The sequence below is a fragment of the Moschus berezovskii genome, chromosome 22 (genome assembly GCF_049115385.1).
Source record: "Moschus berezovskii isolate FMDL1 chromosome 22, NW_MosBer_1.0, whole genome shotgun sequence".
Classification (NCBI taxonomy): domain Eukaryota; kingdom Metazoa; phylum Chordata; class Mammalia; order Artiodactyla; family Moschidae; genus Moschus; species Moschus berezovskii.
The window spans coordinates 2,983,578-3,251,042 of NC_142481.1; the positions used below are offsets into that span (position 1 = coordinate 2,983,578).

The window sequence follows — 267,465 nt, forward strand, 5'->3', positions numbered from 1 at the left end:
ACCCAGAGCTCTCCATAACTCCCCTACATCCTCCCAAAGCTGTGACCCCCATCTTACAGCTGGGGGTGGGGGCGGGGCTGAGGCTCAGAGACGTTAAGGTTTGCCCAGGGCCACACAGCTGAAACGGGGCCAGACCTTGAGCTGGTGACACAGAGTAACAACAAAGGATGCCAGGTCTAAATTGTATGTCTGGACTTCACTGGTGGTCCGGTGGTTAAGAATCCGCTGGCCAATGTATGGGACACGGGTTCGATCCCTGCTTCAGGAAGGTCCCACACGCCCTGGGGCAGCTAAGCACGTGAGCCCTGGAGCTGGGGCTCTGCAACATAAGTCCAGGCACTGCAACTTGAGAGAAGCCCTCACTCACCACAACTAGAGAAAAACCCACCCAGTAACAAAGACCCAGCCTGGCCAGAAAGAAAAGAATAAATAAAAAGTAAATAAACTGTGTGGTCTGAGTTCAACCGTCTCCACTACTTATTAGCTGTGGGATCATAGACAAATGACTTGAATATGCCTCAGTTTCTTCAAGTATAAAATTAAGTATTACCAAAATGATTAAGTGGCAAAGGCAGGACTGGAATCCACACCCACCTGGGCTCTTTACCATAATACCATATGTGTTATCTCTCTTTCTATCTGTTATTTCCTCCCCATCAATCCAGGACGAGGGTGTGCCTTCGCTGGTTTGCAGCCTCACTTAGTATAGTCTAGGGGCTCAGCATGCGTTCACTGGGGCAATAATGCACAGAAGCACACCGAATGCAAACGTGCGTTAGTGCAGCAAACGTCACTCCAGTGCTTACCACACACAGAATCCTATTCCATAAGCTGCAGGTGGACTAGGGCACTGAACACACAATAGTCTTTGTCCTTTCACATTTTAATGGGGGAGACGTAAAATAGACAAAATGAACAAGAAATACAGCGTGTTTAATTTCATCTTTTAATTACGAAATTAAAAGACGCTCGCTCCTTGGAAGAAAAGCTATGACCAACCTCGACAAAGTATTAAAAAGAAGAGACATTACTTTGCCAACAAAGGTCCGTCTAGTCAAAGCTATGGTTTTTCCAGTAGTCATGTATGGATGTGAGAGTTGAACTATAAAGAAAGCTGAGCACCGAAGAATTGATGCTTTTGACCTGTGATGTTGGAGAAGACTCTTGAGTCCCTTGGACTGCAAAGAGATCAGAACACTCCATCCTAAAAGAAATCATTCCTGAATATTCATTGGAAGGACTGATGCTAAAACTGAAACTCCAATACTTTGGCCACTTGATGCAAAGAACTGACTCCTTAGAAAAGACTCTGATGCTGGGAAAGACTGCAGGAAGGAGGATAAGGAGGCAGCAGAGGATGAGATGGTTAGATAACATCACTGACACCATGGACATGAGTTTGAGCAAACTCCAGGAGATGGTGAAGGGCAGGAAAGCCTGACATGCTGCAGTCCACACGGTCGCAAAGAATTGGACATGACTTAGCAACTGAAAAACAACAATACAGTGTGTTAGATAAATGATCTGGAGAAAAATTTTAAGCGTTTGTCTAGGAAGAAGAGACTCTGAAGGAGGGGAGGGGTCAGAGGTGGCCAGCCAGGGCTCTTTGATGAGAAGCTATTCAACCAAAGACCTGAAGAAGGTGGGAGAGTAAACCCTGAGGATACAAGAAAAGCATTCCAGGAAAACAGCATAGCAAGTGCAAAGGCCCTGAGGCAGAATGGCACCTGGGTGCTCAAAGAGCAAAGGAAGGTATAGTAGAAAGTCTTCTTCTCTGTCCAGAGAAAAAGGGAGCCACCCAAGTCTTTTGAGAGGGGAGTGACTTGAGCTGACTCAGGCATCTACAGGATCTGTTCATGGAGACCGGAGCAGGGAGGAAGACACTTGCTGCATGTATAACTGAGCAAGTCTCCGAGCCCTTGTGAGCCTCAGTCTTCTCATCTGTGAAATGGAGCCACCCCAGCACTGAATCTCACTGGGTTTGGGGAAGAAGTGGGTGTACAACTCAGTCCATGGGGACCGTGACACAAAGGAAAAAGATTTCATGCCAGAGGAGTCTGTTAATTTTGTGATACTCTTGGAGTCGTGTTGGGCACTAAATCTTAGTTATCATCGTCATTGGAATTATCGAGGGAAGTTTTCAAAAGAAGAGGGAAGGGGGCTGAGGGCACCGGTGGAGACAGAAACCCCTGAAGGAGGTAAGCATGGAGCATGGATGGACCTCAGCCCTGGAATTAGAAAGGTGGGCCCCAGGTTCAAAGCCCACGCTGCACATTGACCATGAACAAGTGGCAATTAGCTTCACAGAGATACCAGAAGTCGGAGGGGGGTTTCTGACGCCACATTGCTGGGGCTGTTCTCCTGTTGTGATGGAGACAGAGTGCCGGCTCCCCACCGCCGCCCTGGAGTCCGCCCCGCCCAGGGCCGCTCCAGGAGGCTGTGCCGAGGGAGTGCTCAGGTATGCGGAGGGGGGAGGGCCTGGAAGGGACAGGAAGGACCGGCCGCGGCCAGAGGGAGCGCAGAGCTCAGCACCTCGGCCTGTCAGAGGCAGACCGGCAGGTGAGGGGGCCTGGAAGAGATCTCGGTCCTAGGGAGGAGGGGCGGGGGCCTGGACCCCCGGGTCTGAGGAGGAGGGGCGGGGGCCTGGACCCCCAGGTCTGAGGAGGAGGGGCGGGGACCTGGACCCTCCCGGGTCTAAAGGAGGAGGGGCGGGGGCCTGGACCCCGGGTCTGAGGAGGAGGGGCGGGGGCCTGGACCCTCCCGGGTCTAAAGGAGGAGGGGCGGGGACCTGGACCCCCGGGTCTAAGGGGGTAGGGGCGGGGGCCTGGACCCCCGGGTCTGAGGAGGAGGGGCCGGGGTCTGGACTCCTGGTCTAAGGGAGGAGGGCCTGTAGGCCCAGATTCCTGGTCTGAGGGGCAAGGGCCTGGGGGCCTGGAATCTGGGTCTGAGGGAGGAGGGACTGAGGCAGGGATTCCAAGGTCCTGTGGTCACGTCAGCCCTCGTCCCTTTGCCGGCTTCCAGGGCTCCGGGTGTCGGGAGCCCCCTTGTCAACGCCATGAGCACCACCCCTGGGTAAGTGCCCCTGTCCGCCAGGCCCCCAGCCCCCACCCTTCCCCCCACACCCACCGGTGGCATTTACAGCAGCCCAGGGCTGGACACTCGGAAGCCTCTGAGCTGCCTCTCTCCTGCTGCCAATCAGACAGACCTGGGTTCAAAGCCCGTTGCCAGCCTTCAGCAGTGGTGTGGCCCCAGCAAAAGACATCACCTCTTCAAGCCTCAGTCCCTCCTCTGTGAAAGGGGCGATTTCGAGAGCTTGACAGGATAACACACGTGCAAGACTTGGCTGTCTAACCAACAGCGGGTGCTCAGCTCATGGGAACCACTATGGCTGCTGTTGTTATCTGACTTTTTTCTTTTTTTTAACTTCTTTGACCACACTGCGTGGCTTGTGAGATCTTAGTTCCCCGACCAGGGATTGACCCCTTGCCCAGCAGTAAAGGCACTGAGCCCTAACCACTGGACTGCCCGCGATTCCCAGGCACTATTTTATTAAACATTGACCTCGTCCCAGTGCATGCTGGGTCGTGTCCAGTTTTTGTGACCCCATGAGCTGCAGCCCGCCAGGATCCTCTGTCGTGGGATTCTCCAGGCAAGAATACTGGGGCGGGTTGCCATTTCCTCTTCCAGGGGACCTTCCCGACCCAGGAGATCAAACGTGCATCTCCTGTGTCTCCTGCATTGGCAGGCTGGTTCTTTACCAAGTGATAACCTGGGAAGCCCTGGGCTGTTTATGATGAAGGGTCAAGTCTCCTGGAGTGACCAGGAAGAAAGGCAGAGAAGCATGGAAACAGGTGCCTGGGAGATGTAAGGGAGTGACTTCCCCAGCCCAGAGGTAATCACACTGTGGGGAGATTTGACTGAGCGGAGCAGGATGAGGAGCAGAGGCTTGACTGAAAGGGCTTCTCACCCTTCAGCTCTCAGCCCTGACCCCAACTAAGCTCTGAGCTTCTGTTTTATCTGGGCAAGTGGGGACTCAGGAACTCTTCCACCGGAAAGCGACCTTGAAGAGGAGGCTGAAGACGGTCTGGGCTGGAAAGGGCCCGTGGGGGTGGGAGGGGAGAAGGCGGCTTCCCAGCTGCTCCCAGCACCTGCTGTTCAGCCGCTCGGTCGGGTCCGACTCTCCACGACCCCGTGGCTGCAGCGCGCCAGGCCTCCCTGTCCACCACCAACTCCCGGAGCTCGCTCAAACTCCTGTCCACTGAGTCGGTGATGCCATCCAGCCATCTCACCCTCTGTCGCCCCCTTCTCCTGCCCTCAGTCTTTCCCAGCATCAGGGTCTTTTCTAATGACTTGGCTCTTTGCATCAGTGGCCACAGCCTCTGGTTAGGATTTGGTGCTTTCACTGCCAAGGCCTGGGTTCAATCCCTGGTCCGGGAACTGAGATCCTGCAAGCCATGTGATGCAGCACAGCTTTAAAAAAAAACAAAACAGTCCATTTATTGAGCAACTACTGTGTGTTAAGCCGTTTGCATCATCATAATAATGATAATAACATGGTCTTTACTGACAGCGCCTAGTGCGTGTGTGCTGTCCTGCCCGACTACAGGAGAGTCTGCAAAACACTCCAACTGCATCATCTCATTGAATTCACCCAACAGCCCTACTGGATGGAGGCTGTGGGTAGCTGACCCCCGAGAAACTGAGGCAGGAGAGATTGTCTCCCCACCTCCCCCACCCCGACCGGGGTTTAATGGTAAAGCAGGAGCTGACAGCGGATTCAAACCCAGGTCTGGGTGACAGTAGAGACCACACACCCCACCACCACCCAGTACCACTGCCGTGCTTGTCTTTAATTAAAGTCCAGCACCAGCTCTGCCTTGCTGCTCAAAACCCTCCATGGCTCCCCACTGCCCTCGCAGGCTCTGCCTGGCAGTCAGAACCCCCACCATCTGCTGAGAGTTCCCCCAGCCCCTCTCACCCCTCTTTTCCTTCACAGCCCAGAAGCTTCTCTCAAACAGAGTGCCAAGTCTATCTATGGTGAGTTTAGGGGCCAAGAAACCCCAGGCCAAGAGAAACTAGGTCTGAGCGACAAGGTAACTGAGGACCCGACCCCCTGGGTCTGATGGGGCGGGGGAGGGTACTGGCGGCTGGACTCCTAGATCTAGGGGGAGGGGCTGGAGGCTGGGTCTCCTGGGGCTGGGGGAGGGGCTGGGGGCTGGGTCTCCTGCAGCCGTTCCCCTTCACCCCTACAGAACAGCGAAAGCGCTACTCCACTGAGGTTGTGTCCGACTTTTCCACCAATGCAGTCAATGTGAGTTGGGGTCTGTTGCTGCGGGTAGCCTTGTGAGAGGAAAGGCAGGCCTGAGGAGGTGCGGGTGTTGAGAGCAGCTGGACCTCCAAGCAGCATGAACTTGGGGAACTCAGTCTGCTCCTCTGCAAAGTGGACTTCTTCCACCTCGCCCCAGACGTGGGTCTGCCGTGGAGGAACTCAATTCCACTTTCATCTGCCAACTTTTCCTCGGGACCAGCTCTTGTGCTGGACATTTGGACCATGGGGACAAGTCAGGTGCCATCCCAGATAAGTAGGGAAGGTCAGACAAGGTCCAGAAGTACCAGCAAAATGTGCTTTAATGGGGGTAGAGGTGCTTAGAAGGAACGAGATATAACCCAGCCCATTTCCTGCCTTCAAGGGGTCTTGAGGGAGAGCTAGACCCAAGTGTTAGTCATTCAGATGGGAGACACAGCAACGGCACTGGGGGGAGGTGGAGGGAGGTGGAGCATGTGCTCAGAGAAAGCCTCCCAGAGGAGGTGTGGTTAGTCGTGGGGCGGAAGACCGATCCCAGGGGGATCCTCAGCCCACCCGGCTTCATCCTGGGACCCACTGCTTCCTCCGTGGCCCCTGACAGCACCTGGTGACCTTCGGCTTGGGTGAGGATGCCATACACACGGTGGAGGACGCCTCACAGAAGCTGGCCCTCATGGACAGCCAAGGCCGCATCTGGGCCCAGGACATGCTGCTGAGCGTGTCTCCCAGCCACGTCACGCTGCTGGACCCGGTCTCCAAGGTGCCCCGGGGCGCGCGGGGGGAAAGGAGCGGCTGGACCGAGAGCCTGGACCCAGGGACGTCAGGGGCATCGCCCCCGTTTTGAGCCTCACTATTGCAGAAGGAAATGGCAACCCACTCCAGTGTTCTTGCCTGGAGAATCCCAGGGACGGCGGAGCCTGGTTGGCTGCCGTCTATGGGGTCGCACCGAGTCGGACACGACTGAAGCGACTTAGCAGCCGCAGCAGCTCATCTATGACCCCTACCCCCGGGAGGGGGGGTGCCCTGCGCAGCGCCTACTTCTGCCGGCACCGCTGTCGTGGTCACTCTGGAGTCTCCGCGGCTCCGGGCCTCTGTTTACCCGCTGCCCCACCCCTGCAGGAGGAGCTGGAGTCCTACCCGGTGAGCGCCATCGTGCGGTGCGACACGGTGAGGCCGCCGGGCCAGAGACGCCCTCTGCTGCTGCTCGTGTGCCAGGAGCCGGAGCGCGCGCAGCCCGACGTGCACTTCTTCCAGGGCCGGTGTGTCGGGGTGAGCGAGCCGCGCCCGGGGGCGGGGTCCGAAGCCCTCTACGCTTGGGGCGTGGCCTGGGGCAAAGGCGGGGTCGGGGCCTAGGAGGGGGCGTGGCCTGGGGCAAAGGCGGGGTCGGGGCCTAGGAGGGGGCGTGGCCTGGAAAGAAATTCTGTAACAAAGGTGGGGGGTGAGGACAGGTTGAACCGAAGGAAGGTGTGGGCAGAGACCGAGGCTACACGCTGACACAGAGGCGGAGACAGGGGTCCAGGGAGCAGCCGGAACTAGAGTGGGCGTGAGTGTGGTCGAGGCGCGGGGTACCACCCGGACGGGGCCTCCGTAGCGGCGGGCAGTGGCCTAGGGCAGGGACAGTGTTAGGTCAGGGGCGTGAGCCCAGGGAGTGGGCACGCGGGGACACAGTGCGTGGGCGCTGACTACACGTGATCCAGGGCCAAGCCGAGGAATCGCCCTGGAGCACGGCGCTGAGCGGGCAGTGGATGGGGTGGGGTGGGGTGGGGTCGTGGCCTGACGGCGCGCTTGGCAGGTGGAGTCAATCCGAGAGGAAATCCAGAGAGCTCTGCACAACTACCGCTCGGGCTGCGGGGAGCGAAGGGCGGCGGCGCTCAGGTAAAGCGGCTGGACTGTAAGCGGCGGAGAGAAGAGATGACGGGGAGGTCTCTGGAGGGCCGGCTCCCTTCACGGGGCCTCAGTCTCCCCATCCGAGAAATCGGTTGATACCACTAGCCTAGAGCAAAGCCAGTTTTAAAGAGTCAAACCCTCTCCAAGTCGCCTGTACCTCCCAGACAAGTGTACTACCCTCCCCTCGGTTTCTCCTCCCTCTGCCTCAGTTTCCCTCCAGAGAGGTGTGCCCCCCACGCCCCAATCCATATATCGGATTTCCCCCTACGGCTGTGAATCTAGGTTTGAATCCTTTGGGCCTCGGTGTTTCGGACTGTTGTTCAGTCACTCAGTCATGTCCAGCTGTTTGCGACCCCATGGACTGCAGCATGCCAGGCCTCCCTGTCCTTCACTATCTCCCAGAGTTTGCTCAAACTCACGTCCATTGAGTCAGTGAGGCCATCCAACCATCTCATCCTCTGTCGTCCCTTTCTCCTGCCTTCAATCTTTCCCAACCTCAGTATCTCTTCTAATGAGTCAGCTCTTCGCATCAGGTGACCAAAGGACTGGAGCTTCAGCTTCAGCATCAGTCTTTCCAAAGAACATTCTGGATTGCTTTCCTTTAGGATGGACTGGTTTAATCTCCTTGCAGTCCAAGGGACTCTCAAGAGTCTTCTCCAGCACCACAGTTCGAAAGACTGAAGCACCACAGTTCGAAAGACATTCTCTGCTCGCTGGGCCCCTCGGTGTTCCCAGCCTGCCTGCCCTTGTCCCCACGCAGGGCCATGCGAATGCAGCCGCAGCAGCAGCCCTCGCCCGTTGCCGAGGCCGCGCCCTTGCCGCATTGCCCGACGTTCCGCGCGGCGATCCACACCGTGCAGCTGGCCGCGGGCCGCGGGCGACCCCAGACGGAGCCCATCCCAGAGGCGGAGGAGAGGTGGAGGCCGGGCCAGAAGGAGGTCTGCTCCAGCTCTGATCCGGCCTCCCCGGACCTGGGCCCCCGTGGCCCGGACCTGGCCAGTCTGCAAGCGGAGCGGGAGGTGGTGAGCGAGGCCGGGGGAGGGCCTGGGGCGGGACTGACTGCGGGTGTGAATCTTCTGTCAGGGGGTGGGACTTGGTCCTGGGACCTCGGTCAGACTTCTGGGGATGTGGCCAGTGGTGACAGGATGGGGGCAAGGTCAAGCATTGGAGGGCGTAGCCTGGCCTGAGTGTGCCAAAGTGTTCTTGGTTTGTGGGACTTTGGACGTGGGGTGGGGCGGGAAGAGGGTCTAGGATTCAGGGGTCCCATGCATCCCCCTGCCCTGGACCCCAGGACATCCTGAACCACGTGTTCGACGACGTGGAGAGCTTCGTATCCAGGTTGCAGAAGTCTGCCGAGGCGACCCGAGTGCTGGAGCACCGAGAGCGCAGCCGCAGGACTCGGCACCAGGAGGCCGGGGGTGAGGGGTCGCCATCCAGCGGCAGTCCTGAACAGCCCCTCCCTGGCCCTCCGGGGCCACTCCCAAATATCCTCCCTCTCCCCGGGTCTCCCCCTGCACCCCCTGCCAGTCTGACTCCCCCTCGCGACCTCGCTGGGTCGCTGTCTCTCTCTTTGACCCTTCCTGATGCTGTCTGCACGTCCCCCGTCACCGCGCCCGCCTTCCTACCCACAGAGAGCCTCCTGGCGCTGCGGGCCAAGCCGCCCTCAGGGGCCGAGTACACGGACGTACTTCAGAAAATCAAGTACGCCTTCAGCCTGCTGGTGAGCACGCACCCACCTCGGGGCCTCAGGGGGCGAGAGGAATAGCGAGTCGCACCTGTCCACGCACTAACTAACGCCAGCACCTCCCGGCTCTCAGGCCCGGCTGCGCGGCAACATCGCCAACCCCACCTCCCAGGAACTGCTGCACTTCCTGTTCGGACCTCTGCAGATGGTGAGACACCCCCGGCCTCAGCCCTGCAGCACAGGAGTCCTCTTCAGGCAGGTCTGACGGCCTGCCCACTCCTGCGCCCCTGCCAGATTGTAGACACCTTGGGCGGCCCGCAGTTGGCCAGCGGCGTGAGGCGGCCACACCTGACTTCGGAGGCTGTGACGCTGCTGCGGGACAACGTCACTCCACGTGAAAATACGCTCTGGACCTCGCTGGGGGACTCTTGGACCCGCCCGGGGTAAGGGGCAGGGCTGGGGGGCAGGAGGCGTGGCATATAAGGGGCTGGGCTGGGTGGGGCGTGGTGATTGGAGGGACAGGACTGGGAGGCAGGAGGCGTGGTGATTTAGGGGCGGAGCGGGGAAGAAGAGGCGTGGTGATTGGAGGGAAAGGGCTAAGGCAGGAGGCAAGGTGATTTAGAGGCGGGGCTGGGAGGCAGGAGGCGTGATGATTGGAGGGACAGGCTAGGAGGCAGGAGGCAAGGTGATTTAGGGGTGGGGCTGGGAAAAAGAGGCGTGGCTGTTGGAAAGATGGGGTTGGAAGAGAAGGGTAGTTGTGGGGCTTAGCTAGAGGGTGTCTTCAAAGAAACTGAAGTTCTGCTGGGACTAAGACAAATGCGACGATCCGATTGGAGGAAAGGCCAGAAACTCTTGAGTGTCGTGTGAAACAGTCTGCTGAGCCTCAGACAGCAGCTGTCCCTTTTGGTGGTATGTTAGCGCTCAGTGGTTTCTCTCCTAGGCAGGCCTATCAACTCCAGGCTTTGGGGTCATAATTTGCACCCAGGACCTGTATTCTCAATCCCTCACCTTTCTCCAAGGAGCATATTGTTTTCTTTGTTTAAAACAGTTGCAAAAATAAATCTTAAATTTAGGTAGTTAGGTTTTCTGTAGTATGATTTAAAAAAAAAAAGACTGAACCTGAGCTCGAACGGGAATAAAAGGCAGGACTTCCAGGAATGGAGCAGGGCTATAGCGAGGAGGTGGGCTTGGGAAACGTTTGGTCTGTGGATTTGGAAAGGGAGCACAGCTTTTCAGAGGCTGGCAGCTTCATGGTAGCAGGTGCAAAGGTAGATGCTAGACTTAGGGGAAGGGGTGGGAGACCCAGTTTGGAATCAGAGGTGAAATTCAAGACGGTGTAATCAGGATATTTACAAATACAGTTGATGTCATGGATGCAGCTTAGAGTAAGGGGCAGGTCTTGGTTAAAAAAAAATGGGGGGGGGGGGGTAAGGTTACATTTGTTGGGTTAGAACAAGGCTAAAGGGAAGGGGGAGAACTTCGTGAAGTTACTGACAGTGACTGACAGACTGAAGTCAAACCTTCAGGATCCCTGAGCCCTCGGCCCTCCCTTGGTTGCAGGGTGGACCTACCCCCAGAGGAGGGGCCCCCATACAGACCTGAGTTCTACAGCGGCTGGGAGCCCCCAGCCATGGACCCACAGGGCCGTGCCTGGGAGGACCCAGTAGAGAAACAGCTACAGCATGAGCGGCGGCGTCAGCAGGTAAGGCTAAAGCTTAAGCTCCCCCAGGTGACATGGGGGTAGGGGGCATGACTGGGAATTCCTTGGATGCAGGCCAGGTCCCACCTGACCTACTGCTCTCATGTCCTGCAGCAAAGCGCTCCCCAGGTTGCTGTCAATGGGTGAGTGTCAGTGGGTGAGTTGGGTCAGTGGGGTCCAGGTGGGGTGCATCCTGCGGGCTCCCAGTGCTGACTCTGCTCCCCCTTTTTTCTTTTTCTTTTTTTTGTCTTCCCGGTTCTTCGAAGGTGGGTGAGGTGGTGATGAGGCAGGGGCCGGGTCAGGGAGAGGGGGGAGGATCAGGGAGGGAGGGAGAGGGCCCCAGTTTTCTGAGTCCAAGGGAGGAGGGTGCTGGGAGTGGGTAAATCTGAGAGAGACCCCTGAATCCCCAAAGATCTGGAAGAAGGTGGCTTGGTTTCCGAGGGCCTGGAAAGCTCCCCACCTGGGTCCCTATGAGGACAGAGTTCTAGGTGTTGGAGAGGACAGGCTGGGGAGTCGAACATTTGGGTTTTGAAGAAGAGCTCAATCTGGTGCTTGGAAGAGCCAGGGAAGCGGACTTGCGACTTCAGGGGCCAAGGGGCAAGTTTCTGGGCAAGTTAGAAAGTGGTACTCTTTCCGAGCTCCTGAGAGAGATAAAGACTGGGAGGCCGGACCCTTGCTTTCCCAAGGCTCTCAAGCAATTGTCTTGGTCCCTACTGGCTGTCAGACTGGTACCTTTTAAACGTTAAATAGTTTAAGAAATCAAAGCTTGAGATCTGGGCTCCTAGGTCTCCAGAAGAGGAAAGGACTTGGGGTGCAGGTCCATAGTTCCAACAGGCAATGGGGTCGCAGGCTCTTGGGTCCCAGGGAAGAAGGGCCTAGAGGAGCCAGGATTCCCTGAGCAAGTCAGGGGCAGGTGTGAGGGAAGCCATGTGAGATGAGAAGAGAGAGAAGCAGCAGGTGTGGAGGAGCAGAAGTAGGTCTAGGTAGGGCTGGGGCAGAGAGTCTCAGCAGAGACGGCGTGCTGGGAGCTGCCAGCCTCACACGGGGGGCGCCTCGGCCCTGAAGATCCCCTTCTCCCTTGCACAGGTAGGCTTCATGGGGCTGAGGTGCCTTTAACTGGGGTGTCAGAGCTAAAGGTCTGTCACCTCCCCGCCAGCTGCCTGGTCCAGCGGATCCCCTTCTCCCTGCGCTTCTGAATCTTGGCACCCCCAGCTTTTAACTCACCTTTTTGGGTTTTGGGTTTGTTGTTTTTTTTTTTTTTTGCACTTCAAGTTCTTTGTGGGTGGACCTGGAAATAACTATAATCCCTCCCTGAAAGAGTGAGAGGTATGTGATGTTGTACAGGCTAGCAGTGAAAGAGCTTAGGGTCATGGGAGCATTCAGGTTCACGCCCAGGTGGTGCAAGTACTGGGTTGGCCCAGAAGTACGGAAAAACATGAACGAAGTGTTTGGTCAACCAAATAGAATGGAATTCCTCAGGATGTGAGCTCTGGCCACCCTGCCCAAGTCCTCAGTGTACTTACCTCTTTCTTGCTCTATGACCTTTACATCATGGTTTCTCTCCTGTAAAATGAAGATAATAAGTGGGTCTCTGGGAGGAGGAAGGAACTACTAAGAGGGTCAAACTCATGGTTTTACCAAAGGCTGTCTCAGCATCAAGTCAGCTAGTATATGTAACAGACCTTGAATAGTTTCTGGCATACAGTAAGTGCTAGGTACGTGTTGACTCTTGTTATTATTATGCTTAGGAGTTGTCATTTATGCACTAGCCCAGTACATAGTAGATGCTCAATAAATAGCAGCTGTCTCTAGCTGTGTGATTTGAGGAGAGTGATTTTATTTCTCTGAGCCCGAATGTTCTCATCTAGAAAACGGAGCTGATGCTAGTACTCATATCATGTGCTTACTGCATGGTGCCCGGCATGAAAGGAGCACAGTATATTCAAACTGGCATTCCAGCGTCAAACCTCTGTTAACAGTATTAACCTGCCCCCTCCCCTCAGCCTTGACCCCCTGCTTGGCTTTAACTCCAGCTCACACCAACCCCTAAGGCCCAGCACGGTGATGCTGGCTGCCTCCTTACCCCCCAACTCTTGCCCTTCTCCTCAGTCACCCAGTCGAGGAGCCAGAAGCTGAGCCCCAGGGGCCGGAGCCAGCGGGAAAGTGGGTCCTATGTAATTATGACTTCCAGGCGCGCAACAGCAGCGAGCTGTCCGTCAAGGAGTGGGACGTACTGGAGGTTAGAGGAGTAGGGGTGGGGGCGAAGGGGTGGAGGCTACCCAACCCTCGCTACAGACACAGCCTCTGAACCCTCCGCTGTGCCTCTTCCAGGTCCTAGATGACCAGCGCAAGTGGTGGAAAGTTCAGGACCAGAGCGGGCAGGAGGGATACGTGCCCTATAACATCCTGACACCCCACCCGGGGCCGCGGGGCGGCCGCAGTCTGGTGAGCCGGGACAGACTCCTGGGTCCTGAGGGAAGAGGGACTAGGGGGTCAGATCCTGAGAAAAAGGGGCATGGGGGTTAAGGGGTCAAAATCCCTGGAGGAGGAGGTGAATGGGAATTCAGACATTTACCTCCAAGAGAAGGTCCTCTCTCTGATCCAGGTGCTTCCCTCTTGTTCTCTCTCTAGGAGAATAGCACGGCGGTTCCCCCTCCTCCACCAGCGCCCGCCCCGGACCTGGCTCCCCCCGCTCCTCCCACATCGGCCTCGGCCCCGGCCCCTCCGCCCCCGCCCCCTCCGCCACCAGCGCCAGCCCTGGCTCCAGGACTAGCGCAGACCCAGGCTCCGGCTCCAGCTTCAGCTCGGTCTCCCAGGGACAGCTGCGAGAACCTCAGCAACTTGGATTCGGGCAAGAAGGGTGAGTGGTGGGGGCACCCCTTCGAGGGAACAGTCCTTGTCCTGGCTTTCTAGGCAGAGAAAAGGAGACTCAGAAAAGGAGGTTCCCGACCACCCATCACGGGAACGCTGGAGGCCCCTGACCATCTGGGCCCTTCTCCCTGAGTCGTTCCTCCCTCCTGGTTTCTCGCCTGTAGACAAATTCTCCCCGACGCTCATGCTCAGTATCAACGAGGAGCTGCAGGCACGCCTGGCCCAGGGCCTCACGGGCCCCAGCCGCACAGCCCCGGGGCCTCGCGCCCCAGAGTCTCAGCTCAGCCCGCGCTCCAGCGCCTCGGAGGTCTGTGCCTGGCTGCAGGCCAAGGGCTTCAGTTCAGGGTGAGTTTGCGGGCGTTTGCCGGCCAGGAGGCTCGGGTTATACGCGCGCTAGAGGCGAAACGCGGAGAAGGCAATGGCAAGCCACTCCAGTACTCATGCCTAGAAAATCCCATGGATGGAGGAGCCTGGTAGGCTGCAGTCCGTGGGGTCGCTAAGGGTCGGACACGACTGAGCGACTTCACTTCCACTTTTCACTTTCACACATTGGAGAAGGAAATGGCAACCCACTCCAGTGTTCTTGCCTGGAGAATCCCAGGGACGGGGGAGCCTGGTGGGCTTCCGTCTATGGGGTCGCACAGAGTCGGACACGACTGAAGTGACTTAGCAGCAGCAGCAGCAGCAGAGGAGGCGAAACTCTGCGAATGGCCCAATGGGCGTGGCAGACCACGGGGGCTGGGATTGGTCCAGGACGGGGGCCTTGTCTGAGTGCAACTAAATGTCAGGCTGTGATTGGCCTGTTTTCCTAGGCTCCGATTGGAGTCACCACGGAAACCTCCCCTACGACGCGCTTTGGTTGGTAGAGCGGGATTCAGGAGCCTTCGGCAGCTGATTGGACAAAGGCCTAGGGCGGGCGTGACGTGGTTGGTGGGACTGACATTCGAGCTGCGATTGGCCAGCAGGCCTGACCGTGCCCTCAATGCCCCTGCTCAGGACCGTCGCGGCGCTGGGAGAACTGAGCGGCGCTCAGCTATTCTCGCTGCCGAAGGAGAAGTTTCGGGCGCTTAGCCCCGAGGAGGGGGCGCGCGTGTATAGCCAGATCACGGTGCAGCGCTCGCTGCTGGAGGTGAGCCGGAACCCTCATCCCCAGGCCCCGGCCAGGGAGGGCGCTGAGGACCCTGATGCTACGGTCCTGATTTCCACCCTGTCCTCCAGGACAAAGAGAATGTGTCAGAGCTGGAGGCAGTGATGAAGAAGCAAAAGAAGAGAATGGAAAACGAGGTGAAAACGGAAGTCTTTTGATCCTTTCCCTCCTCTCCGCTCAAAAGTTTCAAGGCAGCCCCGCGGGAGATCGGACTCTGCAGACTGCCCTCGCCAATGGAATTAGATCCCTCCAAGGATCGCCGACCTGTTCCAGCCGTGGTCTCACCCGGTCCGGGTAGATAAAGAGGCCCGTCCTTGCTGGAGTCTCCTGAGCGAGTGCTCTCGGACTGGCCGAGAGCTGGCCTTAGAGACAGTTCAGGGGACACGCCTGTGTTCGGGAGCCCTGTGCATTGTGATGTGTGGCCCAGTCTATAAACAGCCTCCTCTTAGCAGGCGGTGTCAACGGCTATCCTCTCTCTATGCAGGTGTCAGGGGCCAAGAACCTGTCCCTCAACCCCAGCTACAGCCTCACAGGAAAGGAGTCCAGGACATGTCCCCACCCTCCTTGGTTTCTTCCTCTGAATCCTCCTCTCCCTCCCTGGGGCCCCAACTCAGGCTTCTGACTTCCCAGCCTCCAGGTTGTCCTTGAGTTCACTCCAGAGGGACTGAACATCCAGTGTGCCAGTGCACCCCACGCCAAAATCCTCTTCTGGCTCCCAAACACTGTCTTAGTCCTGAGTGGTTGGGTCCCTGCCTCTCCAACCTCATCTCTCATCCCCTCACCCCCCACGCATCCCGGCCCTGCCCGTCTCCATACACCGACATGCATACCAGCCTCCCTAACCCCTGCTGCCCCTGCTTTCCCCCTTAGCACCACCCCCTGCAACACATTTGTTATTGGATGCCTCCTGACTCTCCTCCGAAATGTATCGCATCTTTACCTGTCTCATTCGCTACTCTATCACCGACAGGCAGGCCAGGGCCTGGCAAGCGTAACAGGATCCCAAATAATCGAATGAACGGATGCCCCAACTTAGAGGATGGCTCCTATTGCGCTCCAGCTGACTGTTGCCACACTGAACAGCTTGCACTATTAGATTCCTATTCCCCAAACTTTAAGTGCTGGTAACTGACGCAAATTTGTTTCAAAAACTGTGATGGCAAGAGCTGAGCTCCACAACTCAATAATCACAGCCCCTATCCCTTGCCTGACTGACCCTGCCTGCTTCGTGCCAAGTCAACTTTCGACGATGTCAGCCCTGGTTGGGAGCCTTTGCTCCAACTGAGCACTCTTCCTGAAGCCCCGTCCCGTCCTCAGCACCCCACCGCACGGTCCTGTGGTCTGGTCATGCACAGCCGCAGCACATCAGCAGGAAGCGGCACCCCTCCTCCAGCCGAGGACGCAGTCACTGAGTGGCAACTTCACGACTTTTATTTGTGGTGCCTGTGCTTTGTCTCGAAAATACCTTCTCCCCCTACCCCGGACGGTGGGCGGGGAGGGGCCACAAAAAATAGAAGACAGCCCTCCCTATTGCACGCGGACCCTATATACAGGCCCGCCTGGCCGAGGCCGGCGGGGCTCTTGGCACATTCTCGGATCCCTGTTCTGGAGAGGGAGGGGTGGTGAGGGTGACATCACACGTGAGGGGGACCTCTGGGCCGCCACTCTGGTCCTGGTTCCTGGTCTCGGCGCTTCTTGGTCCTCGGTCCCTTCCTGGTCCCGCCTCCAGCCCCAGTCCCTGCTCAGCGACGTCCCCCTACCTGGCTCAGCCTCCCGCCTCCATCCTGGCCTCTGATGGCCCCCCTTGGCTCCTGGGCTCTCTGTACTCCCCTCCCAGCCTGAAGGTCCCGAGGGGAGGTTATGGCTTCTCGGAGACTCCCCCGGGAGCCCTGTCACTCGTGCTCACGCAGGGGAAGGGGTGCGTGTGGCAGAAGCAGCTGTATAAATATGGGTGCAAGGGAGGGGCTCCTCCGGAGTCACTTCGAGAGTTTGCTGATGACGCGAATCAGGGCTGCGTTCTCATCCTTGAGCCGCTGGTTGTCAGCCCGGAGGTCGGACAGGGCCTGTGAGGTGGAAAGACTGGTCAGCCGGGTGGCCCTGGGCAGGCTGAACCCACGGCCCACCCTGGCTCTCTGCCCTCAGCTCGCCGCTAGCATTCACCTTCAGCTCCTCCTCCAGTTCGGCTGCCTTTCGCTCCAGGGCCCTGCGCTCCTGGAATAATCGGAGGAAGGTGAGGGCGGGGTGGGGAACTGGGGGTCAAGTATGGCGGAGATAGGCGAGGAAAGGGCAGAGGTCAATGCGGACCTCTTCCTCCAGACCATAAGGGCTCGTAAGGTCGGGACATATTTAGTCCCACCCTGGCCAGCCTTACTCACGAATCTCTCCAGCTCCAGAAGGGCAGGCCTCTCTGCAAAGCGCTCCTGCTTCTGGGGAAGACAGAAAAAGAGCGGCGGTGAGACAAGCACCCGCACGGCCACGGGCAGAAGGGGAGGCCAGTAGAGGAAGGAAAGGCAGCCGGGACTCGCGGCGAGCGCAAACCGTCCGGCACCGCTCGGGCCCCGCCCCGCCCCGCCCCGCCCCGCCCCGCCCTTCTGGACACAGGCCCCGCCCCTGAGGTGTTGGCCCCGCCCCAGCCCCTTCTGTGGCCCAGACTCCTCCCCGCAAGGATCCCACCCGCCGTCCCGGGTCTCCGTCCCAGAGACCCGGAGCCGGCACCCGCACCCTCGCCAACCCCCTCGCCTCCAGGGCCCCGGCTCCTCACCTGCGTGGCGCGCTCCAGCTCCACCTTGAGCTGCGCCAGCTGCAGGGTGGTCTCGGTCAGCGCCTCGCGAAGGCGCTCGTTCTCACTGCGCAGCTCGGCGTACAGCTGCGGGCCCAGGAGGGACAGGGTGTCAGGCTCGCCGGCGGAGACGCGGCAGGCTTGCGGGGGCGGGGTGGGTGGCTGAGGCCGGAAGGGTGCAGGGTGCCCGGGTGGGTCAGGCAGGGCTCCTGGGCAGGGGGCGGCGGGGCAGTGATACAAAGCCGACTGGCGAACCTTCCTGAAGCCTCCGTCCGGCTTGTCCGGTTCCGGCTCTTGGTCTGGGTTGAGGTCCCGCTGCCTGAGGGATGAGGGGTCGCCCTCGGGAGTGCTGGGATAGGGGTGGGGAGGCCGTCATAGGGCGCCCACGGCCCCACGACAGCCCAGACCCGGCCTGCCCACCCCGTACCTGGATTCTGGGCTGCGGTCGGCCGGCGCTGGCTCCGCCTCCTCCCCCTGCGGGCGGAGGTGGGGTTCAGCGGGGAGGGGAGCTGGGCCCACCCCCAGGCCCACCCGCGGCCCGCCGGGCGCCACCCCTCACCTCGGCAGGGCCCCTCCGCTCCTTGCCGCCTCTGCGGGGCTCCCTGGCCGCCTGCGGTCCCTGCCCTTGCCCGTCGGGCGCCTCTGCTGGGGGAGGGGTGGGAATCAGCCCAATGCAGGGCGAGGGGTCCCTGGGCCCGCCCCCCAGGAAAACCGCACGCGGCCAGGAGGACGACCTCCCAGAGACCAGCCTCACCTCTCTGGGCAGGGCCGTCAGTGCTCTCGACCCCTGGGACTCGGGGTCGCCGGGAAGGGTCCTGTGGGGAGGGGCAGGGGTCAGAGGACGAGGGCCTCTCGTCCCACCCACTGACCGGTCACTGACCCCTCTCACCAGGCTCTGCACACTCGGCTTCTCTGCCTCCGGGGCCTTTCCTGCAGCCTTCTCTGCTTCCTTCAGGTCCGTCAGGGTCACACCCTGCACGGGAGCGGGCAGTTGGGGTGGGGGGGCCAGCCCCTTCAGGATGGAGTCCAGGCCCCCGGCCCCGCCTCCCTCAGACCCGGGGTCCGGCCCCTCCCACACCTGCGTGGACCTCCGAGACTGGCGCATGAGGCGAGAGCGCGCTTTCCGCTGGGACTCGGACTCCTCGTCCCGCACGGGCATCTGGTAGGTCCTGAGTGAGGGAGGGGCCCGACTTCAGAGAGGGCTCCTCTGGACCTGTCCTGTCCCGTGGCCGACACCCCCAGGGGGAGTCGAGTTCGGCCAGAGGACCCTGGGACAAGCTTCCCCCGGTCCACCCCGACCAGCTCCGGGACTCCTAGGTAACGCGGGGGTCTTGCCTCACCTCCGGCGGTCCCGGGAGTCCGCTGGGGGCGCCGCGGAGGCTACGGGGACATTGGGCTTCACCGAGGACTCGGGCTCGGAGGTCCTGGGGGAAGGAGTGGAGTTACCCAAGGGAGGAGGAGGCCTGGAGATCTCAGACCTGTGTGAATTCATTCAATCGGCAAGTTTTACTCAAGCTCGCCTTGCGCGCTGGGCACAGAGCAAGAAGCTAAAGAAACGAAGAATCTCTGCTCCGTGAGTCAAATCTGAGCAGAAAAGATGCAATATGGACAATAACCACAAGAAGACAGGGTCACACAATGTCAGGAGGATAAAGCAGTCTGGGGAAAAACCAGCCAGGACCGGAGCCCGGAGGTGTGCCAGTCCGCAGGCTCTGGGGGTGAGGGCAGGGCGGGTGGTGGGCCTCCCAGAGAAGTTGACATTTAAACAGACCTGAGCAGGAGGAAGGAAGCCCTGTGGGTGTGAAGGGGGAGGCGCAGTGCAGGGCCTGAGTCAGAGAGGAGGGCAGGAAGGGGGGCAGGGGCCCCCGGGAAGTCAGAACACCGTGGCCTTGGGCGCTTTTACTTGCAGCACCAAAAGGGAAACTGAGGCCAGGAGTGGTGGGAGGCAGGGAGCGGACCCCAGAGAATCGTGGGTACAAGGCAGGAACCCCGACCTGCCCCCCCACCCTGGAGGGGCTGTCCCACCGTACTCACGGGGAAGAGGGCTCCGGCACCTTCTGGGATGGGGTGGGGGGGACTCTGGCAAGACGGGGCTCCCGGCCCTGCGGAGAGAGAAGACAGGCAGCTACTCTCCCCGCTGGGCAGGGTCTGCTCCCCGGGCCTCCCCCAGCGCTCACCTGAGTGGACGCACCCTCCAGCCGCGAGGAGGACGCAGAGCGCTGCAGCCCGGCCCCTAGGGTGCCCTCAGCCCCGCGCTGGTCCGCTGGCCCCAGGGCCCCAGAGCTACCGGTCTTCTGGAGGCCAAAGCGCCTGGAGAACGAGGCCTCCTCAGGGGTCTGGAGAAGAGAAAGCTCTCCGTTACCACGACAGGGCCCTTCTTCTCAAGAATTTCACGTGCTGCCCCCAGAAGGACCACAGCAATCTACCGCTGGGGACCGGAACCGCCAGGGAAAGGCCACAGGAGCCCCAGAGGGTTCTGGGCCCGCAGTCTCTACCCCGCGGCCCTGACGGCAGGCTCGGGCCAACCCCGCCCTACCCCCAGGCCCCCACTCACCACGGGGCTCCCGGGGCTACAGGGCGGTGGGGAGGAGACCCCGTTGAGGGCTCTGCCTTCTGCAGGGGGTGGCTCTGTGGGTGGGAAGACGGAGAGCTCAGAAGAAGTATCAGCCCCTCCTCATCCCTCAGACCCGGGGGTCCAGGCCCCTGGCCCCTCACCTGAGGGGGCTTCTTCTCCCTCGTCCTCGTCCCGGATGGGCGTCCCCCCTGCTCCCCCGGGTCGGCGCTCCTTGGACAGGTCCTGGAGGGAGATCTTCTCCCGGCTGCTGAGACGGCACACAGAGCTCCTGGTGGAAAGGGGAGGGTGGGTGCTGGGGCCCAAGCCCTGGGGGACTTCCAGCCCACTTCCCGCCGGGCGCCTCCCCCTACCTTCGGTGTTTGCTGCTGGAGGGTCCCTGGGGCTCCAGGCCCCGGCTCTGGGCAGCTTCCTTTTGGTTCCGAAGCTGCAAGAGGGGAAGGGGCTGTTGGGAGGGGAACAGGATGGGCAGACCTTCCTGGGTCCCACACAGAGCTGTGCTGAGGGGTGGACCGGGTGCTTTGTGGACTCTGTACAGCGCCCTGGGTCTCCAGTAAGTACTCCTGGAGCCTCGGCCTCCTGGGATGCCCAGCACGCCCGGACACAGCCGCCTCCCCCACAGCTTGCCCTTGGCCCGTTCACACCTGAGCCGTCCCGCGGCTCCGCCTCTCCTCTCAGCAAACCTCAAGTGCTGCAGGTCTTCCCCAGCCGCCCCAGGCTTCGTCTGTGCCCTCAGCGCCCAGAGACCCTGCCTCACCCACTAACCCCCCGGCCCCCTCACTTGCTCCTGCCTGGCTCTCAAGGCCCTCTGGGGTCTTCCCCTCCGGGTACCATCCGGTTCCTCCCCCAGCCTCTGCACGTGCTGCTCCTTCAACACGTGCATGCCCCCGCCCCTCCAGGCCACCAAGCCGGAAACACCACCTTCTCCCTCAAGGTCGACATGGCCAAGCTTTAAACAGGGATCTGACCCGGGAGGCCTCAGATGATTCCTCAGAGCGCTAACTATGAGACAGGCGAGATTCTGAATGCTTTTCTTCAGTAACATATATGCCGCTCATTGCACGACACGTGTTCCATGTAACAGCATGCGTAACTCATCAAGTGCACACGCTGTTTAGTATTCTGCCAATTTTCCTGAGAGGCTACCGAACTGGTCTGAGCTCACGCAGCAAATCAAGAGCAGAGCTGGGATTCAGATCCCAAGTCCAGACTGTTCGCCCCTTCCTTCTGAGTTTTTCCGGCAACAAGGCCTGGCCCAGAGCTGGTGCGGGGACATCCCAGGGGTGCCCAGCGGTGCCGCTGATCACAGCTGCCCACTGGGCCCCATCACTGGCCAGTGAAGGGTGGCTCCCCAGGTTCGCGGAGGCCCCGGGTCCCGGCTGCGGATGGAAACTCACATCCTCCTGCTTCCGGGCCAGTTCCTCCAGCAGGCTCAGCACCTCCTCGTCCGCCAGGTCACAGGGACGCTGCCCCTGGGTGGGCAGGGGTTAGGGCAGGTGAGGAGGAGGCGGAGGTGGGGGCCCTCCCGCCCCGCGGCCCCCGGGAGCCAGGCCAGGCCAGGCCCTCACCGCGTGGGTCAGCGAGTCCATGCCCCCGCCATGCTCCGCCAGCAGGCGGCAGGCATCCTCCACGCCCCAGTGGGCCGCAGCATGCAGGGGCGTCCAGCCGTCACCGTCGCGCAGCTCCGGGTCGTAGCCAGCCTGGAGGAGCAGCCTGGGGGCCGGGGAGGGCTGGGGTCAAGGGCTGAGACAGGGGCTCGGGGCCAGGGGCCATGGTCAGAACCAGCTGTGACAGGGCCAAAAACAGGCCTGGGCCCCAAGGCGCCCCTCCCAGAGGAGACGCCTCTGCCACGGTCTCTGACCCCTCCCCAGCCTAGCAGGTGGCCTCCGGGGCCCTGCTCCCTGAACCTGCAGGGCTCGACTCCTGACACCTCCCCTGTGCTGGGACAGCCCCAGCGGAGGTAGAGGAGGGGGCTCCCCAGTGCCCAAGCACACAGAAAGGCTGAGGACCGCCCCCCAGGAGGGGCGGCGTGGGGGCAGCAGTTCTCAACCAGGACTACGCTGCCGCCAGGGAGCGTCTGGAGATGTTTCTGGCCGTCACAATGTAGGGGCGGTGCCGGGGACACCAGTGGGTAGGCTGAGGATGCCCCCAAACCTCCCACAACGCAGAGGACCTCCCCCCAGCAAGGACAGATTGGGACCAAACGCCACAGTGCCAAGACGGAACCCTGGCTTAGAGGGTTCTTTCCTGGGAGATCACCACCACCATGGACCATTGGATCTGGAATCTCTCTCTCATAGCTAGGAATGGCCAGTTGAGTAGGGTCTGGCAAATGGGGATGTCAGCACTAAGTGTGTATATCACTTCTGGATTGTTCTCTTAAAAGAAATGGATATTTACTCCTTTTGCTCTCCCCCTCCTTCCTGCTGGCTGCCTGGGATGCCGATGCAATGGCAGGAGCTGAAGCAGCCACCTGAGACTCAGGAGGGGAAGTCACAGGCAGAAGAGGGCACAGCCTCCAGAGCTGGCCACATTACCAGGCCTGACCATTCAGTGTCCCATCCTCCTTGCCACAGGGATCAGCCCTGGGATGAACAGATGCGCAGAGAGTATAGGACCCGGGACTTTCACCAGAACTACAGAGGATGGGGCACCGTACCTCCAAATTAGAGCAGACAGCAAGGACATGAGCCCCAAGCTATCAGGGGTCATCTTAAGTTCCTTACTGGAAAACATTCTCTTCTTTTCCAGCCATTCCGTGCAGCCTGCGGAATCTCAGTTCCTTGAGCAGAGACTGAACTCGGGCCACAGCAGTGAAAGCCCAGAACCCTAACCACTAGACCACCAGAGAGCTCCCCCGGAAAACCTTCCTAAAAATTCATTAACACGGAGGTGAGCAGAGATGGAGGGATTTGCAGGAACTCCATTATCATACTAAATATAAAGAGAAAATAGAGGGCAGGGGAGCCTGATAAGCAGCAGAACCAGCTACTCTTGACAGGAAGGGGTGAGGCGGTCAGAAATGGGACAAGACCAAGGTGGGGATGAAAGAAAGGGAGTGCACATGGCAACAACTTAAAATATGTATGCACCAAATGACCTGGGCTTGAAATATGTAACACAAAAGCGGACACAAAGAAGGGAGAAACAGGAAAGCCCCACAGGCGTAGTGAGACACTTCACCACAGTTTGTCACATTCTCTCACAACGACTGACAGAAGCAGCAGATGGGAAAAAAAGAATCACTAGGGATACAGAAGATTTAAACGGCATGAGTACAAAGTCGACCTCATAACCTATATGCAGCGCTGTCCTTGACAACACACTTCCTTCCTGGCTGACACTGGCTGGGGCATGAAGCAAACCTCAGCGGGTCTCAGGAATCAGGACTCGAGGAGAACCCGCTCTCAAACCACAGCGAGATTAAGCTGGGAAATGAGCACAGGCGGACTCGGGGTTCGCTTCCAGACAGCCAGCTGGCTTTACTACGATACAGCGAGTCACGTGAACCGTTCTGGTTTGCCAGGGCGTGTAAAACTTAAGTCTATTAAGTGTGCAATAGCATTATGTCTGAAATAAAACCCAATGTATGTATCTTCAAAAATACTTTATTTTGCTAAAAATGTTCACCGTCATCTGACAATGCAGAGCTGCTGCTAATCTTCAATTTGTTAAAAAAGAAAATACTACTGGCAAAGTGCAATAAGACGAGGCACGGCTCTAATGAAACCGTAACTAGAAAACCCCGTGTATCTGTAAATTAACGACATGCTTCTAAATGATCTCTGGGTCAAAGAAGATTACAAGCTGGAAACTGTCTTAAACTGAAGGGCAGTGAGAAGCGAGAACGTCAAGACGTGGGTACAACTGAGGCTGTACTTGGAGGGAAACGCGCGTCCTTAGTGCCCAGGGAGAAAGGGGCGGGAACAGACAAAACCCTCAGGCAGGTGCAAGATGGAGAGAAGGGATGGGGCGCTGGGTGCGAGGGCAGGGGAGGAGGCGCGGCTCACCTCATCACTTCGATGTAACCCTTGGCAGCGGCCACATGCAGGGCGGAGGCCCCCGTGCGGGGATGCCGCGCCTCAGGCATGGCGCCCCCATTCAGCCAGCACCTGGTGTCGTGAAGCAGCAATTCCTCCTCCGCCCGTTTGGCTGCCTCCACGTCCACACCTGGGAGGACCAGAAGCGGTAAGAGGTGGGGCGCCCCCCGCGAGACCCAGGGCGGCACCTGGCCTGTGTGTGCTCCTTGGGGGCTCAGGGGAGCCGGGGCCAGCTCCGTCACTTCCCAAATGGGCAGCCGTGGGTTCCACTGAGGGCCCCTGCTGGGGGCTGGGGGGAATCTTGGGTCTCATGTTCCCTTTCACTACTGATACGGTCCTTAGTCCGGCATCTTCCTGTGTTTTGTCACGTTTATCGCTCACGAGAGGATGAAGCAAGCAGAAGCCACTGAGGATGCCCCCATCGCTGGGGCGACGGCACCTTCTCACCAGCTGCCCCCTGCCAGCACGCTTCCTCTCTCGTTGGTTTCAGGGAAAGTGCTCTGAACTCACCGACACGAGGGCAAGGGGACACTTTACATGAAACAGAAGTTGATTCTGGATCGAGAACAGGCAGCCCTGTTGAGGGTGGAACAGTCCCTTCTGACCGTCACTGACAATCTGTGGTTTGCCCGTGAAGAGCGGTCGAGACGGCAGTCAGAAACAGGAGTCTCCTCTAGGGGCTGTGTGCTCCTTCTCCAGGAGCTTCGTTCCTATCTGCTATTTTTCCCACTGCGGAACTGCTCACTTGGCCACGCGCGGCCCAGGGCGGAGCCGTCCTGCTGAGCCAGGCTGCAGACGGCCAACACGCCGGATTTCGAAGCGTGAAAGAACGGGCAGCAGCTCACGAATAGTTCTTTACGCTGATCGCACGCAGAAATGGCACTGCCCTGGACGGACGGGTCAAGTAAACCATGTTCCTAAAATGAACCTCACCTGTTTCTATTTTTAAAAGCGCCTTCTTGGAAATCCTTGATTACGCGCGTGGCTGCCTCTGGCTTCCCAATGGACAGCACGGGCAGAGAAGCGCGCGCTCAGGGCTCAGCTCACAGCTGTACCAGGGGGCCCCAGGGGTAACCGCCTTCACGGATTTGCTTTCAGGAGCAGGAACCCTGACACACCCTTACTACAAGGTTGTAAACCCTGCCCCAGGCTACCCAGGGGCCCCAGTCCGTCCGGGTCTGGCAGCTGGGCACTGGGACTAAACTCCGCTGGGATCACCTCAGGGTGCCCTGGCTGGCAGGGACTCCCAGGGGGACTATTCCAGGAACGTCTGGCTGGTGAGGGCTCACCCGCAGGCCAGAAAGTACCCGGGACTCAGAGACCCGCCCCCTACCGCCTGACCTCCTTCAAGGGAACCACCTACGTCCAGTCCTATTATAGACACGGGAGCCTGGCGGGCAGGGAAAGGCGGGGTTTGCAGACCTTTTTCTGCAGCCACAGTTAGTGTCGTGCCTGTTCAAATGCATCCCTCTGCAGCTCTGTTTTTTGCGGAGATTAGCCGTGTTTATTAACAGAACTCCTGATGGAGGGGGGCAAACCAGTGCCTGTGCGTGCAGGCAAGGTGTTCGGTTCACACAGATTTATCTACTTCACCAAACATGCGATTCAATGGCTTTTAGGACATTCACCATGTGCCGCCATCAACACTATCTATTTGTACCTGAACTTTCTCATCACCCCAAACAGAAACCTCTTACCCCATCAAGCAGTCGCTCCCCAGAGCCTGACAACCACTAATCCACTTCATGACAGTGTGGATTGCCTCTTCCGGACAGAGCGTATGTTTGTAAATAAAGCTTTAATGGCTAATGGCCACACCCACTCTTTTGCATATCCCCCTGGCAGTTTTCCCTATCACAGATCACTCAGCTACAGATTACTGATTGATCCCTCCTGGATTTGGTGTTGGCCTACCCTCACCCTCTCAACTGAAGGAGGAGCTCCCTCAGAATACATCCATCTGAACTCAGAGTTCCAAAAAAGGGCAAGGAGCGACAAGAAAGCCTTCCTAAGTGATCAATGCAAAGAAAGAGAGGAAAACAACAGAAATTGGGAAAGACTAGAGACCTCAAGAAAATGAGAGACACCAAGGGTACATTTCATGCAAACATGGGCTCAATAAAGACAGAAATGGTAGGGACCTAACAGAAGCAGAAGATATTGAGAAGAGGTGGAAAGAACCCACAGGAGAACCGTACAAAAAAGATCTTCATGACCCAGATAACCATGATGATGTGATCACTCACCTAGAGCCAGACATCTGGGAATGTGAAGTCAAGTGGGCCTTAGGAGGCATCACTACAAACAAAGATAGTGGAGGTGACAGAATTCTAGTCGAGCTATTTCGAATCCTAAAAGATGATGCTGTGAAAGTGCTGCACTCAATATGCCAGCAAATTTGGAAAACTCAGCAGTGGCCACAGGACTGGAAAAGGTCAGTTTTCATTCCAATCCCAAAGAAAGACAATGCCAAAGAATGCTCAAACTATCACACAATTGCACTCATCTCACACGCTAGTAAAGTCATGCTCAAAATTCTCCAAGCCAGGCTTCAGCAATACATGAACTGTGAACTTCCAGATGTTCAAGCTGGATTTAGAAAAGGCAGAGGAACCAGAGATCAAATGGCCAACATCCGCTGGATCATCGAAAAAGTGAGAGTTCCAGAAAAACATCTACTTCTGCTTTATTGACTATGCAAAGCCTTTGACTGTGGATCACAACAAACTGTGGAAAATTCTGAAAGAGATGGGCATACCAGACCACCTGACCTGCCTCCTGAGAAATCTGTATGCAGGTCCGGAAGCAAAAGTTAGAACTGGATATGGAACAATAGACCGGTTCCAAATAGGAAAAGGAGTACGTCAAGGCTGTATATTGTCACCCGGCTTACTTAACTTATATGCAGGGTACCTCATGCAAAATGCCTGGCTGGATGAAGCACAAGCTGGAATCAAGATTGCCGGGAGAAATATCAATAACCTCAGATACACAGATGACACCACCCTTAATGGCAAAAAGTGAAGAACTAAAGAGCCTCTTGATGAAAGTGAAAGAGGAGAGTGAAAAAGTTGGCTTAAAACTCAACATTCAGAAACTAAGATATGGCATTCGGTCCCATCACTTCATGGCAAATAGATGAGGAAACAGGAGAAACAGTGGCTGACTATTTTCTTGGGCTCCAAAATCACTGCAGATGGTGACTGAAGCCATGAAACTGAAAGACACTTGCTTCTTGGAAGAAAAACTATGACCAACCTAGACAGCATATTAAAAAACAGAGACATTACTTTGCCAACAAAGGTCCGTCTAGCCAAAGCTATGGTTTTTCCAGTAGTCATGTATGGATGTGAGAGTTGGACCATAAAGAAAGCTGAGCGCTGAAGAATTGATGCTTTTGATTTGTGGTGTTGGAGAAGACTCTTGAGAGTCCGTTGGACTGCAAAGAGATCCAACCAGTTCATCCTAAAGGAAATCAACCCTGAATATTCATTGGAAGGACTGATGCTGAAGCTGAAGCTCCAATACTCTGACCACCTGATGCGAAAAAAAAGAGCTGACTCATTTGAAAAGACCCTGATGCTGGGAAAGATTGAAGGCAGGAAGAGAAGGGGACAACAGCTAGACGGACGGCATGGAGGTGATGGTTGGATGGCATCACCAAGTCGATGGGCATGAGTTTGAGCAAGCTCTGGAGTTGGTGATGAACAGGGAAGCCTGGCACGCTGCAGTCTATGGGGTTGCAAAGATTTGGACAGGACTGAGCGACTGAACTGACAGCCTCTCAACACTGTGAAGCTCAAGGGGGAGGGCACCACCGGGTGACCTAGGAGTGGAACTGCTGGAGCACTGGGAGTGCGCATCTCCAGGTACAATCCATTCTGTCCATCTAGCTGTTCACACAGAGGCTGGAATCACCTCCATGCCGGCCGTCTAGCTGTTCATACGGAGGCTGGAATCACCGGCGTGCCTGCCAGAGAAAAGACTGCCGTGGCTGGGCCTCGCCAGGACTGGAACTGCCTGTCAAAGCTGCCACCTCTGAGAGTAACCGGCCCGCATCTCTGTCCTGATGTTGGGTTCCTTCCAGCCCAGTTCCAAGTCCCTATGGGTCTGACCGTGCCCTTTCTGAGCAAAATGGCTGGGGGTCCTGGGCTCGGGCTGGCCCCTGCGGCCCAGGCTGTGAGCACAGTGTCTGCGGAGGAGCTGACGCCTGGAGCTGCCTGCATCCAGGCCCCCACCTTGCTTGTCCTCAGCCCTGCTCTCACCCGACGCGGCTGTGAGGAGCCCACAGCCCGGCTCCACGCGCGGTTGCGTCACCAGGCCTGACCGTCCTCCTTGCCACACGACTGGCTCAGAGCAGGCTGTGACCAGGGTGGCCCTAAAGGCAGAGGGCTGGGGCTGGGGCTGCTGAGAAGTCTAGCCCTAGTTCCGCCGGGGTGTCAGCCTGCACTGCTAGGAGCCACGCCAAGTGCCTCACTGAGAGAACCAGCCTGGGGTGAAGCCAGCACAGGGCTCAGCACAGAGACGGTAGGAAGGCTTTCGGCTGCGTCTGCGCCCCTGGCCAAGCCATGCCTGAGGTTCACATAACTCCCAGACTTCAGTTACAGAGGCCCATGGACTGCCTTCCTCCTAAAACTGCGGTAAAGCAGATTCTGCCCACCACAGGCCGTGAGGCCTCACGTCAAGGCAGGCACCGTGGAGCCTCGTCACCGCGGCCTCCGGCTTTCAGAGGCAGCTGTCCCACGCCCAGCAGCGCAGTGGAGGGTCTTCCCAGTAGCACCACAGGCCTTTGTGCCTGGTCGGTCATACAGGCCAACCCCACCCCCCGACCACACCGACCTTCAGCCCGCAGGAGTGGCACAACAGGTCACCCTGAGGTGATGAGCGCTCTGGGCAATTCCAGCAGGAACACACAGGAGGCCGCAGAGATCACCCAGCCCCGGTGGCCTCCAACCATTGCCCTGCAGGCTGCTTTTTAACAACAAAGTGAGAAAGATGCCTCCGCCGCAGAGTTACCTGGGCGACCCCTCTGAACGAGGCTCAAGGTTAACATCACCAATCACAGGGCGGAAGGAGTTCACCTCCCAGCAGAACTTGCTGGCAAGTTCCTGCCAAACCTGCAGAATTGACGGCGCAGTTGGGTCCAGGCTGAGGGGCCATGTAAAAGGGAGGGGTGAAGGCTGCTCCAGTGCCGGCCAGCAGGGCCGGGGGAGGGGAGCTGGGCAGGTTCACCCCCACGGAGAGGGAGGGCGCGCAAGCAATCACACCTCGAAGCCAGAAACCCGGAGTCCACGCTTCAGGATTCCACTCACGCAAAACGTCCAGGACGGGCAAACTCCCCACACGAAGCCCATGGGTGCCCCCCAGGGCTGAGGGGGGTCAGGGGTCACAGCCCGGGGCTCAGGGTTTCTTCGGGACTGATCAGAATCATCCAAACTCAATGTGCTCACGGACACACAAGCTTTAGTGTGACTACGCAGAAAAGACGAGCCCGCGTGTGTCTAAAGGGTGACGGAAGTGCACACGTGGACAACTGTAGCCACGCAAAGCTGCTGAAAACCCTGGTGAGCCTCAATGGAGGCTGCCCTCCTTGGACTACTAGTGAAACCTGGCTCAGCGTGTGAAGTCATCCAGATGGAAACGCGGAGAAGCGGAGGCAGGAAAAGCCCAGTTCCGTCTGCTCCGCTTTGCTCCCAGCATCTGAAGCAAACCCAGGCTCCGGACCTCGGCTCGCCCACCAGCGCCTCAGCGCCCCGCGGGACTCCTGTGGCCACCGGCACACCACCTGCCCACAGTGGGGCCTCGTCCCTCCCAACCCGAGCCAAGCTGGGAATCTGCGCGTTGCCTCGGACGCCCGGCCGTTCTTCAGCAGCCTCCCTGCGCCTCCCGCATGGCCCCCCAGACCCCCCAGCCCTGCGTTCACACCTCCCCACAGATGTGGTGCGGCCACCAGACCCACTCGGAGGAGCAGACGGTCACCCAGAAGCCACACTGGTGACGGGCCGAGGCTGCTCACTGTCTCCCACCCATGGTCCCTGGCCCTGCATGGCAGCCAGGCGAGTCTTCCCCAGGGTCTAGTCATCAGCGACTGTGAGAGTGGGGGGGGCAGGTGGGCACCTGATAGAAGTCACACACACTCCCCCTAGAAAAGAGCGTGGCCAGGCACGGAGTTTAGGGGGTCCTGGGCCCCCTATTAAGGACCGCGGGGTGCAGTGATCATGAGGACAGCAGACCAGACCCCTCAGAAGACTCGGCATTCCTCCACTGCCCCCCACCCCCCAGCACAATTCCTGAGAAGACTCGCCACCACCCGGGACAAGCACCAAACTCAGTTCCCTCAGTCATCCCAAGGATGAGCCAAACCCCGCCTCAATCACTTCTTCTCGGGTTAAACGGTCCAGGCCACACTGAGTCCCTGGGGTCCGGGTCCTCGGCAACAGAGGCCCCGACGGCAGGAGCCCCGCACCCCGCCCCAGGCCCACCTCGGCGGGCGATCTCCGCCTTCAGCAGCGCCTCCATGGCATCGGACTCGGCCAGGTCCAGAGGCAGGTCCCCGTCGCTGTTGACCGCGGCGATGTTGGCCCCGTGGCTCAGGAGATACCTGGGGAGGCGGGGGCGGGCTACGGTCAGGATGGAGGGGTCTGGGCCCCACGCCCAGCGGGCCCGCCCGCCGTCCCCGCCTCACCTGGCGATGTCTAGGTAACCGCAGGACGCAGCCACGTGTAGGGGCGTCCAGCCCTCGTTGTCCGCCTGGTTCACAGTGGCGCCCTGCTCCACCAGGAAGCGCACCACCTCCAGGTTCTCATCGATACAGGCCTGGGGGGGGCGGGGAGTCACCCTCACCACTCCGGACCTCCCTGAGTGCCTGGCAAGGCAGGACCTCCTCCGGGTCCTCGAGGGGGACCCAGGACAGATCAGGCAAAGCTCCGGAGAAAGATCCCAAGGGCCCTGGAAGGCACCAAGCCTGCCCGTGGGGCCCCTCCAGCCACCCAGGTGTTTAAGACACCCCTCCCCAGCCCTGCACAGCCTGGCTTCCCGGTGGCCACGCCAGGCAGGCCTCTGGGGCTCACTGGGGACTGTGAGAGGAGGAGCTGGCCAGATAGCAGAGAAGCTGTAGGGACCCCGAACCATGCCTGCTCACAAGATGCACCCCAGTCACACGGAGGGTGGGCCTCCAGAGCCGAACCCAAGGGAAGAGACCCAGGCCTCCTCCTCAGACCCAGCAGACTCTCCAGGAGAGCTGACCACGGCCCTGCCATGACCCTGGCGGGGAAACAGCCGGACTCTGGGGCCCAAGGCCACGCAGGGCTGGTAGGGTCGCCAGGTCCCTGCAAACCTGGGAAGGGGGCATGGCGGTGGTGAGGGTCCTGGGCAGGACCCCAGCACTGGGAGAGATGGCTGAGAGGGAGTGCGCCCAGACCTGGTGCCCGAGAGGCACAGGGCACCCCATCACGGGGCATCCACGGGCACCGTCCCCACTCCGAGCGCTGTCAGGGTCCTCTCTGATGGAGGAAGAGATCCCAGCACCGGGAGACCAAAGCCCTTGCCCGTGCCGGCGCAGCAGGCCAGGTCCAGAGAAAGGGTTTCGCCCGGGATGTGTGCGAACACGGGGTGGGCACTGGGCCTGAGCAGGGCTGAGGGACGGGAGTGGACCTGGCCTCCCGGGTCCTCGGGGGAGGTTAGCCTCTGGCCCCCTCACCTCTCCACGGCCGGCCGCCCGGAGCAGGGGAGTAAGCTACGAGGGCCAAGAGCATGAAGTCATGGAAACTCAGGCTGCGGAAGGCGGGCCACGGGCGCCCTGGGAACGGGATGAACTCTGGGCGCCGTTTATTTCCACCAGTTGCCATGGTGAAGAGGGGGGGCAAGGAGGGAGACAGGCCTTTCCCTTTCAAGGACCTGGCCGGGCACAGGCATCCGTGTGAAAGATGCCTGCGGCCTGGGCGCCAGGGACCAAGAATCCAGGCTCCGCCCTCCTCCTCGGACCCAGGGTCCAGGCCCCGCCCTCCTCCTCAGACCCAGGGGGCCTAGACTCTCGGACCCCCTCCCTATCTACACCTAAGAATCCTGGCTCACAGTCCTTCCTATCCCAGACCCCAGTCACTAATTATGAGATAATCTGGGGATGAGGCAGCCTATACCGGGCTTGTCACCTTGTCGAGGGGTAGGGGCTAGGATGTGAGACCTCCTGGGGTCCCAGCCAGAGCAGGGAGCTGATGCCAGGGGACCTGCTCCAGGGGAAACAGAAACCATGGCTGCCGGACTCACCCAGACAACATGAGCGACTGTCCCGTGTGCCTGTCCAGGGGTTTCCTGGGACCTGGGACTTTCGGAGCTAAAACGAGGCCAGTCTTGGGCAAACTGGCACAAGCTGATCAGCAAACTCCCAGACCTGACCCGAAGCCCCGCTCCCCGGCTCGCTCACTGGCTGGGTGACCTGATGTGGGGACTTCCCCTCTCTGCACCTCGGATGGATGCCCTAATCCCCTCCAGGCCTCCCACAGAGCCCTGGCAAGTGAGTTCCTCGCACCTATAGCAGGAGGGCGAGGGATCCCACTGACTGACAGGGGTGGCCTTCTGCTGGACAGGGTCTGGGCCAAGGGACAGGCTGGGGAGCGCGGCCCAGCCAGAAAGGCAGGGCCAGGAATGCCTTCAGAAAGGTCCCTGGGAGCCGGGGCAGGGACGGCGGTGCAGGAAGGGGGACTTGGAAACCTGAGGCCCCTGTCCCGGGCGTGTCAAGCTCCGAGACCCTACGGGGCCTGAGGGAGGAGGGTGACCCAGAGAACACTGGGGCCTCTGCAGGGCACGGGCCTGGGGGGAGAGACAGCACCTGGGCCAGGGGCTGCAACCGCTGACTGAAAGAGGCACCTCCCGCAGGGCGCCCCTGCCAGCCCGTTCACAGGCGAGACGCACACAGCGCAGGGAAAAGACCTGCACTCAAGGCCACCCACTTGAGGAGCCCAGATCAGAGCTCAAGACTGGCCTACCTTCCTGAGCTGCTGCTCCTCCTGGGAACCTGGCATGTGGGCCCCTTCCGGCATCCTCCCCAGGCCCCTGCTCCCTGCCCAGGTTTCCTTCCCTGGGTCCTCTCTGGGTCCCAAAGTAACCAAACCCTAGGGGTTCTGGCAGGGAAGAGAGGGCTGGGGACTGGACCAATTCGAGACTAGGAGGGAGACAGCCTCGGGGACAGGGGCTCCTCTGTGAACTGTGCCTGATGGCCCTACTGAAAAAAAGGGGGTGGGGGTGACAGGAGCACCCCAAACCAGAGGGAACCCTGGTAGTGGGGCCTATGGTGGGCCTGGTTCTGGAACAGAAGAAGCTCGAAGGCAGCGGTCGGACCATCTGGGGAAGGCACGAGGGCCCAGGCCGTGGACAGAGAGGAGTAACCCGGCTCTGGATCTCTTGAGAAAGTGACAAGATGGGGGCTGGGAGAGAGGACGCACTCTGCGGGAGGGGGGCGCTGCCCAGATCCACAGGAGGGAATCCGGACAGAGAATGCAAGGCGGCCCAAAGCGAGGAAGAGGTGGGTGCTTCGAGGCTGCACAGAAAAAAGCGGGGGGCGATGATGCAGGCCAAAGCAACAGGAGAGAGGAGAGGAGGTTCCTGGAGGAGAAACACCCAAGAGAGGCCTTGCCTTGGGAGGCAGGAGGTGGCACAGTCCCAGAAGGAGAAATGACGAGGGCATGAGGGCGAAGGGGGGCGGGGGAGAGGGCCTGAGCTGACCCGGGCAAGCGAAGCACCCACTTCAGGAGTACAGAGCCTCGAATGTAGGGGCTCAGGAAAGAGCACCCTTAGATAGCAACAGATGGCACGGCCGGGGATGACAGAGGTGGCCCCACGCAGAGAGGCCCGGCTGCAGGGAGAGCACAAGCAGGGAGGAAGGCGATGCTACGCTCCTGGGGGTAGAAGGGGGAGTGGTACCTATGGGGGAACAGGGGGCAGCGGTGGGGCTGCAAGGGGCACAGACTCAGGAAAGAGGGAGGCCCAGCACTAGATGGCAGAGTCGAGATGGCACCGGTGGCGATCGCACGGGCGAGGCTTGGGGAGTCCTGGGGAGAGAGCCCCCAAGGTCGGGAAAGAGCACCGCGAAGTGACCTGGCGGGGATGCACCGGGCTGAGGCCGGCAGCGACGGTTCGGGGCCAGGGAACGGGAGGCTCAGAATGGCAAAAGCCAGCGTCAGTTCCAGGGGCTCAGGGTCGGGAGAGGGGAGCCCCAGGTGGGACGGAGGCGAAAGGGGGTCCGGCGCGGACGACGGCGCACAGCAGGGCCAGCCGGGGTGCCTCCGGGCCGGGGAGGGAGGGTGCTCCGGGCGGCGCAGACCCGGGCGCTGACCTGGTGCAGGGCGCTGATGCCGTCGGCGTTGGTGGAGTCGAGCACGGCGCGGGCGGGCGGCGGGGCGGCGGGGTCCAGCTCAGCGCCGGGGCCGGGGTCGGCGGCGCGCAGCATCAGACGCGCCTCGTCCAGGTCGCCGCCCGCGCAGGCCGCCAGGAACTCGGCGGCGCGCTCGAAGCGCACGGTGCGGGCGCGCCGCTCCCCGGGGCCCGGCTCGGCGCCTGCCCGCGCCCCCCACTGCCGCAGCTGCTCCCGCCGCCGCTCGCGGGCCGCTGCTGCCGCCGCCCCGGGGCCCGCCCCGGGGCCGTCCTCGCCCGACATCGCGCCGCCCGCCCGCCCGTGAGCGAACGAGCGAGCGAGCGAGCGCCGAGCCCCGAGCCCCGAGGTGGTGCTGCCGCCGCCGCCGCCGCCGCCGCCCGCCCCCGGGCCGCCGGGAACTGCCGCCAGCCCCGCGCCGCCCAAGGATCTACCGGACCCCGCCCGGCGCTCGACGTCACCACGCTGCCCCGGGGTGCGCTGGGAAATGGAGTCCGCAGGCGGGAGAGGTCGGGGCAACAGCCTCGGAGAAGGCCGCGGGGAGCTCTGGGAAGTGGAGTCCACAACGGAAATCGGTCTCGGCCACATTCCGGCCTCGATCTGCCCCGAGGCACACTGGGAAATTCGCGGCTCAGCGGTTTCAAAAGGAAATCTGATTGAGAGGCTTCCCCTGGGGGTGCTGGGAAATGGAGTCTAAAGACCGGAGCTGTGCCCCGGGGCATGGTGGGAAATGTAGTTCACAGTATCAAGGAGCCCAAGCGGGAAACGGACTCGGTAGCTCGGGAGTCCTAAAAGATACAGAACTAATTTTTCCATACACCTTACCGCTTTCCTCATACCATGTGATTTACTTATTTTGGATTTGTCTTATCCCGTCAGCTAGAAATAAGCCCCAGGAGAACAGGGGTTTTTGTCTTCTGTGTGCATCCCTATTCCCATTGCCAAGACCTAATAAAACGCGATCGGGAATAGTATTTTGAATGAATGAATGTATTCCCTAGGTCCTGAGAAACGCCAGGATACCATGGGAAATTGAGTCCGCAACCCTTACACCAAGAAATTCCCTCGGTGACCGCCCAGGGCACCTTGGGAAGTAAAAATTACGGTACAAAGGTCACGGCAATCGGCTGCTGGGCACGCTGGGAAACGTAGTACTCGGGGCCACGACCCTAAAGGCACCCCAAGTCCCTGATGGAAGCCCTGGATTACATGAGGAAGGGAACCCAAGAGGCAGGGTCCGCAAAAACAGCTCCTCTTTGCCTTCACCGGCCCTCCCCTCTACTTACTACCATCTTGGGACGTGGAGCAGGCTGGGAAATGTCGTCCGGGCTGCAAGTCCTCGCAAGCCATGCTGGGATTTGTAGTCCAAGGCGAGGAATTCTTAAGGCCGTAGAGTGCGAGTTGACTCATATGTAACATCATAAAGCACGATGTGAGCCTCATCTTAAGTACTCTGCACCTTAATCCTAAATCACAAAGGTGCTACAGCTGCTAAGTCGCTTCAGTCGTGTCCGACTCTGTGCGACCCCATAGACGGCAGCCCACCAGGCTCCCCCTTCCCTGGGATTCTCCAGGCAAGAACACTGGAGTGGGTTGCCATTTCCTTCTCCAGTGCATGAAAGTGAAAAGTGAAAGTGAAATCGCTCAGTCATGTCCGACTCTTTGCGACCCCACGGACTGCAGCCTACCAGGCTCCTCCGCCCATGGGATTTTCCAGGCAAGAGTACTGGAGTGGGGTGCCATTGCCTTCTCCGAAAATCACAAAGAATGGCTCTGAAATACAGAGGCAAGAGTTCTGTTTTCCAAGGGATGTCAGATCACTCTAAAGTTCTTGGGCCTGTGCTAAGAAGAACTTCACACATCCCGTGAAGGCTGGAGACTGCTGGAATGGATACAAAAGGGATAGCAGTTCGGGTGGCTTGGGGATATGTAGCCCTTCAATCCCACACTTCCCATTCAACGTATACACCCACCTTCTTCTCCAGGCAGCTTGAACGGTGTGTGTTGTTAGGGTGTCTTCGGTTATCTGTGTCTCTATACCTGTGCAGAACTGTGATGTGTGTCTTTGTGGTCGTGTCTGTAGCCCGGTGTATGCTGTTTTTGGAAGCTTGTGTTCATGGTGTCTGTAAGCTGTGATGTAAATATGTCTATAGTTTTATGATTTTTATTTACGGGAGACACAATTTGAAGTATCTGCTCAACCCACACAACCTACTACAGGACATGCTCCCACTGTAAGTTTTGCTAGCAATCTTTCGGTTGACTGCTGCATTTAGACTTGAACCTCTGTTTCACAAATTCTGTTCTACTAGAATGGATAAGAACTCCAGCTCTGGTTTAGACGCTCCTGGATTCGATCTTGTCTCTTGACACGTCCTGACTGTGGGGTCTGATCTAGGACCTAGGCTTAGTTCCTTCCTCTGTGCCTCCAGGAGCTGCTGAGGTGGTGCACCTGGCCTGCCTCACGGGTAGACGTTGACTCTTTACAGGCATTTGTATATTTTACTCATTACAGTTCTCTTCTGCCCTTTCTTTTCCATGGTGAAGGTTTTTTTCACTTCTCAAGCCTGCTGTTTTCTCTCAATGCTAGCCCTGGAATGTTGATGCTTAACCTCCTCACAGCTGGTGAAAATAGCCTTGGAAAGATAACGTGTTCCCTTTTTCTCTGCAAGAGGCAGAAAAACTGACCTCATAAAGATGGTTCGGATAAAGGGATGCAAGAGGACATTCACAGAGTATCAAGCTGACTCCTCTGTTCTGTGAGAAACAGGGGTAAGCATAGTAGAAGTCCATCCTAATTTCTATCTTAACCATCCTTGAAAGAGTTATTTGCACAAAGGAACCTTTTACGTTTAAGAGAGAATTATATTGTTAGGACTTCCCTGGTGGGCCAGTGGATAAGGCTCCATGCTCCCAGTGAAAGGGACATGGGTTCAATCCCTGGTCGGGAAACTAAGATCCCACATACAGCAAGTACTGAGAACATGAACTGCAGCTAGAGAAGCCCACACCGCAATGAAGAGCCAGCACAGCCAAAATAAATACCGATTAATTAATTGTTAAAAAGAGAGAGAATTCTGTTGCGAAATGCACCCTATGGCTGACCTGCTGTGACTTCAACACACGAAAATATCCGCTGTGTTGAAGTCAGGAAAAACTCATGCCAACGGGCTTTGAAATTGACAACCATCTCAAGAATGGCATCTTCCCAAAGGTCATCGAAGGACACGGGCCCGGAAAGAAGCCCTCCCCTTTGCAGTGTCAGGGACCACGATGCTTATACAAAACGGATTTTATCCAAAATCTAGAAGCAGGTTTCCAGATTTTCCAGACCTGTATCCAAGATCCCTGCTCTTCCCCAATGACTTCAGTGTGCGCCTCTCTCTCCTCTTTCCCACGTGGGAGGTGTGTTTCTAAATTACCAGCATTACAATGGCCCTGCTCCATCTCCACCACCATGGGTTAGCTACAGAGGGAGAGCTTGTCTTTGCATTTATATAATTTCAAAGCACCCAGAGACACACCCAAGCCCGACAGACAGGGCTGATCTGCCTCACCAAGACCCTGGGCTTTCGTCCGAGGGGAGCCGGGGAGTGTGTTCCAGGCACAGGGACTCTATATGTGGGTGGCGGGAGACGGAGTAGGAGACCGCCAACTGCCTGCCCATCACTACTGTGTGCTTCCTCAAAAACAAGAAGCCTGCTTTTGTTTGGAGCAGCAAAGCACCCAGCTGGTCCAGAACCAGCAGGGGACCTAGTCATCTTTGTGGTCAGGGGTGGCCGATAAGATGTAAGTGAGCGTGACTAGGGTGGGGTGGGGGCTGTCAGGAAGGCTTTTGAAAGGGGTTTCATTCGGCCAAGAGGTGCCGGTGTCTGGCTTCTTGTCTTCTCCTGCCTTCCTTCTGGGAAGTGGATGGGACGGTACAGAGCTCCAGAAATCATCTCGGGACTAGTCTGCGACCTCACAGGTGGAAGCTGAGCAGGAAGGTGGGAGGCACCTCAGTACCTGATGGCAGGCTTGTTTTTTTAGGTTTATCCACTTTGGGATTTCTTTTTTTTCCCCAAGAACCATAGTGCTTTTATTTCTTTTTTAGCCATTTTTAAAAATGGAAGTATAGTTAACTTACAATGTTGTGTTAGTTTCAGGTGGACAGCAAAGTGACCCAAATATATATATATATATTATTTTTCAGATTCTTTTCCCTTATAGGTTATCAGTTTGGGTTTTTGTTTTTTTTTGTGGGGGGGTGGGGACTGCATCGTGTGGCTTTCAGGATCATAGTTCTCCAACCAGGGATTTGAACCCAAGACCCTGGCAGTGGAAGCCTGGAGCCCTAACTGCTTGACTGCCCTACTACAATACATCGAGCAGAGTTCCCTGTGCTCCACAGCAGGTCCTTGTTGGTTATCTATTTTATATACATATTAATACCAATATGATCAGAGGGTTTAAGTCTATTTACAAGGTTGTAATGCCAGAACACTCTCATCACCCTCAGAAGAAGCACCATTCCTTCTAGCCATTACCCTCCCCCACTCCTTCCTTCCCCTGCATCCCTGGAGACCACATCTACTCCCTGCCTCTGTGGATTTGCCTTCTAGAAATTTTGCATCAATGGAATCACGCAATGTGTGGCCATTTGTGTCTGGCTTCCTTCATTCTGATTTGCGGACTCATCTACATTGAAGCCTGTGTGAGAGCCTCATTCCTTTTTACAGCTGAATAGTATTCCCTCGTATCGGTTCACCGGTGGATGGACGTTTGGGTTGTTTTCACCTCTTGGGTATCCTGAGCTATGCTGCTGCTGAGATTCCTGTACACTTGTTCACAAGAATATAGATTTTCCGTTCTCTTGGGGCGGAATTGTTACAGCCTTTGGCTCAACAGTAAAGATCCCACCTACCAATGCAACAAATGGTTGCATACAAATGGCAACCCACTCCAGTGTTCTCGCCTGGAGAATCTCATGGACAAAGGAGCCTGGCGGGCTCCAGTCCATGGGGTCACAAAGACTCAGAAACAACTGAGAAACTAAAAGACAACAAATGGTAACGCTGTGGTTAACTTTTTGAAGACCTGCCAGACTCCTTTCCGCAGCGGCAGCACAGTTTTGCCTGACCACCAGCTGTGGGTGAGGGGTCAGCCTTACGCATGGTCCTCACGATTGTTGAGAGAATTCTCCCAGCAGCTGTGAGCTGGGGGCCTGGCCACGGCCAGCTGGGCATTCACAATAACACAGAACTCCAGCACGTGCTGCAGGGGGAGCATTTATTTCAAGCCCCGGATGGACACCGAGGGCTCCCAGGTGCCTCGAGTGGGTGGGGGGCTCTGTGCCCAGCTCCTCACTTCCAGCGGCCTCCGACGCGGCCCTTCCCGGCCCCCTTCCGGCTGGAGGAGAAGGAGGGGTGTCAGGAAGGAGCGCCTCCCCACCCACCTCTGAGATGGGCCCCGCCCTCCCCGCCAGGGGAAGAGGCCCGCCACTGCCTGCTCGTGGGGGGTTCGCAGCCTGGGGTGGCGCGATTAGCGGCCACCGGCCCATAGACGGCGGGAGGTGACATCACTGGGCCAGCTCAGGATGGTCACGTGGGTGCTGATAAATGGTTATGGATACAGAGCTGGGGGGAGGAAGGGGACAGTGACAGAGAGGGCCAGGGAGGCTGGCGGGGAGACAAAGATGGAAACTGAGGCAGAAAGATGGCGAGAGGGAGGGAAGCGGGACGGGGAGACGGCCAGGAACAGAGCAAAAGCCGCGCTTGTCGATGCAGCACCAGTGACGTTTGGGGACCATCCTGAGCATCGCAGGACACTGAACGGGAGCCCCGCGAGCTCCACCCAGCAGGGGCCAGTAGGACCCCCAAACGTGTTCCGGACATCAACAGATGTCCCCTAGGTGTGGGGGGGATCACTCCCCATCACTGCCCGGAGGACCAGTGATTAACAGGGACATAGAAAGGGGGATTGAGACCCCAGAAGGGAACCGGAGATGCAGAGAAAAGGACAGGTTGTGAGAACGTTCCAGAGAAATAGGGATGAAGAAGAGCCCCCAAGAGAGGGTGGTCGGGACTGAAACTCAGAGTCAGGGACAGCAGGAGAGAGAGAGTCAGAGGGAGGGGTGTGGGGCCCAGGCTCGTTCACACTTACAACTTCTGGGCGTGGCTGATGCGGTTGTACAGGACGTTGATCTGCGGAGACCAGAGGGAGGTATTGGCAGAGCTGCAGGAAGAGGTACCCCCTGCCTGACCCAACCCCAGCCGAGCCCCCAGCCCCAGCCCCAGTCCGGCCTGGCCTCCAGCAAACGCGGGTCTCACCTCATATTTCTGCTGCTTTAGCTTCGCCATCAGGTCAAACTTCTCTGACTCCAACTGGTGGATCCAGTCCGACAGTTCCTGGGCCTTCTCCCTGGCGGGGCAGAAGGGCTATTGGGGAAGGGAGCCAGGACGCGCCCTGGGCCCAGAGGGGCTGAGGGAACCTTTGAGTTCGCTTTACTGGTGCCATTGTGTTAATAATTTGGGGCCCTGTTGTTAATCTGCAAAGCAGATTGCAGCAGAGGGTCTTTAAATCTCTGCCCGCTTCTCTGTGTCCATGTCTCTCTAGGGGAGAAGGATAGCATGCCTAAGGGCCCCGGTCATGGAGTCAGACAACCTAGGTTCAAACACCAGCTCTGGAATTCTCTGGCTTGTAACTATGGCCAAGTGACTCCCCTGAGGATCCTGTTTCCCTCTCCAGAAAAACGCAGAAAGAAAATGGTGAAGAAGTTTCGGGTTGTCCCCTCCATATCCCTTCTCCTTTTTTCCTTAGAACTTTTTGCAGTAGGCTCCATTACTACTCTCCCCCATCTCCCTTGCAGGTAGGGCGGCCAGTGGGATGAAAGTAGGTCATTGAGTGGAGCTCCCAGGTAAGCCTTTGTGGGTCTTGCCTTGCAATTTCTTTCTGCTGCTTGGATGTGCTGGCTGGAGCGCCAGCAGCCACACTGGACCATGAGGTGATTTGGAAGATGGAAATTTTGGAGTAAAAGTAGTGGAGCAGAAAAATAGGAGTCTGAGTCTTTAATTGTTTTGTAGAATTGCCACACCAGCTGTGGACTACAGATTTCTTCTGTGTAAGGAAACAAACCCCTATGTTTTAGGCTGCTATAGTTGGATCTCAGTTATTAAAGGCTAAAATCATTCTGAACTGACAAAAAATCTACTGCCTTGAGCCATTAGAGGATAAGAGAACAGGTATAAAGTATCTGGCACATAGTAAACACTTGATAAAGCTAGTTGTCACTCCTCTTTTTATTCTTACTAGTATTCCGTGTTTGCTTTTTCCAGTTAATGGTTTTCTTTTGCCAGCTAATGGCTTTCAAATGCTCTCTCTTCTGTGGTGTATTTTATTTTAAATTTTTATAGACCATCATATGATCTCTATTGAATAAATAAAACTCTAGTAACTTGAGATCCTCCAAAAATATCAGTGGACCCAAAGGACAAGCAGACGTGTGGTGCAGGGTGGAGAGAGGAGGAAAAAGGAACGTTAGCGACGAGCTATTTAGTCCAGGCCCCGCGATAATGTTTCCTGGGAGGGAGGGGGCTGGAGCTGCCTCTGAATATCCATCCCCCAACTCTGAGTGCAGGGTCCTCACGCTGGGGGTTTGAAATAAGCATCCTGGGAGCATTTACACCATGGAAATGAGCAAACGCTAAGATGTGGACTTTTAGCCTCCGGAGATCCAGTTGGGAAGCATTTACCATCATGCCCCTTCATAAATACGTGATGAAGAACACAGACTTCATCTTCATTGGGGGTTCCAGTCCCCACTCGTATGCCTGCAAGCCGTGCAACCCTGGAAAGGTTCTTTAACCCCTCTGTGCCTTTTTTTGTTTGTTGGTTTCTTTAATGTTCTGGTTTGTTATCTCTAACCTGAGGGTGATAATACTGTAACAGTATCTACCTCACGGAGCCGCAAGCCCTCCATTCAGGGCTACTGCTCGCTGACCTTTCACTGCTCTGCGATGTAGGCTCTGTTATCACAGCCTCCTTTTACCGGTGAGGAAAGCAAGGCTCAGAGGAGGTAAACAGCTGCCTAAGATCACACAGCTTAAGCAGTGGAGCTGGCAGTGAGCCCCTGGCAGGCGGTCTCAGGTGCTGAGCCCCAAGTCCGCTTACTGCACCACCTCTGTGGTGGCAGGTGTTTCTGACTTTAAGGGCCGTGCCTGGGCCCTTAAGACACAGAGGAGGCCCCCCAGGGAAGACCCTCCCCGGCCTTCCCTCTGGGGGCTTATCCTGAGAGGCAGGCTGTGAAGGGAGAGACGGAGCTCCATCCAGAAGAGATTTGCCTGGGAAATTGTTGCCAGCGTGTCTGGCTTTAATTCTGGCAGAAGATGGAGCCCGTTTGGAATTCCCAAGGGACATCATCAGAGCAACATTATCGCCTCCGTTTTGGTCAGCCCTGTGGTCTGGTTTCCTGTCATCTCCCAGACTCTACAGGTCTTGGCACCAAAAACACAGGTCCCGCATCAGTGACACTGCACAGGGGAGTGGCCCGGAGAGGGGCAGACACTTGCAAAGTCGCAAGACGCCGGGGTTTCCGCCCACTCAGACCTGGGCCAGGGCCACCCCATCCGCCCGTCCGCCACCCGGGCCTCTCCCGCCTACCGGAGCTGCTCTTCTCCCATGTGGTCGATGTTCAGAGGCTTTTTACGCTCAGAGAGGATACGCAGCTTCATCTCACGCCCCGTCTGGCGCTTCCCTCGCTTCTGCTCTGCCTGAGGGTGGGCAGGGGACACCTTGAGGTAGGGGGTGGCTCCCCGGCCCCTCCCTCCTCAGACCCCAGCTGCCTCCCCCAGGACCCCAGACCTCAGGCCCCAGCAGGCTGAACTCACCTTGACCAGGTAACCCCCAAAATGGGCGCCCATGTTGGACAGAACCTTCTTCTTCTTGGCGTCGTCCTCGGCCCGCTTCTTGGCCTCCTCCTCTTCCTTCCGCATCTTCTCCTCCTGTGGGAAGAACGGGGTTCACCCCTGGGCCTCCCCCACCCCCCTGGACTGAGAGGGGAGGGCGCCTGAAGGGGGCGTCGGGGAGGCCGATTCTGCACTGAGTGACTCGGGGTCAGTCAGACTCAAGCATGAGAAAGTGAGTGTTAGTCGCTCAGTCGTGTCCGACTCTGCAACCCCATGGACTGTAGCCAGCCAGGCTCCTCTGTCCTTGGGATTCTCCAGGCAAGAACACTGGATGGGTTGCCATTCTCTTCTCCAGGGCATCCCCCCAACCCAGGGATCGAACCCTGGCCTCCTGCATTGTAGGTAGATTCTTTACCATCTGAGCCACGAGGTAGCTCACGAGAGACAAGGTCAATGTCAGAACAGACAATGATGCAAATACTTCTTCCTGGCCCTTCAAGGCCTGGGTGTGTGACCACTGGCCAGCCCTTCATCCTCTCTGAGCCTTAAAATGCTGCCCCCGCCCCCAGGAAAACTTAACCTGGGTGGGGCTTGGATATGCTTGCTTTTCTCTGCACGCTCCAGTCTGCAGTGGCCAGCGGTGATCTTGCTGTGAGACCTCCGTGTAGGTACCTGCCCTCTCTGAGACTTACTCTCCTTTAGTCTTGTGAGAGGAGAATATCTGTCCTCAGAGGGGCAAAGAGGGTAACTGGTCATGGGAGTTGGAGCGGGGCAGGCAGAGTCAAGAGGCTCTTGGCCTTGAGCCTGAGAAAGGGGCTCCAGAACACCTTCACTGAGGCGTGACCACATCCGGAAAGTCTGCATTGTATGTTCCAGGATTGGAGAGGCTCGCCCCAACCAAAGCCCTTCCCCACTGGAGGGACGGGCAAGGTGTGGGGCTTGCCCAAAATTCCCCACCTGAATGCACTTCCTCTCACTGCTGTAATCTGCGAACATAGAGGCTTAAAGCAATGTCACTTTATCACCTGGTATTTCTGCAGGTCAGTCTGCAGCGGGTCTTGGGGGCTAAGTCATGGGGCACACAGCCTCCTTCTGGGGCCATGAGGGGAGAGTCACCCTCTTTCCTTTTCCAGCTTCTTGGTGCTGCCTGCATCCCTTGGCTCAGGTCCCCTTCCTCCATCTGCAAAGGTCCCTGTGTAAGGACCTCGTGATAATGCTGGGCTCACCCAGAAAACCCAGGAGGATCTCTCCATCTCTGGATCCTTCATTTAATCAAGTCTGCAAAGTCCCTTTCCCTGTGTAGGCTCCCACAGTCAGTCTCTGGGAATTCGGAAGTGGACATCTTTGGGAGACCAGTCCCTTGTCTACCACACCACCCAATTCCTGTTCTTTAAAAGTGGTTTGAGGGGCTTCCCTGGTGGTCCAGTGGTTAAGAGTCTGTGCTTCCACTGCAGGAGGCACAGGTTTGAACCCTGGAACTAAGATCCCACATGCCGTGAGGTGCAGCCAAAAAAAAAAAAAAAAAATGAATTGAGTGAGTCATTCCTGATTTCAAGTCAGGTCGTGTTTCCAAGGCCTAAAGCAATGGGAGCATTCCACTCAGTCTCTCCCAGCCAGCCAGTGATTCATTCCACAATGGCAGGTAAACAATGTGAAAACATCCTAGGATTTGTGCCAGAGAGAAAGAGGGGTTTCAGCCAGACCTGCTACTGGACCTTGGTCACTCCTGCCTAGGACAGACGGGAGTCAGGATTTTCAGGGCTCAGACCAGGAACATGCCAGGCACCCTCCTGGACACATGGCGCACATAAATATAGGCCAAAGAATGGAAAGAGAAAACCTGGGTCTTTGTGATAGTATTTAAGTCCCTTGATCCAGCCATACCTGAAGTAGGCCCTGCCTTAGGCAATTTAGTTATATGAGTCAATAAAACTCTCTTTCCGCTAAATTCAGGTGGGGTTGGGGTTTCCCTCCTTTCCAACAGCAAGACCCATGGATAATACACATGAGGACTTTCTTTGGGTCACAGAGAAGATCATGAATGGAAAACCGCTCCGGGGAGGCGGGGAGGCACCCACCGCCAGCTTGGCCTGACGCTCGCGCTCCTTCTCGGTTCTGAAGCGCTGTTGCTCGGCTCTCTCCGCCCGGCGCCGCTCCTGGAGGAGACAGAGGGCTGAGGGGGTGCAGGGACCACCACGCACCCCCTTATCCCTTCCCAGGTCAGGTCAGGAGTGGAGACGAGCATCAACTTGGGTGCGATCCGGAAAGTTTCAGCCTTGGGTCTGCACTGGACGGCGACCGTGCTCGGAATCTCCCAGGACCCAGAGGCTGGGAGGCGAGGGACGAACTGGGGGAAGTCAACCGTCCTCCACTCACGATGCGCTCTTTCAGTGCCACCAGCTCCTCTTCCTCTTTCTTCCGCTGCTCAAAGTGGACGTCGATGAGCGTCTGCAGCTCCAGCAGGTCCTTTTCCATGCGCTTTCGATGGATGTCCTGGGGGACGGAGGGCGGGAGCCTGGTCATCACCAGGTGATACCCCGAGAAGGCGCCAGCCCCTCAGCACCTCTGAGAAGCGTCAGGACCGGGACCCCTGGACCGCACGAGTTGGTGGGCCTGACCGTCCGCTGGGACAGACGGCTGCCGTGCGCTCGATGTCCAGCAGATGGCAGCGACCACCCTGCTCTGACCCTAGGGTCCGTGAGAACGCAATTCCAGGAGAGCAGGGAAGCAAGCACCCAAAAGGAAAAAGACCAAAAAAAAAAAAAGACGAAGGAAGGGGCGCCGCTTCCTAATTCGCGCCCTGCAGGCTAGCAGCCCCGCCCGGGATGGGGCGTCTGTTACTTACATCGAAGTCCACACGCTCCCCCTCTGGGATCTTTGGCGGGATCAGAGGAGGTACCACGGGCCGGCTGCGAGGACGGAAGAGGAGAACCGCTGAGTGCCCTGACCTTCCCGCGGGGCAGCATCAGCCTCACGTGGGTCCTGAGCGCCTGCGGTGCGCCCGGTCCGCATCGGACTGGCTGCCGTGAGATGCACGCCCTGGTTCCACAGACTCGGTGGACCCAAAGAATGTAAAATGTTACACTAAGGACGTTTATATGACTTAGTGTCCCAACGATGCGATTTAGGGTACAACGCGTTGAGTAAAATATGCTATTGGGATTCGTTTCACCCATTTTACTTTTTCAAATGCTACTAGCCAAATAATAATAATAATAATTCAGTTACATATGTGGCTTGGTATTCGTATTGGGTGGTGCGGCTAGGAGGGGCTGCCCTTGACTTCCGGCCCTGGGGTCCTCCCGTTTCTTAGAATTTTCTTTCTTTCTTTATTTTTTTTTTTAGCTGCATGGTGCAGCATGTGGGTCAGTTCCCTGACCAAGATTTGAACCCATGCCCCCTGCACTGGGAGGACAGAATCTTAACCCTCAGACCACCAAGGAAATGCCCTCTTCTTTGGTTTCTAAGACAGCGCCTCCTCCTGACTTGCTTCCTGTTTCTCTGCCTGTCCCATCTCTGTCTCCTTGTCCCCTGGTGGGAGTTTTGCTCTTCGATTTATTCAATTCATTCAGAGGTCAGTCATTCATTCCCGTGACTTCAATTGCTATCATTTACTGAGGATTCACCTCTGTCTCCAGCACAGACTTCTCAAAACCCAGACACCAGTGAACAGATGCCTCCTAAACATTTCCCTTCTTTGCACAAACCCTGCCCTAACTGAGCTCACCAACCTGGGGTTCTTGGGACTTCCGTGGAAGCTCAGTGCTTAAGATCCTGTGCTCCCACTGCAGGAGGTGTGGGTTCCATCCCTGGTCTCAGAATTAGGAGCCCACATGCCACGTGCCATGGCAAAACAACACCGAAGCCTGGGGGCCTGTCAGTTGGTGGTCCCTTTATACCCTAAGCCCTCTGCCCCAGCTTAGGCCTCACCTCGTCCCACAGTTCCCTGGCCATGTCATGCACCCCAATGCCCCCGGACATTTGCACATGCTGTTTGCCCTGCCTGCAATACCCTTCCCTCGATATACCACCCCACACCCGCCTCTGGGAACTTCCCTGCTCAAACAAGGCTTCCTTGACGCTGAAGCACACCTGTTCTTTCCTGCACACCTGACTCTCATCCAGACTGATCCTCTGCCTCCTCTGCTCAAAACCCTCCGTTGGCTCCCCAGTGCCCTGGCCTCCATGGCCCCATCCCTCTATAGCCACAGTGAAATTCACTCACTGTTCTCACAGGACCAAAGGATTTCTGCTTCTTATGCTCAGATTGCTGCCTCCTTGCATCTCTAAGCTTTGGGTTTGTTTTGTTTTGTTAGTTTTCAGCTGCACTACACAGTATGTGGGATCTTAGTTCCCCAAGCAGGGATCAAACCCATACTCCCTGCATTGGGAGAGTAGTCTTAAAACCACAGGACTGCCAGGGAAGTCCTGGATTGCCAGGCTTTGGTCCCAATATGACACCCTCCAGGGCTCCTCTCTCCCCTCCGTGAGCTCTCATGACGCCACTGGCCTGCCTAGTTTGGATCCTCCTGTGTCTGTATCTGTCCCCTGAATCACTGGACCTTGCACACACCACTCGCTTCCTCATCTCCCTGATACCTCCTTCAGCGAGTAAACTCCCTGTCTCTCGGGCATCACCTCTCCCAGAAGCCTTCCTTGATTGCCTGGAGCACAGATAGTCCCTTCTCTGTGCTACCATGGGCTTCCTCAGGTGGCTCAGGGGTAAAGGATCCACCTGGCAATGCAGGAGATGTAGGAGGTGCCAGTTCGATCCCCGGATCACGCCCTGGAGGAGGGCATGGCCACCCACTCCAGTCTTCTTGCCTGGAGAATCCCATGGACAGAGGAGCCTGGTGGGCTACAGTCCCTGGGGTCTCACAGAGCAATCAGACAACTGCGCTACCGTCGCTGCATCTGGGTCTGTTTCACCAAGGGGACAGAGTCTGCCTCTCACCAAACACCAAAGTGGAAAGTTCCACAGAAATGTTCACGGAAATCACTGTCCTTCCCTATCCTTCCGTTTCCCCACTCTCCTTCTCTGCCCCTCTGTCTCTGGGGGTGGGGGATATATTTAAGGGGATGTGATGGGAACCCCCACCCCTCCGAGGATCTCACCTTGGTTTGGGGCGCTCCTCTTCTGGTGAGGGGGATACAAAGAGATAATTAGCAAGAGTTCGTGGGTGGGTGGGCATGACGTATCCACAGGAGGGACCCGCCCCTTCCCGAGCCGTGGTTCCCACAAGCCCAGTTCCCTTCTCCTGCAGCTCCGGTGAAGGGGTTGGGGAGGGGTAGAAAGGATAAGGGAAATGGGGTGGCCTTTAGGAGGGAGAGGGTCACACGCATCAGATATACATTCAGAACTGGTGTGGGGGATCCCCCTCCCCCATCGCTGGGAACCCAGGTGTCTAAACCTCCAGACCATAAGGAGACCAAAAAAAAAAAAGGCAACCCCCGCCCCCGCCCCCGCCCCTCGTCCTACACGCCCAGAGCGCCTACCCTCCTCCATCAAGACCAACAGTGCAGGGAGGCCCCACGGCCTCTCTTCGCTCGGTGACCCAGGAGTTGTGTCCTCGGCCCCCTCCCCACAGGAATCCAGACCCCCCACCACCGCTAGCCCCTACGGCAACCCAGGCCCCAACCTTTGAATGTATATGAAGGAGGAAAGTAAGGGACAGGCGAAGAGGAGAGGGAGGGAGGGGTGCCTCTCCGCAAACACCCAACCCTTCTGTGCGTGTCCCTCCAGCCTGGGGAAGAAGGTTTGGGTGTCGGTCCCTTTAAGACGGAAGGGAACGGGTTAAAGCCTCCGCGAGGCTGGTTCCCTTCGCGGCCAGCAGAGGGCGCGAGCGCGCTCCGGGCTTAAAGGGCCGGGCCGGGCGCGGGTTGCGGGGCGCGGAGCGGGTCCTCTCGGAGGTCGGGGCCCCGAGGCCCCGGGATCGCTCTCCGGAAGCGAAGCAGCCGCGGTTACCTCGCTCTGCCGCCGGCTCCGGCTCCTCGGGGGCTGGGAGGGGGCGCGGGAGAAGCGAGGGGCCGGGGGCCGGGGAGGGGAGCGGCCGCGCGCGCGCGGGGCGGGGAGGGGAGAGAGGGGACAGGCTGTTAGAGGAGCTGCGGCTGAGCCCGCCCGGCCGCCCGCGCCCCGGCCCAGCGCCCCCGCCCCGGCCCGGCCCGGCCCCGCGTCCGGCTCCGACCTGCGGAGTGCGGCGCCTCACCTTCCTCCTCCTCGGCGGCCTCCTCCTCTGCAAGGGGACAGAGGGCGCGGCGTTAGGGGCCCCGGGGAGGGGGGGGGGCCGCCGGATGGGGGCACGGGTCGACTCCGACCCGAGACCGACAGGGGAGCCCCGCGGGGCCTCCGCGGCAAACGGACCCGAGGGCGCCTCCCACGCACGGGCTGTGCGAACCAGCAGCGCGGGTGGGCGGGGTGCGCTAAGACGCTGCAAGGCGCCCCCAGCCGCACCCGCCCCAAGGCGAGCCCGCGCCCCACTCACCTTCAGGCTGCTCCCTGAGGACGCGGGGAAGGAAACAGGGAGGGAGAGAATTAGGAGCCTTGCAGGCGGGAGGGCTCTCCGCCTCTCCAGGCCCCCAGTCCTCCCGCCGGCATCACTCACTCTTCATATTCCTGCTCTTCGGCGTCCGACATCCTGGGGACCTGGTGTGACCTACAGACAGCAGAAAACAGGCCGAATGGGGTGCGATCCAGAAGGACGCGTGGCTGGGGCCTGGACCCCCGGGTCTGAGGAGGAGGGGCTGGGAGGCTGGACCCCCGGGTCTGAGGAGGAGGGGCTGGGGGGCTGGACCCCCGGGTCTGAGGAGGAGGGCTGGGGGGCTGGACCCCCGGGTCTGAGGAGGAGGGGCTGGGGGGCTGGACCCCCGGGTCTGAGGAGGAGGGGCTGGGGGGCTGGACCCCCGGGTCTGAGGAGGAGGTGTGGGGGCTGGACCCCGGGGTCTGAGGAGGAGGGGCTGGGGGGCTGGACCCCCGGGTCTGAGGAGGAGGGGTGGGGGGCTGGACCCCCGGGTCTGAGGAGGAGGGGTGGGGGGCTGGACCCCCGGGTCTGAGGAGGAGGGGCTGGGGGGCTGGACCCCCGGGTCTGAGGAGGAGGTGTGGGGGCTGGACCCCCGGGTCTGAGGAGGAGGGGCTGGGGGGCTGGACCCCCGGGTCTGAGGAGGAGGGGCTGGGGCCTGGACCCCCGGGTCTGAGGAGGAGGGGCTGGGGGGCTGGACCCCCGGGTCTGAGGAGGAGGGCTGGGGGGCTGGACCCCCGGGTCTGAGGAGGAGGGGCTGGGGGGCTGGACCCCCGGGTCTGAGGAGGAGGGCTGGGGGGCTGGACCCCCGGGTCTGAGGAGGAGGTGTGGGGGCTGGACCCCCGGGTCTGAGGAGGAGGTGTGGGGGCTGGACCCCCGGGTCTGAGGAGGAGGTGTGGGGGCTGGACCCCCGGGTCTGAGGAGGAGGGGCTGGGGGGCTGGACCCCCGGGTCTGAGGAGGAGGGCCTGGGGGGCTGGACCCCCGGGTCTGAGGAAGAGGGGTGGGGGGCTGGACCCCCGGGTCTGAGGAAGAGGGGTGGGGGGCTGGACCCCCGGGTCTGAGGAGGAGGTGTGGGGTCTGGACCCCCGGGTCTGAGGAGGAGGTGTGGGGGCTGGACCCCCGGGTCTGAGGAGGAGGGGCTGGGGGGCTGGACCCCCGGGTCTGAGGAAGAGGTGTGGGGGCTGGACCCCCGGGTCTGAGGAGGAGGTGTGGGGGCTGGACCCCCGGGTCTGAGGAAGAGGTGTGGGGGCTGGACCCCCGGGTCTGAGGAGGAGGTGTGGGGGCTGGACCCCCGGGTCTGAGGAGGGGCTGGGGCCTGGACCCCCAGGTCTGAGGGAGGAGGTGTGGGGGGCTGGACCCCCGGGTCTGAGGAGGGGCTGGGGCCTGGACCCCCGGGTCTGAGGGAGGAGGTGTGGGGGGCTGGACCCCCGGGTCTGAGGGAGAGGGGCTGGGGGCCTGGACCCCCGGGTCTGAGGAGGAGGGGCTTGGCGGCCTGGACCCCCGGGTCTGAGGGAGGAGGTGTGGGGGCTGGACCCCCGGGTCTGAGGGAGAGGGGTGGGGGCCTGGACCCCCGGGTCTGAGGAAGAGGGGTGGGGGCTGGACCCCCGGGTCTGAGGGGGGAGGGCCGGCCCCCCCACCCCCTCAGCCTCCTGATCTGTTAACCCGGGCCCTGGGGGTAAGGTAGGGCAGAGCCCGGGCTGCAGCCCCGCCCCTCTCCACAGCTGTCCCCTTTTGTCTTATGACAAGTCCGTGGGAACCTGATCTGGGTCGGGATTAGGAGAAGGTATTAGGGAAGGGACAGTGGCCTGAAGACAATAGCTGCCCCGCCCCCAGGGTCTATTTTGGGGGGATGTCACATCGGGTAACACAGAGGACATCTCCTGAGAAGTATTCGAGGGTGGGGGGGCGGGTTCTGGGAGAATTAATCACCCCCGCCGTCCTCTCCTATCCCCAGGGCCCCCTCCCCTTTGGCCGGTTATCTGCCCACCTGTCACCTCCTTTCACCTTCATCCACTGCCACGGAGGGGACAGGACACACAAGAGCAGCTTCTGTCCCCAGGCCTCACCCTGACCCCTAAATACTAAGACCCCCCATCTCTGAAATCCCCAAGGTGCCCAGGTGAGACCTCCCCAAACCCCAATACACACAGATCCTAGTTGACGAATTCTGAAAACCAGCAAGTCCTGGTATCTCCAGATTCTGAGACCCCTCTCCCCAACTGTGGATCCTGCAAGTTGTGAGCCCAGACACCCTAAAATCTTGATCCCTTAGGTCTTGACCTAAATTCTTAAACCTCAAGATTATGAGACCCCAAAAATCTGTACACCCAAGTTCAGAGGCCTGATTGATGCTACCCACAGTATGACACTACAAATTATATTACCTCCAGCCATAAGGTCTCAGATTCTGTGACTCTCAGTCCTAAATCCACAGACACTGACCCCAGTCCTGACACACAGACTGTCTGCCGTCCAAGCTCAGGGACTCTCAATTTCTGAGAGTCCCTCGGAGTCAGGGCTCCAAGGTCCTAAGGTGTTCTATTCTGGGATACCCAAACGCTGGCACCCTTAGATTCTATAACCTCCAATTGCTCATACATCCCACCTCCACCCCCAGGCGCTGGAGCCTGGCCCCTCACATTCCCAGCTCTGCCTCCTTGCCTCCCCTAACCTCTCATGTCTCCCATCCCTCTGCCCCCTCCCCCGAGGACGCCCCTGGAGATCGTGGGGCTGTTACCTGAGTCTGGGTCAGAGAGGCGTGAGAGAGTGGTGAGGAGAAATCTTGCTGGGCAGGCTGAAGCACCCCAGTTTATAGCCAGAGGTTGAGCCCCGCCCCAGGGGGAGGGGAGGGGGGAGAGCATTCCTTTCCTCAAAGTCTCAGCCTGGCTCTGATGGGAGGCGGCCCTGCCCGCCCCCACCCCCCACCCCCGCTCTGGCTCCACTTTAGGGTTCCAGGCACCTCCTGGATGTTCCAAGGCCTCTCCCTCATCCCAAAAGCATTGTCCAGGAATCCCGGGCTGGGTCAGGTCACCCTAGGGCTCCCCACCTCCCTGGGCCCGGCACCCTGTGCTCTGAAGCCACTGGGCTCAGCACTACAGTTGGAGGTTCACTGACGAAAGGGGTCCAAGGGAGATTTTACCCCTCCATGAAAGGGGCCCTCTCTCTCTCTCTGGGCATCCACCTCACATACGCTGTTTCTTGTCCATCTCTCCTCTGTCCCCGTGACTCTCCATCTGTGTTCGTCCGTGTGGGTCCACCTCAGCTCCTCCCCGCCTCTGTCTCCGTCTTTCTGTCCCCCCTCCCCACCCCCATCCCTTTGTCTGCCACGGGGATTCCACTCTGGTGACAACAGGCGCTAAAGCGGGGCAGCAGGTGTGTGAGGGGGTGGGGAGGGCGGTGTCAGGCTCTGTGGGACCTCACCCCCCACCTCCATCTGACACTGATCTTTTTTGGTATCCCCCTCCCCTTTCCCAGGCGAGCCGCGACCTTGAACTCTAGGGGTTCCTCACCCGTCTGGGCTTCTCAGTGCCTCTGTCTCCCTGTTTCCTGGGGGTTGACCCTGGGGCTCTCTTCCGCCTCTCTCCGCACCTCTGTGGCTCTGAATTCGTCACTCCGCCTGTCTGTCTGCCGGTCCTTCTCTCTGCGTTTCTCTGGGTGTCTCTGCCCCCCGGCCTCTCTTAGTGTCTGTCTGTGGGTGTCTGTGTCCCCAGGTCTCCCTGTGCCCGCCTGTGGCTCAGTTTCTGTCTTCTTCTTCTTTTAACACTCATTTATATGACTGCCCTGAGTCTTAGCTGTGGCCTGTGGGATCTAGTCCCCTGACCAGGGATTGAATGATTGAGGGCACAGCGCGTTAGCCGCTGGACCAGTAGGGAAGCCCCTTGTGTCTCTAGCTCTGCGTCTGTCTGTGCCTTCCTAGCTCTTGTGTTTGTGTGGTCTCTCTCTCCGTTGGCCCTTATTTCTCCCTTCCAAGGTAAGCGCGTCTGTCTCGCTGTGCGTCTCTGTCTGTCTATCCCTCTTCCTGTGGCTTCTCCCTGCGAATCCGTTCTCCCTGTGCCTCTGGGCCTCTGCCTGCCTCTCTCTGGCCCGTGTCTCTGACTCAGTCTCTCTGTGCCTTCGGGTATCTGTCTTCGGGCCTTGGGCTCCTTGGTCTCAGCACCTCTGTGCCCTCCCACATGGAGACCCAACTCTGCTCCTGCTGTGCTCTTGTACCCCTCCTGGCCCCAAGTTCTCCAGCCTCTCAAACACCTAACCACCCTCCCCGCCCCCAGTAGTAGACAGACAGCCACCCCCAGCTCAGAGAGAAGCTTTATTCCTCGGGGTCATCCTCGAGGCCTGGGCCAGGGCAGTGGGCAGTCAGCTCAGCCCTCAAACTTCTTCTTACGGCCTTCCATTCCACTCAACGCGTCGATGTTCTTGCGCCAGTCTCCCACCTCTCGGTTTTCCTGGGAGGGTCGGTCAGAGGTTATGTGTCTTCCTGGTCTACAGACTCTCAGATAGCCTCCACTTGCCCTCCCCCTGCTGGGTCACTTGTTCCAGATGTCCATTGCAGGGTCCGGTTCTGGAATACTTCTTGTTCCCTCAGACAACCCTTTCCAATATGCCCCACTTCCTGTCTCCCTCCTGCACTTCCTGTCTCCCTCCTGCACTTCCTGTCTCCCTCCTGCACTTCCTGATTCCTTGCCGCTTCCATTCTCCCTAATGCACTTCCTGATTCCTTGCTGCTTCCATTCTCCCTAACGCACTTCCTGTCTTCCTCTTCTACTTCCTGTCTTACTCTTGCATTTCCTGTACCCCTCCTAGACTTCCTGTGGAAGACCCTTAGCAGATACTTCTCCCCACAACTCCACGTGTCACCTGCCCTCAGGCTGGGTCCTAGGATTGCTGCCCACTACCTCCTCCCCTAAGCACCCCCTTTCCTGGACCGAGCCACACTCACCTTCTCCGTGTCCTCCTTCTTCACCTGCTTCAGGTGGGCCCGCAGGTCTAAGGTCTCCTTAGCCCTGGCGCCCAGCAGTGCCTGCATCATGGCATCTGCAGAGATCCGCACTCTACGCAGAGTGGGCCGCTTAAACTTGCCCCGAAGGTCAAAGATCTTCTGGTTCAGATCTGCGATCTGGGCAAAGCAATGAAGGAAGGTGGAGACCCTCCTCTTCTTCCTCCTTGTCTCACTCCTCCACCCTACACGTCCCCCCATCCCTATCCAGGCTCTCCCTAGTTCAGGCTTCTACCACCTTCAGGATGAAATCCAAGCTCCCCATACTGTAATTGGATCCCGATTTGCCTCAGCCTCATCTCTGAAAACCACCTACATATCCCAGTCCAGCTACATGCATCTCACAGGTCCCTGGCCCACACTTGAGCTGACTTACCAACACTTGAGGCTCCAGCCACAAATGTTCACAAACATATTTCCTGCTTTGTCCCCTCCTGGCTTTTGCATGTGCTGTTCCCTCTGCCTGGAACAGCATTCCCTGACAGTTTTGTGCTCATCCTTCTGCCCCCTCCCTGCCAGGTTCAGAGTTGTCCTGGGTCTCCTGGTGTCTGCAGCTGTAGGCAGCTGCAAGGGGCCAGGCTAAGACCAGAGCCCGAGGCATCCCACCCTACCCCGAAGGGACCCAGGCTGCCCAGTGCCTCCCACCTCTGTGATGTTCTTAGTGACTTTCGCCTCCACGTCGTATCTCTCCTCATCCACCTTGTCCACGCGGGCGTGGAGCTGTCGGCACAACTCCTGGTGGAGGAATGCGGTGTGTGTAGTGAGGAGAAACCCCAGGGGTTTGGACTCCTGGGTCTGAGGGAGGAGGGGCTGGGGACCTGGAGGAGTAGATTGAAGTCAGACCCTGGGGAACTTGAGTCAGAGGTTCTGAGAATCTGGACTGGAGTTGGGCTGGAGGAACCAGTCTCTGGGTTTTGAGGTTGTAGGCAGCTGCGAGGCACATTTCTGAGCTCCTAAGGGTGAGGATTGGCAAATTGGGCCCGAGGTCCTGAGCAGAAGAGTGGGGGCATCGTTTAAGTATACCCCTGAGTCCCAAGGACGCAAGATCGGACACTAGGAACCTGGGAGCCCGGGCTGGGCCGGAGTCCCTGATGAGAACAGGTACCTGGAGCTCCGCGAAGCCCAGCCCGGCCAACTCCAGGGGCTGGCACCGTGTGCTCAGAGCGCGCCCCTTCTCTCCTCGCCGCTCCTCGGCCTCCCGCTCCAGTTCCTGCTTCGCAATCTGCAGCATCAGGGTCTAGGGAGGGGGTGCCGGAACCGCGGCCCAGTATTGGGATGAGGACGCTGCGGGGTAGTCACCCTCACCGGGCCCCGCCCTCTAATCCCAGGCCGGCTTCCAGGGACCTGCCCGCTCCAGGTTGCTGTCCGTCATTCCCGGGCCCCAGCCCTCCCTCCCTGGCAGGGCAACCCTGCTGCCAAACTTTCCAGGCCCCGCCCAGTCGCTCACCCGAAGCCCCACCCCAACGCCCAAGACCCGCCCCCTGGAGACACCTAGCCTTTCCCCGGGCTCATCCGCACCTTCAGCTGCAGTTTCCTGGAGGCGGAGATCTTAGACTTTTTCTGCCGGGGTGAGACAGCAAGGAAGGATGAGGGAGGAAGATCCGAAGGGGGACGGCGAGAGGAGCATCAGAACCCCGCCCCCTCAAGTCGGGTCCCTCCTCCAACTCCCGCCCGCGGGAAGCCACGCCCCTCATCCCCATCCGCCAATCTGGGGTCTGTACCTAGGCACCGCCCACCGTCTCTAAGCGATCTCAGGTCCAGAGGCGGAGGGACTCCGCCCATAGGCAAGCTCGCACCAATCAGACGCCGGCCCTCGGCTAAGCCCGTCCCACGAAGGCCTGCCCCCTCTCGGGCTCCGCCCACGACCAAAGTCCCTTGAGGGCCCTGGCTCCGCCCCGCCTCCCCAGGACGCCGGTGCCCTAAGAACCTGAATCCAGACCCTGCGAGGCCCCCCGGCCGGCCCCGCGCCCCCGCTGGCCCCCGATCTCACCTTGGCGTGCGGTTCCGTGGCGTAGGCGCGGTAGTTGGCTGACGAGCGGCGTCGGACAGGAGGGGGCGCGGGGACCGTGTCCCCCGCCTGGGGTTGGGGGAACAGAGCTGAGTCACCACGGGGACCCCCCCAACCCCTCTCCGTGCCGTCTTCCAGGGCTGCAGTCTCTCTCCCCAGAGCCCTCCCCGCAGCCCCCTCCCTGGGCACGCGGGGCCAGCCCATGCCCGCTCTCACCGTACTGCCGCCGCTCCTGGAGGGAGAGAAACCAGGAAAGGGCGTTACTGGTGGGCCTGGGTCCTGTCTAGTCCGTGTCCCAAGGGATCCCATAGGCCCTTCTGACCACAGATCTGGCCCACCAGCTCCCCATTCTCGGTTCCTAGGGGTTAGAGTCGCAAACTCGCACCTCATTCCAACACCCGGGGTTCCTGTCCTTACCTCCCTTCTCAGACCGGAGTCCAGGCTAGCAGCTCTCACCCATCACAGGGACCCGGGAGATAACCCCCCACCCGCCTCCGGCCTCAGGAGTCCTCACTCACCGGTCTGCCATGCTGGGTCTCAGGCCAGGAGCTGAGAGAGGCAGAACCCCGGGGACAAGGAGCTCTAGGAGGGTCACGGAGGGGGCGTCCGGAGTGACCTTGAAGGCCCCTGGGATTTCTGTCTCGTCTGGTCTGCTCAAACCGCACTGAGGACACTGAGATAAAAGGCAAGGACGGGACTAAATATACTGTTGCCCCCTCCTCCCCGGGCCCAGGATTCGAGATAACAGGGCGCGTGAGGGGTGGGGTGGGCCGTGCTCCAGCTGGATCACCCCTTCACCTTGGCAGCCTGGGAATCCAGCCCCTTGTCCCTCAGACCCGGGGGTCCAGGCCCCCACCCCTCCTCCTCAGACCCGGGGGTCCTGGCCCCCAGCCCCTTCTCAGACCCAGGGGTCCAGGCCCCCCGCACCTCCTCCTCAGACCTGGGTTTCCAGGCCCCACCCCTCCTCAGACCCGGGGGTCCAGGCCCCCGCCCCACCTTCTCAGACCCGGAGTCCGAGCCCCTGCTCCTCCCCCTCAGACCCAGGGTCCGGGCCCCTGCTCCTCCCCCTCAGACGTGGGGTCCAGGCCGCTCGCCCCCCCTCCTCAGACCCAGGAGTCTAGGACCCCCGCCCCTCCTCCTCAGACCCGGGGGTCCAGGGCCCCGCCCTCCTCCTCAGACCCGGGGGTCCAGGCCCCCACCCCTCCTCCTCAGACCCGGGGGTCCAGGGCCCTCCCCTCCTCCTCAGACCCGGGGGTCCAGGGCCCCGCTCTCCTCCTCAGACCCGGGGGTCCAGGGCCCTCCCCTCCTCCTCAGACCCGGGGGTCCAGGGCCCCGCCCTCCTCCTCAGACCCGGGGGTCCAGGGCCCCGCCCTCCTCCTCAGACCCGGGATCCAGCCCCGCCCCTTCACTAAACTGCAGTCTCCTTGAGGGCTGGCACTTCTTCACCATGTTATGCTCAGTTTCAGTGCCCCAAACCTGTTACCCAGTCAGTAAAGTGTGCTGATTCACTTGAGGATACAGGTGTGGGGTGCTCAGGCTTTCAGCAGTTCAGTTCACTCACTCAGTCGTGTCCAACTCTTTGCGACCCCATGGACTGCAGCACGCCAGTCCATCACCAACTCCCAGAGTCTACTCAACTTATGTCCATCGAGTCGGTGATGCCATCCAACCATCTCATCCGCTGTCGTCCCCTTCTCCTCCTGCCTTCAATCTTTCCCAGCATCAGGGTCTTTTCAAATGAGTCAGCTCTTCACATCAGGTGACCCAAGTATTGGAGTTTCAGCTTCAGCATGAGTCCTTCCAAAGCATATTCAGGACTGATTTCCTTTAGGATGGACTGGTTGGATCTCCTTACTGTCCATGGGACTCCCAAGAGTTCTCCAGCACCACAGTTAGAAAGCATCAATTCTTCGGCGCTCAGCTTTCTTTATACTCCAGCTCTCACATCCATACATGACCACTGGAAAAACCATAGCCTTGACTAGATGGACCTTTGTTGGCAGAGTAATGTCTCTGCTTTTTAATGTGCTTCAGCAGGTAGCACATAAAAATGCACCTCTCGCTCACCCCACCCACCCCCTCCCTCTCCCATCCTTGGAGACAGACTGAGGGCAGGAAACACACAGACACCTGGAGAAGATGACTTGGCCTTTACTTGGACCATCTGAGGGCAGACCAGCCTGTGAGATGGGACGCCCCAAGCCCCCAGTTAGGAATGCGACGCCTGGGGACGAGGGGGCCACACAGAAGGCCTGAGCAGAGCCCCAGGGCTAGATCTCCAGTCTGTTTTCAGAGTCTGGGAGTGAAAGGCAGAACTCAAGAGAACAGTCTAGAATTCTAGGAATAAATATAGAATCCAAGGAATGGAATCTGAAATGCTAGAGACACCTCTGGCGCCAAGTGAGACTGTTAAGAGTGTAACTGAGTGTTCTAGAGGTGCGTCCTCATTCCAGGACCGGGATTTAGATGTCCGAGGTGGGGGGACTTGGTCTCTGGAGGAACAGTCTGATTGTCTGATTTGGCGGCCTGACTCCCTGTGGGCGGAGCTGAAGCCTCCAAGAGTGAAGCCTGAGACTCTGAGGTCAGTTTGAGGGGTTCAGAGGGTGGGGTCCCCGGTTCAAGGGGCTGCGTCCGGTCCTCAGAGGGTGGGTCGGTTGCCTCAAGGGGCTGGGCCAGGACTTCAGGGAGCGGAGTCCCAGATTCCACAGCCTGGTCCTCGTGACTGGGAGCTGAGTCCCCGGCCTTGTAGAAGCGCGCGAAGGTGTCCGAAGGCTTGCCCCCCAAGTGGGGGGCGAATCCAGCCGCCTGTGCTAGCTCCCCGACCCGGCTGGAGAACGCCTGCAGCTGCTCCTGCCGCAGGTCTACTAGGAACCTGGAACCAGGAAGTGGCCGGTTAGGGGGCCCGGCTTTCCGCCCCGGCCTGGAAGTTGCCCGCCCTGCCCTCTGCTGGCTCACTGGGCTAATTCGACAATCAGGCGTCCTCCGGGAGCCACGCAGGCCCCCAGCTCGGGGCTGAGGAGATGAACCATCCTACGGAGAGAAAAGGGGAAGGCTGAGGCTCGGACTTTGAGGTCCTGAGCGAAGAGGGGAGGCTGGGGACCTGGACACTGATTGAGGAGGGTCTGGGGGCCTGGATTCCCGGGTCTGATGGAGGAGGGGTTGGGTGAGGAAGATCTGGGCGCCTCCCAGGTCCTCTTACCCACAGGCCACGTAGAGGAGCTGGAACTGTCCCTTGTAGCAGCTCTTGTGGTGGAGGGTGTGGGCTGAACCGAGGGACAGGAAGTGGACAGTGAAGGGCTCCGGGGCAGGGGCTGCTGGGGAAGGGAAGACTGGCAGGGTTAGGCAGACACTCGAAGCTTGGAGATGACTCTCCGAGTCTGTCTTCAGGCTTTTTGTCATCCTTTCTCTTAGGGAGATCCCTGGAAAATTCTGGGAAGACTGGCCTGGCAGGCAAAGACCCATTTTACAGACTAGGCAACTGAGATTCAAGAGAAGAAAAGAGAGTGGGTGACCCATGAACACACAAGTCATTAATTCACCCGGGAGGGCCAACCTAGGTAATGGGTAGATGGAGGCACGACCAGATTTGGGGTCGGGGGATTCTCGAACAGTAATCTGAAACCTGCTGCTGCTGCTAAGTCGCTTCAGTCGTGCCAGACTCTGTGCGACCCCATAGACGGCAGCCCACCAGGCTCCCCCGTCCCTGGGATTCTCCAGGCAAGAACACTGGAGTGGGTTGCCATCTGAAACCTAGCACCTCGTTAAAATGTTCTCAGCCTCTTGAATATCTGCAAGTAGGATCACAATTCTGATATTGGAATCCAGAATGGTAAGAATGGTGTCAAGAGTTAGAAAAGGGAGAGAAATTCAAAGAGAAGAGCGAAGAACAGACCGGATGTTCGGAAGGGGAGGTCACTTGTCCAGGCTTTAGACACCATACCGGTCCATGCTTGGACTTGAAATACCCGGAGCCTGAAGCCTGGGACGAGGGTCCGGGTCCCGCTCTCCCCCAGATGTGAGTGCCCCAGCCCCGCTTGCCACCTCAAGGGAACAACCTGGGTCCGCGGCTTACCGGGCTCCGGGCTTCCCTCCGTACCGCCCTGCACCTGCTCCGGGTCCCCTTGAGAGGTTCTCGGGCGCCCCCAGGCGGCCATCTCTCGGAAGAGCTCCGCCACGTTGTGCTCGGTGATCTCGCCCGCAGTCTTTGGGGGTAGAAGGGGCGTGGCCAGACACTGAGATAAGACCGTGGGGCCAGGGTGGCAGGAGAGAGGCCTAGAGAACGCCCCCCTTCCCACGCCCCCACCCCGGAGCGGGCATCTGGCAGGCGCACTTAAATTTCCAGACTGGGCCTGGGAAGTAGAGGGGTGGGGCTCTCACGTGGACGTAGCGAGGGGCGGGGCCTGGGGTGGGGGCGGGGCCCGGGAGACGGGGGCAGGGCCTGGGAAGTAGAGGGGCGGGGCCTGCATGTGGCCGCACCAAGCGAGGGGCGGGGGCCCGAGCGGCAGGGGCGGGGCGGGGCCTGGAAAGTAAAGGGGCGGGGCCCGAGTGACAGAGGCGGGGCCTCGCGTACCCGCTCGGGCCCCAGCACCTCCAGCCTCAAACCTTGACCGGCTGCCCATTGCTGGTCCTCAGGAGGGTCTCGTCGTCCGCTTCGATGCCGAAGGCTACGAAGGGCCCTGTGGCGATGTCCCCCCAATACCCGCGCGCTGCCACGCGGTCCCCGCGCTGGGAAAGCAGGGAGAGAGGATAATGTTGGGGAACTCGGATTCTGGGGCTCCCCACCCGCGAGAAGCGGCAGCAGCAACCAGGGCGCACGCACGTGGCTCAGGAGGCGACCGGACGCCAGGGTCCGGTTGGGCACGTGATAGGCGCTGGAGTCTCTGAGTTCAAAGGCGACACCCGTGTCCCTCCAGCGCCTGAACTCGCGGGTGTGGATGACTCGGGCCTGGAGGGAGGGGGAGCGAGAAAAGAAGCCTCCGTGAAACTTACCGACCCCAGCCCCGCCTCTTCCATCCCCAGGGCCCGAGACCTCAGTCTCGCTTCCTCCTCCACCCCCAGGACCCGGGACCTCAGGCCCGCCTCCTCCACCCCCAGGACCGGGACCTCAGGCCCGCCTCCTCCACCCCCAGGACCGGGGACCCCAGCCCCGCCTCCTCCACCCCCAGGACCGGGGACCCCAGGCCCGCCTCCTCCACCCCCAGGACCGGGACCTCAGGCCCGCCTCCTCCACCTCCAGGACCGGGACCCCAGGCCCGCCTCCTCCACCCCCAGGACCGGGGACCCCAGGCCCGCCTCCTCCACCCCCAGGACCGGGATCCCAGGCCCGCCTCCTCCACCCCCAGGACCGGGACCTCAGGCCCGCCTCCTCCACCTCCAGGACCGGGACCCCAGGCCCGCCTCCTCCACCCCCAGGACCGGGGACCCCAGGCCCGCCTCCTCCACCCCCAGGACCGGGACCTCAGGCCCGCCTCCTCCACCCCCAGGACCGGGGACCCCAGCCCCGCCCCCCAGCCCTCACCCCGCGGTCGTGCAGCTTCATGTGCAGGTCCCAGTCGCTGACCCCGCGTCGGGCGTCGTACCGGGAGCCTAGGTACTGGCGCAGCCTAGAGTCCCACAGGCGGCTCATGGGGAAAGGCTCGGGCCCCTGCTCCCCTCCGGCCCAGAAACGGAACACGGCCTCCAGGGCGTCGCGCTCGCGGAACTGCGCGGCCAGGCCGGCATGGGGGAGAACGAGGGAGAAGGGGCTGCAGGGACCGCGGCGTCTGCCCCCGACCCTCCCTTCCCCCGCGGGGCGTGGGGAACGATTCTCGCGGCTCTCCGCTGAAGGGACCGAGGCTCCGAGAGCAGACGCCATATGGCCCGGTGGGAGCCGGGGAGCCCTCAGCCCGCTCCATCCACGCAGACCCTGTTGGACGGCCCGGCAGCCACCCGGGTCCCCGGCGGGGACGTTCGGAGGCCGCGCGGAGGCACCTTCAGGGCGCCCAGGCTGAGCCAGGGCAGCTGCTCCGCCAGGCGGTCGGGCTCCGGCACCAGGTGAGCCAGGCGGCTGGCCTGGGCGCGCACGAAGGCCGCCACCGGGGGGCGCAGCAGCGCGTTCCCCCACACCTCCAGGAAGGTCTCGCTCCTCTCTATGGGGAGGGGGAAGAAAACACGTGGAGGGAGCAGAGGGTGAGTCCACTCGTGAGATCCGTGACGGCGACGCATACCCACTTTATGGTGGTGATATTCTTCCATAGCGGTGTAATGAACATGGCGGACCCACGCAAGTTCGCCATCCATTCCCAAAACTGAAACATGACGACTAACTTACACCTCACTTGGGTCTCCTCGCCTATTCCTACCCCCGCCCCCGCCCCGCAGGTAACCCCAATCCTGAATTTCCTGCTTAAGTTTCTCTTGCCTTACAAAAGGAAAGGTTAAAAACTAAAAAAGGAAAGGTTATATATAGATATAGATGGAGATGAAGATTTATGTGTGTTAGCAGAATCTTATAAGACGGAACTAGGACTTCCCCGGTGGTTCAGCAGGAAAGCATCTGCCTGCTAATGCAGGAGACCAGGGTTCAATCCCTGGATCAGAAAGATTCCCTGGAGAAGGGAATGGCAACCCCCTCCAGTATTCTTGCTTGGGAAATCCCATGGACACAGGAGCCTGGCAGGCTACAGTCCATAGGGTTGCAAAGAGTTGGACACGACTGAGTGACTAAGACAAGACAATTTACCTTTAGTTGTATACACAATATATATCGATATCAACATATAATTTAATTTTAGTTGTTTAAGAACCTTAAAAGAGAGAACGATATACTTTTAGTTAGGTTAGATAAGTTCAAGAGCCTTTACAAGGTGCATTAAGAAATCTGTGCAATGTCTTCTGAAAGCCCCGGTATGTTAATAACACCTACCATCCTTAATCATGGTAACAATAATCGCTAATATGTGTGGAGTGTATATCATAAGCCAGGAGCCATGCATTTTTTTCCATTAAACCCTTATAAGAATTCTATGGTGGAAGAACTTTTAGGATGTTCATTTTATACATGTAGAAACAGAAGCCCAGAAAGGGATAGACACTAGCTCAAGGTCACACAGCAAGCACAGTCAGAATTTGAACACAGCCTGCCTGAGTCTAGACTTGGTTCTAGGCACCAAGCTGAAGTTTTTGTTACTGGAAAACAGTCAATTTCCCACCCAAATCCTCCTTCTCCCCTTCCTCGTTATAGTCTCACTTCCAAGGATGCCTCCTCCAGGCAGATTCCCTGGGGTTCATACCTCTCACTAGGGGAGACTCAGGCCTGAGGGAGGCTTTGGGCAGGATGGAGCTCAGCTCAGACAAATGGTCCCCACATCCGGGGGACTCATGACCTCTCAGGAAGTCCCTGGATCTCTTTTGGGCTTCTCCCTTATCAGGAGGTTTTGAATGCTTACACTGTGCTTAAGCGCAGTTCTGAGAGTTTTATGTGGATTATCTGCTGGAATTCTCTGAATGATTCTCAGAAGCATTCTTTTTAGCCCCATTTCAAAAGTAGGAAGAGCTGAGGCTGTAAGGGCTACCAAGTGAGTGAGCAAGGGAATAGGGAACAATGTGCAACGTGCTTAATTTCACCATTGAAATGCCAGAACTCCTGCATGAAGGGGGAAGGGGCTGGGGGCCAGATGGCCTGGGTCTTTGCTGACCTTGCAGCCCCATCTTCTCAGGATCCTCCAGGGCTAGGCTGAAGATCAGCACGTGTCGGGCTACAGCTTCCAGATTATTCTCCAGCACATAAAACTAAAAGGATGGGCAGGGAAGAACGATTCTGAGATCTGTGTCCCTGGCTCCCAGCAGACCCAGGAATGGGAAACCTCAGCCCCTCCTCCACAGGACCCCGGAGACTTGTGTACCAGTCCCGCTCTTTCAATCACAGAAACGTAGGCACTCAGAACCGTCGTCTCCGTCACTATTCAGGAGGCCCCATCCTTAGACACTTCAACCCAGGAGCCCCCAACTCCAGCCCCACCCTTCCCCAGGACCTAGGAGTCTGGGTCTCCAGTCCCCTCCTCCCTCAAGGATTCAGAAAATTGGGCTATCTTCATCCTCCTCCTTCCAAGACCCCATAATCCCAGCTCACGTGGAACCTCCTTCGAGGCCAGAGAGCTGCCCGGGCCAAGGTCCGTAGCAGGTGCCGCCCATCCACTGAACCCAACAGCAGGACATTTAGCTCGGGGGTCTCGTGCTCTGTATCGGCCTGCGAATCTGGATCCACAGGAGGGCCTGATAAGACGACAGCAGGCTGGAGTTTGCGGCCTGGAGAGCGTCCCCTGCAGCCACCCTCAGCAGGACTTGCACCCCTGGCCTCGGTTTCAACCGGAGCTGTGCCTCTAAGCGTTCCGGAACTCAGAGTCCACAGAGGCATCTATGCTGCCCACTGGGCGGGGGGCGCCCTTGGAGCCCCCGAGAACGTTAGCGCGCTGTCTGCCAGGCTGCGTCGCGAGATTTGTGATCCTGACCGGGGGACTCACTCTCAGCCTGCAGGTCCACTGCCGGGGACAGGCCCCACCAGGACACAGAACCGAAGCCCATGCCCGAGCCTGCCGGCGTAGTCATCGCCGTGCGGTCCGGACAACCTGGGAATCCCCAAACATCGAGTTTCCGTTGCCCACCCGTTCCCCTCGCACCTGCCCCAACTTCTCGCCCCTTTCACACCCGCCTCACCTTTATCCTTCCAAATAACCCGAGACACCCCCTCCCTTCCCGCTCCGGGGTGCGGTAAAGTCCGAAGGCCCCTCCTCAACTGCTGCCCATAGTCCCCGCCCTTTTCAATCATTCGGCCAATGGGAGTGTGCGGGCTGGTACCGCCGCGATAAACTGGCCAATGAGAGTGAGCGTGACCTGCCGGCTGCGAACTTTTGGCCAATGGAAGCGCTGAAGGACGACCACAACGGGCTTGTGGGCTTGAGGACGCGGTCGTCATGACGACAGAGCGGGCGAGGGGGCGGGGCCAGGAGAGGCTGGGACCGAGCTTGGGGCGGTCGAAATTTCTGGAAGCAGGAGGCCTGGCTGGATCCAACGTTTAGACAGAACGGAACCGAATCTTGATTAAACCTAAGTTAAACTGAGGTGAACTAGACCTCAAACTGTATACTTCTGTGTCCCCATTTTCCCTCTCACTGTGGCTCTACCACACAGGACTTCTCTCACCAAGTGGGAAACACAGTCAAGTGCTGGGACCAGCTAGCACTGGCCCCTGGTTGCTAAATTTTAGGGAACTTTGTGACCTGGTTGTTACACACAATCATTACTAAAAATTAGGTTTACTAAATTAATTACTAAAAATTAAATTCAGTAAAATACACTAAATAAAAGTAACCATAGTCAAAATTCACCACTTCCTATTTTATTATATTTTACTAGTATCAATGGTCTCAAGGTTAGTTACAACTATTGTACCTGCAGGAAGAAAATGCTATTTTAACGCAGTCGTTTAAGAAATGAAATTGGCAAACTATGACCACAGGCTGTCTACTTTTGTAAATAAAGTTTTATTTGAACAGGGCCAGGGTTAGATTAGGGCAGAGAGGCCCAAGTGAAGGGTCAGATCCTGCCATTAATTTTTTAATACTTTTCCATCTTGGATTTCTTTTTTGCATTAGTTTGGATTTTTTTTTAATTTCAGTAAGGGCTTCCCTGGAGGCCCAATGGTTAAGAATCCCCCTTGCAATTTGATGTAATGAGTTGACCTGTGAGCGAGTCCCACAAGGTCAGGGACTCAAGTGAGACACGTCTCTAGATCATCCCCACCACTCAGCTCAGGGAACAGCACCCAAGGAGAGCTGGCTCTCTGCCTCCTCTGCTCACCTAGCTGCGTGAATTTAGACAAGTCAGTCACCCTTTCTTTGCCTCTATTTCCTGCTCTGTAGAATGGGAAGGGTAACATGAAGTCAGCAGGCGAGGGGTGGACTGAACGGGGGTCCATCTGCCTGGTGAGGACAGTCCTGGGTGCTGGGAAGGAAATGATGGCTGAGTCCCTCCGAGGTTCTAGTCCCTCAGCCCACTGGAGCCCCGGATGCTGACTTTCTCCAGCAAGACTTACTGCCTTTCATCCTCATCACCATCACTCCCCAGAACACTTCCTCCGTGGAGGAGCCAGAGGGATCTTAAAAGTAGACCAAGTCATGCCACTTCCCTCTAAAACCTCCTGAGGGTCCTCACAGAAGGTACATAGAATCCCAGCTCCTTAGATTTATCTGCTAGAACCTACAAGATCTGGCTTTTGACTGTATCTCTTTTGTTGCGGGGGCGCATTTTGGCCACCTGATGCAAACAACTGACTCATTGGAAAAGACCCTGATGCTGGGAAAGATTGAAGGCGGGAGGAGAAGGGGGCGACAGAGGATGAGATGGTTGGATGGCATCACCGACTCCATGGACATGAGTTTAAGTAGGTTCTGGGAGTTGGTGATGGACAGGGAGGCCTGGCGTGCTGCAGTCCACGGGGTCACAAAGAGTCGGACACGACTGAGCAACTGAAGTGACTGACTGACTGATGACACATGCCTTCTGCGATCTTAGTTCCCTGACCAGGGATTGAAACTGCGCCCCAGATGATGGAAGAAAGAAAAAAGAGAGGAGGGAAATACAGGTATGAAAATATACATAAATCATGGGCAAGGGAGCAGATAACTTCATGAAAAACTAAGTGAATTCTCACTGACTCCTCCGAGCAAACATGCTCAGTATTACCATTATGATGTTTTCAGATGAGGAAACTGAAGCTTTGAGGGCTGAGTGAATGAACCGATCAAGAAGTGAATGGGAGAGTGGGCTGGTGACAGGGTGGCTGGATGTAGGGGTGGGTGAGTGGGCAGGTGAGTTTCCGTGTGACTTTCCAGGATGGGCAACCCTGTCCTCGCCCTTGTGTGATCCCACCCCTGGAGGGCCCCTCTTGGGTTCCCAGCCCCCACCCCTGAGCACCCCCATCAAGGAGCATCGGTCCAGGCCAGCAAAGTTGCTGAGTATTTATTTGGTCCCAGGAGTGGTGTAGGAATCAGACTGGGGACAGGAGTGGGTGATCCTGTGCAGGAAAGGGGCATTGGGAGTCAAGGGGATAGTAGGCTGGGATCACTGATTGTCAAAGCAGAGGGCGGGACCCTGGGGTAGGGGGAAGCCAGACTGCCTCCCTGTCTCCAGGGGCCCCTGGGGCTTCTGGGTATGTGCTGTATTGGGGGAGTTGGCAAGTTATCATGATTGGCATAATGGTGGGGGAGAAGGCAGGAATGGGTAGAGTGGGGGGTGTTGGCCTTAAAGGTGGGCATGGGCGTGGCTTTGGGTAGGGGCCTGGGGTCAGGGGCTTGATGGTGGACATCAGGGTGCTGGCGGCGGCCTCACTCGGTCAGGGGGCCGCAGCGAGTGCCACTGGGCGATGGGCCGCCGGGGGTTGGCCAGCATGTCTGCCCAGTGCCGCAGGCCAGCGCCTCCGGCTGCTGCCCCTACGGCCACCCTCCCGATGGCCTCGTTCTTGCCCAGCTTGTCGTAGTCCAGCACAGTCAGCTCCACCTGCACCTTCTGGGATGGGCAGGGGAGGAAGAGGAGACAGAAAGGGGGTAACAACGCACAGGGAGGGACTCAGATATCATCGCTAAGGAGACCCCCTCCCTGAATTCTGGGGAGCCTCCATAGGTGCCTGGGCTAAGGTTTCATCCGGAGCTTGGAGAGAGAGAGGGTGAGGGCCCTGCTGGATGGTTACAGGAGTGCACTGGAGTTTTCCTGCGACCAGGTTTTAAAGCAGAAAAACTCTCAGGACTTCTGTTGCTCAGAGGCTCCTTAGGATGCAGGGTCTTAATGGGGGCACATCTTCAAGACTGTTAAATGGGTGGGTGGGCCTGGCCTTAAGGTTGCGGGTCTCTTTTTCTCAGTAACCAGAGCTCCTACGGGCGCTGGGCATCCCGTCTTGCTTGGGGTGGAAGAGGCTTCCTGATCCTCATGCGGGAAACTGAGACTGACAACACAATTAGACCCCCAAGACCTGGCTCCTAGGGGCTGCTAAGGAGGCTCTCCTCCCTTAGCAACGAGGGTTTCTAAGGGCCTCAGGGGGCTCAGGGGGAAGGGCTTCTCTGGCAGCAGCGATGGGCAGGTGTGCCCTCACCTGGACCTGGTCACAGGGCACCTCGAAGCTGAAGGCCTCGTTGTAATAGGGGTTCAGAGTGTTCTTCTTGATGGTGGTTTTCTTCTTCCGCACCTTTTTGCCGCCCTGCAGCAGGTGGACCTTGACATACGGATCTGGTGGGAGGGAGGAGGAATCTTATAGCTCCCCTCGCTCTGCTGAGTCCAAGGAGAATGCCCGAGGCTCTTCTTCGGAAGAACATAGCGACAGCCCACGCACCCCTCAGGTCCCCCTCTCTCTGTGCCCAAATCGAATCTAAATCGTCCACGGCAGCCTTGATTGTCCTCTCCCCCGTGAGACCCTCGGGGGCCCGGAAACTGCGAGTCTAAGTTTGAGACCCGGCTCCGCCCACCACCGCCGTCGTTTGTGGCTTCCCGCACACCTGACAGCCCTCCCACGTCCATCTTCTTCAGGTTTTTTGCCTCCAGGACGATGACGGTGAGCTTCCCGGCCGTGGGGACATAGCGGAGGGAGAAGCAGATGTCACCTAGTTTCTCCTGCTGAGAGAGGAAGAGGGACCGGTCCCCGGATCCCGGGCTCCGCCTGCAGCCCCTCTGCGACCCACCCCCTCAGCCCGGAATGGTACGGTCCGGGGCGAGCCCCGCCCCACCCGGATGTCTGTTCTCTGATTGGCCCGGGTCTGCGGTGGGCGGGCCCGGCCTAGGGGCGTGGCCACTAGCGCTCACCTCCTCGCGAGGCGCCGCCTGCAGCTCGCGCCAAGCCAGCACTGGCCGCCCCAAGTCCACGGAGCTCATGGGGACCCGCACCTCCCCGATGGCATCGTTGCGGGAGAAGCGGTCGAAGTCGTACACCGCCATGACCAGGACCCGGCCCCCCAGCTCCACATAGGGGACCTGGGTGAGGGGCGGGCGCAGAGAAAGCACAAAGTGAGGCGCAGCACATCCACGTGGAAAGCGGTGAGTGGGGGCAGTGGGAGTCCAAAGGAAGAGTCGGGGGTGTCCATGGAGCCCAAATGGGACAGCCCAAGGGCCAGCGGAGCAGTCCAGGGGCTAGCAGTGCTCTCGAAGGGGCAGCACAGAGTCCAATGGAATAGTCCACAGAGCTGGTGGTAGCTGCCACCAGTAAAAGCTGAAGGGACTGTGGCGCCCAGTGTTCTAGACTGGGGACGGGCTGCGGGGCACGGAGCCCTGAGGCCACGAACTCACCTTGAAGGCAAAAGTCTCCCCAAAGTGAGGGTTCAGCGTCTGCCGATGCACCCTGGTCTCGTGCCGCCTCCGTTTGTCTGGCAGCAGGTAGACCCGCACGTAGGGGTCAGAGGAGCCACCTATGTCCAAGGCTGCCAGCCCCTCAGCTTGCACGATGCCCACCAGCAGCTGGACAGTGATGAGAGGACCCTAGTCTCAGCTTCCCTTCTGGAGCCTCCTCCAAGAAGGGACTAAAACTCCTGGAGCCCTCCCGTCCAAAGCTTCCCCTCGCCTCCACACCCACCTGGCCAGTCTGGAAATCATAGTCCAGTGAATACTGCAGTCGTCCTAGTTCATTCTTATCGGCCAACTGCTGCCCTGGCCCCGAGGGCGTCGGCTCCAGCTCTTCCACTTCTGGCTGCACCTTAGGGAGTCAGGGGCAAGGGCAGGTGAACTCCTCCCCTGACAATGGTGTCCTCCAGGCCCAGAAGCCAAGGGAGACTCACAGAACCCTCTGGCTAAACCTGAACATTTGCAGACTAAGCAGAGTCGGTGTTTGACTAGTGACGTCTGCCACAGGCGGGGATGCGCCATGGCAACACACACGGAGGTATGCTGGTCAGTGTTTGATTAGTGATGTCTGCTCCTGGTAGGACACAGATGCGGTGAGTCTCATGCAGTGTGTTTGTCTTGCCTAGACTAAAAGAACAAGAATACTGGAGTGGCTTGCCGTGCCCTCCTCCAGGGGATCTTCCCAACCCAGGGATCAAACCTACGTCTCTTATGTCTCCTGCATTGGCAGACAGGTTCTTTACCACTGGCACCACCTGGGAAGCCTAGATCACAGGATACCTTTATGCTGTATCCCAGCTATTGTGAAAAACGAGTTTGTTCTCCAAATATCTCTCAGAATCTGGATTCCAAGCATCAGCACGTGCTCTTCCTTTGAGGTAGAATGTCATTCTCTCTGCTGTCAGTGAACTGAGTCCCTCTGGGATTCAACACAGAAGTCAACTCCGGGAAGCCTTCTCAGACCCTCTGGGCTGTCAGCTGGTTTCTCTGTGCTCCCATATGCCCCATACTGCCTCTAATGTGGCACATACTGCCCTGTGTTGTGAATGTCTGTGTGAACGTCTGACTTGCCCATCTGCTTGGAGGTTCTTGGGAATGTCTGGTTCATCTCCAGGTCCCCAGATCCACTTTAGGGCTAGACACACAGGGGAGCTGCTGGGCCATTGAGAGGACCATGGGCGCAGAAACGGGCAGGGCTGAGGGAGTGGGTCAGGCCACACCTTGTCTATGTAGCTCCGGCCCAGCTCCTTCACTTCCTGAAGGTGAACCTGGGCTTGGGCCTGGCTCTTCTTGCCCATTCGCCTCCGACAACGCTTCCGGTAGAGACAGAAACAGCAGCTGAAGACGAGGAGGGCTGAGACCAGCACGATGGTGGCCAGAGCCCAGGGGGGCACTGCAGAGGGCATGGAAACAGCAAACACTGAGTCTCCGAGAAGCAACCCGGTCATTCAGACCTGGACCATGTGCTAGCTGAAATCCTGGCCTTGTTTTTCCTCCAGGCATATCCATTCCATTTTATTCCCATATTTTCCTTCCAGTTCATCTCATATATAAAACTGAAGCCTTATGGCAGGCTGACACCATCTAGATTTTCTTGCTTATTAGTTCTCCTCCACTTCTACCCTCATTCTAATTTTTCTGCTCAACCCCTGTGCTTTAAGATAGTTTAACCTCTCCCCGAGTCTCCCTATGTTTAAAAGAAGGGAGAGGTAGACCTTCCAATTCACCAATCCAAGGTTCCATTCCATTCCACACCCTTGATGTGGGTCTTCATTTTCTTGCAAACCTGTTCCTTATTCATTTCATTTAGATTCCAATCCAGGATTCCTACTATGACCTCGCCCGCATTTTCCAGCCCACCAGCCTGAAAACACCCGATCCGGATCCCGCCCGAGAATCCCTAGAGTCTTTCCCTCCACTCCACCCATCTCGCTCACCAGGGCCGTGGCTGATGCGACTGGAGTCAGGAGGCGTGTCGGGCGCTGGAGGCCCGGGTGTTGGGGGCTCCGGGAACATGACGACGGTGTCTTATGGTTCTTCCTGTGGAGGCACCCAAACGCCCTAGTCCCCCACACCCACCCCGTGAGTCCATTGAGCCCGCCGAACAACAAAGAACTACAACTCCCATCGGCCCCTGGGCGGCCGGCCGTGTAGGAACCGACCGACTACTGACTACCGCTAGGCATGCTGGGAGTTGTAGTTTTAGCCTTCCTGCTACGGAGGGCGGAGGCTAGCCGTGGGTTCCAGGACCACGTTCCCGTCTAAGGGGACGCCCCCTCCCTTTAGGTTCCCCCAGGAATCCAGTCCGGATGACTTCTGCCCCTTCCCCGGGGCCTGAACCAATCGTGGGCGAAGACGGGCGTGGGAACCGGCGCACCGGGTTGCGCAGAGCAACGGCTGGCTCAGCTCGGGCGGGGTGAAGGGAGTGCTGGTTACCCCGGCAACGGCCTGTTGCTAAGACAACGGGTGGGGCTTACGCACACAAGCGGAGTCCCGGCGGGGCGAGCTGGTTCCGAGCCCTGTTCCGCCTGGGACCCCAGACCCAGATACCCGAGACAGGCGGAGCTAGGGACGACGCGGCCTTGCCGGTCCGCACTCGCGCCCGCAGCTGACTCCTCCCTCCACACCTGCCCCAGAACTGGGCGTGAAGACTCAGGCTGCCCTCCGTCTCCCACTCCTGCGGGGAATGTGGGCGGCGGGCGGCTGGCCTGCTGCCTTGGCTGGGCCCCCGCATCCTTTTCAGCCTATTTGTCTCGCCCGCGCGCCCCGAGCTCTGTCTTCACACCTGTCCTCGTGACCGCCTGGGCCACCATTCCTCTCCAAACCGACGCCTTCCCTATTTCTGTCCATCTCCTTATCGGCTTCTCGCCTCTCCCCAGTCTGGGTTAGCTGGCCTCTGCCAGTTATCTGGTCCCCGTCTTCCCGAGGTCTCGCACCCTCTCCCTCGCCTGCGCCTCCCTTCCTTGTGGCTCTTTGTCTCCACACCTGTCTCTAAGTCCCATTCTCTCCGAATCAGGCTCCAGCCCTACCCCTCCATCTGTTGGTCTCCCCCGGTATCCCCTCCACCACACACACACACATACACAGAGCATCTCTCTAGGGATGGGAATGAGGATGGAGCTTGGGGAGGGGGTCCCAGCGACTCCTACCTGTGCGGCGGCTAGGCAGGACCCTCCGAAGAGACACAGAGGCGCCGGCCCCGCCTGGACCCCGCCCCCGCACGCGGGTGACTGGCGCTGTCCCCGGTGCTGATCGCGGAGCGCTGCGGGGCGGGGGCGCGGCCGACTGGAGCCACCCCTGTGTGCGCGCGTGTGCGCCTCTGTATGTGAGTGTGCGAGAGCCTCTGTGTGTGTGTGTGTGTGTGTGTGTGTGCGCGCGCGCGCGCGCGTGATCCGTAGGTGGAGAGGCCGCCCCGCCCCTAGTCTAGCCCCCGAGCCTGGAGCCACCAGGGCGCCCACGGATATTTATCCTGGTCCCGAGGATTTTCTGCCTTCTAGTCTAGCCATCCTGGCATCCAGCCCGCTTCTCTCCACCTCAGACTCCGCGGTTGCCCACAGAACCGGGCTCCAGGATACCGGATTCTAGGACCCAGAAGACCCTCTCCGGAGGCCAGGATATTTAGATATACAGACAGGAGACTAAGCCTGAAATTCACCAGCAAATCGGCTTCACTCCACCCTCTAAGTTCCCCTAGGGCCAGGCCCAGAAGGCAAGCCTCCATGCTCCTAGCTCAGGGCACGGAACCCACACTGCCCATACCCTGGGCCTTCTCGGAGAGATTCAACTGTCCAAATCTACATTTTCAGGTGCCAACTGTGAATCCCTGTAGTTACCTTCCTGGGACGTTTGCCTCGGTACCTATACATCAGGAACCCACCCCAATATTATTTCCAGAGCCAGAAATCCACTGCTGGGATGGGTGTCTCTGGGGAAAATCATGATTTAATAAGTTATGAGATAGAAGAAAAAAATATGTACAGGCCACAGGGTAAGGGGAAACCTCAGATTCTTGAAGACTGATTTGGTTTCTGGAGTAAAAGGTGGGCAGGTCCCTGCCCACCCTTGTTCCTCAGGTGGCCAGAATTCTGGAGCCTCATTACTTCCTTTCTTCCTCAGAATTCAGCTTGTTTCCTTGAGACCCTACCTCCTCCTCCTCCCTCAAACAAAAACCAAGACTCCTGGACCCCATCCCTCTCCTTCAAGGAACTGGAAATCCAGGATCCGGGCTTGCCCCTCTCCAGGAAGTAGAAATCTAGGCTGCCGGTCCCCTCTCTTCCTTCACGGTCTGGGAGTCTGGGACCCCAGCCCTCAGCTGTCCCAGGAGCCCAGGCATCTGGGCTGAAGCAGGGGTGCAGAGTCTGCATCTAGAAGGGCGGGGATCTCAGCCCTCCCACAGCTTAGGCCTCTGTAGCAGCTACCTTCTCCATCAGCAGGTTCTCATAGGTGGCCCCCTTCTGAGCCTGCGCTGCGGCTGACTGTTGCAGAAACCGAAGGATGCACTGGTGCAGGAACACGTACTGTGCCTGGGGACAGAGCGAGGGGGGGCGGCGCCCTCCAGAGCCTCAGGCCAGCTCTCCCCGCCTGCCGCCCAGCCCAGCCCCGCCTGGGGATCCCCCTCACCTCGGTCTGCACCATCAGCGGGCGGCTCTCCCGCATCTTCTTCACGTAGCCAAAGGGCCGCATGAGACCCTCACACTCCAGCTGCCGCAGCAGCACATCCAAGGCAATGAGAGTGCCCGTGCGGCCCACACCAGCGCTAGGCAAGGACAAGGAGACGTCAGGCCCCGGGGGTGCCGGGAGCCCCCGCTGACTGGAGAGCTCTGTCTTTGGAGTACCCAGGGGTCGGGTATTTAGTGGGGCTCTTCTGGAGGCTACAGTGTAAGTGGGGGTTGCTTAAGGAGGAAGTAATAACGACTGCACAGTTCTATCTGAACGGGGCCTCATGTCCTCTGTGCACTTCTCCCGCCCCTCAGAAGTGGGAACTGTCAGCTGAGCGTGTCCATCTTACAAAGGGGGCGATGTGCCGAGTGAAGTGAAGCCCAGTATCCCAGGACACTCAGCTAGTAAGTGACCAGCTGGGGTTCATACAGAGCAGATGAGCTCCCAAGCGAGTCATTTTTCTTTAAACATAAAATGAACCATTTTTATTAATTTTTTTTCCAAGCCGTGAGACTTGTGGGGTCTTAGCTCCCCCACCAGGGAATGAACCCGGCTCTTGGCAGTGAAAGCACCGTGTCCTAACCACTGGACCACCAGGGAGTTTCCCCAAGGAGGTGTTTTAAACGTTTCTTAAGACCTCGGGCGGCTGGCCCTCTTGTCCTGCACCCACTCCTCCCCACCCAGGCCGCCTCCTCTATGTCTTTTCCCTTCTTTCCCATCCCTTTATCTTCATTCTCACTCGCAAGCGGCACCACCACCCCTTCCCCTCCTGCCGCCATCTCCTGCATGCCTTCCTGGTCTCCTCCGCCTCCTCCACAAGTCCCCCAAGGACCCAAGGGGCCGGATTCTGAGGCGCAGGGCGGGGGTCCGGCCCCTCCTCACCTGCAGTGCACGATCGGAGGCCCGCCCCCCACCGTCTGGTCCAGCCACTGCCGGAGCATCCTCCAGAAGGCCAGCAAGGGGTCTGGGGAGTGGGGCACGCCGTGGTCTGGCCAGGTCATGTAGTGGAACTGACGCACGGGCAAAGTCTTCTGCTGTTGGACCTAGAGGCAGGGGTTGAGGGGACCTCAGTCCGGGGCCGGTTTCTGATGGGTGGGGGCACCGCTGGGCACACAGAGGTCCCCGGTGGGAGTGAGCGATGGACACTGCGACTTACGGGGGAGCTCTGGGGAGGGGCTGCCAAGGCGGGGGCGGGCGGTGGGGGGGAACTGCCAGTCGAGGGGGCGGGGCTTACATGGCGGAGCTTTAGGTTTCGGACCGCCCAGTTCTCTGTCACCTCCTCCCCGACGAGGGTCACCTGCAGATGCCCGTGGGTGCAGGGCTGGGCGTCCAGAGGCCAGTAATGCTCACACTTCACCTGGGGGGAGACTGGGGTGGGTCAGGGTACAGGAGGCTGCGGAGACCCTCCCCTGGAGCACCCCCGCGGGTGGCTCTGGGTTTCAGCATGGGGACTCGGCCCCGGCCAGGGAACCAAGTGGAAAGCCACCCCAGCCAGGAGGACTCCCCCTTCCTTAGGTCTTCCAGAGCAGCTCCACCCCATAGGAGGCCCAGTGGGTGGACTAGGGGAGGCGGGAGAGGTGGGGTTGTGCTGGGAACCCCCGAGGTTGGGTCAGGGTCCACCCCGGGAACCGTGTCTGGGGCAGGATCACAGGCTGCAGCCTGGAGGGCGGCCCCCGCCCCCCCAGGGCCCGGGGCTCCCCTCACCCTGCCGGACTCCACGCAGTTGGTCAGCATGACCAGGGTGTGACTCTGCTGCTCCCAGACCAGGCGCCAGAAGTCACCCACGGTCTGCGGCAGGGGGCCCTGGGCCGCAATGAACTCCCGGGGGCTCCAGAGGCCCTGGTGGAGGGAGGCAGGCGGGTCAGGTCCCCCTTAACCCCGGCCCTTCCCTTCCGAGGCTCCCGAGCCCAGGCTGACCCCAGCCTTACGGGGATGAAGCTGGCGTTGATGTACTCGGAGCCCGGCTGTCCGAGAAGGGCCGGCAGGGGCACTCGGGACCAGTCGTCTAAGGGAAGACGCCGGCGTTAGCGACGCAGAGGGAGAGGGGAAGGTAGGGGCGGGCGGACACAGGGAGCTGGAAGGGGGCAAGGGACCCCGTCGGGAGGAGCAGGCCGAGGGGCTCCCTGCTCACAGGGGCAGGAGTTTTGTCTCTCGATGGGGAAAAAGGGACGAGGGTGTTGACGACGTCGCGGGCGAGAACGGCGGAGGCTCGAGACTCACAGGGCAGCACGTTCCTGTAGCGGTTCTTGGCGCTGTTCTCCGGAGCTGAGGCCACCGTCTGGGGCTGGCCGCGTTCCTCCAGGGCCAGTTGCTGGGGGCAGAGGGAGGGGAGGGTGAACGGGCGCTGGGTTTCCTCGGCCCACCCCACTCACCCCTCGCCCCCGGGAGTTCTCCAGCACCCACAGAGATAGGACGCGTGTGCCTACCGTCCCCAGGGTCGTCTGAGACGGCTACGGGGAGGAAGGGGCCCGTGACGGGGGCAGGCGTGAGAGGAGGGACCCGGCTACCCGACACCAGGGTGAGAGTCAAAAAGGTGGCCAATGGTGGCTGGGGATGTCTGTGTGAGCCACCCAGCTGGGCTTGCCTGCTTCCGCTCAGCCCACAGGGGCGGGAGGGGCGGGTGGGCACGCGGGGCCGGCTCTCCCCACCTGGAACTCCTCGGCAAAGCCGCAGCTGCTGTCCCTCTCGTTTTTCCAGACGTGCTCGGCAAAGTCTTCCGCCAGGATGTCCCCTGAGAACCTGCGCGGGGAGAGGGGTGAGTCGTTGAACTGCCTTTAACCGCGTGTTTTGGGGATAAAAGGAGAGGATTTTGCTTTGTTTTCTTTTCTGTACCTCCCCAGGGCTTATAATTGGAAGTTTGGACCTTTTAGCTTCCTTCACCCAGGTCACCCTCTGCCTCTGGCACCCACCAATGTATTCTCTGTATCTATGAGTCTGAGGTTTAATTAAAAAAAATTTTTTTTTCTTTTTTTTTTTTTGACTGTGCCACAAAGCTTGCAGGATCTTAGTTCCCTGACCATGGGCTGAACCCAAGCCTCTGGCAGTAAAAGCACTGAGTCTTAATCCCTGGACCACCAGGGAATTCCCTCAGCCATTTTTACAGTTCTACATGTGAGTGATATCACACAGTATTTGCCCTCCTCTGACTAATCTCACTTAGCATCATGCCCTAAAGGTCCATCCACCGTATCGCAAATGGCATCATTTCGCTCCTTTTTTATGGCTCAGTAACACTCTGAGTTACATCCTCTTTGTTCATTCATCCACTGATGGACATCTAGGTCGTTACCATATCTTGGCTATGGTGGACACTGCTGCTATGAACATGGGAGGTGCAAATCAGAGGTTTCATTCCCCATTCGTCAAATCCGTCCTCAGGGATACACCCAAAAGAATTGAAAGCAGTGTCTCAGGTCCTCGTACACCCATGTTCATAGCTGCGTTATTCACAGTAGCTAAAAAGCGAAAGCAAACCCAGTGTCCCTTGACAGGTGAATGGCTCGAGAAGATGTGTTCTATGTATACGGTGGAATGTTCTTCATCCTTGAGAAGGAAGGAGATTCTGACCCACAAGGCAACAGGGATGAACATGAGGGCCTGATGCTGAGTGAAATGAGCCAGTCACAAGAGGACAAATACGATTCCACCTCTATGAGGCCGCTAGTCATCAAACTCAAAACCAGAAAGTCGAAGGGGGTCTCCAGGGGCTGGGGAGACAGGGGAAATGGGGAGTTAGTGTTTACTGGGTACAGAGTTTCACTTTTGCCAGGGAAGACAGTTCTATAGGGAATTCCCCCGACAGTCCAGTGGTTAGGACTCCAGGCTTTCACTGCCAAGGGTGCCAGTTTGATCCCTGACTAGGGAACTAAGATCCCACAAGTCATGCAACTTGGCCTAAATAAACAAAGCCGTGTTTTGTTTTTTTTTAGAGTTTTACAGATAGATGATGGTGCCAGTTACACAACAATGGGAGTGGACTTCGTGCCACTGAACTGGACACTTAAAAACAGTTTGCAGTGGTGAATTATAGGTTATCTATCTTTTTTTACCACGATCAGAATTTGTTTTTTGACTATGCCGGGTCTTAGTTGTGATGTGGTATCAAGTTCTCTGAGGAGGGATTGAAGCCAGGCCCCCCCTGAATTGGGCGCACAGAGTCTTAATCCCTGGACCACCAGGGAAGTCCCTTGGGATGTGACTTTAAAAGAGGGAGAGCTGTTCCTTCTGCCCTTTAGGGCCACTGCCCATCTCTCGGCCCCAGTCCCGTGGCCCTCCATGGTTCTTCCCTCTTTCCACATGCTACTCTCACTTTCGTACTGAAAAAAGTAATCCCCTGGGGCTTCCCCGGTGGCTCAGTGGTAAAGAATCCGCCTGCCAATGCAGAGGACACAGGTTCAATCCCCGGTGCCTGGCAACAAGAGAAGTCACCGCAGTGAGAAGCCTGCGCTCTGCAACTGGAGAAGAGCCTGCAGGGCCACTAAGACCAGCACAGACGAAAAAAGCGTCCTCCGGCCCGTGCGGCTCCCGCTGCAGGTGTCTCTGCCTCCTCCCCTTGCAGAGCACTGCTGTGAGTACATTCAGTCCAGACTCAGCCTCGAGTCCCTGGCTGGAGGCTCACCAGTTCAGTTCTCGTTTTCTTTTTTCTTGCTTTTTTTTTTTTTTAACGTAATTGGGTTTTGGTTTATTTTTACACTTTTCATTTTTATTTATTAATTTGGCCGAGCTGTGTGGCCTGCAGGAGATCCCCGACCTGGGACTGAACCTGGCCCTGGCGGTGAACCGGACGCCAGGGAGTTCCCCAGTTCTCCTTCCTGACGAACTGATTAAATTGCACACCCTCACCACCGCCCCTTTCAGGATCACACACTTGGCCATCTGCTCAGATCGCCACCAGCGACAGGGAACAGCCCTCAGGGTCCACTGAGGTGATTCCAGTTGAACCTGTTTGGCTTGCATTGCCCACTTTTCCCCACGAAAACCCAGGATACAGCTTCTTCCTCAGGGGTCCCCCCACCTCCCAGCCGACCCTGGGTGTGTGTCTGCGTGGCCCTGCCTGGTGTAACATGTAACCCCTCGCTGGGATCTGGGAGTGCAGTAAACTGCCTCTGAACGGTGTCTGCCTCCGGATCCAGCAGTCTCATCATACCTATGCAACAGTGAGATGGACGAGAACGCCCCTCTGCGTTCTGTCTCCTCAGGCAGGCCAGTTTTCTCTGCTTCCTTCCCACCCTGCACCGCGGCCTGGAGTTTGCACCATGACTCCAGGGGAGCAAGGACTGTTTTCAAAGTCCCCTATCTGATTTGCGTCCTTATCTCCACTCCCAAAGGCTGCCTCTCAGGCCATCCTTCGAGTCAGGGCTCCGCAGTGTTGGGCGCCACTGATGGCACCTTGGTTTCTTTCCGGATCCACCCTCTTCTGAGCACCCTCTCCTGGCTGGCACCACCACCAGCCTCTCGGGCCACTGCAGCTCCTCCTCCTTGGTGGGCCCCTTGCCCTCCACCCATCCTAAAAGGGGGGCGTTCCTGGGAGTCCATTCTCGAGTCCCCCTTTCCCACTGGACACACGCTTCTCATGGGCTTTGACCACTTCTGTAGCTTCCCATTCATCTGTGATTTCTAAATCTCCAGTCCCTACTTCTCCCTATCCTGAGCTTCAGACCTGCTTCCCACCAGCCTCCAGGAACCTCCACCTGCAAGTCCCCGAGGGTCGTCGCTGGGACGTGCAGACATGCACACTGAGGCTGAGGAGGGCAAAATGCTCGATGTGTAAGCGGGACCAGCCGTGGAATCCAGCGGGTGCAGAGATTTGTCACAGGTGCCGTATAATGGACACGGGGTAGGGAGGGGAGAGGTCAGAGGGTGACTGGGGCGGGATGCTGGCCCGGACAGATTCTACGGCGAAGGAGCAACTGGGCCTCATTGCTCCCACACCTGTATTTACTCCTCCTCGGGCAGCTACCTCTGGTGGCCATCCCCTCTTTCTTTTGGTGCCCACGAATCCCATGGACAGCAAGGCGATCAAACCAGTCCACCCGAAAGGAAATCAACCCTGAATATTCACTGGAAGGACTGATGCTGAAGCTGAAGCTCCAATACTTTGGCCACCTGATGGGAAGAGCTGACTCGCTGGAAAAGACCCTGATGCTGGGAAAGACTGAAGGCAGGAGGAGAAGGGGACGACAGAGGATGAGATGGTTGGATGGCATCACTGACTCGACAGACATGAGTTTGAGCAAACTCTTGGATACAGTGAAGGACAGGGGAGCCTGGCACGCTGGAGTCCACAGGGTGACAGAGTGGGACTCCACTGAGCAACTGAACAATAACCTCACAGCTGGTCTCCCAGCTTTCCTTAACTCCTTGCCCTGACTCTCCTCTGTTAATCCCTGGGGACAGTTCTAACATAGATTTAATGACGATTGACCCAGAGTGATGAAGATATTTGCACAAATGTTCTCCTGAACTGCAGAACTTTATCCAATGGCTTGTTCATCTTCGTCTTCACCCGCACATACAACAAGCATTTCAAACTCAGTGTGTCCACACTGGGCTCCTGACACTTTTCCCCCAAACCTGCCCCCACCATAGACATTCCACCTCGAGTCATGGCGATTCCAGCCTTCCTGGGGTTCAGGCTAAATGCCTTGAGGTCACTCTTGAGCCCTCTCTGATTTCCACACCAACACATCCAATCTTTAACCAGATCTGCAGTCCATGGGGTCGCTACGAGTCGGACACGACTGAGCGACTTCACTTTCACTTTTCACTTTCACACACTGGAGAAGGAAATGGCAACCCACTCCAGTGTTCTTGCCTGGAGAATCCCAGGGACGGGGGAGCCTGGTGGGCTGCCGTCTATGGGGTCGCACAGAGTTGGACATGACTGAAGTGACTTAGCAGCAGCAGCAGCAGCAGCAGCAGCTGTTTAAAGACTCAGATGCCATCTTGAATCTGATTCCCTCTAACCATTTCCTGCTCTGACACTTAACAATGTCTGCATTATTAAACACATCTTGCTGCTTCCCTGCTTTTTGCCTTTGCTTCTTAACTGTATCACGGGTCTACTCAAAAGCTTCCAAACACTCCGATCTCCAGATAAAATGCAAAGTCTTCACTCTTATCTGACCCCACCTGGTACCTCTCCAACCTCACTTCCTACCCTCCTCCCTTCACCTACACTCTGCTCAGCCTCAGAGACACGCCTCGTTTTCCCAACACCCCAAGAGGGCGACTGCCTCGGGGCCTGGAATGTCTTTTCCCAGGTGGACACAGGGCTCTTCCCCTCATTTGCTTCAAGTCTGTCCTCAGATGGCTTTCTCTTAGTCATCTGCTTAGTGAGGCTTCTCCTGGACACCCCATTTAAAATATTCCTCTACTCTTGTTAGCCCCACCTCTCGCTTTGTTTGTTTCCACGTAACCATCACGGCCTTCATCAACTTGTTCTGCTTCCTGTGTGCTCATGTGTTTTGGCTTTGCCTAGAGGCTTGAAGGATCTTAGGTCCCCGACCAGGGGTCTAACCCATGTGCCCTGCAGTGCAAGCCTGGAGTTCCAGCCCCCGGAACAGCAGGGAAGTCCTTGTGCTGGAACGTAAGCTCCACAAGGGCAAGAATCTTTGTTTCCGTCGCTGTTTCCTACAACAGTGCCTGGTGCTTTACAGGGGTTCGGTGGAGGTGCTATTGGATGAATGAGCGGGAGTGCCAGAGGGGAGACTGAAAGCGGTTCCGTAGCCACAGGTCCGGAGCGCTTAGGGGGCGGGCAGCGGTGGAGGCATGATGGTCTCTGCCACAGGGGGCAGGACCTTCAAGGCGTGTGCGGGCAGATCCTCTAGTCCTGCCCTCCGACCTGTCCGGTGGCCAACTGGATTTGACCTGACAGCGAGTCTCTGGCACTGCCCAGACCTGCTCACCTGGTCTCCAGATCCTTGGGTGTGGGTTTCTTCTCCCTCTTCCTATGCCTGGGAAAAGGACAAGGGGAGGAAAAGGCTAGGGGAATGAGGCTGGGCCAGGGATCCCCGTCGGTCCTCCAGGCCCCCCTCCAGGTGCCCCATGAGCCCTGCACGGAGTCTCACCTCTTCAGGAAGAAGAGCAGCAGGCCCACCAGGATGAGTAACAGGAGGATGCCGACCACAGCTCCGGTGATGACCCCTGGGGAAGGCGGGGTGGGGGCTGTTAGAGCCTGGCACTGTGTTCCTGCCGTCCCGAGCCCCCCAGACTGAGATCAGAGGCCCACGGGGTAGACTAGAAGGGAGAGGAGAATGCCCCCCCCCGACCTCCCACTGACCCAACCTTGCCCCACAGCCTCTTAGTTCCCAAGTTGCTGATCAAAAGTCATCACTTGCTCGGGGGCTTCCCTGGTGGCTCCATGGTAAGAATCCGCTGGCCAGTGCAGGGGACACAGGTTCGATCCCTGGTCCGGGAAGATTCCATAGGCCTTGAAGCAACTAAGCCCGTGCGCCACAACTACTGCGCCTGCGCTCCAGAGCCCGGGAGCTGCAACTCCTGAGCCCACACACCACAACGACCGAAGCCCGCACGCCCCAGAGCCTGTGCTCTGCAACAAGAGACGCCACCAGTGAGAAACCGCCACACCCCAACTAGAGAGGAGCCCTCGCAGCGACCAAGACCCAGCACAGCCAAAAACAAAGAATCAATTTTTAAAAAAGCAACGAAGCAACATAAGAAGAGCAGATGAGCCTTAAAAACATTACACTAAGTGAGAGAAACTGGTCACAAGGGACCACATACTGTGTGACTGTATTTCTAGGGAAGATCCGAGAGACAGGTGTAGATTAGAGATCGTCAATGGCTGGATGGTGGAGGACTGGAGAAGTTGGGGGGTGATGGTGGGGGGCCGGGGAAGTCGGGGGGGTGATGGTGGGGGGCCGGGGAAGTCGGGGGGTGATGGTGGGGGGCCGGGGAAGTCGGGGGGGTGATGGTGGGGGGCCGGGGAAGTCGGGGGGTGATGGTGGGGGGCCGGGGAAGTCAGGGGGTAACAGGCTTAAAGGAGACTCTTGAGAGTCCTGTGAACAGCAAGGAGAGCAAACCAGTCCATCCTAAAGGAAATCAACACTGAGTATTCATTGGAAGGACTGATGCTGAAACTGAAATACTTTGGCCACCTGATGCAAAGAGCCGACTCACTGGAAAAGCCCCTGATGCTGGGAAAGATTGAGGGCAGAAGGAGAAGGGGACGACAGAGGATGAGATGGCTGGATGGCATCACTGACTCAATGGGCATGAGTCTGGGTAAACTCCGGGAGTTGGTGATGGACAGGGAGGCCTGGCGTGCTACGGTTCATGGGGTCACAAAGAGTCGGACACGACTGAGCAACCAAACAACAACAAGGCTTAAGAGGACAACTTTCCTTTTCTCTATGGGATGATGAAAACGTTCTAAAACCAATGCAATGATGGCTTCAAATACTGCGAATATGCAGCAGCCATTGGGTTGCACCCTTTCAGTGGGTGAACTGTTGTATGTTATAGGAATCACATCTCAACAGAGCTGTTTTATTTTATATTTGTTTTTAACACAGCTGTTTTAAAGAAAGCAGCAAACAAACACAAGCAGAGAGGACCCCCCGCGTGGGTGGGCCTGCCTCAGAGCAGGGCCTGAAGGGGTCTGGGGAGAAGGTCGCGAGTCCCCCATCCCCGGGGCCCCACTCACCCACGCGCCCGCTCTCCGCGTGGCAGGCCACCGAGGCAGATGGGGCCCTCATTTCATCCCAGATGGTTGTGATGGTGACTGAGCAGGACTGAGCCGGCCTGAGTAACGACACCTTCTCGGCATCCCCACAGGAGGAGCTGTTCTGGGGGCCCGGCTGCTCCCCGACCTCCAGTTCAAAGGCCTCGTAGCCTCCCTGGGGGCAGGACCAGGTCAGGGTGACCTCGTGGCCCCCCGAGGTGATGACACAGGAGATGATGTTGGCAGGATCCGGGGCTGTGTGCAGGAGGACGAGAGGCGTCGGGAGGCTCCATCCAGGGGGACTTCCCACTGCCCTGCTCCCCACTAGTCAGGCCAGTTCTCTGAGAACCAGGGCGTCCTCTCCTTCCCCGAAACCAGAATACCTCTTCACCCCACCATACGGGGACAGGCCACAGGTCTCCACAGACTACAACTCCCATGAGACCTTTGACCATCCGGGTCACTGCAACACAACATCATGACACCATGGCCTGATGGGATTTGGAGTCCGCTCACCTCTCACTGCCCCCAGGTCCGACCTAAGCCCCCCACCAGGTAAAAGGGAGCCCCATCTCACCCGTGGATGCATTGAGGCTCTGTTTGTAACCGTGTACACCGTTGCTTTCGGCCCACACGTTGAAGTGGTACCAAGTCCCAGGCACCAGCGCCTCCACCGTATAGTTAGTCCCGTTGGTCCTAGCCATCTGGCTGTCCTGATGTCCTTGGGGATCTTGCTTCCTCTGGGGATGTCCTCTGCTGGCCCACTGGACCCAGTATACATAGAAGTGGGGCCATAGGCCTGTAGGAGCCTCCCACCGCAGGGTGATGGAGCTGTTGGTCTGAGCCTCCAAACTCAAGGCTCTGACACCATTGGGAACTAGGAGGAAAAGGGTCAGCGGGTCAGCGTATCCACATTCCGCAGTACCTAACGCCCACCCCAGAGCTCAGTGAATGTGCTTCTGCCCCCCACCCCTGTTGCTGAGGGAGATTCTCTCTAGTATTGTGCTCTGTACTCTTTAGCTGAGGACCCTGACTGATCCCCACTGAGTCCCATGGATAGTCCTTCATCTCCTACTCATTGTGGCCCAAAGGGACCCTGGGCAAGGGAGTGTGCCACGTTCTCCTGTCAGCCATTCACCGCCGTCGGTCACCTCCCATTAAGACAAACAAACAACAATATGAATGGCGGCTGCCTCTCCCTTGTGCTGGCACTGAGAGGCACCCAGGAGCTACTGAGTCCATCCTTTACTGCACACACACAGAATTCGTGCAGGGTCCCGGCGTCGAGTCCTTCCACTGTGACACTGGTATTTGCTGTGCTTTGAGACCCAGTTGCATTACCGTCACCAGTCCACTGGACCCAGTAGTTCTGAGGCTTAGAATCTCCAGGCACCTCCCAGCTCAGGGTGATGGAGCTGCTGGTCTGAGTTTCCACAGACAGGTTGCTGACGGCACTGGAGGCTGAGAAGTTAGGAAGAAGGATCTGGAGTTAGCAGGGGAGCAGGGGAGGGGAGAGGTGCTGGGCATGTCTGACCCTCAGGGTGAGCTCCCAGGCCTGCCTCAGTGATGGGCCCAGAAGACAGCACGGTCCTGATCAGCGCCTCCCGAGCTGCAGCGTGCACACGCGTCCCTGGGGACCTCCTGACAGTCGGGTTCCGACTCAGGGACCCAGGGTGGGACGGAGGCTCTGCACGCACAGTCAGCTCTTGGGGGCCACTGCCTGTGCACAGGCCACACTTGAGGGACAAGGATCTAGAGCCGTGCTTTCGGCTAGGATTTCTGCAGAGATGCTGGCCCAGGCCTCCGCAGCCAGCTTCCCGTCAGGAGTTGGGGGCTGAGGACTGGGAAGGAGGGTCTGGTGCGAGCAGAGGGGTCCTGTTCCTTCTACCACCCCCGCTCCTGCCCCGTGTCCGGCAAGGACCGTTCCATGGCCACCTGCCATGGCCACTTTGTCCTCTGTTAGAGACACCACCCCCCGCAACGCCCCGCCACAAAGCTCATGGGTGTCGAGGTGCGGTGGCTTTGCGCGGGCTGTGAACTCAGGCAGGGGTCACTCACCAGCCGCCCTGGCCCCTGTCCAGCTGCACAGGCCCTAGAGACAGCCCAGAGGGGAGAATCAGACTGTGAGGCTCACCTCGCTTCACCCCAGGGGAGGCGGCCGGCCAGTGACCCTCCCCGAGTGCCCCTGGCCCCTGTGAGTCAGTGCTCCAGGAGGGCAGGAACAGGGCACCGCACCTCCTCCCCCAGGTTGGGCCCCGACAAAGGTCACCCCCACGACCTTCCCTCATCTGGTGTGTGTGTGTGTGTGTGTTGGCGGGGGGGGCAGGGTAGTGAGGCAGGGGCGGGACTCCAGGGACTCAGGAGCTGGGGTTGGCTTCAAGCATAAGGTGCTGAGATAAACTGAGTGGTCTCACTTCCTGAAAAACACGGCCTTGGAAGATTAAGGGCAGGGACCAACAGACCAGGAATGAAAGAAGAGCTTGAGGCTGGGAACCAGGAAACTGTCACCCAATCTGAGGGAGGAGGCTGGGGCCTGGACCCCGGAGTCTGAGGGATGAGGGGCTGGGGGTCTGCACCCCTGGTTTCAGGGAGAAAGGGCTGAGGCTCCGGAAGTCTTGGGTCTGAGAGGGGAAGGCCTGGGCCTGAATCCCTTCTCTTTATAAAATACCTGAGTCTTGCCAATAACCAACGTTTACTTCCGCAGCAGACACAGCAGGATCTTGAGAGACCAGGTGTATGTAAGCCTCCCTAGGAACCTCCCCCAATCCAGAAGCCTGTTTTCCAGGGAAGGGTCAGCCCCGCCCCCTATGGGGCCGGCGTTCTGGGACCCCAGCATCACTTCCCTTCGGACCCGGGGTCTGGGGGACTCACCAGCAGCACCAGGCTCCCCCAGGCCCGGAGGCCCCCGCCAGCCCCGGTCATATCTGTAGACGCTGCCGAGGGACCCAGGTGTCCCAGCCCCGGGACCTTCCACCTGCTGGACTTTACACGCAAGAATTCCCCTCTCCCAGTCCGGCGTGAGGCCACAGGTCAGGGCAGGAAGGGAGGAGGAGGAAGTGGAGGCTTGTAGCCTGAGGCCCGCCCAGCCCTGCAGCCTCCGTGCTCACCTCTGGATGCTGGGCTCTGCCTGGCCTCAAGGTATCCCCTTTCTGCCCCCAGGTTAAGGCACCGCTTCCCGCAGCCGGGTGAAGGAAAGACGCAGGTCCCAGGTGTGCGGGGCGGGACAGCAGCAAGGGGGCCGCTCGAGGAGGGGAAGATGCCCACTCCTTAAGTGGATGGTTCAGCACCAGGCCAGCATCTCATCGCCTGTCCTGTCTTTGGGCTCTGCCTCCCCTGCCCCTGCGAGCTCCAGCCACCCTCAGACCATCCCTATTTGCAGACCCACGCGTCACCATTCTACCTGGGCCCGAGAGCACGTGGCTTCAAATCGAAGTGACTCAGATTCCAAATCGACAGAACTGGGCACAATCCCTTGCAAATATATTGTAGGAATAAGGGAGTTCACATCAAGTCTTGGAATAACGTCCGGCCCTTTGAGGCCATTCAGTAAAACTGCAGCCACACTTACTGTGGGTTTGTCCCTAGACCGCCGGTGTCCAGAAGGGCTTTTAATAAGGGCTTTACCTTCCTGATGATCTGCACACACAAGCAGCCGTGATCTCACTTAACAGTCTGAAAGTGAAGAGAGCCGGTGAGGAAGGCTCTCTGGGCAGGGCACGGAAGCGCCAGGCTCCTTCCCCACTCCCTGCCCTGTGTGCCTTTCCCTTCTCCTGTTCCTGAGTGATGTCCTAGAAGAAACCAGTGAAGCAGCAAGCACGTTTCTCTGCATTCTGTGACTTGCTCTAGCAAGTTAATCCAACCCGAGGAGGGGGTCTTGGGAACATCTGACTTATCGCTGGTTGGTCAGAAGCACAGGCAACAACCCAGGCTGTGACTGGCATCTGAAGGGTGGGTAGGGGGGCAGGGGGGTCAGTTTTGTAGGGCTAAGTCCTCAACCTGTGGGATAGTGTCAGCACGGAGTTGACTGGCAGGATGCCCAGCTGGTGTTGGGAGATTTTGGTTGGTGGGTGTGGGGAGCAAGCCCTACACTGCGATTGCGTGGAGTCGTAATTGTTTATCATCATCAAACACTGAAGGATAAACAAGGTCCTACCTGGAGAATCCCATGGGCAGAGGAGCCTGGCAGGCTAGTCCATGGGGTTGCAAAAAGTTGGATACAACTGAAGCGACTTAGCAGAGCAAAGTACATATTCATATATATATATATATATATATATAATATATATATATACACATATAAAACTGAATCACTTTGCTGTATAATTTTCTGTACACTTTTCTACAATTTGTGTAGAAATTAATAAGTTGTAAATCAACTATTCTTCAATTTAGAAGAAGGAAAAAACCTGAAAACCCAAATCATTGGAAATACCAACATTTAAAGCCGCATTATGGGGAATTCCCAGGCAGTCCTGTGGTTAGGACTCTGCACTCCATCATGACCCCGGGGTTCAATCTCTGCTCAAGGAACTGAGATCCTGCAAGCTAGTGGTTGGGTTTCCCTCATACATTGGAGAAGGAAATGGCAACCCACTCCAGTGTTCTTGCCTGGAGAATCCCAGGGACGGGGGAGCCTGATGGGCTTCCGTCTCTGGGGTCACACAGAGTCGGGACACGACTGAAGTGACTTAGCAGCAGCAGCAATAAAGAATCCACCTGCCAATGCAGGAGACATGAGTTTGATCCCTGGGTCAGGAAGCTCCCCTGGAGAAGGAAATGGTAACCCACTCCAGTACTCTTGCCTGGAGAATCCCATGGGCAGAGGAGCCTGGTGGGCTAGTCTCTGGGGTCACAAAGAGTCAGACACAACTGAGGGACTGAACAACAAGCTAGTGATTGCCTTGGGCTGGAGGCGATGGGTGACTAGTTTAAGGCATAGGGTCTCTTTTGGGGGTGATGAAAATGCTCTAAGATTGCTAGTTGAAATTTCTTGTGAATATACTAAAAACCACATCTACAGTTTTGAGTGAGCTGTTGGGTGATAAATGAAGAAAGTAAAAGTGTTAGCCACTCAGTCATGTCCGACTCTTTGTGACCCCATGGACTATAGCCCACCCTTCAGACTCCTCTGTCCACAGGATTCTCCAGGCAAGAGTACGGGAGTGGATTGCCATTTCCTTCTCCAGGGGATCTTCCTGACCCAGGGATCAAACCTGGGTCTCCAGCACTGGAGGCAGATTCCTTATAGTCTGAGCCACCAGGGAAGCCTGAGAGTATCCCAATAAAGCTGCCATCATAATTTTTTTTTTTTTTCAGGAATTGGATACAAACGCCTTCAAACAGATCATGGTCACAGCAGAGTGACCACAGACAACAATGCTATATATATATATAGGCTGCTAAAAGTCTAGATCTTAATTGGTCCCACAATAAAGCAACTGTTGTTACATCATGATTCAAGAGGTGTTAGCTAACATTCCTGGGGTACTCATACTGTGACGTATCCATGGATCCATGTATCACTAGTGTGCCTTAAGGGTACAGTTATATGTCACCCTATCTCAGTTTCAAAAATCAGAACATGGGGTTCAGACAGATGGAGGCTGGAAATACTGCTCCTGAGCACTTCTCCCTGGGTGGAAGGCTGTTCTGGGGGCCCTTTAGGAGGGGAGAGGGTGCTCACTTGATCTGCTCTGCAGTTGCTCTGTCGTGAGTGTCCCACTCTCAATGGCTGACAGAGTGATGAGGGCCTGGGCAGTGTCGGAGGCCGTCCATGACCACCAAGCGGGTGGGTGGCTGAAGGAAGGTACCCTGGCCAGCGCGGCATCTGAGACTGTGAAGAGAAGGCACCTGCCCCAGTCAGAACACCTGCCTCATCTGGCCTGAAGCAGTTCTCTGTGGTGAGTAGGGGGGTCCTGGCCTGTAGGTGGGGCAGGGACTAAAAACCAAGGGTGGGTTCTGGGGTGGGGGGGGAATCCTTTAAAGCACAGCTTGGATTTAGCAGTGTCCTGCCATGAGTCCCTAAAAAAAAGCACAACACGGGTGTAGAAGTCCCCATCCCCTCTGCACTATGAGTCCCTAAAAGCATATCATAGCTGTAGAAGTCTCCTCTCTGCCATGAGTCCCTAAAAGCACATCATGGTTGTAGAAGTCCCCTCTCTGCCCTAAGAGTCCTTAAAGGCACATCATGGATGTAGAAGTCCCCTCTCCTCCATAAGAGTCCCTAAAGCCACACCATGGCTACAGAAACAGCAGGGTTTGGAGAGCAGTTCTGTTTTCTGTCCTCATGTGCAGGGCCTGAGGCTCAAAGGGCAGAGGGCTGCCAAGGTCACAGCCAAGATGAGGGCCACACCTGAGTTCTTCCTTCTTCAGTACTCTGTCCCCACTATGTGGTTACCTACCCGCTCCTCCAAGCCCCCTCTGAGTTTCCTCATCTCCTCAGCTCTCTCCTCTCCTGATACTGGGTGTGATTGCAGTCAGCTGAACTGTGGTCCCCACAGAGATGTGCGCAAGTCCTGAGCCCGGGCCTGCCTTTATGGATGTGATGTTGTTTAGGAACAGGGTCTTTGGAGATGTCATCAACTTAAGGATCGTGGGATGAGCTCACCCTGGACTTAGGGTGGGCCCTAAATCCCAACTACTGGTGTCCCCGGGAGAGGACAGCCTTGCGGAGAACACCGTGGGAAGACTGGCTGGGCTGTCAGGAGCTGGGAGGGGCGGGAAGGACCCTCCCCTGAGCACGCCCTGGATGGAGGGCACCCCACTGGCACCATGAGATTTGGGCTTGTGGCCTCCAGAACTGTGAGGTTTAACTTCTGTTAAGTCACCCAGCTTATGGTCATTTCTGACAGCAGCCACAGGAACCTAACACTGGCCAGCCTCCTCCTGACCTCAGCTCAGTAACGTCCTCATCTGGACGACTGACACGATGAATCCTCACCGCCATCAAAGGGCATTGGGGAGGGGTGTTACTCCACGCCCCCCTCCCCCAAGTCCTGGGCACCAGGATTGCGCCACAGGCAGCTAGCCGTGGGCAGTTAACATCATTGCGTTGTACACAGAAACACGTTCCCAATGGAGGGCTCGCAGCAGCTGTTCAAAGCACAACGCTGCGAATGGACTGTCACCAAATCATGAGCTTAAAAGTGGTTAAAACGGTAAATTCTGTGCGGGGCGGGAGGAGAGGGGGAGGAAAAGGACTCATTTGCTGTTATTGTGATCAGCCCTCCCCAAATGAATAGTGATGTCGAGGTTCAACGCCCACTTTACTTTAGGCAACAGAAAAATAGATCAGGGCTACCAGGAAAGGGCCGGGACACGCGGAGAGCATTTGGAGGCACAGAGCAGGCCAGGGGCTGGGGGGAACCCAGCATGGGTCTGGCTGAGAGCCTGGAAATCAGAACGCAGGGAAGGCAGTGGGAACTCAGCAGTGGACTAGGAACTCCAGGAACGGTTTAGTCTCCAGATGAACCTGCACTGGCAGACTGGAGTCTGGGGACCTGGCTCTCGCCCCCAAGGCTGCTTCTCTGGTTTCACTGGTCTGGGGGGGTGGGTCCTTGCAGGAAGAGAAAGGGCGGACGTCTGCCCATCTCAGCCCTGAGTCAGTGGGACTTGAGCCTCGGGTTCTGGAAGGCCGACAGGGTGATGAACATCTGGGCAGAGTAGTAGGTGGTCATGACCAGCAGGTGGCCGTGGGGCACACGGTGGGTGAAGGTGTTCCAGGCCAGCACGGAGTCCGAAAGCAGGAACAGCAGGGCGCCCCAGCGGGCACTCCCGCCCCGGGTCAGGCCCCGCCACAGCATGGCGACCAGAACTATGGAGTAAGCCAGCAGGGGCCAGACCACGTGGGGCGGGACGTGAGGAAGCAGGAGCCGGTAGTAGGGGATTAAAACCAGGAAGACGGGCAGCAGGAGGCCAGGCTTCAGGGGCGTGAGGCCAAAGGCCTGGAGGTAGAACAGGTGGGCCAGGCCAAAGGCAGCCATGCCTGCAGGAGACACGGGGGGCGTCTGGTAAAGCCTGCTGCTCCTCAGCTTCACCCTGCCGCCCTCGGCCGAGGGCGGACCCCCGGCGCCAGCTCGCACCCTCGCCGTACAGCCCCGTCTCCCAGGGTGGCCTCCTCGGCCGTCCCTTCTTCTGGTCGTTGGCCCCACAACCGCCTCAGGCGCGCACTGTGTTACATGCAGCTCTGCTCCAAACCGCCCGCGGAAGGACACCCCAGCTTGTGGGGGCCTCGGGGGCTGCACACACCCCAGCTCCTGCACCTGCCAGCCCTCTGCCTGCAGGGGCACCTGGCTGGTACCTGCGTCCCGTTTCAGGCGTTACCTTCTCGGTGAGGCTGGCCTCCGACAGCGTGCTCGAGACCGCGAGCCCTGCGCGCTCACGCGGCCTCGGCGAACGCCGCCCGCGCCCATGTGGGAGGCGCTCAGCGGGGACCGGGGTCTGGGTGCGTCTCCTCACGGCCGTGGGCTCCCCAAAGAGTTCTGTTGGGGAGTCGCCCCCCCCACCCCGCCATGGCATCCCACCCTCCACCCGCTGAGAGGCGTCCAAAAGGGACAAGGCAACACATCCCGTCACCCGCTCTCACCGTGGAGTAAGGCCTCAGGCCAGACGAGGCAGGCGTCCCCCACGGCCGAGCACAGCAGGGCCCCTTGCAGGAGTGAGCGGTAGCCCCCGTCGGGGCGTGCGGTCTCCAGGAACCCCACCAGGTAGAGGATGGGCAGGCTCTTGAGCAGGGCGCTGACCCAGGACGGCTGGTCCGCATAGTTCTGGACGAGGAGGTAGACAGCACAGGCGAGGAAGAACGGGAGCAGTCCCAGGCCCACACGCGGCTGTGGGTGCTTCGGGGTAAGGGGGCCTTTGAGCCGCTGCAACGCAGCCCAGCCCCCAGCGCCCAGGACCAGCCGCCCCCAGAACCCTCCCGGCCCCTGGGGGCCAGGCCCAGCCCTGCCCGGGGACCCCAGCCATGCTGCCCAGGGCAGGGGGCAGCCGAACAGGCACCAGGACGTCCAGGCTCACAAAACCTGCCCCCTCCCCCAGATTCTTCCAGGTCACTTGGGTTCCCAGGAGCCCAGGCCCGGTTCCCAACTCGGCGGCGCTCACTTGAGCTGAGAAGCGAGGTTTCCGGGGCAGCCCCTCCTTCTGGGCGTCCATGTCAGCCTGCAGCCCCCCACAGTGGCCTGCATGTGGGCACTGCTGGCTTTGAGGGTGGTGGGGACGGCGTGTGGTTACACATTAACTCAGGAGCGTCCTGTGGACTCTGGGACTGATAAGAGGCTCAGAGAGATGCCGCCCCGCCCTGGGACAGTCCTGCCTGGCACCACTGATACCGCGCCTGCGGGACCCCAGGGTCTCCCATCCTCCATGGCCTCTCCCTCCGGCTTGGCTTCCTCCTTGCCTAGGGAGCCTGGCGGCCAAGCCCCTCCCACTGGGCTGCGCCTGGCGGCTCAGAGGGAAGGGGGCGCAGAACTCCAAAGGCCGCTCCTGTATGAGCGAGGGGAGAAGGGCGGGGGACGCCAGAGCCTAGGGACAGGACGGCGGCGACCCCTCCCCTCACGCCCCCCCCAAGAAGGCCTGCCCAGCCAATAGCGGCACTGGGCAGTGTGCTAGCCCACAGGCGGCTCCAGGGATGGCTCCCCACGTCCAGCCAGCCACAGCGCACAGCACAGCCGGTCTCCGCTGGAAGCCACGGACCCCTGGCGCCTCGTCTTGCTTGGTTGGCTGCCCCTAATCCCCCAACCCCCACTGCTTCACCAAGGGGAAAGGGCTCTGGACATGCGGGTGACGGGGGTGGGGTGGGGGGGGTGGGTGGGTGAGAAGGGACTGGCAGGAAGCCCACCACCACAACACCCGCAGCCTGTGTGTGTGTGGATGGGGCTGGGGTGGGGTGGCGGGGCCAGGGACCAAGGACCGCTCAGCGGCTCCTCCAGGAAACCCTTCCCAGCCGAGCAGAAGTTCCCACCGCCAGCGGAGCACGGAGGCCAAGGACCCTACTTCCACGCTCTGAAGCCCCACCCAGGAGGCCCTGGCGTGGGCCCGGCTCAGCCTCCCCAGCCCCGTGTCCCCGAACTCGAGGTCTGAGCAGCACGAGTCTTAAACTGTCCTCCTTTATTTGTTTACGTTTGCGATATCAAACAGAAGCTCGGCACGAACACACGCGCACACGCACGCCCGCCTGTGGAGAGGGGCTGGGACAAGGGCACTTGGCAGCTGGGCTGCACCCAGACCCTCGGAAGGAGGATTGGGACCCCAGCCAGATCCCCGCCCAGGCTCAGTAGGAGATGGGAGGTCTCGGTGAGTACAGCCGGGTCCTGGGGTGATGTCACCAGGGAAGGCCCCTGAGACCAGGAACCCAGCTCCCTCAAAAGAGCTGGCTGGGCCGGGTGGCGAGTCATCGAGCTCCCAGCCTGGGTCAAAGTGCAGGGTCCGGGGCGAGGGGGCTGGGCCCCCCCAAGGTGGACCTGAGCTGAAAGGCCGAGTGTGGGTGTGGGCATCTGCACCGCAGGATGGGGCACAGCTGGACGGGAGGGTGGTGGTCACCTCGGGACCCCCACGGCAGCCCCAGTGGGCCTGGGTGAAGGCCTCGCCGCTGCCGCCCAGTCCTGCATTCTTCCTGGCTCCCCGCGTGCCCACTCTGCTCCCTTCAGATACATATATATATATATAATATATAATATAGGTCTCTCGCGCGCGCACTCTCTCCTCTCTCTAACCCACTCTATCTTTACTCTAGGAGACAGAACTCCGTAATCTCTTTCCTCAGTGCAATGGGGGGTGGGGGCTGTCTCCCGGGCGCTGGCCTCCTGGACTCCAGTGGGGACGTGGGTGGGGCAGGATGGGTGATGGGAGACAGGGCCTTTGTGGCACCTGCCCGGCCCTCACCCGGACAGGGTCCACGCGGAGCACGGAGCGTGTGGCCGCCACCACCGAACCAGGCAGTCACCTTGGAAGTGAGAAGACCGTGTGAAGAGCGGAAACCAGTGCCAGCCCTGCCCCATCCGGCCGCGCCCGCCTCCGTCCAGGGCCCGCCCACCCCCGGCCCCGCCCGCCTCCGTCTCCAGCGCCCACACTCACTGGGAGCCTGGGGCCGCTGGGCCTCTGGGGGCAGAGCCATTGGGCATAGGGAGTGGCTGGAGGGCCAGGGCACTATGGGGAGAGGATGAGTGTGCAGTCAGCACCCCCTCGGAACACCGGCTGCCCTTGCCGCCACACTGTGCTTACCTCTGGCTTTGGGGAAGCCCCGAGGACTCTGGGCTCTTCTCCCCCTCTGGGGTCTGGGGGGGCTGGTGGGCCCCGGGGGCCGGGACAGAGGTAGCAGGGTCTCTGGTTGCACTGCAGGGGGACCACGGGGTTACCATCACAGACGCCCTCACATCCCAGGGAGGTCAGCGCACACCCCCCGCCCTCTCTGAATCGACTGAGCCCTCCCACCCCAGGGCTGAGCGGGAGCTCTGTGTTCCAGGGCCCTGCAAGTGGGGATGGGGGGTGACCAGCTCCCTGCCTCCCCAGAGACTTGCTTTCTAGGCCCCCCCACAGGAGTCGGCACCTGTCCAAGGAGCTGGGGGCAGAGCGTGTCCCTCTGAGGCCAGCCTGGAGGTCCCCGACGCTGAGCAAGGCCTGGCAGGGGGCTGTGCAGAGACAGGCCCGCAGTGAAACTCAGGAAGCCGAACACCAGTGCCCTCCTCAGGGTGGGTGGACAGGCCGGGCACCGGGGCTGAGGGTGGGGTGGCAGGGCGGGGCGGGCAGGCCAGGCACGGGAGCTGAGGGTGGGGTGGGCAGGCCGGGTCTCGGGGCTGAGGCGGGGCGGCTCACCCGCGGGCTCCGCTGCTTTGCTGCCATCTGTGGCTTCCTGAGGTGCGGAGTGGGGGGCAGGATCCTGAAACCTAGGAAGCAAGAGGAGGAGCCCGAGGGGTGGCTGGGCTGGGGGCTGGGCGCTGGCGCCCCAGGCCCCCGGCCCTGCTTCGGGCCTCACCTGAGCTGCAGGGTGCTGGGGGCCGCAGGGCCAGCCGGGCTCGGGGCCGGGAGGTCTGGACGCTCCCCACGGGGCTCCTTGTCCCTGCAGTCCTGGGGGCCGTCCAGGCCGTCCGTAGGCACTGGGTCAAAGGCAGCTGTCCAGCTGGGGCCTGGGGGCAGGAGGCTGTGAGCGCAGAGGCAGACAGCAGGGTCGCGCTCGCGCCCACGCCGCGCGCTCGTGCACCTGGAGGCTGGCGACCGGCGCTGGGGCAGCAGGGGGGCCCGGGCCCGCCACGGGGCCGGCTGTCCTCGTCCTCGTCCTCCTCCTCCTCCTCCTCCTCGCTGTCCGTGCTGCCGCGGCTCCTGCTCCACGGGGCACCTGCCGTCAGCGCCGCCCCCAGCATCGTGGTGCATCCAAGGGGCAGGGCGGGGGGCGCTGGGCAGTGGGAAGACGCCCAGGGAGAGTGCTCCCCCTGCGGGGGGCGGCACAAGCCCCACCCAGCCCTGGCGGGAACGGGCCCCTCACCACCTGTCCCCAGGGAAGGCTGACCCCACACACTTGCTCCACCTGCAGCCTCGCTGGACTTCCCTCACTGCAGTCTCCTGGGCCCCAAACCTAATGGCCGAGTGCCGACAGACATGAGACTCGACACCGTGTCCACCAGGGAACCACGAAGAAACCCAGAGGCTCCGAAGACGCTGCCCCACGGTCCACACAGTGCACACGAGCCAGATGCTCCAAGAAAGGGTGCAGGGAGCCTCCTGACCCGGGACACTGGGGATGGTGTCTCCAGAGCCTACAAGCCACACTCAACAGCGAGCCCCGAGGCCCCCAAGACCAGGGCGTGATGCAGGGGCTCTCTCTTCCCACTTGGAGAGGCGGGAACAAAACTGTCTCTGACCGCAGCAAGCGCGGCACGTGTGCAGGAAGCCAACGAGCCCCTCAAACTGCCAGAACAAGCCAGCGCTGCTAGGCTCAATGTGCCAGTGTGCTCGTATTTTTACACACCTATGACCACTTCAAAACAACTCTGGAGGAAAACATTTCTCTCAGGGTTGCATCAAAAATGTTTAAGAACAGATTTAAATGTATTGCTTAGGAATAAATTTAACAAAAGCACTATAAAACTTAACACTCTGAAAACTGCAAGTCACTGTCAGAAGTAACTAAGACCTAAACAAACATAAAGACAGCTCAACTTCATGGACTGAAAGACAAAATACTGTTAAAATGGCAACACTCTCCAGCTGACCTATAAATTCAAGGCAATCCCTCTCAGAACCTCAGGTGGCTTTCTCTACTGAAATTAACAATCACCCGGAATTTCAAGGAACTGAACCCGGAATGATCAACACAATTTTAAACAGAACAAATTGGATACTCACATTTTCAATACTGAATTTCAGAATTCAGTATGATGCAATCAAAGGGGGAGGGCCTGGCATAGATGTACAGACCAATGGGCCAGGAGAGACAGGCCAAAAATAAATGCTTGCACAAACAGCCAAGAACTTCTGACAAAGGTGCACACACCATCCAGCAGGGAGTCTCTTCAACCGGTGAGCTGGGACACGAGCATTTCCACACCTAAGAATGAAGCTGGACCCCAGCTCACACACCTAAAAAACTAGCTCACAACAGGTCAAAAACCTAAACGTTAAGAATCGATGTTACCAAGAAAACCACAGGGATGAATCACGACCTTGGATTCGGCAATGACACGTGTAAGTGCAAAGCAACCTGGCAGTCACACAGAGCACACCCAGCACATGGCAAGTGACATGGGTGGCAAGTGACATGGGTGGCAAGTGACAACCACACCCATCCAAGGGACGGGCCTCACCCATGGGATAAAGAGGCAAAAACCCAAAGGGCAAGGGTCAGAGGAGCGTCACCCTCGGAGAGCAGCGGGTGGCCAGCAGGGGCCCGGGGAGGGCTGCACTCTCCCCTCTGGGTGCCATAGAGGAAGGTCCATGCGGCTGACACCCACGACCTGTCTCCTTGTCCCTGTGCTGGTCACATGTCACAGGGGTCAAGCCCTGAGCTGGTGTTCACGCCGGCAAGTCCGTGCTGCCCAAGAGCATGCAGTCAGTGCTCCTGTGCCAGCCACTGCTCGCACAAAGGGCTGGACATGGCTCACAGACCTGCAGCCAGACTGTGAGCGAGGACAATCGCCAAGTCCCCCTTCACTGGCGTGACGGGAGGGAGCTGACGGGACACCCCACTGCCCTTTCAGCAAGAACATGTGCGAGAGAGCTGCCGCAGGGGAGAGCAGAGTAGAGGGCGGGGGCGGGCAGACCACGGCCCCACTGGGCCACGCTGGGCCTGAAGGACCGCCGCTGATGCCCCCACTGGACCACGCCATGCCCAAAGAACCGCCTCCTGACGGCCCCACTGACACCTGGACCAAGCCCAGAGGACCTGCTCCTGCCTCCAGAAGTGGTTGCTCCTTTCGAACCTGAACTGGTTTCTATCCCTCAACACTGAAAGCGCCCCCATCGTACACGCACTTCACTCCCCTTGTTTTGCCTGCAGGCCCTGCAGCCCGGCTGTGCTGGGGAACCTGAAGGAGGGGAGGGGGGGGAGTGGGGGAACTCACCGCACACCCGTGGGCTGGCCCAGGCGGCCCGCCCTGGCCAGCTGGCCGCCCTGCCAGGCACCATCCTCCCCGTCAGACTCCCCAGAGCCCTGGCCCTCCTCCTCGTCCTCCTCGTCGTCGTCAAACTGCTGGATGCGGTCCTTGTAGCAGATCTCCAGCAGGTTGGCGTTGGGCTGCGGGGGCAGGGTGGGAGGGTGAGGCAGCCGCCTGCCCTCAGCGAACCCCCGCCCCCAGCAGTGGTCAGGGAGCTCACATTGTCGTCGTCTGCGCTCAGTGAGAAGGTGATGCTGGCCGTCTTGTCAAAAGGCGCGCTGCGGGAGAGGCAGAGGCAGTGAGGGACCCTCTCTCCTGGGCCTGGCTCCCGCAGACACGCCTGCTGCTAGGGCTGCCTGTGAACCGCAGTCACCCCTGGCAGCACCCCCGTCGGCGGTTCGTCTGCAGGGCGAGTCGCCCTGCCTGTGTGTCCCGTCACGCGAGGCCCCACACGGAGACCTAAGACTCCTGCACCTTGTTTCCTCTTCATAAAATAAAGGACACAGAGCCTCGCTGGGCAGGCTAGGCTTTCAGGCTTTGAGATCATAACCTGAGTGAGACACTCGAGGCACACAGGTCCCGAGGCAGGACCCAGGTCGGGGCCAGGGAGCCCAGGGATCACGGGCAGTGCTGTGCCCATCACCACCTCGCACCCCCGGCCTTTCTGAAGCGTCCACACCCATCTCTGCTCGGCCCTCTCCTCCAGAAAGCCGCACTGCAGCGCCGCTCCTGGATGCAGGACTCGGATCCACACGCTTTCAGTGCTGACACACCGTGAGAAGAGCTTTGTCCACGTACACTCCGACCCACACAGTGTGAAACTTCCCAGCAGCCCCTGCTTGTCCTGCTTGCCAGAGCGGAAGAGCACCACGTGTCTGCACTGAGGCCCGGCCCCTCCTGTGATGGGGCTGCTGCTAGGCTTGTCGCCCACTGTATCCGACCCAGGAAGCACGTTCACAACCCCTGCGGGCTGACTTGGCATGTGGCAGACAGGCTCACAATCCCCACCAAGGCAGGTCCTCCCAGCGCCCTCAGGGGAGGGAGCAGCCGCGGGCATGGCTGGAGGCCCGGTGAGCAGCGCCTTCAGCCCTGAGTTTGCAAACATATTTTCTGTTCCAGGAGGCTTCAGGGCTTTAGCCTTCTTTTCTAACATTAAAAGCTTTTCACCTCATTGGCATTTATCTTGATGGAAAAGGTGACAGTTTCGTCATAAAAGCACAGCCGGCTGTGCCCAGGCAACTCACTGAGCCCCTTGATCAGGGTCTTCTCCGGGACCTCCCAGCACACACAGGCTAGACAGAGCGACAGCTGACACGGGTTGCACTTCTGCTCCCAGGGGCTCTCCGTCTGCCTCGAGGCACAACAGACGGCAGCTGGCGCCCTGTCTCCCTGGCTGCAGACAGGTTCCTGAGCCCGAGCTGAAGGTGGTCCTCACAGGTAACTGGGCAACACCCGACAGGGGCCCAACACGCTGCCCGTGACGACAGGTGGGGCCAGGGACCAGCCCCCGTGCAGCCAGAAGGAGAAACGACTGGGAAAACCCTTCTGGCACACCCTGTGGCTTCTGCTCCTCCCAGGCGCATCTGCTCCTGCACACTAGCCGCGCCGGTCACTGCGCACGGCCCCAGAGCCCAGTTCGAGGCCATGGGTGGCCACCCTACTCCCCCCCAGATCCCAGGTGCCTGCCCTTCCCTGTCCACCCACGGCCATCACAAGGCTGCTCGTGAAACCGACAGAACACCGGAACTTTTAACTTTTTCTCGGTTAAGACAATCAATGTCCGTGGCGAAAAATTCGGATAATCAAGAAAAAGGTTCCAGGGCAATATCAGAGCAACCGATGTCGACGTGCGGTACAACACATAGGGAGACTCAGAACTGGTCACTAAAAAGCACCCTCCCCGGTCGGCCGAGGCCTCCGAAGGGGAGAGAGGCAGATGAGTTCTGAGTCTGCGAGGGCGTGTAGCCAGCCCCGTGTCCCATGACACCCACACCACTCCTGCCCAGGGAAGAGAGTGAGAGGCCGGCAGCTCGCACGCTGAGCCCGACCTGAGCGGGTAGGCACGGGGATGCCAGGCGCACGCCGGGGGGGGGGGGGGGGGGGGGGGGTACAGAGCGCACCACGCAGGCGCGTGCTGCCTCGCTGACCTCTGGGCCCCTCGCACACTCACTTCACACTCTCCTCCTGCTCCCCGAACTCCTCGTCATTGAAGCCAAAGTGGTCGATGAAGGCTGAGGTCATGCGCTGCATCTGGAAGTCCATGAAGGCCTGCGGGGGGGCGGCAGTCAGCGAAGGCCTGCTCACAGCCTCCCTCCCCTGCGCTCCCTGTCCGCACCTGCTGCAGCACCGCCTCCTCCGGGAAGCTGAACTCCTTGAGCCTGTCGTCCTCATCATCGCTGGAGGAGTGCAGCTGCTGCGTGTTCACCTGGTCAGGGGCGGGCAGGGGCGGGCAGGGCTCAGTGCCTTGGGTCCCCGGGAAGGCCCGGGAGGGCCAGGTTGGGGCTGCGGGGCGGGGGCGGGGGCGGGGCCAGGCCGGGCCGGGCCGGGAAGAGGAGGACCGGCGCAGGAGACTCACCAGGTCTACCGTGTTCTTCTTGTTGGTCTCCGCCAGGGGGCCCGACACGAAGACCTCCCAGCGCTCCCGCTGCTCCTGCGGCAGCTCTGCCGGAAGGGGCGGTGCGACGTGAGGACTGAAGCCCCGCCCGCCCTGACCTCCCCCAAGGCTCGCCCCGCCCTCACCCTTCAGAAGCTGCTGCAGCTGCTCTGCATTGGGCCCCTTCTCCGAGTTCTGCACCAGGGCGTTGGCCACGCTCGTCAAGTGGCCCATGTAGCCTTTCCGAGGGCCCCCTGCGGACCTGCAGAGAGGGAAGCCAGGGATGGACTCGGGCCGCCCAGCCCCCTGCCGCTGCCCCCGCCCCCTCCCAGGACCCCCTGCTCACTGCACGCGGTCGTTCTCCTCCCAGGAGGTCAGGATGCGCTCCACCAGGCGGCACCGCTGCAGCAGCTGTGGGGGTGGGGCGGCGTGCAGTGGGTGTGAGCACGGCCCTACCCCCCTGCTCACTAGTTCGGGGCCCACTCGGCCTGCACAGCAAGCGCCAGAGCCACTGCGCCTGCCTCCACTCCAGCTTCGCCCTGAGGCCTGGCCCACACCCAGGAAGGCACCTCCAGGAGTGCGGGGGCCATCACCCTGGGAGAACCCTTCCTGGTCCCCCTGGACACCCACTGCCCCTGAGGTCACCACTCCACCAGTCCCCACCCTCGCATGACACCGTCTGTTTTCCAAGACTGGACCTCGAGAAGAGACCAAGACTCCGCCCCTGCACGGCCTGGTTGCACATGACAGGCAGGGGGAGACCCAGAGCAGAGCCCCCCAGAGACCAAGGGGGATCCGGATGCGGGAGCCCCGCTCACGTGTTTCACGACAGGGTTCTCGGCGGGCACGTCTGAGCTGCTGTCGGCAGGCGGCCCGGAGCTCAGCATCGTGCTCACACACAGCTCCACTTGGGCATGCAAGAAGTTGTTGAACACGTAGTGGAAGAAGAGGTCCTGGGGGTGAGGGCACACCTGGTTCTGAGCGGCTCCCGCAGCGTCACCCCGCCCCCCGCCCCCGCCCTTTGCCCCCAGTACCAGCATGGTGTTGGGCACATCCAGGGCCAGGAGCTCCTGGGTCAGGGCAGCATCGTTGGCGCTCAGGGCGCTGGCCAGCAGCTTGACCACATGCAACCGTGTGTTGCCCAGGGGTGGGGCCAGGCTGCCCCATGTCGTGCGCAGCGGCTCCAGCTGCAGGTGGAGGGTGGGGCTCGGTTCCTGCCCCAGCTCTGCCCTGACCCCAGGGCCGCCCCCCCTTCCCCCAAACCCCCTGCCCACCTCAGGCGGCTCCAGCAGGAGCTGGTGGAAGCAGCCAAGACGCGGGCGCAGGGCATGCAGGGCCCCCGCACTGGACACGGCGCCGTCCAGGGTCGCCTGGGCCAGGAGCTCCAGTTGCCCATCCACGCTGCTGAAGAAGTTGTTCACGGTCACGGACTCGGACCTGCAGCAGGCATGGTGGGGGGCAGTGTGAACCGCGCAGGCAGCCTGTGCACACGTGTACGGGTGCACACACTGGGGAGGGAGCCTGGGGCACTCACCTGGGCCTCCTGGGCTCCAGCAGCGTCAGCAGCACCTGGATTCCGCTCACGAGGACCGATGGGCTCCGCTCCCCTTCCAGCATGTTGCTCAGGAGCTGCTCGATGGTCTCCTGCCTGGGGCAGGCGCGGGGGTTCAGGGAGGAGGGCCCGGAACAGCTCCCCCCACCCGTACCTGGGCGACCCCACAACCCACTTCTCCAGGGTGGCCAGCAGCTGGTCGGGCTCCGGGCTGTCCTGCACTTGGATCATCTGCTCCCGGCTCAGGCGGATGATGTCACACAGAGACTGGGACGCGTTGGAATGTTGCTGGGGAGGAAGGGAGGGCTGAGGACCCCGGCCCACCCTGGCGTCAGCAAGCCCCACGCGCTGGAGGGGAGCACCCGCCCTCGAGGACACAGGGCCGCACAGACCCAGGGCAACACGTGGGAGGGAGAGAACACAGACACTGGGAAGGAGAGACGGCCCAGAGAAAGGGAAACCAAAGACTTCCTGGAAAAGGAGAACCCGCCACAAACCCCACACACGCCATCTACAGCTAGTGGCCAAGGGGTGCAGGGACCCGGGCATGCACCAACTCGAGCCTGGACAGACCACCGAGGTCCGTCCATACACTGAAACACTGCTCGGCCTTGGAAAAGGACGAAGCACTGAACACGCTACAGCTGGGATGAACACAGCAACCTGGTGCTAAGGCCAGGGGCCAGTCACGGGCGAGCATGCGGCACACGCTGCACCTACAGGACACCAGCGGGAGCGGCAAAGTGGGACAGAAAGCAGACACGTGTCTGCGGGGGCCGAGCCCCCACGTGGGCAACAGGGAGCGACAGCTAATGGGACTGGGTCTCCTCTGCGGGGCAATGAAGAGCACTCTAAAACCGGCATCACGAAGGCTACACAAGCCTGTGTGTGCACTAAACGCCCCGGTTCTGTGTTTTCACTGGGTGAGCCTCACAGTGTGTGATAAATCGCTGCGAGATAAACTGAGAGAAGCATGAGCAGAGCGCTGAGTTCAACCCAGCAGGCGGCTGCCAGAGCACAGCACACAGACCCCAGACCCCCCCCTGGGCCATCGCCGCACCTCAGAGCCCCGCACCGTGCCCTGCCACCTGGCTGCCAGCAGACGCCCCTTGTCCCTTGCCATGAAGGTAGGGTGGTCCTCACTGCCCCAGACCTGGCCCTGGCTGAGTGCCTGGGGTGATGACCCATGTGTGTGGACCTCTGCTCTGACAGCCAGGAGGCCAGGAGGGCCAGGAAGGCAGACGTGGGGTCCCTGACATTATCTCTGAAGGAAGAGCAGGGCTGCCCCAGGCACAGGAGAGGGGAAGAGGCGCCAGGCCCCAGAGCGAGCAGCAGAGGGGAGGAGCAGGGCCCTGGGAAGGGCGACACTGAGGGCCAGGTCGGAGGCCCATCTTTAGAGCCCCCTCAGGAGTGGTCCAGAGGCGTAACCCTCGCCTGTTCACAGCAGGAGCCGCCTGCCCACAGCTCCGAAGGCTCCCTTTTCTCATCGCTCATTGAAGGGGGTACGGGGCCGAAGCAGGCGGGCGGCGGCACTCACATTGTCGTCCTTCGACGGGTGGATCTGCTCGATGAGCCTCTGGACGATCTTCTCCTCGTTGAGCCACTGTGGAGGGACGAGAGGGTGGGGCTCCGCGCCCCGGGACCCGCCCCCGCCCCCGCCCCCGCCACCCCGCCCCCAGCCCGGCCGCCCCGCACGCACGTTGACCACGTCACGCCTCAGCTGCGGCCGCTCGACGCAGGTGAGGAGGCGCAGCAGCAGGTCCATGATGGCCGAGGTGCCGATGTGCTGCAGCAGCAGGCCGACAAAGTCGTCCCTCTTCCTCAGGAAGGACACGAGCTGAGGGCGCAGGGTGCAGGTGAGCGCAGGGCCCTGGCCCACCGGCCGCGCTCGCCCGCCCTGCCTGCAGCCCCGGCACCTGGTCAGTCTTGCGGTTGATGAGGACGCCCATGACCTTGCTGAAGAAGCTGGCCAGCAGCGGGTTGAGGCTGCCGCTACTCTGCAAGAAGCCGTAGAGGCGGTGCAGCAGGGACTCGTCCGCGCCCAGTGCATCGTTGATCTGGGGCACATCCGACGTCAGGATCTCGCAGGCCACGCTGGGGTACCTATCAACCCAGAATTGTTGTGGAGGGGGCGGTGGGGACGCGGCTGCCCCGTCCCCCAGTCCTGGTCCATGCCAGTTCCCCTGCCCCCAAGATAGCGTCGGGCCCCCTAAACCTGGATCCAACCCCTGCTAACACTGTCCCCTACCCCAACCCTCCAGGATGAACCCCCGGCCCCGAGGACCTTTCACCAGATGGGAGGGCTGCCTGCCTAGGGCGCCACCCAGGCCCCAGGGACCCCAGCCTGCTCAGCTCTGCCTTGCGAGCTGTCAGGCCCTGCCTGGCAAGTGAGTTCCTCGGGGCAGGATGGGGAGCACAGGACCCGGTACAGGGCCAGGTGGGAACAGGAGTCAGAACCGAGGTGTGGGACACATTCAAGCTGGTGGACAGGGGACACAGCCAAGTGAGCAAAGCCGAGGAGGGAGAAGACACACGAGGGGGCAGTGACGGACAGGTGCACACTGGGGGCCCCCCTGAGGCTGGCACCACTGCACTGAGCCCCCACTGCACACAGGGCAAACTGAGCAGGAGTCACCCACTGCCCATCTGGCTTGAGGCCTCCAGGGACAGAGGCAGGCCCTGTGAGGCCCGATGCGAGCGTCAGTGTGAGAGGCCAGGCAGAGAGCCACCCGGGGAACCAGGAGGCCTGTCTGGGACCGGCGAGGCATGGCTGGAGAGGGGCAGCAGAGACCAGGGCACACAGGTGCCTTCCACAGCGCCTGCCCGCCCCCCTCCCTTCCTGGCACCCCCTCTGGTAGGGGGGGCACAGCCACACCCTCAGGGCCAGGCACCACCCTGGCACTGGGGGCTGAGGGACAGTCCTCACGCTCCCGTGTTCCGAGACAAGAACAGAAGTCCAAGTGAATAACCACCAGGAGATAAAGTGGGGTGGCGCGGGGCGGGGTGGGGCACCGAGACGCCCCGCGCCCCTCACTGCTGGGGGAGGGTCCCGGGGGCCTCCTCCCACCCCTCTGTCGGGAGAGGTCTGGCAAGTCCTGCAGAAACGGGGCCAAAAAGGTCCACAGCAAGTCAGGGCCTCACTTGTAGCGCAGCCGCTCCTCGCCGCTGGCTGGTGGCTCCTGGGTGACCCAGGCCACCATGGCCTGCAGGTGCAGCGGCCGCAGCAGGAAGTCCAGTAGCTTGCGGTTGACGACCTTGCACTCCTGCAGCACGTCCTCCTCGTCCAGCAGCTCGGGCAGACTCAGGTCCTCCCGCTCCAGCAGCGTGTCGAGGTGCGAGCTCGTGTGCAGGTCAAACTTCCAAAACATGGCGCCCTGCAGGCAGTGCTGTCACAGAGGGCCCGCCCGCCCGCCCCGTCCACTCCCCAGCCTGCCAGGCCACTCCGGGAGACTTGCTGCCCACTGCCCAGCGCCGGGGAAGACCGCACATGGGGCCCGCGGCAAGGCCCCAGCCCAGTGCACAGAGCCGCCCCAGGCCTGTCCACAGTCCCCTCATCTGGGTTGCACCCGGGCTGATTCTGGAACCTCTGGCCCCAGGTTCGCTTCAACCTGTATCTGCTCAACAAACTAAGTGTCCCATGACACCCAAAATCTCCAGGCGGGGGAGAGGAAGGTCTGCAGTGTTTCCAGGCTGCACGCGCGCACGCACACACACTCCCCAGGCTGTACACACACACCCACACAATCTCCAGGCTGTACATACACACATACACCCCAACCCCTGTACCCGGTGCCAGGACAGGACAAGGAAAAGTTGGAGGGGAGAGCGCCGTGGCCCCCAGAATAGCCACTGACGGGGCCCACTGGCACCAGACAGGGAAGCAGCTCCGCAGGACAACTGGCAGCTGTGGCCCGTCCATCCGGGACTGGCCTCAGGAGCATCTCGTGTGGAGCACACGCTAGGTGCCTGGAGGGTCCAAGCCCCCCGATGAGCAGACCTGGCTGCCCCTCTGGGGATTCCTACCACCCCCAGCCTCGACCCCCGGGTACACAGCTGCCCTGAGCTGGCCGCCAGCTCCCAGGCCACTCTGTCCAGCCGTCCCCCCCAGACACTGGGGCTGTGCCTGCGGCCCTTGGGAGGGCTCTGATCACCCCACAGAATGGCAGACAACCACACCCAGGTCAGCTGAGCCCCTGAGCACCACGCTGGCACTGCCCAGCGCTCACGTTGTCACCCGCCTCCTGAAGACCACCCGAGGCCAAGGCTGCTGCAGACAGACCCAGAGACCAGGACGGCCCTGCTGGCACCATCGCAGCTGAGGAGAGCTCGCCCACCCGACGGGCAGCAGCCCAGGGCAGAACTGAGCATAGGCGCCTGCCTTCCAAACGTCAGCTCCCCCAGGAGGCTGCCAGGACCCGGCTCTCCCATCCAGCCTCCTCAGGAGCCTCACGCGTCTCCCCCCGGCCCCCAGGATGACCTCTCAGTGATGGGGAAAAAGTGGCCCCAGACGTGCAGTGATCCTGTGGGACTCGACTGGTTCCTAAGCCCTGGCCGCCTGCTGGTGGAGCAGAAAGGCTGTGACCTCACGAGACAGCGCAGACACAGGCCCCAGAGAGGGGAGGGGGGGACGTGGGGCACCTGAGAGCCCACAGGCCCTGGCCGCCAGCACTTGGGACTCGCCCCCAGCCTGCACCCCACCCCCAGGACGCTTTTCTGAAACACAGGCCTGCGCACCTAGCTCGTGGTACTCCGGAAGGCCCCAAGAAGGCCCCCCGGGCACCCCCACCCAGTCCTGCCTGAGTCCACCCCGGGCTCTCACACCCGCCTCCCCTTGACCAACGACTTGTGTGGGCCGAGCCCAGGCCACGGCCCCTGGACAGCCCTGACCCCCAGCGAGCTCTGGCCTGGCTCCTCACACATTGCCCCAAGACTGCCACGTCGGGGTGTGTCTCGTCCCAGCTGGAAGCGCCCGAGCAGTGCCCTGTGTGCCGTCGCTGCCCTAGCCCTAGGCCTCGGGTGCGAGAATGGCAGTGCCACGTGCACAACACGCAGACACACACGGCTGGCAAACCACGTGAGCTGCGCAGCATCACCTCAACTGAGTCCCACAACCAGCCCCACTGTACAGGGAGGCACCCGAGGTGCACCAGGGTCTGAGGGCCGCTGAACTATAGAGCGGTGCCCGAGCCCCAGGAGGTCCCTTTTCAGAGTACAGGGGAGCCCCGCCACCCCAACGAAAGCTAACAGAGCCAGCGAGTGTGCTCCGGCCCAGCCCTCCCCCGGCCCGCAGGGCTCAGCGCCACGCTAAGCTCCAGTGAGGCACCGGTTCAGCAGTCATCTCTGAGGCCGGGGAGGGGCTGGGTATAGAGCCGTAGCCTTGCAGACCTGTAGAGCAGGCACCGCGCATGTCCCCCACGGGCTGTGGACAAAGCACAGAACCATCCTGCCTGGCGGCCATGACCACCCTGGACAGCACCGCGTGGGGACACGAGCTCGGAAACGGGGACTGAAGGACGGGACCCTGCTCCAGAGGCGGGAGGCTGACGGACCTGTCAGGGCAGCAGTAGAGGGGACTACTCCCACGCGGACGCCCCCAGCCACACCCACAGGCCCCCTTAAACCAGCCCAGGTGGCATGGGGTGGGGGACTGCTGGCCGGCTGGGGAGGGGAGAAGGAGAGTGGGTTGCTCCATGGACTGAATGCAGGGCCCTGTGTCAGAGTGGGGACACTGCTCCCGAAGGCAGGCGGGCAGCACTCCGAACGGGCAAGTGCACGAGGGCCATCCCCACTTCTGCCTGGGCACCAGGCCCACCTTCTTTTCTTGGAGAGATGGCAGGCCTGGACGGTTGGTTTCCTGAGTTGGGTGCTCGTGGGGCCAGAACCACTGCATGGGACAGCCACTCTCCGGGCCCAAGGGACGAGGCACACCCACCGGTGAGAACACCACCTCTTTCTAATCATAGATTTTTGTCAGGACAAAAGAAGACCAGAGAGGTCAAAAGGTCATCCCGGTGGCATGAACGATGCCAGTCACCAAAGACCACACGTCGAATGTGTGTGTGGGCACTCACTGTCGTGTCTGACTATACTGTGACCCCAGGGACTGTAGCCCACCAGGCTCCTCTGTCCATGGGATTCTCCAGGCAGAAATACTGGAGTGGGTTGCCATTTCCTTCTCCAGGGAATCTTCCCAACCCAGGGACTGAACCCGTGTCTCCTGCACTGGCAGGCAGATTCCCTGAGCCACCAGGGAAGGGCCCACATATCGCATACTTCCATTTAAATGAAACATCCAGAAAAGGCAAATCCGTAGACACAGAATTGGGATTAGTGTTTTTCAGAAGCTGGGGGACATGACAAGGATGGAGGGAGACAACTTTTTTAAAAAAAGTTCTAAAATCAGTTGTATACAATTTTATTTGATACTATAACTCACTTTAAAAAATCTATGGTGGTGACTGTTGGTTGCACAACTGTGAATAGACTAGATATTGAATCGTGTATGTTAAATGGATGTCATATATCACATTACATAAATTATATCTCCCACACACTCACACACACACACCTATCGGCAAAAACAAAGAAAACCAGGGCTTCCCTGGTGGCACAGTGGGCAGGAATCTAACTGCCAATGCAGGGGAAACGGGTTCGATCGTTGGTCAGGGAACTAGATCCCACATACTGCAGAGCCGCTGCACCTGCCCTCCGGAGCCGTGAGCCCCAAACTACCGGAGCCTGCTCACCTGGAGCCTGTGCTCCTCAACGAGGGGCCGCAGCCAGCAGCCCGTCACTGCTAGGAGAGGAGCCCAGCTTGCTGCAGCTGGAGAAGGCCCACGCGGCAACAAAGACCCAGCGCAACCAATAAATACACAACTTGTTACAAAACAAACAGAACCAAAGCTGCCTGAGGCTGCCGAGAGAGGGCCAGGCCTTGACCTGCTTTGCGTCCAAGAAGCCTGGAGCTGACAAGCCGCCAGGGCCGTGGCGGGAAGGCACAGCCATGGGCCCATGCCCAGGCGCCCCCCACCCTCACTACCCACGGGGTCCCCGAGCTAAGCAGGCCCCCTCAGATGGGGGACAGGCCTGCACAGAACCTGTGCACCCGTACAGCACTGTGTCCCTCGACAAGATGACCAGGGATAGCACTGCTCTTGTTCCCGTCTGACAGCTGAGGCACAGGGGGCCCACAGGCGTCTCCAGGCTGCAGGACAGCCGTGGGGCTGAAGCCCACTGACCGTGCCCAAAGCTCCTGCACAGATGGCACAGGCTACATCCCTCCCCCGCCAACCCTGCCACCCGCCCTGGACCACAGGCAGGACTTCCCTCCCAAAGCTGGCCTGGGCTGGGGGGCGAGTGGGGTATGGACTCCAGGGACTTCAGAAACCAGGCGGTCCCTTAAACTCTCAGAACCTCAGGTCCTCCTCCGAAACTCAGAGGAGGCTGCAAGGATCAGATGCAGCTGAGGGGTGGTCAGTACCCTTCCCTCCCAAAGTCAGTTCTCAAGCTCTACACAGGACAAGATGCAGATGCCGGAGGCACGGAGTAAAGAAAACACCCCAAAGAGAAAAACACTTCCCCCGCCACACGCTCAGTGCACCCTCGCCTCAGGCCCTGACTGTCAACTTCCCGGAGGCCCAGGACGCTGACAGCAGAGGCCTCCTCCTCTCTCTCTCAACGGTGATGTGGCATACCATGCCTTGTTTCGTCGTCGATGAGACAGGGCCCAGCAGCCAGGAAGGGGCGCATTCTGAGAACAGCAGGGTCAGGCCTGTGGTCCTGACAGGGCAGGTCTCCTTCAGCAGGTGTCCCCGGGGCCAGGCTGAAGGCCAGACACTTCTGAGCAGGAGGGAAAGGGCAGCCACTACCCAGGGAGACAGGGCTAAAAACAGAAGCCCTGAGGAAGATGGCCCATTGGCCTGGGTGGCTGAGCTCACTCAAATACTCTGGTGGGTGCCCCACACCCTGCCACCCCCATGCTTTGCAACTTTTAGCAAACTTCAAGAAAACGGAAGTGAATACCACTGGCTTTTAGCGACCGTTTGAAAACCATGACTCTGGCTGCAAACGGAAGAAGGGGAAACTGTAAATGAGAAAGGAAGCCATTAAGAAAGAAAACTACCTCTCTCTGCGCCAGTCCGCACCATCGCCCAGGGTTTCCGGCTTCGCTGTGTGCTTCTCAGGCCTTGGACACCAGCGGCCCCTCTCGGGAGCCAGCAGCCCCCGCCTGGCGCGGGCTCAGTGAGAGCCCAGCTGCAGCCCCCACCGAGCGCCCCCACGGCTGCCACGGTCCATCCACACACAGCCTGCCTGCCTGGGAGCCCAGGGCCGGTCCTTTACGTGCCGCCCCTTTCTCGCCCGCCCCAGCCCCATGCACCCGGAAGTGGAGACCCAGCCTGAAGAGGTCGCTGGGAGGGCCCTGGGGTGGCCCCCTGAAATGCCCTGAGGCTCAGGAGGAACTCCAGCCCGCAGAGAGGCCATCCTGGACCCGCTGCTGCCCTCAGCCACCACAGGCCACAGGCCCCTAATGAGGTGCCGGCCAGGCATGGAGACCCCGCTGCTGGCTGGCCAGTCCCCAGCCTTCACAGGTCCCACAGGTCAGAGGACAGTGAGACCATCGCCCTCTAACTCCCCGCAATCCATCAGCTCTCAGCCAAATGTGAAATGGGGGTGGGGGACTTCCAATTCCAGGAAGGGGACCATGGTAACATCAGGACCCACCAGAGACTCGGCAAAGTAAGCCGCGGGACACCCACGTGGAAGTAGGGGCCACAGAGGCCAGAGAAGGAGAGGGACCGGGCCAAGGCCTCATGCAACCACGGGCTGGGACTTTCCCAGGGACTCGGGAAAGCTGGGGGGTGGTGGCGGCTCTGCTCCTACACAGGAATTGGAACAATCAGAAACCTAAGAGAATGGGATAGCAGCTGAGGACGCGGAGGGGCCCCAAAGCTCGCCATCAGGGGCACCTCCTGGATCAGTCAGGGGTTGAAAGGGGAAAAGAGCAGTGAAGAGATTCTGAAACGGCCCGTGGGGAACAGGGGGCTGGACTGAGTGTTACAGGGAGATTCAAAGTCAGGAAGGCCTGCATTCCCATCCTGCCTCGCTAGGCTCTGTGGCCTCAGAGCAGGCACCCGACTCCACTGAGCCCCGGTCTCTTCTGAGACACCTCGCGAAGACTGCCCTGCCCCTGGGAAGATCCACAAAACTGGTGTTCTCGTGACACCCTGATTCAGCCTGGAAAGGAGTGTGTCCCCACCCCCAGGCCTGCACCTGCCCGGGGACCCTGCAGGAGCCAGGGAGGCGGGGAAGGCAGGCATCTCCACCAAGGCGTCCGGGCCTCTCTCACCTCATCTCTTGCGGCAACCCGCATGGCGCTCAACACTCCTGCCACACCTGACTGCTCGTCTGCGCCCTCGCTCTGCCCTGGCTCGGCTGCTCCCTCTGCCTTCCCTCCAGCTCTTTGAGCCTGACTAGCTAGGTCCTCCTGGGTCCTTCAGGCTTCAGCACAGACACCACTTCCTCCAGGAAGCCTCCCCTGACTGCGTGAGAGGCCTGCTCCACACTTCCACGGCTTCCGTGGTCACACTGTGATGGCCTCGGAGTGCTCAGTGACAGGACCTGCCTGTTCAGGCACTGCCTCCCACAGCAGGATGCCGAATTCCCAGGACCGAGTCTAAGGCAAGGCCGCCTGGCTAGAGCTACTTCTGGAGTTAAAGTCCTGTAAAGAGACCAGTGACCTGCTGCAGTCACTTGGCCGTGGATCCTGGAAAAAAAACATTGGGTGGGTGGGTGGAGACCAGCAGATTCTCCCCTACTGGAGAGAAACAGTAGGTAGCCCCAAGACACTAACTACCAAAAACACAAAAGGAAATCGAAGTACACAACTCAACACACAGCGCTCACGGTAGCAAAAGAGCAGGTAAGCCACACTGTACCTAACACCCGAGCAGGAAAGCCGGGCTTGTCCGTCGCTCTCGAGCACACTGAACTGGGCTGTCCTCTGCCCTGGAGGAGGCCCCACAGCACCCCGGCTCTCACCCGCCACCTGTCAGTAGCATCCTGAGCTGTAACAACTGAAACCAGGTCCGCTGCGCTTTGTGAAGGTCCCCTGGGGACACCATCGCCCACCCCGGCTGAGAACCCAGGCAACAGTCCCAAACGGAGGTATGACCTAAAAGCTGCTGACCCTGGAGCACTTCCTGTGCTGCGGACTTCTACAAACGGCACACAGAATCCCCAGAACCACCCTCTCTACACCCCACGGAAGTTTCTTTTCAACTCTGAAGCCCGCCCCACACCTGACAACACATCTTCCTTCCAGAAACATCCTGCCTTTCGTGTGACCGGTAACTAACGTCTGTGTCCTCAGCACGGATGTCCGAGTGTGTAAATCACCGAGCAAGACAGACCCTAGCCGCCACGTTCGAGGGCCCGGTGAGCAGCCCCACCAAGGCGTTCCGCCCCTCTCTCCTGCAGCCTGCGGGGCTGGGTTCCCACCTTCACGTATCTGCATGTGCTGTTCCTTCCACCCGGAAGGCCCTTCTTCCCACTTTCCATCTGTCAACTCCTACTCGTCCTTCCTCGACAGAAAAAGCCACCCGCGGAGCCAGTCTCCCCGGTTGCTCTGCAGTGGCACCCACACTGCCCTGAGGTAGCCCCTCACCACACCAGCAATTGTGACTGTCCCCTCGGCCTTTGTTCCCTCCGCGCCCACACCAGGCCCCCGCCGGCCCTCAGCAGGCCTCACCTGACAGAGAGGCCGCACCCCAGGCAGGGTGAGGGGGCAGCCCCGCTCCTCGAGTCTCCTGAGCCCCAGGGTGCCAGTCCAAGGCCATGGATCTCCCAGGCACGCCTCGGGAGGAGGGGGTGAGGCAGGGAGAGGAAAGCCAAGGGTGGCCGGGGAAGGGGCCCCGAGAGGGCCAGGGTGGGAGGAGCAGAGAGAAGGGGGAGCCCCAGGGGTCGGAGAGGGGAGACTGAGAAACCAGAGGGGAAGCCTGCAGAATCAAAGGAGGCGAGGGTGGGAGTCAGGAGCGGGAGGGAAGGTGGGAAAGAGACACTGAGGCAGGGGTATGGACTGAGAGGGGAAGGAAGCGGGGCTGGAGGCGGGAGCCTAGGGGATCTGGGGGCTGAGGAAGAGACCAAGAGACCTGGGGGGCTGAGGGGAGGGACTAGGAAAACTGGGGAGCTGAGGGGGCGAGGCTGGGAGACGTGAGGGGCCTGAGGGGGGAGACTTGGGGTCTGAGAACAGAGACTAAGAGACTTGGGGGCTAAGGGGAGAGATCTGGAGTCTTGAGAGGCCGAGGGGGAGAGACTGAAGAGACTTGGGATCTGAGAGGGAGAGACATGGAGACTTGAGAGGCTGAGGGAGAGAGACTGGGAGACTTGAGGGATCTGAGGGGGGCGACTTGGAGGGCTGAGGGGAAGAGAGACTAACAGGCTCGGGGGTCTGAGGGGGAAAGACTAAGAGACTTGGGGTCGGAGCGGGGAGAGACTAGGAGACTCGGGGGGCTGAGGGGAGAGACTAAAAGACTTGGAGGGCTGACGGAGAGACACCTGGAGTCTTGGTGGGCCGAGGGGAGACGGAGTAGCCTGAGGGGAGAGACTAGGAGACGAGAGGCTGAGGAGGAGAAACTAAGAGAATCGAGGGGCCGCGGGGGAGGCACCAGGGCTGGGAGCCCTCATGGACGAGGGGAAGGGTCCGAAGGAGAAGGGGCGAGGAGACTCGAGGGTGCCCGGGCGGTGTCCTCGGGGGCGGGGAGGGTCCCGGGCCGCCCGCTTACCTGCGCGGGGGGGCGGCGGCTCCTCGCACTCCGGGCTCATCGGGGCGCCCCCCCCGCCCCGCCACCGGCGGCTCCGGCCCCGATCAGGGACCCGGTATGTGGGGGCGGGGGGCGGCGGCGGGGGCGCGCGCTGGCGCCGGGGCTCGCGCACGCGTCTCGGGCCTAGGGGGGCCCTCGCGCGACGAGTTCCAGCGTTTTGGAGCTCAGCGCCGGAGGGACGGGGGTCCGGGGCCCGCGGGCGAGGTGGCTGAGGGAGGCTGGTGGGGTCGCGAGGCCCGCGTAGGCCCTCAGCTGGGAAGTCGCCCCGGTCTACCCGGCCCGGCGCCCTGCGGGAAAGCAAGGGCCGGTCAGGAAAGGCGTCCTACTCCGCGGTCCCAACAGGCCGCAGTGCTGAGCAACGGCTGACGGAAGCCGAGCCCCACTTCCTCCACCGCCCCCTTCCCCAAAGCGGCGAGTCCCGGGCCTCTGCCGTCGGCTTCAGGGCCTCCGCCGCCCGGCTCCGTCCGCCACTATCCCACAATCCCCCTGGTTCGGGGGCACGCAGGAGGCCCCGCCCTCCCGGCGGCGACGCGGTGCGCAGGTGTGCGGAGGCCGCGCGCCCGGGCCCCGCAGTGCGCGTGCGCGCCGTGCCGGCCGCGGCGGGCCACGCCCAGCCGGAGCAGCTCCGCCGCAAAAGCGCTCGCGCGGGTCTGTGCCAACGGTCTCTCCCCGAGTAAACCCGGGCCACCCGACGCGCAGGCCCCGCTGCACACTCTGGCGGCGTTTCTCTGCGACTCCGTTCCGAAGTCCGCAGGCAATCCCTGCTCCAGGATTTCTCTATCCCCTCGCCCCCTTTGGACATCCACTTGCTAGTCTGTCTCCTCCAATCACATTATTACTTTGGCTCCAGGGTGGTTTCCCGAGGAATCCAGCTAGGGTTTTGGCTCCAACCCCGGCGAGGAGCTTTTGTCCCGCCGCGATCTTTCTCGACGCCTTCCTTCTTTGAGCTTCAGGCTGACTTCAGTCCCACTTCTAGGCCTTCGCCCAGCCCATGTCTTTACTGTTGCAGCTACTGCACAATTATCCTCTAACATAAGTATAGGTTCTAAGTCTAGGTTCTCCTAAACTTTAGATCCATAGTCTTTAAGGTCCCATCCTAGCTCGGAGCCTCAGTTTCCTCAGTTTTCATAGTCCTTGCTTTTCATGATAGAGGCCAGAATCGACGCTGTAAGTGCTTGTAAGGACTCGGCTTTAAAAAAAAAAAAAAAAAATCACACAGACTTACCTTTCCCGTTTCAGGGACATTTTTTATTGAATTCTAGTTCTCTTTCAAGGATGCCAATCATGCGTTTGTGCTTCACATCTGTTAGCTTCTTTTTACTTTAATCCTTGTCATTTCTACCTGCATTTGCTGATTACCACACGTCAGTAAAGTCATTTTCCAGCCAAGTCTCTTCTGGTCCTTGCTATTTCCAGTGTCTGTGTTGCATGCGATGTTCTTAGCTACTGCTGATTGACAGGCAACCACGGCCTGTCATGTTCACAGCTTAGAGCTGCAGGTGTGAAGGTTGGTGAGGCTGCTTCTGTTCCCCTTTGTCTCTCATACTGTGGGCACCAGTGGACATCCCAGGGTACTAACCCAGAGGAAAAGGCACAGGCGCCTCAGTTGTTCAGTCGCAAGTTGTCCGACGACTCTTGACCGAGCCCAACTGTGTTAGCACAATTTCAAACCTCAGGTTGCCTCACATCTGCCACCGTCCATTGGCCAAAGCAAAGGCATGGGGCTAGCAACTACACCTCAGCCATCAGCGTGTAGGAAAGTGTACTTCTCTCTTGGAGGTGGCATGAGAGGGAGCAGATACCTGTCAAACCCTCTAATTAATTGCCACAGTCCTCAACTTGTTTCTTTAGGTTTGCTAATCTTACCTTCTCATCTTTGAGGTCTTGTTTTAAAATGGACCCAGGTTCCTACTGTTATACAGCTTAAAGCAATTGTGAGACATTTCCTTCTGTTCCTTGAGTGATTTTCTACATCAGGTTCTTTTGTCATAGGAGCAGCATTTTGCTTGCTTCCCCCCGCCCCTGCCCCCGAATGTGATTGAAGTTGCCATGCTGTTTTAACACATAAACTTGGGAACTGAGGGGCAGGAGGTTGGCCATATTCAATCACCAAATGGAACCTGAGAAGCTGACAGTCAGTCTCCTCCAAGGACCTAGGAAACTGCAGAGGTTTAGGACAGAAGTCTGGGTCTTCACCTTGTCCGAATTCACAGGCAGATGATGCTGTGATCTGTATTAGAATTGGAAGCAGCTTCTTAAAGTTTCCACAGGGAGAAACTGCTGCTTCTTACAGTGTCTTCCCTTTCATCTCCACCCTTCCCAGGGGCTGAGGAATGATTTACCAGATGGGATGGGCATCCGCACTCAGCCCTCTAGCTCTCTCTCCTCCTGGAGCCATCCTGCCAGTGTTCTGGCCTGCAGCCTGCACCTAAGGGAAAGGACTGCACTTGTCCAGTACTGTGTGACCAGTCGGACAACCGTGTCTTATGTTGGGATGAAGAGGCAGCAAGACCAATGCTGCTTTCTCAAATCTGCTCTAAAAGTGATACAAGTGACATCTGATCTCCAATTCTCAGAACCTGTAGCTACCTTTTGATTTATTCTGAATTTGGGGAGTGAAAAACATAATCAACCTCTCTCACACTACTAAATTCCACAGGAGAGGAATTAGTCTGGTATTAAATGGGGCTAGGAAACCAGAATACAGGGAGTGACACAGCTTCGGATGTGGCCCAGGTATAAATTTTGGCTATTAACTTGGCCACAAGATCAACCACCCTGGGCTCCACTTCCTCGTCTGAAATAAACCAAGACTCCTGGTTGTAATGGAAAGCTCCTTTGGTTAAACTGAAAGGAATGGAGGCAGTTTCCCTGTCCCCTGCTTGCTCCCCAATTTCAGAGAAGGCTGGAGAAAAGGCCTAGTGCTTCCCTGTCAGGACGAAGCACACACCCAACCTCGAGCCTGCCCCAGGCACCCAGAGTGGCCTCCATTGGCTGGCGTGAGAGGTGTCTCACCGCCTCCAGTACCTGCTCCCGCCTTCTCCTGCGGCGGGTCGGAGCCTGCAGGCGGCGAGCTCTGATTGGTGGAGCAGAAGCCACGCCACACTGCATGCTGGGAAAGAACATGGCTCCCACCTTAGACGGGGAAGTGTGAATGTAAAAGTATATTTCTTCAGAGAAGTTATCAGAGATGGGGTGGGGTGGTGGGCAAAGACAAGGACGAGTATCACACACACTCGCTCTCCAGAGACGCGGGGAGGCTGAAAGACAATGGCTCCGGACTTCAGAGAGCAACACTTTTATTATTCCAAGGTTCCACCCACTGCTGTTCCCTCCTTGGCTCCCTAGATCCCCTGATTGTGCCCCTCCTCCCCAACCAAGGCATTCTCCAGGCGAGGTGACAAAGGTGGCAGTGAAGGAGGTGGAGGAGGAGGAACACCTTTACTGGAAGAGCTGTGTGGGCACGAGAAGGGGGAGTGGAGCGAGAGTGTGAGAGGCGGGAGCCAGGGAGCCAGCGCCTTTTTCAGCACCCATCCTGGGGGCTGAGCAGACAGGCGGACACGCCCGGGCACGGCACCAACAAGGCCCTTCTCTCCTTTGGGAGAGGGCTTCATGGATGAGGGGAAGGCAGGAGGCCTGGGGTTCCCATGAAGAGGGGGAGAGAAGCCACCAGGTTTCACCGATCCATGCTGTCATCAGTTGGGGTGGAGAAACAGGTCTGTAGCAACTTTTCACAGAACTCCAGCTCCTCCTGCATTGGGGTGGGAAATTGGAAGCCCTGAGTGTAGAGGCCAGACCCTGCCTCCACCAGCTCTGCACCCAGAAACGGCTCCTCTTCCCGCCCGCCCCTGATGGAAAAATGAAGGTTTCCACAGGTGTATACATATGTCAAAACTTCTCAAATTGTACACTTTCAATATAAGTAAGTTAAATGTCAATAAAGCTGTTAAAAATTTTTTTGGAAACAGAAGGCAGGCATGTTGCCCAGTTCATGTGAGGCTTCCCTCAATAGCTTGGTCCTCATGGTCTGGTACCAGGGTCTGGCACACCACAGATTCAGAGAATAGATGCATGGATGCATCAAGCAAGGATCGCTGAAACTTCAGGACAGACCAGGGCAGGGAATCCCCCTGCCCACCCCCAGGCACATATCTCCACGGGTTCATGTGACAAGGTCAGAGGACAAGCCCCTGGGGGGTGGGCACTGTGCCTCTCCCAGTCACCCCTGCTCCTCACACCCAGTACCCAGGACCCCTCTGGAAATGCCTGACAATGTTCATAGAAGAATGATCTCAGCAGAAGGTATGTCCCAAGAAGGTGGCATGTTTTCTGTGTCCAGCTTTGCTGATGCAACAGCATCTGGGTGGTATCATAAGGGCTGAATAAATTACTTAGTACAATTAACTAAATAACTTAGTCATTTAAATAATTAAATAACTACTGAAGATGCTATTTGTTGCTCTTATCACTTATTAGTTACTTACCTATTTAACATCTGAGTTGTTATTTATCACATTGCTTACTATCAATATAAATATCTGAGTTATCAGTTATCTATTTAACTGGTGAGTTATTTATTATTTGTAATTTATTATTTTTTATCCTTTAATTAAAAAGCTAATGAGTTGTAATTTATCACATATTTCTTACTTAGCTATTTAATTCAATATTTAATTGGTTGCTATTTATCATTTACTTATTATTTATCAATCGAATAAATTACTTAAGTATTTGAATGATATGATATAAATAATGATACTAATTTGGATAGTAATTAGATGAATCTGTTAACTCTTTAAAAAACCCTAAGCTTCTGTTTCTCCTTGCCGTCCCCCTGATGCCAACAGAGCATGAAGCCATTGGGAGGGGGCAATAAATGTGTGCTGAATGATGCCTAGAGAAACACATGAATTGGAAACAAGGTGTAAACTAAGGCATGGGCCAATCGGGCTTCCCTGGTGGCTCAGTGGTTAAGAATCAGCCTGCCAGTGCAGAAGAGATGGGTTCGATCCCTGATCCGGGCTGATCGCACGTGCCACAGCGCAATTAACCCTGTGAGTCACAACTACTGAGAGGGCGCTCTAAAGCCTGTGCTCTGTAACAAGAGAAACCACTGCCCTGAGAAGCCTGCACCCCACAAGTAGAGAGTAGCCCCCATTCGCCACAACTAGAGAAGAGCCTGTCCAGCAACGACCCAGCACAGTCAAAAATAAATAAATAAATAAAAATTTTTTTAAAAGCATGGGCGAATAGACCACAGAGGCCTAGAAGGCAGGTACCAGGCTGGCCACCCCCCCCACCCAGCAGTACCTGGTACTCTTCGTGCTGCTGCAGTAGCTGGCACCGGTGCCGCAGAAGCTCCTCCAGGCCCAGCTCGGGCTCCCGGCACTCCCGCACGCCCTGGGGGAAGTCTGTCACCAAGCTGCAGGGACAGGACAGCCATCCTTGGGACCTCCCTCTGCCCAGCTGCTCTCCACACACCCCCCAGCCCCCCACCGAGCCTGGGCAAGCAGCCGCCCCCCACTGGGCCTCAGTTTCCCCATCTGCAACGTGGACTCTTGCCCCCACCCTACCCAAGGGACTTGGATGAGACTTGTACGGAACAGGGCGCTTAGCAAAGTGCCTGGCCTGGACCCCACTCCACACGTGAGCGTTGCTGCCTGCTCACTCAGCTGCTCCATTCTGCTGTCTTACGGCTCTAACCTGCCTGTGCTTTATGTGCGGGATAGGGAGAGTGAGTGGGAGGAAGACTGTCTCCCTTCCCCCCAGGCTGCTGTGTCAGTCCCTACAGTGAACAGACTGAGGCTCCGGGAGGGCCAGCACCCTGATTTCTGCTCCTCTCTGACCCTTAACCATTTATTCCCTACCAGGCTGGTCCCCTGGTGCCCCAGCACACCTGCACAGGGCTCCAAGCACGTGCTCGTGGAAGGGGCTGTGTTCTGTCCGCACGAGGGCCACCAGCTGCTGGACCATGCCCATGGCGCAGAGGGTCCCTGGGGAAGGGCCACAGGGTCAGAGGAGCAGCCATCCTCCCGTGCACTCCCCCAGGAACCACCCTAGCTCCCCGCCCGGGCCGCCCCACCTTTGTGTTCAGGGTGGCCCACCAGCAGGTTCTGCAGCAGGAATGCCGACTTGACCTTGAGCTTCTGCACCTGCTGCTGCATGGCCCGCATCAACACGGAGAAGCCGTCCAGGCGGAGGAATTGCAGCAGCCCGGCCTCCTGCTCCCGGACCAGGCCTGGGGAGGCGGGGAGGCAGGGCCTTGAGGTCCCAGTCACCATCACCATCATCACCACCAATATCACCATCGTTACCGCTACCATCAGCACTAGAAACACTAGTCATCACCACCACCAGCATCACCACCGCCACCATCACCACCACCGCCACAAACACAGTCGCCAGCTTCTGGACCACCATTCTCACCACCATCACCACCGCCACCACCACCACCACCGCCACAAACACAGTCGGCACCTTCTGGACCACCATTCTCACCACCATCACCACCACCGCCACAAACACAATCGGCACCTTCTGGACCACCATTCTCACCACCATCACCACCACCACCACAAACACAGTCGCCAGCTTCTGGACCACCATTCTCACCACCATCACCACCGCCACCACCACCACCACTGCCACAAACACAGTCGGCACCTTCTGGAGCACCATTCTCACCACCATCACCACCACCGCCACAAACACAGTCGCCAGCTTCTGGACCACCATTCTCACCACCATCACCACCACCGCCACAAACACAGTCGGCACCTTCTGGACCACCATTCTCACCACCATCACCACCACCGCCACAAACACAGTCGGCACCTTCTGGACCACCATTCTCACCACCATCACCACCGCCACCACCACCACCACCGCCACAAACAAAGTCGGCACCTTCTGGACCACCATTCTCACCACCATCACCACCACCACCACAAACACAGTCGCCAGCTTCTGGACCACCATTCTCACCACCATCACCACCGCCACCACCACCGCCACAAACACAGTCGGCACCTTCTGGACCACCATTCTCACCACCATCACCACCACCGCCACAAACACAGTCGCCAGCTTCTAGACCACCATTCTCACCACCATCACCACCGCCACCATCACCACTACTGCCACAAACACAGTCGCCAGCTTCTGGACCACCATTCTCACCACCATCACCACCGCCACCACAAACACAGTCGCCAGCTTCTGGACCACCATTCTCACCACCATCACCACCGCCACCATCACCACTACCGCCACAAACACAGTCGCCAGCTTCTGGACCACCATTCTCACCACCATCACCACCACCACCACAAACACAGTCACCAGCTTCTGGACCACCATTCTCACCACCATCACCACCACCGCCACAAACACAGTCGGCACCTTCTGGACCACCATTCTCACCACCATCACCACCGCCACCACAAACACAGTCGCCAGCTTCTGGACCACCATTCTCACCACCATCACTACCGCCACCATCACCACCACCACCACAAACACAGTCGGCACCTTCTGGACCACCATTCTCACCACCATCACCACCACCACAAACACAGTCGCCAGCTTCTGGACCACCATTCTCACCACCATGACTACCACCACCATCACCACCGCCGCCACAAACACAGTCGGCACCTTCTGGACCACCATTCTCACCACCATCACCACTACCACCACCACCACCACCGCCACAAACACAGTTGGCACCTTCTGGACCACCATTCTCACCACCATCACCACCACCACCACAAACACAGTCGCCAGCTTCTGGACCACCATTCTTACCACCATCACCACCACCACCACAAACACAGTTGCCACCTTCTGGACCACCATTCTCACCACCATCACCACCACCGCCACAAACACAGTCAGCACCTTCTGGACCACCATTCTCACCGCCACCACCACCACCGCCACAAACACAGTCGGCACCTTCTGGACCACCATTCTCACCACCATCAGCACCACGGATTTCCATGGGCCCATGCTTTGCAAGCATTACCTTTAAACGTTTTTAGTTGAGACACAATTCCACAGCCTGTACAATTTACCTTTTTAAAGTATACAATTCAGTGGTTTTTAGTATACTCACAAGATTGGCTGGCCATAACTATCTAACAACAGAATGTTTTTATCACTCCCAAAAGAAGCCCTGTACTGGTTAGTGGTCTCTCCGGCAACCGGCAACCACTGATCCGCTTCCCGTGGATTTGTCCATTCCACACATTTCACATGAATGGATTCATACAATCTGTGGCCTTCTGTGCCTGGCCTCTTTCACTCAAGCATAATGTCTTCCAGGCTCACCCAGGTTACAGCATGAATCAGTAACTTCTCTCCTTCTAATGGCTGAATAGTACCCACTATGAATATACCTTTTGTTCCTGCATTCTCTGACGAGCACTAATCTCTTCTGAACTCTCCACACCGCCGTAGGAGGTGACCCCATTTTACTGATGAGGAAACTAAGACCAGAGAGCCACACTACATCGTGAGGGTGCCAGGAACCCTGCATGGCTTCCACGCACGATGAGAACCAGCCTGCAGGGTGCACTTCCAGTTTGGTGCCCGCCCTTGGGCAGGGTCTAGGCCAGGACAGACAGGAGTCTCCAGAAACCCATGGCCACTAAATACCTGACAAGGGCCCCTGAGGACCTGAGTTGTTAATCTCAGTTGAGTTTCATTCATTTAAGCTCAGCGGTGGAGTGGTGCTATGATATTTTCCCTGAAGCACAACTTCCTCCCTTCACAAGAACTTGGCTCCATGCTGACCGCTGAAAATGCAGCCTGAGTTGAGATGCTTATGTGTAGGACACACACTAGGTTTCAAAGATGTAACGTGGTGGAAAAAAAAGATCTAAAGTAGCTTATTAACATGCCACATAACGAATGGCTGAAACGATAATAGTTTGGCTATGTGGGGTTAAATAAACTATTACTCAGTTTTAAAAAAAAAAGGACCGGCAGATGGGGAGGTAGACGTGATGACCTTCTGCGCCTGCTCAGTGGGCACAGTCTCTTGGCTCTGCCGTCATGCCGTATCCAGGGCAACGGCTCCCCTCCACTCCCGGGCTGTGTCTGATCCCTGTGTCCCGGGGCTACGCTGTGCACTGGAGGGGGTTGAGCGGCACCCCAGGCCTGAGCCCAGCCGGTGCCAGGAGCCTGGAGCTGCATCTTCTGGGGCACTCCCCTCCCCCTCACCACGCCCACTCCTCTGCCATCTGACCCCTCTTGGTCTGCGGCCAGAGGGTGAACCGTTGTGAGCCTCCGCGCACAGGGGCAGCAGGAGCAGTCAGGAGACCGACCACCAAAGCCGCTGGTAGCACCAGGGCTGGCTGGTCCCAGGCACTTTCCAGATGGTAGCTGCCGCACGATGGCGTACCCCACAACCACGCCCACCCCCCAAAAAAAGACCACAGATGCCACAGAATTGTACACTTTAAAATAGTTATGCGAATTCTACATCAATTTTCTAAAAGATAAAAGGCCTCAGCCATAAGAGAGAAAAATGAAATCTCATCACTTGCAACAGCATGGATGGACTTGGAGGTTTTACGCTTGGAGAAGTCAGACAGAGAAAGACAAATACTGTGTGCTATCACTTATGTGTGGAATCTAAGAAATAAAACAACTACTGCATGTAACAAAAAAGAAGCAGACTCACAAATGTAGTGGCTACCAGTGAGGTGGGGGGAGGAACAGGGCATGGGTGGGTTTTAAGAGGTACCAAAAAAAATGAATAAGGCATTAGTTTCTGAGCTCCTAGGGGGTCCCGGACTGCGTATCTTCTCGGCAGAAGTGGTATGCCACGTTGTCAGGACACTCCCGCAGCACCCCCGCCCGAGGACCCCCGTGACGGGGGTGATCAGCCCGGACGTCCACAGCACCGCGGCCGACAGCCCTGAGGGGCCTCAGAGCGCTCGGACTGGGCCTCACCCCACGTCCAGAGGGTCTGCTCGCTGAGCAGATCGGCCCCATTCCCCCAGCCCCACAGCCGGGACACTCACAGGAGATGGCGAAGAGGGCCTTGACGCGCACGGCGTCGCAGGGGTCCCGGTCCAGCAGGCGCAGCAGCTTGCGCAGGGCGCCAAGGCCCAGCACCTGCTCCTGGATGGCCGCCACGTTCTGGCTGCACGTGCCGATGAGCTGAGCCGCGCGCCACCGCAATCCCGCCGGCCCCGCCTCCAGGTAGCGGCCCACCAGCAGGTGCATGCCCGACAGCTGGCAGAAGTCTGGGGGGAAAGGACAGCAGGCAGGCCAGGTGTGACGGGCTGAGCTGGGTCCTTCCCCCAGATTTACATGAAAGCCCCAACCCCCAGGGAATTCCCAGGGGGCGCGAATGGCAAAGAACCCGCTTGTCAATGCAGAGACACAGGTTCAATCCCTGGGTGGGGAAGATCCCCTGGAGTAGGACATGGCAACCCACTCCAGTACTCTTGCCTGGAGAATCCCCATGGACAGAGGAGCCTGGTGGGCTACAGTCCATGGGGTTGCAAAGAGTCTGACACGACTGAAGCGACTCAGGACACATGCATGCAAGGTGAAGTAACGTCACAGGATGGGGCCCTAATCCAGGAGGAATGGCACCCTTATGGAAAGAGGAGACGAGGACACAGACACGCACAGAGGGACGACAGTGCAGGACACAGCGAGAAGCTCCCCACACACCAGCCAAGGAGAGGGGCCTCCAAAGAAACTGACCCTTGGACGTCCAGCCTTCAGAGCTGCAAGAGAACAGATTTCTGGTGCTGAAGTCCTGAAGTCCACGCTGCTTTGTTAGGGCAGCCGGAATGGACGGAAAACCGGCTGAAGCTGAGGGGAGACTGCCTCCAAGGGCTGGCCCTCCGTCAGCACCCAACTGGGGGTCTGTCCAAGGCTGGCGTGTCTCAACAAGGTCAGAGGCCCAGGAAATGCCAGTTCTGACACCCAGTCTGTGACAATCTGAACATCCTCTGGGGAAACAGACCACACCAGACCAGAGGTCTGCAATCTACAGCCCAACACCTGTTTTCTGAAGTGGTCAGCTTGGCTGTTCTTCAAAAAGTGAAAGAGAGTTACCATGTGACCACTCCAACATACGTATCCACAAGCCTCAAGAGCAGAAACTGGAACAGATGCTTGCTTGTACCCCAGTGTCCACAGCAGGATTATTTACAATAAGCGAAGGGGGAAATGACCAAATGTCCGTCAACTGATAAAGGGATGAACGGCACACGGCCTAGCTACACACTAGAGTATTAGCCACAGAAAGGAATACATTTCTGATACTGCTACGACCTAGAAGAACCTTGAAAATCTCACACTTGGAGAAGAAAGTCCGAAGCAAAAAGGTCACATATTTTACTATCCCTCGTATATAAAATGTCCAGAACAGACAAATCCACATCCTCCACAACTTCGCCATGCCACGCCACTCCAAGTGGAAGCGACGACTCGCCCTTCTAGCAGCTTCTCGGCCTTTGAGATGAAACCCACAGCGCCAGCCTTGGCCTGGGAGCCGCTGTGTGCCCAGCGCAGGTCACTGCCCGGGCCTCGCCCCTCACTCTGCTCTGCTCTGCCCACCTCACTGCTGTTCCCACCCTGGCCAGGCAGGTCCCCACCGCAGGGCCTTTGCACGGGTTGTTCTCTCTGCCTGGGATGCTTTCTTCCAGAGCGGATCCCATGACTCGCGGCCTCCCTTCAGGTCCCTGATCATGTGTCAGCCCTTGGGGAGGCCTTCTCTGCCCACCCCATCTGGGACCACCTCGTGTCTCTTACTCTGGGGAATGGCACGGGGCTCCTGGCGGACCAGGGTGAGATGGTCAGTCCCATCAGGGAGGTGGCTGATGGGACCTGGTGCCATCGTTGACCCTGTCAGCAGGCAGACCAAGCAGGGGGAGGACGGGGCAGCCTCAACTGGGGCCTGAGTCAGAGCCAGACTGGAGCGGGGAGGCTGGGAGGCTCGGGAGGAGGCGGGCTGCATGGCGCCTGAGGCAAAGGACAAAGGGCTGGGCTGCAGCAGGACCTTGGGGGGAGGAGGAAGAGGCGGCAAGAGACAGAGGCAGACGGGGAGGCAGAAGGGGCAGGACCCCGGTGGCGGGGGCAGGCTGGGGTGGGCCTGGCTATACCTGCTGCATTGTCCATGTTCTCACACAGGTCTGCCAGCAGCTCCAGGGCTCCCTCGCGCTCCTGCTGGTCAGCAGCCAGTTCAGCCTCGCCGGCTGAGGAAGGCGTGGGCTGGGACAGCACCCGGAGGCAGTTCTTCATCTGCTCCACCTCCTCCCGCTGGCCCCGGAAGGCGGCCGACATGGCCTCCTGCAGCCACTGGCGCCTCTGCAGGATGAGGTGGGGCGGGAGAAAGAAGCAAACCTTATCAATAATCGACTCAGGAGTAACAGTCATTACGAATAACAGCTGGGGCATCCCTGGCAGTCCACTGGTTAAGAGTTGGCACTTCCACTGCAAGGGGCACACGTTTGATCCCTGGTCAGGGAAGTTCCCCATGCCAAGAGGCACAGGCAAAGGACAAAATAATCGTAACAGCCAACATTGAGGGCTGAGTGTCTTCCAACCAACAGATGCCTCCCGGGCACCTTTTCCACTGACGCTCTTTTCTGGGACACTGCCTCTATGGAGAGACTGGCTGTGGGCGTGACGGGAAAGGAAGGGTCAGCGGCACCGCGGTTCTTGTCCTGAACAACTAGAGAGCGGCGGGACGGATGGCAAGAGCAGCGGGTGCGGAGTGAGACGAGTAGAAACTGGCGCTCGCTTTTGAACTTGTTAAGTGTGGGGGATCCATGAAACACACAAGGCAGAATATTGAGAAGGACGCCTGGAGCTCAGGAAGGAGGGCCAGCCTGGACCTGGATTTCTCAGCCTTGAGCCTACTGACAGCCTCAGCTGGACCGTTCAGCGGTGGGGGTCGTCCGTGCACTGGAGGACGCCTAGCCACATCCTTGACCGCCACCCAGGAGATGCCAACAGCACTGACCCCACCCCCACAGCCCGCCAGTCTGCAACAACAAGAATGTCTCCGCCCATTGCCAAGTGTGGTTAAAACCGTCCCTCCTGGAGAGAGCCACTGGCTAGAGATATAAACTTGAGAGTCATCCGAGTAAAACCTCAACCCAACATGAGATCACACAGGAAGTGAGTGTAGAAGAGAGTGCTGGTGTGCCCCATGGTCGAGGGACTGGAAAATGAGGGTGAACCAACAGAGGCAATGGGGAAGAAGAGTGAGTGAGGGGGATGAAAACCAGAAAGCCACGCTGGTCCATGTTCCAGAAGCCAAATGAAGAAAGAGCTCAAGGGGACGGGGCCGTCACTGAATGCCGCTACTAGGTCAAGTGAAAGAAGCAGTGAGAACTGGCCACTGGGCTTTTTTTCTTTTTGGCCCGACTCTGCGCTAAGTGCTCACATGCAGGAGCTGAAGTCATAGTCCTGGATAAATCTGGGCAGGATGTTAATCTTTCCCGTGCCTGTTGGACCACCTCATGGTCCTAGAGCTTCAATGACTTCATGGATGTTACTGTCACCACCAAGTAAACATCACGTATAGCAAATATTGTTCTTGACTTCCAGAACAACCTCTTATGGTTCAGTATTAATACTACTGCTGTTCCCACTTCACAGATGAGAAAATGGAGGCACAGAAAAGGGTGACTTGCCCAAGGCCGCACAGTCAGACATCCAACTCTCATGAGAGTCTGCTCTTAATGACAATATCCTGCTGCCTTCAGGAGCACAGCCCGTGTACCAGGGGCGATGTTGAGACCCGCTTCAACAGGACTCTCAGACCTCTCCTGTGAAGGGTCACTCTCCTTCTTATCATCAACATCAACTTGCAATGTAGAATCGATGCTCAGAAAGATGCAGTGATACCCACAAGGTCACACAGCTGTAACATACTGAAACCATGTCTGTCTCGCTCTGGCGTGCCCTTGCGTTTTCCTTTTTTTACCATGAGGTTATTCTGCCTTCCCGCACAGTGCAGGGTCCTGGGATCTGACTTTCAGTCTACAGTAACCCTATGGAGCACAAACACAGCCTCCTATGCCTTCACACCGGCACTACCGCCCCTCCCCAGATACCTCTCTTCCCACACCCCTCACCCCAGCTTCTCGAGCCCCTGCCCTTTACCTCCTCACTCATGGGTTCTGGAGGGGGGTCTGGCTCTTCAGAGCCCGCCGTGATGGCCATCTGCAGCAGGCCTTGGAGGTTTCGCGGGGGCAGGGGATGGCCCGAGCCGCCCTCGGAGGAGCCGCTGCCCCCTGACGAGCAATCCTGGGAGGCTGAGGGCAGCGCCAGAGGAAGGCGACTGCCCCCGGAGCCCTGGTTCGCCATGGGCAGTTTGCGAAGAAAGGAAGAATGTGTTGGGGTAGGGGGTGGTCACCGCTGAAGTAGCTCTGGCGTCCTGACGGGTCGACTCCTGGGGGTCTGCTGAGAAGGTGGCGTTTTAGGGGAGCTCGGCGGCCCCGCATGACTCCAAACCACGCTGCCCACACCTCCTTTAACCACGGCCCCCTTTTCTTCTATCATACCAATAGGCCCCTTCCCCAAAGTCAGCAGTCCCTCCCTCCTCCCTAGCAACTGGCCCCACCCACTCTCCCTAGCAACCCCCTCCTCCATCTCCACCGCGGTCGTTCCCACCTTCTTAGCAACCCCACCGCCCAGCCTTCAGATCAAGAAGCCCTCCCTTTGGTCATCTTAGCGACAGGTCCCCCCCCTCCTGTCCGACGAGGGGAGCCAGAGCGGGGCGGACCTCACCTCCCCGAGCCTCGTGTCGCCGCCGCTACCGAAGATAGACTCGCCCGCACCTGACTCCACTGGGCGCCGCCATATTGACCGGAAACACGCACGGTCTGGCCCGGAAGTTCCCGGCGCAGCCACACCAATTGGGGCCGTGAGACGGCTACCCCGGGCTCTTAAGTTCTTCCCACCTGGCGGGACACCTGGCTCGGCCCGGCCCCTCGCCCCGGCCACGCCCGGTGCGCGCACACCCTGGCCGAAGCCCCGCCCCGCCACGGGCCCCCGCCCCTATAAGACCTACCTCCTCATCACTGCAAGCTCCACCCTGCCCCGTGTAGGCCACGCCCTCCGGCCTGGCTCCGCCCCGGCTAGGGCCCGCCCACGCCCACGCCCCCCGGCCGGTTTCTGCGCTCCGTCCCGCTCCGCCGCTTCATGCTCCGCCCCTGTTCCAGGGCCTTCGGCCACACCCCGTTAAGCCCCGCCCCCCTCTGGCCACCACCGCCCCTCCCTCACCCCGTTACAGCTAACAGCTGGAGTCCCGCACCCCTGGGGCCCTTTCAACTCTGCCTGGGCCTCCCTGTGTTCTCAGCACTAATATATGACTTGGGCGGCGTCTGGCCTATCGCAGCCCGCTCTTGGCCTCTATTTCCCCTTTCCTCGTAGGGGACTCCCCGTTCTCCCCACTGCACCTCCTGTGCAGACCACTGTTGTTCTCCCAGCGTCTCACTCGTGGAATCTTCTCTGGGTCCTGCCAGGTACACCAGAGGTGATTCTTGAAGCCTGGAAGTAAAATGCCCGGGCAAGGTGGTTTAGGCAGCTCGAGGCCTCCTTGCACCAGATTTAGGGTTCAGGTCTGGGACTGTGGGCTAGGCTTAAAGAAATTCTAATTCTAGTCTTCCATACAAGGCCCTCCCACTCTAGGAAGAGGTTATACTCAACTCTGGTGGGGCCCACAATCACAGGTCTATTGAGCGCACTGCTGGGTGTGGGATGTGCCAGGAGATCTTTTGGACAGAGATGGGGAGACCAAACGTGTGTGTGTGTGTGTGTGTGTGTGTTTTGGACAGAGATGGGAAGACCAAACGTGTGTGTGTGTGTGTGTGTGTGTGTGTGTGTGTGTGCGCGCGCGCCAGGAGATCTTTTGGACAGAGATGGGAAGACCAAACGTGTGTGTGTGTGTAGCAGTGAGGAGGACGATTGTCAGACATGGATCTGGGCCCCTGTTTCCTATCTCTGCTGTTAACAGATTACTGAAAAACTTGGTGGCTTATTTACAGTTCAGAAGCCCAAAGTGGGTCTCACTGAGTTCAAATAGTTAAAATCAAGGTTGTGTTCCTTCTGGAGGCTCCAGGGAAGACTCTGTTTCCCAGCCTTTTCCAGCTTCTAGAGGCTGCCCACATTCCTTGGTTTGTGGCTGCATCATTTTGGCTTTTTTTTTTTGGCTGCCCTGGTCTTAGCTGTGCTTGCAGCATGTGGGATCTATTTCCTTAACCTCACATTGAACCCAGCCCCCTGTATCACCAGAGATGTCCCCATTTTGGCTTTGGTTTCCTTCCTTATCCTGTCTCCTCCTCTGACTTATCTTCCTGCTTCCCCCTCATAAGAATGCTTGTGATTACATTTAGGGTATAAATGCAATACCCAGGAAATTTTACGCATCTAAGATTTTCAGCTGAAAGTGAAAGAGGAGAGTGAAAAGTTTGGCTTGAAGCTCAACATTCAGAAAACGAAGATCATGGCATCTGGTCCCATCACTTCATGGGAAATAGATGGGGAAACAGTGGATACAGTGTCAGACTTTATTTTTTGGGGCTCCAAAATCACTGCAGATGCTGATTGCAGCCAGGAAATTAAAAGACGCTTACTCCTTGGAAGGAAAGTTATGACCAACCTAGATAGAATATTAAAAAGCAGAGACATTACTTTGCCAACCAAGGTCCGTCTAGTCAAGGCTATGGTTTTTCCTGTGGTCACGTATGGATGTGAGAGTTGGACTGTGAAGAAAGCTGATCGCCGAAGAATTGATGCTTTTGAACTGTGGTGCTGGAGAAGACTCTTGAGAGTCCCTGGTACTGCAAGGAGATCCAACCAGTCCATTCTAAAGGAGATCAATCCTGGGTGTTCATTGGAAGGACTGATGCTAAGGCTGAAACTCCAATACTTTGGCCACCTCATGCGACGAGTTGACTCACTGGAAAAGAGTCTGATGCTGGGAGGGATTGGGGGTGGGAGGAGACGGGGACGACAGAGAATGAGATGGCTGGATGGCATCACCGACTCGATGGACATGAGTTTGAGTGAACTCCGGGAGGCCTGGCGTGCTGTGATTCATGGGGTTGCAAAGAGTCGGACACGACTGAGCAACTGAACTGAACTGAACTGAAGATTTTCAGCTCCATCACATCTGCAAAGACCCTTTTGCTGAGTAACTTGACGTAGTCACAGGTTCACAGAATTTCGACATGGACATCTTTGGGCACTCCCTGATGACTCAGCTGTAAAGAATCTGCCTGCAATGCAGGAGATGTAGGTTCGATCCCTAGGTTGGGAAGATCCCCACCTTGGAGGGGGAAATGACCACCCATTCCAGTATTCTTGCCTGGAAAATCCCATAGACAGAGGAATGGTGGTCTACAGTCTGTGGGGTCGCAAAGAATTGGACATGACTAAGTGCCTGAGCACACACATGCAGCCTACTGTGCATGTATGTAAAAGTCCATCTAACTATACTATTTACATACATGATTATACATAATGCTCAATAATGTATGCACCTGTGACATGTAATTGTACATTTCATTACACATATGAACATATGTGTAATAAAATGGTAGCCTAGATGAAAACTCCCCAGGTACCCTATAAAAGCCATAGCCTTTTCAGTGACCAATAAGAACGGTGATCATATAATTTTTCATCCACAAGACCCTTGAGAGTGAAAACAGACCCTACTAATAATTACAGAATAAAAGACATAAACCGGGACGTATGGTCACCCTGCTTCTAAGGCCCTGTTGGGTCTGCTTCCTCACCTTATTTCCTCCCACTGCACCGTCCACTGTTCCCCTCCAGCCACACTTCAGTCTTCCCATTACACACCAGGCACACTTCTGCCCCAGGGCCTTTGCACAGCTGCTTCCTCTGCCTGGAAGGCTCCTGGCACTTTATCCACATGGCCTCATTTTCCTGCAATGTCCCTTCACTGAGGAGGCCTCTCTTGGCACTGTGATTGAAAATCACATAGAAAAATCACTCAAGAAGCACCTCCTGGACTTCCCTGGTGGTCCAGTGGTTGAGAATCCACCTGCTAAAGCAAGGGACGTGGATTTGATCCCTGGTCCAGGAGATTCCACTTGCTGTGGGGCAACTGAGCCCATGCACCACAACTGCTGAATCCGTGTTCGAGAGCCCAACAGCCACGACTGTTGAGGCCCGTGTGCCTAGAGCTGGTGCTCCAAAACAAGAGAAGCCACTGCAATGAGAAGCCAGTGCACCGCAACTGGAGAGAAGCTCCCTCTCGCTACAGCTCGAGAAAGCCTGTGTGCAACAGCAAAGAGCCAGTGCAGCAAAGAAATAAACAAATAACATTTTAAAGAAACACTTCATGTCCCCCTTCCCTCGTTTCCTCTTTGTCACTGATCGTGACTCTGTAACATACCATATATCTTATTTTCTGTTTGTTGGCTTGCTTTGGTTTGATTTTTGGCCTCACAGCTTGTGGGGTATTAGTTCCCCAACCAGGGAAGGAAGCCATACCCTCTGCAGTGGAAGCACGGAGTCCTAACCACTGGACCACCAGGGAATTTCCAACATATATATTGATTGTTTATCTTGCTTATTACAGCTTCACCCACTGCAGTGAGAGGTCCATGGGACAGGATCTTGGTTGACTTGGTTCACTGCTGTAGCCTCACCACTTGAATCAGTGTCTGGCTCTGATTCAGCACTGACTATAGCATCATGGAATGAAAGTGGTTGACTAGGAGACTTAAGGCTCGTGGGTGCACTCTGTAGGAGACTTGGGGGTGAAACGGGGGCCTAACATCCTTGGGTATCTGACATAGCGGAATCCCAGGTCACATCGAAATCCAGCTGTGCACAGGTTCATGGATGACCTAGAGTGGGGATACATGATTGTAGCACACGGATGACCTAGAGTGGGGACGTATGGTTACAGTGGAATCCACATGAAGAGCTAGGGAATCTGATGGTGGACACAGAGAATAGATAACGACCAAAAGATTCACAGGAACCTCAAGGGGTTCTGGAAGTTTCTCTGTAGGAGGATTGTGGCGTATTCTCAATGGAGGTATGGATCCAAGATATTTAAAAACATGCACCCTGAGCTGCGGGTGGATATGGGGCCCCAATGCTAGTGGGGAAAGGAGGCCGGGATGGGTAGATTGGGGGTCAAGAGGAACAAAGATGAGCGTTGGGTCAGCAACTCCCCAAATACCTTCTCTCTCCCTCTTCTGTCTCCTTTTGCCCCTGTCCCTCCAGTCTGTCCTATCGCCCGCCAGCATCTAGACCTCCACCTGTGTTGAGCCCCCATATTTGGGGTTCCCAGTCCTGTGCTTGGCTGTCGCCCTCCGTCCCCGTCTCTCTGCCCCTCCTCCCTCTCTCGCGCGCACTCGGCTCCTCTCTCCGACCCTCCATCCTTCCCGTCACCTCCCCCGGCGCCCCACCTCTGTATCCTGTCCCCTGTGCCCCCGTCCCTCTGTTTCTGTCCGTTTCTCTCCGCACCCCTCGGTCTCTCAACCACTGGCTCTCTCCTCCATTACCCTTCAGCCTCTCGCCGTCTCTGGCTCTGTTTTCGGCTCATCTCTTTGCCCCGCTGCCCCTCCGTATCTCTGTGTCTCTAACCCCCGCCCCGGCCCGGTCCCTGCCTCCCCGCCTCTTTCCCTTCCCGTGTCTCTCGCCATTCCTGTCTCTGATTTTCTCCATCCCGCTGTCTCTCCCAGGCACCTTCTCCCCTCTGCTCTGTCTCCCTGTCTCCCTGCGCCCCCTGTCTCTCCTGCCTCTGCCCGCCCGCGCGGTCCCCCGCCTCCCCGTGCGGCCCCAGCCCCGGTTCTGGCGGTCCCGGTCCCCGTGCCGCCCGTCTCTTTCCCCGACCCGTGTCAGGCTCCGTCTCCCTTCGAGTGGCCCCGGCTCTGCCCCTCCCGTGTGCCCCGCTCCTCCGCCGGCAGGGTCCGTCCCGCACGCCCCGCCGCGGGAGCATCCCGCCGCCGCCGCGGCGCCGCGGCTCGGCGCCCGGGCCCGCCCCCTGCCCCCGCTCCCCCTCCCCCTCCGAAAGGGTTAACTTTGGGGAAGGGCCCGGAGTCCCCGGATGGTGATGTCAGCGTGCCGGAGAGAAAGGACGAGGTGGCGGGGGGAGGCGGAGAGGAGGAGGAGGCGGAGGAGAGAGGGCGCGTGGGGGGGCGGGGGGGACCTCGGCCTGCAGCACCCGCCGGCCCGCACCGCAGACCCCCCCGGCGGGGGGAGGCGCAGGAGGCGGGGGCCCGGCCAGAAGCGGGCTGGGGAGGGGGGGCCGCGCAGCCCCCCCGGGCCATGCTGACTCCCGGGGCCTGACCCCCCCCCCGGGCCAGCCCCCCCTCCCCCAACCCCGCGGCCCGCCGGCCGGGGGGGGGCCGCAGCCCAGCCCCCTGGGGACGCCCGGCGAGGTGGGGGGCAGCCGGGGGGGCCGGGACGGAGCGGCCGCCGGCCCCCACCGGAGGGACGGGCCGACTGGCCGCAGGGGGGGCGGCCGGGGGGCCGGTCGGGCCGGGACCAAGGGCATCATGTCGTCCGGGGGCAAGGATGGGGGCGGGGGCTCCCCCGCCTACCACCTCCCACACCCACACCCACACCCACCCCAGCACGCCCAATATGTGGGCCCATATCGGCTGGAGAAGACGCTGGGCAAAGGACAGACAGGTGAGCCCGGGGAGGGGGCACCCGGGGTGGGGGCGAGGAGGGATGGGGGCAGAGGGCGGGGCTCCTGGACACCCCCCCCAGTCCCTCTCAGAGAAGGGACTCGGGGTCCAGACTGCTGGATCTCCAGGCTGAGGGGGTGAGGGCTTGGACTCTGGGGTCCCGACTCCTCGGGGAGGTGCTGGGCCCAAAGGCTCCCCTGCTTTGGGGGCAGAGGTTGGAGGGTCCGGCGCCAACGGGGGCAAGGGACCTCGGCCTGCAGCCAGGGTCCCGGCCGCCGGGAGCCAGGTCCTTGGTGCAGTGCAGCCGCAGGCTGGGGTGAGGTGCCGGCATGGGGGTGCGCCGCCAGAAGCGGCATCTCTCCGCACTGTCCTCTGGCCGCAGAGGGCCTCTGTTGGGGTGACAGGGGCACTGAGGCTGGGGCAATGGGGTCTCCAGCATCCTGCCCTTTCTCCGGCATGCTGGCTCAGAGTGGGGACGGGGAGTGGAGGGGTGGAAAGGTGGATGCAGGAGGCAAATCCCTCAGGGGTGGCTGTGGACTGGGGTGGAGGGGGCGGTCATCTTCTGTTGTTGCTTAACCTCCGTAACCTCTTTCCTGCCAAGTGGGCGGTGGGTGGATGTAAGACAGGAGCTGAACACCTGAGTCCCGGGCCAGAGCTTCGGGATCAGGGGCCAGGCCTGGGGGAGGGTCAGACTCCGCATCCCAGGGCAAAAAGTGTGAAGGTGTTGCTGTCCTCAATTCCTGAGTTGTGGGGGAGGAAGGGGCCATGAGCCTGAACTTGAGGGTCTGAGGGAGGAGGAGCTGGGGGCTCGGACTCCTGGGTCTGAGGGAGGAGGAACTGGGGGCCTGCATTCCTGGGTTTAGGGCTTAACCTTGGGGAGTGGGCATACTCTTGGGCTGTGCATGCTCCCAGCTGCACCTGCTGTCTTTAAAAGCTCAAAGAAAGGGCTTGAGAGGTCCAGGTTTGAGAGGAGGAGGAGGAGGATGGTCTGGGAAGGGGGCAGTCACAAGATTATACTCCTTGGGAGACATGGTGTTTCCAGAAGATTAAAGGGCAGAGAACTCAAGGAAGTGATGGGCTGAGAGAGAGAGGTTTGTCTGAAGGAGGTAGACTGGAGGACACAAAACTAGCAAGCAAGCAAGACGGCGTGGAGACCCAGCGAGCAAGACGGCGTGGAGTGGTGAACTCAAAGGGGCACACGGGAAGGATGGAGAGTCCAGGGTGGCTGTGGAGGGAGGGGGAGGCATGTAGATGGACAACCAGAAGGGACAGAATTGGACAAAAGGGAGTGGAAAGAGAGTTGTGTCTGGCGGGAGTGGCTACTGTCAGTCCCCAGGTCAGGTCAGGGTGATTCAAGCCACCGTGAAACAGCCAGGAGGGGAAGAAGGAGGAAGCAGGTTGGCAAGGGGGTGCTTAGGAGCCAGAGGTGGGGAGACTGCACTGGGAGCACTCCCCACATCTTGCGTCCCATTCCCCCAGGTCTGGTTAAACTCGGGGTCCACTGCATCACGGGCCAGAAGGTGGCCATCAAAATCGTGAACCGGGAGAAGCTGTCTGAGTCGGTGCTGATGAAGGTGTGTCTGTGCGCTGGGGGAGAGGGGACCCTTTGGGCTGGGGACAGGGAGGGAGGCAAAGCTGACCGCCTGCTGTTCCTTTTCCCCCAGGTGGAGCGGGAGATAGCCATCCTGAAGCTCATCGAGCACCCACACGTCCTCAAACTCCACGACGTCTACGAGAACAAGAAATATTTGTAGGTATTTATAGATACCCAGCCCACCACGCATCCTCCCCAAGTTCCTAGGGCAGGACGTTTCCAGAATCAAGGCCTGGAGAGGCCAGGGGAAACTTAAGCTCTCGCGACCGGGCCACTGAAGGTCCAGACCCGTCCCTACTACACAAGGACAATCCCCCCTCACACACTCATAATCCTCCGTGTTCCCATGCTGACCTGGCCTGACGCTCTGGGCCTATTGTACCCTGGCAGCAGGGAAGCTAAGCCTGAGCCATCCCTGTGCCTGATGGGGGACAAGGCTGATCCTCCCCCTTCCTCCCCAGCCCCCGTCCCTCGCCCTGCTGTGCTGTGGGGAACACTCTGTACCTCATAATCTGGGTGCCCTCAGCCAGATCTGACTTGCTAAGGGCAGATCCCCCTGCACTTCCCATGTGCTAGGGCAATGGGGCCTAGCAAAGCCCCAGGCTCAATGAATCCTGCCTCTTCCCAAACCCTTTCTCTGCAGCATTGGAGGCTCCCATCCTCCTGCAGCATAACTCTGGGTGCTATGACTGGACACCCCAACAATGGGTCTGCTCAGGAGTTCTGAGTCTGTGTTTGGAAGTCGATTAACCCCCTTAGGTTGGGGGTGGAGTCCAGCTGTCCCGGCTCCAGACAACAGGCCTTTGTCTGGACTCTAGTGACCGAAGTGACAGCTGGACTGGGCAGCAGGAGAGGGGACACCCCCCCTGCTCGACCTCGCAGTCCATAGTTTGAACTGACTCCAGCACCCATCAGAGGCTGGATTTCCCCAGGAAGGAAGCTGCCCCGGCCCCAGGCGCTCATGGGATTTGTAGTCCTCAGGCTTCCCCAGGTGTGGCAGCAGGGAGGGGCCACTGTTGCCCATTGGTGGAGCTATCACTCTGACTCCACCATCCTTGTGGGGAGGAGGGCCCGTGGGACTTAGGGTCTCACAGAGGAACCTCAGCCTTCCACTGAGCTCATAGAAATTGAGCTTTTGTTTTCCTGGGGCTGATGGGAATTAGAGGTTTAGCCTCCCAGAGCCTGATGGGATTTGGAGTCTTTAAAATCCAGGTGGCTGATGGGAATTAGGAGTCTCCATGTCCCAGAGCCTTATGGGAGTCGGGAGTTTTTAACCTCTCAGGACCTGAAGGGAGTTGTAGTCTTTTACTTCACGGAAGTTGACTTAGATTGGTGCACAGGCCAATCTTTTTTTGCCAACAATTAATGAGAATTCTAGTTGGGACTTCCCTGGTGGCTCAGAGGTTAAAGCATCTGCCTCCAATGTGGGAGACCCGGGTTTGATCCCTGGGTCGGGAAGATCCCCTGGAGAAGGAAACGGTAACCCACTCCAGTATTCTTGCCTGGAGAATCCCATGGACGGAGAAGCCTGGTAGGCTACAGTCCACGGGGTCGCAAAGAGTCGGACACGACTGAGCGACGGAACGGAACGGAACGAATGAGAATTCTAGTTTCTTCATCTCAGAGACTTATGGGAATAAGAGGCTTGCCTTCCCAGGGGCTAATGGGAGTAGGTGGGGGTGGCATGGTCTATATTGCCTAAAGTCCTGTGAGGATCAAGGGGATCTCTTTCTTCCAAGTGCTAATGAAGTTGCCTTATCTCCGGAAACAACTTTGACTGGGAGTCAAAATAGTAATACTCTTGAAATTGACATGGGAATCTGTGCTGCCAGGGGGCTGATGGGAATTGAATTTTGACTTCCTGGAGGCTGATGAGACTGTCTCTTTCTCTCAAGGACTAAAGGGAATTGGAGTCTTTACTTCCCAGGTGCTGATGGGAGTTGTAGTCTTTACCTCACAGATGTTGACGTTGAATTGGTACACATTGCAAGTGTCATTGCCCAAGAATAGATTAGAATTCCATTATCTGTATCCCAGACACTAATGAGCATGAGAACTTTGGCTTCCCAGAGGCTGACGGAAATACGGGGCTTTATTTCCTAGGGGCCTGTGAGAATTGGGATCTCTGACCTCCAGGTGCTAATGGAATTGCCTCATCTCCTGAGGAAAACTAGACATAGTGTTGACCTCTGAAGTTGACATGCTGGCCAGGGCTAATGGGAATTGAGTTTCTGCTTCCCAGAGGCTAATGGAAATTGGAGCCACCTTTTCCCAGGGACTCATGGAAATTGGGGTCCTCTGCCTCCAGGACCAATGGCATTGAGGGCTTGTACTTTTGGAAGAAGAAGTCAGGCTCTTTGGTCCTCCACATGCCCCTTCCAGCCCTCTGCCCCCTCCATGTCCCCCAGGTACCTGGTTCTGGAGCACGTGTCTGGAGGTGAGCTGTTCGACTACCTGGTGAAGAAGGGGAGATTGACCCCCAAGGAGGCCCGGAAGTTCTTCCGCCAGATCGTGTCAGCACTGGACTTCTGCCACAGCTACTCCATCTGGTGAGGGGGCAGCTTGGGAGGCTGGCACAAGCTAGTACTACCCAGAAGGCAGGCCCTTGGGAGTGTGTAGCAGAATGACTGGAAGCCAGAGTGCTGCAGCCCGCTTTTCCAAAATTGAGATATAAGTCACACGTTGTAGGGAATTCCCTGGCGATCCAGTGGTTAAGACTCCATACTTCCACTCCAGGGGGCACAGGTTCGATCCCTGGTCAGGGAACTAAGATCATGCAAGCTGCGCTGTGTGGCAAAAAAGCAAAAGAAACAAAAAAAGCTTCCTACAGCATAAAAGCCACCCTTCAGAGTGTACAGTTCGGTACTTTTTAGTATATTTGCAATGATGTGCATCACTGCTATGTACTTTTAGAACATTTCATCACCCCAGAAATCATTACCCTGTACCCATTAAGCAGTCGCCTCACCCCACCCCCAGCCTTGGGTAACCACTAATCTACTTTCTGTCTCTGTGGATTTACCTATCAATGTAGTCTTTTGTGGCTGGCTTCTTTCACTTGGCAAAATGCTTTCAAGGTTCATCCATCCTGTAGTACATATCAGTACCCCATTCCTTTTCACGACTGAGTAATATTCCATTGTATGGCTCTGCCATATTTTGCTTATCCATTTACCAGTTGGTGAACATTTTGGTCATTTCTTCTTTCTGGCTGTAATTAATAATGTGGACATATGAATATTTACATACAAGTTTTGGTCTGTGACCTATGTTTTCAATTCTCCTGAGTATACACCTAGGATCAGAATTGTTGGGTAGGGTTTCCAAGGTGGCTCAATGGTATAGAATCAGCCTGCTAAGCAGGAGATGCAGGTTCGATCCCTGGGTTGAGAAGATCCCTTGAAAAGGAAATGGCAACCCACTCCAGTATTCTTGCCTGGAAAATCCCATGGACAGAGGAGCCCGTCAGGATACAATCCATGGGGTCATAAAAGAGTCGGATACAACTTAGCGACTAAACAACAACAACAGAATTGTTGGGTCATATGGGAACTCTATATTTAGCCTTTTAAAGAAGTGCCAAAAAATAAAGAAAGAAAGAGGTGCCAGCCCATTTTCCAAAGCAGCTGTGTCATTCGACATCCCCACCAGCAGTCTCTGAGGGTTCCAATCTCTTGCCAACACTTGTTATTATCTGACTTTTTGATTCTACGTATCCTAGTGGGTGTGAAGTGGTGTCTCATTGTGGTTTTGATGAGCATTTCCCTGATGGGTAATGATGTTGAGTATCCTTTCATGTGCTTATTGGCCATTTGTACATCTTCCTTGGAGAAATGTCTGTTCAGATCCTTTGCCCATTTTTAATTGAGTTATTTATCTTTCTATTATTGAGCTGTAAGAGTTCTTTATTCCAGGAATGAGGGATGACTCTAGGAATAACTCCCAAGAGTTACTTATTCTAAGAACGAATCTTTTTATCAAATGCATATTTTTTTCAAGTAATTTCTCCCAGTTTGTGACATGCTTTTGCATTTTTATAACAATATCTTATGAAAAACAAAGGTTGATGAAGCCAGTTTGTTGGGGTTTTTTTTTCTTTTACAATTCATGCTTTTTCTGTCCTGCTGCTGCTAAGTCACTTCAGTCGTGTCCGACTCTGTGTGACCCCACAGATGGAAGCCCACCAGGCTTCCCTGTCCCTGGGATTCTCCAGGCAAGAACACTGGAGTGGGTTGCCATTTCCTTCTCCAATGTGTGAAAGTGAAAAGGGAAAGTGAAGTCGCTCAGTCGTGTCGACCCTTAGCGACCCCACGGACTGCAGCCTACCAGGCTCCTCCATCCATGGGATTTTCTAGGCAAGAGTACTGGAGTGGCTTGCCATTGCCTTCTCCTTTTCTGTCCTAGTTAAGAAATATTTGCCCAAGGACTTCCCTGGCATTCCAATGGTTAAAACTCCGTGTTTCCACTGCAGGGCACACAGGATATATCCCTGCTTGGGGAACTAAGATCCTACATGCCGTGGGGTATAGCCAAAAAAAAAAAGAAAGAAATATTTGCCTATCTCAAAGTCATAAGGTTTCTTCCAATGTATTCTTCTAGAAGTTGTGTAGTTTTAGCTCTTGCATTTAGGCCTAAGGTCCATTTCAAATTAATTTTTGCATATGGTGTAGGGTAAAGGCTGAGGGTCAATTTTTTTTTTGCATAAGGACATCCACATGAAAAGATCTTCCTTTCCTCATTGAATTGCTTTCAGCTCTCAAAACAAGATATTCAATATGCAGCATTTTAATGATTAATTAAGATGCCTCCAGGTCATCTTTCAACCTCATTTGTTTGCACACCTCCCTCTCTGGGTTAGGGGATTGGAGATGGGGTGAGGATCAGGCTGAAGGGGCTAAGACCTAGGACCCAAGCCTGGTGATGAAAAGGCAGCCCATTAAAATTGTCGACACCTCCCTATTGACAAGTGTCAGGACTCTGACATTAAAGACACTGGCCTCCAGGGGGCGAGAGTCAACAGATTTATCAAGTCTGACCCAGTTAACCACCTCTTCCAACAGACACTATAAAATCTTCCGCCCCACCTCCCTGGGGACATCATTAACCCTTATATCCTGAGGAGTTTGTCATGGGGTAGGGGGTGGGCAAGGGAGGAACCAATGATAGGCTTTAGTTGACAGTAGTTTTTTTTATTCAGTATTGAAATATTTGATTTTTGTTTTGTTTTTGGCTGGGCCACGTGGCATCTTAGTTCCCTGATTGGAGAATTCAACCCCTGTTCCCTGCAGTGGAAGCCAGGAGTCCTAACCACTGGACCACCAGGGAATTTCCTGAAATATTTGAATTTTTCAAAAAATTTTATTTATTTTTGGCCGTGTGGGGTCTTCGTGGCCGCACAGGTTTTCCCTGGTTGTGGAGAGTTGGGGCTCCTCTCTAGTTGTGGTGGGAGAGCTTCTCGTTGAGGTGGCTCCTCTTGCTGTGGAGCACAGTCTCCGGGGCGTGTGGGCTTCAGTAACTGCCCCTCTCGGGCTCTAGAGCACAGACTCAACAGCTGTGGCCCAGGGTCTTAGTTGCTCTGCGGCACGTGGGATCTTTGGCAGGCAGATTCTTTACCACTGAGCCACCAGGGATGCCCTGAAATATTTGAATATTTTAAGAGCCAGCTCAGTACCAGCCCTGCTTACCTCAAAAAAAAAAAGATCACTTTGCACATATTCAAATATCTGTGGATAAAATGATGCCCCCTCTGGAGGTCTCCTGCAGAATTGTCCAGTGGGGGAAGGAGAGCATATGCAGGGGTGGAGATTATAGAAGATGCGCCTGGAGCTGATAATGGGTGAAGCTAGTGGGTGGGTACATGGGGCTTCTTATATTCTTGTCTCTGCTTTGGGGCGTGTTTGCAAAGGTCCCTAACTAGAAGTTGCCAGACCCGATCCCCTTCTGAGAGATAGTGAATGGGGGTGGGGTGGGAGGGTGATCCTCAGACTCTGGGAAGAGGGCAGAGGCCTGAGCCCCACCATCTCGTCTCAGCCACAGAGACCTGAAGCCCGAGAATCTGCTTCTGGACGAGAAAAACAACATCCGCATCGCAGACTTCGGCATGGCGTCCCTGCAAGTGGGGGACAGCCTTCTGGAGACCAGCTGTGGGTGAGTGGGGGCCCGCTACCTGCGCCCCCAGGAGGGGGTAGAAGCCCACCAGAGGCTCACACCCGCTCTGTCCCTCAGGTCCCCCCACTATGCGTGCCCGGAGGTGATTAAGGTGAGTGAGGGGTGGGTGGGGGGCGGGGGGAGAGGAGCCGGCGGGGGTGGGGGGCCCGGGAGAGGCGAGCATCAGAGCCGGCCCTTGTCTTCCCAGGGCGAGAAGTATGACGGCCGCCGGGCTGACATGTGGAGCTGCGGAGTCATCCTCTTCGCCCTGCTCGTGGTAAGGCCGTCCTTGCCTCTCCCTGCACCGCCCCTAAAATAGTCCTCTGCCTGCTGGTAACACAGAATATCTACTGCCAACCTCAACTCAGGGGTTGTCTCCCAGATATTTAACTGGTACCAGGAACGTGTGTGGGGGGGTATTTACCAACAGAGTAAAATCCCGGGCGTGCCCCTCTCTTTGCCCGGAGCGAACCATCCAGTCACAGAACCGTGAGAAAGTCTAGAGGGTCCCCTGGGAAGGGATGAGGCAGCCAGGAGGACTTGGAGCACTCCAGCAAGCAGCTGCTTACTAACTGATCCTAGGGTGTTGTAGTATCGTAGTGATTAACAGGGGCTTCCCTGGTGGCTCAGTGGTCAAGAATCCGCCTGCCACTGCAAGAGACATAGGTTCGATCCCTGGTCCCAGAAGATCCCCTGGAGAAGGAAATGGCTACCCACTCCGGTATTCTTGCCTGGGAAATTCCATGGACAGAGGAGCCTGGCAGGCTACACTCCATGGAGTCGCAAAGAGTCAGACATGACAGCGACTGAACAACAAGTGGATTAACAGAACCAAGCTGGGGAACGTGAGCTCCGACCACAGGGCCTTTGCACCTACTGTCTTGTCCCTGCCAGCCCTGTTGCTCACCTGGTTAACACTAGAGTTCTTGTAGCTCTCAGCTCAATCATCTCCCTTCCAGGAAGCCTCCCCGGGGCCCCCTCCCTCCCATCATGAGGTCAGATTTCCCAGTGGGAGGCTGTCTGCTCCCCGGCGGTTAACAGAGTTGTCATTGTGTGTGTAAGTCCTCGAAGGGTGTCTCTCTGTGCTTGCCCCACCTCTTCCAGGCCCTGGATGGAGGGCCCCCCTCCCGAAAGCCTGGAGGAGTTCACCTCCAGATCCTCAGTGAATTATATCTGCAGAGATGTAACTGTAAACAGGGTCACATTCTGAGGTTCCGGGTAGACAGGAATTGTGGGGGGACACCACTCAACTTGCTACACCCCCAGATTCCCACAGCCCTCGCTCGGCCTGGTCTGCCTAGTCCAGTCCAGCGTCACCTCAGGCACCCGGTCACTGTAGGGCTGTTTTCTCCGTCACCAGCCTCTCCCACCCCGGGGTGTGAGCTGCAGACGGTCAGGGGCTTGCTTTGTTCACCACTGGATCCCTGACCTGTAACGGAGGCTCGGTCTTTGTTGAATGAATGAAGATTACCTACCCCTCTCTAACCTGGGGAGAAGCATGTTTTTAAAGGACAGGCTCCAAGCTCCAGCCCCAGCCTTTTAGGTGCTGGACACACCACCCATTGCCAAATCACTGCTCTGCCACTTCAGAGCCAGGTGGTCTTGTGCAAATGGCTGGATGCCTCCGTGCCTCAGTTTCCCCATTCCCTGGTGGCTCAGAGGTTAAAGCGTCTGCCTCCAATGAGGGAGACCCGGGTTCGATCCCTGGGTCAGGAAGATCCCCTGGAGAAGGAAATGGTAACCCACTCCAGTATTCTTGCCTGGAGAATCCCATGGACGGAGAAGCCTGGTAGGCTACAGTCCACGGGGTCGCATAGAGTCGGACACGACTGAGCGACTGAACGGAACGGAAAGTGGAGACAGCTCCAGCTAACCACCTCCTGGGGCTTGTGGCGAGGCCTGACCATGTCACTGTGTGTGAAGTGCTTAGGCACTCGTCTGGTATACGCTGAGCTCTGTGTGTCAGGGGTCCTATCATTCCTCATGCAGGGGGCTCTGCCCTTCGACGATGACAACCTCCGCCAGCTGCTGGAGAAGGTGAAACGGGGCGTCTTCCACATGCCCCACTTCATCCCTCCAGACTGCCAGAGCCTGCTGCGGGGGATGATTGAAGTGGAGCCCGAGAAAAGGCTCAGTGTGAGTTGGGGGACGGGCATGGAGGGACGGTGGGAGGTGGGGACAGAGTGTCCGGGGCAGTCATGGGGACAGGTTTCCAGGACCCATCCCTCCGTCCCCGAGGCAACGGCTGGGAGCGGAGTCGCTGGTTGAGCCCCATCCTGGGTCCTGCCTACCTGCCACTCCAGACCGGGGAGGAGGAAACACCACACCCAACATGTACACACCACACCACACACACACGAGAGGACGCATGTGCATAGTGGACACACACACACCACACTATATACACAGACACACACACCACACACACACAGACACACAAACATGAGAGGACGCATGTGCATAGTGGACACACACACACCACACTATATACACAGACACACACACCACACCACACACACACCCCGCACCACACACATACACAAACGCGAGAGGACGCATGTGCATAGTGGACACACACACACCACACTATATACACAGACACACACACCACACCACACACACACCCCGCACCACACACATACACAAACGCGAGAGGACGCATGTGCATAGTGGACATGCACACACACCACACTATATACACAGAGACACACACCATACCACACACACACAGACACACAAACGCGAGAGGACGCATGTGCATAGTGGACATGCACACACACCACACACACAGATACCACACCACAGCACACACACACGAGAGGACGCATGTGCATAGTGGACACACACACACCACACTATATACACAGACACACACACCACACACACACAGACACACAAACGCGAGAGGACACATGTGCATAGTGGACGCACACACACCACACACACACAGACACACAAACATGAGAGGACGCATGTGCATAGTGGACACACAACCACCACACTATATACACAGACACACACACCACACCACACACACACCCCGCACCACACACATACACAAACGCGAGAGGACACATGTGCATAGTGAACACACACACACCACACACACACAGACACACAAACGCGAGAGGACGCATGTGCATAGTGGACACACACACACCACACACACACAGACACACAAACATGAAAGGACGCATGTGCATAGTAGACACACGACCACACCACACACACACAGACACACAAACGCGAGAGGACACATGTGCATAGTGAACACACACACACCACACTATATACACAGACACACACACCACACACACACAGACACACAAACGCGAGAGGACACATGTGCATAGTGAACACACACACACCACAGTATATACACAGACACACACACCACACACACACAGACACACAAACATGAGAGGACGCATGTGCATAGTGGACACACAACCACCACACTATATACACAGACACACACACCACACCACACACACACCCCGCACCACACACATACACAAACGCGAGAGGACACATGTGCATAGTGAACACACACACACCACACACACACAGACACACAAACGCGAGAGGACGCATGTGCATAGTGGACACACACACACCACACACACACAGACACACAAACATGAAAGGACGCATGTGCATAGTAGACACACGACCACACCACACACACACAGACACACAAACGCGAGAGGACACATGTGCATAGTGAACACACACACACCACACTATATACACAGACACACACACCACACACACACAGACACACAAACGCGAGAGGACACATGTGCATAGTGAACACACACACACCACAGTATATACACAGACACACACACCACACACACACAGACACACAAACGCGAGAGGACACATGTGCATAGTAGACACACAACCACACCACACACACACCCCGCACCACACACATACACAAACGCGAGAGGACACATGTGCATAGTGAACACACACACACCACACACACAGACACACAAACATGAAAGGACGCATGTGCATAGTGGACACACACACACCACACTATATACACAGACACACACACCACACCACACCACACACACACACACGAGAGGACGCATGTGCATAGTGGAAACACACACCACACCACACACACACACACACACACAAACATGAGAGGACGCATGTGCATAGTGGACACACACACACACCACACACACAGACACACACCCGGGAGGCCGCATGTGCATACTGGACAAACACACTGACACACTCACACACACTCACACATCCCACACCAAAAAAAAACCCGCACACAACCCCCAACCTGGGAGGGCGCATGCGCATACTGGCCCTAGCAAGGCGGTGTGGCGCGTGGGCAGGATGCCACTGCGCGTGCGAGAGACGTAGCCAGGCCCCCCCCCCGCCCCTGCCCCGCCCTCCGCAATAGTCAGGTTGCGCCGCGAGCCGCCACTAGGGGGAGACATAAGCCGGCGTGCTGCCCGCCCTTTGGGGGTCGCGTTAGGGACCCCCCCAACGCCACCTAGGCAACTTTAATTGCGCACCTGCTGTGTTCAAACGACCTCACTTCTGCTTCTCTACCAACCACACCCCTCACAGCTGGAGCAAATTCAGAAACACCCCTGGTACCTGTGAGTATGGGGGAAATGGACACCTGGGTCCTAGGGGGAAGGAGAGGACCCCAAATATCAAGGGCCCCCAAAGTAGGAGAGCCCGCTAGGGAGTGGGGTGCCAAGGGTCCTGAATGAGGAGGGGCTGGGGGTCTGGACTCCTGGATCTGAGGTGGAGGTGTGCTGGGGCCCTGATTCCGGGGTTCCCAATAAAGGAGCAGGCTGGGACAGGGGATCACGGAGCCTCCGCTTTAAGAGACATAGGAGACGCCCAGTTTCCTACGATTCTTCTCCTCCCCAGGGGCGGGAAACACGAGCCGGATCCGTGCCTGGAGCCAGCCCCGGGCCGCCGCGTGGCCATGCGGAGCCTGCCGTCAAATGGAGAGCTGGACCCGGATGTCCTGGAGAGCATGGCGTCACTGGGCTGCTTCAGGGACCGCGAGCGGCTGCACCGGGAGCTGCGCAGTGAGGAGTAAGACCCCCGATCCTGACAGACACCCTGGCCACGTGGGGCGAGGGGGACCCCCGCAGCCTGCCGGGCGCCCACAGACAGAGCCCCCTCCTGGGGAGGCCTGGCCATGAGAAGGGGCGTGGAGCTGTTCCAGGGGGAACCAGGCGGAGCTGGGTGGTAGGCCCAGTGGGGAGAAGAAAGGATTCTGAAAAGTATGAATAGATGCTGAGGACAACTCAATGCCTCACACAGTGCTTCATACAGTAAGTGCTCAGATGTTGAAGTGAAAGTGTTAGTTGTTCCGTGGTGTCCGACCCTTTGCCACGGCATGGACTGTAGCCCGCCAGGCTCCTCTGTCCAGGGGATTCTCCAGGCCAGAATCCTGGAGTGGGTTGCTGTTCTCCAGGGGATCTTCCCCATCCAGGTATTGAACCTGGGTGTCCTTCGGTGCTGGCAGACGTCACTATCTGAGCCGCATTAGCATCATTATTATATCGTCAGGTAAAATGAGGCTGAGAGACATACTGAGACCAAGGGACCAGCCCTATTGATACCTAGGACAATGGAGCCACAGACAGAGAGCCTGATGCACTGAGTGCCACAGAGCCACAGACAAGGAGGGGAGGAGACCATCTCTGGGGCCTGACCTCTGACCCCTTGCTTTCCTGCCCCACCCCCCACAGGGAGAACCAAGAGAAGATGATATACTACCTGCTTTTGGATCGGAAGGAGCGGTACCCCAGCTGTGAGGATCAGGACCTGCCTCCCCGGAATGATGTTGGTGAGAAGGGCAGGCTGGGGAGTCTAGACCCCAGATTCCCCAGGGAGGGACAGGGGTGCTGCAGGCCTTGACCTTCTAACTTTAGACTCCCTGACTTGCCCTGAGACCCTTGTCAAAGCCCCTCTTTACTCTGAGCCTCAGTTTCCGCGTCTGTACAAGTGTCATGCCCAGCTGCACCAGTGCACCCTCTGATTGGGATGATACTCTCGGCCCGCAGACCCGCCTCGGAAGCGTGTGGATTCCCCCATGCTGAGCCGTCACGGGAAGCGGCGGCCAGAGCGGAAGTCCATGGAAGTCCTGAGCATCACAGATGCTGGGGGTGGTGGCTCCCCGGTGCCCACTCGACGGGCCCTGGAGATGGCCCAGCACAGCCAGAGGTGCGAGCCCCCTCCCCTCCACTGGAATGCACAGCCCTGGGTGGAGAGAGAGTTCAGGGCTCCAACGCTATGGCCACCTCAGAGGTGCTGTGTGACTGGCACAAGTCTCCTCCCCTCTCTGGGCCTCATTTCCTCATCTTGAAGGAGTGTGGAAGGGAGAAGACATATGAGCCTTCTGAAACCCTCCCACCTGATTTTTTTTCAGATCCCGTAGTGTCAGTGGAGCCTCCACTGGTCTGTCGTCCAGTCCTCTGAGCAGCCCAAGGGTAAGGCCGGGTCCGAGATGGATTAAGGGGGGTAAGGGAGTGAAGACCCTGGGGAGCAAAGCTGAAGCAGCAGAAGTTATAATTCCTATGAAGTCCTGGGACATTGCCTCTTTGTCCCCAAAGAGCCAAAGACCCAAGGCCTCATCAGTATTTTAGTCCACTGGCCAACCATTTCCCACATCAACAGAGTTGGGTTTTCAGTGTGCCTGAAGAGTCCCATTTATTCATTTAACCAAAGTTAGCTGAGCACCTACTCTGTTTTTGTCACTGCTGGTTTTACATTCCCTGAGCATGATAGAAAAAGCCCCTGCCCCAATTCAACAATGGGAGTGGGGGTGGGGGTGTTGGGGAAATAATTGGACTACAAGTTCCATCATGCTTTGGGGTGTGTGGGTGTGTGTGTGGCTCCTAGGGTGTTCTGGGAGTTGTAGTCCACTCTCACTCGACTCCACTGGGGGTGTGGGGGGGGGCTCCTAGGGTGTGTGTGTGTGTGTGTGTGTGTGTGTGTGTGGCTCCTAGGGTGTTCTGGGAGTTGTAGTCCACTCTCACTCGACTCCACTGGGGTGTGTGTGTGTGTGTGTGCGCACGTGCACCTGTGGGGCTCCTAGGGTGTTCTGGGAGTTGTAGTCCACTCTCACTCGACTCCACTGGGGGGGGTGTGTGTGTGTGTGTGTGGGCTCCTAGGGTGTTCTGGGAGTTGTAGTCCACTCTCACTCGACTCCACTGGGGGTGTGTGTGTGTGTGTGTGTGTGGGCTCCTAGGGTGTTCTGGGAGTTGTAGTCCACTCTCACTCGACTCCACTGGGTGTGTGTGTGTGTGTGTGTGTGTGTGTGTGTGTGTGTGTGTGTGGTGTGCGCACGCGCACCTGTGGGGCTCCTAGGGTGTTCTGGGAGTTGTAGTCCACTCTCACTCGACTCCACTGCTCTACAGAGTCCGGTCTTTTCCTTCTCGCCGGAGCCCACTGGAGATGAGGCCCGGGGTGGGGGCTCACCGACTTCTAAAACGCAGACGCTGCCTTCTCGGGGCCCCAGGGGTGGGGGCGCCGGGGAGCAGCCCCCGCCCCCTAGTGCCCGCTCCACACCCCTGCCCGGCCCCCCAGGCTCCCCGCGCTCCTCCGGGGGGACCCCTTTGCACTCGCCCCTGCACACACCCCGGGCCAGCCCCACTGGGACCCCAGGGACAACGCCGCCCCCCAGCCCTGGCGGCGGAGTCGGGGGAGCTGCCTGGAGGAGTCGTCTCAACTCCATCCGCAACAGTTTCCTGGGCTCCCCCCGCTTTCACCGGCGCAAGATGCAGGGTACGGGGGTCCTTTGAGGGCTGGGGACGTGGACTCCTGAGTCCTAATGTGGGGTGGGGGCTGGGGTCTAACATCTGGGTCCCCAGGAAGGACCAGGCTGGGGGCCTGGACTCCCACGACCTATGAGAAGATGCTGTTCACTTCAGTTCAGTTCAGTTGCTCAGTCGTGTCCGACTTTTTGCGACCCCATAAATCTGGAAGGACTGATGCTAAAGCTGAAAAGATTCTGATGGGAGCAGATTAAGTTGTTGGGGAGAGGCGAGGTCGGGCCTCCAACTCTGGAGGAGGAGCTCGCCTGAAGGACACGCCTCTTCAGTGCTGTGGCCCACCTTCCCATTGGCTCATGGCTAGCAAGCTCCATCCCCAGAAGGCATGGCCCAACCGAGGGCTACATCCCTGGAGAGAACGTCTGTCCCACAGCGCACGTGCCTTTTGGGGTGTAACTGCAGGAACGGGAACAGACTCTGGGGTCTGGAATCCCTGGGTGGAGGTCCCTGCTGGCCTGTGTGCTGGACACCAGGTGACGGACACGTGTTGACCTTGCTCTCTCTTCCCCAGTCCCCACTGCCGAGGAGATGTCCAGTTTGACGCCAGAGTCCTCTCCAGAGTGAGTCTGACAGGGAAGGGAAGAGGGGGATGGACGGGCGATTCCCTTAGCCTCCTCCCAACCCGCCTCCAACCCATCCGCTCCCACTCAGGCTGGCAAAACGCTCTTGGTTCGGGAACTTCATCTCCTTGGACAAAGAAGAACAAATATTCCTCGTGCTAAAGGATAAACCTCTCAGCAGCATCAAAGCGGACATTGTCCACGCCTTCCTGTCGGTGAGGGGCCTAGGTCCCCGTGCACCCCGGCTTCCACAGAACTACAAATCCTAGCAGCCTTTGGGGTTCACCTCCTTAGTGCTGGTCTGGGTTCCACCTGGGGCTCATGGGACTTGTAGTTTTCTAGCCAGAGTTGGGTGTGGTCACTGTGGGGACGTGGATGCAGGTGTACTGAGCCCTGGGGCCGGGAAGTGGGAAATAGGATCCTGAATTACAATCCCCTGCATGTTAGCCTCCACTGAGGACTAGTGAGTTGCCATTTCCCTGCCACCAGGTCAGAGACTGGCAAAGGAACCACCAATACTTTTTCAGTGGCCTCGGGTTGTCCACTGGGTCCTGTGGTTCTTTGCCCTCACAGCGCTCATGGGCTTAATGTTTCTGAGACAGATGTGACTTTGGGCAGGGTTTGTGGCGGAAGGAAGGAATTCATTTAGTGTGGTCCTGGGGCCTGGGGCTGGAACCAGATGTGAAAGTCCATATTACCATGGGATTCAGTAGCTCAGTCATTTTTCTGATGCTCTGTTTATAAGACAGAGAAAATTACAAATCCCAGCAGACAGTGGGGCCACCAGGTGCCTCTTCTGTTATCCTTTCCCCCTGGTGGCTGGGGGGACTGGTATATCCTGGGGCAGCGCTGATCAAGGACTGCTTATCTCTGCCTTGGAGTCAGGTTGCTGAAGTCACCCCCTCCTCGTGTCCCCCCCCCCTCAGATCCCCAGCCTGAGTCACAGCGTGCTGTCACAGACCAGCTTCAGGGCTGAGTACAAGGCCAGCGGTGGCCCCTCCGTCTTCCAGAAGCCTGTCCGCTTCCAGGTGGACATCAGCTCCTCTGAGGGTCCCGAACCCTCCCCCAGGCGGGACGGCAGCGGTGGTGGTGGCATCTACTCTGTCACCTTTACTCTCATCTCCGGTAAGTGTCCCGGGCCACGGCTGCCCCCAGCCTGCTGTGTGGGATGCTCAAGACAGCTGAGGGTAGCAGTCCTCTAAAGTTTCAGGTCGTCAAATCCTGAAGAGACTAATTTAGATATACATTCCCCAGACGTAATTATTCCAAAAGAGTTTACCTAACAGCACTTATTTATGTCTACTTTATTTACTGAAGTTTCATCATATCTAGTTATTTTTCTTGCTGACAAACTTTGTAACAGGAATAATAAGATCTTAGTTATTTGATTTCTAGGAAACCTAGATATAATAAAAATATTATACTTAATGTGATGAGTCTAAAAACATGTCTGTATTAATTAATGCAACAAATTTCAGCTAAATTTAGTACCAGGTATTAATGCTATACTGAATGTTTCCCAGTTCATGCAAACCTGAAAGTCATTAGGGTTAGTTTCTTTTCCCTTTCCAAGCATTTACGTAAGTGCCTATTTCCCTGTAAGCCAATAAATAGAGCTCATTTACAGATTAATTTTGGCAGTAACACACATCTACGACACACACATATAGATGCATACAGATGCACCAATAGACACCCCATAGTTTCCATTTCAAAATTTCAGCCAGGAGTCAGTTACAATAAAATAAAACCCAGCAGTTACAAAAGAGGTTGGATTCAGATCACCTATCTCCCTTTTGTTCTCTCTTTCAGAGTTGCCTTCCCTTCAATTTTCAGCTTACTTGTTACATTTTTTTAAATTATTTTTCAATATTCATTTGCTTATTTATGTGGCTTGTCCGGTTTTAGTTGCAACACACGGGATCCTTGTTGCTGCACATGGATGCTGGTTGTGATGTCCTGGCTCAGTCCTTGCTCCAATGCACATGAGATCTTAGTTCCCCGACCAGGGATTGAACCCGTGTCCTCTGCATTGGCAGGCGGATTCTTAACCACTGATACCACTGGGGAAATCCCTCAATGAGCCATTTTTGGAATTTGGAAAACTTTGGGGGCTTCTGCATATGAATGAAAATAGGAAAATGTGATGAGAGCTCTCTAAAATTTTACAGTTTAGAAGTTTTTCCAATCCAAAAGATTCAAGAAGCTAGCCCTACAAATATTTTCCCTGCTAACCTAATTTTTAAAGAGGAAAAACTCTTACCACTGTTGTTTCCAGTAAATCCTGCAGGCAGAGGTCCAGGAGACTGCAGGCTTTTAACTGTGTGTGAAAAATCCGTTTTAGGGTGCTGAAAAGACCTATATTGGCATTTCAGGACAGGATTTCCTTTAATTCCCAATTAAGTAGTTGCAAGCATACATAAGCCCAGCTGGTATTCCCATCAGTGGCTGTCTGTACGGGAGCTGTTTGGCCTTTGAGGCTCAATTTCCCATTATTAATTTCGGAGCCTAATTCAGATATGAAATACGATCTAAGCAGTTTTCTGAGGGCACTGTGGCAAATCGCCTGCGTGCTGCTTCTGAATCTAGCAAGGAGTTACCGTGGGTTACTTTTCTCGACTTTTTAAGGTTTTTAATTAAAAACTATTTTTTGGTTGCGCTGGGTCTTTGTTGCTGCACGTGGGCTTTCTCTGGTTGCAGGGGTGGAGGCCGCTCTCTGCCCGCGGTCCTCAGGCTTCTCACTGTGACGGCCTCTCTCGTTTCGAAGCGCAGGCTCGCGGGCTCGCGGGCCTCCGTAGTTGCGGCGCACAGGCTTAGTTGCTCCGTGGCGTGTGGGATCTCCCAGACCGGGGATCGAACGGGGGTCCCTGCCTGGTAAGGTGGATTCTTAAGCACGGGACCGCCGGGGAGGCCCCCAAGGCTGCTCTTGACTGCTTGTTTCTCCCAGGTCTCACACCGCCTCCCTTCCCTAATTAACAACTGCTTGAATCGGCCCCTTGGAACTCAGGGAAGGTCATGGAGGCTGAATGAAGGCTAGTTCCTTATTATAATCAGAGAAATGGGGGGCCCAGGAACCCCACAGGGCCCTGCTTGGTATCATTAAGAACTGAATAACTCAGTCTCTCACTTCACTACCGAAAGTCTCTTTTCAGACCATATAGCAACTTGTTCAATTTTGAATTTAAATCAAATTTAACAAAAACCCAGCCAGTTATGTTTCCCTGGGCCTCTTGCCCAGACGCCCAGGTCCTGCCTAGGAAATGCACTGGAGCCCCTTCAGATTTCAAGCCTTAAGTGAAAACAGTGCAAATAAAATTTTCAGGATCATCACTCAAACAGTGAGAGCTGGATAGCAGGAGAACTCATCAGAACACCTGAGAAGTACCGAGAAGCCCGGCGGGGCCCGTGCTGGTTCTCAGTGTTGGTTCCGGTGGACTCCCGGTGCCCTCTGGTGGGTGCCTGTCATATCCGGCCAGTTAGGCCAGCAGGGCAGATGAAAAGATGAATCCGTTGTTTTAAGAAAAAAATGGAGGGACTTCCCTGGCAGTCGAGTGGTTGAGAATCTGCCTGCCCATGCAGGGGACACAGGTTCAATCCCCGTTCTGGGAGGATCCCACATGCCTTGGAGCAAGTAGGCCAGTCTGCCACAACTACTGAGCCCGTGCTCTGCGACAAAAGAAGCCACTGCAGTGAGCACCGCAACTGGAGAGGGGCCCCCGCCCCCCGAGACTAGAGGAAAGGCACGCACTGCAGAGAAGACCCAGTGAAGCCAAAAATAAGTAAAACTTTTAAAAGAAAAAAAAAAATTAGAAAATTGTATTGGAGTCAAACTGAGCACTGTAAGGCGGGAGCAGCTGCTCAGAAAGTCTGAGAGCTGTTCCGCTCATGAGCAATCCATGCGCTGTTATATGCGTTTGTGAGACAGAGGGCCGAACGGGAAATGACGTGTTACTGGTGGTTTGCATGATCCAGGTGCAGAGCGAGTCATGGGTCATGGGTCACCGTCAAGATTAACAAGGTTGCCTCCTAAGCAGGTGTGCTCAGTGCAGGCACACAATAGACATACAGCAAGAAGCAGGGAGGAGGCCCAAACGGGTGGAGAAAATTTTTCATGTTTGAATTTTTTCCCCTCTTGCCGGAAAATATGGATCTTGCTTCATCGGTCTGTTGCCCTGCCCCTTGCAGGTCCCAGCCGCCGGTTCAAGCGGGTGGTGGAGACCATCCAGGCCCAGCTGCTGAGCACACATGACCAGCCGTCCGTACAGGCCTTGGCAGGTGGGGGCACCCATGAGGGCAGGGCGGCAGGGCGGAGGGGGCACTTCCGGTGGCCAAGTGCTGCAGGGGCTTGTGTTACCCGCGAGGCTTCAGCTGCGGGGCTCCCAGGGAACCAGGCCTTCCCGAACCTGAGAAGGCCTCGCCACAGAGGGAGGGGACCTCCAGGGGTCCCTGACGGGACCACCGGTCTCTAGTTGGAGGTGGTGGAGCTCCCTGCCACTGGAGGCTCCCGAACTGTGTTCTGGAGGAGGGCGACCAGCCATCCCGCTCTGCTGGGGACAGAGGTTCCTGACACCCAGGACTCTCAGTGCTAAAACCAGGACAAGGTGGTCACTGTCTCCCAGACCCTTCTGGCCCTGCTGGGCCTGGCTTTCACAGACTCGGGCCTCTCCCCGGGAGGGGGCAAGGTCTGTGCTCTGGGGGGAAGGGGCTTCTCTGTGCCCACCAGCCCTGGTTGTCGGGAGGGGAGTCCCCTAGCCACCAGGGATCAAGGAGGTCTAGGTCACAAACTCTGTGGTTCCAACAACATCAATTTATTATCACGCAGCCCTGGAGGTCAGAGGTCCCACACAGACGAACGGGGCTAACCCCAAGTGTAGGGCCGCCCTGATAGGCAGGTAGAGGAATTCTGCCTTGTTAGTCTGCTTCTCCAGGGCAAGCAGAAGCCAGGAAGTCCCCCTGAACCTCTCTAGACCCGGTTGCCAAGGAAAGGTGTCCTTGACGACCAGAGTTCCTTAAAGGGCACACCTTCAGAGATGTAAGACCCAAAGGGACCCGGGGTCCAAGATGTGTGCCTTATAAGGGGAGTGGGGCAGTGTGGGGACCTCCGACTGAGCCCCAGAGAGGGGCAGCCCTGTGGGTTGCTATGGCAGCAAGACCTCCAGCAGTCAGCGTCTCTTAAGGGGTGGTCTCTGGTACGGGACCTCAGCTCATTTCAGGCCCTGTGGAAACTGCTGCCTGACCACTGGGAACCAGCCCTGGCCAGGTGTGGCCAGTGGCCCAGTCTGGCCCCACAGATAGGTGCCCCAGTCATGCAGGCGCTGCTGGGAGAGCTGGAACAACCTGCTAGGGGCTCCCTAAGGCTCCCAAAGGGAAGGGGGCGCTTTGGCCACGATCCGGGACCTGGGAAACTGCGGTAACCAGAGTCTCTGGGGCTGTCTCCTGAACTGGGCCCGCCAGGACTCCCTGGGGTTTGGTCTGGTCTCCAAGGCCCCGGGCTGGAGGGCTGCGCCCTGTTGGTGCAGGGCAGGCAGGCAGGCCTCGTTGTGGCTGGCATGAGTGAGCCCTGGCAGCCGCCCCCTGCCCCCTCACCACCAGAGGTTTGGCATCCCTTCCTGAGGCCAAAGTGTTTCCTCCCGCACAGACGAGAAGAACGGGGCCCAGACCCGGCCCACCGGGACCCCACCCCGAAGCCTGCAGCCCGCACCCGGCCGCCCAGACCCGGAGCTGACCAGCTCTCCCCGCCGAGGCCCCCCTAAGGACAAGAAGCTCCTGGCCACCAACGGGAGCCCCCTGCCCTGACCCCAGGGGGCCGGGGAAGGAGGGGCATCCCCTCCACCCCCCTTCCCTGCCCCCCAACTGTGAATCTGTAAATAGGCCTCAAGGCGAACGTCGGAGGCGGGAGACACAACACACCTGGCCCTGCCCTTCAGGGATGGGGGTCCGGGGGCCATGCCCAACGAGGGGGGGTTTCTGGGGGGACTGTGGGTGGGGGAGCCGTTTCTATTTTATTTATTGATTAATTTATTATTTTATTTATTGATCAATCTCTCTGTGGGGTGGGGTGGGGGAGGGATGGGGCTGGTTGGGGTGGCTTAGCAGATCCGGACGGACAGGGCCGTCTGTCCTTGTGTGCCCAACTCCCCCTTCCTGGGCCCCCTCCTCCCCGCAGTCCTCTCCCTCTGCCCCCACGACCTTCTGTACGGATTTGCTCTCCGGAAGGAATTCTGATTTCGCGTGATCCTGCCTGCGTCCGTGTCTCTGATTCCGCCGGCGGCAGCAACAACAAAAAATTAACAATAATAATAATAAATATCCTTGATCAGGGATGGCTGGCTGGCCTTGGCCTCTCGTTTCCTGGGTGGCCCCGACTGCAGGGACGGAACCAGACGGCAGGGACAGGAGGTGTGAGGACGCTGCTGGCTGGACGGCTGTTCACAGCTGGACGTGCAGGGAGGTGGGGGAGTCCGGCGGGGGGCGGAGGCTGCCAGAGCCTGGCTGGAGACACAGGGTGCAGCCGTCCAGGCGGGAGAAGTCCACGGCAAGGAGGCCGAACAGGATGAAGAGCAGCATGGCGACGACCCACTCGCAGATGGCCGAGACGGAGCGCATAGACCAGGCGTGCAGGACGACCACTGGGGCCAGGGTCAAGGGCGCAGGGCGACAGGGAGGAGCCGGAGCGCGCGGCACGCCCGCCCCCGGCTGCCCGCCCCTGACACGCCCACCCCGCCCCGGGAACGGCCCCTCTCATCGGACAGCCTCCCCCGTCCTCGACAACTCCTCCCAGACGCTCTCAAAGGGGCCCTCCTTGACCCCCATCTGTCTCCATCCGCTTCCCAAATATTTCTCGTCGCACGTTCCTCCTGTTTGCGGCAGCATTCCCACTGTCTCAAAAATGCTCCCGCCTCCAACACCGCACAGTGTCCTAAAGCTATCCTGGGACCTCCCTGGGGGCCCAGATGGTAAAGAATCCGCCTGCAATGTGGGAAACCCGGGTTCAATCCCTGGGTCGGGAAGATCCTCTGGAGGAGGGAATGACAACTACTCCAGCATTCTTGCCGGGAGAATCTCCATGAACGGAGGAGCCTGGCGAGCTACAGTCCGTGGGGTCACAGAGGTGGACACGATTGAGCGACTGACACTAAAGTTACCCTCACCCCGCCCGCCAGCTTCAGGCTGTGGTTGCAACTTTCTCCCCCCACCTGTGGCTCACAGGCCCCTCCTACTCACTGCAAGCAGAGCCTTCTTCCTAAACTCTCTTCCTCTTTCTGGGAGCCCCCACCTCCATGACAACCCCATCCACTCCGGTGCCCCAGCAGACCCTTGGGAATCGCCCTTACCCCTCCCATCTCCGCCCCCTGGCCGGCTGGTCACCCCAAGTCTTGTCTGTCTTGCTCATCTCTCTGGTCTGGTGTCTCTACTGTCCAGCCTTGTCCCTTCTTCAGCTCTGCAGTCCCAGCTGTTTATAAAATGAGTGTGACCACTGGCCGACACACACCCCCAGCTCCAGCCTGGCAGAGCTGCCCCTCATTTTCTGGGACCACCGCCCAGGTCACTGAAGCGCTCCTCCTTTCGGCCAACCCAGCTCCGACTCACCCCTCCTAGATCAGACTAGACATCATTTCATTCATTCAAGGGATTTTAGACAGTGAGGAAGGCCAGTACCATCCCCTAGCCCCACTGATCCTCAGAGAAATTGTAAGCCCCCAAACACAAGTGCTGACCCCAGCCCTGACCATGTACCTCTCCTGCTCACAAGCTTTCTGGGGCTCCCTATTGCCCTGAGGCAGAAGCCCAAGCCTGTAACTCCTCACTTTTCCGCTGGAGAGCCCTGACCTCTGGGCCTGCCAGCAGCCTTATCGGCCCCACACCAACCTCCCAACGCAGGCTAGTTCTGCAAGACCAGCACAAAACATGTCAGGTCTCAGGCCCCTCCGTGGCCATCCAGCCCTTACCACGCTCAGCAGCCCATCTTACAGTCCTATCTCCCCCACCTCCCGACAGTCAAGGGATGTTTGGGGCCCCCGGGCTGAGGACTCTGTAGCCAAACAGATCATGAGCACAGGCGGGGTTTGAGAGGGGCCGCCTGGACCTCGTGGTCAGTTTCGCCCACCACTGCGGAGGACCTGTGCTGGTTCTGCAGCTGCGGTTGCAGAAGGCTGAGTTCAGGAGCCAGCCCTTCCCGCCCATTTCATGGGATTCTATCCGCTGCTCTGGGAAACCGGATCACCACCTCCAATTTGCTGGGAAAGTGGATCCAAGTCTCCAAAGGGATCCACTGAGGGCAGCCCACCCAGGGCCTCGCTGGCTCCCCCTGGCCTCTTCCGGATGCCAATGACCTCTTGGGCACCCCTTCCCACCCGCCCCCTCAGGGGGCAGCTGTCCTCAGGGCTGACCCCACTCTCCCTCAGGGCACTCTGCTAATCAGTAGCAATCACTGTTCTGATAAAGGCAAGACCATTCCACCGATAGGGAAACTGAGGCTCCGAGACTGGTTCGGCTTGCTCAGAGGTGTGGTGAGCTGGTGGGTTCTGGGGTGATTCAGAAGCGGGTTGGAGTCCAGGCTTTACCCAGGGGCATGCTGGTAAACATGGGACAACCAGCTCTGATTTGTAACACACGTCAGTTTATGGGGGAGAAACGAAAGCCACCTCCACCATTTCAAGCTGCTAGTGTGGCTTTCCAGGTGGCGCTAGTGGTAAAGACCTGACCTGCAAATACAGGAGACCTGAGAGACGCAGGTTTGACCTCTGGGACAGGAAGATCCCCCGGAGGAGGGCATGCCAACCCACTCCAGTATTCTTGCCTGGAGAATCCCATGGATAGAGGAGCCTGGTGGGCTACAGTCCACGGGGATCACAAAGAGTCGGGCACAGTCAGAACACTGACTGTTGGCCCGTTCTGTGCCGTCTAAGCGCCTCACGGGCTCCTTCCTTCCCCACACTCCTTACCACCGTCCTCATTTGATAGATGCGGAACCGAAGCACCGGGAAGTGAGGAGAGAAGAGGAGTCCCCCGCACCCTCCCCCCGAACCCCTGGCTAGCACACTGAGGTGGTGGGATTCCAACCCAGGCAGCATGCCCCCAGACCCGGGACTCACTGACAATCCTCTGTAACGCTGTAGGAAGGGGCACCCAGGACGGCACAGAGCAGACCCACCCCATCGGAGAGCCACCCCCACTCCAGGGAAGGATACTGGCCACCTCGAGGATGAAGCAGGCGCTGCAGAGCACCAGGCGGAGTGGCCCGATCCAGGGAGCCCCAGGCTGGGGCAGGTTCTTCATCCGCCAGGAGAGGAAGAGCTGCAGCCAGAAGTATAAGATTCCCACGAAGAAGGCCAGGAAGGCGCCTGTCAGGTGCGTGGGCCGCTGATTCTTCTCCTGGGAAGAGGAGGGCGCAGAGTTGAGGGGCGGAGGTGCGGAGAGCCAGGGGCCGGGCCCACCTCCACAGGCTGTGCCGGAAGACTGCCTGCCATACCCGGCGACAGGCATGTTGATTCAGTGCACTGGCTGTTTATTGTCTGCTCCACCCACCCCACGAGGGCCCCCATTTAAAGCTGCTGTTTCCTGCTGGCACCTCTGTCCCTCAAACAGTGCCTGGCACATGCTGCGTGCTAAGTGGCTTCAGTCCTGTCTAACTCTTTGCAACCCCACGGACTGTACTCACCAGGCTCTTCTGTCCATGGGATTCTTCAGGCAAGAATACAGGAGTGGGTTGCCATGCCCTCCTCCAGGGGATCTTCCCAACCCAGGGATCTAAGACCCCCATCTCTTGTGTCTCCTGCATTGGCAAGTGAGTTCTTTACCACTAGTACCACCTGGGAGGCATAGTAGAGCCTCACAAATATTAGAATAAATACTTCATTCTCAGCCTTGGTAGGAGAGAGCAGATTATTGCCACTAAGGGGGTAAAAATTGGTTCCTGGAGGCTGAAAAAAAAATCTTAAATATTGCAATGGTTTGTGCCTTACTGATATCATTTGTATTACATTAAAAATTTTAATATGAACTATTTCATGGGTGAAGGGATGATTAGGAGAAAATGTCTAAAAGAGGCTTCTGGAGAATTCCCTGGTGGTTCATTGGTTAGGACTCAGCACTTCCTGGGCTGTCCTGGTGGCTTAGATGGTAAAGAATCTGCCTACAATGCAGGAGACCTGGGTTTGATCCCTGGAGAAGGGCATGGCTACCCACTCCAGTATTCTTGCCTGGAGAACCCCATGGACAGAGGAGCCTGGCGGGCTGCAATCCAAGGGGTCGCACAGAGTCTGACAGGACTGAGCGATTAACACTTTCACTTCTTTCAGTGCTTCGACCTCAGGGGGCACAGGTTCAGTCCCTGGTGGGGAACTAAGATCCTGCGTGCCAAGTGGAGTGGCCAAAAAAGAAAAAAAGGAAGGCTTCTGAGTGGAGGGCAGTAATGATTACAGAAAAAGAAAGGTTAGGGAACACAGGAATATATCAGTGAGTGAATGATTTTCTATGCAAATATGATGTGGAATTTTTACTAAGTTGTAGGCAGCCTCTTGTCTAAACACCGTGAAGCTTCCCTGGCCCTTTGGTAAGAGAAGTTTGGCATCATAGGTAACCACAATAGAAAAATAAAATGATAAGATAAATCAGATAGATTTCTCCATCACTCCTCCATTTACTTATTCTACCAATACCTACTGAGCTTCGTGGTTAAGAATGTGGGTTCTAAGAGTCAAGGAATCTGGGTTCATCTCTGACCACCAAGAACCTGGTAATAAAGAAATATCTCTGGCATTTGACCAAAAAGAACCTCCCGGCAGTTCTTGTGGAGATGGATTAAAATAACCCAGCACAAGGCAAAGCTAGTGCCTCCTACAGAGTGAACACCCATCCACAGGGCGGTCCAGCGGACAGGACTCCGCGCTGTCACCCTCAAGGGTCTGGGTTCCATTGGTCGGTGAACTAGTATCCTCCGCTAAACCAAGCGGTGCGGCCAAAAAAAAAAAAGAGCGCGAACTGAGAAATTTCATCATTAAACGGAGGGGTACCCCAGACTCCTAGGGGTCCACGGAATGATTACAAAGGGCCTCCTACGTGATCTCGACTCAGAGAGAGGACCTCATCACTGCCTCCACGGCCCGAGAGCCACAGAGAAATACAAGTCCCAGGAGGCCGTGCGGGGAGCAGCCCTCCTCGATGAGGACTCTGCGCCCCGGGGATGCTGGGAGTTGTAGTCCCACACTTCGGCGGGCTGGCCTACTCCGTCTCACCTGGAAATTGCCCACTATGGAGGTGCCCAAGGCACAGAGGAGCCCCGTCCACAGGATCACCTGGTTAGGCCACTTTCGGACGCCCCACTCCCGAAGCTGGTAGTAACGGAGAATGCAGATCCAGGCGGCTGGGAGGAGAGGAAAGTGGGTGGGAGACGGGAGCCCCAGACTTGGGGGTAGGGCGTGGGTCCAGGGGTGGGAGCCCAACTCCAGAGTTTGCGGGGGCGGAGGAGGCAGGGACCCCGACGGTCCCGGCTGGGCGGGGCTCGCACCGCAGGAAAATTTACCCGAAGCCGCTCCGACGTTCAGCACCTGGCTGAAGATGCAGCTCTGGGGAGGCGCGTTTCCACACACACTGCGGGGAGACGGAGGCTCACCGCCCTGCTCCCGCCCGACCCCGGCCGCCCCGCCGGCGCCGCAACTACCTGATGTACGGGAAGCCGTCGGTGAGGTTCACAGCCTTGTTAACCACAGCCAGAGAGAACCTGGGGGCGGGACGCAACGGTGAGCCGCGGGCTTGCCACGACCGTTTTCCTTCTGTTTCCAGCACAAACCCGGCTCCTCGCTCCCTGTCTCTCAGGCCCAGACCAGCCCCCAGCCCCTCCCTCAGACCCGAGGGTCCAGGCCCCCAGCCCCTCCTCCAGACCCCCAGCCCCTCCTCCAGACCCCCAGCCCCTCCTCCAGACCGGGGGTCCAGACCCCCAGCCCCTCCTCCAGGCCCCCAGCCCCTCCTCCAGACCCCCATCCCCTCCTCCAGACCCCCAGCCCCTCCTCCAGACCGGGGGTCCAGACCCCCAGCCCCTCCTCCAGGCCCCCAGCCCCTCCTCCAGGCCCCCAGCCCCTCCTCCAGACCCGGGGGTCCAGATCCCACTCTTCCTCCCTCAGACCCGGGGGTCCAGACCCCCATCCCCTCTTCCAGACCCCCAGCCCCTCCTCCAGACCCGGGGGTCCAGATCCCACTCTTCCTCCCTCAGACCCAGGGGTCCAGACCCCCATCCCCTCCTCCAGGCCCCCAGCCCTCCTCCCTCAGACCCGGGGGTCCAGTCCCTCAGACCTTCCTGGCTCAGACGCAGGTATGTCTCCTTCCTCTAACACTCACGCAGTCCATTCCCTGGTGGCACAGTGGATGGGAATCTGCCTGCCCATGCAGGGGACGCGGGTTCCATCTCTGGTCCCAGCATCCCACTTGCTGCCGGGGACAAAACCCTCGGGGGCGCCACCACTCCTGAGCCTGCTGCAACTACTGAAGCCCAAGTGCCTAGAGCCGGCGCTCTGCAGCCAGAGCAGCCACCACAAGGAAGAGTCGCCCCACTCACCACAGCTAGAGAAAGCCCGTGGACAGCAGCAAAGAACCAACACAGCCTAACATAAGTAAATAAATGGAAGAACACAGACACACACTCACACGGTCCAGATGCCAGCAATAGCCGAGAAGGCCAGGCAGATGGGCAGCAGAGACAAGTATCCCCACATGCCGGGGTCTGCAGGGGAGGAGAGGGGAAGGGACTGAGGTCAACACTGCCTCTGCGTCTCTGTCTCAGGTGAGGAGCCAGCCCTAAGGGTTTAGGAGTGTCATATTCTGGGACTGTCTTTGAGGCCCTCTTTGGCTCCCAGGCATAAATAGCGGGCAAGTGTTCATGATGATAACACCAGCTCTGTGCTTGGGGCACTTTCGCTTTTTTTTTTGCACAATCCTTTATCCTGTGTCCCAGTGTCTTTTAGCTGTCCTGCCCCCACCCAGCTCCCGAATCTCTCCAGCCTCTCCCCAGTGCCAACCTCTGTCCACCCCACCCCCGCTCCCCTCTGCCAGGTGCTCACCTGTCCAGGCTCTCTCAGGCTCTCTCGGTCCTGGAGCCGCGTGAGAGTTTGGGGAAGAAGGCTGAGCGGTGGGGGTGGGGCTGTCCGCGCCCCGGCAGAGCCAAAGTCCACGATCGATCGAGCGCCAGCAGGACACTGTCAGGTCAAGAGGGTGACCTCCGCTGTCCCAGGACTTCACCCTCAAACTAACTGCACTTTCAGTCTCAGAACGGAGCGGGCCGTGGCTTAGCTCCCAGGACCCTCCAGCTCCCTTCCTTCAGCTTTCTAGCTTCAGCGTTCAGACTCCCAGACGGGGAGTCCTCCCCAAGACCCAGAAATCCGAGCCTCCAGCTCTGTGCACCCTTCCTCCCTGGGGGATCCAGAAGTCCGGGCCTCCGGCCTCTTCCAGAGCACGTGCCATTGTTTCTAGCCCCTGTGGTCTAGCCTCCCTGCTGGTACCTCCTTGGGGAGCAAGAACCCAGACCTATGGGTGCCCGCTCTGCCGGGTGCCGCTTCTGTCTGGACGCAGCGGGGGCAGGCCAGGACCCTCATGCCCAGATCCTGCCCGCACTGGCCTCCCAGTTCCCCACAGCCAGGGCGTGGGTGGGGAGGGTGATTCTGCTGAAAAGATCCCCGTCAGGAGAACCTCCCTCCCACAAACCCACTGCTTCCTCTGGCCGTTCATTTTTCTCTCCCACAGAACAGCTCTCGGCTTCCTGCTTCCTCCCTTCTCACCACTCAGGTGCCTGGGCCCCGGCCCCCTCCTGCGTCCCCAGGACCCAGGAGTCCGCCCCCCGGCCTGTCTGCCCTCAGACCCAGAGAGCGTCTCCTCCCTGAGACCAGAAGTGCCAGCCACCCGCTCCCTCAGCTCCCCACGTCTTTTGATTTTTTTATAATTGAAATAAAATTCGCATAGGATTAACCATTTCACTTTATTTTATTGCGCTTTATTTAACTTGTATTTTATTTGACATTTATTGCATTATGGTTTGCGGCTCATCATGGCTTATGGGATCTTGGTTCCCCGACCAGGGTTGGAACCTGGGGCCCCCGGCAGTGACAGCGCTTTGTCCTAACCACTGGAGGGCCAGGGAATTCCCTAACCGTTTTAAATTATACAGTTCAGGGACATTTAGCTCATTTACAGTGTTTCAAAACCAGCACTGCTAGGTTCCGGAACTTTTTCACTACCCCAGGAAGAAGTCTCTTACCAGTTAAGCTGACTCTCCCAATTTCCTGCCTCCCCACCCCTCCACCCCCTGAGTGAGTAAGTGAAGTCTCTCAGTCGTGTCCGACTCTCTGCGACCCCGTGGACTGTAGCCCACCAGGCTCCTCCGTCCATGGGATTCTCCAGGCAAGAGTACTGGAGTGGGTTGCCATTTCCTTCTCCATGGCCACATCCAAACTGCTTCCCGTCTCTATAGATTTGGCACTTCTGGACATTTCATATAAATAGTATGTGCCTTCTCGTGTCTGGCTTCTGTTACTGAGCGTGATGTTTTTGGGGTTCATCCATGTTCCCAGGTGGGTAAAGAACCCTGCCTGCCAAGGCAGGAGACGTCAGAAACGATCCTGCCCTGGGTTCGATCCTTGCGTGGGGAAGACCCCCTGGAGGAGGGCATAGCTACCCACTCCAGCATTCTTGCCTGGAGAATCCCGTGGACAGAGGAGCCTGGCGGGCTACAGTCCATGGGGTCACACAGAGTCGGACATGACTGAAGTGATTTAGCATGATAGCACATTGTAGCACAGGTCAGTGCTTCGTGACTTTTCGTGGCTAAACGATATTACATCAACTCCCCCCATCACGGGGACTTCTGAAGCCCACTTCTCTGGTCCTTTGCACTTCAGGATTTCCAAGTGCCCCAACAGCTAGGGTTTTCAGCTCTCGGATTCCTTGAGAGCAAAGACGAGAGAGCACAGAAACAGACAGACAGGGATCACAAGTATTTCTTGAAAGCGGAGGCCCAGTGACCAATGAAGAATGAGATCTCTCGGGACTTCCCTGGTGGTCCAGTGGTTAGGACTCTGCGTGTCCACTGATGGGGGCACGGGTTGGATCCCTGGTCAGAGAACTAAGATCCCACAGGCTGCAGTGTGCAGTCAAAAACAAAAAAGAAAAAGCCAGAACATGAGATGCTATAGTAGTGCAGAGCGGGGCAGGGTGGGCCCAGAAGGGGAAGTGGCTAACCAGCGGTGGCAGCCAGTGCCTGTCTGGCTGTGGGGGAAGTTTGGGACAATGTCACAAGCCATGCTTAGAGGAGGCAGGAGAGCTACAGGAAGGCTTTCTCGCAGGGCCCAGGTGGTTCCTGAAACCTGGCCCCTGAGGGTTGAGTGCTTTTGTCTTTCGACCAAAATAGAAATGGCCAACCTGCGAGTTTCCGTTTTCTGTGGGGCCATGCTGAGTCCTGTGGCCCAGCCTCTCAGGGAGCTCTCAGGGTCTGATACCAGCATATCAGTGATTTTGCAAAAGGGATTTAGGCAACCCAGTAGACATCTCCTTAGAAGGTTGCTGTTAGTCACGAGGCCCGGATACCTTAGTTAATGACTTCAGTGTTTTTCAAAGCAGGACAAGGTGCAAGAATTTGGGCTGGTAACATTTTTTCCTGAAAATATCTGAAGGCCCGTTCTTCCAGTTTTCCCAGAGTGCAGAGTGCCTCATTCCAGGGTGTTAAAGGTTAGTGACTCCAGTTAAAGCTGGGTTAAAAGTTAGTGACTCCGGTGGCTAACACCTCCATCTTTTAGAGTCAGGTGGAGAGCGACATTCCTTAGTGGGCAGTCTGCTGGGTTACAGAGTGTGGGACCCACTAGGAGAAATGAGCCTGGACCCTAAGTTCTCAGTCGTCATAAAGGGCTTGGATGTTATCCTGAGAGTACTGGGGAGCCATGGAAGGTTCTTGAGCAGGGAAGACAGAGAGGAGCCGACACTGGTGGCGTGTAGACATGAAAGAGATGTAATACGTGTTAACTAATCTTATGTGTCAGGCCCTGCCCTGTGTGCTCCATGGGGGTTAACTGACTAATTCTCATGACAGCCTGAGTTGTCACTGCTGGAGTTATACCCCAGATCCCCTAATCCTCATGAAAGTAGAATTCCTGGTTTCTTGACTCACTTCTACATCACACACACACACACACACACACACACAGAGCCCAGTGACCTTGAGGAAGAAGCTCCTGGAATAATTCCACACTTCACACCTCTAAGCGATACCCCAGAAGATCCAGAAATTTCAACCCCGCAAACAGCTCGGACAGATTGATTTCGAATCCCACCTCTGCCAGTTAAGAGCTGGGTGCCCGTAGAGAGCCCTGCAACAGTTGTAACAGTAAACCACAAGCGTAGTGGCTTAAGGAAGCACAGATTTATTAGCTTCTGGTTCCGGAGGTCTTTGTCCCCGTAGGTTGAAATCAAGGGGTGGGCAGGGCTGCGTTCCTTCTGGAGGACCCGTTTCCTCGTCTTTTCCAGCTTCCGGTGGTGCCTGCACCCCTTGGCACAGGGTGCCTACCTCCCGCTGCACGGTGGGAGGTACTTCGTCACCACACCCCCTTCTCTGACTCTGACCCTTCTCGCACTTGTGAGGACTCCGTGATTATGTTGGGCTCACCCTAAAAATCCAGAAGAAACTCCCCATCTCAAGACCCTGAATTTAACCTCATCTGCAAAGTCCCTTTTGGCGTGGAAGGTGATGTCGACACCCGTCCTGGATACCAGGATGGACACAGAGCCCAGGGAGGGGGCGGGGTGGGGGTGCTGGATACTCCCCGCCGCTCACCCCGCCGGGAGCAGCGACCCCCACACAGCTTGCCCCGTCTGCGCTGGCGCCTGTCTCAGCCCTGCTCCTCGTCCTTTCTTTCTTTCTCACTGCATCTTAGGTTATTAATTTCTCTGTGTCCCCGCTTAGGGCTTTATTTCATTTTTAAATATTTATTCCCTTATTTGGCTGCAACGGTCTTAGCTGCAGCCCATGGGGCCTTTAGTGGGGGGCGTGAGAAGTCATAGTGGCTGCTGTGGGATCTAGTTCCCTGACCAGAGATGGAATCTAGGCCACTCCCCCCACCCCCACCTCTCCCCCGACCCCCCGGGGAATTGGCACTGGGAGTGTGGAGTCTCAGCCACTGGACCACAGGGGGAGTCCCTCCTGTGTCTCTTTCAAAAGGAAATAAAGATGCCGACCTCCAGGTGACCCTAGGCAAGAACACCTCCCCCCACTTCCCATGCTCTGGGCGTTGGTACCGAGGTCCCCACAGGGGCACAGAGGCTAGGCTGACTGTCTCCCCTGCAGTGACTGTGACGGCCTCAGGACATCCCTGTGAGGACCTGGGGGCCGGGGGAAGACAGCTCTGTGGGCTGCTTTCACTGTGGGCACCAGGCTCATCCCACTGTCCACGTGCAGGCTGGGGGCCTGGAATCTTCTGGATCCTTCTGCTACCGTGGCTCAGCTGAAGGGAGGAGGCCGCGCTCTTCCTCTGGGTGAGAGGATACTGCACTTTTGCTTTCAGGAATCTTTCCCTTCTGCCCGGTGGTCGGATCATTTTCTCCAGAAAAGTGAAACCGCCCATGTCGGGGATGAAGGCCTCCAGGTGTTTGTTTTCTCATCTGTAAAAGCAAGGCTCATAATGGTGCCTCCCGCATGGAGTTCAGGAGCGAGTCCACCGGGCTTCCCTGGTGGCTCGGTGGTAAAGAATCCGCCTACCAGTGCAGGAGACGCGGGTTCCATCCCTGGTCCGGGAAGAGCCCACAGTCCGCGGAGCAACAAGGTCGGTGCACCACGGCTCCTGAGCCGGTCCTCTGGAGCCCGGGAGTCACAACTGCGGCAGCCCTCACGCCTAGGGCCTGTGCTCCGCAGCGAGGGCGTAACCCCACACACGCTGCAGACAAGAAGCCCGGACAGCGGTGAAGACCCAGCGCAGCCAAAAGTAAATACATGAATAAACTCTAAAATAAATAAATAAATACACACACGCACGCGCACACACATATGGGCTTCTCTGGTGGCTCAACAGTAAAGAATCTGCCTGCAATGCAGGAGATGTAGGTTTGATCCTTGGGTCGGGAAGATCCCCTGGAGGAGGAAATGGCAATCCACTCCAGTACTCTTGCCTGGAGAAAACCACGGACAGAGGAGCCTGGAGGGCTACAGTCCACGGGGTCGCAAAGAGTCGGACACAAATGAAGCGACTGAGCGCGCGCACGCGCGCGCGCACACACACACACACACACACACACACAAACACACCACGTTTATATAAAGAGTGAGATCACCGAGGGACTTGAATGGTCCTGGCACATCGTGAAAGCAGCGCACGGTTCGGTCTTCAGGTTGACGGCTCATCCAGGAGGTGCTCAGAACCCCCACACAGCCTCCCGCACCCCTGAGAGGTTGTGCTGCTCTGTAGGGTGGGAGCTGGAGCTCAGAGCAAGAGGCTTGTGGTGTGGCCAGCTCTTCCAGGAAGCAGGTGCTGTTGTGGCGTTAGCGACACAAGGGATTTATTGGGATGACACCAATGCTTCTGAACTGTGGTGCTGGAGAAGACTCTTGGGAGTCCCTTGGACTGCAAGGAGATCCAACAAGTCCATCCTAAAGGAGATCAACCCTGAATATTCACTGGAAGGACTGATGCTGAAGCTGAAGTGCCCATACTTTCGTCACCTAATATAAAGAGCTGGCTGATTGGAAAAGACCCTGATGCTGGGAAAGATTGAAGGCAGCAGGAGGAGGGGGTGACAGAGGATGAGATGGCTGGATGGCATCACTGACTCAATGGACATAAGTTTGAGCAAACTCCGGGAGATGGTGAAGAACAGGGAGGCCTGGCGTGCTGCAGTCCGTGGGGTCACAAAGAGTCGGACACAACTGAGCCACTGAACAAGTGGAAGATAAAGGAGAGGAAGAACAGGAGGAGGCAGGAAGTCATTCTGCCCCCTGTGAGAGGAAAGGCAGGAGGACGGTATAGTTACGAAGAGCCTGAGACCATGCAACTGCAAGAACCCGCAGCCTGAGGGGAGAGGCAGTGCAGAGATCCACTGTGGGCAAATCCACAGGGACAGAAAGTATGTTAGTGGTTGCCGCATAGGTAGGGAGTGATTGCTTAATCACTTCCTCTCAGGGTGGTGAAAATGTTTGGAACTTGAGAGACATGATGGCGGCACAAGACTCTGACTGTAACTTAAAAATACTTAAAGGAAATTATTTTGTGTTCTGTGAATTGTTTCTCCTTCCTTTTCTTTCTGGCCACACGGCATGCATGTGGGATCTGTTTCCCCAGCAGGGGCAGAACCACTGACCCTTGCAGTGGAAGCTGAGTCCCAACCACTGAACCACAGGGAAGTCCTGTGTTATCTGAATTTTATCTCAATTCAAAGTTAAAAAAAAAAAAAGGAAAGGGAGAAAGAGAGAGACAGAGAAAGAAACAGGGGGGAGTAGAGGAAGGGGGCCTCAGCCCAGGTGGTAAAGAACCCGCCTGCCAATGTAGGAGACATAAGCGGTGCAGGTTTGATCCCTGGTCGGGAAGATCCCCTGGAGAAGGAAATGGCAATCCACTCCTGTATTCTTGCCTGGTGAATTCCATGGACAGAGGGGCCTGGCAGCAGAGTCAGACAGGACTGAGCGACTAACACTTAACTTTCAGAGGGAGGGGGAGAAGAGGGCAGAAGGGAAGGAGAAGGAAAAAAAAAGGAAAAAAAAGAGATTGCTATTAGATGAGCCCCACATTGGATGGCAGTGGCCAGGCACTAGCCGGGCCCCCATCCTAAGGCTTAGTCATTGGTTGGGGGCTGCCCGGAAGGAAAGAAACTGGATTCAAAAAAACAAAACAAACTAGTTTCAGGTACTGCAGCTGGGGGCAGTCGGCCAAATACTCTTCTCACAGTTAAGTAAGTTCTTTCTTGAACGGAGATCCACCTTGGCTACCAGGCTTGTCCAATATCACCATGGGGAGCTGGGGTCAGAACCCAGGTCTGTCTGGTTCTAAAATCTAATTCTTCCTCCTATGCTGTTGGTAGAGAATGTAAACTGGTACAGCCACTACAGAGAACAGCATGGAGGTTCCTTAAAAAATAAAAACAGAGCTACCATATAATCCTGCAATCCCACTCCTAGGTAGATATCCAGAGAAAATGATAATTTGAAAAGATACATGCATCCCAATGTTCTTTGTAGCACTATTTACAATATCCAAGACATGGAGGCAATCAGTGTGTCCATTAATAGATGAAAGGACAAACAGCAGTATGTTTATGCAGTGGAATATTACTCTGCTATGAAAAAGAAGGAACCAATGCCAAAAAAGAGTATATATAATTATATTTTATGTTTATGTTTATTTATAGTTATATTTAAATATATATATAAATAACTGAATCACTTTGTTGTACACCTGAAATGAACACACCATAGTTATTCAACTAGACTTCAATTTAAAAAATAAAATAATAAGGCTTTCCTGGTGGCCCAGTGGTTAAGAATCTGCCTTGCAATGAAGGGGACACCAGTTTAATCCCTCATCTGGGAAGAACCCACATACTGGGCGAGGGGGGGGCAGGAGGGGGCGGCCAGCACACACACAGTTGTGTGCCGCAACTACTGAGCCCATGCGCTGCAACTACTAAAGCCCCTGGAGCCTGCGCTTCGCAACAGGAGAAGCCCCTGCGATGTGAAGCACCAAAGAGTAGCCCCTGACTGCCACAACTGAGCAGCAAGGAAAACCACCGTCAATAAATAAATAAATAAAGCTTTAAAAAATGAAATCATAAATGTGATTCTTTCCCAATTGGTCATGTTTCCTGCTTGAATACACATCCACACGTCCATCCATCCAAACTTCCGCCCAATCTACCTTTTCATCTGTGTATGTATCCTTGCCTTTACGCATTCATCCAACTAGCTATTTATCCACTCAACCATCCACTTGCCTATCTACCCCACCATCATTTCTTTGGATACTCTTCCAGCTCACCAAAGCTCCATCCATTCAACTATCCATTCATCCACCCATAAGGTCCTTCATTCTTTAATCCATTCTATCAATTCCCTCTTCCCATTTATCCTACAATCCACCCATCACTCCAATCACCCACTTTCCTATTGATCCAGTCCACTTAATCAACCGTCTATATTAGCTTCCTGTGACTGCTGTAACAAATCCCACAAACCTGACAGCATAAAAAAACAGAGCCAAGTAAGGGGATGGCTGGGGTGGGTGGGCATTTCCAGCCTAGGCTGTCAGGGAAGACGTCCCTGAGGAAGGGACGTTGCAGCAAAGACATGGAGCAGGGAAGGGAGTGAAGCCTGTGGATATCAGTGGGCAGGGATAGACCTGCAGAGGTCCGGGCTTTTCGGCATCCGGTAAGGAAGCCAATAGGACTATAACAGAGTGAGCAGAAGAATCTGTCAGTCAGTCAGTTCAGCCGCTCAGTCATGTCCGACTCTCTGCGACCCCACGGACCGCAGCGCGCCAGGCCTCCCCGCCCATCACCAACTCCCGGGCCTGCTCAAACTCGCGTCCATCGAGTCGGTGATGCCATCCAACCATCTCATCCTCTGCATCCCCTTCTCCTTCCACCTTCACTCTTTCCCAGCATCAGGGTCTTTTCCAGTGAGTCAGTTCTTCGCATCAGGCGGCCAAAGGATTGGAGTTTCGGCTTCAGCATCAGAAAGAACAGTCAGCGATAAGATCAGACGAAGAAAAGAGGCCACTGTGATGACACTGGGTTTCGGTCTCGGTGTGCCTCCGCTGCCTGGAGCTTAGAAGGACGGTAAACACTTATCTCACCTGGTTTCTCTGGGTCAGGAACGGTCGAGCTGGGTGGTTCTGTCGTGGGGTTTCCCTCGAGGTGGCTGTCAAGCTGTGGACGGGACATCATCCTCTGAAAACTCAGCTCAGATGGGAGGGCTGTTTATGGGGTGGTTTATTCACATGACTGTCAGACTATCGGAGAAAGATTCAGTTCCTCTCTGGCTGCCGGCATGAGGCCTCCCTGGCTGGTAGATTTCGCCATGAGGCGGCTGCAGTGACCTTTTGACGCAGTGCTGAGTTCCTGCAGAGGACCGAGTGGTCCCACAGAGGATGGTGTCTCTGATATCCTAGCCACGGACTTGCCACCATTTCTGCGAAATCCTGTTGGTTACACAGCTCAGCCCTGTTCATTGTGGAAGGCCATGGGGGGTTGCGGAATGAAGGTCCTCTTGGGGGCTGGCTACTAGGGTGTGAGTCCACTGCAGAATTTTGAGCCTGACGAGGATGATTTCATGGATAGATCCGTGTGTGCATGTGTGTGTATGCACAGGGATGCACATCTATGTGCAGACACAGGAACGCGCGTATAAACTAGCAGACCACACGGACTGCTTATATCTCGTTCAATCATTACATGCGTTCTGCTCCTTGGAAGGAAAGCTATGACAGACCTAGACAGCATATTGAAAGTAGAGACATCACTTTGCTGACAAACGTCCATATAGTCAAAGCTGTGGTTTTTGCAGTAGTCATGTAAAGATGTGAGAGCTGGACCCTAAAGAAGGCTGAGCAAAATTAAAAAAAATTGATGCTTTCTAACTTTGGGGCTGAAGAAGATTATTCAGAGTCCCTTGGACAGCAAGGAGATCAAACTAGTCCATCCTAAAGGAAATTAACCATGAATATTCAAATTTAGACTTAAACTGAAGAAAGTAGGGAAAGCCATTAGACCATTCAGGTATGACCTAAATCGAAACAATTATGCAGTGGAAGTGACAAATAGAATCAAGGGATTAGATCTGATAGACAGAGTGCCTGAAGAGCTATGGATGGAGGTTTGTGACATTGTACAGGAGGCACTGGTCAAGACCATCCCCAAGAAAAAGAAATGCAAAAAGGCAAAATGGCTGTCTGAGGAGGGCTTACAAAGAGCTGAGAAAAGAAAAGATGCAAAAGGCAAAGGAGAAAAGGAAAGATACATCCATTTGAATGCAGAGTTCCAAAGAATAGCAAGGAGAGATAAGAAAGCCTTCCTCAGTGATCAGTGTAAAGAAATAGAGGAAAACAGCAGAATGGGAAAGACTAGAGATCTCTTCAAGAAAATTAGAGATACCAAGGGAACATTTCATGCAAAGATGGGCTCGATAAAGGACAGAAATGGCATGAACCTAACAGAAGCAGAAGATATTACGAAGTAGTGGCAAGAATACACAGAAGAACTATACAAAAAAGATCTTTATGACCCAGATAACCACGATGGTGTGATCACTCACCTAGAGCCAGACATCCTGGAATGTGAAGTCAAGTGGCCCTTAGGAAGCATCACTACAAACAAAGCTAGTGGAGGTGATGGAATTCCAGTTGAGCTATTTAAAATCCTAAAAGATGCTGTGAAAGTGCTGCACTAAATATGCCAGCAAATTTGGAAAACTCAGCAGTGGCCACAGGACTGGAAAAGGTCATTTTTCATTCCAATTCCAAAGAAAGGCAATGCCAAAAAATGTTCAAACTACCACACAATTGCCCTCATCTCAAACACTAGCAAAATAATGCTCAAAATCCTCCAAGCCAGGCTTCAACAGTACATGAATCATGAACTTCCAGATGTTTAAGCTGGGTTTAGAAAAGGCAGAGGAACCAGAGATCAAATTGCCAACATCTGTTGGATCATCGAAAAAGCAAGAGAATTCCTGAAAAATATCTACTTCTGCTTTATTAACTACACCAAAGACTTTGTATGGATCGCAACAAACTGGAAAATTCTTCAAGAGATGGGAATACCAGACCACCTTACCTGCCTCCTGCGAAATCTCTATGCATGTCAAGTAGCAACAGTTAGAACTGGACATGGAACAACGGACTGGTTCCAAATTGGGAAAGGAGTACATCAAGGCTGTATATTGTCACCCTGCTTATTTAACTTATATGCAGAGTACATCACAAGAAATGCTGGGCTGGATGAATCACAGCTGGAATCAAGATTGCCGGGAGAAATATCAATAACTTCAGATATGCAGATGACACCACCCTTATGGCAGAAAGTGAAGAAGAACTAAAGAACGTCTTGATGACAGTGAAAGAGGAGAGTGAAAAAGCTGCCTTAAAACGCAACATTCAGAAAACTAAGATCATGGTATCTGGTCCCATCATTTCATGGCAAATAGATGGGGAAACAATTGAAACAGTGAGAGACTTTATTTGGGGGGCTCCAAAATCATTGCAGATGGTGACTGCAGCCATGAAATTAAAAGACACTTGTCCTTGGAAGAAAAGCTATGACCAACTTAGCATATTAAAAAGGAGAGACATGACTTTTCCAACAAAAGTCCGTCTAGTCAAAGCTCTGGTTTTTCCAGTAGTCATGTATGGATGTAAGAGTTGGACTATAAAGAAAGCTGAGCACCAAAGAATTGATGCTTTTGACCTGTGATGTTGGAGAAGACTCTTGAGAGTCCCTTGGACTGCAAGGAGATCCAACCAGTCCATCTTAAAGGAAATCAGTACTGAATATTCATTGGAAGGACTGATGCTGAAACTCCAATCCTTTGACCACCTGTTGCAAAGAATGGACTGATTGGAAAAGACCCTGATGCTGGGAAAGATTGAAGGTGGAAGGAGAAGGGGACGTCAGAGGATGAGATGGCTGGATGGCTTCACCGACTTGATGGACATGAGTTTGAGCAAGCTCTGGGAGTTGGTGATGGACAGGGAAGCCTGGCATCCTGCAGTCCATGGGGTCGTAAAGAGTCAGACATGACTCAGTTACTGAACTGAACAGAACTGATTCGTTGGAAGGACTAAGGCTGAAGATGAAGCTCCAATCCTCTGGCCACCTGATGCGAAGAGCTGACACACTGAAAAAGATCCTGATGCTGGGAAAGATCGAGACGAGGATGACAGTGGATGGGATGGTTGGATGGCGTCCCCGACTCAATGGACACGAGTTTGAGCAAGTTCTGGGAGACAGTGGAGAGCAGAGTATACTGGAGCACTGCAGTCCATGGGGCCACAAAGAGTTGGACGTGACTCAGTGACTGAACAACAACAAATGCATTTTGTTATTACACACGTAATACATGAAAACAGAGAGAAACCTCCCCACAAACCGTTTATTTTTTTCCAGCTTTTTTTCAGGTAAGGCTGACAAACAAAAATTATGGATATTTAAGAATGAGATGGCTGGATGGCATCACCGATTCTATGGACACGAGTTTGAGTGAACTCCGGGAGTTGGTGATGGACAGGGAGGCCTGGCGTGCTGTGATTCATGGGGTCGCAAAGAGTCAGACACGGCTGAGCGACTGAACTGAACTGAAGGTGTAAAACATGGTTTTTCTGATATGCATAGATTGTGAAATCATCACCATGATAAAGCTAATTAACCCTTCACAGAGCTACCCTTTCGGTGGGAGAAGAGAGAACACTTAGGACTACTCTATTAACACATTTCAAATGTACGATATTTTATTACTAACTATAGTCACCACGCTGTATGTTAGACCCCTGGAATTTATTCATATTATAATTGGAAGTTTGTACCCTTCGACCAATCTCCCCTTACCACCTCCCAACCACCATTTCACTCTTTGTTGCTATGAGTTCAACTGTTTTCCGGATTCTACACATAAATGAGTTCACGCAGTGTTTGTCTTTCTGTGTCTGTCTTTTCTGACTGAGCACGGTGTCCTCCGGGTTCATGCATGTTGTTGCAGATGACAGGAGTGCCTCCTTCCTCATAGCTGAGAAACGCTGCGGTGTGTTTATGCACAGTTTCTGTATCTAATCACCTGTCCTCGGACACTGAGGTTGTTCCCGTGTCTTGGTTACCGTGACTCATGGTGCAGTAAGTTGGGGACGCAGCTATCTCTTTGTGACAGTGATTTTATTTCCTTGGGGTATGTATCCAGAAATGGGATTGCTGAATCATATGATAATTCTAGTTCTAACCCACTGAGGAAACTCCACACTGTTTCCCATAGTGGGTGAACCAGTTTACATGCCCACAGTGTACCAACTTTCCTTTTCTCCAAGTCCTTCCCCCAATCATTCAATTTATACATACACATAAACAGATATACCTTTCCCCTCAAAATATGATCATCCAGGAAATTCCCTGGAGGCCCGGTGGTTAGGGCACCAATCTTTCACTGCCCAGGTTACATGTTCAGTCACTGGTTAGGGAACTAAGATCCCAAGAGCTATATGGTGCACCCCCCCTCCAAAAAAAAATTCATCCTGAATTGGCTGTTTTATAGCTAACTTTCCCCCTTAGTAGGCTTCCCTGGTGGCTCAGTTGGTAAAGAACCTGCCTGCAATACAGGAGACCTGGGTTTGATCGCTGGGTTGGGAAGAAGAAAATGGCAACTCACTCCAGCATTTTTCCCTGGGAAATCCCATGGACAGAAGAGCCTGGTGGGCTGCAGTCCAAGGGGCCACAAAAGGGCTGGACATGACTGGGTAATTAAACAACAAATCTTATGCAGAAGCAACTGTTTAATTCATTTTATAGATGGGGGACTTCCCTGGTGGTCCAGTGGTTAAGACTCTGTGCTCCCAATGCAGGGGGCATGGATTCAATCTCCAGACAGGGAACTAAGATCCCCCATGCCACACAGTGTGGCCCAAAATAATAAAAATCCAAACAGGGAAGGATACTGAGATACTAAGAGGTTTACAAAAATACATTGCAAAACTGGTCAATGACGGAATTAGAATTTGAGGCCAGGCAGTAATTCCAGATTCTCACTAAGCTACGGTGTCCTTTTTGACAAATTAGAAAATAAATGCTCGGTAAACGGGGCTTCTCAGGTGGCTCAGAGGTAAATAATCTGCCTGCCAATGGGTCAGGAAGATCTCCTGGAGGAGGAAATGACAATCCAGTCCAGTATTCTTGCCTGGAGAATCCCCATGGACAGAGGAGCCTGGAGGGCTACAGTCCATGGGGTTGCAAGAGTCAGACACGACTTAGTGACTGAACCACCACCACCCTTTTAATAGTTCGCCTGCAACCTTGAGACTTATCAAGCCCACAATATCTCGCCAGCAGTGAATGTCTTGTCTGAGGAAGCCACCTGCAACAAGGCGTCTTCTAAGGGATGGTTCTCAAACATCCTGGGAATCTGAGTCACCAATCTGGGAGATTTTGATTTAGGAGGTCGGGGTGGGGGCCTGAGATGTTGCATTCCTACCAAGTGCCTAAAGGATCCTGCTTGAATCTGCTGGTCCATGGTTCCATTTTGCATAGCAACGTCCTGAATTAATTAGTTATTAAATACTTGACCAGGCTCTCTAGAGGGTAAACCTTGGAATCCATATTTTCACTACATTCTCAAGGTGATTATAATTTTCTCTCTCTTTTGGTTTTTTTCCCAGGTTTTCTATTTTTGTTGTTGTTGTTATTTGCTTGATTTTTTGGTGGTAGAATATAGGTAATGTCAAATTTGCCATTTAAACCATTTTATTTTTTAGAAAACATTCATGTATTTTGAGCCGCGCAGGCTCTTCTCGAGCTGCCTGAGAGCGGGGGCCACTCTTCCGTGCAGCACTCGACCTTCTTGCTGCGGTGACTTTTCTGTTGTGGAGCGCTGGCTCTAGTGGGACGGGCTTCAGTAGCTGCGGCTCTCAGACTCCAGAGCAGTCTTAGTAGTTGTGGCGCTTGGGCTTCGTTGCCCTGCAGGCTGTGGGATCTTCCCGGGTCAGGGATTAAACCGATGTCCCCTGCATTACAAGGCGGAGTCTTAACCCCGGGGACCCCAAGAAGCCCTATTTTAACTATTTGAAAGTATGCAACCCAGTGGCATTACGCACACGCATGGCACTTGGCAACCATCACTCCTCTCCAGATCCAGAATTTCTTCATCCAAAACAGGAAACCCCACATCCGATATCAGTCCCTCCCCATTCTCCTCTTCCTCAGCCGGGGACAATCATGGATCTGTTTGGGGGTTTTGTTTGGTTGTTTGTTTTGCTGTGATGTGGCATTCGGGATCTTAGTTCCCTGACCGGGGATTGAAGCTGTGCCCTCTGCAGTAGAAGCATGGAGTCCTAACCACTGGCCTGCCAGGGAATTCCCTCAGTCTGCTTTCTGTCTTTCTGTCTATTCTGGATATTTCATAGAAATCGAATCATTCCATATGTGACTTTTTGAGTCTGGCTCCTTTTACCCAGTATGATGCTTTTAAGGCTCATTCGAGTTGTAGTGTGTGTCAGTGATTTATTCTTTTCCCAAGGTGTCTCTTATGTCATCTGTGGGTGGAGAACAAGCTGGATCCTATCTGGGCAATGTAGCAGTAGGGACTGAGAGTACAAGCTCTATGATTTGATGGTCAGTTACATCCCCTCGGAGAGCCTCAGTCTGCTCATCTGTAAAATGGGGTAACAGCCCATCCCTTGCAGAGTCGGACATGACTGAAGAGACTTAGCTCACAAGCATTGGACTATTTGCAAAGTGACTGGCATGTGTTAAGAGCTCAGTTAACTATTAGGTACTGCTGTTCTTCCATCTTAGGGGTATGCTGTAATCAATCAGACCAGTCTCCTACAGTTGGAAATTACAGTTTTTCCTATTTTTCTTCATTTTCAACAAATGCTGAGACAAACATCTTTAAATATTCTAACACTTGTCCCATTATTTCTTTAGCATAAAACCCTGGAAATGGCATTGGTGGGTCAAAATTTCATTTGCATTATGAACTACTTCTGACATGTAGAAAAAAACAGGGAATATACTGAATTCACAGCTTCCATCTGCCAGCTTAGAAAAAATAATTGCAGGTAAGAATGTCCAGAGTAGCTTTTCTGACTGCATTTCCTCCGCTTTCCCCCAGGGGTCGCCACTAGGGCACCCCCACCCCCACCCCATGTCATACCCAGGCAAGTTTGCGTTTTATTACATGTCCACACACAACTCCTGTTTATTTTTTTTTTCTTTAACCGTATGCATTGGACTCTGTAAACTTCTGCAGCTTGCAGCATGCTTTGGGATTGTCCAGGCTGATATACCGAGTGCTGGATCACCCACTTTCACTGCTGTATAGCGTTCCCCTACGTGAAGATGCTGTAGGCAGTGCTTAGTCGCTCAGTCGTGTCCAACTCTTTGCGACCCCATGGACTGTAACCCGCCAGGCTCCTCTGTCCCTGAAGATTCTACAGGCAAAAATACTGGAGTGGGTTGCCATGCCCTCCTCCAGGGGATCTTCCCAACCCAGAGATCGAACCGAGGTCTCCTGAATTGCAGGCGAATTCTTTTACTGTCTGAGTCATCCTTGGTGGAAGTTGGGGGCGGGGGATGTGCCTAGGTTGGCACATTAACCTCAGATCTGAGGTTAAGTCCTAGTTGGGGAAGGGACAGTAAGAACAGAGGGTGAGAGCCTGGAAGCACAGATGAAAGACCCCAGGGAGGGTGTTCAGGAAGATCTCTCAAAGAGGGGTTCTCATTTTATAGATGTGCGCCTGAGGCTTAAGCCTCTTCTCCACAGTCACAGAAGGACTGTTTGCAGAAACCAGCTTCATGCATTCATTCCTTCAGCGCAAATTAACAAAGCACCTATTCCATGCTACGCATTGTTCCAAGAGCACAGGATATTTAGCAGTGAACAAAACAAAGACCGCCTGCTCCAAGTGTGGGGCTTATTATTCTGAGCGTAATTATGATGAATTGCTAATTATGTTTGCTTCTAGGATTGTAGCAGCAGGGTGATCCCTATTGGGGGGGGTGCCCCATGAGAGCGCCCCATGAGTCACGGCTTTCTCCAAAGCCCCCACTTCCGTCTTTCTGACCGATTCACCCACAGAGTGTTATTGTGGGTACTCAAAATTAAACAGGGTTTTTTGGGGGACGAGAAGGTGATCTAGAGCGGGGAAGGAAAGGAAAAGCCCTTTGTACCCGGCAAGGTTGTCAATAAAGTTTTGTCGCCTTGGCAACCGCAGGTCCAGCCGAGTTGGGGGTAGGGGGGATGGAAAGAGAGAACAGAAGTGCGCGCGCATTCACGCCCGCCGGTCCGCCGTGGCTTTCCTGCTTTCTCCCCCTGGTGGCCGAAGGTTTCGCCAGAGAAAGAGAACAGGGAGGGTTGACCCTAACGGTGACAGGCGGAGACCTTGGCCAATGGAATCATGAGTCGATCCAAGGCCAACAAATCACACGCGGGCTCTGTAGCCAACGGAACCCTCCCTCTTTCCGCTTGTACCCAAATAACCCGACCCAAACCCGAGTTTCGCCCGGAGCGACAGCGCTTTCGACCAATGAGGGCGTCAAGTTCTGGCTGTGGGCGGGGACACGTCTCCATGGCAGCGACGGAAGGACAGCGGCGGCAGCCACTAGGTGCAGTTGGCGGCGCTTTGACGGCAGAGCGGGCGTGGCGGGGTTCTGTAGGGGCACCGACGGGGGGCTATCGGGGCGGGGCAGAACGGAGCCTGACCAATGGGGGCGGCGCAAGCTTCTCGGCAATTGAAGAATGGCGGAGTCGTTGGCCAGTGGGAGGCCGTAGTGGCCGTGGCGGGGCGGGCCCGCCGGGGCTAACTGGAGGCGCGGCGACCCGGTCTGACGAGAGCTGGAGGAGGCTGTGGGAGGTGGTGGCAGCCGCGGCGCGGGCGCCTGAGGAGGAGGAGGAGGAGGAGAAGCGGGTGAGGGGCGGCGCGGGGCCCGACCTCTGAGCCCCTTCTCGGCCCCCGCCCCGCGCCGCCTTGGCTCCCGGTCGTCCCCAGCCCCGTCTGTCCCCCGGCCCGCCCGCCCCTCCTCGTGTCCAGGCGCCCACGTCTCCTGGCCCTTCAGCGAGCCTCAGGCTGCTCTCGGTGACCAGCCCCTTCCCTGCGCTTCCTCCCCCAGTCCCCGCTCTCGCGCTTCAGGGCCTTCCCTGGACCCTCAGCTCGCCCTCTGACTCTGCACTGCCGTCCTTGGCCCCCAGGCGCGTCCCTTGCACTCTCACCGCCTGCCCAGGCCCCTGGAACCACCCCCCGCCCAGGTCTTCCCCAGGCCCGTGTCTGCTCCCTTGTTTCCCTCAGCACCTCAGGCCTGCAACCTGAGTTCTCACTGCCTACCCAGGCCCTACCCTGGAGCCCGGGCGCGCTCCTCGCGGCTCTTCAGGGTTCCTTCCTGGAGCTCCAGGACTCCCCCTGGCCCCGTTTGCTTCTCCAACCCCGTTGTGGAACCCCTAGACCTCCCCCCTCTACCCTCCCAGGACCTTCCCTGGACCTCCAGGTCCTTCTCTGCTTTCGCTGGACCCCTGGTCTCCCTGCTGGCTTTTCCTGGGGTCCTCGCTGGGTCCCCACGCCTCCCGCCGCCCTCCCCCGCGGGCAGCCCGGGCCTTCTCCCTGCCCTGGCTCCCTCCCTGTGGTGTCCGCATTTTGCCTTTACCCTCTCGCCCCTCTGCAGCTTCAGAGCCGTCCCAGCGCCGTCCCGCAGCGCCCTCTTTATTTTTCCTCAGCCTGCGGGTCTCCTCTGCCCCCTTGCCCAGCCGCTGTAGCTCCTGGCCTCTCTCCAGCGCCCCTTCCTCGCAGTCCCCCGTCGACTCCCCGAAGCACCCTGGTGTGGGTGCCGGGCAGGCCTCCACCGTCGGGGTTCGGAGGCTTGTTTTGTTTTCGTTTTGCTAGTCGCCGTCCTCCCGTGCTTTTTCTGGGCCTCCTTTGCCTCTCCACACGTTCCTTTTCTCTCCCCCCTCCCCCCGCTTTGTCCTCTGCGCCCCTCCCCCGGAATCCTTGGAGAGAGAGCAGGTGCTGGAGCCTTCCCCGGCTCTCCCTCCCCTGACCACCCTCCCTCCTCCAGACTGCCTGAGGTTTCACCCCGAGCCTTCCGAGGAGGGCTCCCGAGGGCTGCTGGGGAGGGGGGGTGGCGGCCGAGGCCGGGAGAGTAGGGGTGGGCTGAGGACTGAGCGGTTCTGGCGGGGTAGGAGCTGCTGCGGGGGCCCCCTGACTCCCACCTCCTGCAGGACTAAGCCTTCAGGGTTATCCCAGACTGCCAATTAATCAGCCTTCCCTGGTCTGTAGGGACCTTTGCGTGCCTGCGCGCGCGCATGTATGTGTGTGTGTGTGTATGTGCATATGGGAGTCCTAGGGAATCTGTGTGCACACATGGGGTCTGTGAATGTGTGTGCGTGGGCAAGAGGGGGTTGTCATAAGTGGTTGGAGGGTTTAGGTCTGGGCTTAGAAGGCTGCAGAGGTGCAGCTACTAAGGATGGGGCCGACATTCCTTGGGGGGGGTCTCCCCAGTGTCAGAAGCACTTGTTGCATCTCGCCTTCACTGAGAGCCCTGCGAAGTCAGTGCTGCTTCCCTCCCTGCTTTATAGATGAGGAGGCCAAAGGGCCTGCCCCGGGCTCACAGGGCTCACAAGTGGCACAGAGCAAGCACACACGCGGGATCCCAGCACCACGCCCCCTGCCGCTGCTGCCAGAGGCAGCATGGTGCGTGGGGCACCATGGGGCCCGACAGAGTAACCGCCAGAGAACTGTGTGAGAACGACGACCTGGCCACCAGCCTCGTCCTGGACCCCTACCTCGGCTTCCGCACCCACAAGATGAACGTCAGGTGAGGCGACCCCGGGGAGGGTGGACCCAGGGATCTCGGGACCCCTGACCTGCCACCACCACCCCTCTGCCCCATCTTCCTCTCAGCTCCCAGCGGCGGTGGGGGTGGGGCCTGGGAAGGCCCACAGGGAATAGGCCAAGGCCCTGGGACCCAGGCATGCCCTCTCCCCCAGCCCCGTGCCCCCCCTGCGACGACAGCACCACCTGCGCTCAGCTCTGGAGGCCTTCCTGAGGCAGCGGGACCTGGAGGCTGCGTACCGGGCCCTGACGCTGGGAGGCTGGATGGCCCACTACTTCCAGAGCCGGGGCCCACGGCAAGAGGCTGCCCTCAAGACCCACGTGAGGGAGCCCTTCCCTTTCCTCCCCTTGGCCCTCGTGTTCTCCTATCTCCCCTACCTGTCCCGGGCCCTCCGCCCTGTCGGGCAGACCCTCAGCGCAGCCCCTCAGGACTCCCTGACTTCCTATCCATTGGGACCATCTAAAGCAAGGCTCAGAGACTGCTAGGACAGGCGCGCTGGGGGGCCCTCTGAGACGGAGTCTAACCTCTTCATTTGACAGATGAGGAGACTGAGGCCCCACCAGGGGAAGTGAGCCCCCTGAGACCACACAGTGAGTCAGTGCAGAGCAGGACTAGAACCCAGGAGAGAGAGGGCCAAGGATGACCCTGCCCCAGCTCCTCACCCCACCCACCCCCTCACCTCCCCCAGATCTATCGCTACCTCCGCGCCTTCCTGCCTGAAAGTGGCTTCACCATCTTGCCCTGTACCCGTTACTCCATGGAGACAAATGGAGCCAAGATTGTGTCAACTCGCGCATGGTAAGAGGACAGGACTGGCAGCCCAGGCCTGACAGGCGGCATCTCTCCCCGGGGACTGCTAGGAGAAGACACCCCCTCCCTTGTGGAGGAGACCCGGCACTGTGGAGACAGGGCCACGAAGATGTCTGTGTTGAGAGAAAGGAGGTGGGGCCTGGCCCCCAGGACTCCCCTGGCCTACCACAGCCCTCCGGAGATGAGACCCCTTCCAGCGACCCAGGCTTCCCGGGGCTGCTGGGAGCAGACTGACCTTGTGCCCAAGAGTGCACTGCTGTCCGTTCTCTCATCCCCACCAGATCCCCCACCCACCAAGTAGCAATCACTGTTGGGTATGAGGGCAGGACAGTGAGCGAGAAGAACACTGCCCTCTGCTCACAGCCTAGTGGGAAGGGCTGACCACAGCTGCGCAGTGCGTCCTGAGCCTGCCTGAGGATTTTGAGTGTACTTGGGAGCCAGGCCAAGGCTGAGACCCCCAGAATGACTGAAGGATCTAGTGAAGAGCCTGGGCGGGCGGGGGGAGTGCTTCTAGGCAGGACTGGACCGCCGGAAGCTGAGGCAGTGGGCGCTGGAGGAGCCAAGAGCAGGAGAGGATGCGCGCCAGGCATCTGTGGGTGTAGGGCAGCAGTGTGAATTTCAGAGACATTTGGGCGGTGGAGCACGCTGGCCCGAATCAGTTCTTCCCACAGGAGGCCTGGGATGAGAGGCCCCTGTCCCCAGCGCTGGTGGTTGGGGAGGTACTCACAGACCCACAGCGAGCCGGCTTCTTGGCAGGAAAAAGAACGAGAAGCTGGAGCTGCTGGTGGGCTGCATCGCGGAGCTGCGGGAGGCCGACGAGGAGCTGCTGAGGGCCGGGGAAAACGATTTCAGCATCATGTACTCGACTCGCAAGCGCAGCGCTCAGCTGTGGCTCGGCCCGGCCGCCTTCATCAACCACGGTGGGGGCGGGGCGAGGGGCCGGCGCGGGCGTGGGGCGGGGCTGTGGGGCGTGCCCCAGCTTTCTGGCTCCTCTGACCGGAGTCTCTTCTCTCCCCTGCACCCCCACAACTGGCTCCAGACTGCAAACCCAACTGCAAGGTGAGACCTGAGGGCCCCCACATCCGGGGAGGAAGGGGCACGTGGGGAGGGGCTTTCGGGTCAGTGAAGAGCTAGAAACTGTCCGGGGTCTCCCCACCCGACCGTGCAGCTTCCCGTCTGTCCCTGCCCGTGCCACACTGGGACCCAGTCACACTGCCGCCTGCTGGCTGCAGTGCCCCCTCTCCAAACCTTGGCCGGGGGCGGGGCCGGTCGGGCGGAGGGTGGTGGTGGGCAGACGCGCAGTGCCCCTGCCTGTGCCTGTCGCCGGGCCTCCCAGGCAGAAGCCCCTGCAGCTGTGATGATAGCAGGAGGCGGGGGAGGCCCCAGAGGTGAGGTCAGAGAGAGCCCCGCCCTCCTGGAGATCCAGGGCTCCTCCTGATGGGAGGCCCTGGGAGGCAGAGGGAGGCCCCCCTGTTCTGTGTGTGGAGGACTGAATGCATGGGAGGGAGGAGTTGAGGGGTGGCGCCCTGCAAGTGTGGGCCTCCCTGGCCTGGCCACCCTCCAGAGCCCCCCACATGAGGAGGTTGGAGTCCTGGCTCCACCGCCCGGGCCCTGGTTTCTCTTCTCAGATGGGAAGGGGTGAGAACTTGCCTGCTGGCACAGCTGTGAAGGCCGCCGAGTGTCAGTGTCCTGTGGAGTTTGGGGCACAGACAGTGGGTAGGAGGGAGAGGAGGCAGGGCTTGGTGACGGGGGCACCAGCCCCCTCGTGGCGCAGAGCCGAGGCTGTACCAGTCAGAGACAGGCGCTGGAGGAGGAGTACAGTTTTCCCAGGTGTTGAGGGCGAAGGGGCGCACACTAGGGCATCTCAGATGGGGTGCCAGGCTGGAGGGCTGGGAGGCCACGGCACAGGGGCTTCTCTCGTGTGTGAGCTCGGTCGCCCCATGGAGGCTCCCGTGGGGTACAGGCTGAGGCTCGTGGGTGGCCCAGGGCAGGGAGACCCTGAGGGCCCGGCCTCAGAGGGGTCTTGAGCACGGAGGGAATGCGGACACCTGGCCCTGCCTGCTTGGGAGACGCCAGCCAGCAGTCCTGGCATCAGGCAGGTTGGTGGCCAGGGCCACTCCCAGGTGTATCAGGCTGGGACGGGCAGACCAGTGGACAGATGGACAGGCGGGTGGGTAGGAGTCCCGCCTCTCCCAGAGGAGGAATCTAGAGGCAGGAGCAGGCCGGCGAGGCTGGGTGGTGATCCTGGACTGGGGGTGGACCCAGGCCTGGAGAAGCGGGGAAGGCCGAAGAAGCAGGTGGTGCGGGGCCAGCCACCAAGGAACCAGGGGACGGCCGGAGGGAGCGGTTCCTGTGCGTTGCCAGGCCCGGTTAGGTCATCGTCCTGCAGCGAGGGCGGGAGCCGGCAAAGCAGGGGGAGATCAAGGAGCCGGCGCTGAGGGCAGGCCCTGGGCAGGGCGCGTCCTGGGGCTCTGCCCCTGTCCATCCCAGGGGCGGGCCGTGAGGCCAGGGGCCCAGGCCAGGCCAGGCGGTGGGGGCGGGGAGCCAGGACACCCCCAGGGCGGGGCGCTGAGCCTCTGGCCCCCAGTTTGTGCCTGCAGATGGAAACGCAGCCTGCGTGAAGGTGCTCCGGGACATTGAGCCGGGGGACGAGGTGACCTGTTTCTACGGCGAGGGCTTCTTCGGCGAGAAGAATGAGCACTGTGAATGCTACACCTGCGAGAGGTGGGCCATGGTCCTTGGGGCCGGGAGCCAGAAGTGCGTCCTTGGGGGCCCAGCCCTCCCTCCTCACCGCCCTCCCACCCCCAGGAGAGGCGAGGGCGCTTTCCGACTGCGGCCCAGGGAGCTCCTGCCGCCCCGGCCGCTGGACAAGTACGAGCTCCGGGAGACCAAGAGGCGGCTGCAGCAAGGTCTGGACGGGCCCCGGTCCTGTGCCCACCCACCCCTGCTGCGCCGGGACCCCTTCTGTGGTGAGCATGGGGTGGGCACTGTCCATGGGCCCATCCCCTGCCCTGTCTTTGCCCTCTTCCTATCCCATCCCTCCTCCCACGTCACTCCCTGGGTCTGTCCCCTCCGACGACCAGGAAGAGCCTTGGAGGCAGCCAGCCTGAGCCAGGAGCTGTGTGCCCTCCCAGGAGCCTTGCTCACACAGCTGCCCTTTCCTTTCCCCTCCCCCGGGCCTCCACAGCTGCCTGCCAGCCCCTGCGCCCCCCGCCTTGCAGCGCCCGCCTTGATGCCTCGCCCCTCTGGCTCCAGTGGCTGCCTCAGCCCCAGCTCCGGGTGCGTCCCCGGAGGCGCCGACGCCTGCAGCCCCGGCGAGCCCCGCCGCCTCCAGTTCTCCGAGCTGCCCGCGTCTCCCTGCACCGGTGGGGAGGCTGCGGCCCCCACTGCTGCCTGCGGGCAGAGGCCCGGGTGGCCCTGGGTCAGGCCCCCCGTGCTCGCTGGGCCCCCCAGCAGGACTGGCACTGGGCCCGGCGCTATGGGCTGCCTTCTGTGGTCCGTGTGGATCTGAGCCGCGTGGCGCCAGCCCTGCCTGCCACTGCCAACCCTGCCCCCGCCGGGACCCCAGCCCCCATCCCCATCCCCAAGCAGGCCCTTGCCTTCACCCCCTTCTCCCCACCCAAGCGCCTGCGGCTGGTGGTCAGCCATGGCTCCATTGACCTGGATGTCAACAGCGATGGGCCGTGACGGACTGGACAGGGAGGCCTGGGCCAGGAGAGCAGTGTCCTTCCTGATCCCCTCCTGCCCAGCTTCTCGGGGAGCCACCTCCAGAAGGAGCTCTTGGACCTTTGGGAAGGAGTTGACCTTCCACTCTAGCACAGCTTTGACCTGAGGGAAGGTTGGCTTGGACACCCCCAGGGATCTGACCCTTGACCCTTTGTGACTGCTGACCCCTGAGCCACCCCCACCCTGGCAGGGAGCCCTGGCCACTGCCGCCAACCGCCCCCCACTGACCCCAGCCCTGGCCGCAGGGCTGAAGGAGCCAGCCGTCCCCTGCCCACCACCTTTTCCTGCCCGGGGAGCAAAGCCATAGGGGCGGGGCTGCCCCACAGGCCCGGGGGAGGGGGGGCTGGCTTGGGTACCTCCCTAGACACTGCCCTGCGGGGGAGGGTCAGCGTGCTCTCGGCCTGTGGCCGTCTGAGTGGGGGTGGGGGGGTTTGGCCGGGGGCTTGTCCCCGCCACCCCGTGGTCTCAGGGAGCCGGTGCGACCTCGTCTTATCATGGTGCTATCCCTGGTGCTACTGGGCTGTGGGGGTCTCTCCCCTCCCCCACACCAGAATGGGATATGGTGGGGGGCTGGAAGCACTTGAACTTTTTATTTTATTTTATTAAAACGTTGTTATAAGCAGCGCTCCTGGAAGCATTTCATTTATGTTCTAAAGAGATGTCCTTTGGGAGGGTGAGACCCTGCGCCTTGCTGGGGAGACCAGATTGGGAAGAGGCAGCCCAGACTTTGGGCCCTATGAAGCTTGGGAGGGTGAAAGGACAGTGGACTCTGAGGATAACCGGGTACAGAGGCAAGAATCACACTAACACACAAACTGTGTTCATGAGGAATGCTTTCAGACCCATCGTCTCATGCAGGGGGGCAGTCTGCCTATTTTCCAGATGAGGTAACTGAGGTCCAGCCATTACCCTGGGTCACATGGGGCCAGATCGCCCTTGTCTGAAGTCAGAGTCCCTCACGTGTGTCATCTAGGTTGGCCTTGCTCCGTGAGGCCAGGACAGTGAATCGTCTTGTTTCTTGAGATCCAGTTCTGTTCTCAGTTCCCCGACCAGGGATTGAACCTGGGGCTGTGGTGGTGAAAGCCCAGAATCCTAACCCCTGGACCACCAGAGAACAACTCCCACCGCCTCTTAATTCTCACCTCAACCCCCTTTTACAGAAGGAAATACTAACAGCTGACAATTAGTGCTTCCTAACACTGGGCGCCCCCTCCCCAAGCCCTGCAAAGTGTCTTGTGGACATTTTCCTTCTTGTTCATTGAGGCCTCATGACCATATCACAAGTGTTGGAGCTCAGGTGTGGGCTTCAGGCCTTGGTTTATCTCCTCCATGACAACCATGGAAAAGTTTACGCTGGAGGCTGACAAGGCCAGGCTGTGTTGGTGAGGAACGTGGAGGGCCTGAGGGGACTGTCGGAAGACCCGGGTGGGCCAGTGGGGTGGCCAGTTCAAAGCAGGTGACTATTCTTTTTCACCTTAAAGTTTGTTTCATATATGTATGAAGTTTGAAGTGAAAGTTGCTCAGTTGTGTCTGACTCTGTGACCCCATGGGCTGTGGCCCATCAGGCTCCTCTGTCCCTAGAATTCTCCAGGCAAGAATACTAGAGTCGACTGCCATTCCCTTCTCCAGGGGGTCTTCCTAACCGAGGGATACAATTCAGGTCTTCTGCATTGCAGGCAGATTTTTTACCATCTGAGCCAGCAGGAAAGACCATTTATGTGTAGCCTGTTTGATTCCTCTTAAAATGAGAAAGTGTGTCTTTTTTTTCCACGCGAGTCCTGCTGAACCCTGTTAGCTTTCTCCCTGAGGTTAAAAGTAAGGAGGGAGAGGGCCTCCCAGTCAGTAAGTGGCAGTGAGGAGGATGAAGAGAGATGGCTGACCCAGTCACTAAGGAACCCGTCCCTCTAAACAAGCAGAAGTCCATGCCTTCTAGGCAAATTTGACAGCTGAGCAAGGAGTCTTAGCCTGGATGGACGCTAGAGGTTCCAAGGGCCTCCTGGAACCCCATTTCCCATGTATAAACTGCACATTCATGAGTGCGTTCTGAGCCCAGAGGGCTGAGAGCCTTCGTGCAACCCTCAAAAGCGTCTGGACCAGAAAACAACAGCGATGAGAAAGCAGTGATCTGGGTCTCATTCTCAGCCCTGCTGCCGCCTGGAGCTGCCAGTCCTATGTCTCAGGACTAGGGCAGCCTCCACCCAGAGATGCCAGTAGCACCCCGTCCGTGGTGACAAAAATGTCTGTGGTCCTTGCTAAATGTACCCCTGTGGGCCAAAGCCAGCCCCTGGCGAGACCTGCGGGCTAGAGTGACAAGTTGATGGGGAAGCAGGTAGGCAGGCGGTAGGCAGTAAAACCAGTGGCATCATGGCCCAGGCGCCCTGGCGTCTGCCTCCACAGCAGCACAGCCAAGATGGCCCCACACCTCCGCAGATGGTCCCGGAGGGCAGGCGCATCCGCCTGAGGCCGCAGAGCTGGCACTGTGCGGAGCCCACCGTGTGCCACCAGGCGGACACAGCCCCAGCCTCAACAGGGAGCTGAGAGCCGACCGTGTTGAGTCCCGTGAGCCGGCGGGCCCTGGGATGTCCAGGTGGAGCTGGGGCTGGGCAAGCCCCCGGGGAGGGCCGGAGGGTCAAGGCTCAGGCTGAGAACCCCATCATAGACCAGGCGGCCAGAGCAAGGAAACGGGGAGGCTGGCCGGAGGAGAAGGAGAGAGCTGAAAGAAACGGGAAGTAATTCCAGCCCAGAATCTCAGGAAGTGTTGCACGCTGTGCCTGAGACAGCAGGGGAGCCAGGCTGGACACTCAGGCCTGGCTCCCGTTTTTCCCCTTGAGGGCGCTCTCTGACCCTTTTACCCTCGGCCTCCAGGAGCTCCCAGGAGGCCCTGGTGGTAAAGAACGCACCCGCCTGCCAACGCAGGAGAAATGGGTTCGATCCCTGGCTGGGTTGGGAAGATGCCCCTGGAGGACGGCATGGCAACCCACTCCAGTATTCTTAACTGGAGAATCCCATGGGCAGAGGAGCCTGGCGGGCCATAGTCCATGGGGTCGCAAAGAGTCGGACATGACTGAGGCAACTGAGCACACACCAGGAGCTCCAGGGCCCTGTTGATGGGTTTGGTCATCCTGGGATTGCCGATTGGGAGGGCAACTGACACTCAGTCACCCCACTACCCGGTGTGATATTGGGCACCAGAACTGGACCAACATGCCGCAGGTTGTCTGATAGACGGAGATCTCACACCCGCTGAGCGCAGCTGGGCTGGACACTGTTCTGGCTCGTCACACAGCATCATCCTACCCACGGCCCTACAGAGTGTAGGTGTTGTTATCACTGTGTTCTGGGTGAGAAGACCCCAGCCCAGAGGCCTTAGGGAGTCTGTCTGCGGCCATGGGGCTGGCAGGCTTCAGGGCTGGGACTTGAACCCATGTTCAGAGCTTATCTAGGCTCTGAGGTCTTTGGGAAAGAGGCAGGTACCAGAGGGGAGGCCGGCTCTGTGCCCATGGGAGGCCCAGGGCTCAGTTCAGCAGTGGCTTCCAACGAATGGTGCGGTGGGTGGATAGAGAGCACAGTGCCTGCAGGGCTCACAGAGCAAAGGGTTTTGTGATTCTGTGATCCTGAACTTGTCAGGGGAGGCAGGAGCTTCAGAGGGCCTGGAAGAGGGTGGCGTTGATGAGAGGAGGCTGGAAGAGGGTGAGGATGGAGGGGTGGAGCGGGGAGGGGAGCAGGGATACAGGTGGGGGGGTGGGGGATGGGAGACTCCGGAGGCCTCCGTTTCCTTTGTCCTGGGAGGCTGACCTGGGGGTTTCAGGATGCAGCCGGGCAAAACTGGCCCGGGAGTGGTGGAGGAGGTGTTCGCAGCCAGAGTTTGGGGCCTGAGAGCGTTGGTCCGCTGGCTGGAGGTGAGGTGGGTCTGGCCCTGCCCTGGGCGCAGGCATCCAGGGGACAGAGGTGGCCAGCAGGGAGACTGGGCGAGTCAGAATGTCCCAGAGGTGGTGGAGGGATGGGGCCAGGATCCTGGCCCCAGAAGTGAAGAAGGGGGAATGGGGAGGGGCTGTGGCGGCACTGGCGCTTGGGGAGGTCGGGAGCCCGCCGTGGCCGCACAGGTGTCAGACCCTGTGCTCGGCACTACCTGGGTGACCACAGCGAGCTTTCAGACGGCCTCCGGTCCGTGCTGTGACTCAGAGCTGCCTTGCCCGCGTGGCAACGCGGCTTGCTTTCTTCCCTGCGGCAGCGCCACCTCTGTGTGGGCCAGAGGTCTGCAGGTCAGAGGAGGTCGCGAGAATGCCTCATGCCGCCCCCCTCCACCCCCCGCCATAGCTTCCAGCCTGTCTGTCTGAGTCCACACCCTGTGCCCTCATTTGCCCGGGTGCCTTGCAGGTTGTGGTCTGAGAGCGGGAGCCTGGGGCCAAGGTTTCGGTGGAGCCATCGTGGGAAATGGCACCTTGGGGTGTGCCCTGGGGAGGGGGGCGATGAGGGCAGTGTAGAGGGGTTGGGGGGGTGGAGGCAGCTGTTCTCCCCCCAGCTTGCCCAGGGCCTTCCATCGTCCCACCTCTCCTGATAATGGGGTTGGCACCATCTCTCTGCACAGCTGGAGAAACTGAGGTGATGCAGGTCAGGAGGCTTGTGGGTGGGGGGCCCCAGTAAGTCATCACATGATTAGTAATAGCCCTGGGGCTATTAGCCTTTGAACACTGGGGTTGAATGGGGACCCTATGAGATCACTGCAGGCAGAGTCTGGGGGTCCAGGCTGTCCCAGGAGGCTGACAGCTTCAAGAAGAAACAGTCAAATCCACCCCCACCCTCATGCCCATGCCTATCTAGGGCAGCACCGGACTAGAAGCCCCAGGCTCCAGGTTCTGTTGAGGGTCACTCAGCCTGGCTCAGGGCAATGGTGGTGGTGGTGGTGGAGGTGGCCAGAGAGGTGACATTTTGAGAGGCATCTGAAATCAAGATGAACCTCAGCATTGTTGTGCCTGAGCTTGGTTGAGGGCAGGCTCAGAGACGGAGTGGGGCGGGAGCAAAGAATAATTCAGCCTGGAGCTCGGAGTGTCCTGGAGGAGCTCACAGGGAGAGGTTGGCAGGAGAAACTGAAGTGACGTGTTTGAGCAGAGAAGGCTGCTTCTGGCCATGGACAGGTGCTGAAAAGACCGAGCGAGGCGGGACACCCTGTTGGGAGAGACTCAAGTGATGGATTGGGGATGTACTGGGAGGGGAGGGGAGGGGAGTCAAAGGGGATGGGGGCGAGAGAAAGGTGGAGAGCCAGGAATGGTCTGGAGCAGGGAGGGAGAGACGGGGTCAGTGCTAGGTGGTATAAACATTGCTCCTCTGTACCTGAGATGGGATGGAGGGGGTGGGACTGGTGGTCCAGGAAGGGAAGAGGACCCTGAGGGACTTGAGTGACAAGTGGGGGACTGAGAGGCAGGAGGACCCTGGAGCCATCCTGGCGGATGAGCGCTGGGACTAAGGCAGACCCTGCTGGATCGGGGGCGGGGAGCTGGGGAGGGGACGGGATGGGCTCCCTCACCCCTCCCACAACTGGAACCAGTAGAGTCTGCAGCAGAGTACAGGAAGGGCCTCCCGATGCCCCCTCGCCCTGCCGACGAGAAATGCCAGCAGTAACACTGCTTTATTTGAGGCACCACCCCAAAGGGCGGTGGGGCCCATTTTCCGGGAGACGAGAGGATGGGGCGGGGAATGTCACTGGGGCTGATTCTTCCGAGGAGAAGCCGCGCTCAGACCGTTAGATTTTCCCAGCGAAGGTCCCGTCCTTGATCTGCTCTTTCCAGCGCTGCACCTGGGGGTGGGGAAGAGGGAAGTGGGCACTGTCCTAACTCAGCCGACCCACCCACCCTCGGCCGGCCCGTCCGTGCGGCCCTCTGTCCGCTCACCCAGCTGATGGGGCACAGCGAGTGGTACACGCGGAAGTAGTACTCGCAGGGCTGTGTGCTCTTCCCGCGGCGGTTCATGGTCTTGATGCAGCGATGGTAGTCTGCCGACGGGGGCGGGGCGGGGCGGGGCGAGCAGACGTGTAGTCCCGCCCCCACAGGAGGCCCCGCCCTCCCGCCAGGCCCGCACTCTCCCCGCCCCTCGTGGCCACGCCCCCCGAGATGGCCAGCCCCGCCCCCTACGGCAAGGCCCCGCCTATCCTCTCTTCCCACCCTCCCAGGACTCTGTCACACGCCTCCAGGATAGGCCCCGCCCCTTCTGAGATTCAGTCCCAGCCCAACCTGGAGGGCCCCGCCCCGCCCTCCCAGGCCCCGCCCACCTACACTAACCCCGCCCCCTCCACATTTCGGACCTTCCTCTTCCAGGCAAGGCTCCGCTCCTCCCTCGCCCAGCCCTTCTACGGAACGATCCGCCCCTTTAAATTAGGCCCCGCCCCTTTCGAGATTCCGTCCCAGACCAACCTGGAGGACCCGCTCCTCCCTCGCCCCGCCCCTCCACGGAACGATCCGCTCCTTTAAAATAGGCCCGCCCCTCCGGCCGTCGCCGGCTCCCCCTCCACCCCACCTGGAGGACCCGCTCCTCCCTCGCCCCGCCCCTCCACGGAAGGATCCGCCCCTTTTAAACGAGGCCCCGCCCCTCCGGCCGTCGCCGGCTCCCCTTCCACCCCAACGGTCTCCGCGTCCGCGGGCGGGGCGCGCCCCTCCCCGCCGCGCACCTTCTCTCACCCGCCGCCCCTGACCTGGCCCGCAGGGTCTTACCCAGGAAGTTCTGGTAGCAGTTGCGGGTCTGGTTCTGGTTGGGGAAGCGCGGGTCGAAAGGCGGCGTTGTCCATTTCCCCTTGCAGGGCTTTGGGCACTCAGCACCCAGCATCGGCGAAGGCAGCGCTGCGGGGAGGGGTGGGCTCCGTGGGGCCGACCCGCGCCCCTCGCTCCGCCCGGCGCCTGACGCTCGCCCCGAAGCCCAGCCCCCGTCCCCACCTGTCCGGCGCTCAGCAGGCCGTCGGCGGGTCGCTGGGTCAGCTGTGCCTGTGGCTCCGTCGGAGGTGGCCCTTCCTGCGGAGTCTCGAGGGTCTCGGCCCAGGAAGCACTACTCCTCGGGCCCGATTGGCTGGGCCCCCCGGAGCCCCAGCCAATGGGAGCCGCTGCGCTGCAGGAAATGTTGCGGGACGCCGGGCCGGGTCGGTGCGGACGACCCCCCTCCGCCGCCCGCCGCCCCGTCTCGGGGCCGACGCGCGCACACAGGCAGCAGGCGCTCCTCACTGCGGCCGAGTCTCAGACTCGGGCTTTTAATCTCTGCGAAGCTGGGCCACCACACGGGCTCTCCCGGGCCTCGGCCCCCGCCCTCCGCCCAGTCCCCTGTATAAACGTATAGATAGCTCTGGTCTCTACCCGACAAGAAGCACCCCGCCCCCGCCCGGCCTTTTCAGCACTCTGCTTCCTACAGTAGAGGTGCACAGCACCTGGGCGCCTGTGAGGAAGAGGAAAGAGCCAGGGTAAGGGCCGGGCTCCTGGACGCCAGGGCCAGGTGTCAGGCGGACCTACAGGGCTCAGGGGCTACCTGGCCCTGCTAGGCTCCTCTGGACACTGGCGACTGAAGTTGAGTTCGTCGCATCCCACTATTGAGACTGCTGCGAGTGCGGCCTGCTGGAGAGAGAGAAAGCAAGCTAGAGGGGGCTTGGGGAACATGCGGGGAGAGAGTAGTGAGTGCCGATGTGGGGTGTTCCTGCTCCAGGGCCTGGCAAGCCTGACCTGGAACCCATGTTTCCTCCAAAGTCCCTCCTAGGTTTCCCTCCGTCCTGCCTCCCCAATATCAAGCCTGACTCTGGATCCTTCACCCCAGCATCCCAATGCACTAACATCTTCCTCTCAAGAAGTCCTCTCGTGTCCCACATCCTAAATCAGCTTCCTCTTCAGGTTCCTCCTTCCCTTCCTGTGAATTCCTTGGAAAGAGCTGGTGAACGCCTCCTCTTCCATTACCCTCTTTACGTATGTGTATGTGTATGTGTGTGTGTAACGACTGGGGAAATACACACCCTGCAAAAATTACCGCTGTAATGATTTGAAAGTGTGCAACTCAGTGGCATTAAATTGCACTCATAATGTTGTGCAACCACGTAGTTCCCAGGACGTTTTCATCACCCCAGAAGGAAACCTCACATCCTTGAGGCAGTCGCTCCCCACCCCTCCTACCCCTTGCAGCTCCAGGCAGGCAGCCACCAATCTGTTTCCTGTCTCTTGGGATTTGCCTCATCTGGACGTTTCATGCAAACCACATCGTACACGACGTGGCCTTGTGTGTCTGGCTCCTTTCACTCAGTCACATTTTCAAGAGTCACAGCTCAGTGATCCTGCCCTTGCTCGCCTGAGCGTGCCCCATTCAGGTCCTCCGTCTTCCCGCTCCTTGCTGTTAAATCCAGAGGTTCTGTCTCCTCCCGTCTTCCTTCACCTGGTTGCAGCGTTCGACGCGGCTGCTCCCATGATGTCTTGGTCATTTCCTTCACGTGGTGGGCTCAGGAGGCTGTCCCGTGCTCACCCTCTCTGTGTTCCCCCTCTCGCTAAACACCGCGGGCCTTGTCTCTGCCTGCTCTTGCTCGCTGGTGACCTCGGGGCTCATAGCTTGCAGGAGCTGTCCACGCGCAGTGGGTGACTCCCCACATCATTCTAGACTCTTGTGCGGCCACATACGCCACGTCCTCATCTGACATCTCAGACGCAAGATGTCCAGGATGGAATTCCCAGTCTTCTCCCTGACACCTGCTCCACCCACAGCCTCTGCTGCCACACCTTCCGGGTGTCTCAGATCCCAAATCTCTAGGTCACCCTCGGTGCCGCGTCAAACACGCACAGCCCATGAGCTGGCCCGTTGGCTCAACCATCAGAGCACCTGCAGAGCCCCACTCCTCCGTACTCCTGTCCCTGCCCCTCTGGTTCAAGCCACCATCACCCTGTGCCTCGGTCACCATGGCAACGGCCTGTCCCACTCCTCTCCCAGCGTGCACCAGTCCCCCTCCACCTCTCCACCCTTCGGCCAGAGAGCATCCTTTCCAATATATGTAAGTTCCAGCCATCCTGCTCAAAACCCTCCAGGGCCACTCAGCAGCGAACCCACACCACTTCAGGTGGCCTGCAAGGCCCCGCGTGACCACGATTCCCACTCCCGGACATCCTGGAGCTCCGTGTCAGTCCGGCACATCACATGCTCTCCTGCCTCAGGGACTCTGCCAAGGCTGTTCTTTCTGAAGGGAACGGATTTCCCCAGATGTCTGCACAGCTTCCTCACCTCCCTCCTTGAGATCTTCACACAGATGATGCCAGCTCACTGAGGCCCTCCTGGACCAACTCAACCCAGTACCGGAACCTGTCTACCCCCACGCCTAATTCTCCCTACCCTGCGATGTGCCCAGAGCCCTCCTGCCTTCTAACGTATGATACAGTTGATGTGGATTCTGTCGCCAGAGGTGCCAACCTCAGCACTACTGCGATCTTTTGGGCACCATCCCTACACTGTGGGATGTTGAGGGCTATCCCTGGGCTCCACACCCAAAGATGCCCGGAGCAACCCACTCCCCGAATTGCTCAGTGCCACATCCCTAGTGCATAGAATGATGCCTGGCACCTGGTCGATGCTCACTATACACTGAGAGCCCAGAGGGAAGTGAGGAAAGAGGGAGTGAGCCCCCTGCCTCCTCGTGGACACCAGATAGAGAGGATCATGACCACTGCCAAATACCTGGGCGAAGGAGTGAAGGCGCCCAGCTCCTCCTTTGTCTTCTCCACCTTGGAGGCCTCGTCCTTCATACTCTCCATTTCCAAGAGGGTGGGCAGGAGGATCTCCAGGTTCGACCCCACTGTGGCCACAGGGCCCTGGTCCGGGCCCCTCTCAGGCTCTTGAGACACTCTCTTGGGCTGCTGGGAGACCCTGGCCTCCATCTTTGAGATGGGGGTCAGCGAGGTGGGCGACTCGGGTATGTCCTCCCACCTCGTGGAGGGCAGAGGGATGGGAGTCTGAGAGGCAACATTCATCTTGGGGCTGCTGGCCGCACGCCTGGGGCGAGAGGACACGTTGGAAGGTCCCTTTGAGTCCTGGGGCATCTCCTCCACCCTGACCCCCAACTGCGGCTGCTGCACCCCCGCCAGTGTCTCCTCCAGCATGGACGAGTGGGTGGGGATGAGGGGTACCCTGCCCATCATGGACAAGTCACACCCCTGCCAAGTTGACAGCCAGGAGGGCAGGTCAACCAGAGCCGACCTCAAGGTGGGGTCCTTGGAGCCGGCGATGATCATCAGCTTGGCAAGGGTGAGCCCTTCCACGGAGAAGGGCCTGGTCTGCTCCTGGGGGGCTTGTTGGATGGCCAGTTTCTTGGTCTTGACCCACGTCTGCTGCTGCCCCACCTCCTTGGATCTGAAGCCTGGCATGTCCAGAGCGATCTCCTCCTCCATCGTGTGGACCCTGCCCTCCAGCTTGCCCTTGCCCTTCAAGCCGTCCACGGCGATCTCCTGGGCCCTGCGGATCAGGACTTCCTCCGACGTCTTCTCAGTGGTGGTGAAAGGCACCTCCACGGTCGTTTTCTGAGTTCTCGTCTCCACCATGTTCTTCTCCTTGGTGCCCATCAACTTCATAGGCTCTGGCTTCTCTCCAGGCTTCCTGTTCCCAAGCACATCCCCTCCGTGGCTTTGGGCAGGCACGCTGATGCTGTCAGGGCCCAGTGTCCTGTGGTGTTGGCTGGGTGAGGTCAGACCCTTCTGGGATGGGGCAGGTAGGAACACAGATTTCCTGTTGGGAGCAGGGTGGGAAACAGCCTTCAGGGAAACACCAAGTGTTCCTGGGGCCCTCTGAGATGGCGCAACCATGGCCGGGGCCTTCTGGGGGATGGCTGGTGTGTGACGGGGCTTCTGAGATGGACGAGGCATGGCTGGGGCCTTTTGGAGAATGGTTGGTACATGAGGGGGCTTCTGAAATGGGGCCTTTTGGGGAGCAGGAGGATAAGCTGTGGCCTTCTGGGAGGGGCCGGGTGCAGTGGACATCTGCAGTGGAGCAGGCATGGCTGAGACCTTCTTGGACTGGTCAAGGATGAATGGAGCCTTATGAGGGGCAGCAGGCACAGCTGGGGGCTTCTGGGTAGGCGGCAGAGGCCTGGCCTTCTCGTTAAAACTGGGGAAGTCGGGAGCATAGGCGGCCGGGCAGATGGAGTAGGTGGACACGGTGCTGGTCTCAAGGTCCATCAGGTTGTCCACGTCCAGCTGCCATGCGCACATATCCAGGTCGTCACAGGCGCCCAGCTGGGGCATTTCAGGGCTCTCCTCCGAGATACAGTGTAAAGGGGTCTCCAGTAAGCCTGCCAGGCATGTGCCGCCCTCAGTCTCAGAGCAACCCTGTGGGTGCGGGACGCCAAGGGAGCGGTGGTCAGGCCGCTGGAGACACCCAGAAGCCGGCCCCGGCGCCTCCCCGCTCAGACCCGGGGGTCCAGGCCCCCGCCCCTCCCCACTCAGGCCCTGGGGTTCAGATACACCGCCCCAACCCCCCTCAGACCCGGGGGTCCAGGCCCCCCACCCCAACCCCCCTCAGACCCGGGGGTCCAGGCCCCCAGTCCCTCCTCCCCTCTGAGACCCGGGGGTCCAGGCCCCCGCCCCTCCCCGCTCAGCCCCTGAGGTCCAGATACGCCGCCCCAACCCCCCTCAGACCCTGGGGTCCAGGCCCCCAGCCCCTCCTCCCCCCTCAGACCTGGGGGTCCTGGCCCCCCGCCAACCCCCCTCAGACCAGGGGGTCCAGGCCCCCACCCCTCCCCCCTCAGCCCCTGGGGTCCAGATACTCTGCCCCAACCCCCCTCAGACCCTGGGGTCCAGGCCCCCAGCCCCTCCTCCTCAGACCCGGGGGTCCAGAGCCCCCGCCCCTCCTGCTATGTCTCAAGCGTTGCCCCAGCCCTGGGTATACAACTGCCTTGGAAGAAGACTCCATGCGGTCCTGTGTGTTGGAAATGATGCTGAAGATGGTCCGAATGGTGATGCTGGGCTTCTCTGGGGGGTAGGGGGAGGGATGCAGGGAGAAAACAGTCTGAGCCCTCTGCAGAAGGGTCAGAATTTCAGAGGTCCATTCACGGAGCGGGTGTGTGCTCACCAGAAACTTCAGTCTTCGGTCTGCCAGAGGGGAGGTTGTGTTGGGGCCTGCAGGGGAAATTTGGTGTGAATCTGGCAGCTTCTGCACCGAGACCCACCCCCAGCCCCCTTCCCTCCTGGGGGACGAGGCCCCACGCCTACTTCTTTTCCATGGATTTCTTCCTGGCGTCCACGTGCTCCAGCTGGGACCACACGAGAGGCAGAGAGTCGCCCACGGCCTGAGACTTGAATTTGCGCTTGAGGGTCTGGCGGTGTGTGTGTGGGGTGGGTGGTCAGGAGGTGCAGCCCCTCAACCCCTCATGCCCCGCCCTGCTCCCCCTGACCCCCCACCTCCCCAGGGCCCAGCAGCCCGCTCACCTTGGCCTTCTGTCTCTGAGCTGTCAGAATCTTGTAAGGAAAGGTGGGCTCGGCAGTCGTGACTGGAAAGAGACAGGGACCCGTCAGGTCAATGACCCAGGGATGATGGGTGGTGGCCCCAAGAAGACTCACATGGGGCTCAGCCAGGGGACTGAGAGGGGAAGAGAGGGACTGCTGGGGCTCTGTCCATGCCTGGCGGAGGAGCTGAGACTGGGGGACAGGACCAGTGGACACCCCAGCCAGCTCACCTGAAAGTCTGTGGTGGGACGGGACCTGTGGATGGGGAGGGGGGCAGTCAGGAAGGGGGCCTCCTCCTGGTGTCCACATCTCCACCACCTCCCCAGTCCAGGCCCCCAGCCCCTCCCCCTCAGACCCCTAGCCCCTCCTCCCTCAGACCCCCGGCCCCTCCTCCCCCCTCAGACCCCCAGACCCTCCTTCCTCAGACCCGGGGGGTCCAGGCCCCCAACCCCTCCCCCTTCAGACCCGGGTGTCCAGGCCCCTGGCCCCTCCCTCAGACCCGGGGGGTCCAGGCCCCCAGACCCTCCTCCCTCAGACCCGGGGGTCCAGGTCTCCAGACCCCTTCCCAGGGCTCCTGTACTTTCATGGCTTTTGGTCCTGACTCCCTCTGGAATCTAGAACCATAGCTACCCCCAGGCGTCCGTGGGGGTCAGGGTCGCACCTGGAGGCGCCAGGTGGAGGCAGGAGGCGCTAGGTGGGAGAGGCCCGTGGGGGGCGTGTGCAGGGTCCTGGGGGCCCAGGAAGTGGCGGGATGCTGGAGTAGGCTGATCAGGCGCATCCAGCGGTCGAACAGGAAGCCGACCTCGCCGTCGGGGGCGTCCAGCTCCAGGTAGTAGTAGCGGCCCGTGGCCAGGCGCAGCTTCAGGCGCCAGGCGGACAGGTCGTGGACGTAGAGATGGGCCAGGCCCAGCGGGATCATCCTGGGAGGGGGAGACGGCGGCAGTAGAGCGCGCGCCGGGGGCCGGGGCGGCGGGAGAGCGCGCCCCCGGGGAGGGGCACGCGGGCGCGGATGGGGGCACCTGGTGAGGACGAGGTCGGAGCACTCCCTGTCCTCGCGGGGCTGCGCCATCAGCAGCATGTCCGGCAGGACCAGGCCTGGCAGGGAGGCGGCCACGCCCATGGTCACTCGGTTGGTGCCGTGGTGCACGTACACCGGGGCCCCTCGATTGGTCACCTGGGGGGTCCAGAGAGAGCGGCTGGGACCACTCGGGTCTCTTACGCTCCTCTGGCTCCCCAACAGCGAGCCCCCCACCCCCTCAAGCCCCCCAGCTGCCCCTTGCCCGCCGAATCCCCCAGCCCTGGTGGGGTGTCTCCCGCCCCTCCTGCCCCTTCCGCCCGCCGGGCGCAGGGAGCCGGGGACCTGGACGAAGTTACTCTCGAACATGGGCAGCGGGCGGAGGGGCAAGTGCTCCCCCTGCTGGAGGGTCTTCTGCAGCTCGCCCAGAGTGGGGACCCACTGCGGGCGCCCCCGGGGCCGCCCGGGACGCCTCAAGTTCCGTAGCCGGTTCATGGCGGCTGCAGAAAGGACGGGTCACCCGGGGGCGCGGAGGCAGGGACCCGGCACCCCGGCGCCTGGCTGCCCCGGCCCCCGTCCCAGCCCACCGGCCTCAGCCCCTCGGACTTCAGCGGCTGCAGGGGGTGGAGTTTCCCCAGGGCTCGGGCATGGCCCTGCAGGGGTGGTCCGCGCCGGCTTGGGGGAGGAGCCTTCCTCGGAGGGGCTTTGTGACCTCATGGACCACAGGTGCGGCGCTTCCCGGGAACTCCCCAGGGACAGTGGGCTCCCTTCTCCTCCTCCTGGGACCCTGCCCCAGAGTCCCAAAGGCTGGGATGGTTGAATCAGAATGCCCCCTGCAGACCCAAACTAGCGACAACCCAGGGCCCTGGGAGGGTCCCTCCGGGAGGCTGTAAATGGATAACTAAATCCAAGGGTTTCTGACTCTTGAAGAGGGGGAGGCTTCAGTTACAGTCCCCACTTGCCAATGACCCTTCTCCAGACCCGGGGGAAGGTCCACGCTGCCAGGGGCCTCAGTTTCCCTCTATCTAACTTGTGTCTGTGGTACTGGTTGCTGGACATTGTTACAACGAACTTGTAATGGCCCAGTGCTGTATGTTCGGACATCAGGTTTGGAGTGAGCCAGACTGGGCAGAGTCAAACTGACTCTCCCTAGCTGTGTGGCCTTAAACGGCAGGATTCCCCAGGAGCCTATTCCCTCCTCTGTAAAATGAGGGGGATGGGTACCAGGGAGTGCAGGGAGGCTTGTAAATAAAACCCCACACTTAGGTCCTGGCCCAGAGCAGGCCTGCAATGAATGGTCATTCTTGTCCCCTTCTGAGGTCTTTTCGGGAGGGTGGGTGCTGCTACTCTGTCATTCTAAATATAGTGTTTATTTTCTTTTTTTAATGTGTCATGCAAAATACGTGGTCATTGTAAAAGTTCTGGAAAATACAGAGAAGCACAAATAATGAAAGTCACCAGCAACCCCACCCCCACCTTCTACCTGAGCTGGCCATTGCCAACATTTTGGCGGATTTCCTTCTAGGGTTTTAAAATAATCCATATATCTGTCTCTATCTACATACCTACATGTGTAAACACACACACAATGGGGATCACACAGTGGTTTCCAGCCCGCTCCTCCTATGCCAAAGGCAGGCTCTGTTAACATCTCTCTTCACGGCTGGTGTGTTCTGTCACATAGATAGGCACTACAATTTATATAACCATCTCCTACTGTTGGGCATCTAGGTGTCTTCAATTTGCTGTTGTAAACACTGCCATAAAGGACAGCCTTGAATTTGCAACTTTGCCCTGTACTAGTAAACTTCTGGAATCTTCCATTAAATATTTATTGAGTGCCTATGAAGTGCTGGCCACCAGATGAGGCTCAGACGCAGCACTAGGAATTCATGGTCTCTGGGGGTGATCCAGAGAGTAGATGGCCCCCCTCTCCTTCCCTGTCTGACCAGGGCCCCCCCCAGGGACCCCAGCATCGAGCCCCCAGCTCCCAGAGAAGTCACCTCTAAGTGGATGTGTATAACGAATTTAATTCCCCCTTCTCCATCTCACAAAGGTTTCTCACATTTTTGTACAAAAACCCAGGCCTCCTTTCCCCCTCCCTTCCCACCCCAACATAAAAAGTTAATAGTTTAATAAATAATAATATGCTCCTGCCCAGGCCCAGAGGGGTGGGAGTCAGGGAGACCCTGTGGCCAGACTTAGAAACCCACAAATCTGGGAGCCAAGTTCCTTCCTCCTCAGGGACCCTGGAGTCCATCTGCCTCCCACCACCCCTGTTAAATAAATAAGTATAAATAAGGCACAGATGCCCCTCTGCCCAGGTCTCCGGGACGGATCCTGGAGGGATCGTCTCTAACTAGGAGCGAATGGAGTGGGGGGGGGAAATCCTCTGACCACCACAACTCCATCCCGAAATAAATAAATAAATAAGATCTGGCTTTGAACGGCACCGGTGGCTCTGGGCGGAGGGTCACAGCCGAGTCTTCAGCAGCAGCAGGCCCCGCACGGCCCAATCGAGCGTCAGCTGCAGCCCCCCCAGGATGGCATGGGCCGCCCGGATGCCCCCCCAGGCTGAGGCCGGGGGCGCCAGGGGGGGTGCTGGAAGGTCTGGGGGCGCCTGGGGCAGGGCCAGGTGGGACATCTGTCAGGAGAGGACAAAGGGTTAGCGTCAGGCCAGGGGTGCAGTGGGGTGTCGAGTAAGTTGGGGGGGAGTTTGAGGCTTGTGCTGAACCAGGGTTGGAGGAGGGCCAGAGGGCCTATTTCCACAGTGTCTCGGGGCTGGAAGCTGGGGTGTCGGGGGAGAGAGTTGTGCAGGATGCGGAGTTCAGAAATTTGAGACTGGGGTTCCAGAGTCAAGTTCAGGGGGCCAGGGTGGGTCTGTAAGGTCAGGGCTGGGATCCTGAGGCTGAGGTCTTAGATATGGGGTCTCTGGGATCAAGTTCAGACACTCATGGGTGAGGGCTGGGGCCTCAAGTCTGGGGTCTCAGAGCTGAGAATCGGAGTCTGAGTTCCAGGGCCTTTGGGCTCATGTTCAGAAACGGAGGACTGAAGTCTTACCACCTCAGGGTCTTGGGTCTAGAAAGTCAGGGTCTTGGGGTCTTAAGGGGTCACAACCTAGGTCTGAGCTCTTGGGGACTCAGGGCTCAGGATCTGGGGTCTTCTTGTTGGAGACCTCAGGATCTAGGTCCTTGGGGTCTGGGGCTTGCAGAGCAAGGGTCTCCAGGCTGGTTTTTAGTCAGAGCTCATCCTCGTAGGGTCTGGGGTCTTAAGGTCAGGATCTCAGGGGCAGGGTGTGTGTGTGTGGGGTCTCAGGGTCTGGAAGTTCAGAATTTCCTGGGCTTGGGGTCTGGAATCCTCCTGTCTTGGGGCCAAGCTCTCCAGGTCTTGGGATGAGGATTTGGACTCTCAAATCTTAGGACTTCAGGGTGGGAGACTCGGAGTCACAAGATCATGGGGTCCGAGTCTCCAGGTGAGACTTTAGAGTTTCCAGGCAGGACTTCCAAGTCTGGGGGCTCAGGGACACAAGGGGAGGGTGTCAGAGTGGGCCTGGAGTCCAGGGCCTCAGGGACACGGCGAGAGGGTCTCAGAGAGTCCTGGAGTCCGGGGCCTCAGGGCCACAGAGAGAGGGTCTCAGAGTGTCCTGGAGCCCGGGGCCTCAGGGCCACGGGGAGAGGGTCTCAGAGTGTCCTGGAGCCCGGGGCCTCAGGGCCACGGGGAGAGGGTCTCAGAGTGTCCTGGAGTCCAGGGCCTCAGGGACATGGTCGGGGGGTGTCTCAGAGTGTCCTGGAGTCCGGGGCCTCAGGGACACAGAGAGAGGGTCTCAGAGTGTCCTGGAGCCCGGGGCCTCAGGGACATGGTCGGGGGGTGTCTCAGAGTGTCCTGGAGCCCGGGGGCTCAGGGACACAGAGAGAGGGTCTCAGAGAGTCCTGGAGCCCGGGGCCTCAGGGACACAGAGAGAGGGTCTCAGAGTGTCCTGGAGCCCGGGGCCTCAGGGACATGGTCGGGGGGTGTCTCAGAGTGTCCTGGAGTCCGGGGCCTCAGGGACATGGTCGGGGAGTGTCTCAGAGTGTCCTGGAGTCCGGGGCCTCAGGGACATGGTCGGGGGGTGTCTCAGAGTGTCCTGGAGTCCGGGGCCTCAGGGACATGGTCGGGGGGTGTCTCAGAGTGTCCTGGAGTCCGGGGCCTCAGGGACATGGTCGGGGGGTGTCTCAGAGAGTCCTGGAGCCCGGGGCCTCAGGGACACAGAGAGAGGGTCTCAGAGAGTCCTGGAGCCCGGGGCCTCAGGGACATGGTCGGGGGGTGTCTCAGAGTGTCCTGGAGCCCGGGGCCTCAGGGACACAGAGAGAGGGTCTCAGAGAGTCCTGGAGCCCGGGGCCTCAGGGACACAGAGAGAGGGTCTCAGAGAGTCCTGGAGCCCGGGGCCTCAGGGACACAGAGAGAGGGTCTCAGAGAGTCCTGGAGCCCGGGGCCTCAGGGACACAGAGAGAGGGTCTCAGAGAGTCCTGGAGCCCGGGGCCTCAGGGCCACGGGGAGAGGGTCTCAGAGTGTCCTGGAGCCCGGGGCCTCAGGGACACAGAGAGAGGGTCTCAGAGAGTCCTGGAGCCCGGGGCCTCAGGGACATGGTCGGGGGGTGTCTCAGAGAGTCCTGGAGTCCGGGGCCTCAGGGACACAGAGAGAGGGTCTCAGAGAGTCCTGGAGCCCGGGGCCTCAGGGACATGGTCGGGGGGTGTCTCAGAGTGTCCTGGAGCCCGGGGCCTCAGGGACACAGAGAGAGGGTCTCAGAGAGTCCTGGAGCCCGGGGCCTCAGGGACATGGTCGGGGGGTGTCTCAGAGTGTCCTGGAGCCCGGGGCCTCAGGGACACGGGGAGAGGGTCTCAGAGAGTCCTGGAGCCCGGGGCCTCAGGGACACAGAGAGAGGGTCTCAGAGAGTCCTGGAGCCCGGGGCCTCAGGGACACAGAGAGAGGGTCTCAGAGAGTCCTGGAGTCCGGGGCCTCAGGGACATGGTCGGGGGGTGTCTCAGAGTGTCCTGGAGCCCGGGGGCTCAGGGCCACGGGGAGAGGGTCTCAGAGAGTCCTGGAGCCCGGGGGCTCAGGGACACAGAGAGAGGGTCTCAGAGAGTCCTGGAGCCCGGGGGCTCAGGGCCACGGGGAGAGGGTCTCAGAGAGTCCTGGAGCCCGGGGGCTCAGGGCCACGGGGAGAGGGTCTCAGAGAGTCCTGGAGCCCGGGGGCTCAGGGCCGGGTCATCATACCAGGAGCTGCAGCCGGCGCAGCAGCCGGTCCAGCCGGGCCTGCAGGGTGCCCAGCTCGGGCTCCAGGGTCCGCAGGGAAGGGCCTCCTGAGCGCCGCAGCCACTGCACATGCCTCCGGTAGGAGAACAGGTCTGCCCGCAGCCGTGTCAACACTCCCGGGAGCTGGGGGCCCGGCGGGGGCGGGGGGCGTCAAGGAGCGACTGGTAAGTGCCCCCGTCAGCCCCCAAGCCCGGCACCCGCTTCACTGGGCCACGCCCGCCCTTACCTGCAGGGCTCCCAGCGCCCCCGCACTCATGGCCAAGGTGGGGAGCGAATCAAGGCTGTGGTCTCCGTCAGCTGGGAATTTGTCTCCCTTGGGGGGGGGAAGAGGCCGTGAGAGGGACCCAGCCCAGCCCCGGGGGGGTCCTTCCTCCCCCATCACACGCCCCTGACCACCTTTCCCCCCTGTCTCGGCCGACCCTGTAGCCCAGAAGCCCTCCGGGTCTCGGTCCTGACCCCAGCCCGTCCCCTGCAGGCTGTCCTACCAGCTGTGCGGCCAGCTGCCGAGTGTCCGCCAGGAGGGAGCGAGTCAGGAGGACCGCGCTGTCCAGTTCAGCGCGAGGGTCCGGGGAGGCCCGCGGCGGGGCGGGCGGCGGCCCCGGGGCAGCAGCTCTATCGGGCCACAGGCTCAGGGCGGCCAGGACCAGGCAGCAAACACCTGGGGAGGTGGAGAGGTGGGGGAGAGGGCAGCGGCTCAGCCCCGACCGGGGGTCTGAGGGAGGAGGGGCTGGGGTGGGGGTCCTGGGTCCCCGGGCGGAGCGCCCCGGGCTCGGCGCAGGGCCTGGGCGGGTTTCCCTCTCCCTCCCCGACTCGGGCTGCCCCGCCCGTCGGAGCAGACGCGGCCCCGGGGCGGGTAGACGGGCCGGGCGTCTCCCCTCCGCCCCCGGACGCCGGAATCCGGGCCCCGGGGCGGGGCACGGTGGGGGGGAAAACGCGCAGGCCAGGACCTGCCCCCCTCCCGGGGCTCGGGAGCCCGAGCCGGACCGAGAGCAGGGGAAAGAGACCCGGGGGCGACGGAGCCGCCGGAGGAGCCCCCGCGGGGGCCGACCCGAGCGGGCCGCAGAGTCTGCGATGCCCCGCGGCGCACCTGGGCGGCGGGCGGCGGAGAGACGGGTACGCCGGGCGCGAACTCGGCGGGCGGAGAGGGCGCCGGCGGCGAGGTGCGCTGGGGCCCCGGGCCGCCGCCGCCCATCCCCCCCGCCCCGCCCACCCCGCCCGCCGGCCAATCAGCGCCCCCCGCGCCGCCCCGCTCCCGCGGCACGCCCCCGGCCCGCCCCCGGGCCCTCCCCGCCCGCGGTCCGTCGGTCTGTCCGCGTCCGTCTGGCTCTGCTGTTTCTGTCTGCGCTCCTGCGTCTCCCTCTCTCTCTCCTCCCCTTGGCTGGGCGCGGTGGGGGGTTGGGGGTCCGCTCTGACCTCCTGGGGCCCTCTGCCTCAGTTTCTCTCCTGGAGCCTGTCCGTCGGGGTCCCCGGGTGTCTGGGGCCCCCTGACGCCCCGGGGGTCCCGGGCCGTTCGCGCTTAGCCCCTGGCGTTTGTCTGTCTGTCCGTGGGCCTCCCATCGCTGTCTCTCCGCCTGGCGCTGCCCCGTCGGGGTCTCCGCGTTCCTGACCCGGCCTTGCACCCCTCCCGCTGCCCGTCCCTTGCCTAGGGCCCCTGCCCGCCGCGAAGGTCCTCCTCGCTGCGTCTCCGCCTCCCCTTGGCTGCCTCGCGCTCCTCCAGCGCTCTGTCTGCTCCCCACCCTTCCAGCGACGGTCCCTCCCTCCTCTCTCCCTCCCCGTCCACCCCCCCCAACTCCCCGCTCCAGGAACTTGAACCAACTTACTGTTCATGTCCCCACAGGGCAGGGATTCCCCAGGGCAGGGGGCAGGGGGCTGGGGGCCTTTAACCCTTCCCTGTCCGCTGCCGTGGGAGCCCTGGGGGTCAGCTGGGCCTCGGCCTGGGGAGGGGAGGCATGTGCGTGTGAGCAGAAAGGGCCGCGGCAGTGAGGGAGTGTGCACGCCTGGGGGGTTATATAGGGGGCCGAGGCGGGCGGGCGGGGGGCAGGCGGCAGGGGAGGGCGGCCTGACACATCCTGACTCACCCTCCCTGCCTGCCTTTTCCATTCAGACGGAGCCGGCTGCCTCGCAGGGCTCACGCCGCCGCCGCTCTCGGAGGAGGGCACGGAAGGAAAAGTTGGAAAAGTTGAAAAGGGAAAGGGGGGGGTGGTCGGAGAGGGGCTGGTGAGGTCATTGGCGTCCCCTCCCTCCACCTCCTCGGCCAGCCGCCGGGGCAGACACACACTGCTGAGAACGGGGCCTGGCTGCAGGGCGTGGGGGGGGTGGGGTGGACCAGGGCTGGCAGAGAGATGGGGAGACGGGGAGCTGAAGATGGGGGCTGGAGGGCTGGAGGTGTGAGCGCAGAGACGCTTTCAGGAAGAGAGAGAGAGGGGGCTGGAGAGACCCAGACCCAGGCACGGAGGTCCAGACACATAGAGAGATGGGCCGCAAGATAGCAATGGAGCATCTGAGATGCAGAGAGAGAGACACAGAGATCTCCCCAGACAGCCAGAGACAGCCAGAGAAAGCCAGCGGAGAGAGATGAGGGCCTGGAAGCAACACAGAGACAGCAGGAGAGATTCGGAGAGACCCTCCCGCCACAAAGGAAAAGAGATAGAGACAGGTGTGTCCAAGAGAGGCGAGGCAGGGCAGCAGCGAACAGAGACACGGGCAGGGCGGCAGAGACGGAGCCGCCCCCAGGGGCCAAGGTCCCCCGAGAGAGGCATCTGCCAGCAAGGGGTCAGTCGTGGGGACTGACAGAGGGGGGCCATTCTCCTAGAGACACGCTGGAGCGTGGAGGGAGAGGACCAGAGGCAGAGACAGGGACCAGGGGCAAGAGACACCCAGCAGGTGTGGGGTCTCGGACACGTGGCTTCACCTCGCTGGGCCTCAGTCGCTCTGTCTGTGACATGCGGACACACCAGGCACCCTCCCCAAACGCCTGCTCAGGGAGACAGTGAGTTCACTCCTGTAAAGTCACACAGTCAGCTCTCAGTAGATGTGAGCCATTGCCATTCTCACCATTGATGTTTTATTAACATATCCAGGGAGACAGATACAAAGATGTGGCCCCTAGGGAGATGGAGATGGGGAGACAGGGAGAGAGCTGCGGGGGGGGGCAGGGACGGGGAGAACACGTGCAGAGAGGCGGAGAAGCGGACAGGAGCTGGGGCAGGAGCTGGAGGGGGACAGGGATTCCAGGGGACAGCGGTGCCAACGCAGACGCACGCATACCGGTGAGCACCAGGGATACAGAGCAGAGGTGGCCCCCGGGGTTCATGGCAGGACGAGTGAGGGACCCAGACAGGAGCCCAAGACCCCAGGACCAGCCCCCAGGATAAAGGTAGCAAAGGAGGACGGAGAAAGGAGAGAAGTCAAAAGGTAACCAGGACTTTCGAAGGTCTCCCTGCAGAGCACCCGCCCACGCTGCCCCCAGACTGTGCTGAGCTGCCAGGGGGACCCTGGGGATGGATGGCGGCTGGAGGCCCCCCTCCCATCCCCCACCACTTGGGGGACGACTGCTGAGGCCCCCGGGGAGGTGAGGTCACAGCCCCCCACGGTGGGACATGACCTCATCGCCTCAGGTGAGAGCTCACTCTGCCTCTCTCAGTCTGCCTGGCCACCCCTGCCAGGGCCCCCCAGGGGCCCTCCCCAGCCCCCGCGAGCGCTGGGACCCAGGCCTCTGACCACTGGGTCTCCGCCCCTCAGGGGGCCTGTTTCCGGCTGAGTCAGCGTGGGGGGCCTGAGGCTGCGTCAGTGAGGGGAGAACTGACGTAGCCCCCCTCAGACTGGCGGGGCCAGCCAAGGTGACTCAGGCCACCAGCCTGGGGGATGGCCTGGCCCGAGGGGGCGTGGGGGCCTGGGCCTGGGGCCAGCCTGTCGGAGGGCAGCCCCTCCACCGACGGGGGGCAGGGCAGGGGAGGTGCCAGCCCCCACCCGCTGCTTCAGCCGAGAATTGCAAGACTGCACCCCCAGCCACCTCCCTCTCTCTCGGGTGGGTCCAGACCCCCAGCCTCCTCCTCCTCCTTCACGTCCAGGAGCCCAGGTCCCAGCCCCCTCCTCCCGCAGACCCAGGTGTCAAGTGTTCAGGGAAACCCTCGTTTCTCGAAAGAAAGATGGAGAGAGCTTGTGGGCATGCTGCAGTCTGGGGAGTGCAGTCCGGAGTCCGGGTGCGGGTCGGGGGCCCGCACCCAGCGCCAGCCCCACTCCTCGGCCCCCACCCTGAGGGTGTGGGAGTCATCTCTCCCTGCAGGGTAGGGAGCGGGCTGCAGGGGGCTGGTGGGTGCAGGACGGGAGGGTGGGAGTTTTCAGGACTCCTGGGTCTTCCCCGAAGGTGGGAACAGTCGGGCCACCTCTGCGGAGAGGCAGAGACAGACCCCAGGGGAAGACGGTGGAGAATCACAAAGACAGGAGACGACGGTGACAAACGGAGAGAGGGCCACAGGGAGGCGCCAGAGAGAGAGCGATGCCCACACACAACGTGGGACCCTCAGAGAGAGGCAAGCTCAGGGGCTCAGAGGCAACGGCGGGAGAGACAGAGAGGGGACTTGGGTGCACGGGGGGTGGGCACAGATGCCGGCGGAGATGCCGCTGGGAGAGGACCGGGCCCCGGGGGGTCCTTGCTCATGGGCTGGCCCCCGGCTGAGGTGGAGCTGGCCGGCGTGAGGTCAGCAGGTCCGAGGCTGTGTGTGTCCGTCTGTCTGTCCCTGGGGGGTCCTGTCTGGCCTCTGGGGGGTGACGGGGCAGGCGGGCCGCAGAGGCAGCCCAAACCTGTCATTAGTGGTGAGGGCCGTGACGGTGGGCCCCCCCAGCCCCAAGCCGCGGTCCAGGGCCCGCGGCCCCGCCCCCCCACCCCCTCCTTGATCCCTGAGGAATCCCGGGAATTGGGAAGTGGGTCCAGATGATGTTGACACAGGAAACGGTCAGCAGCTGCCGGGCCTCAGCCCGGCAACCCCTCTGACCCCCACCCCCGGCCCCCTGCCGAGCCCCTCTGACCTGTGTCATCGCTGACGAAGGCAACCCCGGGCCCACTCAGCACCCACCAGGATGTTTACAGGAGGTGGGGAGGCTGGGAGGCAGCCGCACAGGCTCCTGGGGAGGGGGCTCTGGACTCCCGGTCAGCTGCCCTCAGACCTCGGCCCTGCCCCCTGCACCCTCAGACTGAGTCAGGACCCCCCCGGACCACCTCTGTCAGACCTGAGTCGGGACCCCCGGCCCCTCCTCCCCAGACCCCGGGGTCCAGACCCTACACCTCCTCCCTCAGACCCGGAGGTCCAGTCCCCCAGCCCCTCCTCCCCAGACCCCGGGGTCCAGACCCTACACCTCCTCCCTCAGACCCGGGGGTCCAGTCCCCCAGCCCCTCCTCCCCAGACCTCGGGGTCCAGACCCTACACCTCCTCCCTCAGACCCGGGGGTCCAGTCCCCCAGCCCCTCCTCCCCAGACCCCGGGGTCCAGACCCTACACCTCCTCCCTCAGACCCGGGGGTCCAGTCCCCCAGCCCCTCCTCCCCAGACCCCGGGGTCCAGACCCTACACCTCCTCCCTCAGACCCGGGGGTCCAGGCCCCCAGCCCCTCCTCCCCAGACCCCGGGGTCCAGACCCTACACCTCCTCCCTCAGACCCGGGGGTCCAGTCCCCCAGCCCCTCCTCCCCAGACCCCGGGGTCCAGACCCTACACCTCCTCCCTCAGACCCGGGGGTCCAGTCCCCCAGCCCCTCCTCCCCAGACCCCGGGGTCCAGACCCTACACCTCCTCCCTCAGACCCGGGGGTCCAGTCCCCCAGCCCCTCCTCCCCAGACCCCGGGGTCCAGACCCTACACCTCCTCCCTCAGACCCGGGGGTCCAGTCCCCCAGCCCCTCCTCCCCAGACCCCGGGGTCCAGACCCTACACCTCCTCCCTCAGACCCGGGGGTCCAGTCCCCCAGCCCCTCCTCCCCAGACCTCGGGGTCCAGACCCTACACCTCCTCCCTCAGACCCGGGGGTCCAGTCCCCCAGCCCCTCCTCCCCAGACCCTGGGGTCCAGACCCTACACCTCCTCCCTCAGACCCGGGGGTCCAGGCCCCCAGCCCCTCCTCCCCAGACCCCGGGGTCCAGACCCTACACCTCCTCCCTCAGACCCGGGGGTCCAGTCCCCCAGCCTCTCCTCCCCAGACCCCAGGGTCCAGGACTCCACACCTCCTCCTCAGACTCAAGGTCCAGACCCCAGCTCCTCCTCCCTTAGACCCAGGGGTCCAGACCCCCAGCCCCTCTTCCCTCAAGGACACAGGGGTCCAGACCCCCAGCCCCTCTTCCCTCAAGGACACAGGGGTCCAGATCCCCAGCCCCTCCCCATTCAGACTCGGGGTCTGGACACAGGACAGACCACTGCAGGGGAGACGAGCCCCATCCTCACTGGCTGGAAGCTGAGTGCAGGTCCGCGGGAAAACTCAGGATCAGTTCCCAACCCAGCCCCCAGGTTGGCCTCCTCCCCCACCACTGGGGAACCGGACCAGAAGCCTGGGGACCCCAGTTCGGTGTGCTTCCCTGTCTGCGGGTTGAGAAACTGAGGCGCGCTAGACAGGGCTCCTTTTCTGTGACCCCCGCCCCCCAACCGGGCCTCGGAGCTCTTGGATCCTGTGGGGCCCAGCTCTCTGGTTGCTTACACAGTCCCCATCGGGGGCCTGGATGCCCTTGGGACCAGGCTGACCCCCATTTTCCTCATCGCCCTCCTAGGTCTGGTTGCTCGGGAGCCTCCCTAACAATGGGGCTCAGTGAGGTCCTCTGGGCCTCAGGCCCCCCACCCCTGGTTGCTAGGGAGGCCCTCCCACTGGCGACCAGGTCTGAGGAGCCTTTGGGCCTCCTGGACCTTCCCCTCAGGCATCGGTTTACTAAGCAGAGGGAGGCCTTGGCAAGAGGTCTCGGGGTGCCCACTCTTGGGGTCCCCTGATTGGCAAAGGGGAGATGACTTAGACTCCCCCTTGCTTTGAACTCGGATTGCTGAGGGGGCTCTTCTAACACCAGGGCCCCATCCCACCCACAAGGCACCTTCCACCTGGTTGCCAGTGGGAGGGCCTCCCTAGCAACCAGACGTGACCAGGCCAGTGTGACCCCCCCTTTTTTGCTTCCCCACTGCTGAGGGGGCTCCCTAGCAACAGAACTTAGAACTTTAGGGGTCAGGCAGGCAGGTGGGTGGGGCCAAGCCGGTTGCTGGGGTGATGGCCTTCAAGGTCTCTCCCCACAGAGGCCCCAGGAGGCTGGGGAGGCAACATGGTGGGCTCTGGGATCCCAGCTTTGGGTCTCCTCCTGCTGGTGCAGGGCTCAGTAGGTGAGGGTGCTGACGAGAGGGTCAGAGGGCGGAGTTGGGGGCCTCCTCAACCTCCAGTCTCCCCACATGGCTCTTTCTTTCACAGATGGGAATGGAATCCAGGGATTCTTCTATCCATGGAGTGAGCAGTGGAGGACACCCGGGGTCCCCCCAGGGACAGAGAGCCCAGACTAGACCCCCGGGTCTGAGGGAGGAGGGGCTGGGGCCCTGGACCCCGGTCTGGGAGGAGGGGCTGGGGGTCTAGACCCCCGGGTCTGGGGAGGAGGGGATGGGGTCTAGACTCTGGCTCTGACAGAACAGGGGCTGGGGGCCCAGGCTGGAGTGGGCTCTGGGCAGGCGGCCTCGGGTCCAGCCATGGGCTCCGTGAGGACGCTGCCCCTCGTGGTGGGTCCCCAGGTTGTGAAGGAGACGTGTGGGACCGGGAGAGTTGCGGGGGCCAGGCGGCAATTGAGAACCCCAATCTCTGCCTGCGACTCCGATGCTGCTACCGCGACGGGGTCTGCTACCACCAGCGTCCGGATGGTGCGCGGGGGGCCGGGCCGGGGTGGGGGCTGGCGGCACGGAGCCCGGGGTCTCACGGCCTTGCTCTGCGCAGAGAACATGCGGCGGAAGCACATGTGGGCGCTGGGCTGGACGTGCGGAGGCCTCCTCTTCCTCATCACCAGCATCTGCCTGTTCTGGCGAGTGGGGCTGCGGCGGGGCGGGCGCCCCTGACCCGGGCGCGGGGGCGGGGGGACGGCGCGGCTGACGGTGTCCCCTCCCCGCCAGGTGGGCCAGGCGACGCGACATGCTGCGGCTGCCCTGGTTCCTGAAGGGCAAGTGCGACCTGTCCAGGACGGTCTCTTTGTTGTCCAAGGACCGGACTCCGAGCGAGAAGAAGACGCCCTCTGTCGGCAGCATGCCCCCCGCTGCGCCCACGGAGGGGCCCCTGGATGTCTCGGGGGGCACCGAGGGGGAGGGGACGGAAGGGGGCGAAGAAACGGAAGGGGGGGACGAAGATGATTAAGGGCGCCCCCTGGAGGGGCCCCTCAATACAGACGTAGCACAGAGATGCCCGGTCTCTTTTCTGAGAAGCATGAAGCAGGGGGCGCAGTGCTGCGAATGTGTGTGTGTATTTTGGGGGGTCTTGGGCTGACGGGGGATGCGAGGCGACAGGCGTCTGGAATAAGGCAGGCCCCGGGGTAAGTGCGGAGGATCTGAGCTGAGAGGTACTTGGGCTAATGGGCACCCTGAGTTGAGTGTAGGTCCCAGGCTGTGATTAGGAGGGTTCTAGACTGAGGGGTTGGGGGTGAGTCGGGGTGGCCTCGGCTGAGACTCCAGCTGGGCTGGGGGGGTTCACGGGCAACCGAGCCCCTCATCTGTCCTGCTGCCACTGTCTGACAGTCTCTTCTGCCCACCCACCGGCCCGTGGGGTCCTGCAGCCCTTGGGCCAGCAGCCGCTCGCCCCGCTTCCTACCAACGCCGGACGACTGCAGCCCTTGGCCTCGGGACGGAAACCCTCCTGGAAGCTCGTTACGGTTGAAGACATCCTGCTCGGCCCCTTTCCTCCCCTCTTCCTTTCTCAGGAGACAGAGCCCACACCAGCCTACCCTTCACACGTGTTTGTGTTTTCCCCAATAAATATCTTGCAGTCTTTGTCCCTCTGTCTGCCTCTCCAGGGACCCCAAACTAACCGAGGAAACCTGGGCTGCAGGCGATCTGGATGGGGAGTTGGGTCTGGGCTTGAGATTCCGGCCTCCCTGCCTGCCTGCCCCTGGCTCCTGTCCCCACTCCACGAGGGGACGGCCTGGACAGCTGGGCTCCTAGGGCCCCTTCCCCTGCTCCAGCAGTGTCCCTCCCCAGACAGACATGCAGTGCTGGGAGGCAGAGCCGTTTATCTGGGGGAGGAGAGGTGGGAGACAGGCAGGCGTATCCTGGTAGCCAGGGGCTGCTGGGGGCGGCGGCGCGTCTCCGTCGGGCACTCACAGCCGGGGCTACGCGTTCATCTGCAGGAGGGAGGGTGGGGTTAGTGGCAGCTCAGGACCCCCGCATCCCAGGTCCACCACGCACGGCCAGGGGCCCCTTTCTCCTGCTTCGGTCCCTCACAACGGACTCTCACTTGCTCACTCAGGGCTCCTCCGCCCTTCGCAGCCTGCTGTGCAGCAGCAACTGTGCCTTTAGCGCAGCGGACCCAGGGGTACAGCGTGGGGGACGAGAGGCAGGCAGAGGCCGAGAGAGGAAGAGAGAGAAGTCGAGGGGACCACAGAGGCACAGCGATACAGAGGGACATGGCAGATGGCCTGTGACAGACACAGGACACAGAGAGACAGAGAGGCGGAGTCAGAGAAGATGACACAGGGGAGAAATGACGTGGGCTGGGTCTGGGTCTGTGCATCTCAACGGGTTTTGGTCCCAGAGGCAGACAGGAGCGCCTGGAGTCCCACCCACAGTCCCTCTGTTCAAGGTCCAGTTCTCTGTCGCTTGGGTGCTGGAGCCACATCGCCCTGCCCGTGATAGAGTCCTGTCTTTGCACAGGCCCGTTCTCCTTCTCAGAGGGGCCTAGAGTCTAATCAGCTTGGCCAGTTTCTGGCAAGTGGTTCTGCCAGCAGAGGTCTGCCACAGCTGGGTTGTATTTCTGGGCAAGGTAAAGTGTTTCTGGGGGTGATGCTAACCACTGGCGGTTACTTCTGCGTGGCACGTAAAGTGTTTCCGGGGGTGATGCTAACCACTGGCGGTTACTGCCGCGTGGCACGTAAAGTGTTTCCGGGGGTGATGCTAACCACTGGCGGTTACTTCTGCGTGGCACGTAAAGTGTTTCCAGGGGTGATGCTAACCACTGGCGGTTACTGCCGCGTGGCACGTAAAGTGTTTCCGGGGGTGATGCTAACCACTGGCGGTTACTGCCGCGTGGCGCGTCAAACTGTGTTACATCATGCTTTGTCTGTGCATACATTTGCTCATCTTCAGCTGTTTCCTCATCCGAACCACAGAACGTAGCATATGATCGGGGTGACTATTCTTGAAATTGTCTCACCAAAAAAGAAAAAAGTATATAACTAGCATCCTTCTGGTTGCAGAGGAGGAAAGTTAATTCATCACCAATAGAGAATGTCTTAGGACATGGGTTTAATTCGTTTATAGAGCCCCTCACTTGGGAAACTGATTCAGTCACCCATCCATTGTTCCGCTTACCTGTTCAGCTACCAACCCACCCTTGCATCTGTTCTCTCATCTCTCTGCCTACCCCTCTGCCCCAAATCCATTCAACTACCCATCCACCTGACTGCCATCAATCAGTCCCACCATATCGGGAATTTCCTGGAGGTCCAGATTTTAGGACTCAGCACTTTCACTGCCGTGGGCCCGGGTTCAGTCCCTGGTCAGGAAGTTTAAATCTGACAAGTCACACAGTGCAGCCAAAAACAAAAAACCCAAACCACCACCACATCCATCCATCCACCCACCCATCCATCAACCAATTCATCCATCCATCCATCACTCATCTATCCAACCATTCATCCACCCACCCACCCAACCATCAGCCTCTGACTTCCTGAGTTCACTCTTAGCTGGGGAATGCTAAGAACAAAGACACCAGAGACCCAGATCTTACCCTCTAAGGTCTCCCTCTTGGGTGCGAGAGACAGTATCAGTACACACACACACCCCACACACGGCAATACAAACAATAAAAGGAGGTAACTCAGACCACGAGAAGACCCAGAAAAAGGCACTGAAATTGGAGTCGGATCGTAAAAGACATCTGGTAAACTTTCTGTGCAGAGTGAAGACTACAAGTGCGCCCCTGATGAAGGTGAAGGCGTGGACAGAGGCCAAGTGGTGCGAGACATCCCCACCGTGATGGATGGGGGTGGGGGGGTGGGGGTGTCATGATCACTGCAGAGAAGTCAGGAGAGTAGGGGACACACACAGAGTGAGCGGCTTGGATTCAACCAGAGGGCAGCAGGGAGCCCCAGCAGGTCTCTACACTATGGAGAGTACAACAACTAGCCCCCGCTTAGGCAAGAGGTGGCACCTTTTGGCAACCTCAGTGTCCTCCCTGGGATGGGACGGTAATACGAGTGACTTCAGAGACTGTTACACTGGGAGGCCTGGATGGGAAATGAGACCGGGTGTGCCTGGAGACACTGGGACCAATACCCCCAAATACCCAAGGAGCCGATAGTGACTCTCCGGCCCTCATGGCTGAGGTGTGTGTTAGTCGTTCAAGTCATGAGCGACTCTTCGCAACCCCATGGACTGTATGTAGCCCACCAGGCTCCTCCGTCCATGGAATTCTCCAGGCAGGAATACTGGAGTGGGCGGCCACGCCCTTCTCCAGGGGATCTTTCTGACCCAGGGATCGAACGCAGGCCTCCTGCACTGCAGGTAGACTCTTCGCCATTTGAACGGCCTGGAAACTCCCACGTCTGGGGACCGGCTCTCATTTGTCTCTCCCGGCCCACACCCACGCGCACTGTCTCTGGGTCTTCGTCCTCTGGTCTCTGCGCTCTTCGCTTCTCTCCCTCCCGATCTTGACCTCTACTTGTCTCTCTTCCCCGCGTGTCCCTGTGCCCGTCTCTCCACTTCCCAGTCCCTTTGACGTCTCTCCCCTCGTCCCCGCCCCGCCCCGCCTCCCCACCCCTCACCTCGGGCTCACTCGGTGCCCGCTCCCGCCGCCCCGGGCCCGGCCTCCAGCGAGGCGAGCTGCAGGCGCACGCGGCGGGATCCGGCGGCGGGCGGCGGGGGCGTGCGGGCGGCGCGGCGCGCTCCCCGGGAGCCGGGCGAGGCGCGCCGGCCGGCGGCGGAGGAAGCCGGCGCCGACCAGCGGCGGGAGAGCTTCCGCGCGAGGCGGGCGAGCGCCGAGGGCCGCAGGCCGTAGTCGCGCTCGAGCTCCTGGCGCGAGATCTCGATGTTGCCTGTGTACCAGAGGATCCAGCCGAGCAGGCTCAGGAAGACGAGCAGCGCGCCCGTGTAGATAAGCAGGTCGCCGAAGTCGCGGCCGCGCACCTGCAGCTGCGCGAACACACCGGTCAGCAGCGCCGCCATGCCCGCCACGTCCAGCGCCACGGCCAGCAGCAGCGCCATCCGGCAGCGGCCCAGGCCGGACGCCAGCCCCGGCGCGCCCGCCGCCGGGGACGGTGCACCGCTCGGCGCGGGCCCCGGCGAGGTGCACACGGCCGGCGCCGCCGCCATGGCTGGCTCTGACCCGCGGAGAGCGCGTTCCGCGTTCCGGGTGCGGCCCGGGGCGGGGTCAGGGTTCTGCGCCAGGTATGCCCGGCGCTCTCCTGGTCACCTGGGTTGGGACGGGTGTGGACGGGCCCGGCCGGGGTCGCCCTGGCTCTCAGGAGCCGATGCTGGGGCCGGCTGGGCGCACAGGTTAGTGTGGCCCGGGCCCCCTGCGCCCCCAAGGAGTCTGAAGCCGCACGTGGTCCCAGTTCAGGACTTTCTGATGGCGGCACTGGAAGGCGCAGGGGGCCCTGGCGATGTTTCTGTGCCTGTCTCCCGCGCCTCCTGGGCAGCGGGCCCTGCGCTGGGCACAGGTGGGGTCAAAACACAAGGATCACACAAGGCCCCTGGCCCCCAGGAGGAGGCAGGGGATCAGCAGTCAGGGCGCCTTAAGGGATGGAAGTGGGCACTTATTGCCTGCCTGCCGAGGCCGCCTGTGTGGTCCAGAGAGAATGATCCCAAGAACAGAACGGTGGATCGGACTCACAAGAACTCTGTCGCCACCATCAGATTTAGAGTACTCCAATGGAGGGAGTAAGGCAAACCCCAACGTCCATGTTTGCTCAGATTTCGCCAGGGCCTCGGGACTGTCAGGACTCATTAGCGGCGAAGTCCAAGGGCAAGGAGATGGGCAAGGCCTCTGCCCTCGAGGAGTTCCTGGACATAATCACGAGTTGTCCTGATGGAGGTGACATAAGGCCCTGTCGTTCCTTCTGTTCACTTGGGAGTCTCGCCAGGCCCTGTGCTGGCCAGGCTGCGACACAGAGATGTATCAGGCGAGGCTCTTTCCCCTTAAGGAGGACCCTGACAACAGAAAAGAAAAGTTGCATAAAGTGTAATGGCCGTGAACGGTGCTGGTGGGAATGGGGCTCGAGGCCGCAAGGAACAGGGAAGAAGGGGAACAGGAATGGAAGCTCTAAGGGAACCAGAGGTTTCGCACGCAAATCTCTCCTCCAACACAACTCGCCCTCAGAGGAAATCCACGTCCCCCAGGGTGGCGGTCTGCGAGAAAGATCCGTCCAGCTTCTCCGTAGACTCACAAGGTTCAGGCGTTGAAGAGGCCCCGGGGGAGGGCGAACTGAGAGAAGGGGCTCCGGGGATAGCCGAAGATTTCCGAAGGTGGCCGAATGGGGGACCGAATGTTTCCGAAGCGATCCGAAGTGGGCTTGGGGCAAGAGAACGGAAGGCGGCCATCCTTCCGAAGGGCGTTTCCGGAGAGTTCCGAAAATGTCCGAGCGGGCCTGCAGCCTTCGTCGGGAATAGCCGACGGTCTACGAAGGAGTTGGAGGCCCTTGAAGTCCCTGGAGCTAGGGTTAACTAGTTTACGCACTCACAGGTTCATTTATCAGACAAATGTGTACTGAACACCCATACTGTGCCAAGCATTGGGTAACCATGTTGGAAAGAAGCCGCTGAGGAAGGGGATTTGGGGGGGCCTCTGAAGCGAGGCCCGCTCGGAAGTCCGGCCGTGGAGTTCCTAGGACACACGAGGGGCCCTCGGAAGGGCGCCGCTGCTCGTCGAGAACGCACGCTCCCTCCGGCCCCTAGCGGAAGGCTTCCGAAGGGCCTCGAAGGGTTGGCGACTGGCTGGCGGAAATAGCCGAACGCTGACGAGCCGCCTCGGAGGCGGGTAGCCGACCACTCGCGCGTGCCCAGACAGGAAGCGGAAATGCGTGTAGGCATTAAAGGCGCCGCCCCGCCCCCAGCGTGCCTCTTTCCGTCTCCGGCCGCCGCACCGAGAGGTGAGTGGAGGCCTTTTCATCTTCCCGCGTGGCCACGTCTCGCGCCCGCTGCCCGTATTTGTGCCCGGGCCTGGGCGCTCTCACCGCGCCCCTCGCGTTCTTGGCTGCTTTCCGGCGTCGCCGCCTTAGGTCTCTGTGGGTTCTCATCGCCTCGTCCCCTGTGAGTCGGCCGCCTGAGTTCAGCTCCCCCGCCTTAGGCCGCTCAGCCCTGCCTGGCAGACTTCTGGGCGCCCTCGGCCCACGTGGTTCCCCCATTCCCCGCGTCCCCCCTAAACTCCCCTTCTCTGTGGTCAGGTTTCTGCCTGCTGCTCCCTGACGTTTCCCCGCACCCCTTTCCCCGCAGTCGCCGCCATGTCCGCACATCTGCAATGGATGGTCGTGCGGAACTGCTCCAGCTTCTTGATCAAGAGGAACAAGCAGACGTACAGTACCGTAAGTGGCGCCCTGACGCCTCGGTCGGAGGGAGGGGCCTGCACGATCGCCTTGCCCCCTTCGGTCTCGCGACCGCGATGCGTTCCCGTTCCCAGGAGCCGAATAACTTGAAGGCGCGCAACTCCTTCCGCTACAATGGGCTTATTCACCGCAAGACCGTGGGCGTGGAGCCGGCGGCGGACGGCAAAGGGGTCGTGGTGGTGATGAAGCGGAGATCCGGTGAGCCTTTGCCCTGGCTGGGCCCAGGCAACTGACTCGGCATTCGGGGCAGGGGGCTTGGCTTTTCATGTCCGTGCTTGTGCTGCTGAATCAGGATTCCTGGGCTCGGGGTGTTTTCCTGGGAGGCTGGTTCCTTTCCAAGCGAGCCTGCCAGTTATAGGAATTGAATATGTGAAAAGTGGAGAGATTAATAGGACCTGAGTCAGGACTATAAAGTTGTCGTGGTTTGATGATGATTTCAGAATAAATCCTTGAAGCACACCAGGTGGAGGTGGGCGTTAGTCTCTCCACAAGTGGGGAAACGGAGGCAAACAGATAAGGGACCGACCTTTAATTCCCATATGTAGGAAGTGAAGCTTCTGAAGCAGTCCTTACACTCGAGTTGTGGCTGGGGGAGCTCAGAAGGAGTTCTCAGCATCCCACCTCACCCCCCATAAACTGGTTTCCCCACAGACTTGCCCTTCAGATTCTTAGAGGGGGGTCAAGGGGAGGAGGGGTTTCTGGGTAACAGCTGAGTTAGTTTATCACACCTTCAACGCTTTTGTTTTTAAATGGGCACTGGGTTTTATGAGATAGGAACGAGTTTTTCCAGGTCCCTGGTCTCTGTGGGTTCTGACCTCTGTGTCCTGTTGAGTGACAGCACCGACCACAGCTGCTGCCTCCTGGTCTCACAGGGACAAGGGTTAGCCTCTCTTCCCAAGAGTGCAGCCCTGGGGCAGCCAGTTGCTTATGCTGTTAGGCTTCGCAGATTCCCACACTGGAGAACCCTGTTCTGGGGTGCTGGGTCCCAAAAACTTTGCTTTGCCTTGTTGGATTGTTGGTGGGTCTTCCTGCGCTGTCAGAAACTGGGTTGACCTGAGGGGGTAACGTGGGCTGTCTTCTGGGGCAACGAAGGCTAATATCAAACCTCCAGTGTGGTACGGGGTCCTGGGCTTCTTGGAGAACCCACAAGCATAGGATGCAGCCAGGACCCCGTCAGCTCTGAGGCACAGTAAAGGGGGGATTTCCTTTCTGTCCTGCCTGGGCAGTGGAGAGCAGACTGCAGCTGTGCGCAGTGAGGGGCGGGTGCTCGCCGCACACACTCACACACACACACCTGCCGCCCTTCTTCCCTCAGTCCCTCCTGTGGCTCCAGATTACCCCTCAATGATCAGGGCCAGGCCTCAGAGCTCGGCCTTTTGGCCTCCTGTTGCCGAGCCCGTGGTCGCTTGGGCCCAGGGGGTGTGGATGTGAGAGGAGCAGAGCTGCTTTCTGGGGAGCACTCACTACCTGGCCTGTGCGATGCCGAGTGCCCGCCTCACTTGGGTTTAGATGACTGCTGTGTGCATACGGCCTTACACGTGAGAGTCTGCCTCTGTCAGTCAGCTGAGCAGTGTTGTCTCCGGGCTGGGGTAGGGAGGAGACACCTGTATCGGTGCAGGGCTTGGCCTGTGTGTGTCCCTGTGATTGTCCTCTAAGTGGAGCTGGGAGATGAGGCAGTCTCCTGCACTCACATGGCCCAGGCACGTGAGCTCTCCGGGTGGGATTCTGCCCTCACGACAAGTGTGGGCACCGACGTTCCAGACCCTCCCACTGACCCCTGGGGCCCCCCTTCTCCCCATCCCCCGCCAGGCCAGCGCAAGCCAGCCACTTCGTACGTGCGGACCACCATCAATAAGAACGCTCGGGCCACCCTCAGCAGCATCCGACACATGATCCGGAAGAACAAGTACCGCCCGGATTTGCGCATGGTGAGTGGGGCTGGACCCACGAGGCGGGCGTGGGCCTGGGACACCTGGGTGGTCCCGCGAGGGGCGGTCCTCTCCTGACTGTGGAGCCGGACCTGCACTCTGGGAACACAGGATGGGGGGCTCAAGCTCCCAGGGGAGGTGACCTGAGCCCGCCTTGCCTCCAGGCTGCCATCCGCAGAGCCAGCGCCATCCTGCGCAGCCAGAAGCCTGTGATGGTGAAGAGGAAGCCGAGCCGCCCCAGCAAGAGCTCCTGAGCGCCTGGCCTCCCTTCCCCAGAGCAATAAAACTGTTAGCCGCCTGCTCCTCCTGCCGTCTCTTGTGCAGCCGCGAGTCTGTCCCTGCTCCCGTCTGTCCCCCAGGGACTGCCCCCACCTGCCAGCACCGCACAGGTTCCCCAACGTCTTGGGTCTGAAGGGCCAGCTCCAGGCGGGGGACCTGAGTGTGGCCCAGCGTTTCTGCCCGTTGGGCTTGATAGTTGGTGTACATTCACACACCCAGGAGACTAGGAATTGCACGTGAAGTAAAACCTAGAATTGGCACGACACACTCTGCCAGTGCGTGCTGAAACTTCAGGATGGACATTCGTGGAAGTTTCTGGTTTCTGAATAGTCTCTCCTGAGGGGTGGGCATCGGGATGGAGGCTCAGTGCACCTCCTGTTCGGGTAGTTCTGGGGCCTGTGAAGGTGACGCATGTGCTGTCTGGGACCCCGGCTGTGGACTGTTGTTCCTTTGGGGTGGTCTGGAAGCCCCAGAGGGAGCTGTGGTGGGGAGCAGGGGTGCAGACTGACCCTGCCCTCAGCTGAGGGTCCTGGGCAGCTCACAGTCTCCCGGGAGACCCTGCAGGTATGAACTGAGGCTCTTGGGCCTTAGGGGTGGGCAGGGCCCACTCGTGCCTTGGCCTTTGGTTCTGGGCCACATGCCCATCTGGGAAGGGGAGCCTGCCTTTAGGGGCACCAGGCAGCTCCTGAGTCCAGGACCCTGTGGGGCCCTGTCCCCAGTGGCAGAGGGGAAGGCAGGCTGCAAAGGCTACATCCTTGGACAGCCTCTTGGCTAGGAACCCGCCCAGCCAGCCGTCTGCCTCCTGCTGCATTGGGAGTGAGCCCTCGGGCCCTACAACCCTGACCTCACCTGCTGCCTCATAGCAGATGCCTGCCCCCACTGTGCCCAGGCCCCCTCAGCTCTCCCCACTCCATTCTGCGGCCGAGCCTGCAGCCAGCCCTTGCCTGGGTGCACAGCTTAGGCTCCTCAGGGTCTCTGTTGACTGGGTCTGAAGTCGGTTCTGCTACTGGCTCCCTGTAGTCTGTTAGAACCATGTGCTGGCTGGGTGCCTCCCTGGCTCCTTCCAGCTTAGTTTCTAGCTGTGTGGTCCTGGGCAAGTGAGTGCCCCTCTCTGTCAGAATTAAGGAGGTTAACGAGTGCCCGGGGGACACCCTGCAGGTGAGAGCGGTAATTAGCTGTTAGTAATGAGATTGACCTGTGGCGTGTATACGTGTGTGTACACACATACCTGTGGAGTGGCTATTTGTCTTCCAGACACCCCATGAAGCAGACAGCCGCCTTATAGATGTAGAAAGTGAGGCTCAGATGAGTAAAGGTTACCCACGCCATGGCTCCTGGCGTGTTTCCGGTGTACCTACTGTGTGCCAGCCAGCGTGGGGACCCTGCCCCCCGCTCTGCGCTGGGGTCAGGAGCTCCAGCTCCTCCCAGTCAGCAGAGCGATCAGGAACCCCTCCTGCCAAACCTCCTCCCCAGGTCTGTTCACTGGTCGCACAGTGTCTCCGGTGGAACTTTGCTGACCTAACACCTGCTCAGAGCTCTCCCATGGTTCCCGTCCCACTCCACGGAGAGGCAGCTCCTGGCCGTGGCCAATGGTCCCCCCACGCCCCCGCCTCTCACTGAGCCTCGCTGTTCTCTGGGAGGTGCTTGCCCACACTGAGCCTTGGTCCCGGGCACACCCAGCGCCCCAGCAGAGCAGAGGCACACAGCCCTGGGCGTCCGCTGTGCCATGTGGCCGCTGGTAGTCAGATGCGGGGGTCTCCTTGTCTGGCCTGGATCCTTGCTGCTCTGGGCACTCAGCACACATGCAGTCCAGCTGGGCAGATACACATTCTGGCAAAAATGCTGGACGCCGTGACAAAGGGAAAATCTGGAATGCAGCAAGAGAAAAGCAACTTGTGAGGGAGAGCCAGACTGACTGCTGGCTTCTCAGCGGGGACCGTGGGGCCAGGGTGGGGAGGGCGGAAGACAAGTGCCCAGAGATGCCCCCCCACAACACCCCTCTCTGCGCCAGTGGCCACGCTGCCTGGGTGCCAGTTCTACACTGTGGCCCTAGTCTCTGGGCCTCGGTCTCCCTCTGTGTGAAAAGAGTTCCTTTCATGTCTGATTCCTTGGGGCTCTGAGAAGCAGAGATCTTGGTTCTGTGTGCCGTGTCTTGTCCAGTGGTAATCTAGGGAACTTTTGCAGAGTTGAGTGTAGGCACGCCCTTGGCAGCTGCTCCACACAGGGTCACTCAGCAGTGGAAACCTGCTCCTTCGAGGGAGGGGCTGGCCTTGATTGAATTTGCGTCTGCATGGTTACCTCAGGGCTCCACCACTCCTTGGCTGTGCAGCCTTTGGCTGGTTCCTTGACCTCTCTGTCTGTGACACAGCTACTTCAGTAGCCCTTACTTCCTACGGGTTGTTGAGGTTAAATGTGCAAAGAGCTTGCAACACCGCCTGCTGGGACAAATCCACAGATCTCCCTTGCCTGTATGAATGGGTACAATTTATCTGAGCAGATGGACTCAGAACAAACACAAACGTCTTTCCCTGTTTGTAACTGCTGCTGCTAAGTCACTTCAGTCGTGTCCGACTCTGTGTGACCCCACAGACGGCAGCCCACTAGGCTCCTCTTGTCACTGGGCTTCTCCAGGGAAGAATACTGGAGTGGGTTGCCATTTCCTCCTCCAATGCATGAAAGTGAAAAGTGAAAGTGAAGTCCCTCAGTCGTGTCCGACTCTTAGCGACCCCATGGACTGCAGCCCACCAGGCTCCTCTGTCCATGGGATTTTCCAGGCAAGAGTACTAGAGTCGGGTGCCATTGCCTGTCTCCGGTGTCTGTAACTATTTGCACACAAAACGATGCTCGGGTTTTTCAGAGCACTTTGAAGACAATTTCACGTGGTAATGCCCGCGGCTCCAGTCTTCGTGAGTTATGTGAATACCCTTGTGCCCTCTGCCGTGTTTTCTTCAGGCTGTCTCTACCCTGTCCAGGAATTTTAAAAATCTACTTTTGTTACTCTTGCAGTCATCTGCTGGAATAAAAACAATTCTTTAAAGTCTTCTGTTATGAAAATAACATGTGCATGTGGTTTGGAGACATGCCGGGAGCCCAGTCAGGGACCCAACCATGCCACATGGCATGTGGGATCTTAGTTCCCTGACCGGGTATCGAACCCATGCCCCCTGTAGAGGAAGCACAGGGTCCTCACCACTGGAGAGCCAGGGAAGTCCTCGTGCCCCTTGGCTAGGCGCTCACAGCCAAACCAGCACATTGATTTCAGCAACTTGGCGTTTATGGAGGAGACGCAGCCAGGAGACTCCCTGTACTGTCTTCACAGTTCCTATGTAAATCCAAAACTTGTCAAGTATATTAAAGATGACTAAGTGTTCGCCTCTCAGGTTGAGAAAAACCAAAGTTGGATAAAAATCAGTGCTGGTGAGGCTGTGGGCGGGGGTGGGGTGGGGGGTGGACACAGGTTGCTGGCAGTGTCAAGCGGTATGAACCCACGGGCAACAACTTGGCAATTATCTGTACAGAGTTAGACATGGATGTACCCTCAGGCACAGGCATGTCACAGAAAAGGGTGAGACTGCAGAGTCACCTTGTGTGACTCTGTGCCCAGGCTCCGTGCACCGAGGTCATTTCTTCCAGTGTTGCTGGGGTTTTTTGCCATACATTGGGGTGCGACTGAGGGCTTGGAAGGCCTGGGTGCTACAGGACAGTCAGCCAGACGTGCTAAGTCAAAAAGCCCAGGCAGGCGTGACATGCCGTGTGCAGGTCACTGCCAGGTATACACGGACGAGACCATGGACATAAGAGCACAGGTGTTAGGGGACTTCCCCTGCTGGTCCAGGGGTAAGGACTCCGCGCTTTCACTCCCGAGGGCACGGGTTCAGTCTCTGACCGAGGAACTGAGATCCCACAAGCAAAAAATCTAAATAATAAAAAGAACATATGCTTAAATTTGGGGGGCTTTCCTGGTGGCTCAGTAGTAAAGAACCCACCTACCACTGCAGGAGATGTGGCTTCAATTCTTGGGTCAGGAAGATCCCCTGGAGAAGGAAATGGCAACCCACTCCAGTATTCTTGCCTGGAAAATCCCATGGACGGAAGAGTCTGGTGGGCTACAGTCCATGGCATCACAGAGTCGGACATAATTAGTGACTAAACAACATGCTTAAATTTGCTTGCATCCCCATAGAATTTCCTCAGAAAAATACAAGAGAATCCACTGACACTGGTTATCCCTGATGAGGGAGTCGGGTGTTGGGGAGATGGGAGTTTGAGGGAGCCGTTCTAGTGAAACTTCGTTACCTTTAAAATTTTTAAAAAGTGAAGATGTTGCATTTTGAATGGGTGCCACGCACGCGGTATTGCAGGCTCTTCTTTCCTGGGACGGTGTTTGCAGCTTAAACAGAAACGGTAGTTCACCTTACAGGGCGTTGGCAGGCTGCGCTCGCTTACGTAGTATGTTCTGGAGATTGGTCCATCTCTCATAATGCGCTTCATGGTCTTTCTGTGTGTGTATGTTTTGTCTTTTTTTTAAATTAATTAAATTGGAGGCTAATTACTTTACAATATTGTAGTGGTTTTTGCCATACATCGACATGAATCAGCCATGGGCGCACGTATATTCCCCATCCTGAACCCCCCTCCCACCTCCCTCCTTTCATGTTCTTAAAATTCTGAAATACAGCAGATGCACAGAAAAGCACACGTTTACACATTTATATGTTTTCCTCCTGGGCTCCTTGCTGGTTAGGGGTAACCAGTATCCTGAGCCTTAGGGAAACAATCGTGTTGCTGTCATAACACAGCGTGACCACTGAGGTATGTGTGTTTAGAAGAGCTTGGTTTTGATGGTTCTGGAACTGCCTGCAATGGCGCTCGGACTGAGGGTCTCCTGAAACTCGCTTGGCTGACGGCAAGCTTTCCCACGCTGCTGGGAGTGAAGGCCCACTGCCCCTGTGTTGCATAGTACTGCTCAACGGTGTACAGGCACGTGTCACTGCTCGCAACTTAGGACAGATCGGCTTTGCAGCTCGTGGTGTGTGTGCTCTTGGCCTCTCCACTGTGTCTCCGCATGACTTTTGTTTCCTGCTCCTGCCGAGGGTGCACCGCGGACTGGGAGAGCACCCATGGCTCTGCACTGGGCATTGCCAGATCTAGGGGGCCAGCTGGGCCTTCTGCTCTACCTTTCCCATCACTTGTGATGGTGGGAATCTTCGTCTGTTTGCCTGGGAGTTGCTGGGATTCCCCCTTTTGTGATGTGTTTGTGCAAGAGCTTTTGCTTTCACATTTTCACTGATCTGTAGGAGCTCTTCCCCGGAGAAGGCAATGGCAAGCCACTCCAGTACTTTTGCCTAGAAAATCCCGTGGATGGAGCAGCCTGGTAGGCTGCAGTCCGTGGGGTTGCTAAGGGTCGGACACAACTGAGCGACTTTACTTTCACTTTTCACTTTCACGCATTGGAGAAGGAAATGGCAACCCACTCGTGTTCTTGCCTGGAGAATCCCAGGGACGGGGGAGCCTGGTGGGCTTCCGTCTATGGGGTCACACAGAGTCGGACACGACTGAAGTGACTTAGCAGTAGCAGCAGCAGGAGCTCTTCACACATTTAGATTTGTCCTTTCAGTTGTATGTCTTGTTAACTATCATCTTTCCCACTGAACATAATTCCTTGATTTAAATTACATCAAATCCTGAGATGTACTTTACAGAGTAGGATACACCCATTGAAAATATACACATGTTCACATAATCATGCAGCCACATGAGCCCCACTGTGACAGAGATCTGGAACGTGCTCATCACCAAGGCTCCGTGTCCTTGATCCTCCCTGATCCCAGCCAGCCAGGGATGTTTTTGGCTGCCGTCTAGAATTTCACAGAAGTGGAACCAAATTATTTTGTACCTGTATGTGGCTTCACTCAGCGTTTTGTGTACCTAAGTCGTATTCTGCTGAGTGACTGCACAGTTCCTACACTCATCTGTTGAACGTGTCTGCTACTTCCAGTCTGATTACGAAAGAAGCAACTGTGAAAGTTGGCATAACAGTCTCTGATGGGCCTTCATTTCTTTGTACTTTTTGATTATTTCAGACGTTGTCCTGAGGCCCTGCAGAACCTGATGGCGTCCCCCTCTGTGCCTTCAGGCTGCTAAACCAGTGGCCAAACCAGCAGCTCCCTGCTGTCCCTCCACAGCCGCCCACCAGGTGCACTGACTGCCACTTTGCCCTCCTGCAGATGAGGAAACTGGGCGGGGAGGAGGGCCATGCCCAGACCCACCCCCCTTCCCGCTGGGACACGCTCCTGCAGTCAAGTTCTCCCCCAGGGCTCATCGAACAGCTGCATCTGATCAACTAGGCCGTGCCAGAGGGCCAGGTCAGCCACAAAAGGGGCAAGTGGGGGAGGAACCTGGCAGCTTCCAGCTGAGGACAGCCCCAGGCCCACAACCCAAGAACGGAAGACTGGAGAGGAGGAGAGGACTCGAGAAAGGAGCGGGCCTAGTCAGCTTCACCTGAGACCCGCCCACCACAAGACCGGTGTCACAAGGCCTGGGACGAGAGTCAGAGGGCCCCAGGAGCACGCTCTGCAGTCAGAGCTAGACCAAGAATCCAGGGCAGGGCAGACACATGGAGCCTGCACACTGGACAGCCCCCACCGGTCTGCTGTGCCGGTTTCAGGACAAGGGCAAGAGCGATCAGGCCCAGGCCCCCACCGACCACCCCACAGATGGGCTGGGGTGCCTGCTGCTCACAGCCCAGGCGGTGGAGGCCCAGAGCTGCTTTTCCAACTTTATTTAGAAAAACAAATCCAGGTCCCAGTGCCCTCGTGCCCTCCCCCACCCCAGCCATAATTTAAATAACTTAGAGACAGAGTCGGGTCAGGTGGGAAGGGAGGGGAGAGAGCCCACTACAGGCGCCGCAGCGCCCGCTTCTTGTCCGTCTTTTTCTTGGCTGCCAGCTTCTTGTCGCGCTCGCCCGCGTGCTTCTTGGCCATGGGCCCCTCAGCCCCCGCTGGGCCCCCCAGGGCTGTGGGGTCAGCACTAGAGGCCGCCGCCCCGCTGGCCCCAGCCCGGCCGGGCTCGGACCTCCCGCCACTGGGCCCACCGGCGCCGCCATGGATCTCAGTGAGCAGGCGTGCGCGGGCCGCGTACTCCTCATAGTTCTCCAGCAGCAGGCGGCCTGCCTCCTCGTTGAGGGCCGACTCGGGGTTGGGGTGGATCAGCAGGCACTTGATGGTCTGTGGGGAAAGGGCCGGGGTCAGGGGCCCGTCCCCAAGCCTCTCAGACCCCACACTGCCCCGCCATCTGTGCCCCGGCCTGGACTGGGGAGCCCAGGTACTGGCCCAGCAGACCACATGCACCACCCCAAGGGCACGCGGGTACTCGAACTCACCCGCAGTCTCCCTGGCAGCCGCTGCCAACACTCCAGGGAGAGGAGGAACAGGTCTGGGGTCCGTTTACCCTGGTGCTCAACCCTCCCCGTGCCCTGCAGGAAACCCCAACTCCCTGTTCTCCCAACTGTTTGCCCCAGGGGCTCGTTAGAAATTCAGGTTTTTAAAAAACTTTTACCTTGTGAGGCAGGTGGGGAGAGGCACCAGGTGACCTCCATGCTCTAAGAGGCCCACAGGGACCCTGGAGCCCTACCTGGGGGGTGGGTGGGCACGGTTCTCCAAGGGGTAGGGCTGTGATGGGAGGGGCAGCAGCTCCCCAGCATCCACCCACTAAGGGTGGAGCACCCCGGCTGGGAAAATTAAAGACATCCCAGGGGCACAGAGCCACTCCTGGGTGAGAAACAGTGGAATTACATTGCTGATGGTTGCACTAGCTGTTTGGTGTCGGAAAGGCTCTCCAACCAGATGCTTGACCCACACCTGTCAGAAAACTGTCCTCACACAAATCCCTCGCCCGCCCCGTGGCAGAGCTCCCTGGGCGCTGCCTACCTTTCTAGAAAAGCTGGAAACCTGGACTCTCATGTGGAGGGCCCCACTACTTCAACATTGATTGTTTTAAAGAGGAACAAGGCTCTGTGACTTGGACGTGACTGGGCCAGCCAGGAGGCAGGCCGGGTGCAGCAGAACTCACCAGAAGCACGTGCCGGATGCCCAGCTCAGCAGTCCAGTCCCTCTTGAGCACGTTGACACAGATCTCACCATTGGCGCCCACATTGGGGTGGAAGATCTTCGTCAGGAAGTAGCCCTTGGGCGGGGAGGCCGGAAAGTCCTTCCCCAGCAGGAGTTTCATGCGGAAGAGGCCTCCGGCATACGGGGTCCCCTCTGGAATGAAGGGAGGGACGCATCAGGAGGCTCTGGTCTTCCAGGCACCCCAAAACCCCAAAGCCCAGCCTCCATGGTCTGTCGGTGAGGCAAGTGCCCCCGTTTCCTTCCCCAGACTGGGAGCTCTTGAGAGGACAGGGCTAGGTTCCCAGGGGCCTGGAGGCACCCCCTCTCCCGCCCCCAGCTCAGAGCTAACCTGACTGGTGGTCCCCACCCATGGAGGCTCCTCACTCCCCACTGAAGTCACAGCACACAGTTCCCAAGTGGCACAGACACATATGTCCTCTCAGTTCCCCGGAAAAACATCTGTTTGGAAGTCTCTCAGGCAAGAATCAGGACAGTTCTTTCCACTCCAAAGTCTCCCCGCTGCAGCAAACAGCCCTCTCATTCACCCTCCTGATCAGGTCAAAAACCCGTGGGAGCCATTCCAGACCCAGGGCTGTTCCTGGTGCTCCAGCCCCCACGTCCAACCCATCCAGTTCCCCCCATAAACCTGAGCTCCCCCCAAGTCCAGCAGAACCACTTTGCTCACCTGATGGATGCCAGCCTCCAGCCTGCAACCCCACCCAAACCCCCACTGAAGTCATAGTTAAGTCCTGCTTTAAACCCATCAAAGACTTCCTTTCTAAACTCCTTGAAGAGACCTACAGACTCTAAAAAATCTGTTTCCTGTAAGCTTCACCAGTCCTTTTACTCCTGTTCTTATAAAACATCTAAAGGCCTTTTGGGATCCTCACCTCCCACCGAGCCCGCGTCAGCATGGGGTGAATCAGCCTGTCACCATCTCAGGAAGCCTTCCCTGACCTTCTGCCCACAAACCCGACTCCAGACTAGGCCTTTCATTATATACTCTTCTTTAAATTGTAAAATTTCAATAACCTAAATGTAGTGCACGGGAAATGACATGCTGAACCAAACTACAAGATCAAACAATCACCTGTAGTGGTTTGGTTATTATCCTCCCCAAGCCTGTATCTGGCTTATTTTTTGCTTGGTCCCCAGAGCCCCAGACACTGACGACAGGGAGGAATCTGAGATGGTCCACCCGCTCTCCCGGCCTTTGCTGACACTTCTCCCCACCTGGCATCTTCCTCCCAATCCCATGGAACTCCTACCTAACTTCAGGACAGAGAAAACTCCCAGAGCCAAGTTAAGGGCCCCAGAGTTTTTTCTCACCAACATTTAATGGGGAGAAACTACACAATTATTTACCATTCCGAGTGTCCAGTCCTGCACACCAGGAACACCGTAAGAGGTGTGCCTGTCCTGCCCACCCTTGCGTCCCCAGGGTCTGACAATCCACTTAGAGTGGGAGCCTCCTATCCTGGCTCTAGGAAGCGCACCCCTCCCTGTCATTCCCACACTCACCAGGGCCCTCAATGGTGACCTGCAGGTCGGTAAGGTCCTCCTCGTTGGGAAAGACCTTGATGCCGTCAGGTGGGTCAGCGGTCAGCGTCGTCACCTCCTTGTACACCAGGCGGATGATGTGGGGGGGCAGGTTCTCCACGTTGGAGTTCTAGGTATGGAGACAAGCGGGTGAGCCACGGGTAGAGCCAGGGCCTGGAGCCTCCTGCAGGATCTAGGGGTCGGTGGAGTCCCGGGCTGTCAATCAATCACCCCGAGCTCCCAGAACCCCCAACCCAGGAAGCTTCAGGCGACAGGCCCAGGCTAATCCACTAGAAATGGGGCGCATCTCCGAGCTCCTGCGGACGACTCCACCTCCCCCAGAAGCCCCCGAAGCCCGTTCGTAGCTCCGCACAGGCTCCCCAGTGATTCTGGGTAGGCCCGAGGCCTACCTAGGTCCCTTTTCCTCACCTAATCTTGATGAGACCACCCTGGAAACCCCAGATCGGTCCTGGAGACGGCCGCAGAGTGTTGTTGTTCCCGGAACACCCACAGGCCTGCCCAAAAGGCCGGAGCCCTCCCCGGGACTCGGCCGGGCCTTCCCCTCCGCCCCGCCTACAGGAAGGCCCCTGCGCCCAACTCAGGCCTCGGATCTCCAGGTGGGCTCTCCAACCCCTCAAACCGCCCGAGAGAGGGTCCTGAGACCACGCCTCTTGCTCTACGGGGGTGTACCTCGCCCACCCTTCCCGGGCCTGGGCGCCGCACTCACCATGACTGCAGCCGGCCGGGGGCGGGTCCCCCCGGCCCCCTTCCCGCGCTCTCCGGCCGCCTGCCGGGGCGGGGGGCCCAACTGCTGTCGCTGCGGCCCTAACGAGGCCCCGGCGACCCCGCTCTGCTCCTCGCAGCCTCCGACGACCGCCGGGAACCACACAGCTGGCCCACCCGCCCCAGTGACCGGCCGCAGTAAGCCGGCCGCGCGCGCAGGGCCACCCTTTTATATCCGCCTACAGGCCACGCCCCCTCAAGGGCCCCTCTCGCGGCGCCTCGACACGTGACGTCAGCGCGCACGGTCTTCGGCGTTCGACGGGCTCGCTCCCTCCTTGCAAACTGCGGGCAGAATTTGGAGACGGGGCACGCGGCGGGCCGGCCACTCGGGGCGCGTGGGGGTCCGGGAGGGGATCCGGGAGCATGGAGCGGTGGAGAAGGGGGAAGCAGAAAGGAAGAGGACGTAAAGGGCGACGGGAACGCTGATTGGGCCGTTTGAATGAGACGCCTGCGTACGCGCGCGCCCTGACGCCCAGAAATCGCGCACGCGACTAACGGTCGGCCGTGGAGCCTGGGCGGGGCGACAGGAGGTGGGACTCGCGGGGTTTAAAAGGATGATAGAAGGCACTCCGACCAATAGGGACGCGCAGTCGTGGAGTGGCGTCACGAGGCGCGCGCGGGCCAATCCTTGACGTTGAAGGCGGAGAAAAGGAGAACGATCAATGGGGGCTCTGCCTAACGCGGACCCAGGCTCTCACAGCCAATGAAGTTCGTTGGTTTTGTGTATGCAAATAAGTTCGCGGACATTCGCGCCCCTTCCATAGCCCGTCGTGGGGGTGGGCGCTGGCCGTCGCGGTACGTTTTGCTTCGAGGCGCCATTTTGTGGTGGGAATGACGTGTAACCTGCGTGCTGTGTAGCGGAGGTTCCAAGACCAGTCAGCCCGGCGCTGAAGGCTTAGAAGCCTGGCCCTCCAATGTGTGACCTCTGGCCCCGGCCGGGCCTCAGGCCCCTGTGAGGACGGTGTCTGATAAGGAAGAGCCTTCAGGCCTTGCTGAGGGCCTGGCCTTACCTGTGACTGACCCCGTTCTTCCGACAGCCAGGCCTCGTCAGGACTCCCTTTCCCTGTGTGGGGACCCGGCCCGGCACGCCCCGGGCGGCCACGTGTCGGCGCCCTGACAGCAGGACCCCCAGGAGCTGACCCGCCTCCTCTGCTACTGTGTGGCCCAGCGCCCCCGCCAAGGTCTCTCAGACCCTCTAGTGAGGGTCCCGACAAGACCCCAAGTGGGGCCCTAGTTTCTGGAACTGGGGCAGAAACGTGCAGAGACGCCCACCGCCCTACCCAGAACTAGCCTACGCCCACACTCGGGCGCCCCCCACGCCTCACCTTAAGTCCGGCCCAGTTAACACTCAAGGACTCTGATGGAAGTGACTTGCCCAGGGCCCCCAACTTGGGACGAGGCGGAGTTGGGGGTCAGACTGATCTGTAGCTTCGGAGTCCACCCGACAGACAGGCACGATGGTGCTCATGAGAGTTATGGTTACTGATTAATGCTTGCTGGCCGGGGCACTGTTGTAGTTTATTTGCATGTCTGATCTCATTGAAACCTGGAAACAACCCGGTCAGGTGGATGTTATGAGGTTCCTCTCTGGACACTGGCAGTTATTCAGTATGCTTTGGGTTTTTGAGCACCTTCCTTGGTGACTCAGTGGTAAAGAACCTGCCTGTCAATGCAAGAGACTCCCCTTCGATCCCTGGGTTAGGAAGATCACCTGGAGAAGGAAATGGCTATTCACACCGGTATTCTTGTCTGGAGAATCCCATGGGCAGAGGAGCCTGGCGGGCTACAGTCCATGGGGTTGCAGAGAGTTGGACAAGATTTAGTGACTAAACAGCAACAGCCCTCTGGCAGGCAGGATGCTTTGGGGATACAGCTGAGAGTAAAAGGGACAAAATCCCTGTGTTCAGGGTGCTGACAACCTCGTGGGGAAGCCAGACAGTAAACAAGTAAGTATATCCTATCACCTCAGCGAGTGATAAAGACAGATTGGATCAGTCAGGGCCCGGGGTGCAGGAAGAGAGGGCTGGGGCTTCTCACTGACCTGTTGGAGGAAAAATTGCCTGGGCTCCATAAGGGAAAAGCACTTCAGGAAAGGGAACAACCCCTACAAGGGTAAGGCGAGGGGATCATGCATGGTGTGTTTGGGGTGCCACCAGGAAGCCTGTGAGGCTGAGTGGGTGGTGTGTTGAAGTCTTCACGTCCTGGGGGAGCTGTTGGAGGCTTTGATGGGCCGTGGGCGGGAGCAGACAGGCCGGTGAACACGTTGGAGGGAGAAGGAAGGAATCGCCCACAGCCTTAAAATTGGGCTCAGCGAACCTTCTCAGTAAAGGTTTTTGATTCTGAAGGCCAGCCATCTCTATCCCAACCGACTCCGTTCTGCTGCCCTAGCCAGAGCAGCCAAGTGGGTGTGCAGATGAGGGGGCTGCTGTGTCCCAGTCAGCCTTTGTTGACAGAAACAGGTAGTGGCTGGGGCCGGTCCTTACGGAGGCTGCCCTTTACCGACCCCTGAAATTTCAACAGGCCCCATCTCTGCTAGGAACTTTTCATGATTTCTGCCTTTTTTGGGGTTTCCTGTGGTAAGGGAAAATAGACACAGAAGCAGAAGGTAATAAATAAAATACATGGTAGGTTAGAAGGGAGCGAGTGCCATGGAAAAAGAGAAAAGTGGAGCAAGGAGGGAGGGGTTTGGGTGAGGTGCCAGATTGTGGGATGCCAGCTGGAATGAATTTTAAGCCAGGTGGCCAGGGAAACCTCACCACTCAGGTGTCATGTGAACACAAGTTTGAAGGAAGGGAGGAAATGAGCTATGTGCTTATCAGGAAGGTGTACTTGGGCAGTTGAAACAACTGGAGCAGAGGCCTAGCACATTTGAGGAACTTCAAGGAGGCCGGTGTGGTTGGAACAGAGTGGGCAAGGGGAGAGTATGGGGAGATGAGGTCAGAGGAATGTATGTGTACGTGGAGTTGGGGAGGGGGTATCATGCAGGACCTTGAAGGCTGTGATTAGGACTGTGGTCTTATCTCTGAGGGAATAGGGAGCCACTGCCAGATTTTGAGCAGAGGATTGCTGTGGTCTCACTATGACTGCTGGGTGGAGAAGAGGATGAAGAGGGATGCTCATGGGGATGTGGGCAGAGGCAGGGAGGCCAGAGAGGAGGCTGTTGGAATAACCCTGAGAAAAGACGGCGCTGCTGGTCAAAGACATATAAATGTCCAGTAAGCACATGACAAGATGCTCAGTGTCATCAGCCATCAGGGAAATGAGAATCAAAACCACAATGAGATGCCATCTCACACCATCAGGGTGGCTGTAATCAAAAAGTGAGATAATAGGTGTTGGGAAGGATGTGGAAAAATTGGAACCCTCACACAGCTGGTGGGAATGAAAATGGTGTAGCTGCTTTGGCAAACAGTATGGCAATTCATCAAAGGGTTAAACCTAGAGTTACCATAGCAATTCCACAGCTAGGTACATACCCCAGAGAAATAGAAACATGTCTACACAGAAAGTCATACACAGATATTTATAGCTGTGCAGATATGCATATCATATTGTGTGTAATACCCAAAAGATGGAAATAACTGACATATTCAACAACTGCTGCTGCTGCTGCTGCTAAGTCACTTCAGTCATGTCCGACTCTGTGTGACCCCATAGACGGAAGCCCACCAGGCTCCCCCATCCCTGGGATTCTCCAGGCAAGAACACAGGAATGGGTTGCCGTTTCCTTCTCCAATGTGTGAAAGTGAAAAGTGAAAGTGAAGTCTCTCAGTCGTGTCCGACCCCTAGCGACCCCACGGACTGCAGCCCACCAGGCTCCTCCATCCATGGGGTTTTCCAGGCAAGAGTACTGGAGTGGCTTGCCATTGCCTTCTCCAATTCAACAACTGGGGAGTGGATAAACTAAATGTGGTGTATACTTACCATGTCAGATCAATACAGCCATAGAAAGGAATGAAGTACTGTTACCTACTACAGAATGGACAAACCTTCAAAACACTGTGCTAAGGGAAAGAAGCCGGTTACAAAGGATTGCATTTGTATGATCCCATTTGTAGGTAATGTCCATAACACTTGAATCCATGCAAACAGAAAGTAGATTAGTGATTTTCTAGGGCTGGGGGATGGGAAAGTGATGTCTAATGGGTAGATTTTGGGGCAATGAAAATACTCTAAACTTGACTGTGGTGATGGCATAGATGTGTGACTCTGTGAGTATACAAAAACACTTTAAATTGGTAAGTTTTGTGTATGGTGTGTGAGTTACATCTCAATAAAGCTGTTATTTTCTAAACAGAATTTTTTGAAAACCCTGAGATGGGAGGAACTGAGAGAAGGGCAGAGGAGTGGGGAAAGAAAGGTCTGACTGGAGAATGTTCTGAGCTGGGAGAGGTGGGCATGGTCGGTAGGGTCCTAGGGAGCCAATGAGGAATTATGACCTGGAGACGTGAATGGATTTGTTGTGATTCTAGCTCGAGGCTGCTGGTTAGAAACTTGACTGGAGGGCCCAGAGTGGAAGGAGAAACTTCAATAGGAAGTTGGTTGTGGCTTGGGCTAGGGTGGTGGCCATAGCCATGGTGGGAGAAAAATGGGCAGATCTGAGAAGGACTTGGGAGGTGGCCTAGTGATGGGGCCTTTTGAGTTAGTTTGGGAGGTGGATGGGCAGGAGATGGGCTGGGAGAGGGGTGTCCTTCCTTTGCTAAGTGCTGGAGGCCCAGAAACTTAATTTTTGTTCCGTGAAACACAAATTTCTAGCTTTAGAAATGAACCTTCATTTCTTCTGTTCATATGTATTAAGTCATGGAAGAAATACATGTTTGGAGGGAAATTCACAGTGACTGCAGGGGAAGGAGGAAGCACAGTCCTCGCCCTCCTTCCCCTCTCACGTTCCCATTCACGACGCCTCACATACCCGCTGTGAATATCTGGTGTCTTCCTCCCCACACTACTTGCGTGTTTGCATTCCCACACATCCTTCCTCAGCAGCGCGCACTGTGGTCCTCCATAAGAACCTGGGAGTTTCTAGCATTCTCCAGCTAATGGGTGTTTACGCTGGTCTAGTGTGTGGTTAGGAGCTGCAGTGAGCATTCTCGGGCAAAGCTGTGAGCTTTCCTGAAGGGGAAGTTCCTAGAAGTGGAATTGCAGGCTCAAAGAGCACAAGTGTCTGAAGTTCTGCCAAGTAGCCCTTGGCAGGGCTCTCCTTATTTGGATCCCCACCACTAGGATATGGTCCCTTCATTCAAGTGTTTATTTGTAGCCAGCTGTCTGCCAGGCCGTGTTCTGTGTGCTTGGGATACATCAGTGACCAAGACAGGAAGCAAGGCACCACTTTCCTGGGGCATCCATTCTGTGGGGAGACAGATGATAAACAGTAAGCACTAAACCCAGCTTGGCCAACTGTCCATGTTTCCCACAGTGCCGGACTTTAGTGCTAACACTGGGAAAGTCCCAGGCTAGTTGGTAAGAAAAGTTGGTGGTACAAAAAGATAATTACTATAAAAATCAGAGCATCTAAGTTAAGAAGGTTCAGGAACACTAGGGGGAGAGGAAGGGGGAGGGGGAGAATTTTTAGATTAGGGGAGTCAGGGTAGACCTTTATTGAGAAGGAAACATTTCCATAAAGATTTAAAGGAAGTGAGGGAGCAAGTTTTGTGAATATCCAGAGGAGAAAGACCGTTTCAGGCAGAGGAGGCTGCCGATGTCAATATCCTGATGCAGAAATGATCCCAGGCATCAGCAGTCTCTGAAACGTGTGTCAGTCATGCAAAGACAGAGGTGCCTTGTCTTTCTCCTGTGTTCCCTTTCTTCCCAGTGAGTCTGAGCATCTTTTTATGGGTAAATGCCTCCATCTTTATTGCTGAGTCCATGGTCTGTGGTTGCTGACAAGTTCTTTGCCCCTCAGTGGCCTTGATCTTTTTTAAGCGTGTCGTCTGTAGGGGCCGTGGTAGGTGATTAACAGGAACCACGCTCCTCTGCGTCCCTGAGCAGAGCTGAGAGCTCAGCAATTAGAACTGAACACAGAACAACAGACTGGCTCAAAATTGGGAAAACACTGGGGAAAGAGTACGTCAAGGCTGTATATTGTCACCTTGCTTATTGAACTTATATATAGAGTGCATCATGTGAAGTGCCAGGCTGGAGGAGTCACAAGCATCAGCCTGGAGAAGTATCAACAACCTCAGAGAGACAGATGTGGTACCGCTCTAATGGCAGAAAGCAAAGAAGAACTGAAGTGCCTCTTGACGAGGGCCAAAGAGGAGAGTGAAAAAGCTGGTTTAAAAAACTCAACATTCAAAAATCTAAGATCATAGCATCTGGTCCCATCACTTCATGGCAAATAGGTGAGCAAACAGTGGAAACAGTGACAGACTTTATTTTCGTGGGCTCCAAAATCACGGGATGGTGACTGCAGCCATGAAATTAAAAGACGCTTGCTCCTTGGAAGAAAATCTATGACAAACCTAGACAGTGTATTAAAATGCAGAGACATCACTTTGCGTTAAAGGTCCCTATGCTCAAAGCTATGGTTTTTCCAGTAGTCATGTACATATGTGAGAGTTGGACCATAAAGAAGGCTGAGTGCCACATAATTGCTGCTTTGGAATTGTGATGCTGGAGAAGACTCTTGAAAGTCTTTTGGACAGCAAAGAGATCAAACCAGTCAATCCTAAAGGAAATCAACCCTGAATATTCATTGGAAAGACTGATGCTGAAGCTCTGATTCCTTTGGCCACTGGATGAGAAGAGCTGACCGTTGGAAAAGACCCTGATGCTTGGCAGGAGGAGAGGGGGGTGACGACAGAGGACGAGATGGTTGGATGGCATCACCGACTCAGTGGACATGAGTCTGAGCAAACTCAGGGAGATAGTGAAGGACAGGGAAGACTGGAGTGCTGCAGACCATGGAGCCCCGAAGGCTACTTAGCGTGGACAACAGTGCCTGCAGTGGATCAGGGGCTCCCTCTAGTGACAGCGGCAGTGAACCGCATTGCCTGGCTCTCATCTTGCTCCAAAACCCCAGACTGCAGGGCTGACTTCACCTTGGATAAAAACGTAATTTGGCTGCCAGAGGCTTCCTTAAATGGTTGTAAAACTGACTTCTCTGATGCACTGCAAGATTAAATAGAATTAATGCCTGATGCTGGCGACTGTGGGAGCAAATGAACATTATCACATACATGGAGTTGGCAAGGCTCTAGGAACTGCATCTTGGCATCAAGTAGCAAAAGTCTTGAAAACACACCTCCCTCCAACCCAGAAGTTCACCCCACCTAGGAGCTCATCCCAGGGAAAACTACGTAAATACTCCATGTGGTGTGCAAAAACATATTCCTCAAAATATTTTTTATCATAGTGGAAAAGGGGAAAACCCCAGATGTCTACTGGTAGGGACTGAAATAAAAATTATGCTGCTCCTTGGACTCCAAAACTCATGAAAGATATGAGAAGCTGTTCAAGTCTCGAGAGACACAACAACTACTTGCAACACCTAATCCCAGAGTACCAGGGGCTGAAAAGAGAATTGCTCCAAAGGACAATATTGGGACAGTTGGTGAAACTTGAACATGGACTTCATCAATGTTAAGTCCTTGATTTTTGATAACTATACTGTAACTCTGTAAGAGAATGTCTGTGTTTTTCAGAAATGTTCCTTAGGGGCTGCTGACTCTCAACTGTCTTAAAAAGATATTTATATGGGAAGAAAACTGGAAAGCAGTGTAATGAAATGCTAACAATTGGTGAATTGACAAAGCTGTGCAGGAGTTCTTGGGCTTATTCTTGTAATTCACGTACATTTGAAACTTTGAAAATATAAAGTTAAAAAGACACGAAAAGAAAAAAAGGCTTGTGCACACCACATCTGGTATAGATAGTAGAAGTTCGCAAGCCTACCCCATCAAACGCAGGTTAAGAATACCTGCTCAGAGGCTGAACTTTTTAAAATCAACACAGTGAAGTTGCAAATTGAGCAAGTGTTAGGTTACAAAGGCAAGACTCTTGTGCCAGATCTTGTCCTTGACTTGCCCAACCAAAGCATGGGACATGTGAATCATATTACTTTCTTGATTGAACAGAAATTAAATAGTTGACAGGCACATAGAGGTCACGTTGAATGAAAAATAGGTAACATTTAAGCCCTGGCGCTACAACTGCATGGGAAGGGAGTGAGACTCCTGTCTCGCATATCACCCTCACTCCTGGGCATCTCTCTACTTAGTGAGGGCAATGGCCGTTAAAGTTGGCACTGTTGACGTTCAGATATAAACTTTTTTTTTAATTTGAAAATATAAAAAATTTTTAAGTAAATAATTTAAAAGATAAATTTAAACTTTATTTTTAAAAACTAGGTTGAAAAAAGTAAAAATGAAAGTGTTAGTTGCTCAGTTGTGAGCAACTCTTTGTGACCCCATGGACTGTAGCCTGCCAGGCTCCTCTGTCTATGATATTCTCCAGGCAAGAATACTGGAATGGGTAGCCATTCCCTTCCTTCTCTAGGGTATCTTCCCAACCCAAGGATTGAACCCTGGTCTGCTGCATTGCCGGTGATTCTTTAACATCTGAGCCACCAGGAAAGCCCAAAGGTAGGTTACACAACTACAAAAAAGTCACAAGTGCAAGTCAGTCAGTCAGTTCAGTCGCTCAGTCGTGTCTGACTCTTTGCAACCCCATGGACTGCAGCATGCCGGGCCTCCCTGTCCATCACCAACTCCCAGAGCTTGCTCAAACTAATGTCCATAGAGTTGGTGATGCCATCCAACCATCTCATCCTCTGCCACCTCCTTCTCCTCCTGCCTTCAATCTTTCCCAGTATCAGTGTCTTTTCCAGTGAGTCAGTTCTTCACATCAGGTGGCGAAAGTATTGGAGTTTCAGCTCAGCATCAGTCCTTCCAATGAACACCCAGGACTGATTTCCTTTAGGATGGACTGGTTGGATCTCCTTGCAGTCCAAGGGACTCTGAAAAGTCTTCTCCAGCACCACAGTTCAAAAGCATCGATTCTTCGGTGCTCAGCTTTCTTTATGGTCCAACTCTTACATGCATACGTGACCACTGGAAAAACCGTAGCTTTGACCAGACGGACCTGTGTTGGCAAAGTAATGTCTCTGCTTTTTAATATGCTGTCTAGGTTGGTCACAGCTTTTCTTCCAAGGAGTAAGCGTCTTTTAATTTCACGGCTGCAGTCACCATCTGCAGAGATTTTGGAGCCCAGGAAGAGAAAATCTGTCACTGTTTCCATTGTTTCTCCACCTATTTGCCATGAAGTGATGGGACCAAATGCCATGATCTTAGTTTTCTGAATGTTGAGTTTTAAGTCAGCTTTTTCACTCTCCTCTTTCACTTTTATCAGGCTCTTCAGTTCCTCTTCACTTTCAGCCATAAGGGTGGTGTCATCTGCATATTTGAGGATATTGATGTTTCTCCTGACAACCTTGATTCTGGCTTGTGCTTCTTCCAGCCCAGCGTTCCTTATGGTGTACTCTGCATATGAGTTAAATAAGCAGGGTGACAATATACAGCCTTGATGTACTCCTTTCCCAATTTGGAACCAGTCAGATGTTCCATGTAGAGTTCTAACTGTTGCTTCTTGACCTGCATACAGGTTTCTCAGGAGGTAGGTAAGATACGAGTGCAAGAGAGTACCTCAGATAGCCCCCAGCTATCCAGTCCTCTTCTCCACGGGCAAGGTGCATCAGCAGAATAGGCTGCAGTGTCCCACAGTAACAGTTAGCAGCCCCTGAGCCCCAGTGCTAAAGCAACAGGGTTTGTTTGTATCTGGCATGTCTAATAACGTCTGGGAGGCAGGAAAGTACTTTCCTCGTCTGTGCCCAGGAGGAGACCCTCTGAGTGCTCAGTGATCCCATACTTAGATGCAGTGCGTCACCACCCTGCCTCTCCTCCCACCCCACCCTCCGATTACCTGTAGACGAAGCCACCAAGACAAAGACTAGATGGATGAACAACCCTTACATGCGCCAGACTGGGGGCATTTTACCAGTGACCTGACATCAGTGTTTGAAGGCATTACTCCCTTCCCCCCCCGTTAACCCAGAGTCAACTAATGGACCCAAGCAGGTGACATCTAGCTGGTGGTGAACATGTCATGGAATGGGAGGCGTCTTTCTCAATTGCGGGTCACACTCTGTCTCCCAGCTAGCCCTTCCCTACAAGGATGGTTAGGTGTCATGTGTCAACTTGGCCAGGTGACAGTGCCTGGTTGTCGGTTCAAACACAGCCCTGGTGTTGCTGTGAAGGTATTCTGTAGACACCTACAGTCAGCTGACTTTGAGTAAAGAAGGTTATCCTGGATCACATGGTGGGCCACATGCAATCATTCGAAGGCCTTAGAGCAAAAAACTGAGGTGTCCTGGAAAAGAATGAATCCTGCCTCAAGACTGCAGCCTAGAAAACCTGCCCGAGTTTCTGAAGTGCCTTACAGACTGAATTTGCCAGCCCCGACAGGAGATGAAGGAGACAGAGTTTCGATCACTGGGTCCGGGAAGATCCCGTGGAAGAGGGCATGGCAACCCACTCCAGTATTCTTGCCTGGAGAATCCCACGGACAGAGGAGTCTGATGGGCTATGGTCCTTGGGGTTGCAAAGAGTTGGACACAGCTAAAGTGACTGAGCATGCACAGTCACACAGGCCAGTTCCTTACAGAAATACACATACACACACACACATTGGTTCTGTTTCTCTGGAGTACCCTGACTGATACAGAATAAAATCTAATATTTGAGAAACAAACACTTAAATGCACTAGAGAGAAAGGGGTTTTCTTAGTGATAAAACTGACTGGAATGCCCTGCACACACCACCCAGAGAGACGAGCAAACTCATGCTTTGATGTAATGAGAGCCAGCAAGCATTTAGATGCTCCTGGGGTAGGCTGTCCTAAAGTTCATAAAACCCTGCCTTCAGGGCACCTCCTGAGACAGAAGGAGGGGACAGTTCTGTCTTCACTATGCATATATGTTAACACACTGGGCGGGAAGAGAGAGGGTGGAAAATGCTTCCTGGTTATCATAAAAGCTGACACTTAGACTGTATTCTGTCACACGTCCGGTTATGGATTGAATTTTGTCCCCTCCTCCCACCAAAAAAAAAGTGTTTTAGGTCCTAACCTCCAGGACCTGTGAATACGTATGACCTTGTTTGGAAACAGGGTCTTTGCAGAGCTTGCAGGCAGTGCCGGCACTCAACACACCATCCTCCCTCTGTATGCCTGACTCCTCGGCGAAACACCCTGTTCCATAAGGACACCAGTCATGACGGATTAGGGCTCACCCCAGTGATTTTCCCTGCAAAGACCCTGTTTCCAAACAAAGTCATATTCACGGGTCCTAGAGGTTAGGACCTAAAACACTTTTTTTTTTTGATACTTGGTCAAAAAATTCGATGTAAGGAGGTGCAAACAAATAGAATCTGCAAACAAATGCTTACATGCTCAGAGTCAAGACACGTAGGAAGAAATCAAGGATTTAAAAGCTCCGAGCAGTGCAGCCCCATGCCCGACTCCTGACCACCCACCTGCAGAGACACTGAGATGCTCACGCTGCCTTGGCCACAAAGAGGACTCCCCAGTGACCTGTAAATGCGGAGGTGGAAGCCCATCCTTTCCCCACAGGAAACCTGAGGCCGGGAATCAGGAAAACATCTGTTTATTAAAAAAAAAAAAATACCAAGTGCAGCTTGGCTGGCTGTCCTCACCAAGGAGCTGGGGCAAGTCCGGTGTTGGGTGGAGGAGCAGGGTGGGGAGGGGTAAGGAAGCAGGCAGAGCTGCAGAAGGTCTTCTGGTCCAGAATGGATCTTCTCTCCATACTGCCCTCCACTGCCCCCTCACTGGAATGGGTGTGTGTGTGTGCACACACGTGCACGCACAAGCCTGTATGATGTACAAGGTGGCGGGGCAGCGGGGAGACTCAGATGGCGAGGTCTCAGCTCTGGAAGTATCAAAGGGGTCTGGCAGGACATGTCCACTTCCTCACCCACCTCGAGACCTCTCCCCACTATGGCTTATTTGAGATAAGAGGTCAAGGCCCCAGGGTCAGGCAGCCTGTGTCAAGTGAGTGATGTGTGGTGGGTGGCGGCGGGGGGGGGGGAGTGTGTGAGATGCCTGGAATCCAGGCCAGGAGAGAGGGAGTGGAAGGGGAGGGGGTGTAGAAAAGATGAGAGGCCCCACATCCATCAGATGTGGGGGCTGGAGAAGGCTGAGTGCTCCTTGGGGGTGGTGAGTGGAGGGAGGGGCTCTGGGGGGGGCAGGTGCTCAAGCCGGCTCCTTTTGGGGGGAGTCACAGTCTGCTGTGGGGACCCTGGGCGTGTCGAGGCCCTTGCAGGGGTTGGGGGAGCCCAGCGGAGCAGCTGCAAGCAGGGAGCTGAAAACTAGCCCTGGGGCCCTGGTCGGCTGGGGGTAGCCCCTCAGGGTCCTCGGTGTGGTGGGAGCCATGCTGTGCGTGCTCAGTTGCTCAGGCATGTCAGACTCTTTGATACCCCATGGAGTATCGCCCTCCAGGCTCCTCTGTCCATGGGGTTTCCCAGACAAGAGTACTGGAGGGGGTTACCGTTTCTTCCTTCAGGGGACCACGGTGGGAGTTGAGGGCCAATTATCTGCCTCAGGCTCCCGATGAGAAGGGATGAGCTGAGGTGGCGTGATTTGTGGGGAGAGAGGAGAGGAAGGGGGGCGGCCCAGAGGAGGGAGAAGAGGCCCCCCCACCTGGCCCTCGGGGCTGGGAGAGGGGGCGTGTAGCCCTTTAAGAGTGGGGGAATGGCCGCCCCCCAACATGGCTATGTACAAAGAGAATTTGGGGCAAATTGTGCGTTGGGTGTTGGGGACTCCCCAGACGGTAAGGGGGAAAGGGGAGAACAGGGTGCTCCTCTGCCATCCTGGGGAGATGCAGAGCACACCCTGCCCCGCAGGTGGCAGGGGCAGTGGCCGCAGTGCTCCAGATGTGCCCTCCGGGGACCAGGCAGCGGCAGACACCACTGAAGGCCCTGGGGAGGTCGGCAGCTGGTGGCTGGGCCCTGGGCATCTCCAGGGAGAGTTTGGCCCAAGCCAATGGCGTGTGGTGCCTGGTGCAGCTCTGGTGCCAGGGATGGGACTGGGACAGTGACATCATCCAAGGACTGGAAGGCCCCCCTCTGGGGATGGTAAGAGGTCTCTGTGTTGACCCTGTCACCGATCAGATGGTTGGGTGAAGGGCAGTTATCTGGAGGGACTGGTGCCCTCACCCAGGGGTGAGGGGAGACTGGCCAAGGCCAAGTGTGTGGTTGGGTTGAGGCAGGCATCAGCCTCAGTCAGGAGCAAGGCAGTGACATCACCAAGAAGGGCTGAAGTAGGATGATGTCATCAGAGGGAGCCCCACCCCAGGCTCTTTTTGAGGGAAGGGGAAAAGAATACGTATTGTGCTGCTTCCTCTAAAGGGACCCCACGAGACAATTGAAATATAGCTGTCATAGTCCTTGGCTCCCAAGGGGATGGATCTTGGAAGGTGATGATACATGGTTGACGTGGATCCTGATAAATGACATAATTGGGTGTCCGGGATCCTGGGAGATGATGATGTCACAGTTATGGTGGATCCCAGTGGATGATGGTACCAAGGTTGAAGTGGATCCCGGGAGATGATGATGTTGGATGTCATGGGTCCCGGGACACCATCGACTCTCTTGGATGCTGGGGGCTGGTGGCATCATGGCTGAATTGGATCCTGGGAGGTGATGACGTCATGGCTAAGGTAGATCCTGGGGCATGAAGACATCACGGTTGGAGTGGATCCTGGGAGATGATGACAGCACAATTGTGGGGCTCTCTGGGAAACTGGGGCATCATCAGTCCTAGTGGATCCTGGTAGAAGATGTCACCGTCGGTCATACTGGATTCTGGAAGGCGATGACATCACTGGTCATGGTGGGCTCTGGGGGATGACGACATCAGCTGTGATGAATCCTGGGAGATGATGACACCGTGTGGGTGGAGAATCATGGAAGATGGTGACCCCATTGGCTCTAGGCTACCTTAGAAGGTGACACTATAGTTAGGACGAATCTTGGATGAGAACAAGACCCTGGCTGTGGTGGATCCTGGGAGATGAACGCGCCATGGATCACAGGAAACGCTGGGAAATGACGTCATCATCAGGCTAGATTACCATGGGGCCTCAGGTGCAGTGCGGCCATGAGTGGTGCCAATGACTTCAATGGCAGGCACCCCCCACCCCCCACCCCAGTAGGAGGCCAGGACTTTGTTTGCAGAGGTGATGATGTCTGTAGTTGTGGCAGAGAGACGTGGGGCTGCCTGAGAGTCCCCAGGACTCCAGGAGCAGTGGAGCGGCCTCCTTGGGAGCAGAAGTCAGTCTGGGAATGCGCGTTGTCCTCCAGGAGTCACCAGGAGGTGACATCCCTGCACGGGGGGAGGACCCATGGCCCAGCCTCACTTGAGGGGAGGGTCTGGTGGAAATCCCACAGGGCTTGTCCCCGGGGTCAGGAGAGAGAGCAACCAAACTAAGTCATGATGGGACAAGGCAGAAACTCTGGTGACACTGTCACAAGGAATGGCCTTCCAGAGCAGGCAGTGTCTCTGGTGGTGACGTCACAGCTCCGGGGCCCCAGGGGTGGGCTGTCACCTCTGGTCACAGCTTCCCCACAGGGCAGCCGCCCCAGCGATGACACCCGGGGTAGCATCGATGACACCCGGGGTAGCATCTCAGGACCGGGCCCTTCCTTGGTGGCCCCCAGGTTAGTCCTGGGCTCTGGGCAGCCCGCCTTGTGGATGCTGGGCAATCGCAGTGGACATGTCTCCCAGGGACGTAATCTCCGCGCAGGCAGAGCCTGGTGCTGCGGTGCAGAAGGGCCTCAGCCCGGAGAGGCCCCCAGATCGGGCTGGCTGTCTCCGGTGATGACATCACAGGGCGAGCCACCTCCTCTGGTGATGGTGTCACAGGAAGGAAGCACAGCCCCCGTGGCGACATCCTAGAAAGGAGGCCTTGTGTCTCATGAGGACGCGAGGCGCTGTCCCCTGTGACGCATCCCGGGAAGATGGCTTTGTCTGTAGGCACGGCTTCATAGACAGAGGCATCTTCTTTGGAAGAAAATATTTTCCTGGTGACAATGAGGTCCACAGAGGCCTTTTGGTGCCAGAGACAGCATCAGAGGGTGAGAATTCTCTGTGCAGTGACGTCACAGGAGGGCTCCTGGTCTCTCGGGACAATGTCATGGGACAAGGCATTGCTCCTCTTACGATGTCACCGGAGGGGGGCTCTTCGTGATGACACCGTGGAGCACAGACACGGCCTCCAGCGATGACTGTAGTGGGCCTGTTCCTCTGCGATGACCTCATGGGAAGCAGGCTTTGTCCCTGTGATGAACACAGACGTTTTTTGCTACTGATGACCTCACATAGGGGCCTCTTCCTCTGTGATGACGTCATGGGAAGGAGGCCCTGCCCCAGACTGTGACGTAGGAGGAGGATCTTATCTGCCGTGACATTGCAGAAGGAAACTTGTGTGCGGATTTCGTCCAAAACCATGTCCTTGGAGGTAGCCCTCCTGGCCGTCGCAGGTCTGGATTCCAGGCCCTCCACCCGGGTGTGGCGGGGGGTGCAGGCTGGGATGGGGGCCCCAGGCCGCAGCGCCCCAACCCCCGGCCCGGCCTCGGACGCTCAGACAGTCACCTCGTTCTTGCTGGCGGTGCGGAGGTGTTGGGGCAGGTGATGGCCCGGGATGAACTGCAGCTGCTCCAGCGTGCCCTGGCGTTGGAAGGGCGGCCTGCGGGCCAGCGTGCCCCCACCCCCGCCGGCGTCTGACATCCAGGCGGGCTGCGGCGAGCCGTGCAGGGCGTGGTGGTGGTGCGCGTGCAGGCCGGGCGGCGGCGGCAGGCCGTGCAGCGGCGTGGGGGGGCCCCCGGGCCCCAGCAGCAGGTTGGAGTGCGAGGCGGCCAGGCTGGCGCGCGCGGCGGGCTCGGGGGGCAGCGCGGGGCTGCGCGGAGGCGACAGGAGGCGCTCGCGGCTCTGGCGCAGGGCCTCGGGCGACGACAGGAGCAGGTGCTCCTGGGACACGAGGCGCGCGCGCGGCAGCGTGAACTCGTAGCGCGACCGGCCGCCGTCGCCCAGCAGGTGCTCCTGGGACATGACGCGCCGCGGGTGGGGCGCGGGGGCCAGGCCCAGCTCCTCGGGGCCGCCCCAGCCATCCATGCGGTAGCCGCCCCCCGTGCCAGGTCGCCGCAGCGCGTGCAGGGGCAGCGTCCCGCGGGGCACCTCCGCCAGGTGCCGGCGCTTTAGGTAGGCCTCGTCCAGGTCCTTTTCGGCTGCGGGAGAAGGGGGAAACCACAGAGCTGGGCCCCCAGCCGGCCCAGAAGCTGCCTGCCTCCCTGGGCCTTTCCTCTGCCTTTCCCCGCACTAGGCTCCTGCCCCCAGGGAGCTCCAGACATCACCGGACCTTCCTGGGCATTAGCCTGGGCAGGGGCATGGTTTTACCCAGTCTGAACAATCAAGCTAGAAGAATGCATGTTCCCAGGCCCAGCCTGCGGTGCTGGGACCCTACATGAGCAGGGGGCTTGTTTTTTAAATAGCATGGGAATATCCTTTCTTTTGGGCGTAGAACCCAGCTCTTGCTTTTTGAGGAAACTTCCTTCTCTTTCATCCTGTAGAAAGTATCTTTCGATTTGACCCATTCGTGGATTGTAAAGTCAATGTTGTGGATAGAGACAGTATTTTGCAAAATGAAATAGGATAGAAAATTATTAGAAAGTTTCCCACAGTAAGAGAATAAGAAAAAAGTGAAAGAAACTGAAGTCGCTCAGTTGTGTCCAACTCTTTGCGACCCCATGGACTGTAGCCCACCAGGCTCCTCAGTCCATGGAATTTTCCAGGCAAGAGTACTGAGTTGGTTGCCATTTCCTTCTCCAGGGGATCTTCCCAATCCAGGGATCAAACCCGGGTCTCCCACACTGCAGGCAGATGCTTTACAACCTGAGCCACCAGGGAAGCCCATCAAGAGAATAAGGGTGAGTACCATTTGGCCACCTCATGCGACGAGTTGACTCACTGGAAAAGACTCTGATGCTGGGAAAGGTTGGGGGCGGGAGGAGAAGGGGACGACCGAGAATGAGATGGCTGGATGGCATCACCGACTCGATGGACATGAGTTTGAGTGAACTCCGGGAGTTGGTGATGGACAGGGAGGCCTGGCGTGCTGTGGTTCATGGGGTCGCGGAGAGTCGGACACGACTGAGCGACTGAACTGAACTGAACCATTCATACAATTTTTGTTTCAGCTGTGTGTGTTATTGAAATATCAGTAGTTGAAGTGACATCATATCTGGGATTTGTTTTGAAATAATCCACCAAAAGATGGGGTGGGGGAAGGAGGGAGTAAGAAAATGTTAAAGTTGGGTAATAGGAACCTAGGGGTTCATTTTACAGTTTCTCTGCTCTTGAATGTGTTTGAAAATGCCCACAATAGCAAGTTTCAAAACTTCACTGTAATTAAAAAATTGCTGGTGTACGTAGGTTTCATGAGACACAGTATAAAAACCCTTTCTGACTGTGATTCTCAGTTTAAAATGTGTGACGCTTTCTCCACGACCAGGAATGTTCAATCACAGTCATGGTGATTGGTTCTGGGACAAGCTCATGACCCTTTCTTGGCCAGTGGGGTTCAGGCTTGGGATTTTTTGCTGGAATCACTGGGAGAGACTCTTCTGGTAAGAACTGCCCTGAAGATTCTCAGGGCAGTCTTTGCCATCACAGGGAGATTCTGTCTGAAAATGAAGCCAGCCCACTGTTCAGCAGAGCTGAGAGATGTGGAATCTTGGTGCCAGCTCTTGAACACCTGGGTTCAGCCACACTTGAGGCTTGCGGCACACAGTATTTGCCTTATCAAGCCAGTGTAGTTACCTTTTTTTTTTTTAAGTTGTTTCAGTATAGTTACCTTTTTTTTTTTTTTCTTTTTAATTGTGTTTCTATTAATTGCAAACACAAGTCCTGATGAAGGCAGTAGATCTTGCGGGGAGGACCATGGATTTGCATTTATGAAAATCACCCTAAGTAGTTCATTGCGATGCAGAATGACCTTGGGTCTTTCTGGAAGCCCACTTGGAGGGGAAAAACCCTAAGCGGGGACTAGAGAGCTTGAGAAGGCGCTCGGGCCACTGTCCAGGGTCCTGAACCCAGGCTCTGCCCCCGCCCCGCCGCCCAGGCAGCCCCCGTCCCGGACTCACCGAGCCTCTTGAGAGAGGAGTAGCGGTTGAGCTCCGATTTCACGGCGGCCTCGTAGGACGGGGGCAGATGCGAGAGGTTGTGGAAGGACCGCGAGCAGGACAGCGTGGAGTAGCGCAAGGAGGGGCTGGGCGGCGGGACGGCCCGCCAGTCTGGGGCCGAGGGCACGGCCGAGGTCAGTCCAGGCCAGTCTGGGGCAGAGGGCACGGCCGGGGTCAGTCCGGCCCTGCTCCCTCAGACCCCGCGGTTCCGGCCCCCGCCCCTTAGAGCTTTAGCAGCCTGGGGTTCCAGCCCCTCAAAGCTGCAGCAGTCCAAGCTCCCTCTGCTCACTCCCACCACGCCCCCTCGGGGGCTCCTTGCTGGGGAAGGAGCAGGAGGCGCAGCCGGCACATCCTGTGTGCCCCGCCCCAGGCAGGAGGCGCGTGCTCCACGCGGCTTCCCGCAGACCGCTCCTGGGTTCCCCAGCTGGTCCGTGAGGACAGGCTCCCACGGCCTCACCCCTGCCCTGTCGGGACACCTGGCTCCGCCTCAGTGCCAGGTGGGGAGGGAAGGAGCCCTGCGCGCCCGGGCGCATGCCCGGAGCGGCAGCGTGGTGTTTGGGGCTGTTGACGTTGAGGGGCAGGTAGTTGTGGTACAGGTTATCTGTGGGGACCAAGAGGGGAGGGATGTCACTGCTGTTGCCGGCGCCCAGCTGGCACCCCATCCTGGTCCCTGTGGAGGGCTCCCTGCTCACATCTTCCTGGTCCTCAGCTCTGCAATCTTTGCCCTGACTTCCTTCTCCCTCCTGGGTCGTCAAACCAGCCTTCCGCCCAGCTCCAAGACCAGCCCCGCCGCGGTGCTCCTCACACACACACACACACACACACACCCCTCTGTTGCTCGAAACCCTCCGCCTGTCTCACCATCACCAATGGGACACAGTCTAAGCTGAGGCCTTCCGACCTGCCTTCAGTCTCATCTCTCACCCCTCCCCTCAAGCCCTGCTTCCTTCTGATGCCCAGTGGTCCAGCTCAGTTCTGCCACAGGGCCTCTGCACGTGCTGTTCTGCTGTTCTCTGCGCGTTGAACCCCTTCCTCCCCTTCTTTGCCTGAAGACCTCTTTCCTGCTCATCCTTCCAGATCCAGGTCAAATGTCTCTTCATCATTAGTATTCAAAGCCCTCTCCTCTCCTGCGTTCCTGACTAGATCAATCCACGTCCTTTACTGCCTGGACCTGTGTCCCAGCCTCCTCCAGAGCCTTCCTCCTCTAATTTCTTTCCCTGCACACAGGTCCCAGAGACATAGTCCTGCCCACTCGAGACTCTGCTCCTCTCCCGCTCTAAACTCCTCCCTGGTTCCCCATTGCCCTCAGGACACAGAGCTACTCAGCTCGGCCTGGCACTCGAGGCCCTTCCTAAGGTGCCTGCCCATACTCTCCCCAGGCTCAGCTCTGGGCGCCTCACAAGCTGAGCTCCCCCTGCCCAAGAAACTCCCCTCCGGTCCCTGGCCACTGCCCCGAGATCTCTTTCTGAGGGCACCTCCTCCGCCTCCCCAGAGGAGACCCTCTGACCCTCTGCCAGCCACCTGGACCTCTCTGCCGACGCGCTGGCGACGCCCGGTAAGAAGAGCGGTGATGTGAGGCGAGCCCTCTTCTGATGCTCATTTTATGGATGAGGAAACTGAGGCCCAGAGAACTGAAGCCGGTCGTCCCAGGTCACAGTGGTAGAACTAGGATTCTAACCAGGCCTCTGGCTCCAGACATGCTAACTCAGTGGCTACCTGCGTCCTTGTATGTCACCGGCTGCTGGGTGGTCTGACATGAGTTTCTCAAGCGCAGTGGCTTGAGAAACCGTCGACGTGCCTGCGGTGCCCATCTAGGGTGCCCACGGAAGGGCAGGGAGTGGGGCGGGCTCACTGCAGCGTCCGAAACAGAGCTCTGCAGGGGCGGTGCGGGGAAGGCAGAGGCCGCGGCGGTGGGAGGCGGGGCCACCGTGGGGCGGGGCCACATGATGGGGCGGGGCCAAGGGCAGCCGCAGCCCCGCCTCTGCTCACCGAGATTGGAGGGCTTCACCGGGTTGTAGAGGTTCTTGGGCGTCCTCGGGGGCATGCTGTCGGGGCCTCCGATCCCTGGGGTTAGGGAGCTGCTTCGTGCCCGGTCCGGGCGGGCCCCGGGCCCCGCCTGATGTCTCAGAATGTCCACCAGAGCCCTGGAAGGGGCAGAGGGATGGTCAGTGGCCTGGGGGCTGCGGGTAGGGATGGAGAGAGGGAGGGCGCAGGCCTCTTTCCCTTCCCCTTCTCACCTTCGCGGGTATCTTAGTTCAGCTCGGCTTCTCGCCTTTGGCCACGCCCCTTGCTAGCGTCAGTCTGAGTGCCGCCTGCCTCAAGGTCCCTCCGACTCACTTCCCCAATTCATCTGGACCCTACCCCTTGTGTGGTCCCTCCCACAGCGTCCTCTCTGTGGCCCTGCGCCACCCCAAACCTGGGAGCGTAGTCCTGTTTCTTTCGCTGCCGTCCCCATGGCGATAAAACCTTAGGTTCACCCTTGACTCTTCTTTGTCTTTCCTCCATGGCCCTTAGTAATCCCTTGGATTCCCTCTCCAGAATATATCTCAACCATTTGTCACCACCTCTGCGGCTAGCAGCCTCTCTCACCGTGGATCCACTTGGCCTGCCCGTTTCTGCCCTTGTCCCTTGCAGTCTAAGTTCACACGCACAGCCCAGGGGTCAGGTGGCCGCACACGGAGCTCAGGACGCTCCAGTGGCTCCCCCGTCACACTGAGGATGAACCCACCTCTGCCTGCTTCTGTCCACCTCCTCCTCACCCCCTGCGCCCCAGTGTCGTGGGCCTCTTCACAGTCCTCCCAACACGCCACCCCAGGGCCTTTGCACTTGCGGCTTCCTCTGCCTGGAGTGCCCTCTCCGTAGATACCTGTCTGGTTCTCTCTGGTCCTCCAGGTCTCTGCTCAGAGAGACCTTTCCTGACCCCTTCATGTAAAGCAGCACCTCCCCACCCACTCACAGCTCATCAGACAGTTTCTCTTCACAGCAGTTATCAGTATCTGAAAGTATATTGCCCATGTGCATGGCTTCCCTGGTGGCTTGGATGGTAAAGCATCTGCCTGCAATGCAGGAGACCAGGCTCGATCCCTGGGTTGGGAAGATCCCCTGGAGAAGGAAATGGCAACCCACTCCAATATTCTTGCCTAGAGGATCCCATGGACAGAGGAGCCTGGTGGACTATGGTCCATGGGGTCCCAAAGAGTTGGACACTTCTGAGCAACTAACACTGCTTGCTTACTATCTTAATGATAACGGCAGCCAGCATTTATTGAGGGCTTACCATGTGCCAGGACTGGATATGAATCAACCCAGTTAACCTTCGTTACTGTCCGAATGCGTGGGAAACAATGATTAGCCCCACTGTGCAGACACAGGAGACAGGCCCAGAGAGGTTGAGCAGCTTTCCCCGGGCCACACAGCCCGCAGGCAGCTGACCTGGGATTAGAAGCTAGGTTTACTTGTCAGTGCAGGGGTTTTGTCTTATTCACCGGTGTGCCCCCAGCTCCTGGCTCACAGAAAGCGCTCAAGAAATATTTGCTGAATGAAGGCCCGAGCCAACCTCGTCACTCCCTAGCCTGTCACTTAAGTCACCTGTATTCTCAGGCCCCGCCCATCTCCTCAAGGCAACGGCTTCTGAGCTCCGGGAGGCTGCCTCAGCCTCTGGCCATGCGGGCCCACCCGCCTCACTCCATGCTGGGCCCGCCCCCTACCCCACCCCTGGCCCCAGAGTACACACACCTGGGCACGTTGATCTCCCGGTGCGCCCTGGGCGCACGGGACGCCTTGCTGAAGGCCACTTTGGCGCCGACGCCCACGGCCAGGGCGAAGCTGATGACCCCGCACACCACGTAGGCCGTGCTGCCCCCTGGGCCCTCGCCCCCACGCCCCCCAGCGCCCCCCGCCCGGCCCCCTTCCAGCCACCCGGCCTGGCCGGGCCCAGGTCCCCCGCCCGCACCCCCGGCGCCCCCGACGCCCCCGGCCAGCGGCGGCGGCGTGGTGGCCCAGCGCGGCGTGTCGTAGTTGGAGCAGGAGGCCTGCGCCAGGCGCATGTGGCGGTGCTCGCAGCAGAAGCGGTAGTGGCAGGTGCCGCAGCAGAAGCGGTAGGAGCCGGTGCTGCAGTTGAAGGTGGCGTCGTACTGGCCCATGACGTCGTAGTAGCCGTGGCACAGCTCCGCCGGAGGGGGCGCGCGTGCGGCCGCGCCCGCCGAGCTCGGGGTGCTGGCTCTGGTGCCGTTAGCCCCGGGGCCCGCTGCGCCCCCGCCGCCCGTCAGCGCCCCGGTCAGGCGCCGTAGGTGCGCCAGCAGGGCGGGCAGCGGACCCGGGGGCTCGGCGCTCGTGGCGTTGGACGGACGCGCCCCAGCCTGGCCGGTAGTCGAGGCCAGGAACAGGAGGGTCCCGAGGAGCAGGAGGGCCGGCATGGGGTGCGCAGGAGCTCGGCCGGGGCAGCCAGGCTGGGGGCAGAACCGAGGCTGGAACGGTGCACGGAAGAAAGGCGCCAGAGGTGCAGAAATGTGGAGATGGTGGCGGGAAAGGATGAGGAAGGCAGCCCCAGGGAAGATAGCAGCACGGGGAGGGGGGCGGGCAGGAGCCAGGAGGCGGAAAAGAGGGGGACGTGCATGGGCCCAGGGTTGGCCAGGCCCAGGGGGCAGTGGTCGGTGATGCGGGAGCCACATAAAGTCCCAATGCCGCGGAGGGGAACGGCAACAATCACGGGCAGAGGGAGGGTCAGAGAGAGCGGGGAGGAGAGAGGCGGGTGGACGGGGGTGAAGGAGTGAGGGGGCGGACGGAACCAGAGGAGAAGTGCAACGGAGGGAGGAGAAACCGGGGAGGCGGGTGAGGGGGAGCCCGAGGCCACGGGGAGCCAGGGCGGAGGGCAGGGCCATCGGGACCAAGGGCGGCAATGAAGGGGTGGGGGGGGGGAGGGGACGGGGAGGAGAGAGAGGGGAGTGGACGGGAGGAGAGAGAGATCCGAGTTGAGAATCTGAGTTTATAGACCAGGAGGCGGGGAGGGGAGGGAGCGCCTGACACGACTGACAGGGCAGGGGGCGGAGTGCACTTTGCTGAGGGCCCGTCCCTGCGCTGTGGGGTGTTTAGCAGCAGCTGCTGGGTGCAGCAGCGTTCACACACCCCCATCGCATGGTGATAACATAGGCTGCCGCCAGGCATTGCCCAGTGTCCCCCTGGGGGCACATTTCCCCCCAGTTAGAACTGCTGGCTTACACCCCTGTGGTCCTCAGTTCCCCCAAGGCTTATTTTTTCTCTTTATTTAGGTCTGATAGTCAAGGGGTCTTGAGCCTCTGTCTCCCTTCTCTCTCTGCCACACCCCCCACCCTTACCCCTCACACACACACACAAACACACTCTTACAATTTCAGCTCTGAATTGTCTCCTTGCACAGCTGGCAAGTCAGAGTAGCAGTGGTTCATCTCCCAGCCCCACCATGTGCCAGGTGCCTGACAATGGACACACCTAAGTCCTCACGTGCCTCAGTTTTCCCATCTGTAAACTTGGGGTAAGGGTGGCTATCATTGGGTGGTTGGAAGGATGAACCCATGGCCACCCACTCCAGTGTTCTTGCCTGGAGAACTCCATGGACAGAGGAGTCTGGCGGGCTGCAGTCCATGGGTCGCAAAGAGTCAGACACGACTGAGCAGGCACTCAGAGGGCTCCAAGCAGTGCCTGGCCTAGTGCAGGTGCTATACTCCCTGGAGGGGACACAGGATGAGAGGGGCCAGACGGTAGGGTCGGCCTCGCTGTGTGTCTGTGGCAGCAGGCCGGCAGGCAGGTTCTTGCAGCAGTGTTTACTGAGGCTGGGGGCGCAGCTGTGGGTGGAGCGCAGGGCTCCGCCTCTGTCTTTATGGGGCTCGCGTTCTGGCATGCAGACAAAGCCAGTACCCAGACACGCATCAATGGGATGCATGTCGAAAACTATTATGAAGAAACACTAAGAAAGTATGAAGGAGGCCATGAAGAAAGAAAAGCAGCGCGAGGAGGTGGGAGAGAGGGTGGGCGGGTGGCTCTAGTTTCATACGCGTCTGCTCGCTGTTATTGTCACCCTTTGTCCCTCCCCAGTGAGTGCACGTGTACCTCGGGTCCACAGCAGTTTCCAAGGCTGCTGGGGGCTGGGATGCGGAGAGGGCTGTGGGAGGCTGAGGTGCCACCCGCGTTCCCGTGGGGCCTCAACCTTCCCTCTTAGCGCTGCTCTGGCCCCTGTCCTGCACTCCCCGCTCACTGCCTTCTGGACGCCCACTTGGTGTGTCAGTCATCTAAGAAGTGCCTTGGCCCACACTCTGGAAAGCACTTTGGCGGTTCCTCAAGAGTTAAACATACAGGGACTTCCCTGGTGGGCCAATGGTCGAGACTCTGTGCTCCCAATGCAGGAGTCACAGGTTCTGCCCCTGGTTGGGAACTAAGATCCTGCATGCAGCAGGACATGGCCAAAAAACAAAAGAAAAAAATTAGTGTTACCACATGACCCAGGAGTTCTGCTCCTAGGAATCTGCCCCAAAGAGTTGAAAACATGAATGTCCTTAGCAGCATGGTTTATAACAGCCCCAGATGGAAGAGCACCCAAGTGCCCATCAGTTGATGAATGGGTAAACAAAATGCAGTCTAGCCATTCAGTGGAATAATACTCAGCCATGAAAAGGGATGGAGCGCTGATACAGTCTACATCCCGAAGAACCTCAAGGACATTGAGAGAGAAAAGCCAGACACAAAAAGTCACATATGGATGATCACATTGATATGAGATGTCCTCAGTAGTCACATCCATGCAGATGGAAGCTGATACGTGGTTGCCTGGGGCTGAGCGCAGATGGGAAGAGGAGCTGACTGTTCCGTGGGGGCAGGGCCTCCTTTGGGGGTAATGAAAATGTTCTGGAACTAGACAGTGATGATAGTCACACAACATCATTAAATACTATTGACCCATACACTTAAAATGGTAAATTTTGTGTTACACATATTTCACTACAGTTAAGAAACAAAAAACAACGAACATACATCAGATGGTGTCACAGCTAGACTTTGAACTAAGGGCACCGCCGCCCATAGAACATGGATGCCTCTGTCCCACACAGAGAAATGCGGGCTTTCATGCTCACAGACATAGCCCTTCTGAGAGTGACACATGCACGTGGCAATGTGGATTCCTTCATTCATACAAGGGCGGCCACGTATGGTTGGGCAGGTTGTGCACTGCACAAGAGGGTCTGGCAGAGAGACTGGCTCTCCTTCCCAAGGCACGCTGGTGGGGCGGCATCCACCTGTGGGAAGGGGCACTCCTTCCAAACACACACAAGGGTGCCATCTGCCTGCTAAATCACAGATGCTGGGGAGCTGCACAGGGTCAAGGGGTGCCTTGGTCTCATCTGCCTAACATGAGCTAGTAGTGTGCAGGCTTGGTCCCTATGCTGTGCCAAGCCTCTGGCGGGGCTCCATCACAGAATTTCTCCCTCTGCTGACAGAGTGCCGTGGTCCCCTCCAACTTCACACACAGGCGCATTCCCAGGGAAATTCCAACTCCTGGTCATTGACAGCTCCAGGGAGTGGGGCAGGAGGAGTCGGGGCATACACCCTCTCAGGTCCAGACACACACACACACACACACACACGGCCCCTCTGTCAGCAGGGGCCCCAGAGCCTTCCACCCCTGTGTCCCACCTCTTGCTCTGCAACACCTACCCCTGCCGACACTGGGCCAGATGCACGGATACAGAGGACCGGCTCTTCCTCTGCCTCACAGAACTATGCACGGACACACAACAGAGCTTGTGTGTGCAGTGACACGGAACACAGGACACCCACGTGGTGTCCTGGACGCAGCAGGCAAGGACACCCAGTATCGTCTGGAAGCACACCTGAGCCTCCTCCCAACGCACATGCAGTACAGCTCCCTGTGGACACACAGCCACGCGTCTCTGGGCATTCCCGCCCACAGCGCCCAACGGAAAGACACGGTGTCAGACACCATGACACCCTGGGACCACACACAGCTCCAGAACGTGGCCAGAGACCAGCCCCAGCCAGCTGCACCTGGACACGCTGCCCACCGCCCGTAGACCATGGATGCTTGTATCCCAGCCAGATGGGCAGCTTCATGGGTGCACACGCCAGTGCAAACCCCGCAGCGGAGCGTCTGGAAGCAGGCATGTGACCCTCCGTCAGACACGCCCAGACAGCACCCCCTCCCCGACACACACACACACAGGAAGGCACGATCCTCCTCCTCCCCCAAGCCGTCTTCTCCCTCCCGGCCCCGGGCACAGTCAGCAGCTCAGGGCCAGAACCCAGGATCCTAGTCCAGGAGCTGAGAGATAACAGATGTGGGCACAGAGCCCGGGGAGCCAGTGTGAGGCGGGGTCCCTGCGCTCCTGGAGAACCCCGTCCTCCCCCTGATGCCCTGCCAGCACTGCGCCCCACACCTCACCCCCACCCCTCTCCTGACCCTGTCAGCTGGTGTGGGGGGCAAGGACTGCCTCGTGAGATGCCTGGGAGCAGAGAATGAGAACAGGATGCCAGAGGGAGAGAGTCGTGGGGTGAGGGCAGAGGGTTAGAGAGAGGGAGGGGTAACGACCCAGGGAGAGAGAGACGGAGACACACAGAGAGAGACACAGAAACTCAGGGAAACAGAGCCTGGGGAGAGGGACAGAGACCCAGAGAGAGACACACAGGGAGAGGGTCAGAGACCCAGGGAGAGAAGAACAGAGGTGAAGAGAAGGGATACTCTTCTTCCTTCAAAGAAACTGAAGATATTCAAAGAATATTCAAAGAACAGAGGACAGAGACCCGGAGGGCACAGACCCGGAGGGCGAGCAGTGACGGGGAGAAAAGACCCAGAGAACTGGGGATCAAAGGAGAGCGAGAGAGAAGGAAAGAGAGAGCCAGAGAAGGACAGAGACCCTCAGCGGGAGGAGAGCCTGATCTCGGGCTGCAGGGCGTTGGAGAGGGGTGGGCAGGTGGGCGCTGAGGATGCGGGGGTCCGAAGGCGAAGGGCGGGCGGGCCTCCCGGTAATGTCTGCAGTTGACGGTGGGTTTAGGGTAGGGATGTGGCAAGAAGGCAGGAAGAGGGGCGATCCGGGTTCTGGAGGAGGCGGACCCGGCCGCAGGGGTCCGGGTAGGGGGCGGGGATCCTAGCTCCCGGCGGGGGCGGCGGGGTGAAGGGACCCGGCCCCGCCTCCAGCTCGCCGCCCGGGGGCGGGGTTTGAGGGAGAGACGCGGCGGGTCCCCACGCACCCCCCGCGGCCCGCCGGGTGCCTAGGCCTCCCCGTCCGCTGTCTCTGGGAGTCTCTGCGTCTCCCTGTCCTGACCTCCTCCGGGGATCTCGCGCCCACCGCCCCTCCCTCGGCCCGCCGGCCAGTCTCATCTCTGCAGGGAGGTGCCCGGGGTCGGGCGCTCTCTTAGCCCGTCTCTCTCCACGTGCCTCAGCGCATCTCTGCATCCTGCTGTCTGTGCCCCGCGTCTCCTCCGCTTGCCAGCATTTCCTCCTCCCCTCTGCCCCGTCAGTTGCTTCTCTGCACATCCTCGTCTCTCGCTACCTCTGACTGCGTGTCTCCGTCTCTGTGTCTCTTTCCCCCGTTTGCTGTCTACAGATCTCTGACCCTGTGAGTGTCTCTGTGCCCCCTCCGACCCCGCACCACCCATCTCCCTCCCCGGGCCCCTCATTCTCACTCAGGTTCGGGTTAGAGGGGCGGGGTGGGGGGGTGGCTGCGACGGGAGCTGTGTGTTCCCAGCGCAAAATAGACTCCTGTTGCCATGGCGACGCGAGCGCGGCCTCCGAGACGCGAGGCTTCAGGCTGGGGGGTGAGGAGCGGGGACACCTGGATCCGGAAGGCGGGGGCTGGGGGCGCTGGCGCCCGGTCCCGGGGGTTCCTGGAGGAGGGGGAAGCAGGGACTCCTCGGTCCCTGTGGAGAGAGGGCCCTGGGCGCTCTGACGCGGGATCCGCTGACCGGGCCTTCTGAGTGAGGTCTGGGATCCAGGGGCGGGGGGGTGGGTGCTGTGATTCCCCAGTGGGGGCGGTCTGGCTGAGAGCTCTGACGCTTGGGTCCCTGGGGGACTCGGATTGCCTTCTTGGGCCCCCAAAGGTTGCGGGGTGGGGGTGGGGGTGCCTGAAAATCTAAAAGGGCTGAGCGGCCCTGACTGGGGGGCTCGTTGAGTCCCGACTCCCAGATTTCCAAGGGGGCTGTAGAATTCTGGGAGCCCCCATGCGGATCCCCGGGCTCCTGCGTCTTAGGGGAGCAGGGACCACTCAGATGAAGCTATCTGTCCTTCCCATCCATCCGTCCATCCATTCATCCGCATGCCTGTCTCTTCCTTCCTCCGCGTCCCCAAGTCCCTCCTGCCTCAGTTTCCCCCTCCGCACCGGGGTGCGGCCGCGCTCACCTCACTTTCCGGATGCGGGACCCTGGGGGAGTCGGGGGGTGGTGGCGACGTGGGGGGCCGGCCGGGGGAGGAAGCGCGAGCGCGTGTCTGCGAGCCAACCCGGCTGGGCGTGTGCGCGCGCGCTGCCTGGGGGGCGGCCGGCAGCGTGTCGGGGACCCGGGCCGGCAGTCCCTTTGCCGGCTGATGCGCGCCGGCTGCCGCGCAGATGTGAGTGGCCGCCCTCGCCTTTGCCTCGCGCCGCCGGCTCGGAGTTGAGCGGAGGCACCACCCCCTCCCCACCTGCTGGGGACCCCTCTTCCCCGCCGCCCGCGGGCCCCGGTAGCCCCCGGGACACCCCCCAGCCCAAGAATGGTTCGACCCACAGTCACATCAGTGTTTATTCTCCGCGAGCGGGTCCCACACAGACTGTGACGCCCTCCCCCCCGCCTCCCCTTGGAGAGGCCCGGGGCCGAGCCCCGCCCCCAACCCGACTCGACCAACCCTTGCCCGGCTTCGGGAGCCTCATTTGCATCTCCGGGAGCTGCGGCCCAATGGGAAGGCGGCACCCGCCACCCTCCCGAGGGGGCGGTTCTCCCGGTGGACTGCACCACTCTCGGGAGACGGCGACGGGGGGAGAAAGCGCGCCTGCAGAGTCCCGAGGACAGGAGAAGAGGGTGTCTCCGCTCAGCGCAGGGTGGCGAAGTCAGCGGAAGAGGGGGTTCTGGTCTTGGAAAAGGCCCAGCAGCCCGCTGTCGGGGCTGGGCTCCTTAATGAGCTTCTGGATCTGTAGGGGGAGTCAGGAGAAATCAGGGGTTCCCGTCTCCACGACAGATCCATTTTCATCGCCCTCGCCGCCCCCAACCCCCGGGCAGTAACTGGCCAAACTAACCGCCCCCTCCCCTCAAGACTTTTGCTGGTGGTCTCCCTTTCACCACAGCTACCAGGGTTTAGTGCCTGATTATCTGTCGCCTGGGCTCACCTTGCCGGCTTCGACCACTGAGGGTGAATGACTGTCCTGGGGCTTCTTGTGTACACCTGTTTCTTAAGTAATCTCCCCTCTCAACTCTCAGGTCCAGCGCACGCCGTGCGCCTCAACTCTGGAGGCACTGATGCAACTGCCTCTTAGATGCCGGTGGTCATTTGACCTTCCACCCCCTCCCTCAGCAGTGCACAGCCTGAGCGGCCGTGCTCAACCTGGGGCCTCTCTGGGCTGCCTTTTCACGCACTGCACCCACCAGCAAGTCCCCTCATGCCAACCTACAGTAATTACAAAATAGAAGTGAGCCAGGCCTGTAACCCTGCTGCCTCCACCCTCGTTTCCCTCCTTCCTACCCCATGTCCATTAGCCGCCCAGCACCGCACACAGATCTGACAGTGTCCAGCTCCTGGGTGCAACCGCACCAGAACCTTTGGGAAGACTCCGCTCTGGCTCCTCCCTGCCCGCCGCCCCTCCTTCACCCTGAACTCTCTGTGCCCTGCTGTGGTTCCTTGAATAAGTCAAGCTTAGTCCTACGTCCAGGCTTCTGCCCTAACTGTCCACTCTGCCAAGACTACTTTTCAATGACCAGTTGCTCACCGCTCCCACTTCAGGTCTTCGCTTTAAGGCCACCCCCAGGAGGGGCCTCCGTGCTGGTGGCCCCCATCTCATCTCTCACACACCCCACAGATTCCCTCCCCAGCTCCTGGCCGCCATGTGAAACTGAATACAGATTGTCTTTTTCTGTGATTGCCCCTGGACCTGCCGCACGGGCTGGCACACAGTAGGTGCTCAGTAAATGCTCAACCACCTCATCTAAGAGGAGGAGAAGGGACAGGCCTCAGAGGACTGGGATATTGGCATATTCCATTACCCTAAGGGCCAAGGTGCGAAGCCATGGCTACCCAGTCAGACCTGGGTACTGGGAAGGCCACTTGGGTGGCTGTGGAGGCTGGACCCGAGAGGAGGAGGGGTGCTGGGGAAGGGCTGGGGGCACCGTCGACAGGGTCTCCGCGGCTCCCTTCCATCTCCACCTCGCTCTAAAGTCCCCTTCTTCCGGGAGGCCTCCAGACCGCCCTCAGCAACCTGTCCTGGCACACCCGGCCCTCCCCTGCTTTCTCTCTCTCTACAGCCCTCAGGGCCAGCCGGCTTCTCCGCTCTGGGATGTATGGTGTTGACCCGCGGTCTCCCCTGGGGGCGGCAGCCTGCTATGCTCCCGGATGTATTCTGCCGCTGTACCGTGGGCGCTGGAATGGCATTTGCTGTTTGCGTGGGAGAAGGGGGAGGTCGGGTGTGTGTGGGGGTCCAGTACCTCCTTGAACTGAGGGTGGGCGGCGTCGCCCAGGAGCTGCAAAATGAGCCCCTCGCTGGTGGAGAGGAAGGCGCCGCTCTGGCGCATCCGCGACAGCGCCACCAGCCGGTCCACCTGGCTGAGGAGGTGGGGGAGAGGGTGTCGGCATCTCGGTCCGCACCACACGCCCAGACACCCGGTGAACTCAGCAAGGATCTGCCAGGGTTCTCCCTGGGTGCCCCAAACCCAACCCACACGCACCTCACCCCTGAGAAGAGCTCACCTCCGGGAGGTACAGGCGTCCACCACCACGTGGACCTGCAGCCCACGATCCAGGAGGTCCAGAGCCGTTTGCTGGGGGCGGAGAGAGGTCAGGGCCACCCCAGCCAGAAATGACGGGGGCCAGGGTGGGGCCGAGGGCGGATCAGGGCAGGAGGGGTGGGGATTATAGCGGGATCCTCGGCAGGATGAAAGCCCAGGGGTCCTGAGTGGAGGTGAAGGTCCCAGCTGATGAGGGGAGCCACGGGTCGGGAAAGAGAGCGTCCAGGGTTCTGGGTTTTCAGGTTGGGGAGGTCCCAGGTGGAAAGGAGGCCCCAAGGGTGAGTGGGGGTCTCACCAAGATGCAGGCTTGTGTCTCTACGCCACAGAGGAGCACAGAGCGCAGCTGGGGCCGCGCGTCCAGCTCCTGCTGCACCACAGGCACCATGCTGAAGCAGGTCTTGTAGCGCGGTTGCAGGCCCTGTGCTCCCAGCTCGGGCACCGTGGGGCCCAGGCCCTGTGGGTACTGCTCAGTCAGCACCGCCGGCACGTTCAGCAGCCGGGCCACCTGGGGTGGGGCGGAGGAGTGCAGGTCTGAGCCCGAAGAGAGGCTGGGGCCTGACCCCGGGGTCTGAGGAGGAGGGGTGGGGGCCCGGACCCCCGGGTCTGAGGAGGAGGGGTGCGGGCCCGGACCCCCTGGTCTGAGGAAGAGGCGTGGGGTCTGGACCCGGCTCCGAGGGAGCAGGGCTGTACCTTCAGCATGCGCGCAGCCACAGAGACGATCTGGCGGAAGTACACAGCATGGCGGAACTTCTCCTGCATGTCGCACAGGAAGAGCATGGAAGATCCGGGGAGGACGCGGCCCAAAGCGGGCCTCGCAGCTGCCATGTCCTGGGATGGGCAGAGGGCCCAGGGAGTGCGGTTAGGCTCAGAGGGCGCTTCTCTGCATGTCCAGGGTCCACGCACTCACCCCCTAGACTCCCACTGTGACCCTCCCGCAGCCCAGGGGGAGATTGAGGCTCTGAAGTCCCCAGAGGGGCACGGCCAGCCCCTGAGGGGTCGGGATGGGGTCCTGAGGCAAAGCTGCACCCCCCACCCCCCACGGCCTGCGATCCCTTATGTCTGATTGCCTCTCTGAATGCAGTTTGTCCACGCGGGAGACTCACTAGCTGAACCCCGCCGCCTCGGGGTCTTAGAAAGATAGGCTGGGGTACCCGTGGCGTGGAGTATTTGGCCACGAAAAGGAAAGGCGCGCGGACACGCCACCGTGCGGATGCCCCTCACTGTCATGCTGCCGAGTCACAGAGCACAGCGCAGGGCTTCCTTTACATGGGCCGTCCAGTGAGAC

General features: G+C 58.3%; 22 protein-coding genes and 2 long non-coding RNA genes across 51 annotated transcripts in view; 7 read left to right on the forward strand and 17 right to left on the reverse strand.

Annotated features, from left to right (window-relative positions):
- The first annotated feature begins 2,478 nt into the window (after nt 1-2,478).
- Nucleotides 2,479-15,041, forward strand: EPS8L1 (EPS8 signaling adaptor L1). Of its 4 annotated transcripts, XM_088830327.1 has the most exons (21): nt 2,479-2,559; nt 3,022-3,072; nt 4,997-5,037; nt 5,253-5,311; nt 5,907-6,065; nt 6,425-6,574; nt 7,098-7,180; nt 7,953-8,214; nt 8,484-8,610; nt 8,824-8,912; nt 9,010-9,084; nt 9,171-9,319; nt 10,437-10,578; nt 10,690-10,718; nt 11,641-11,661; nt 12,685-12,814; nt 12,907-13,020; nt 13,207-13,435; nt 13,611-13,791; nt 14,443-14,575; nt 14,665-15,041. In XM_088830327.1, exons 2-21 carry the CDS (start codon nt 3,056-3,058, stop codon nt 14,749-14,751), a joined length of 2,277 nt encoding a protein of 758 aa, XP_088686453.1. In that variant the 5' UTR covers nt 2,479-2,559; nt 3,022-3,055; the 3' UTR covers nt 14,752-15,041. The 4 variants fall into 4 exon arrangements, with proteins under 4 accessions (XP_088686453.1, XP_088686451.1, XP_055266546.2 ...); XM_088830325.1 differs by having other exon boundaries at nt 8,484-8,912; XM_055410571.2 differs by lacking the exon at nt 11,641-11,661.
- A 961-nt stretch (nt 15,042-16,002) lies between these two features.
- Nucleotides 16,003-34,782, reverse strand: PPP1R12C (protein phosphatase 1 regulatory subunit 12C). 2 transcript variants are annotated; one of them, XM_055410570.2, is made up of 22 exons: nt 34,315-34,782; nt 30,670-30,800; nt 30,467-30,585; nt 23,955-24,114; nt 21,513-21,657; nt 21,342-21,416; nt 20,298-20,371; nt 20,088-20,215; nt 19,927-20,000; nt 19,550-19,708; nt 19,407-19,474; nt 18,713-18,796; nt 18,451-18,541; nt 18,262-18,345; nt 18,127-18,187; nt 17,932-18,014; nt 17,800-17,846; nt 17,628-17,721; nt 17,355-17,459; nt 16,969-17,019; nt 16,754-16,804; nt 16,003-16,656 (listed from the first exon to the last, which is right to left on the reverse strand). In XM_055410570.2, exons 1-22 carry the CDS (start codon nt 34,633-34,635, stop codon nt 16,570-16,572), a joined length of 2,292 nt encoding a protein of 763 aa, XP_055266545.2. In that variant the 5' UTR covers nt 34,636-34,782; the 3' UTR covers nt 16,003-16,569. The 2 variants fall into 2 exon arrangements, with proteins under 2 accessions (XP_055266545.2, XP_055266544.2); XM_055410569.2 differs by having other exon boundaries at nt 17,932-18,017.
- Nucleotides 34,783-39,601: 4,819 nt separating this feature from the next.
- On the reverse strand, nt 39,602-49,881 carry TNNT1 (troponin T1, slow skeletal type). Of its 2 annotated transcripts, XM_055410694.2 has the most exons (13): nt 49,835-49,881; nt 49,715-49,728; nt 49,439-49,465; nt 49,198-49,230; nt 48,348-48,369; nt 46,078-46,141; nt 45,609-45,725; nt 45,311-45,388; nt 43,215-43,328; nt 42,988-43,097; nt 40,659-40,749; nt 40,492-40,532; nt 39,602-39,738 (listed from the first exon to the last, which is right to left on the reverse strand). In XM_055410694.2, the coding sequence occupies exons 1-13, from the start codon at nt 49,864-49,866 to the stop codon at nt 39,693-39,695; spliced, it is 789 nt and encodes a 262-aa protein (XP_055266669.2). In that variant the 5' UTR covers nt 49,867-49,881; the 3' UTR covers nt 39,602-39,692. The 2 variants fall into 2 exon arrangements, with proteins under 2 accessions (XP_055266669.2, XP_055266671.2); XM_055410696.2 differs by lacking the exon at nt 49,198-49,230.
- Nucleotides 49,882-54,052: 4,171 nt separating this feature from the next.
- Nucleotides 54,053-57,427, reverse strand: TNNI3 (troponin I3, cardiac type). Its single transcript, XM_055410723.2, has 8 exons — nt 57,268-57,427; nt 56,966-56,981; nt 56,732-56,818; nt 56,260-56,301; nt 55,847-55,978; nt 55,387-55,476; nt 54,685-54,861; nt 54,053-54,190 (listed from the first exon to the last, which is right to left on the reverse strand). Exons 1-8 carry the CDS (start codon nt 57,276-57,278, stop codon nt 54,107-54,109), a joined length of 639 nt encoding a protein of 212 aa, XP_055266698.1. The 5' UTR covers nt 57,279-57,427; the 3' UTR covers nt 54,053-54,106.
- A 1,438-nt stretch (nt 57,428-58,865) lies between these two features.
- DNAAF3 (dynein axonemal assembly factor 3) lies at nt 58,866-65,555 on the reverse strand. 3 transcript variants are annotated; one of them, XM_088830352.1, is made up of 12 exons: nt 65,444-65,555; nt 65,251-65,355; nt 64,860-65,002; nt 64,426-64,519; nt 62,720-62,877; nt 62,268-62,450; nt 61,569-61,694; nt 61,352-61,474; nt 60,822-60,951; nt 59,949-60,060; nt 59,705-59,779; nt 58,866-59,621 (listed from the first exon to the last, which is right to left on the reverse strand). In XM_088830352.1, exons 1-12 carry the CDS (start codon nt 65,553-65,555, stop codon nt 59,180-59,182), a joined length of 1,803 nt encoding a protein of 600 aa, XP_088686478.1. In that variant the 3' UTR covers nt 58,866-59,179. The 3 variants fall into 3 exon arrangements, with proteins under 3 accessions (XP_088686478.1, XP_055266588.2, XP_055266589.2); XM_055410613.2 differs by having other exon boundaries at nt 59,949-60,063; XM_055410614.2 differs by having other exon boundaries at nt 59,949-60,063; nt 64,860-64,984; nt 65,444-65,518.
- Nucleotides 65,556-67,721: 2,166 nt separating this feature from the next.
- On the reverse strand, nt 67,722-72,259 carry SYT5 (synaptotagmin 5). Its single transcript, XM_055410650.2, has 8 exons — nt 72,046-72,259; nt 71,329-71,501; nt 70,341-70,460; nt 70,058-70,225; nt 69,578-69,745; nt 69,274-69,391; nt 68,874-69,007; nt 67,722-68,293 (listed from the first exon to the last, which is right to left on the reverse strand). The coding sequence occupies exons 1-8, from the start codon at nt 72,122-72,124 to the stop codon at nt 68,093-68,095; spliced, it is 1,161 nt and encodes a 386-aa protein (XP_055266625.2). The 5' UTR covers nt 72,125-72,259; the 3' UTR covers nt 67,722-68,092.
- Nucleotides 69,708-83,596, forward strand: LOC148774268 (uncharacterized). Of its 3 annotated transcripts, none has more exons than XR_016035876.1 (6): nt 69,721-69,808; nt 76,665-76,817; nt 77,203-77,285; nt 77,465-77,522; nt 80,441-80,582; nt 80,723-83,596. It is a non-coding gene; the product is annotated as an uncharacterized LOC148774268 (long non-coding RNA). The 3 variants fall into 3 exon arrangements; XR_016035878.1 differs by having other exon boundaries at nt 80,778-83,596; XR_016035877.1 differs by lacking the exon at nt 76,665-76,817 and having other exon boundaries at nt 69,708-69,808.
- PTPRH (protein tyrosine phosphatase receptor type H) lies at nt 74,496-91,566 on the reverse strand. Its single transcript, XM_055411167.2, has 15 exons — nt 87,324-91,566; nt 86,511-86,544; nt 85,794-85,913; nt 85,030-85,329; nt 84,435-84,707; nt 82,837-82,912; nt 82,675-82,722; nt 77,416-77,506; nt 76,988-77,078; nt 76,696-76,772; nt 76,472-76,606; nt 76,002-76,124; nt 75,650-75,810; nt 74,729-74,864; nt 74,496-74,631 (listed from the first exon to the last, which is right to left on the reverse strand). The coding sequence occupies exons 1-15, from the start codon at nt 87,372-87,374 to the stop codon at nt 74,506-74,508; spliced, it is 1,842 nt and encodes a 613-aa protein (XP_055267142.2). The 5' UTR covers nt 87,375-91,566; the 3' UTR covers nt 74,496-74,505.
- A 132-nt stretch (nt 91,567-91,698) lies between these two features.
- Nucleotides 91,699-95,176, reverse strand: TMEM86B (transmembrane protein 86B). Its single transcript, XM_055410720.2, has 3 exons — nt 93,552-95,176; nt 93,037-93,289; nt 91,699-92,436 (listed from the first exon to the last, which is right to left on the reverse strand). Exons 1-3 carry the CDS (start codon nt 93,600-93,602, stop codon nt 92,054-92,056), a joined length of 687 nt encoding a protein of 228 aa, XP_055266695.1. The 5' UTR covers nt 93,603-95,176; the 3' UTR covers nt 91,699-92,053.
- Nucleotides 95,177-95,251: 75 nt separating this feature from the next.
- PPP6R1 (protein phosphatase 6 regulatory subunit 1) lies at nt 95,252-115,482 on the reverse strand. 9 transcript variants are annotated; one of them, XM_055410559.2, is made up of 24 exons: nt 114,960-115,482; nt 106,321-106,553; nt 105,096-105,282; nt 104,879-105,016; nt 104,717-104,782; nt 103,355-103,467; nt 103,162-103,275; nt 102,902-103,064; nt 102,662-102,814; nt 102,446-102,580; nt 101,974-102,038; nt 101,774-101,889; nt 101,610-101,695; nt 101,370-101,459; nt 101,205-101,302; nt 99,255-99,312; nt 99,002-99,174; nt 96,646-96,764; nt 96,421-96,571; nt 96,261-96,331; nt 95,995-96,076; nt 95,670-95,780; nt 95,523-95,594; nt 95,252-95,391 (listed from the first exon to the last, which is right to left on the reverse strand). In XM_055410559.2, exons 2-24 carry the CDS (start codon nt 106,545-106,547, stop codon nt 95,388-95,390), a joined length of 2,592 nt encoding a protein of 863 aa, XP_055266534.1. In that variant the 5' UTR covers nt 106,548-106,553; nt 114,960-115,482; the 3' UTR covers nt 95,252-95,387. The 9 variants fall into 9 exon arrangements, with proteins under 9 accessions (XP_055266534.1, XP_055266535.1, XP_088686444.1 ...); XM_055410560.2 differs by lacking the exon at nt 114,960-115,482 and adding an exon at nt 113,927-114,896; XM_088830318.1 differs by lacking the exon at nt 114,960-115,482 and adding an exon at nt 113,115-113,419.
- A 2,798-nt stretch (nt 115,483-118,280) lies between these two features.
- On the reverse strand, nt 118,281-129,981 carry HSPBP1 (HSPA (Hsp70) binding protein 1). 3 transcript variants are annotated; one of them, XM_088830429.1, is made up of 8 exons: nt 129,768-129,969; nt 129,141-129,437; nt 127,130-127,334; nt 125,030-125,254; nt 121,081-121,236; nt 120,895-120,991; nt 120,309-120,420; nt 118,281-118,749 (listed from the first exon to the last, which is right to left on the reverse strand). In XM_088830429.1, exons 2-8 carry the CDS (start codon nt 129,342-129,344, stop codon nt 118,675-118,677), a joined length of 1,074 nt encoding a protein of 357 aa, XP_088686555.1. In that variant the 5' UTR covers nt 129,345-129,437; nt 129,768-129,969; the 3' UTR covers nt 118,281-118,674. The 3 variants fall into 3 exon arrangements, 2 of the variants coding, with proteins under 2 accessions (XP_088686555.1, XP_055266617.2); XM_055410642.2 differs by having other exon boundaries at nt 129,141-129,440; XR_016035864.1 differs by having other exon boundaries at nt 118,712-118,749; nt 121,103-121,236; nt 129,768-129,981.
- Nucleotides 129,982-135,209: 5,228 nt separating this feature from the next.
- Nucleotides 135,210-157,751, forward strand: BRSK1 (BR serine/threonine kinase 1). The gene is made up of 19 exons (XM_055410568.2): nt 135,210-135,662; nt 137,141-137,235; nt 137,326-137,411; nt 139,664-139,804; nt 143,286-143,402; nt 143,481-143,514; nt 143,611-143,679; nt 145,392-145,538; nt 148,008-148,039; nt 148,320-148,490; nt 149,153-149,250; nt 149,468-149,627; nt 149,833-149,893; nt 150,824-151,190; nt 151,749-151,797; nt 151,889-152,012; nt 152,724-152,922; nt 155,983-156,072; nt 157,436-157,751. Exons 1-19 carry the CDS (start codon nt 135,527-135,529, stop codon nt 157,591-157,593), a joined length of 2,334 nt encoding a protein of 777 aa, XP_055266543.1. The 5' UTR covers nt 135,210-135,526; the 3' UTR covers nt 157,594-157,751.
- A 205-nt stretch (nt 157,752-157,956) lies between these two features.
- Nucleotides 157,957-165,430, reverse strand: TMEM150B (transmembrane protein 150B). Of its 2 annotated transcripts, XM_055410716.2 has the most exons (8): nt 165,291-165,430; nt 164,853-164,987; nt 164,440-164,515; nt 163,460-163,519; nt 163,322-163,389; nt 163,035-163,162; nt 160,989-161,172; nt 157,957-158,426 (listed from the first exon to the last, which is right to left on the reverse strand). In XM_055410716.2, exons 3-8 carry the CDS (start codon nt 164,505-164,507, stop codon nt 158,227-158,229), a joined length of 708 nt encoding a protein of 235 aa, XP_055266691.1. In that variant the 5' UTR covers nt 164,508-164,515; nt 164,853-164,987; nt 165,291-165,430; the 3' UTR covers nt 157,957-158,226. The 2 variants fall into 2 exon arrangements, with proteins under 2 accessions (XP_055266691.1, XP_055266693.1); XM_055410718.2 differs by lacking the exon at nt 165,291-165,430 and having other exon boundaries at nt 164,853-165,003.
- LOC148774269 (uncharacterized) lies at nt 163,003-165,748 on the forward strand. 2 transcript variants are annotated; one of them, XR_016035882.1, is made up of 3 exons: nt 163,003-163,097; nt 163,344-163,480; nt 165,532-165,748. It is a non-coding gene; the product is annotated as an uncharacterized LOC148774269 (long non-coding RNA). The 2 variants fall into 2 exon arrangements; XR_016035883.1 differs by lacking the exon at nt 165,532-165,748 and adding an exon at nt 163,582-163,803.
- A 16,473-nt stretch (nt 165,749-182,221) lies between these two features.
- Nucleotides 182,222-189,480, forward strand: KMT5C (lysine methyltransferase 5C). 3 transcript variants are annotated; one of them, XM_055410628.2, is made up of 9 exons: nt 182,222-182,411; nt 184,070-184,308; nt 184,481-184,646; nt 185,015-185,124; nt 185,893-186,056; nt 186,176-186,195; nt 187,724-187,860; nt 187,945-188,045; nt 188,324-189,480. In XM_055410628.2, exons 2-9 carry the CDS (start codon nt 184,070-184,072, stop codon nt 188,821-188,823), a joined length of 1,437 nt encoding a protein of 478 aa, XP_055266603.1. In that variant the 5' UTR covers nt 182,222-182,411; the 3' UTR covers nt 188,824-189,480. The 3 variants fall into 3 exon arrangements, with proteins under 3 accessions (XP_055266603.1, XP_055266602.1, XP_088686508.1); XM_055410627.2 differs by having other exon boundaries at nt 182,227-182,411; nt 187,945-188,105; XM_088830382.1 differs by lacking the exons at nt 182,222-182,411; nt 184,481-184,646 and having other exon boundaries at nt 184,168-184,308; nt 187,945-188,105.
- Nucleotides 189,481-194,434: 4,954 nt separating this feature from the next.
- On the reverse strand, nt 194,435-196,135 carry COX6B2 (cytochrome c oxidase subunit 6B2). Its single transcript, XM_055410749.2, has 4 exons — nt 195,786-196,135; nt 195,567-195,692; nt 194,751-194,851; nt 194,435-194,656 (listed from the first exon to the last, which is right to left on the reverse strand). The coding sequence occupies exons 2-4, from the start codon at nt 195,676-195,678 to the stop codon at nt 194,603-194,605; spliced, it is 267 nt and encodes an 88-aa protein (XP_055266724.1). The 5' UTR covers nt 195,679-195,692; nt 195,786-196,135; the 3' UTR covers nt 194,435-194,602.
- A 182-nt stretch (nt 196,136-196,317) lies between these two features.
- Nucleotides 196,318-203,212, reverse strand: GARIN5B (golgi associated RAB2 interactor family member 5B). Its single transcript, XM_088830452.1, has 10 exons — nt 202,657-203,212; nt 202,316-202,470; nt 201,958-202,216; nt 201,527-201,551; nt 201,279-201,340; nt 201,063-201,166; nt 200,923-200,969; nt 200,740-200,822; nt 198,538-200,180; nt 196,318-196,451 (listed from the first exon to the last, which is right to left on the reverse strand). Exons 1-10 carry the CDS (start codon nt 202,804-202,806, stop codon nt 196,424-196,426), a joined length of 2,556 nt encoding a protein of 851 aa, XP_088686578.1. The 5' UTR covers nt 202,807-203,212; the 3' UTR covers nt 196,318-196,423.
- A 567-nt stretch (nt 203,213-203,779) lies between these two features.
- On the reverse strand, nt 203,780-209,718 carry IL11 (interleukin 11). The gene is made up of 5 exons (XM_055410730.2): nt 209,424-209,718; nt 208,089-208,261; nt 207,830-207,916; nt 207,565-207,726; nt 203,780-204,955 (listed from the first exon to the last, which is right to left on the reverse strand). The coding sequence occupies exons 1-5, from the start codon at nt 209,701-209,703 to the stop codon at nt 204,785-204,787; spliced, it is 873 nt and encodes a 290-aa protein (XP_055266705.2). The 5' UTR covers nt 209,704-209,718; the 3' UTR covers nt 203,780-204,784.
- A 5,014-nt stretch (nt 209,719-214,732) lies between these two features.
- TMEM190 (transmembrane protein 190) lies at nt 214,733-215,946 on the forward strand. Its single transcript, XM_088830454.1, has 5 exons — nt 214,733-214,940; nt 215,026-215,061; nt 215,337-215,462; nt 215,536-215,620; nt 215,709-215,946. The coding sequence occupies exons 1-5, from the start codon at nt 214,883-214,885 to the stop codon at nt 215,944-215,946; spliced, it is 543 nt and encodes a 180-aa protein (XP_088686580.1). The 5' UTR covers nt 214,733-214,882.
- Nucleotides 215,947-216,033: 87 nt separating this feature from the next.
- TMEM238 (transmembrane protein 238) lies at nt 216,034-220,211 on the reverse strand. Its single transcript, XM_055410739.2, has 2 exons — nt 219,569-220,211; nt 216,034-216,925 (listed from the first exon to the last, which is right to left on the reverse strand). Exon 1 carries the CDS (start codon nt 220,113-220,115, stop codon nt 219,576-219,578), a length of 540 nt encoding a protein of 179 aa, XP_055266714.2. The 5' UTR covers nt 220,116-220,211; the 3' UTR covers nt 216,034-216,925; nt 219,569-219,575.
- A 1,591-nt stretch (nt 220,212-221,802) lies between these two features.
- Nucleotides 221,803-224,569, forward strand: RPL28 (ribosomal protein L28). Of its 2 annotated transcripts, none has more exons than XM_055410741.2 (5): nt 221,803-221,890; nt 222,234-222,322; nt 222,418-222,541; nt 224,153-224,271; nt 224,436-224,569. In XM_055410741.2, the coding sequence occupies exons 1-5, from the start codon at nt 221,818-221,820 to the stop codon at nt 224,523-224,525; spliced, it is 495 nt and encodes a 164-aa protein (XP_055266716.1). In that variant the 5' UTR covers nt 221,803-221,817; the 3' UTR covers nt 224,526-224,569. The 2 variants fall into 2 exon arrangements, with proteins under 2 accessions (XP_055266716.1, XP_055266717.1); XM_055410742.2 differs by lacking the exon at nt 221,803-221,890 and adding an exon at nt 221,977-222,050.
- A 6,710-nt stretch (nt 224,570-231,279) lies between these two features.
- UBE2S (ubiquitin conjugating enzyme E2 S) lies at nt 231,280-235,330 on the reverse strand. The gene is made up of 4 exons (XM_055410722.2): nt 234,925-235,330; nt 234,180-234,327; nt 232,621-232,811; nt 231,280-231,776 (listed from the first exon to the last, which is right to left on the reverse strand). The coding sequence occupies exons 1-4, from the start codon at nt 234,925-234,927 to the stop codon at nt 231,447-231,449; spliced, it is 672 nt and encodes a 223-aa protein (XP_055266697.1). The 5' UTR covers nt 234,928-235,330; the 3' UTR covers nt 231,280-231,446.
- A 15,305-nt stretch (nt 235,331-250,635) lies between these two features.
- SHISA7 (shisa family member 7) lies at nt 250,636-257,647 on the reverse strand. Of its 3 annotated transcripts, none has more exons than XM_088830367.1 (5): nt 256,968-257,647; nt 255,222-255,376; nt 253,768-253,833; nt 253,194-253,343; nt 250,636-251,279 (listed from the first exon to the last, which is right to left on the reverse strand). In XM_088830367.1, the coding sequence occupies exons 1-5, from the start codon at nt 257,645-257,647 to the stop codon at nt 250,636-250,638; spliced, it is 1,695 nt and encodes a 564-aa protein (XP_088686493.1). The 3 variants fall into 3 exon arrangements, with proteins under 3 accessions (XP_088686493.1, XP_088686492.1, XP_088686494.1); XM_088830366.1 differs by having other exon boundaries at nt 255,222-255,412; XM_088830368.1 differs by lacking the exon at nt 253,768-253,833.
- Nucleotides 257,648-263,972: 6,325 nt separating this feature from the next.
- ISOC2 (isochorismatase domain containing 2) overlaps nt 263,973-267,465 on the reverse strand; it is a 6,467-nt gene continuing 2,974 nt past the window's right edge. The window contains exons 2-6 of one of the 2 annotated variants that reach the window (XM_055410728.2): nt 266,871-267,008; nt 266,476-266,685; nt 266,143-266,213; nt 265,881-265,998; nt 263,973-264,376 (exon numbers count right to left, since the gene is read on the reverse strand). In XM_055410728.2, coding sequence (XP_055266703.1) covers nt 264,296-264,376; nt 265,881-265,998; nt 266,143-266,213; nt 266,476-266,685; nt 266,871-267,005 — 615 coding nt within the window. In that variant the 5' untranslated portion in view covers nt 267,006-267,008 and the 3' untranslated portion in view covers nt 263,973-264,295. The remainder of the gene's footprint in view (nt 264,377-265,880; nt 265,999-266,142; nt 266,214-266,475; nt 266,686-266,870; nt 267,009-267,465) is intronic. The other variant, XM_055410729.2, reaches the window with a different exon arrangement.

Bases quoted from the DNA above. Each gene is read 5' to 3' on its own strand.
- KMT5C (XM_055410627.2), top strand. From the start codon at position 184,070: ATGAGGAGGCCAAAGGGCCTGCCCCGGGCTCACAGGGCTCACAAGTGG. The intron at 184,647-185,014 runs GTGAGGGAGCCC...CACCTCCCCCAG, and splicing joins AGGCTGCCCTCAAGACCCAC to ATCTATCGCTACCTCCGCGC. The intron at 188,106-188,323 runs GTGAGCATGGGG...GGGCCTCCACAG, and splicing joins GCGCCGGGACCCCTTCTGTG to CTGCCTGCCAGCCCCTGCGC.
- COX6B2 (XM_055410749.2), bottom strand. From the start codon at position 195,678: ATGCTGGGTGCTGAGTGCCCAAAGCCCTGCAAGGGGAAATGGACAACG. The intron at 194,852-195,566 runs GTAAGACCCTGC...CCCCGTCGGCAG, and splicing joins CTGCTACCAGAACTTCCTGG to ACTACCATCGCTGCATCAAG. The intron at 194,657-194,750 runs GTGAGCGGACAG...CCCCACCCCCAG, and splicing joins CGCTGTGCCCCATCAGCTGG to GTGCAGCGCTGGAAAGAGCA.
- PTPRH (XM_055411167.2), bottom strand. From the start codon at position 87,374: ATGACCGGGGCTGGCGGGGGCCTCCGGGCCTGGGGGAGCCTGGTGCTG. The intron at 85,914-86,510 runs GTGAGTGACCCC...CTAACTTCTCAG, and splicing joins GACAGGGGCCAGGGCGGCTG to CCTCCAGTGCCGTCAGCAAC. The intron at 76,125-76,471 runs GTGAGGGGAGCC...GTCTCCCCCCAG, and splicing joins ACTGCGTGGAGTCCGGCAGG to GTGAAGTGTGAGCATTACTG.
- RPL28 (XM_055410741.2), top strand. From the start codon at position 221,818: ATGCGTGTAGGCATTAAAGGCGCCGCCCCGCCCCCAGCGTGCCTCTTT. The intron at 221,891-222,233 runs GTGAGTGGAGGC...CTTTCCCCGCAG, and splicing joins TCCGGCCGCCGCACCGAGAG to TCGCCGCCATGTCCGCACAT. The intron at 224,272-224,435 runs GTGAGTGGGGCT...CCTTGCCTCCAG, and splicing joins ACCGCCCGGATTTGCGCATG to GCTGCCATCCGCAGAGCCAG.
- TMEM190 (XM_088830454.1), top strand. From the start codon at position 214,883: ATGGTGGGCTCTGGGATCCCAGCTTTGGGTCTCCTCCTGCTGGTGCAG. The intron at 214,941-215,025 runs GTGAGGGTGCTG...TTTCTTTCACAG, and splicing joins GCTGGTGCAGGGCTCAGTAG to ATGGGAATGGAATCCAGGGA. The intron at 215,463-215,535 runs GTGCGCGGGGGG...TGCTCTGCGCAG, and splicing joins CTACCACCAGCGTCCGGATG to AGAACATGCGGCGGAAGCAC.
- TMEM238 (XM_055410739.2), bottom strand. From the start codon at position 220,115: ATGGCGGCGGCGCCGGCCGTGTGCACCTCGCCGGGGCCCGCGCCGAGC.
- TNNI3 (XM_055410723.2), bottom strand. The intron at 56,302-56,731 runs GTGAGATCGGGG...TCACCCCGGCAG, and splicing joins CCACGGAACCGCACGCCAAG to AAAAAGTCTAAGATCTCCGC. The intron at 55,477-55,846 runs GTACCTGTTCTC...TTCCTCCACCAG, and splicing joins TGGGCTTCGCGGAGCTCCAG to GAGTTGTGCCGACAGCTCCA.
- PPP1R12C (XM_055410569.2), bottom strand. From the start codon at position 34,635: ATGTCGGGCGAGGACGGCCCCGGGGCGGGCCCCGGGGCGGCGGCAGCA. The intron at 20,372-21,341 runs GTGAGTTTCCAT...CCCCTCTTGCAG, and splicing joins TGGCCCGGAAGCAGGAGGAT to CTTCGGAACCAAAAGGAAGC. The intron at 17,847-17,931 runs GTGAGGGGTGGC...CTCCGCCCGCAG, and splicing joins AGCGGAGGGGCCCTGCCGAG to GGGGAGGAGGCGGAGCCAGC.
- TMEM86B (XM_055410720.2), bottom strand. From the start codon at position 93,602: ATGGACGCCCAGAAGGAGGGGCTGCCCCGGAAACCTCGCTTCTCAGCT. The intron at 93,290-93,551 runs GTGAGCGCCGCC...CTTACCCCGAAG, and splicing joins AACCTCGCTTCTCAGCTCAA to CACCCACAGCCGCGTGTGGG. The intron at 92,437-93,036 runs GTGAGAGCGGGT...TGTCTCCTGCAG, and splicing joins GCCTGAGGCCTTACTCCACG to GCATGGCTGCCTTTGGCCTG.
- PPP6R1 (XM_088830321.1), bottom strand. From the start codon at position 107,489: ATGGTGCCAGCAGGGCCGTCCTGGTCTCTGGGTCTGTCTGCAGCAGCC. The intron at 101,696-101,773 runs GTGAGGGCGGGG...CCCTTCCGGCAG, and splicing joins GCTGCAGCAGCTTCTGAAGG to AGCTGCCGCAGGAGCAGCGG. The intron at 96,077-96,260 runs GTGAGCCGCCCC...GTCTCTGCACAG, and splicing joins CAAAGCAGCGGAGCCCGCGG to CCCCCTGCCAGGCCTTGCTC.
- HSPBP1 (XM_088830429.1), bottom strand. From the start codon at position 129,344: ATGGCGAACCAGGGCTCCGGGGGCAGTCGCCTTCCTCTGGCGCTGCCC. The intron at 121,237-125,029 runs GTGAGTGTCCCG...CCGCCTCCCCAG, and splicing joins GGCCCTCTTCGCCATCTCCT to GCCTGGTCCGGGAGCAGGAG. The intron at 120,421-120,894 runs GTGTGCTGGGGC...CTGTCCCTGCAG, and splicing joins GTGCTTGGAGCCCTGTGCAG to CTTGGTGACAGACTTCCCCC.
- DNAAF3 (XM_055410613.2), bottom strand. From the start codon at position 65,555: ATGATTGAAAAGGGCGGGGACTATGGGCAGCAGTTGAGGAGGGGCCTT. The intron at 60,952-61,351 runs GTTTGAGGCTGG...CTACCCCCAAAG, and splicing joins GCAATGGGCAGCCGGTCAAG to ACTGCGGGCGAGATCACCGA. The intron at 59,622-59,704 runs GTGAGCCAGCAG...TCCTGGTTCCAG, and splicing joins CTGATTGTCGAATTAGCCCA to GTTCCTAGTAGACCTGCGGC.
- EPS8L1 (XM_088830325.1), top strand. The intron at 6,066-6,424 runs GTGCCCCGGGGC...CCACCCCTGCAG, and splicing joins TGCTGGACCCGGTCTCCAAG to GAGGAGCTGGAGTCCTACCC. The intron at 11,662-12,684 runs GTAGGCTTCATG...CCTTCTCCTCAG, and splicing joins TCCCCTTCTCCCTTGCACAG to TCACCCAGTCGAGGAGCCAG.
- SHISA7 (XM_088830366.1), bottom strand. From the start codon at position 257,647: ATGCCGGCCCTCCTGCTCCTCGGGACCCTCCTGTTCCTGGCCTCGACT. The intron at 253,834-255,221 runs GTGAGCAGAGGC...TGGTCCCCACAG, and splicing joins GGTGAAGCCCTCCAATCTCG to ATAACCTGTACCACAACTAC. The intron at 253,344-253,767 runs GCATGCGCCCGG...CCTCGGCCCCAG, and splicing joins ACACCACGCTGCCGCTCCGG to ACTGGCGGGCCGTCCCGCCG.
- GARIN5B (XM_088830452.1), bottom strand. From the start codon at position 202,806: ATGAACCGGCTACGGAACTTGAGGCGTCCCGGGCGGCCCCGGGGGCGC. The intron at 201,341-201,526 runs GTGAGCTGGCTG...GTCTCTTTCCAG, and splicing joins GTCCCACCACAGACTTTCAG to TCACGACTGCCGAGCCCACC. The intron at 200,823-200,922 runs GTGAGCACACAC...CCTACCCCCCAG, and splicing joins ACCGAAGACTGAAGTTTCTG to AGAAGCCCAGCATCACCATT.
- BRSK1 (XM_055410568.2), top strand. From the start codon at position 135,527: ATGTCGTCCGGGGGCAAGGATGGGGGCGGGGGCTCCCCCGCCTACCAC. The intron at 139,805-143,285 runs GTGAGGGGGCAG...ATCTCGTCTCAG, and splicing joins TGCCACAGCTACTCCATCTG to CCACAGAGACCTGAAGCCCG. The intron at 149,628-149,832 runs GTGCGAGCCCCC...ATTTTTTTTCAG, and splicing joins ATGGCCCAGCACAGCCAGAG to ATCCCGTAGTGTCAGTGGAG.
- UBE2S (XM_055410722.2), bottom strand. The intron at 232,812-234,179 runs GTGAGTGTGGGA...CCTTCATTCCAG, and splicing joins GGTCACCATTGAGGGCCCTG to AGGGGACCCCGTATGCCGGA. The intron at 231,777-232,620 runs GTGAGTTCTGCT...CTTTCCCCACAG, and splicing joins GCATCCGGCACGTGCTTCTG to ACCATCAAGTGCCTGCTGAT.
- SYT5 (XM_055410650.2), bottom strand. From the start codon at position 72,124: ATGTTCCCGGAGCCCCCAACACCCGGGCCTCCAGCGCCCGACACGCCT. The intron at 71,502-72,045 runs GTGAGCGAGATG...TGCCCTCTGCAG, and splicing joins TCGCATCAGCCACGGCCCTG to TGCCCCCCTGGGCTCTGGCC. The intron at 69,746-70,057 runs GTGAGTTCGTGG...CCCCTCACCCAG, and splicing joins GGGAGACTTTTGCCTTCAAG to GTCCCCTATGTGGAGCTGGG.
- TNNT1 (XM_055410694.2), bottom strand. From the start codon at position 49,866: ATGTCGGACGCCGAAGAGCAGGAATATGAAGA. The intron at 49,231-49,438 runs GTGAGGCGCCGC...GCCCCCTCCCAG, and splicing joins GGCCGCCGAGGAGGAGGAAG to CCCCCGAGGAGCCGGAGCCG. The intron at 43,098-43,214 runs GTGAGTTCAGCC...GCCCACCCTCAG, and splicing joins TTGGGGGTTACCTGGTCAAG to GCAGAGCAGAAGCGAGGGAA.
- TMEM150B (XM_055410716.2), bottom strand. From the start codon at position 164,507: ATGTGGGGATACTTGTCTCTGCTGCCCATCTGCCTGGCCTTCTCGGCT. The intron at 163,520-164,439 runs GTGAGTGTGTGT...TCCCGCCCCCAG, and splicing joins ATTGCTGGCATCTGGACCGT to GTTCTCTCTGGCTGTGGTTA. The intron at 161,173-163,034 runs GTGAGACGGAGT...TCCTCTTCCCAG, and splicing joins CCATAGTGGGCAATTTCCAG to GAGAAGAATCAGCGGCCCAC.
- IL11 (XM_055410730.2), bottom strand. From the start codon at position 209,703: ATGGAAAAGGCAGGCAGGGAGGGTGAGTCAGGATGTGTCAGGCCGCCC. The intron at 207,727-207,829 runs GTAAGGGCGGGC...CCGGGCCCCCAG, and splicing joins GGGCGCTGGGAGCCCTGCAG to CTCCCGGGAGTGTTGACACG. The intron at 204,956-207,564 runs GTATGATGACCC...CTCTCCTGACAG, and splicing joins TGCGCCGGCTGCAGCTCCTG to ATGTCCCACCTGGCCCTGCC.